Source organism: Callorhinus ursinus, unplaced genomic scaffold, assembly GCF_003265705.2.
Source record: "Callorhinus ursinus isolate GAN/ISIS: 27379988/994484 unplaced genomic scaffold, GSC_fseal_2.0 scaffold117, whole genome shotgun sequence".
In the NCBI taxonomy this organism is placed as follows: domain Eukaryota; kingdom Metazoa; phylum Chordata; class Mammalia; order Carnivora; family Otariidae; genus Callorhinus; species Callorhinus ursinus.
The window spans coordinates 300,879-521,786 of record NW_027397179.1 but is presented as its reverse complement, the minus strand read 5'-3'; the positions used below and the strand labels follow the sequence as shown (position 1 = coordinate 521,786).

The window sequence follows — 220,908 nt, the reverse complement described above, 5'->3', positions numbered from 1 at the left end:
TTGAGCGTCTGCCTTCGGCTCAGGTCATGATCCCAGGGATCCAGCCCCGCATCGGGCTCCCTGCTCGGCGGGAAGCCTGCTTCTCCCTTTCACACTCTTCCTGCTTGTGTGTCCTCTCTCGCTGTCTGTCGAACACAAAAAATAAAAACTTTTTTAAAAAATATTTTTTATTTATTTGAGAATTAGAGCACGCGCAAGTGGGGGGTGCAGAGGGAGAGGGACAAGCAGACTCCACACTGAGCAGGGAGCCCAACACGGGGGCTCGATCCCAGGACCCTGGGATTAGGATCTGAGCCAGAGGCAGACACTTAACCGACTGAGCCACCCAGGTGCCCCCCCTTTAAGCTATTTGTTTATTCAATTTACTTTTTGTTTTTATTAACCTATAATGTATTATTTGTTTCAGGGGTAGAGGCCTGTGATTCTTCAGTCTTACACAATTCACAGCGCTCACTATAGCACATACCCTCCCCAGTGTCCATCACCCAGCCACCCATCCATCCCACCCCCCACCACTCCAGCAACCCTCAGTTTGTTTCCTGAGATTAAGGAGTCTCTTATGGTTTGTCTCCCTCTCTGGTTTCATCTTGTTTTATTTTTCCCTCTCTTCCCCTATGATCCTCTGTCTTGTTTCTCAGATTCCTCGTATCAGTGAGATCATATGATAATTGTCTTTCTCTGATTGACTTATTTCACCTTTAAGCTTATTTTTTAAAAAAATTTTTAAAGATTTTATTTATTTATTTTTTAAGATTTTATTTATTTATTTATTTGACAGAGAGAGAGAGAGAGAGAGCGAGAGCAGGAACACAAGCAGGGGGAGTGGGAGAGGGAGAAGCAGGCTTCCTGCCGAGCAGGGAGCCCGATGCGGGACTCGATCCCAGGACCCTGGGATCATGACCTGAGCCGAAGGCAGACACTTAACGACTGAGCCACCCAGGTACCCTAAGCTTATTTTTTTTGTTTTAAGATTTTATTTATTCATTTGACAGAGAGAGAGACAGCGAGAGAGGGAACACAAGCAGGGGAGTGGGAGAGGGAGAAGCAGGCTTCCCGCTGAGCGGGGAGCCCGATGTGGGGCTCGATTGCAGGACCCTGGGATCATGACTTGAGCCGAAGGCAGACGCTTAACAACTGAGCCACCCAGGCGCCCCACCTTTAAGCTTATTTTTAAAGGATTTTTTACACTGTTATATTTGAACGATTAGTGAAATGCAAAAAAAATATTTCATTTTGTATTTTGGATCAGAGTTCGTTATAAATGTAAAAATATGCCAAATTCGTGTTTTTAATTAAAAATATGGCTGCCGGTTTATTTTATGAATATAGCATTGTGCAGTTGTCTAACTGCCTGCCAAAATTCCGAGCATAAAGCCGTGGCTTGAAGGGGTCCTGAATAAACGTTTTCTTTTTGTAAATATTCACAAACCCTGGCTGAGGAGGGAATGGCCAGAAAAGACTCAAAATTTCTTGCATTCTGGAGGTTTGAACTTTGGGAACCAATTTGTTTTGGACTAAATCTGGAAAAATCATTTGTGTACTGTAGCCAGAAATTCTTTTAGGCTGTCCTTTTCCAGCCTTGTCACTTGTCTGGAATGTTAAGTATTGTCAGTTTAACGGCCTTTCAGCAGCTTATATTAAAAAGAGAGATCTCCAGAAATGGATCTGAAGAAGTCTTGATATAAGATTAGGTTTTTTGAAAAGAGAGAGAGGCAAATCAAGAACAGAGAACAAACTGATGGTTACCAGAAGGAAGATGAGGGGTAGGGAGGGTGGGTTCAATAGGTGATGGGGATTCCTTAAGGAGTGCACTTGTCGTGATGAGCACTGGGTGATGTATGGAAGTGTTGAATCACTTTATTGTACACCTGAAGCTAATATTACACTAACTGGAATTTAAATAAAACTTAAAAAAACCTAAAAAAATATTTTTTTTTGTTTGTTATTTGGAAAGCAGTAAGAAGAAGACTTACAGTTCTAAGTTTGAAAAATCCAGGGAGCCTCTAGTTTCTAAAGATTTCCTTGTGTTAAATCTTGTAGAGTAATAGAAATAATAAACTAATACTAGTGGGCTTCTCTCTGGCTTTTTGTTGCTGATAATGAACTCCTTTTTCTTAGCATCCTGTCTATCAGTAGCTGTGGCTTAGTGGGAAGAGCTCAGACTTTGGGCAAGCTGTGTACCTCCCTAACCCCAGTTTCTTCCTCCTTTCCAGCCATGGAGGGTGATGGTGATCAGGTATGCTGGTGCAGCACTGGCCTTTCTCCCTGGCAGGCTGACTGTCTCCAGGCAGCTTGCTCATAATTTAAACAAAAACAGCACCAGCAAAGTGTCTCTCCCCCCTCATGACTGTCCCCCCTTAACAAAGCCAAAGTTTTGAAAAGGTCTTTATCTTTCATCTCCTGCTCAATTTTTTATCGCATTCCACTGCAGTCTGACTTGGCTCCTGACCTTCCTCTTGGGGCTGTTAGCCCTGCTCACCATCAGCTCCTTATTGCTAATTTCAGTATCCACTTGGGCGTGGCTGGTCAGTGTGGCCTTTTCTCCTGTTGATGCTCCCTTCATAGAGCGTGGCCGGATGGAAAGGAGGAAGCTGGGAGGGAAGGTGGGGGGGGGAATTGGAGAGGTAGCTGTTTTTTCCTCCTTCTGTGACCGTGGGGGTGTTTAAGAGTGGTACACCCCTTGGGTAAGGAGAGGACACTGAGGCGAAGTTCCTTCCTTCTCAGGGCTGGAGGTGGAAGTGGAGAAGAGGTGGATCTGAATGCCACCTTTCCACCTCAGTAAGCCATAATGTGGATCACTGATTTCTGGAAACAATACCGTAACAGGACAAACTAGCATATTAAATGTGCACTTCAGTTGATAATCACACCGTGATTTTAGGCATGAAATAAAGTCAGCGTCAGGGCACCCGGCTGGCTCAGTCAGAAGACCACGTGACACTTGATCTTGAGGTCGTGAGGTCATGCGTTTGAGCCCCAAGTTGGGTGTAGAGATTACTTAAATAAATAAACTTTAAAAAATTGGTATTAAAAATGAGAAGGTATTGTTTTACTATAAAAATAAGCATTTGAAAATTGTCAGCTGCTTAGTAACCATTGAAGTATTTTGGGCACTAATGGACTTTTGTATGTGGATCCAGACAAAGTAGAGAATTGTACATCCAAAGGCATTTCTCCTCGGCTTCTCTCCTTCCTCTCTGTGTTTCCTGCATCTCTCATACACGCCCACTTGCACATGGGCAGGGCTTTGACATGACAGGGCTCACGCTTTTCCTTTGAGTAAGCCTTGACTTTTTCAATGGAGTGTCGCTCCAGGTCTGTAAAATGAGTACATTTAAATGCACTTTTCTGATTCTGTGTCATAATTCACAAAAGAAGGGTTAGAAACATGTATGTGTCAGAGAATTCACTATCGGATCAGCCTGTTGCATTAGGATTTATCTAATTAAAACATTTCTTAATTTCTTCGGCGTTCTGTGTGGTTTTTGTAGCCCACATGCTTTTATCAGATTGGTTTTTGGTTTTGATTCATTTAGTAACGTGTAGTTACTGACTCCAGTGTGGCTAGTTTTCTAAATTTCAGTTTTCCCTTGACTGTGTGGTTCCTTCTCTTCAATGTTTTAAGTCTATTTTTATTTTACATTTTAATATAATCCTTACATTTCAAATATGGGGTTTGGGAAATAAGAGAGAAATGTATCTAGATCGTTTGGGTTGAAACCCTTTGTGGATTTTTGGGGGGATATTGAATGGCATAAAAAATTACGCCTAATCAGCAGTTTCCTTTTTAAAAGTAGTTTTGATTCCTGGTTCTGAATGGTATAAAATATGAAATAGAATTTTTGAATTTCTGAAAGATCCTAATCCATCCTCCTTGCCTTCTGAACAAGGCTCACAGAGTTAGCATGACTTATCAGGGTCATGCAGACTTGTCAGGCTTGCGACCACAATCCAGGTTTCTTGATTATCATTCCAGTGAACTCCCTACCATATATTTTCAGTATTTCCTGATCTATAATTTTCAGTGGGAAAGAACCAGAAGCAAGTGTTGTTTGTTGACATCTATGCGCAATAGTATATAATTTAATGTAAGTAGTGAGTATAAACAGTCTTTAGTCATTCCTTATAAAGGGTTTCTCTTACAAAGTGTCTTTTGAATTGCTGCTTTTTATTTTAATAAGGCATTAGTCATACTTGGGGCATGTAGTGTGTTCTTCTCTGCGTTATGATAGCTCACATTTATCCCATCTTTACCGTGGGCTGTCACCCTGCCAGGCAGTTTAGGTTCATTACTTCATTTAATCCCCTCAACATCCTTATAAGGGAGGTAGCATTAGCAGCCCATTTTACCTATGAGGAAACTGAGATTTCAGAGAGGTTGAGTAACTTGCCCAGGGATACACATTTGTTTGTGCAAGATAGGGCAGTCTCTGGGATACTGGCTGTTTTAAGAAGCACAGTAGATTTTAAAATACCAATTAAATAATAAATTTACAATATTGCATAACAGAACGAAAAAGAGGTTCTAATTGGAGGTGAGTAGGAGGCACTCAAAAGAAAAAGTAGTGACCCTGTCAAGATCCTGAAGTGACTGGGGGCGCGCCTGGGTGGCTCAGTTGGTTAAGCGTTGCCTTAAGCATTGCCTTAAGCATCTGCCTTCGGCTCAGGTCATGATCCCAGGGTCCTGGGATTGAGCCCTGCACTGGGCTCCCTGCTCAGTGGGGAGCCTGCTTCTCCTCTACCTCTGCTGCTCCCCCTACTTGTGCTCTCTCACTCTCTAGGACACGTGCTCTATCTCTGTCAGATAAAGAAATACATAAATAATAAATTAATTAATAAAACCTTAAAGAAAAATCCTGGTGTGAGTGTAGGAGGAAGAGAGAGGGCTGCCAGGGCTGAAGGTGCTTCTCCGTGAGGGAGGGGCCTTAGCTCTCTGGCAGTTCCCAAGACAGTCTGTGTTCTCCACGCAGGGTAGATCCTTCTTGATACAGTATCCTGACAGTAAAGATAAAATTTCAAGGTCCTTTTGGCATTATTTTTGAAACTTGATTGGTGTGCTCCTCCTAGGTGGGTGGTTGGGGGGGATGGAGTTTCTGAATCACTGAGATAAATTGCCATTCCTCATCTTGGGTTGCACCTTTTTTCCCCCCTAACCTTTGCACGTTGGCAAAGTGAATTCCCCTGGAATGAGTGTATCAGGATTTTTGGGTTTTTTTCTTTGTCTATACATGTTATTTTGTCCAAGAACCCTACAGTTAGGTTTTATCAGCTCCTCTTACAGGAGAGAAAACAGAGTTGCAAAGATAGGTGATGAAGAGATCTGCCCACAGTCACAGAGCTTGTATGCCAAGCTGGAGCTTGGACCCCGCTCTCCTGACTTCAGTTCAGTACTCTGCTGCTGTTTCTGAGACCTGGAGGGAGCCCTGTCATTGCTCGCACCTATGTAACATTGTCATCAGCTCTATGAATTTTACTAAGTTAGAAGGTTTCTGGAGTCGAAAGGTACCTTTGAGATACCTTAGAATCCAGCCTCCTTGTATTGTAGAGGAGGATCCTCAGCGGACATGTGACTTAGGTTAAAGACAGCACTTGTTCGAGGGAGAACTGTGGTTTTAAGTCAAAGTCAGAATTTTAAGATATCCTAAAGACTGAAGCCTTGAGCTGAATTGGACCAAATGAAAATTTTATCAGACACAGGTGTAATTTTTTTTCAGAATATAAATTACACAGCTATGAAAAGGAGAGCAGTGAGGTGTTTACAATTTCTTCAACATTTCCGTGTGTTTGAAAGTTTTCGTAATAAAATGTTAGGGGGGGAAAAAGAGGAAAAAGCAGCTTAGTGGCCATTTGCGTGAAAAAGACTTGTGAGTATTAGGTAACCGTGAACTCAGTGTGTGCTTCTGGTAGTTCCTAGAAAGGCAGCTTTTCTTTCTTTAGGTTAAGAGGAGCTTCAAGTATCTAGATCAAGAGAAGTAATAGTCACACTGAGCTCTGCTTGCCAAACCAGATCTGTATAGCATCTGTGCCCAGTTCCGAGGGCCTCTGTACCAACTTGCCAGTGGACACAGATGGTATGGAATCTGGAGGCGTGGCTGGAGATTCGTGGGGTTGATGGTGGAAGAAAGGCAGGCTTAAAGTAGCGCTGTGGTGGTCTTCAGATCCTGGGAGAGCTGCGGGATGAGAGTAGTACTTTTTTTTTTTTTTTTTTAAGATTTTATTTAGGGGTGCCTGGGTGGCTCAGTCGTTAAGCATCTGACTTTGGCTCAGGTCATGATCCCAGAGTTCTGGGATCGAGCCCCACATCGGGCTCCCTGCTCAGCAGGAAGCGTGCTTCTCCCTCTCCCACTCCCCCTGCTTGTGTTCCTTCTCTCGCTGTGTCTCTCTCTGTCAAATAAATAAAATCTTAAAAAAAAAAAAAAGATTTTATTTATTTGTGAGAGAGAGCACGGGGGGAGGAGCAGAGGGAGAGGGACAAACAAGCTCTGCACTGAGCATGGAGTCCAGCGCTGGGCTCGATCTCACAACCCTGAGATCATGACCTGAGCTGCAATCAAGAGTCTGACGCTTAACCGACTGAGTCACCCAGGCGCCCCAAGAATTGTACCTTTGAGCTTGGAGTCAGGTCAGAGGAAGGGAGTTACAGGGAAGGAGATGATCAGGCTTTCTCATGCCTGAGCCCCACCAGCATGTTATGCCCCTTCAGCCCATCCTCCACACCAGCACCAGGTTCATCTCTAGGATTTGTAAATCCGAGTTAGGGCTGCACTGACTTCAGTCTGTCTGTAGTTTGCCATCCAGTTTCAGACAAAGGCCTGCTGGGCCCTTCCCCACTAGTCCTTTTGACATTTCTTTTTTTTTCTTTTTAAAGATTTTATTTATTTATTTGACAGAGACACAGCAAGAGAAGGAACACAAGCAGGGGGAGTGGGAGAGGGAGAAGCAGACTCCCTGCGGAGCAGGGAGCCCGATGCGGGGCTTGATTCCAGGACCCTGGGATCATGACCTGAGCAGAAGGCAGACGCTCAACGACTGAGCCACCCAGGCGCCCCTTGACATTTCTGTATTCTAGCCAGACCCAAGTTCTTAGAGTCCTTCAAGTGAGCCCGTGCTTTCTCACAACTCTGTGAGGTGTACCTCTCACCCCGTTCCCTAGAGGCAGAACCAAGGATTAGCTCTTTCTACTGCCATTGTGCCTTTTGTATATCTGTTTACCTTATTTTGTCAGTAAAATTTATGAAGGATGGGGTCCTCCTCACTGTTTTTTTTTATTGTATCTTGTTTCTTCCACTAGACTATGAGCTCCTTGAAAATAGGTATTATTTTTGTCTTAATTATCTTTATGTGTCCATGTATTTATTCATGCCTTGTGTGACTAGTGTCCTAGAGAAGTGGCATTTCCCATGGCACAAAGTAAGTATTCAGTGAATGTGGAGTAAATAATGACTTGCTTCAGAACTTTTTAGTAGTCTCCTCCAACAGTAGATGTTTGTAATTAGAAGATTTGTCAGTGATGTTGCATGCAGGATTTCCTATTAATGGCCTCCAAAATATTTACCATTTTTAAGAGTCTGTGGTTTGATTTTTTTTTTTCCAAGTAATCTCTACACCCAACATGGGGCTTGAACTCACGACCCTGAGACCAAGAGTTGAATGCTCTACAACTGAGCCAGCCAGGCGCCCCGTGGTTTGACTTTTAAGTAGTATTTTATCTACCATATCTGGCAGGTAAGAGATGGCCCTTTATTTGTTTTCCTCAGTAGGTTTTAATTATGTGATCTCCTTGTAGATGTAAAGGAAACTCAAGCTTCCTATGTGGCTGTGGATGTGTAATTAGCTTTAGGGAGGGCTCCTGGAGCTGTAAATCCTGTCCTGGGAAGCCTAAATACAGGGACGTCCTGGTGAGAGTTCTGGCCACCCTGATTGCAGCCTTCTTAATGCAGGGTTATTTCTGTAAAATGAGGGCAGCTGTGTCTCTGCCCATGCCTAACAAATAATTATTTTAAATGAAAAAGTAGCAGGTATCTATAAATTAATATGCTTATAGCTAAGAATTTTATTTTTACAGCTGTAACTTAGTACATACTGATTTAGAACTGGCGATAAATTTTGTGCGCCAAAAACGATAGATTTTATATTAAATAACCTGACAGTACCTTCAAAATGAAAAAAATTTGGTCAAGAATATCAGCACTGATCCAAAGGACAAGTAGATAAATCTAGAAGGGACAGATTGAGCAGTATAGTTTTAGTGTTGTTACATTTTGTTCGTATCTTGTGAAGTATTTATTGAGATGAAAACTGCACATTCCTGATGAATTATTGTGTGTGGTTGCACTGGGGACTGTATGGAGCAGTGGGCAGGGTATGGGGTTTGGATTCAGACTACTGAATGGTGACCCAGGGAGAGTGAGTTCTACTCTCTGAGCCTCTGTCAATGCCTATGTGGGCTCTTGTGAGGATTCAGTGAACTGTACCAGGTACAGCACAGCTGGGACACGATGCCGGCCACATGGGAGGGGCTCAAGGCCTTTAGTGCCTTTCTCTATTTTGGGAGCACTGCATCCATTTTGATGTTTTTAAGAAATATTACTTGAGAAATACATCAGACATACTTCATGGATTTATTTATTTATTTATTTTTACTTATTTATTTTTAAAGATTTTATTTATTTATTTGACAGAGAAAGACACAACGAGAGAGGGAACACAAGCAGGGGGAGCGGGAGAGGGAGAAGCAGGCCTCCCGCTGAGCAGGGAGCCGGATGCGGGGCTCGATCCCAGGACGCCGGGATCATGACCTGAGCCAAAGGCAGACGCTTAACCACTGAGCCACCTAGGCACCCCACTTCATGGATTTATTGTAGTTTGAGATTATTCTTAGTATTTATAGAGGCAGAATCCATACTACTATTGTGAGGAGAGCTACTTTTTATTCCTCTCAAACCTTGACTTTTCTGGACTAGAGGTTGTGCCGGGTACTGATGACAGCCCTGAGCAGGATTGGGGAAGGGATAGTAGTAACTTACACCACAACCCTTTTATCAACTTTCTTTCTTTTTTTTAAAAATTTTATTTATTTATTTGTTAGAGAGAGAGAGTGCGAGAGAACACAAGCAGGGGTAGTGGCAGGCAGAGGGAGAAGCAGGCTCCCTGCTGAGCAAGGAGCCCGACGCAGGACTTGATTTCAGGACCCTGGGATCATGACCTGAGCTGAAGGCAGATGTCCAACTGACTGAGCCACCCAGGCGTCCCTTTTTTTTTTTTTAATTTTTTAAAAATTTTATTCCTTTTTTCAATTTTTAGACACTTGAATTTCTGTGAACTGTGCTGGTCCTTTCCCTCTACTCTGTAATCTCTCCCATGCTCAGGGGACTCTAGAGGCTCTCTAGGCAGGGTTAGCGATTCCTTCTTCTTAACCAGGTAGGGGCCAAGATCTGCTGGTGAATTAGAATCTGTTTCTGAGGATCTTTGCCCTTAGATAGGGGTCATTTTAGAAAATCATGGAAGCTTTTCTCATCTCAATGGTTGGTGGTTGCTATTGAAATTTTAGTAAGTAGGGGCCATGGAATTCTAGACTCAGTGAAGTATCAGTTCTACAAAATCAAAACTTTTCCTGTGATCTGCCACAACTTTGGAATATCTTGTTGAATAATTTACATAGATAGAAAAAAACCATTTATGGGACGCCTGGGTGGCTCAGTCCATTAAGCGTCTGCCTTCAGCTCAGGTCATGATCCCAGGGTTCTGGGATCGAACCCTGCATCGGGCTCCGTGCTTGGTGGGGAGCCTGCTTCTCCCTCTCCCTCTGCCTGCCTGCCGCTCCCCCTGCTTTTGCTCACTCTCTTGCTATCTCTGTGTCAAATAAATAAATACAATCTTAAAAAAAAACAAAACTTTATGACTGAGCCTAGAATCTAATTCCATTTTACACAAAGAAGGCGTTTTTTAAGTGTAATTTTGGTATAGATGGAATTTTCCAGGAATGCAGTTCCTGTAGACATTGAGGAAAAATTGTTTTGTTTTCATCTTTACCAAGTGTATTAGTCAGGGTTCTCCAGAGGAAAAGACCAGTAGGATCGAGAGAGAGAGAGAGAGAGAGAGAGAGAGACACACACACACACACACACACACACACAGATTTATTATAAGGAGTTGGCTTACATGATAATGGAAGCTGAGAAGGACCAGGATCTGCATTCGGCAAGCTTGAGACCCAGGAGAGCAAACAGTGTAAGTTCCAGTCTGAGTCTGATGGCCTGAGAATCACTTGTAAATTCAAGTCTGAAAGTTGGTGGGATTGAGACCGAAGAAGAGCCAATTTTTCAAGTGGAGTCCAAAGATGGGAAAAGACCGACATCCCAACTCAAGGAGTCAGGAATCTCTGTAAATTCAAATGTTAATCTCATTCAGAAATATCCTCATGAAAAAAACCTAAAAACCAAACCAAACCAAACCAGATCTTATTCAAAAAAAAAAAGAAAAGAAAAAGAAACATCCTCACACCCAGAATAATTTAGCCAAATGTCTGTGCACTCCATGGCTCAGTCAAGTTGGCATATAAAATTAACCATCACACTAAGAGTGATTCATCCTTTTAGAAAATCGCTTTTTTTTTTTTTTTTTAAAGATTGTACTTATTTATTTGACAGAGAGAGACACAGCGAGAGAGGGAACACAAGCAGGGGGAGTGGGAGAGGGAGAAGCAGGCTTCTTGCAGAGCAGGGAGCCCGATGTGGGGCTCGATCCCAGGACCCTGGGACCATGACCTGAGCTGAAGGCAGACGCTTAATGACTGAGCCACGCAGGTGCCCCTAGAAAATCACATTGTTGATAGCATGCATGATAGATGGCATGGTACCTGAGTTTCAGTACTACAAACTGCCCAAGTCAAGACTCTTGTAGTCAAAATTCACAGTGATTTAACTTAGAGGTGTGGATTTCTTACTGTTTTATTCCTCATATAATCTTGCTTGAAAATTCACATATTGAAATTCACATTTATTACAAATTTTTATTTTTTATGTTTTAGTTGCCATATTATGTAGATATTTTTAGAAAGTACCTGTGTGTATATAATAAATAAGTTAGCTTTGGATTCCATTTCAGTAGTAAAGGTGTATTTACATATTTGTTGGAGAAAGGGACCAGTGTGTATCTCAGCATTTTTAAAGCTTTTGGCTATGCTGCTCGTCTTCCCTCTGATCTTTGCAAAACTGTAGTCCTTCTCTTTATCTTATTGGGTATTTTATCATGTTCGGATCTACTTTCTCGAAGTCCTTGTTTGATGTTCATTAGGTTTTTTTTTTTTAAGATTTTATTTATTTATTTTCAAAGATTCTATTTATTTATTTGACAGAGAGAGAGACAGCGAGAGAGGGAACACAAGCAGGGGGAGTGGGAGAGGGAGGAGCTGGCTTCCCGCGGAGCAGGGAGCCCAATGTAGGGCTCAATCCCAGGACCCCGGGATCATGACCTGAGCCGACGGCAGACGCCTAACAACTGAGCCTCCCAGGCTCCCCTTTAAGATTTTATTTTTAAGTAATCTGTATACCCAACTTGGGGCTTGAACTCACATCAAGAGTCGCATGCTCTTCCAACTGAGCCAGCTAGGCTCCCCAGGTGTTTTTGTTTTGTTTTTATAGCCATTTTATTGAGATATAATTCATGTGCCACACAATTCACCCATTTTAAAGTGTAAAGTTCAGTGGTTTTCAGTGTATTCACAACCATTATCACAATCTAATTCTAAAAATGTTTCATCCCAAAAAAGAAACCTTGTATCCATTAGCAGTCAGTATCCATTCCTGCTTCCCTAACCTCTGACAACCTCTAATTTACTTTTGTCTCTATGGATTTGCCTATTCTGGACAATTTGTATAAATGGAATCATACAGTACACGATTCTTTGTGTCTGGTGTCTTTTATCTGGTATAATGTTTTCAGGGTTGTACTATGTATTGGTAGTTCATTTCTTTTTTATGCCCAAATAATATTTCGTCGGATGCATATATACCACATTTGTTTATCCATTCATCAGTTGATAGACATTTGGAATTGAAAGAAAAACTATTTTGTATGCAGAAGGCATATAAACAGAACTATGTGATAGTAATGTGTATCCAGTAAATAACAAACACATGTTGATAAGTAAAAATTTAAATATTAACAAAGAATTCTGTTACGGTTTAATTTGGGAGAATTTTTTGAGGTTGTTTGGGTTGTTTCCAGTTTGTGGCTATTATGAATAGTGTGTCTGTGGATATTTGTATATAAATTTGTGGACAAATGTTTTCATTTCTCTTGGGTATAAATCCAGGAGTAGACTTGCTGGATCATATGGTAACTCTGTGTTTAAGCATTTGAGGAACTGCTAGACTGTTTTCCAAAGTGGCTGCACAATTTTATATTCCTTCCAGCTGCATGTGAGGGTTTTAATTACTGCACATCCTTTACAACATTTGTCACCATCTATTTTTTTTTTAGATTTTTTTTTTAAAAAGTAATCTCTACACTCAATGTGGGGCTTGAATTTACAATCCCAAAATCAAGAGTTGAATGCTCCACCGACTGAACCAGCCAGGCACCCCTCTTACCTTTTTGATTATAGCCATCCTAGTGGACGGAAAGTGTTAATTCATTAGGTTTTAAGTGGTAGCAGCAGAAAGGGACAGTCTGTTGCATTGTCCAGTATGGTAGCTACCATGTACCTTTAAGTGTAAATTGGTTAAAATTAAATAAAATTAAAAATGCAGTTCTCTTGGGCGCCTGGGTAGCTCAGTTGGTTAAACGACTGCCTTCAGTTCAGGTCATGATCCTGGAGTCCCGGGATCGAGTCCCACATCGGGCTTCCTGCTCAGCAGGGAGTCTGCTTCTCCCTCTGACCCTCTTCCCTCTCGTGCTTTCTATCTCTCATTCTCTCTCTCTCTCAAATAAATAAATAAAATCTTTAAAAAAAAATGCAGTTCTCTAGTCACACTAGCCACATTTTAAGTGCTCAGTAGCCACAAGTGCTAGTGGTTGCTATATTGGACAGCACAGATACACAAAACATTTTTATTATTGTAGTAAGTTCTATTGGGTTATTGCAGTAAGTTCTGTTAGGAAAGTTTAATTTGGCAGGAGCTGGATGAGTAGGCAGAGAATGGTAGAGGGTCTGAGTGGTGTAGAAAGGAATGTGGTTGTGGAATTTGGAGAAGAGAAGAAAGAAACTTCAGGGAACCATCTCTCAGATATGAGACTTAGAAAAGAGCAGGTAAATAAAAAGGGGAAGTGAAAAGTTGAAGGAAAGGTTCTTAGGAGCTTGATTTTTCCACAGTCCTTTGAGTTTAGCGATGGATCCGTGTCATTCCTTCATTTTGTAGGTCAGAAAAGCATAGACTTGCTGAGGTTTCGCTGTGTTTTGGTTGCTGTTAATAACAGCGTTCTTTTTGCTCAAGGGCCTTATCATGTTGAGGGGAGGAGCAGAGCCCCCTTTGCCCTGTCTCACTGTTCCTGCCACTAAAGCTGTTGGTACAGTTTGTCTTATGTCAAGGCAAGATAAATCTGGAGTGTTTGACCTCAGTGTAGGTAAAGTACTCCTTAAGGCTATTGGGACAAGCCTTTTCTTTTCCAAAAGGTTATTCTGTGAGTTTACTTTTATTAGTGTGTAGAAACCTTCACAGAATAGAACAGCCTCTTTTTGTGGTCATAGTAGTTTCTCAGAGTCATCATACATAAAACTGCTTCTATTCAAATAGACTTTCATTTTTGTGAAAGCCAGCCTGGTCTGTGACATCTTTCCAAACCTGATATTACTTACTGTAGGGATTGCTTTTCTAGTTTAGTTAATAAAGACATATTTAAGCGTTTATTTGGGTGCAGTTTTGTGCGCTGCCAGTGTTATTTCAAGTCGTCTAAGCTATGAAATCAAGCATGAGCTGTTTAGGTGGTAGACTTGTCACATTCCTTATAGGTATGTAGATGGTCCTGTTTTCTGAACCAGAAAAATTGAGGTTTGTCTCCTTTTTTTTTTTAAATTTTATTTATTTGAGAGAGAGCGCACGAGAGAGCATGAGCAGGGTGAGGGGCAGAGGGAGAGGGAGAAGCAGACTCCCCACTGAGCAGGGAGCCTGATGCAGGGCTCCATCCAAGACTCTGGGATAATGACCTGAGCCGAAGGCAGGCACCCAACTGACTGGGCTACCTAGGTGCCCCTGAGGTTTATGTTCTGATAAGGAATTTTGATGCTGCCTCTTGATAAAAGAGATATGCTGGGAAATATATTTAGAGCCTAAATGTTGGAGTTTCTGGGATGTTCTCCTGGCTTATGGGAGGTTATCACAGCAGATACTTGAAATTAGGACTGTGCCAGATAATTTGGAAAATACGCTCACCCTTAACTTAAATACCTGCAAAATGGCTAATTCTTAAATGCCAGGGTGATTATTGCTTCATTAATTGCTAAGGATAATGTATGCTGTGTTGTATTTAGCCAGTTCCATTAGAGATCTACTTTTTTTTTAATCCCTTTTTTTTTTTTTCTTAGAGAGTTCGTGCATGTGGTCCTGCAGGTGGCGGGGTGTAGAGGCAGAGGGAGAGAGAAATCTTAAGCAGGTTCCAGGTTCAGCATGGAGCTGGATGTGGGCTCAGTCTCAGGACCCTGAGATCATGACCTGAGCCAAAATCAGGAGTCAGACCCTAAACTGTCTAAGCCACCCAGGCGCCCCTAGGGTATTCCTTTTAATGACTGAACTAGAAATAGTTTCAAATTAGTAATATTCAAGGAGGAAGCCTTAAACGTGGGGTGCATTCTTTTTTTTTTTTTTTTAGATTTTATTTATTTATTTGAGAGAGAGAGAGAATGGGAGATAGAGAGCACGAGAGGGGAGAGGGTCAGAGGGAGAAGCAGACTCCCTGCCGAGCAGGGAGCCCGATGCGGGACTCGATCCCGGGACTCCAGGATCATGACCTGAGCCGAAGGCAGTCGCTTAACCAACTGAGCCACCCAGGCGCCCAAACGTGGGGTGCATTCTGATTAGCAAGTCTAAGAGCTTTTCAACTTTTTATTTTCTGTATCAATATCTAGTTTTCAAACATTTTTTTAAAGATTTTATTTATTTATTTGACAGAGAGAGACACAGCGAGAGAGGGAACACAAATAGGGGGAGTGGGAGAGGGAGAAACAGGCTTCCTGCTTCCCAATCATGACCTGAGCCGAAGGCAGACACTTAAGGACTGAGCCACCCAGGCGCCCCGCTTTCAAACATTTTTATTTATTGCATGGTAAAATTTTTCAGAAACAAATTTCTAAAGAGCTTTCTTCCATTTGTGTTCTTAGTATAATGCTCTTTCTTTCCACAGATTTGCTTGTAAATGCATCACGAAGAGGCAACCCAGAATGAAGAAAGCAAGCAGGAGTGTTGGCTCAGTGCCTAAAGTGTCTGGGATAAGCAAAACGCAAACAGTAGAAAAAACGAAACCTGAAAACAGCTCTTCAGCATCTACAGGAGGCAAACTCGTAAAACCTGGAACAGCAGCATCGTTGTCAAAGGTATTAATGTGGCAGTGTTTGAATATGTGATGGATTTTAGAAGGAGCGGATCTTAGTATGATGTTTGATTTATTAAATAAACATTGTTTAGGATTCGCCCTCTCCTGGTGCTGAGAACACATAGCCTTTGGAGAGTTCACAGTGTGGTAGACTTGGTGTGTTTGGTCTGGCTTTACAAATGAAACCAAATAGTAGGCTTGTTTATGAAACATGTCATTGAGCACTTACTTTGTGCAAGGCTCTTGTGCCAGTGTGAGCTGGAGTTAGAGTCTTTTCTTCAGGGAGCTTGTGGTGTAACGGGTGGAGGCTGTCACATACATGCATAGCTAAAATACATGGCAAAAAAGTCAGATTCCCTGGGGCAGTAGGAGGACAGCATAGGCATTTCAGGAAAACATTGTTGCTAGCCTGGGAAGGCTTTGCGAAAGAGCATGTGTGGTAGGTCTTAAAGGATGACCAGCAGTAACATTCCTGAAACCCCTAGGGAGGGTATTTTTAATCCCACCCCACCCCCTTGCACACCGTAAACTGCTCTTCTTTTTCTGACAGCTGATCCCGTATTAATCCTGTTAAAATTGGGCGATATTAATTGGAGCATAAATAGTTTTCTTTATGCTCTTTTCGAGGCTGGTTTAGTTCTTGTTAGTACAGGATGGTGACTGTGGGCTTCAGAAGCAGACAGCCCCTGGCTTTGTTTGCATGTGCTTCACAGCACCATGATTCAGGATGAAATGAGGAATGTATGGAAGTGGGTAGCACAGAGTCTGGCACATGGCAAGGGCTTCATAAATGATAGGTAGTAGCATTTTTTTTTTTTTTAAAGATTTTACCTTATTTGAAAGAGAGCGCACAAGCAGTAGGGAGGGGCAGAGGGAGAGGGAGAAGCAGACTTCCTGCGGAGCAGGGAGCCCAACTTGGGGCTCGATCCCAGCACTGTGGGATTGTGACTTGAGCCGAAGGCAGACGTTTAACCGACTGAGCCACCCAGGCGCCCCAGGTAGTAGCATTTTTATTGATTATCTCTAGAAACTTTCACTGGCTCAGGACTGATTCCTGAAAAGAATAGTCTTTTTCTGTGGGGGGCTCTCAGTGTCTGTGTTGTTTTGGACCACCCAAGGGACAAGATGACTCCGGGCCATTTTTCTGCCGGTCAAATCTTAGGTACATTGCACAGAGATCCATACAGTCTTCTAGTCTTTCTTAGTGCAGAATCCACATATTTGTTCTTTGCTTGTTTGTCTTGGGAATTTTGTGTTTCGAGTAGAAACTGACTCGGTGGGGAAAACCTGGAGAGGGTCAGTGCTAGTCTCAGAGAGAGAAACTAAGCACTGTTTGAAACACAATCCATTCAAAAGCCTTTTGTCCAGGCAGGGTTTTGATAGATTGTGGCTTAATTTTTTTAAGAAGCACCTCATGGAACAGCTAATGAGGGACATCCTTATGTGTTGAAAGATCTAGCTGGAAATGCTGGTTTTTCTATTCCACGGTTATCAAAACTAAACCCAGACTTACTCCACGGGCTTTGGAGGTGCCCCCAGATTTTCTCCTTGCTACAGTTTTGATGGGCTCCTGGGTGTCATCCTATGGCCCAGAGAATGGTACCAGGAATATACCTTTGCCCTACTTCCGTTAGTCTGAATCAACACCCTGAATTACTTCCTTGATGGCAGTGCTGCCAGTCTTGTGTGAGATAGCTGTCATTTTCTGACCTAACTGGTTACTCACTTGCTGGGGGTGTCTTCAGAGCGGAGTTCCTGTGTGACTGGGTGACCTGTTATTTATGTGACTGGAAGAACAGGTTGAAACACTGGCAGTGGATGTGTTCTATTGCTTTTCTTCTGTTGCTTCCTCATCAGTGGCAGGCAGGGTCTTTGAAGGTTTCCTGTGAAGTGTGCCCTGAACAGGCATTTCACATCTTCTGAGGCCTGTATCTGGAGCTGATGGTAGTTTGGTTTTGAATAGTGAGTGCTTTTTCATTTTAAAGCAAAACAGCTGTGTACCTGCTGTGTGCCAGCGCACGCCACTGCCCATAGCTTTGGCTGTCCTTGGTCGGCTCACGTAAGTAGGGGGTGGCGTGTATGTGTGTAGTGAGGAGGGTCGTAGAAGAGGCGAAACTGTTTGGGACCACTTTAGCCTGAAGCAATTGCTTTTACTTAAGAAAGGAGAAAAAAGTCACTGAATAGAAATTGAAGTGAAAAGACAAAGAAGGAAAGAAGAACATAGTGGGGCACCTGGGTGGCTCAGTCGTTAGGTGTCTGCCTTCGGCTCGGGTCATGGTCCCAGGGTCCTGGGATCGAGCCCCGCGTCGGGCCCCCTGCTCAGCGTTAAGCCTGCTTCTCCCTCTCCCACTCCCCCTGCTTGTGTTCCCTTTCTCGCTGTGTCTCTCTGTCAAGTAAATAAAATCTTAAAAAAAAAAAATAGTGAAAATGAGCAGAAAAATTGAAAAGATCAAAAGGGCTTACCCTGTCTCGCTGTGTGTTCCCTCTCTCGCTGTGTCTCAATCTGTCAAATAAATAAATAAAATCTTTAAAAAAAAAAAAAGGGCTTAGAGACCCCACAAACTTATTTTCCTAAGTTTTCATATTTCACTGTGCTTTCTCTAGCATTTGGACACTTCCCACAACTTGAATTCCTGTTAACTGTGATGGAGCATTGATGACTAACCAGATGAATGAAGCCTTTGGCTTTTAGTCATATACACACCACGTACATGTACTCACCCATTCATGTGGACACCCACATGTGTGTCTCTTGTCACTGAGCAGTATTCAGCACTTTTCTTATAGTGGCGGGCATGGGGATATACATTTCTTTACCTCTTTCATTTCAAATATTGTTTGAGGCTAGATCTAGTTGAGGTGTAGGAGAAAGGACCTTTTTAACAAGAGCACCTCATTGCTGATTGGAGTTTTTGTAAATATAAAATACAGCATTACTGCTGTTCAGTGAGTTTTGAGGAAATTGTTCCCATTCTTGTGAGTAGCTGTGACATCTGGTTTGGGGCCTTTGTTTGGCTAATTCTTTGTCACAGTGAGCAGAGAGGATTATTTGCCACATAGGGTTGGTCTCCTATATGCCTGCACTTTGCAGGTTTCACACACTGCTTAGGTGTTCCTGGTTAATCCTTGTAGCAGCAATACATTTTTTCATTCAAAAGCACATTCAAAAAGGATACTTTTTTCTAAAAGTTAATAGATGAGAATTGGTAAATAGCAGTTAGAATGTATTTAAATAATTGATGACTTAATGATTATTTGTGATCATGCCTTTTCAGTATGAAAATTAGTCAACTATATGATTGAATAATCCATCCCCGAAACTTGAAAGTCAAGTTTTAAAACTAACCTTAAATTTTGAGTTGATGGTGCAGACCATGAAACTTGGACTTTACCTTGAGAAGCATGGATATGTTGGTTGTATTATTTCATCATTTGTATCTAGAAGGTTTTTTTTTAAACATTCTTTTAAAAATTTTTTAATTTTAATTTTATTATTTTTGGTCTTACATTCTTTTATTTTATATGCAAATCTGTTTTATGTACAATAGTTAGTTCTATCAAATAATCATACCATGGCCTTCTGGTAGTCTTCCCCAAGATAGATTCAGGTGAAATTAGATGTTCCCACACTTCCTGGACTACTGCTTGAGACTTGAGACTTCGTGACTGATTTCAGTTTTGAAGCCCTGCACACAATTCAAAATATACACAAACTGGGTTAAGGCAATAAGAGAGGGCTGAAAGAAAGCACAGGACTTGGAATGAGTAAACTGTGTAATTTGCTTGCATGTGAGCCACCACGTGACCAACAAATGCTGTGTGTGTGTCAGAGCTCCTTTACTGTAGTGTGGGGGGCCTCTGAACATCTCTAGTGATTGCGCAGCGGGTGGACAAACAGCAGGTATGACCTGGCTGGAAGCTTCACTGAGGGCTCATTTCTTCTCCACCTCTCCTTTTTTGGTTTTTTATTTCAGTTTGTGGTCCGCCGGTGCAGCCTTGATTGCATCTGCAGCCAGCATGGAGCAGTGCAATTTCACGGTGGCGGGGTGGTGGGGTGGTGGGGGTGGTGGTGGGGTATATAGAGCTCCTTGGCGATGTCCGTGTTCTTGATGGTCAAGGCTTCCTCTACCATCTTGCCTTTTACTCATTCAGTGGCTAATGAGCTGGAGGCAGTAGCAGACCCACAGCCAATTGTTTTAAACCTGGAGTCCACAGTCTTCCCCTTTTCATCCCCTTGAATCTGCAATTTCATTACATCACCACATGCTGGAGCCCCCACCAATCCAGTTGCAACATTTTTTGATGCCTTGTCAAGGGACCCCACGTTTCGAGGATTTTCATGATGATCAACAATCTTCTTTTGATAGAGCCCTGCTGGATGGGCTCCGCAGCAGCAGGGCCAACACCGCCACCTCAGATGGCCTGCTTCAGCCGCCGCCATCTTCCAGGCTTGTGCCTGTGCAGGAATTTTATTATTATTTTTATTAAGTAATCTCTACACCCAATGTGGGGCTTGAACTCACAACCCTGAGATCATGAGTTGGATGCTCTACCGACTGGCCCAACCAGGTGCTCCTGTATCTAGGTTTTTGCCAAATGATTTGCATTTTGCATCTGTTATTAAAAAGTAGGCTAAAAATGTCTTCCCTTCATCAATTTCAGAAATTTTTTGAACTGTTGTTGATGGGGAATGTTTATGTATGGAAGTGCACATGTATTTGCAGAATTGTGTAACAAAAATTGAAATACAGAAAGATATCAGCCTGCAAGTAGCTTCATGTAAAAGGAAGTTGGAAAATAGGTTTTTTTTGTTTTAAACTTTTTCCAAGTTTATTTGTTTATTTTTAGGAATCTCTACACCCAACATGGGGCTCAAACTCATGACCCCAACTGAGATCAAGAGTTGCATGCTCTTCTGACTGAGCCAGCCAGGCACCCCTGTTTTTAATATTTTTGATGAAGTTTTGAAGTATACATCCAGAACAGTTGACACGGCATCTGTGTTCCACTTAGTGAATCACCACAAAGTGCACATACTCTGCATCCACCACCCAGATCAAGGAGTGGTCTGAAGTGGCTTTAATTTGCATTTGCATTATTATCAATGGAGTTAAGCACCTTTTCATATCTTACTTTTATATGTTTAGTGGACAGTTAGATTTCCTCTTTGTGAAATGCCTGTTCAAATCAATTGCCCATTTTGCTACTGTGTTATCTTTTTCAACTTTTTGTGTGTGTGTGATAAAATACACATTAACATTTATCATCTTAACCATTTTTAAGTGTACAGTTCAGTAGCAATAAGTGCATTCACACTGAGCAACCATTAGCATCATCCATCTCCAAAACTTTCATCTTGCAAAACTGAAACTCTGTCCCCATTAAACAACAGCTCCCCATTCCCCCTCCCCAGCCCCTGGCAACTACTGTCGTACTTTCTGTCTCTGTGAATCTGACTCCATAAGTACCCCATATGAGTGGAATCACATAGTGTTTGTCTTTTTGCCCCTGGCTTATTTCACTTAGCGTAATGTCCTGAGAGTTCATCTACACTGTAGCATGTGTCAGAATTGCCTTTTTTTTTTTTTTTAAGATTTTGTTTTTTTTCAGGTAATCTCTACACCCAATATGGGGCTCGAACTCACAACCCTGACACCTAGAGTCGCATGCTCCACCGACTGAGCCAGCCAGGCATCCCAGAATTTCCGTTTTAAATGTTGAATAATATTCCACTGTATGTAAATACAACATTTTGCTTATCCATTCTTCCATCAGTGGACACTTGGGTTATTTCCACATGGACTTTGGCTATTGTAAATAATAGCTGTGAACATATATGTATAAATATCTCATAGAAGCCCTGCTTTCAGTTTTTTGGGTATATACTCAGAAATGGAATTTCTGGGTCATATGGTAATTCTATTTTTAATTTTTGAGGAGCCTCCATAACTGTTTTCCACAGCAGCTTCATCATTTCCATTCCCACCAAGGAATTCTCTTCCCAACAAGTGTTTTAATTTTTCCACATCCTCACCAGCGCTTTTTTTTTTATAGTAGCCATAAAAATGGGTATGAGGTGGTGAAGATTTTTTTGTACTGATTTATAGTTCTTTGCCTATTCTAGATGTGAGCCCTTTGTCATTTATATGTGTTGCACACAATGTTCTCCCACTCTGTGCCTTCTCTTTCTCCTTTAATGGTATCTTTTGATAAATGGAAGTTCTTAATTTTAATATAGTCCAGTTTGTTAATCTTTTGTTTAGGTTAGGGGTGTGTGTGTGTTTATGAAATCTTTCCCTATCCCAAGGTCAAGAAGATAGTTCCCTATACTTTTTTCGAGAGTGTTATTATTTTACATTTTATATTTAGATCCTCAATCTATATAGAATTATTTTTTTTAAAGATTTTTACTTATGTACTTGAGAGAGAGTGAGAGCGAGAGTGAGAGAGCGCACAGAGGGAGAGGGAGAAGCAGACCCCGAGATCATGATCTGAGTGCAAGGCAGATGCTTAACCGACTGAGCCACCAAGGCGCCCCTGTTCTCTTTTATAACCATAGTACAATTACCAGATCTGGAAGTGAACATTGATAAAATGCTAGTTTCTCATCTCTAGACTTTAATTAAATTTCACCAATTGTGCTAATGTCCATTTTAGCAAAAAAGAAGAACATTTTTTTTCTGGTCCAGTTTTCAGTCCCGGAGAGTGAATTACATTTAGTTGTCACGCTCTTCTTTTCTTCTTAAATTTGGGACGGTTCCTCAGTCTTTATCTTTTGTGACCTGTATGTTATTACTAAAGAATGTAGGCCAGTTTATTTGGTAGACTGTCCTCCAGATTTAGGTTTCTCAGTGTTTCTTTGTGATTAGGTTGGGGTTATAGGTTTTTGGCAGAAGTTCCACAGAAGCCACATGTCCTTGGTTGCAGCATTTCCAGAAGCACGTGGTGTCAATCTGTTCCATTCCTGGTGATATTAACTTAATTTGGTTAAGGTGATGTCTGGTTTTTCCGCTATGAGGTTACCATGTTCCTTTTGTAATTCATAAGTATCTTGTCAAAAATACTTTGAGACTTTGTAAATACTCTCTTTCGCATCAGACGTTCATACCCTAGTTTTAGCAATTCTTTATTTTTCCAGAATCAGTTATTAGTATGATTTTTGCCAAGTAGTAGTTTTTGAATTCCATCATTCTTTCTACATTTAGTAGTTGGCATTCTGCTTACAAGAAGTTTTCAAAAAAAACAAAGAAGGAGTTTTCACTTTTGCTCCACCTGTATATTCATTTATGTCAGTGTGGAAGATTGGATTCTTACTCATTGGGCTGTCAGTGGTTAGCATCATTTATTTTGATGCTCATATTGTCCCCAATTTGGTCAGTGGGAGCCCCTTCAAGCTGACTCTGGTGTCCTTTCAGTGTGTTCCTATTTTTTGAGCAACCCCTTAGTTTCTGACATGAGAAGTTTTCTATTTCTCCATACCTAGCCCAGAGAGTCAGCCTTTTCTTCAAGAAGGTCTTGTTCCTTTTAGTGGAAGATGGCACTTAAATCCTTTGGACATTGGGAACGTGTGTTCTGGTGAGCACTGGGTGTTAAGTAAGACTGTGATGAATCACAGACCTGTACCCCTGAAACAAATAATACATTATATGTTAATTAACTGAATTTAAATTAAAAAAATAAAGCCTCTGGAAACTAGGTGTGTTCATTGCTTTTGAGTGTATTGTTTTTAAGCCTGCTTAGCAGAGAGGAAACACACACACGTGCACTTACATATCTTTATCAATTTCTGTGTCTGTTTCCCTCCATATATATTAAAACCTTATGAGTTCACACTGTTACTTCCAAGTCCAGTTGACAGTGTTTAGAGTAGCCTTTTCACTTTCTGTAATTGTGATCCCAGTCTCCCGACAGTGAGAAACCTGGCTTTCATTATAATATATTTATTTATTTTCTCAGTCCTAGAATATGTAGGCAATAATTAACAGAGTTGCTCACCATACCACTGCCAAAAACAAATCTACCAGGTAGAGTTCAAAATGTATACTTTTTTTGGTCTTTAGCTTGAGAGTTTGAGGATTTATAGTCAAAATATTGTTTTCAGAAGATACTTGGATTCTTCCCCTACCCTCCACCCTGTGTGGCTGTGTTATTTATTTGAAATGCAGTTGGGTCCATTTGTTCCTATTGTGTTCCATTTTAGGGTTTCCCCTACCCTTGTTTAATTACCCTCCACCCTGTGTGGCTGTGTTATTTATTTGAAATGCATTTGGGTCCATTTGTTCCTATTGTGTTCCATTTTAGGGTTTCTCCTACCCTTGTTTAATTAATTAATTAACTGTGAGCATGTGAAACACTGCTAAGGTTCAGTTCCACATGTCAGAATTAGGAGAAGATATGTTCAGAGAAGTGCCCCTCCCCTCCCCTATTCCTTCTGTCCCCAGCCATCCCTAGGAGGTAAACAGTCTAGTTGGGTTTCTGTTTTTCTCCTTCCTGTGTTTCTTTTTGCACAAATGATCGGGTACGTGTATATTTATTGTGTTATTTCCCCTTTGTTACACAGAAGTTGCCATAATTAGATCTGTTTCTACACTTTGCTTTTTTTCACTTAATGTAGTCTAGAAATCTCTTTACACCAATTTATAGCAGTCTTTCTCATTCTCTTTAATGTGTCTTTGTATGGATGTACTATAGTTTATTGAGCTACTGTCCTGGTATGGGCATTCAAGGTGTTTCCAGTATTTTGCAGTTAAAGACAATGCTGCAGGGGTGCTTGGGTGGCTCAGTTGGTTAAGTGTCTGCCTTCAGCTCAGGTCATGATCCCAGGGTCCTGGGATTGAGCCCCGAGTTGGACTCCCTGCTCAGCGGGGAGTCTGCTTCTTCCTCTCCCTCTACTTCTCCCCCCTGCTTGTGCTCTCTCTCTCTCTCTCAAATAAATAAACAAAATCTTTTTTAAAAGGCGGTACTGCATAAGTGTATGTATTTTTGTATTATTGGAGGTATGTCTTCAGGTGAAATTCCTAGAGGTGGGTTGCTGGGAACAAAGTAAGCGCATATGTAGTTCTGTTAGACATTGCTGGATGCCTTTCCTAAGGCCACATCCAGCTGCATTCGCACCAGCAACTTAAGAGAGCGCATTTCCGCACATCCTTCACAAAGGAACGTGTTGTAACTTTTCATTTTTGCCAGTCTGATAGGTGAGATGTGGTATCTCAGTGTTTAATTTGCATTTCTCCTATTGTGAGTTATTCTGGTTATAATTTTTGTATTGTGGGGATTGACTGTAGGTGATTGTTTATTTTGCTCACTTTTCTATGTGCCTCTTACCCATTGATTTCTTTTTCTTTTTAAAGATTTTATTTTTATTTATTTGACAGAGACAGCTAGAGAGGGAACACAAGCAGAGGAGTGGGAGAGGGAGAAGCAGGCTCCTGGCCAAGCGGGGAGCCTGATGTGGGGCTCGATCCCAGGACCCTGGGATCACGACCCGAGCCGAAGGCAGACGCCCAACGACTGAACCACCCAGGCGCCCTTACCCATTGATTTCTAAGAGTTCTTTGTGTTTTAAGGATATCAGCCGTTTATTTGTGAGATATTGCAAATATACTCTCCCAGTTTCTCATTTTTGAATCATGCACAGGATTTTTAAAATTTTTTAAGATTTTAATTTTAATGTAGTCAAATTTATCAGTTCTTTGCATCATTCAGAATTTTGAATCATAGAAAGCCTTGGAATTTATTTGTGATACGGTGTGAAATAGGGCTCATTCATTTTTTTTTTCTTTTGTGAATATGCAGTTGACCTAGTATCATTTATTGAAAAATGAATTTTTTTCTGTACTGCTTCTTTGGTCATGAATCAGGTGTCTTTATATGCAGTTTCTTTTTGGATTCTTTTCTATTCCATTGTTTATTCATGTGCCAGTATGCTACTATCATTTAACTTATGAAGGAAGAAAAATTACCTCAAAGATAATTCTAACTTCTGTTAATGGAATATAAAAGATTATTTGAGAATATAAGGGTATGTTGAGTTTATATACTGATTAATTGATGAGGGACAAATTGACAGGAAGGAAGTAGAATTTGATTTACAAATTTTTTGCATCATAGTTGATGACCAATTTCATAAACAGGAACTAGTCTTGAAGATATGAACAGTCCTTAATGATTAATGCAGTTTCCTCCTTTCTTATTATATAACTAGGTTTTTCATAATGTGACAATCCTAAATTACCAAAGCTTAATTAGTTTAATTCATTTAAAACATTAATCCTTTCTACCTCTAGTAAGACAGATTGACCTAGCAAATGGTATTATATTGTAACTTTTATGATTGAATGATGAGAACAGAATCTACTCTACTGACATTTAGAACAGGAAGAGACTTTAGAGATTAGTAATTTATGAAGCATTTTAATCTGTAGAGATGAATTTATGATTGCTTAAGAATTTATTATGGTTACATGGCTCCAGATAGACAACAATAGTAAATCAGTTGGCTAACTTATGCTTTCACCCTAATGGGACAAAACTTTTTGGTTCTTTTTTATTAAAAAGTAGTTTTTCTTGGGGTGCCTGGGTGGCTTAGTCAGTTGAGTGTCCGACTCTTGGTTTCGGCTTAGGTCTTTTTTTTTTTTTTTTTTTAAATTTTTTTTTTTTTTTTTTTGTGGGGGGGGAGAGAGAGAGAGAGAGCGCACATCAGGGGGAGTGGCAGGTAAAGCAGGTAGAGGGAGAAACAGGCTCCCCACTGAGCAAGGAGCCCAATGCAGGACTTGATCCCAGGACCCTGGGATCATGACCTGAGCTGACGGCAGATGCTTAACCGATTGAGCCACCCAGGTGTCCCTGGACTCAGAGTTGTGGTATCTCAGTGCAGAGTTTGCTTGAGATTCTCTCTCCCTCTTCCTCTGCCCCTCCCACTTGTGCTCTCTCTCTCAAATGAATTAATTGATTTAAAAAAAGTAGTTTTTTTTTCCCCACAGATTTTTAACTCCTCTGTTCTTCCATTCCTGGAAGTAAAAACAGGTTTCTTCACTATCTTTTCTTTAAGTAATAATTTTATACCTGATCTCATCCAGAGTGCTTGTTTTCTTCTTTTTTTTAATTGAAGTATAGCTGATGCTTGTTTTCTTTTTAAAAAGCTTGTATTTTTTTCAGTCTTTGGAAAATATAAGTAAGTATTGCGAAGGGTCTTTCTCAAGTAGTATGATTATTTAGGCTGACTAACCCTCACTCTAAACTTAAATTCTCTGGATTTTATTTATATATTACCTAAGCTTTAAGAAAAAAATCTTTCAATTTTGGCTTAAATTAGACTACTAAAAGATTAGGTCAGGTTCTAAGAAAAATAAATTTCAAAGTAATGGTTCCATCACTGATTTACTTTAAAGCAATAAAGATTATTTCTGATTCTTAGTGGTATTTTCCTCTAGAAATTGCAGGATGACATTTTCTGTGGCATTGTAGAACTTTCCTCAGAGCCCATGTGACAGCACTCAGATGATCCCTGTTCATAAGTCATGTCCTAGATGAAAGAGTAATGAAGAGGATGTCTTCACTTTTTCCTAACCCTCACTGACTCTGGCACATGTGGGCACACAGTAGGCTTCCATAAAGTCTTTGATTACATATGTGATTTTTGTATTTTAAAAATAAGTGTGTGGTTGTTTATAAACCAGTAAAGAGGTTCTCTTTCTGTAGCGCAGTATGAAGTACTGCTTGGTAACTGTCAGAAAATCTTTGTAGAGCGCTTGATCTTGAATTCAGTGTGAAAACCAAGAGCTTTTGGTCCCAAAATATTATTTACTCTTGCTTCATCTAATCAGTATGCTTTTATTTTCTGTTGCTTCTAGACCAAGAGCAGTGATGACCTCTTAGCTGGAATGGCTGGAGGGGTGACAGTGACTAATGGTGTTAAAGGAAAGAAAAGCACCTGCCCTTCCACAGCATCTTCAGCATCAGCCTCTGCCATGACCACCGTGGAGAACAAATCCAAGATCAACACAGGTATGGGTGGCATTCAGAGTAAAACTGCTTTTTTGTTTAAATAGCAGAGTGCAGTGGTATTTAAGCGGTTCTATTACTTACAGAAAATGTTCGACATGTACAAAAGTATTTGTATTTCATCCCCGTGTACTCATCACCCTTGTCAACCAATGGCCGGTCTTAATTCCTTAACATCCACCTTCCCTCCTCATTATTTTGAAGCAAATTACAAGTGTCCTATAATTTCATGTGCAAATACGTAATTATCTTTGAAAGGTAAGGATTCCCCTAAAAATATTAAACAATACCACTATCAGCCCTTAAAATAATTAATAGTAATTCCTCAAATCATAAATATAAATATAAAGAAATACTTATTCAGATTTCCAACTTTTTCTTTTTTTTTTTTTAAAGATTTTATTTATTTGAGAGAGAGAGAATGAGAGGGGGGAGGGTCAGAGGGAGAAGCAGACTCCCCGCTGAGCAGGGAGCCCAGTGCAGGACTCGATCCTGGGACTCCAGGATCATAACCGGAGCCGAAGGCAGTTGCTTAACCAACTGAGCCACCCAGGCGCCCTCAAATTTCCAGCTTTTTCGTAAATACTGCATATGTGTATTTACTGACTCTGGATCAGGATTCAGTTAAGGTCCATTTATAAATTGTTAACTCTTCCTTAAATCTATTTTTTTCTTACAATTTAATTTTTATAGAAATATAGGTTGTTTGACCTCTATTTTCCCGTGATCTGGATTTTGACGTCACATCTCCTTGATGTCCTTAACCGTGTTCCTTTGTTCATTTACTGTTAATATCATTGGATCTAGAGCCTTGATGGGACAGATTCAGGTTCCTTTTTTTTCCCCCAAGACTCCTTCATACATAATAGTTGTCCACCCACCAGTAGGCACATCATTTCTGGTTGTCTGTCTTTCCAAGATGTTAGCAGCCTTTGATGATCAATGCCTGGATCCATTCATTCCTGTTCTACCATTCTCTCTTCATTCATTAGCAGCAGTTTGACTTTAGATTTGATGGAGTCCGTAAATGAACTCAACATGTAGTCCAAGGAGTAATGCTATCATATTTTACTTTTTTTTTTTTTAAACATTTGATTTTTATTTATTTGACGGAGAGAGAGACAGCGAGAAAGGGAACACAAGCAGGGGGAGTGGGAGAGGGAGAAGCAGGCTTCCCGCTGAGCAGGGAGCCCGATGCGGGGCTCGATCCCAAGACCCTGGGATCATGACCTGAGCCGAAGGCAGACACTTAACGACTGAGCCACCCAGGCGCCCCTATCATATTTTACTTCTTACACTTTAAAACTTCAGTAAACACAAGATCATGTGTTTTTATTTATTTATTTTATTATTTATTATTTATTTATTTTTTAAAAGATCTTATTTTTAAGTAATCTGTACGCCCAACGTGGGGCTCAAACTCACAACCCTGACATCAAGAGTCACGTGCTCCACTGACCAAGACAGCCAGGCGCCCCAAGATCATTTGTTTGTAATACAGCTGATGAAAGCACATTGGCAAAAATTATAGCAGACCTTCTTTATCATCATTTTTTAGGCCGTTAGCCCATGTATGTATTAGCCTTTTTCGTAGCCCAGGTTTACCTACTGTCTTCTGTCCTACTTTGATCTTCTGTGGACTCATCTTTCTATCCCAGCTCACACCCCCCTGCTAGTTATAATAGTCATGTGGTATGATCATGAGGAAGGCACTGTTACACCAGGCACCATTCCATTTTATCCTCACTATAGCCATAGGAGGTAGAGGCTATTATTATGCTCATTTTAGAGTTGTGAGAGCTATGCTTAAAGCTTAAGTATCTTGCCTAAGGCCTTGTATTCATTTGCTCAGAAAATATTTATTGGGTACCGTACCCCGTTGTACCAGGCTTCAATGCTGGTGGTGGAGCAAGGACTGCACCTTAGGTCTTTTATGCTCGAGCCTGAGGTCATCACCACACTTAACACTGCAGCCTGTGTCGTAAGAAGGGAATTAAGTACTTTTTTTTTAAGATTTATTTATTTATTTGAGAGAACGAGAATGAGAGAGAGAGAGAGTACATGAGGGGGGGAGAGTTAGAGGGAGAAGCAGGCTCCTCGCCGAGCAGGGAGCCTGATGCAGGACTCGATTCCAGGACTCCAGGATCATGACCTGAGCCGAAGGCAGTCGCTTAACCAACTGAGCCACCCAGGCGCCCAGAAATTAAGTACTCTTAATAACCGTCTATAGCTCTTCTTATTTCCAGCTTTTAGAATTTTTTTTTCTTTTAAATGTTTTATTTATTTATTCATGAGAGTCAGAGAGAGACAGGCAGAGGCAGAGGGAGAAGCAGGCTCCCCGCCTAGCAGGGAGCCCGATGCAGGACTCGATCCCAGGACCCTGGGATCATGACCTGAGCCGAAGGCAGACGCTTAACCATCTGAGCCACCCAGGCGCCCTCCAGCTTTTAGAATTTATTGGGAGAGCTCCCTTGCATTTGTACCCTGGTTCCCTTCTGACCAGTGCTACCTGCCCTCCAGCTGAATTCAGTTCTCTCCTCCCTGGATCCATTGCCTCTACTGGAGGCAGCTTTGTACGTCCGTATTAGTTTGTTAAGGCACCCATAACAAATTACACAGACTGGGTGGCTTAAATAACAGACATATAGTTTCTCACCAGAACTGGCTAGAAGTCTGAGATCAAGGTGTCGGCCAGTTTGATTTGTTCTGAGGCCTCCCTCCTTGGCTTGTAGTTGGCTCTCTTCTCGTTGTCTCCTCACATGGTCACCCCTCTCTCTGTGTCTGTGTCCCGGTCTCCTCTTCTTACAGATACCAGTCTTTATGTGATCTTTGGATTAGGGCCCACCGTAACAAACCCCGTGGTAATATAAGTACCTCTCTACGTTATTTACTCTTTTCCCAAGTAGAGTCAGTTCTGAGGTACTGGGCGTCACGGCTTCAACATATGAATTTGGAGGACACAGTTGAGCCCCTAACAACATCCTTAACTCTTCAGTTGATCTGCTCTACCTTTATTTATTCCCCGTGACTTCTCTAAGACCATTTCACCTGTCTGTCACTCAGATTCTTCCATCTACTCACTGGGTACAATAATCCCAGAAGGGGAGCTTTTCTTTGTCATGTTCTCTCTCTTCCTTTCTTGTTCCTTTACCTCTCCTTTCCTTTTGGGGCATTATCAATCCCTCCCCTCATTACTGTCTCCTTTCCTTTTGTCTTTCAGGCATGCCCAGATCTTTTCCTTCTTAGGATGGGTTTTGGTTTGGAAAAGAAGGATGATTGGTACTGTCTACAGAAATGGGGGAGAGAATGAATACTTCGGTTATACCACCCTTTTCCTTTTTTGGCCTCCATTTGCAATTGTTTCTCCTCATCTTGTTACTTTTACCTTGTAAATCTGTTACAGATGTATCATCCCTTCTGTGTTCTTGCGAGATCCCGATCTCACTACCCAAATGTAGGCCCTCCTTCGCTTTTACTGCTCTTCTGCCCACCTTCCTCCTTGACTGCTCTTCTTCCTCAGATGTTTCACTTAGCATTGTCTGAATTCATTTTCATAAAAATGCTGTTCTCCATGTGTCTTTCTTGCTCCAGAACATTTATTGAACATTTACGGTGGGATTCACTAAATTTCCCTTGGTGTTCAGGGCCCCATAAAAACTTCCCCTGCTGCTTCCATTCATTGTATGACCTTACTTTTCCTTGCTGTGTGTCCTGTTCACTTCTGCTTCCTCATCCTGTCCTGTGGCCAGCCAGAATTCCCTCCCCTGCTCTACACCTCATCCCTGGCAGAATTACTGGCTGTCTTCCTATACCACATCGACCTTTTTCTCCCTCTTAACCTCTGCAGCCTGGTGCCTGCCACATAAAAAACTGTCAGGTTCTTAAGAATACTTACGGGATTAGGTCTAGGTCTTATTTTACAAAGTAAAAAGCAGCTAATTATTTCTTAAGTTTTAATAGGTAAGCATATTCCTGTTCTTCCTGTATTAAACACACGATCATGTCAGTTTTCACAGGTTTAGAATTTTAGCAGTCAGGTAATAGTGATTCATGTAGCATATTTGATAATGTGCCATCATTAGTTAGCATTAGTACATTATTGTTTTCTAACATTTAGGGAGGCAGCATAACATACTTCTTAAGTTTCAGATTCTGGAGCCAGACTGCCTGCATTTGAATTTCGGCTCATCCACTTACTACATGGGGGGTGTTGGCAGATTCTTTAGCATCTCTGTGTGTGAGTTTCTTCATGATGATAATAATGAGGCTTGTATAAATTAATGTATGTGAAGTGTTCATCTGTGTGTGTGTAAAGCAAGTGCTAAGTACACATGAGCCTTATTATAATTAATGTTATTGGTACTATGTACGTGACATGCTATGATGTGAAAAACTTTTTGCACTTAACTTTGATCATGCTTTGTGTTTATCATAGGTAGCTTAGATTTTTTGTTTGTCCGGAAGCCGCCTTTCCCTTCTTGCTCATCTGGGATCTCTCTTTACCATCTGCTTCTACTGTTAGTTTGCTACCTGACTGGTTAATCCTAGAGTCCGCTTTATCTAGCTTGCCCTAGAATACTATGCCCTTGGACATTTGTTTAAAGCCATGGTTTAGGATTCAAGTTAATGTGCAACTTTTTTTATGTAATAGATTTATTGAGATATAATTCACATTTTGTAAAATTCACCCTTTTAAAGTATACAATTCAGTGTATAACTTCTTTTTTATTAATAATTAAAAGATGAATGATCTGGTTTTGAGGAAACGGAATTTTACAGTAACCAGAACCTAACACAAGATTAATGTCGGTCAGAATCAATGTGTAGGTCTCTAGATCTCATCTGATTAGACCTCGGGCATAACCTCTGTGCCTTTTCTTGCTAATATTTTTGCCTTCCATTCTTTGTTTTAAACACTTAGGCACCAGTTCTTCAACCAAGCGGAGCACTTCCATAGGTAATAAAGAATCCGGTTCTACTAGAGAAAGATTACGTGAGCGTACCCGACTAAGCCAGAGCAAAAAACTACCTTCTGCAGGTCAGGGAGCTAATGACGTGGCATTGGCCAAGCGTTCCCGCAGCCGCACGGCTGCAGAATGTGACGTTCGCATGAGCAAGTCTAAGTCGGACAATCAGATCAGTGACAAAGCTGCTTTGGAAGCCAAAGTGAAAGATCTTCTTACTTTGGCAAAAACCAAGGATGTGGAAATCTTACATTTGAGAAATGAACTCCGAGACATGCGTGCTCAGCTGGGCATTAATGAGGATCATTCCGAGGGTGATGAAAAATCTGAGGAGAAGGAAGCCATCATTGCTCACCAGCCAACTGATGTCGAGTCCACTTTACTGCAGTTGCAGGAACAGAATACTGCCATCCGGGAAGAACTCAACCAGCTAAAAAACGAAAACAGAATGTTAAAGGACAGGTTGAACGCGCTGGGCTTTTCCCTAGAGCAGAGGTTAGACAATTCCGAAAAACTGTTTGGTTATCAGTCCCTGAGCCCAGAAATCACCCCTGGCAACCAGAGCGATGGAGGAGGGACCCTGACCTCTTCAGTGGAAGGCTCTGCCCCTGGTTCCGTGGAGGATCTCTTGAGCCAGGATGAAAACACCCTCATGGACCATCAGCACAGTAACTCTATGGACAACCTAGACAGCGAGTGCAGTGAGGTGTACCAGCCTCTCACGTCGAGCGATGATGCCCTGGACGCACCATCGTCCTCAGAGTCTGAAGGCGTTCCGAGCATAGAGCGCTCCCGGAAGGGGAGCAGTGGCAACGCGAGTGAAGTGTCCGTCGCTTGCTTGACAGAAAGGATACATCAGATGGAAGAGAACCAACACAGCACAAGTGAAGAACTTCAGGCAACTCTGCAAGAGCTAGCTGATTTACAGCAGATAACCCAGGAACTGAATAGTGAAAATGAAAGGCTGGGAGAAGAGAAGGTTATTCTTATGGAGTCTTTATGTCAGCAGAGTGATAAGTTGGAACACTTTAGCCGACAAATTGAATATTTCCGCTCCCTTCTCGATGAGCATCACATTTCTTATGTCATAGACGAGGATGTGAAAAGCGGACGCTATATGGAATTAGAGCAACGTTATATGGACCTAGCAGAGAATGCCCGTTTTGAACGAGAGCAGCTTCTCGGTGTCCAGCAGCATTTAAGCAATACTTTGAAGATGGCAGAACAAGACAACAAGGAAGCTCAAGAAATGATAGGGGCGCTCAAAGAACGCAATCACCATATGGAGCGAATTATTGAGTCTGAGCAGAAGGGTAAAGCAGCCTTGGCAGCCACATTAGAGGAGTACAAAGCCACAGTGGCCAGTGATCAGATAGAGATGAACCGCCTGAAAGCTCAGCTGGAGAATGAAAAGCAGAAAGTGGCGGAGCTGTATTCCATCCATAACTCTGGAGACAAGTCTGATATTCAGGATCTCCTGGAGAGTGTCAGGCTGGACAAAGAAAAAGCAGAGACTCTGGCTAGTAGCCTGCAGGAAGACCTAGCTCACACCCGAAATGATGCCAATCGATTGCAGGACACCATTGCAAAGGTACTGTTCAGGTAGATAAAATGTTCTGGAGCAGCATTATGCAGCTGCAGTACACACCGTACTTACTGAAAGCCAGTATCACTTGTGTGATGTATCACTTATTTTATTTTATTTTATTTTATTTTTATTTTTATTTATTTGACATAGACACAGCGAGAGAGGGAACACAGGCAGGGGGAGTGGGAGAGGGAGAAGCAGGCTCCCCGCTGAGCAGGGAGCCCAATGCGGGGTTCGATCCCAGGACCCTGGGATCATGACCTGAGCCAAAGGCGGATGCCAAACGACTGAGCCACCCAGGCGCCCCTGTCATTCACTTTTTTAAGGCTGATTTTGTTTTAAAGCTTGAGAATGGTTTTCTTTATTGGGATATAGTCAAAAGTATTCTTAAAATAATGTCACTTTCACTCACTTGCGTTTTGTTACTGTTTTCCTGCCTGTGAGAGGAAGGGACTAGAATGACAACAACAGAATTTGTCTCTAATCTGGGTGTGCCCAGGGGGTCATATCATGCAGTTTTACCTCCTCATCTCTGATGCATTTTGGCATAGGAAAGATGAGAGCCAGTAGACCTGTCTGTGGGATCAGTAATGTCTCCCCCTTTTCCTGTGGTTGTAGTTTTTCAAATAGAGTTTTTTTTGTTTTTTTTAAAGATTTTATTTATTTATTTGAGAGAGAGAATGAGAGATAGAAAGCACAAGAGGGAAGAGGGCCAGAGGGAGAAGCTGACTCCCCGCTGAGCAGGGAGTCCGATGCGGGACTCAATCCCGGGACTCCAGGATCATGACCTGAGCCGAAGGCAGTCGCTTAACCAACTGAGCCACCCAGGCGCCCTCAAATAGAGTTGTTTTGAGTTAAAAAATATTTTTGGAGTATGGTGGTTCCTGTTTGTTAGAGGGCTGTCTTGTTGCTGGCGAGGACCTTAGCGATCATGGGTCCAGCCCCCTTGTTTTACATCTACCACAATAATGAAGACTCCTGCAGAACTACAGCTGGGGTTGCTGGCGCTGCGGCCAAGGGTCTGTGCCCCATGTGATTGCTGATGCAGGGTTTATTTGCATGAGTTATCCAATGATTCTGTCTTACATTTTATGTCTTATTTTAGTGCAGTGATTTTTAAAGTAAGAAACATTAGTATATCTTTGGCCAAAATTCAAATAATTTAAATTATTTTAGTGATGATGTTTAGAGATACAATTTAGGGAATGTATTATTTGTTGGAGCATATGTGTTGGAGGGCACTTTGAGCTGATACTTCTGCAGCGACAGTATTTGAGAATTTGTTTCCATTTTTATTTTGGTAATGAAACTGTCACACATCAGACTTTTTTTTTTTTGGTGGGAGAGGATGTTAATTATTAATCAAATGCATGCCTGCTGTCCAAACTTTGGAGAAGGAAAAATTACCAAAATTTCCTCATAACCTAGTTAAGTTCAGTGATATGTCAATATAATTTGTCAGTGATGTGGCAACAAATTATGCTTAAGCATATTACGTAAAATCCTATATTATTGTAGAGTGCTTTTTCATACTTTCAGACAGTTTTTACACAGGTGGTTTTAGTTCATACCCAGCAGTTCACGCTCAGCTTCCTTTGGAACAGTGTATACTTCCATTCTGGAATTTTTCTTAGAGCAGCTGTCACTTTTCTAATCCGCACCATCGATTCCGTATAGGTAGAAGATGAATACCGAGCCTTCCAAGAAGAAGCTAAGAAACAAATAGAAGAATTGAATATGACATTAGAGAAACTAAGATCAGAGCTAGAAGAAAAAGAGACAGAGAGGAGCGACATGAAAGAAACCATCTTTGAACTTGAAGATGAAGTAGAACAACACCGAGCCGTGAAACTCCATGACAACCTCATTATTTCCGATTTAGAGAGTAAGTGATGGGGGGACCTTTTCACTCCTTTTTGTCTTACCCATCTCAGCGAGTGGGGATAGTTGGCATTCAGTAACAGAATGGAATGCTCTGACTGCTGCAGTGATGCACGTGCAGTAGACGGTACCCAGCAGAAATAGGCATGTGGCTAAGCGTGTTTCACACAGTAGGCAGTCATCTTTGGACTGCTCTGTTTTTTTTCCCCTAAGGAAGAAGCATTGCTTTTTTTTTCGTTAAGTGGAAGCATTGCTTTAAAACTGTGCTTAGTTATAGAAAATCGTGTGAAGGAAAAGCTGATTGTTATTTCTAGGTCTTAGGAAAAGCCATTTATTGTTTACTTTTAGTGATTGCAAGTATACTGAGACAAATCGATCCTTCATAATCTTATGTCTAAGGCACAGGTATTTATTTGTTGTCTGATTTTCCTCCCTACCAAGGAGATTTTATGATCTGGTAAAATTGAAACTCTAATTTTAAGTTGCTTTAAGTTTTTTGAAACTATTTGATAATTATTTCAGACTATTTATAAAAAAGTTACAAAAATAGTGCAAAGCATTTCTGTGTTGACAGTTTGTTGCGGAGCAGAAATTCGGGTGATTTTAAAATGGCTTCCCACAGACTATTTATTATGTTGCAAGTGAGGAAAAAGAAACAGCCAGAAATTATACAGTGGAAAAATTTGGGCAACACTTTCGTTCATTGTGTAAGTGACAGAGGCACACAGAATCGGACTCAGCATCAGCTAAGCCGTATTCTGGCTGAGGCATAACTTCAATTAATCATAAAGAACATTAAATAGATAAAAAATAAAGTATGTTTTACTAAAAGCACAAGAAGTGCTGTAGTCCTCAAAAATGCCAATGTCGTACAAGGCAAAGTTCCAGATTAAAGGGGCCTAGGGAGACATGACAATTAAATGTAATGCCTTTGTCTAGGCTGGGTCTAGTACTATAGGGAAAATGCTATAAAGGATGTTATGACAAAACTGGTCAAAACTAGATGCTAGAGGGCACTTGGGTGGCTCAGTTGGTTAAGCGACTGCCTTCGGAACAGGTCATGATCCTGGAGTCCCGGGTTCGAGTCCCGCATCTGGCTCCCTGCTCAGCAGGGAGTCTGCTTCTCCCTCTGACCCTCCCCCCTCTCATGTGCTCTCTTTCTCTCATTCTCTCTCTCAAATAAATAAATAAAATTAAAAAAAAAAGATGCTAGATAAACATATGTATAAGCTTATGAAGTTGATAACCGTACGGTGTTTACGTAAGTAAATGTCTCTATACTCAGGAACCACACACTGAATAGTTAGAGGTAAAGAACCATGATGTATATCCTTTTTTTTTTTTTAAAGATTTAATTAATTAATTTATTTGACAGAGAGAGACACAGCGAGAGAAAGGGAACACAAGCAGGGGGAGTGGGAGAGGGAGAAGCAGGCCTCCCGCAGAGCAAGGAGCCCGATGTGGGGCTCGATCCCAGGACCCTGGGACCATGACCTGAGCCGAAGGCAGACGCTCAACGACTGAGCCACCCAGGCGCCCCAGGGAGATCTGAAGTAGTTCCAAGACAGAGTGGCTTATCTGCAGGAGTCCTAAACAAGTCTTGTAGTCCTGAGCTCTGGCTAGTTGGCCCCATTTCTCTGGATTGACCCCAGGGTTATTTAGAACATTCTGAGACATTTGGATACTAAAGTAGCTGACTGTGGGACTGTTTTCTTGAAGATAGTGATAGTCCTGCAGATAAAGCTTTCTTATCTGAAATTTTAAAAAACTTTCAGCTTAACATTTATATCTAGTCTGTATTTCATTGTCTGTGAACTGAGAGGATTTATTTAACTTTATTTCCTAAATATAAAAGGTTCTAAAGTTTTTCAGATTAACTTGGAAGTTGAGTGCATTTTCCATTTAGTACTGATAACGGCCTTTTCCCTTGCAAGACTTTTGATTTGAACATGGGAAGAGTGACATCTTGTGGTAACTGGGGTAATAGGTAGAAAAATAGCTGATAAGGATCCCTGGGATGAAAAATCATTGCCAAAATAAAATTATGTTAACATTATGTGGATTTTAATTATTAAGTGGCTGAAAATCCTGAATAAAATTTCTTTTTAGCCACGTAGCTTCTCCCCCCAGTTTTTTGGAATGAAAGTTCAAATATCCAGAAATACTGGTAGCATGGTATAGTTAGCACCCACTGCCTAGATGTAACAGTTATTAATGTTTTGTAGTATTTACCTCCTGTGTGTGTATGTGTGTGTTTAACTGAATCAGCTGACAGTAAGTTGTAGACCTCATGACATGTAATATTTCAGTACGACTCCTAAATATTCTCCTCGTAATCATATCTAGTAAAATTTGACATAATTCCCTAGTATCATCTAATAGCTCATATTCACATTTTCTCTGCTCTCCCCAAAATGTCTTATAGTTTTCTATAGGAACCAGGATCCAAGCAAGTTTCATAACAAGCAAGTATTACATAAAACTAGTTGTTATATCTCTATAGTCTGATAGGAGTTAATTTATTTCTTAGCAAATTCTAGCGCTTGGGATTGATGCTAAATCAGCACTTAGAATAAGGGACTTGCTGTTAATTGAGAAATTGAACTTTTTTTTTTTTTTAAATTTTATTTTTAAGGGGGGACCTGGGTGCTACAGTTGGTTAAGCATCCAACTCTTGGTTTCGGCTTAGGTCATGATCTCAGGGTCCTGGAATTGAGCCCTGCCTCGGGCTCCGTGCTCAGCACAGAGTGCACTTGAGATTCTCTCTCCCTCTCCCTCTGCCCCTCCACTCGTGCTGTCTGTCTGTCTCTCAAATAAATAAAGCTTTTTTTTTTTTAAAGGATTTTATTTTGAAGTAATCTATACACCCAGCATGGGGCTTGAACTCAAAACCCCAAGATCAAGAGTCGCACACCCCACTGACCGAGCCAGCTAGGCGCCCCGAAAAATTGAGATTTTCTTTTGTGGAATATTTTAGCAGCCATTACCATGGTCAACTTTAGAACTTTTTCATCACCCTAAAAAGAAACCGTACGCCTTGGTAGTCACTCCTCACCCCAAAATGATCCTGACTTCGGAATTTAGTGGGCAGAAATTTATTTATTTATTTTCATTTTTATTATTTTTTAAAGATTTATTTATTTGAGAGAGAAAGAGTGCCAAGTGCCCAAGTGGGGTGAGGGGCAGAGGGAAAGAATCTGAAACAGACTCTCCGCTGAGCAGGGAGCCCAACATGGGGCTTAGTCTCATGACCCCGAGATACGACCTGAGCTGAAATCAAGAGTCGGATATTTAACTGACTGAGCCACCGAGACACTCTGTAGACAGGATTTTAAAGCAGCAGTTGTAACTGTACTAGGACATTGAGGAAAATCTGCTTATAATGAATGAATAAATAGCAAATCTCAGCAGAGAAATAAAAACTATAAAAAAAAACCTAATATGTATTCCAGAACTGAGAAATTTAAATAAAAAGTTTACTGATTTCATTTAAACTGCAAAGTAGAGATGCAGAAGAGTCAGTGAACTTAAAGATCAGTCAGTTAGGCACTATCCAGTCTGAAGGAGATAGAGAAAAAAGACTGAAAAAAAAAATGAGTAGAGCTTCAGTGAGTGTGGGACAGTATCACAAGGCATAAGATGTATTTGGAAACCCAGATGACTTTCCAGATAATGTCAGTGCCATATTGCCTAGACCTGGCCTGCAGTACTTTTTCGTAGTGTTTGGATTTAGCATTCCAAACTAGAAAGATCTGACGTAAAATTCACTCAGTAAACACTGTTAAGACTTCCGGCTCAAGATGATGGCCTGAGGCCATACATGTACTTCCTCTCCCTCCTAAAGTCTTAGTGAAACGGGTCCTTATATTTTCTTCTATAAAAATTACAATGATAAAAATTACAATGAACCTAAACCAAAGATAGAAAATAGGTGAGGGGTCTCATCAGTAGATCAACAATTTTGAGTAACTTCTGGAATAGATAAAGCAGATGGAATTGGGGATATCAAGAAATCAAACAGCAGAAAAACCTATGGTGTAGGAGAACACAGAAGCTCTGAGTAGTGATGTTCCCAGCCTAACTTTGGGGATGGGGGTTCCTCAGAGATCATAGGGCCTGGGAACAGTAGCAGTTTCAGGCTGTGGTGTAAAGGATTGCCAGAGTTTGTACTGCCCTCTCCTCTATAGGGTGCTGGCTCTGGTGTTTGCCCCCAGGCTCGGATTCTTTTTCTAAATAAGGGGGAATATGGTGTCAGGGGCTCCTGCCATGATGTTACTATGAGGAAAAGAAGTAGTAAAGCCTGCCCTGAAGTAACGGCAGGCTGCCATGTTGTGTTGGAGAAATGAAGACCACACATAGGGAAAAGCAGTTTGGCCCAGTGGTGAAACGGGTGCACACACACACACACACAAACACACATACAGACACCCACACCCCACCTCACCCCTGTTGCCTTGGTTGAAGCCACCCACTGTATGTCCTTGTACCTCTGGAGGAGGGCCCCATGTAGGAATGTGTCATCAGCAGAGCCTTTAGCCAGTATCGAAGGGAGAGGCCAGTGGTTAGAACAGTGGCTTTCACAGTTGAGAAACACGTAGAAGTCACTAATATTAATTATCCTTGTCCTTTATAAGTGGGTAAGGCCAACCAGGACTTAGTATCTTCCAAGAGAAACAGCAGAAGGAAACAACTCAGCTGAGCCCAAAGAAATAAAGTTAGTGACTTGACTCACCACTAGTCCAGCAAACCAATGCTGATTGGTGTTGAGGGTTAGTGGCACCAGGGAGATCTCAGGTGTGGCTCAGGTGATGTGGTGATGTACCCATTTGTTACAATGAATTTATCAACAACTTAGTATTTGTGTAGTTATGCTCTGTGTGTGCTTGCAAGTATGTATAGCTCCTTTCATGCCCTCTGTAGTTCCTGAGATTGGGGACCAGGGCCTGACATCTAGCACAGGTCTTGCACTTTTATGTGGAACACTAGTGACGGTTGTAAACAAGGGTGGCCTGAGAGAAGAGAAGTAGCAGAAGGAATTGAGGAGTGTAGTATAATTCTGTGGTGGGAAGAGCCTTTTTAAAAAATATGGGGAAGGGGCACCTGGGTGGCTCAGTTGGTTAAGCATCCAACTCTTAAACTCAGCTCAGGTTTCAATTTCAGTGTCATGAGTTCAAGCCCTGCATTGGGCTCCATGCTAGGTGTGGAGCCTATTAAAAAAAAAAAATGTTAAAGAATACTGGGAAGCCATAAAGGAAAGTCTCTTATTTGACTGTATAATTGAAATGTTCAGTTCAGCAAAACAAAAGTACCATAAATAAAGGACATTGGGAGAAATATTGGTAACACATATCAAATATATAAAGAGATTATATACATGGGTGATATTGGGGTAATCCATTAGCTAACAAAAGCGTATGAATAGATAAGCAGAAAAGATGAAAAAAGATGCTTGATTTCACTAAAAAAGCAAAGAAACTCAAAACAAGATGCCAATTTTCACTTAGCAGGTGTGGAAAGTAAAAAAGATTGATAGTGTAGGAGAGGGGAAAAGGGCCCTCTCATGTACTGTTGGAAGGAGTATAGATTATTGCAGCCTTTTTGGGGTATTGATCAACATTTAAAGTACAAGAGTACTTTAGCAATCCACTTCCAGAAATCTGTTCTTTAGAAACATTCTTATAAGTTTGCAAATGTAAACTTAGATATGTATGTTGCAGAATTGCTGCTTTACCACAAAAACTTGGAAACTACCTCTACTTCCAACAGTTGAGATCTAGTAATAACCCATGTGCACAGTGCATCCCTACTGTGGCTGCCATTTTACCAGTGAGGACAAATTAGGCAGCTCTGTGTGTACAGCACAAAGTGCCGTAGATGGAATAAAGCAGGTAATGGTGCAGTAGAGTATGAGCCATGTGTATTAGTTCTGTAATTAAAATCATAAATATTTTAAATACAACATTACACTGAAATGGTGGCCAGGCATAATGATGTTCCTTAAGATACACTGATTTCAGTGTATCCTGTACAATAAATTTTATAACATGGTGACTTCTCAAAAAAATTTCTGCATTCTTGAGCTGGAACCTTCTAACGGATTAACTTGGGTCCTGTTGATAGTTTCGAATGGTCCTTCCTTCCTTCTTCCACTTCTAGAAATGTGTCCTCAAGTAATACCTGAACAGTTGTGTAAAGACACTTCCTGTGTTTATAACAAAAATTGTAGAACCATTGTATTTGTTAATAGGAGGTTGCTAAAATAAATTATATGTCCAGTTGATGGAATACTAACACAGCCATTAGATAGTGCTGCAGATCTGTATTTGTTGATAGATATCCATTATCTCCTGCTTAGTGGAAAGGCTTATGAAGAAGTATAAATACTATAATCCTATTTGAGGAAAAAAATTTACACACATGAAGTTTGGAAGGATATATGCCAAGTGTAAATAATGAGTTATTTATTTTTTTAAGGTTTGTTTATTTATTTTAGAGAGAGAGGGCGAGTATGCGAGCAGGGGGGAGGGGCCGAGGGAGAGAAGCAGACTCCCCGCTGAGTGTGGAACCTGGACGCTGGGCTCAGTCCCACAAACCCGAGATCATGACATGAGCGGAAACCAAGAGTCAGACACTCAGCCGACTGAGCCACCCAGGCACCCCATGAGTAACCTTATTTTTGCAACCCTTTTCTGTTTCCCAGACTTTTTGTTCTAAGCATGCATTACTTTTAGAATTGAAGGGGAAAAGTTCTACCTACTTTTTGGGGGGATGAGGAATAAAAATAAAGAAAAATAAAAGTAGTAAACAGTTCACTTGAAACTCATCTGTGTCCTCTTTTAGCATCAGGAATTCTGGTTTGGGGATAAAGCTGTGGCCTGGTGGCTGGATATACTGCCCATCTCCCCCCACGTACCCCTAAGGCATGGTATTTTATTTTTTATTTACTTATCTATTTTTTAATTTTTTAATTTTATTTTTTTAATGATTTTATTTATTTATTTGACAGAGGAGAGACACAGCGAGAGAGGGAACACAAGCAGGGGGAGTGGGAGAAGGAGAAGCAGGCCTCCCACGGAGCAGGGAGCCCCATGTGGGGCTCAAGGGCTCAATCCCAGGACCCTGGGATCATGACCTGAGCCGAAGGCAGACGCTTAACGACTGAGCCACCCAGGTGCCCCTAAGGCATGGTATTTTAACTGATTGTTTACACTTGTCCTTTCCCTTCCTCTAGAAGTTGCACCTGATGTTAGTTGGAGGTGCTCGATAAGGATGTAAGGGTCTGACAGCACTGAGGTATCAATAGTACCCTGAGGGTTTTCTTGGATTTGGAGGCCACGAAAGGTTGCTTGTGAACTTTCATTGATTTTTTTTCCCACAATTTTATTTATTTGACAGAGAGATAGAGAGCACAAGTAGGCAGAGCAGCAGGCAGAGGGAAAAGGAGAAGCAGGCTTTCTGCTGAGCAGGGACCCCAGTGTGGGGCTCGATCCCAGGACGTTGGGATCATGACCTGAGTCGAAGGCAGGTGCTTAACCGACTGAACCGCCCAGGCGCCCCAACCTTTCATTGATTTTTATACCCCCGGGAGCCATAGGTTGAGTCTGTGCTCATGGTAGCTCCCTAGTAACATCTGCATGTATCATGGGCATATAACTGGGCCAGAATGAAGGCCTGGTTGATTGTTCCTTCTTTGTCAGGGATGAGAGCTCTTAATGGTGAAAAGATTATGAACCCCATTATTAAATGGGCAGGGCAGTGCCCAGAATTGTCCAGAGCAAAGTTGGTCTAATACCAGTGAGAATAACAATTTACCTGATTTCTAGAATAAAAAATAACATTGTAAAATTGAATTATAATTTGTAATTAAAAATGAGATCATAGTAGTTCTTCCGTTCTTTGATAGAATGTAATGTTGCTTTTGAGTTGAAGACAGTAGATGGCAGTGTCCCCTCATTTTAGAAAAACTTGGAGGAGGAAGTTTTAGCGCATTTAGCGGCCCCAGACTTGAAGACTAACAGTGCCCTTCTGTGTGACCGTTAATTGGGCCAGATGGCAGTTTTGTTAAGCTAGTCTTCAAAACAAGAGCATACGTACATACTCCTTTGGTTTCCAAGGAGGAAAAGCCTGTTGTCATTTTTAATACTTTATGTTACAAAGTGAAAATACAGTTATGATTCATGAAGTTTAAGTCAAATTCCCTAGAAACACTTGTAGTGCACTTTATTTTGCCTAAATATGTCCACTGGCTGCCAGGTTCCTTTCCTTTCTGTTTAAAAGGATTAATAAGACATGCCAATAATAAATACATGGTGCTGAAAAGAATGCCTCCCCCTTTTCTAAAGATTTTATTTGTCAGAGAGAGCACAAGCAGGGGGAGTGGCAGGCAGAGGGAGAAACAGGCTTCCCACTGAGCAGGGAGCCCAATGCGGAGCCCGATGCGGGGCTCGATCCCAGGACACTGGGATCATGACCTGAGCTGAAGGCAGTCGCTTAACCAACTGAGCCACCCAGGTGCCCCAAGAAGAATGTCCTTTTAAGAGTAGTGATGATGTGGTCATGAATGTAGAGTTTGGGAAAGAGAAAAGAATAACAACCAAAGAAATGAATGAAATCTAGGATTTTATGACCAGTCTAAGATGGCCAGGTGGCTTAAAATGTCACCTGCGAATCAAGACACACCAGATGTTAAAAGTGAGCAGTAGTAAGATTTGCTGTGATTTGTCTTATGTGAATTATCTAAAGATACATAGATATGCCTTTTGTGACCAGAAAAAAAGGAAAACTGTTTCAGCTGAGGAGGAGAAATTCACTTTTTTTTTTTTTGCTTGCCTGTTTTAATTATAAAAGTTTTTGCATTTATTTATTTAGTTTTTAAAAGGTTTTATTTATTCATTTGATAGAGCACAGGCAGAGGGAGCAGCAAAGAGAGAGGGAGAAGCAGGCTCCCCACCAAGCAGGGAGCCCAGTGCGGGCGCCACCCCAAGACCCTGGGGTCATGACCTGAGCTGAAGGCAGAGGCTAAACCGACTGAGCCACCCAGGTGCCCCCCAGTTTTTGCATTTAAATATAGTGTAAATGAAAGGTGTAACTCCTAGTGTTCCCAACACTAGAAATATATCAGCTTCTGTCCTTTTTATCTGTGTCTGATCATATCACCAAGACCTTGAATTCATCTGTATGTAGGTCATACGGGAGCCGATGATCCATGCTGGTTTGAGTCATCCTTGCCTCCAGAGATATGGATCAGGGTATTGGACTCACTCACCAGTGTCTACTTTGCTCTTAACCAAATTGAATGGCCCTTTTGACCCTAAGTTTCCAGGTTAAATGAGGTCGGAAGCAGCTTGTACAGAGACAGACTTTTAAAATCTAATCTTTTTTTATGAAAACATCCTCTTCTCTGTCCCTAAGAGGGTAGGGACTATATCTTTTTTTCCCTTTCCCTTATATCTTAAGCATCTAGAAAAAAGCCTGGTACAAAGGAGGTACTTATGAGGTGTTTGTTGAGTTAATGTAAAGTTTGAACCCTTTTTATTTCAGAGGCCCCAACTTTGTTGAACAGTTTTGTGTTGATGAATGGAAGGGAGTTAACTACTGGCTACCAAAATTGGCCAGGTTTTCCTCCCATGTTTTATCTCATTTATTTTTTATTCAGGTTTAGAAAATGTATCATCATGACATAGTTATAATAATTATTACACATATATAATATCTGGGGGCACCTTCATGGCTCAGTTGGTTAGGCATCTGACTCTTGGTTTCAGCTCAAGTCATGATCTCAGGGTCATGGGACTGAGCCCTGCATTGGGCTCTGTGCTGAGCGTGGAGCCTGCTTAAGATTCTCTCTCTCCCTCTCCTTCTGCCCCTCCCTGCCTTGCTCATGTGCTCTCTCTCTCTCTCAAAAAAGAAAGAAATAAAAACTTAAAAAATTAAAAAAAATAAAAATATCTGAACACAAATGTATCAATGTTGAATTAAAGGTATCATGTCACAGAGGTTTACAGCAGAGCAGGTTCCTGATGGAATTGGGAGGGGGAAGATGAACAGTTTAAGAAAAGACAACAGCACACTCCTACTTTAGGGTGTTGATTAAAAGTTAATAATTTGTTGGGGCGCCTGGGTGGTTCAGTCGATAAGTGTCTGCCTTCGGCTCAGGTCATGATCCCAGGGTCCTGGGATCGAGCCCTGCGTCGGGCTTCCTGCTCTGTGGGAAGCCTGCTTCTCCCTCTCTTGCTCCCCCTGCTTGTGTTCCTGCTCTCACTGTCTCTCTCTCTCTCTGTCAAATAAATAAATAAAATCTTTAAAAAAAAAAAAAGTAATTTGTTAACCTAAGGAAGATTTTTTTTTAACGCCTTATTTATTTGAGAGAGTGAGAGAGGATGTGAGTTGGGCGAAGGGCAAAGGGAGAGGGAGAAAAGCAGACTCCCTGCTGGGGAGTGACTGGGGCTCCATCCCATGACCCTGAGATCATGACCTGAGCCGAAATCGCTCAACCAACTGAGGCACCTAGGTACCCCAAGAAGATTTTTTTTTGGAAAAGATTTTATTTTTAAGTATTCTTAAACCCTACATGGGGCTCGAACCCACAATCCCGAGATCAAGAGTCGCATGCTCTACCGACTGAGCCAGCCAAGCGCCCCCAAGATTTTTTTTTGAAGATTTTGTTTTTGAGTGATCTTTACATCCAACGTTGGGCTTGAATCCTCAACCCCAGGATCAAGAGTCGCATGCTCCACCGACAGCCAGCCAGGACAATTTTTTGATTACATGTGACACCTCACGAAGGTGTTCACTATGCCTAGGTTCCTGCTACTAAGTAAGTGTAAGGAATAGGAGGGAATGTTTACTCAGAAACACCAGTGTCTATAGTGATGATGTCCCTGATAATAAAGAGTTCAATTCTGTCAGTGGAATATTTTTTTAAAAAATCCTAGGTTCTGATTTTAGTATCGCTTTCTCTTGCTCCCTCCATTAGCCTGCATATTTATACATTTATCCCGTTTTACAGCCCTACCATGTGCCAGGTGTTGGAGCTGTGAAGTCACCACATAGCTCCTGACTTTGAAGTGTTTTCAGTCTAGTGGTAGAGACAGATGTGTAAAGAAATGTAACAGTGTTGGGAGCAACAGTCACAGAGTTGGAACACAGAAAGGATAGGGCTCTCCTGGAGGGGGTGGGGGGTGGCAGGCAAAGTCAGAGAATTTGTCACCAGATGTCAGTGCCTTTTCTGGTGCTTAAGCCATGAGAAAGTGCTCGGTCCCTGAGCTGTCAGGGTAACCAACTGTGATAGATTTACTGGGTGTCAGTTACCAGTGGGCTCCTCCTAAGGCATTTCCTCTTAAACATGGACTTTTGAGCAGAACTTCCAAATAGAATGTGACTTCCTGTACATTTCTGGTTCCAGGGGCACTGGGCTTGACTGGGCCTTCATGTTTGCATTCCCACTCTATCTAGAATGGTACTTTGCATATTAGTGGTACTCATTAATGTTTACAGTGAAAGCGGAATTGTTTAAGGAAAATTCATATTATGTAAGAAATAATTTAAGGAGTATTGATTTATTTTATGAATATATCACTTATTTTATAAAAAGACTTTCCATAGAATTAATGTAAATAGCAGCTCCCCAGAGAATTGTTTGTAAAAATTTTCTGATTCACCACTTTTCTGGAATTTATTCCAGTGTGTAAAATAAGCTATGCTTTCATAAAGAGTTTAGTTTAATAACCTTTTGATTAAAAGCTCACACTTTATTTTTTATTTTTATGAAGATTTTATTTATTTATTTGACAGAGAGACACAGGGAGAGAGGGAACACAAGCAGGGGCAACGGGAGAGGGAGAAGCAGGCCTCCAGCAGAGCAGAGAGCCTGATGCGGGGCTTGATCCCAGGACCCTGAGATCATGACCTGAGCCAAAGGCAGATGCTTAAGGACTGAGCCACCCAGGCGCCCCAAAAGTTCACACTTTAATAATAGTGTTATTTTGATTGGTAATGAGCCAACAATGTGTGTGTTTCTAACAATTGATTTTACTTAACTTTTTGTTTCAGAATTAAGACACTGAGGAAGGAAGCAATCCAGAAATTGTGATTTAAACTTGATACTTTCCTTAGAAAGTAATATTGGTTAATACTTGGATTGAACAGGGCGCCTGGGTGGCTTAGTTGTTAAGTGTCTGCCTTTGGCTCAGGTCATGATCCCAGGGTCCTGGGATCGAGCCCTGCATTGGGCTCCCTGCTCCGCGGGAAGCCTGCTTTCCCTCTCTCACTGCCCCTGTTTGTGTTCCCTCTCTCTGTCAAATAAATAAATAAAATCTTAAAAAAAAAATACTTGGATTGAACATTCTTTTTTTCTTTTAGAGTTTTGTATTAAAAATAAAAAGTCTTTGGACAGGATGACTTTTTTTTTGAATGTCATATTTAAATACCTGTCTTTATATTATTCCTTGGAACACAGCTTTAAGAATAAATATTTAAACTTCTGTGCTCTTTTCAGATACGGTTAAAAAACTCCAGGACCAAAAACATGACATGGAAAGAGAAATCAAGACACTCCACAGGAGACTTCGGGTAGGCTAAATCCTCATGTATTATCTCATTAGAATACCTAGGTTTCTGAAAGTTGAGTACAGTGTAGTCCTTGATCGTGTTAGCATTCATCTTAAGCTTCAGATACAGTTAAAATACTGATCCTACTGGGCTTTGGGCAGAAAGCAAATGCCATCATTTCAAGTTGGGATTGGTGCTAGATTCTGGATATAAGAATCTACTAGTAATTTATGAATGGTAATTTTAAAAAGATGGATTTAGGAAGCAAGTGTTATATTTTGGAAAGAAAAATTATTTGCTCTTGATTAGAAAGTGTCCCGAACCAAGCTGTTTTCGTCTGGGTTTTCTGTCTACTTTGAATTTGATCAGTTTGCCGACAGCAGTGCTACTCTGCTGCAGAGGTGGGGGAAGCTCATCTCCGAGTTTGGGTCATGCCTCAGTTACCAGGCTGTATTCATGGTGTCAGAAAATTGCTTTGGGGTAATGGATCCTGGGCCCGGGACTGGACAGCTGTGGGTCTGGTGGAAGCGACACCCTGGGGAGGCTTGTCCACCCAGTCACACCCGCATCCTCCGTGGCTGTGGGAAGCCACAGACTGTACAGTTCCTTAGCTTCTCTCTTTGTATGATTTTGTCTGCCTAGTTTGAGTTTAGTGTTTTTCTTCAGGCTTCCTCTTCCTTTTCCTTGACTTTTGATTTTTTTTTCCTGTTAGTTTTTGATGTCAAGATATTTATAGTTTTTCACTGTAAAATCTTTCAGTATGGTTCACACACCATTATTTACTTTTCAGAGGTAAAGTGCTGTAAATTTCGAACGATGTGTTTATTTTCATAAGACTTGTAAACTTGCATAAGGAAGGGAGACTTGACATTTTTGTCATTGATATTGATTGAGTACTCTCGTGAGGCAGAGCAGCTAGAAAGTCTTCTCATTAAGAACAAGTTCACTACTAATGATTGTATTACCTGTTAGCTGCTAGAAATGATAATAACAATTCTCTGAGATTTAAAATAAATTAATCATCATTTGGGATAGTGCATTACAGTGCAGTCATAAACACATTTTATTATTTTTAAGTAAGTCTTTATTGCTCTCTTTTGGAAATAAAAATTTAGTTTTTTAATGTAGGAAGAATCTGCGGAATGGCGGCAGTTTCAGGCTGATCTCCAGACTGCTGTGGTCATTGCAAATGATATTAAATCTGAAGCCCAAGAGGAGATTGGCGATTTGAAGCGTCGGTTACATGAGGCTCAAGAAAAAAATGAGAAACTCACCAAAGAATTGGAGGAAATAAAGTCACGCAAGTATGTTTTGAGAAACCACTTGTGCACTTATGTTTTAACAGAGAACGCTTAAATCCCAATTTTGTGATGTATTATGGAAAGAATGAGTGTGGGTCCTAGTGGAAGTTACTCAACTTTTCTGGCCTCACTTTATGACACCTGTAAAATAGCACAGTCTATATGATCTGTCAGAGTTGTTGTCAGTGCCTTAATTAACAGCTCTGGAGGGGCCAGACTGGTCCCTGGCACAAGGTACCTTCTAGTTCTCTCCTTTCCTGTATCTCCACACTCCAGCCCTCTTACTTTGCTTCAGGTTAATAGCCTCTGATTAAGGATGTGTACTGTGGAGGCAGATAGGCTTGACTCCTGCCCAGTTCTGCTTCTTACTAGCTCTGTGATCTTGGTCAGGGCCCTTAACTTCCCCAAGCCTCAGTTTGCTCATCTTTAACATGGAGACAGTACTACCTGCTTTACAGTGTTGTGTAAGGCTTAAAGGAGATCTGCCTGCATAGTGGCCAGGGCAATGATAAGTATACTTTATTTTATTTTATTTTAAGATTTTATATATTTGTTTGAGAGAAAGAGAGAGGGAAAGCACAGAGGGAGAGCGAGACGGAGAAGCAGATTCCCCGCTGAGCAGTAAGCCCAACGTGGGGCTTGATCCCAGGACCCGGGATCAGACACTTAACCAACTGAGCCACCCACGCGCCCCTACTTTAATAACTAGTATTATTAGAGACCCAAGCAAAGAATGCGAAGTGAGTTTTTTTCCATCACTCACTTGAGGAGTTTTTACTTATAACCACCTGAATCTCCATAGTAGTGTTTTTTCCCATTAACATAGAGATCACTGGGGGGCGCCTGGGTGGCTCAGTTGTTAAGCGTCTGCCTTCGGCTCAGGTCATGATCCCGGGGTCCTGGGATCGAGCCCCGCATCGGGCTCTCTGCTCAGAGGGAAGCCTGCTTCTCCCTCCCCCACTCCCCCTGCTTGTGTTCCTTCCCTCACTGTGTCTCTCTCTGTCAAATAAATAAATCGGGCTCCCTGCTCTGCGGGAAGCCTGCTTCTCCCTCTCCCCCTGCTTGTGTTCCCTCTCTTGCTGTGGCTCTCTCTGTCAAATGAATAAATAAAATCTTTAAAAAAAAAAAAAAGAATTTGATTATCCAGGGGCGCCTGGCTGGCTCAGTCAGTAGAGCATATGACTTGATCTTGGGGTCATGAGTTTGAGCCCCAGGTTGGGCATAGAGTTTACTTTATAAAAAAAAATTTGATTATTCATTACTTTAACTAAATCTTAGGTAGACATAGGAAAAAATTTAGACAAATATTTATGGGGTTCCCTGGGTGACTCAGTTGGTTAGGCGTCTGACTCTTTTTTTTTTTTTTCCCCTAAAGGTTTTATCTATTTGACAGAGAAAGAGAGAGTGCACAAGTGGGCAGAGAGGCAGGCCGGGAGGCAGGCAGAGGGAGAGGGAGAAGCAGGCTCCCCACTGAGCAGGGAACCCGATGTGGGGCTCGATCCCAGGACTCTGGGATCATGACCTGAGCTGAAGGCAGCCGCTTAACCGACTGAGCCACCCAGGCGCCCCATAGGCGTCCGACTCTTGATCTCAGCTCAGGTCTTGATCTCAGGATTGTGAGTTCAAGCCCCTTGTTGGGCTCCATGTTGGGCGCGGAGCCTACTTAAAACAAAACAGGATATCCTTGAAAAGCTATCTTGTTTTATTGTTGCCTAGCTCTAGTGTATGGCCCAACGAAAAGTATCACTAAACCATTTTTCTTTGGCTTCCTTAAACAGAACGTGGATTGAAGTGGAGGATTATTGTTTCTCCACTTGGTGTAAGACTCATATTATATTACCTTTTTTCTGTACACCGTTAAAGAAATGGTGTATCAAAAATGTTTCATTCTTTTTTTTTTTTAAGATTTATTTATTTATTTGGGAGAAAGAGAGTGTGTGGCAGGGAGGGGCAGAGGGAGAGGGAGAAAGAATCTCAAGTGGACTCTGTGCTGAGCGTGGGAGCCCAACAGGGAGCTAGATCTCAGGACCCTGAGATCACAACCTGAGTCGAAACCAAGAGTTGGATGCTTAACTGGCTGCACCACCCCCTGGAAATGTTTCATTCTGACGTTAACCTGAGAAATTGAAATTTCTGCTCTTGAAGAATCATTCCATCAGGTCCTAAAGATGTCCTCGATGGAGCAGTAAATTAATTTTACTAAATGTCAGTCCTCGAGTATATACTCTGTTTAGCATTCCATGTGATGAATGGGAAGTATAGATAAAGCACTTCCACCGTTATCTGCTGTATACCCAAGTATGAGGTTGTCTCAAGAAAAGTGCTCTGTGACTGTTGGTCAGAAAACAACTCAACCTAAAACAAACTACAGATATTCAGACTTTGGTATTTGGTAGATATTCCTTGAAAATGAATGAAGAGAGACTGTCACTGTCACTTCAAGGAAAACAACTGACTGTATTTGTTGCTGTTGCTAAAATGTGGAAATTCAAGTCAATGTTAGGATTTTAGAAAACTTGTATCTGCCATCACAAGCTTGGCAGCTTCCGTATTTAAGAGTTTCCTGATGAGATCATTGGTGATATTAACAAATGTGACTTTTAAATAATAAATCCTATAATGACAGGTGTCAACATTTGGAAACTCCGTGTAATTCAGTGAACCAATATTTTCTGTAGGACCAGTGCGGTCACATATGGGTAAAAGATCCATTTCCAGTATAAGATAGACTAGAGGAATTTTAATGGACCGAGTAGGAAGAGTTTATTCACATGGTTTCAAATTCCACATTGCAACAAACTTTTAAGTAACTACCACTTGCTACATTTTGGTATAGTATCAAGGAAAAACAGCCTCGGTTGTCTAAGAAGCCACAGTTATCTATTTTAATATCATTAAAAGAATCTTTTCTTTTTCAACTGCTACATATCTGTGAGCCCTGTTCTTTTTTTATCTCACAGTATATTGAACAGAGATGAGAATCTAACAGTATTCTTTTTTTTTAATTTTTTTATTGTTATGTTAATCACCATATATTACATCATTAGTTTTTGGTGCAGTGTTCCATGAGAGAATCTAACAGTATTCTGTTAAGCCAGACATTAAAGAGATAATTAAAAATGTAAAAACACTGCTATTCTTCTTCCTCTTCTTCCTCCTCCCCTCCTTCTCCTACTTCTTCCTTTTTTTGGTTTTGGAAAATAGTTGTTTTTCATGAAAATATGTTGTATTGATAAATCCTGGGTTTATTTTTATTTTTAGATGAACTAAGTATTTTAAATATGTCTTAGTTTAAATTTCCATTATGATGTCAATAGATATAAGCCACATAAAGAAAAGCTCTTAGGGATCTTCAGTAATTTTTTAAGAGTGGAAAGGGGAAGAGTCTGGGTGGCCTAGTCGGTTAAGCATCTGCCTTCAGCTCGGTCATGTCCCAGGGTCCTGGGATCAAGCCCCGCTTTGGGCTCCCTCTGCCCCTGATCATGCTCTTTCTCTTGCTCACTCTCAAATAAATAAATGAATCTTAAAAAAAAAAAAAGTGGAAAGGGGCTCCAAGACCAAAAGGTTTGATAATCACTGTTACAGATTCTTTGTTAAAACTGAGCATGACGGGGGGCACCTGGGTGGCTCAGTCGGTTAAGCGTCTGCCTTCAGCTCAGATCATGATTGAGCCCCACATTGGGCTCCCTGCTCAGCGGGGAGTCTGCTTCTCCCTCTTCCTCTGCCTCTCTCCCCGGCTTGTACACACACATTCTCTCTCTCTCAAATAAATAAATAAATCTTAAAAAAAAAAAAAAAAACCCACCAATTTCTGAGCATGAGACCCTGTGGTACATCTGTCAGAAGAGCCAAATACCTATCAAATTTTCCCAAGGACTGGCTTAGTTTTTGTCTACCTATAAACTTATTTCATGGTTATATGGCATGTACAAACTTTGCAACTGAAATCTCATTCCAGATGAAAACTTCTGTGTTAGTCAGCTCAGTGAATTAGAGCTAGCTAGAAATAAAATTGTAATTGATTTTTTTAGATGACTCATGATCCATCCACTGAGCATCTCAGAGACTCATGTTACTAATAGGGCCCAGGTTTTGTTTTGTTTTTTTTGTTTCCTGTGTAGAAATTCTATCTGGAGATTACAGAGGGTTTGTTTTAAAGAATATGAACTTTGATTTCATTTCTTTTGTATTTTCATGTCTGTGCATGGCATATTAGATAGGGCCAGTATAGATAACCCATATGTACTGGTGAATTCCCAGACTCCTCAAAACAGGACAGAACCTCAAGATCCCAGTTCTGAGTCAGGTTCTTTTTGGCCAGTCCACTTCCATTTTACTGCTAATTTATTACTGATGTCCTCACCTTACACTTACTCAGATGAAAATGGATTCTGATGGTTACTTTTAAACCTATTTAGTACAACCTGATATAAAAATTTTAATATCATTTCCTGGAATTCATCAAACAAATGAGAATATTAGACTAGGTAATTTACTCAGCTCTACTGATAACTGTCTTTTTTAAAAGTGATAACTTTTTAAGGCTTTTCAGTAGGGAGGTGAAAATGTGTATTTGCTAGTATGTGTGTAAAAATGCCTGATGTCACTATCATTTTCAGGCAAGAGGAGGAGCGAGGCCGGGTATACAACTACATGAATGCTGTGGAGAGAGACTTGGCAGCCTTAAGGCAAGGGATGGGACTGAGTAGAAGGTCCTCAACTTCCTCCGAGCCAACCCCTACGGTGAAAACCCTCATCAAGTCCTTTGACAGCGCATCGCAAGGTAATTTCTTATATCCTATGCCAAGGGCAGGCAGTCGTCATTCACTTACCATCTGTTCTCTGGTCTGGTTTGATATTCTTTACCATCTTAACTCTCTGAGCCTCATCAGATTTCATGTAGTATTAATGAGTTAGACTTACTATCAGGTGAATTTTAGCAGGAGACTTTGGATCTATTCAGCTTCAGAGATCTTGGTCTCAGACATGGTGCCTTTCCCCTCGCAGAAATGTGTCTTCACATAGTCCTGGGGCTCTGAGTGTCTTCTCTATGCATAAAACCTCCAGATGTATGAATTCAGCCCTTTCCCTTCCTCTGAGACTCCTGTAGGTCTGTAAATCCAAAGGCCTCCTTGACATTGACACTCAGGTATCTCTTAGACATTTCATGTCCAAAACTGCACTCTTGCCCCTGAGCTTCAGACTTTCCCCTGTGTAAGTGGCAGCACCATTCTACCCAGTTACTCAAGCCAGAAATCCAGGAATCCTCCTTCTTCCTTAAATCCTTCTTTCTCAATTTCCTCCTTCTTCCTTAAATCCTTCTTCTTTCTCACTTCCACATGTAATCCATTAGTAGGCCATGTGGATCTAGCCTCCAGCATGCACATCTTTGCTCTGTCTACTTCTCTCCATCTCTCTCTCTCTCTCTTTTTTTTTTAAGATTTTATTTATTTATTTGAGAGAAAAAGAGAGAGAGAGAACACGAGTGGGGTGAGGGGCAGAGGAAGAAGCAGACTCCCTGCCGAGCAGGGAGCCGATGCAGGGCTCAATCATGGGACTCCAGGATCATGACCCGAGCCGAAGGCAGACGCTTAACCCACTAAGCGACCCAGGTGCCCCATATTTCTCTCCATCTCTAGTGCACAATCAACTGCTCGTACAGAGCACCATCAGCTTCTAATTTCAGTGACCTCCTAATCAGTCTCTCCATTTCATTTTATGACAGATATTTTCTTGCTTAAACTCCTTTAATTGCTTTATCGTAGTTAGTGAAGTTCAGACCCCCAGATGTGTGTGTGGTCTGACCCGACCTTCCTCTTACCTCAGTTGAACCACTCTTCCTCTGCCTTCTATATTCCTGCCACAATGGACTGCAGGCCCCAAGGCAGACCAGGCTCCGTATCACACAGGCTCTTCTGTACCTGGAAGCTCACTTCCCACCTTCAGATGACTGGCTCCTTTTCATCTCTCTAACCCCCTCAGCTCTGGGAAAGGGAAAGGGGTGTAGTTTTTAAAAAAAATTCAATGGAGACACCCATCTGGCTCAGTTGGTAGAGCATGTGACTCTTGATTCTGGAGTTGTGAGTCTGAGCCCCACGTTGGGGCTTAAAAAATAAAATCTTGGAGAGCCTGGGTGGCTCAGTCAGTTAAGCATCTGCCTTCGGCTCGGGTCATGATCCCAAGGACCTGGGATTGAGCCCCGCATCGGGCTCTCCACTCAGCGGCAAGTCTGCCTCTCCTTCTCCATCTGTGATCTCTCTCATTCATTCTCTCAAATAAATAAAAATCTTTAAAAAAAAATTAAAAAAATTAAATCTTAAAAACACAAAATAGAGGGACACGCAGTCAATTAAGCATCCACCTCTTGGTTTTGGCTCAGGTCATGATCTCAGGGTTGTGAGATCAAGGCCCCGGTTGGGCTCCGCCCTCAGTGCAGAGTCAGCTTAAGACTCTCTCCCTCTGCCCCACCCTCCCACATGCACCCTCACTCACTCGCTCTCAAATAAAATCTTAAAAAGAAAAAAAAAAAAAAGAAAAAACTGAATGTCATGTGTCCTGAAACTTACATTTTCTTCTAAAAATTCTTTAAACTTCATGATAGGCTTTATTCTAATTCACCCTAATAGTAGTAGAGTTTCTATAATCTGTATTCTGTGACTATACACAAATTAGTTTTCTTGACTTAAAATCAGAGCAAAAGTCACTTATATGCTCATACTGTTGGCATAGATATTTTGGAAGACAGTATTTTCCAATTTAAAATGCCATATTCATAGACCCTAAAGTTCTTGTACATAATACTGGCACACATTTTTAAAGATATAGATACAGATGTACACATAAAGTTTTCAGTGTGGGATTGTTTAAAGAAAAGGGAAAATCTGGAAATTGCTTACATGCCCATTAAAAGGATTAAGTCAGTTATGACCCATTAGTACAATAGAATACTATGCATTCTTGTATAGGGATGAGGTAAATTTCGAAGTACTCGTGTTAAAATATACCTGCAATCCTTTATAGTAAGTTGCAGACCAGTATTATATAGTGTGATCTCATTTTGTTTTTTTAAGTACATAGATTTTTGCATTAAAAATACAAGAAAGATGTACTTGAAACTATTGTTACTGGCTACCTCTGGGTAAATATGACAGGCTAAGATGAAAGAAAGACTTACAAAAATCTGTACTTCTAAAATGAAATGATAATGGAATGTCTGTACTAAAGTCATGCAGTTATTAAAAATATTGATGAAATGGGCTCTAATGCAAAAAGATAAATCTGCTTCTATACTGATCTTTTAAAAAAAAAAAACCAATATTTTACAATAAGATATCTAAATGACTCCGTAGTCCACTGCTTAATTGTATATGCAAAAGAAGTTAACACAAGTATTCAAATAACTTGTACGTGAGTGTTCATGGTAGCACTATTCACAATAGCCAAAATATGGAAACAACCCAGCTGTCCATCAGTTGATGAATGGATAAACAGAATGTGGTCTGTCCATCTGATGGAATTTTATTCAGCCATAGAAGGAATGAAAGAAGTACTAATATAGAAAACGTGCTAAGTGAAAGCAGCCAGACACAAAAGGCCGTGGATTATAAGATTCCATTTATATGAAATACGGAGATTAGTAAATCCATCGAGACAGAAAGCAGTTTGGTGGTTGACAGAGACTGGGGAAGAGGGAGATGGGGAGTGATTGCTTAAGAGATACTGCGATATTTTGGAACTAGGTAGAAGTGACGATGACTGCACAATATTGTGAATGTACTAAATACCATTGAACTATACATTTTGAAATTATTTACTTTCTATTATGTGATTTTTTTTCAAAGATTTTATTTATTTGAGAGAGAGTGCGTGCAAGAGAGCACAAGTGGTGGAGAGGGAGAAACAGGCTGCCTATCAAGCAGGGAGCCCAGTGTGGGCTTGAACCCAGGACCCTGGGATCATGACCTGAGCCGAAGGCAGCTGCTTAAGCACTGAGCTGCCCAGGTTGCCCCTATTATGTGAATTAAAAAAAATTTTTTTTTTATTTTAAGTAGGCTCCATACCTAACATGGGGCTCAAACTCACAACCCTGAGATCAAGAGTAGCATGCTCTACTGACTGAGCCAGCCAGATGCCCCTATTATGTGAATTTTATCTCAATAAAAGAATGCGTCTAAAAATAGCAATTTAAGTATGTGTACTTGGTTGCATAAAAAGGTCCTCACTGATCTACTTCATCTTTTCTCACTGTGTGATGTGCCTGATTTTATCTTTGTGTCCCATTTTGATTTTAATTTAGCTTCAAACAAATAACCATTTTTATGCACCCTCTACCAAAATCTGTGTCAAGCCCAAATATCTGGACATGAGTAAATTATGGGTCCGACTTTTGAACAGTTCAGTCTAGAGAAGGAGACTGACGTGAGCAAATAATTACACATCCATGCATTAAATGCAAACCAGAAAGTACTTGCTAAGTGAAGTGATGAACTCCACAGGAGGAGACGAGAAAAAATGAATGGGAGCCCAGTGTTCCTTTGTTTTTTGTTTGTTTTTGTTTTTCAGTGTTCCTTCATCGAATGCACATCCACTGTGGGCCAGGCTTCTCACCTGACGCAGTTTCAGAAATACTCCTCTTGGGTTTTTTGAACTTGAATTTCATTGGCTCATGGAGCTCTTTAAGTACCTAAGTTAATGAAATGGCAAAAATGAAATGACTGGCATAACCAGGTTGGGAATCAACCCAACTACTCTAGGGAACAGACAGTCCGCCTCGTGGCAGGAGAAGAACCGCCTGCTAGGCACGACTGTGGGCGCTCCATGGAGATTAGGCCTCAGGACAGCTTCCAAGGGAGCCCAGAGCATTGGGTATAGTCTGGGGGATCTTTCAGGGGAGACCAGCTATGAAAGCTTCCACTCTTCCATGATGCATTCAGTATTTGTTTGTTTGTTTCTGTAGTACCAAACCCCACTGCAGCCGCGATTCCTCGCACGCCTTTGAGTCCAAGTCCTATGAAAACTCCTCCTGCCGCAGCTGTCTCGCCTATGCAGGTAAGTGTCCGTGACCATAGAGGCTGTGGGGGCCTCAGCCTCTGAAAGTCCGTCCCCCTAATAGTCATTTACACTTATGTTAGGGCGGCAAATTACTGCCTCGTGAGGAATGTAGTTAGGGTTGTAAAATAATGTAAATATCCTTCATTGAGATAAATTATGAAAATGTCCATTGTGTTACTCTTCTGAAAGTAATAGTGATAGCTAACAAGTATTGAGCACTTGCTGTGTGTTCTACACTATTCCATGTACTTTATAATGTGAATTCATTTAATCGTCACAACAGCCCTGTTGGATATCAGGTATTATTCTTACCTCTAGTTTTCACATATGGAAACTGAGGCCCAGAAAGGTTAAGCAGCTTGCTGAGGGTCATATAATGAAGATGTGGTAGAGCTGGGATTTGAACCTGGGCACTGTGGCTTCAGGGACCATCTCTCTAAGTAGAATATGTAGTGTGTGTCAGCCTCCGCTACCTAATAAATCACTTCAAAGCTTAGTGGTTTAAAAGAGCAGTTGTATGATTTTTCACATTTGTGTGTTGCCTAGGCTGGCTTTGTATGGGCTCATTCCTGCAGCTGCACTTAGCCACAGGGAGGGCTGGGGCCTGGGCTCAGCAAGGATGGCCAAGCCACTCTCTCCATGTGGTCTTTCCTCTCAGGTTCCTTCATGGTGCAGTGTCTCAAGCTCCAACCAAGTCATAAGCTAGCCCAGAGTCAGAGTTGGGAGTTTCTGCAGAAGGTTCATTATGGCCATTTTTTAGCAGTCTAGCACAAAGGGCGTTGCTGATCCAGTATAAACAAGTTTCTGAAGTTGCTCTTCCTGGCCACTGTGGAAGTGTAGACCAGAAGCAAGGGAGATGGTTGTTACTCTGTAGTACTCATGAGGCCTCTCGCTGTGCCCTTGTTGGTCAGCCACTTTTGGAAAGAGTGGCTGTGGTGGAGTTTTTCCACGTAAGTGAGAGTAGCCAAAGGAAAAATGGCCATAAACCTAGTACCTAGTACCCTTTGATACAGGGTAGCCTTAGGCATACCTCTTCCCTAAAACTAGAATAGGATTTGGGAGCGTTTCATTTTTGAATGGAGACTTTTGTGCTTTGTTAACTATTGGCCATGTATTTTACAAGTGAATCTGTTGGTGTTTTGTTTTGTTTTGTTTTACTTTTTAACTTTTTCCTGTGTGAAATTTAGGGTAAAAGTGCACTCCTGCATTTTTCATGTTGCAAATTAGTGGCTCTGCATTTGCATGTGTACAGAAGATGTTAATGCTCTTAATTTACAAGGAAGGCAAGGGAATTCCAATCCTACTATAGATTTAATGCTTTTTATATGCATTGAAGTTTAATATACAAAGCATGACTTTGTAAATCTTTATAAAGATAGGAGGTGAAAAATCTCATCTCTGTAACTTGATAAAAGTTAATAATTACAAGTCACATTCAGTAGCTTTTTAGTACTTGGTTAGCACAATGCTTCTCAGATCTAATTGTGCATAAAAACCATGTGGAGAGGTTTTAAACACATAGATTCCCAGGCCTCATCCTAGTGAACGAGAATCTCTAGGGAATATGGCCTAAGACTGGGATTGTTAGTTTTTCAAAACTCCCTGAGTGGGAATTCTACTTCTGGCTACGAGGGAGTGACAGGCTGGATTACTCTGCCACCCCAAGCAACTCGAAAGCTGGACAAATTATAGGAAGAAATTATATTCAGAAATGTACAGTAGGCAGTATGAGACGGTGGTACTTAAATAAAAGTCCTGCTGGGCCCACACTTTTCCTGTTGGGAGGTTCCAGATGGTGGTGCAGGGGGGATGAAGCCAGATGGAGCCAGGAAGGGGGAATAACTAGCTGGGCCTGAGGAGACACAGATCGGCGTCCAGGGAGAATGAGAGTGCTGGAATTTGCAGGGCAGAGGACCTGGGAGGAGGGAGCTACACAGAGGGAGGACCTCTGCAAAGGCATCCCTGTGAGTCTTTGCCTGAATGCCAGTCTGCACAGGCACAGGGTGAACCCCCACAAGGCCGAGTAAGAACAGTTTCTCAGGAAAGAACGTTACCAGGGAGCTGTCAGGTAAACACTTCCCATAGTTCACACAGGGCAGGGAATCATTTGCGTTCCCACTGGTCACGGTGGAGAAATCCTGGAATACTTGGAGCATTCCTTAGAGACCCTGGAGGGCCCTACCCTAAAGTAGAACTGCATTGCAGCTCTCGAGTACGTACTGTGCTAGACCCACCCTGAAAGACCTTAAAAATAAACCTCAGAAAAGCCAAGGAGATCCATAAGTAGCTGGGGTACTCAGCCTCTGAAATGCTTCTTAGTGACTCTTACCTCCCAGAAGTCACACTCTTGTGGAATCTGCTCCTCTTGAGTGTTGGCTGGACTCCGCGACTCATTTCTGATGAATAGAGTATGTATGGCAAAGGGGTTGGGACATCACAAGGTAAGATTATAAAAAAGATTAGCTTCTGTCTTGAGGATTCCTCTTGCTCTCTCTTAGATCCAGTCACTCCCGTGAACCATTGAAAATTGAAATACTTAGCAATACATTTAATAAGATGCTGTGTAAGATCTGTAGAACAGAAAGTATAAAATATTGCTGAGGGAAATTGAAGAAGTAATAAGTGGAGAGATATATTCATGAACTGGAAGACTCAGTATTGTTATTAGCTTACAGCTCTCCCTCACACTGATCTGTAGATGCAGCACAATCCCAGTGATAATCCTCCATGCTATTTTGTAGAAATTGATAATACAATTTTAAATTTATATGGAAATTCAAAGGACCCTGAATATCCAAAGCATCTGGGAGGTTAATAAAAAAAAAAAAAAGAAACAAATTTGGAGGACTTATCCTACCTGATTTCAGCACTTAGAGTAATCAAGACATTGTGGTACTGACAGTTTGTTTGTTTATTTGAAATCTTCATTAAGCTGATAAACTCCCCATCCCACAGATAGCCAGAGTACCAGCAGCTGCACTTACGGACATAAGTTTAAATGTAGACATTTTAGATAATCCAGCAATAGGTCAGCTGATTTTCAGCAGAGCTGCCAAGATAATTAAATGGAAGAGGGGTAGCCTTTCCAACAAAGGATTCCGGAATGGCTAGAATCTATGTGGGGAAAAAAAAAAACCACAACTGTTACCTCATGGCATTTATAAAAATTAAAATTGATTGTAGACCTACATGAGAAAGCTAAAACTACAAAACTTCTAGATGAAAGCATTAGAGAAAATCATCCTGACCTTCGAGAAGACCAAGATTTCTTATTTAGGACATAAAAAGAAGGAGCCATGAAAGAAAACTGGATAAACTGGACATCAAAATTTGAAACTTCTGAGAGACATTAAGAAAATGAAAGATAAGTTATAGACTCAGGAGAATATAATCACAATACATTTATCTGTCAAAACACTCGTATTCCAAGAAGACGTTTTCGTCTTCTTGATTGAAGACAAACCAGTAAATAGTGGACAAAAGATTTTAAAAGTCCCTTCCTTAGAGAAGATACACAAACGGCCAGTAAACACATGAGAAGATGTTCAACATCATTAGTCACTGGGGAAGTAAAAATTAAATTCCCAGTACGCTCCCACTATGTACCCTTTAGGATGGCTAAAACTGAAAGACAGTCTCAAGTGTTGGTGAGAATGTGAAGAGGCTGAACCTCACACCCTTTTCTGCTGGGAAATATGAAATGAGTAGTCAGAGGTTCGCTAGATAAAAAAGGGCTGGGGGAAAAGCTGGGAAAATAAGCATGACAGAAAGGACGGTGACGGTGAACACCATGGTCTGTGTGGAGATGAATAGTTTGGTGGTATTTGAGCATTACATAGAGGTGGCAGGAGAGGACGCTGGGGAACTGAGAGGAAGTATTTGTGGCGCGTCCTTGTGGCCGCACGCAGAGGGATGCATGTATCCGTCCGGAGATGAGGAAGCCAGGGGCAAAGCCATTGTGGTGGCGCTGAATTAAGATGACGGGTTGTACTGGGGCTCTTGTAGTAGGAGCACATCCATATTTCGCCAATTGGTGTGTAACAGGTAAGAATTCTCTTTAAACAAAACAGTGTCAGTATACCGGTTGAGATAGTTTGCTGTAAATGTTATCATTGGGGAAAACTGAGTAATGGGCATAGGGGACATTTCTGTATAAATTTTTTCAATAGTGTATTGACCATATTATGTGCCTATAAGTGTGTGTGTGTGTGTGTGTGTGTGTGTGTGTGTGTGTGTGTGTGTGTTTTAGTCTTACTACAGCAATATGGAAAGAATGATGGCAGTTCATAACTAAATACTACTGTCCACAATGTTGACTTTATTTGTGAGTCCCAGCTCTAGAATTAGGCTAACTATGACACTGTTTATGTTACGATTTTAGAGACATTCCATAAGTGGACCAATCTCTACATCCAAACCCCTGACGGCGCTGTCAGATAAGAGACCAAACTATGGGGAGATCCCTGTTCAAGGTAAATCTCATATGGCACAGTACTTCACTTCTGCTGTTAATTTTTTGATTCTTCTGACTTTTTTGGCTAACTAAATTGTGATTTTCTTTGTTCTTGACATTATTTCAGGTGATCTGGTATACATCTTTATCAGAAGCTTACTAATAATATGTTTTCATTAGATAAGGAGACTAGTAGCATTATGATAGGCAATGGCGAGTCCACACCATTACTAGGCATTTTGTTCTTATAGTTCTTCATGTGGTATGTACTGTTATCCACATTTAATAGATACTAAAAATGAGGTTTCAGAAAGTTGGTTAACAATGAACAGTAGACCTGGGCAGCCTGACTCCAAAGCCCATTCTTTTAACCGCTGTGCTCTGTAGTATTGTCCATAAGAGGAAACCGAGACTCTGAAACATGAAGTGGAGATGAGGTCCGTTCTTTTGCACACTTATAAGGGGCTTGGCTGTTTTCACACAGCTTTTATGGTAGAGCCAGCACCAGAACCCACATCTCCTGCCTTTCGAGGTCAGAGCTCCTTCTCTGACCCTATACTGCCTCTTCCTGCATGGTGCTGAAGTGCGCTGGAAATTGGTTTGTGGCACTGGGGCATGGTGCTGTAAAGGTCAAGCTTCATTTGGGGTAGGTGTGGATGTGCTCAGCCGGGATGCACGCCCTCAGGAGCCCCAGGCTCCTCTCAGTTGATGTAGGCCGATCGCCTCCAAGTTTTCCTCTGCGCATTCTCTCGGTTGTGGCAGTTAGCCTTTATGCATGTGACTACAAGGTTTCAGCAGGTGTGGGTTAAAAAATAAGCAGACTTGTGAGAATTAGTCTCTCAAACAACCCAGAGGATGCTCTATGGGCTCCATGGAGCACCTGTGCGGAGGTGCCCAGTTTGGCGGTGGGACTGGCCCTTTCCCTGCCAGTCGCAGGTATACCTCATATTCAGGTAAACTGCTTGCGCATACACTTAGGGATAATGGAGCACAAGATGGTGCTGCTGCTACCGTCCCTGCACAAGGGCTTGCTTTCTACCCCTCCTTCTTAGCTCTGGTACATTCATCAGTTATGACTTGAGGTCTTTTTCTCTCCTCAGAAGGTCCTTTTGTTAAAGGAAAAAACAGTGGAAGGTATCAAGTCTCTCTTTACATTTTGACTGTGTTCCCACCCTTGCCTCCCAGGTGGATCCACTAAGGATTATGTATGTGTAGGGTGCCATTGAGCACTCTCTCTTCTGGGATGTTCATTTTCATTTCCACAATGCCACACTCTTGTGTCTTCTTCCTCCCTGGCTGCTCCTCCATCCCCTGTGCTTGACCCCCTCCTGACCTGTAAGCGGCCGCGTACCTCTGAGCTCAGTTCCGGGGTCTCCTTCGCTTACTTACTCTGCCACTGTATTGTTTCTCATGGCTTTAACTGTTAGTTGTCAAACTGATATCTCCAGCCTGTTTCTCTCCTCTAGACTCTAGACTAATATACCCAGTTGCCCACTTGACAACTCCATTTGGATGTCGAATAATCTCGGATGGAGTGTGTCCGGGACAAGATTTCCACATTTTCGAAACTTGTCTTACCTGTAATCTGTCTTTTCCATTTCAGTTAATGGTAGTTTTATCTTCCAGAAACCTCGGAGTCATCCTTAGCTCCCTTCTTTATCTTAGACCCCATATCTGCAAACTGTTAGTTTTTTTTTTTCTTCACGATCAAATATATATATATATTTTTTTTAAAGTAGGCTCCATGCCCAGCGTAGAGCCCAGCACAGGGCTTGAACTCACAACCCTGACATCAGGACTTGAGCTGAGATCAGGAGTCGGATGCTTAACTGACTGAGCCACGCAGGCACCCCAGTCAAATCAATTATTTATTTATTTATTTATTTAGAAATGATTTTATTTATTTATTTGACAGAGAGAGACACGGCAAGAGAGGGAACACAAGCAGGGGAAGTGAGAGAGGGAGAAGCAGGCTTCCCGCGGAGCAGGGAGCCTGATGCGGGGCTCGATCCCAGGACCCTGGGATCACGACCCGAGCCGAAGGCAGACGCTTAACGACTGAGCCACCCAGGCGCCCCCAAATCAATTTTTTAATTGGAGTATAAATGACATACAACATTATATTAGTTTCAGGCATACAACACAATGATTCACGTTTTTGTACATGTTGCAAAATGATCACCACCAAAGTGACAGAACTGTTCCATTCTTTAGGAAACTCCCATTGTCTCTACATCCAGAGGTGGAGCATTGCTCTTCCCTCTACCACCACCTCCTTGGTCAAGCCACCATCATCTCTCACCTGGGTTCTGACAAAAGGTTCCTAATCCCCCCTCACAATCTATTCTTAACCCTACAGCCAGCGTAATCCCGAAAAATATAAATTGGAACACTTCATTCTATTCAGAGCCTTCCCCCAGCTCCCCGTTTCTCCCAGAAGAAGAGCTAGAGTTCTCTTAGTGGCCTCCAGGCCCTCCCATTGTGGCCTTGGTTGCCTCTCTGGCCTCACCATGTATCTCTTTTGGTCGCTCTGGCCAGCCACGCAGGCTTCCTTGTGCTCCCTGGGCACTCTGCACACTCCTGACCTCGGAGCCTTGTGCTGGCGCTTCCTCTGCCGGAGCACTGTGCCACATGTCCACACGGCTCACTTGGGCCCTCCTTCAAGGCTTTGCTCTAGGCTCCCCTTAGCTGGTGAGTACCACATTTAAAATTACAACTTGCATGCTCCTCCACACACCCCTTTCCCGAACCCCTCTCCCCTTTAAAAAACTTAGTTTAACTAAGTACTTAACTCTTCGGACATACTGCGTAGTTTACTTGTCTATAACTTTTATTGTCTACCTCCCTAGACTGTGAGGTCTGTGAATTCAGGGATTTGTGTCTGTTTGGTTCACCGAGGTATCTCAGCACCTATTGTCATACTGGGCTCTTGATAATAAGTTGTGAGATGAGTGAATGAAGTGCACGTTACAGCATGTAAAGGGCTTAGCACAGGTTTTAGTCCACAGTAAATGCTGTTAGGTTTTATTACTATTAGCGTGTGAACTTCTTAGTAGCACGAGTGGCTGAGAAGGATGGCTCTTTATTGTCTGAGTACAAGATTTTAGTTCATTGCAAGACCACCAGGGTCTGCAGGATTTTGCTTAGTTACTGACAGGTGGTTGTGAGAGAGCATCACTACACATTATGTTTTGGGCATCTTAAAGCTGCAGGCACTGAGGGCAAAGATGGAAGCCAAGGGTTCAAGAGCACTCCCACTCAGCTGCTTGTTGCATCTGTCCCCGTTCTGTCAATAATGTCAACCTTTTGATCCAGGTACAGTTGGAACCAGGAGCCAGGATGCCAAAGCCTTTGAAAATATGTATAACACCGGGCCTGTGACAGCCCTGTGGGAGTGACCCACCCCATCTGGAGAGCCTTGAGGTCATCCTTGGACACCAGAGAAGACTGAGTCCTCAGGCCCCACTTGGCCTCTGAGGAAAGTGGGGATGCCCCATGCTCCAGTGAGAAATGACTCAGGGCTTTCCAGAACTCCGGAGGCCATGCTGAAACTGACCCTCGGAGACTTCTCCCCTTTGAACAGCTACCTTCCAGACTCTTCTTGATTGGCTCACAGCAGGGCAGGGTTTACTGGGGAAAGCCAGCACCAACAGTATTTCTCGAATTTACCTGTTAAGACTTACCTGAGTCATTTCGTGAAATAGGGAATCCTGGGCCTCATCTCAGGTCTACTGCCACGGACTCTCTAGGAGAGGGAGCTTGGAAACTTCATTTTCACAGGCACCCCAAGTAATTCTTAGGAAAGGACAAATTGGGGAAATTGGGCAAAGGATTTAATTTTTCCTATTACCTTGGCTTTTGTGGGTACGGAGTGGGGGTGTGTGGAAGATCCGTGGGCCAAGGTTATTGACACAGACTAAATGCATTAAATGTCTTTGGGGCTCTGCTGAATGAAACCTTTCCCTGCCTCTCCTCGGTTTATTATCTGGTAACATATCAAATGATAGGGCTGTTGGGGGTATGGTTGGTGTGTGTTAATGGTGGTCTACTCCACTTCAGTCGGATATCATGCCTTCATGGGGCTTAGCTGAAGCAGGGCAAATACAGGAGAGAGCAGGAAACATACTTAGGTGAATTTTTATCTGAGACTTTGTTGATAGTGTGATTTTTTTATTTTAAACAGTCATTAGAGAAAGAAATAATTTATAAAACTAAAAACAACCAAGTGATTCTTGGTCATAAAAAGCCACCATGGTTATCTAAACTGTGATAAGAGAGTAGGATTTCCAGGCGCTCTCTTGAAATGCTTGTCTTGCTTGACTGTTTCTTTTATCGTGGCATAAATCAAAGATTAATCTACAATTTTCATTGAGAAAATTTCGATGATTTCATTACTGAAGCTTTCAAAGGTGCTGTTTCTTGTTCTACACTTAAATTAGAGAATTTGGTGTTTTTTCCAGTTAAGTATATTATAATAGGGATGGGGGGTTTTGTTCTATTTTAGCATCATGCTTACGTATCAGTTGCGGGAAGATACTTCAGAGCAGAGAAATCTTATTATAAATGGACTAATCAGATGCTCTTTTTTGGTATTATTGGCTTAGGGTCATGATTGTGCCACCTCAGTGACTCTTAGTAGATAGGATGTGAATTAACATTTATGGCCTAATAAGCAGGAAAGGATAGATCTGCTAACTAGGTACATGGATACAGGTCATTGAAAAGGTCTTTACTGACCCCCCTCACACAGTGTGATCTTGTAAGGTCCAAAGTGTTAAGCAAAGACCTCAGCTGGATGTTGCAGATGGTTGGGGAGCCTGAGTTTTTGCCCCGTATCAGGGTGATCTTATTAGTGCCCTATCTGTATCATGGCTCAGACATTTGGTATCTGAGAAAGTTGATTAATCCAAGTGTATTTATGTTCTGTAAAGAAATTCATTCCCTTGGGGCACCTGGGTGGCTCATTCGGTTAAGTATCTGCCTTCAGCTCAGGTCATGATCTCAGCCCAATGCAGGGCTCGATCCCAGGACCCTGAGATCATGACCTGAGTCGAAGGCACATGCTTAACTGACTGAGCCACCCAGGTGCCCTGAAAAAGAGCTTTCTATTTAAAAAGTTTCACAGCAGTCTTCATTCTCCAGAGGGTAGATCTAAGTCAGATTCCGGCCCAGCCCTAGATCCCACCCTAGGGGGGAAATTCCTAGGAGAAATTCAGATAGAAATCCTACCCTCTTGTATTTATAGTCTGGTGAATATGTACCAGTTCACTTCTAACCTTTCCCCTCCCTCAACCCTTTTCTTCTTTTCTCTGTGGTTCTTGGTATTTGTCTTGATAAACCAGAGTATTTAGGTTCCTGTTTTTTTCCTAACATATTATTACAGAAAATTTCAAACATACAGAAAAGTTGGAAGAGATCGTATAGTGGATATCCACATCGCACTACCTAGGTTCTTCAGCACTTCGCTGTGTTCGCATTTTCATGTTTATCCATCCCTCTATCCTTCCTTCGTTCCCTCTCGTTTTTTAAATGCTTCTCAAGGAAAGTTGCAGTTGGTACATTCGAGCATGAATTGCAATATTTATTTAAGGTGCTCTGTCTTTAAACTCTTGAGGTAAGCCTTATAGAGGAGTTGGAAAAATACTAGAGCTTTCTCTTAACACCTTTTCTTAGCCTCCCTTACATGAACGTCCTATACAGCCATAGGGCAGTTACCAAAAATAAGAAATCAGTATTGTTAACATACAGTTAGCTGAACTACAGATGTTTGGATTTCACCAGTTTTTCCACTGATGTCCTTTTTTAATTCCAGAACCAATCCCGGGCCCCACTTTGCATTTAGTTGTCTTACCTCGTAAAGCCTCCACCAGTTCATCAGTCTTTCTCTGTCTTCGTGACCTTGACACTTTTGAAGAATACTGGCCAATTACTTTTTTAGAATAGCTCTCAGTATGGGTTTGTGTGGTATTTTCTCCTGATTGAGTTGAGGTTATGCACTGTCGGCAAAGCAGCGCTGACAGAGGCGAGGGCCCTTCTCAGGTATCGTATCAGGGGCACATGAGGTCGGTACATATTATTACTAGCCACGTTGGCCATGATCACTTGGTTAGGATGGTTATCTGCTAGTAATAAATTTGTCTCACTGATTTTAGCATCCATTTGTGTATTTTGCCTGCAGGAATTATTACTGTGGTATTCCATACCAGTCATTTTCTGTTTTCTCATTCTTTCTGTATGGAATTAACTCACATCATTATACTTATTGTTTTATTTTTTAACATATATTTGTGTTAGTATAGACTCATGGGTATTTATTTTATTCTTTGGGTTGTAATTTCTTACTGTTATTTTTTTGTTGTTCCTCAGATTATTCCAACTTGGGAACCATTTGGAGCTCTTTCACAATTGAACCTTGCTCTTTTAATGCAACCCCCTCCTCCCAAAAAAGCACTTTTTTTCTTTTGGGCACCACAAAGTGATCCAGACTTGTTCTTTTTCCTGCAGCAGCTCTGGAATCAACCACTTCTCCAAGGAGCCCTGGTTAGTTTTTATTAGAGACTAGTACTCAGGAAACAAGATCTGGGTGCTAGGTATGCTCGTTGCTACTGAGGCGTCATTGCCTCTAATCCCTCCCTGGATAGAGTTAGGAAAACTTTGCATGAATACCAACCCATGCGCACATACACACACGTAAGGATTATTTCTGTATCTGTCTATCAAAAACTGAGTTTATGCTCATACCTCTTGACTCCAAGCCAGCATCAAAGGGCTCATGATAACCTTTTCCCACTCCTTATTTGTACCTTCTTTCTCCTGACAATGAGCAACCTGGCTGTCATTGTCCATAATACCCTTATGTATTCGTTGAACCCTCCTGTACATATCCAGTAGTTTCACAGTTGCTATACCATATACCCCTGTGAAAAGCAGATCCACGGAGTACAGCGTGTACAGTTCATTTTGTGTTTAGCCTGAGCATATCCAGTCAAAACACTGTTTTTCTACTTAGCTCGGCCCCTTTTTCACCACTCTCTCAGTATGGTTATGTCATGCTTTTGTAATGCAGTTAGATTAATTTTGTCCAGTTCTGCATTTCATCCCCTCACTCCCCAATTCTGATTGATTTAAAAAAAATTTGTACCTAGTAGGGGCACCTGGGTGGCTCAGTCTTAAGCGTCTGCCTTCGGCTCAGGTCATGATCCCAGGGTCCTGGGATCGAGCCCCGCATCGGGCTCCCTGCTCAGCGGGAAGCCTGCTTCTGCCTCTCCCACTCCCCCTGCTTGTGTTCCTGCTCTCGCTGTGCCTCTCTCTGTCAAATAAATAAAATCTTTAAAAACAACAAAAAAAGAAGACCGATTAAAAAAAAAATTTGTATCTGGTAAAGTTCATTCTATTCTGCGCATTGTAAGGTGTGTAGCAGCCTCCCTGGCTTCTACCCACTAGGTGGTAAGCACCCCCCTGCCCCAGGTGTGACAGTGAAAAATACCTCCAAATGATGGCATATTGGCAAACTTACCTTCAGTTGAGAACCAGAGATAGGGTTCTCACAGTTTTATTTATCTAATTTTAGCAGAGAGATGGAAACTATAAGCAAAAATCAAATAGGAAAGCCTAGCTGGTCTTCTTTGTTTGTCTACTATTTTCATTAGAGGCGTTGACATACTCATCATAGTACCTTAAGTGCCCTATCAGATAGTTCCAACATCTCTGCCATATCTGTGTCGGTTTTATTGATTACTTTGTGCCTTGACATAGTAAACTGGATATACCATTTTTTCTTGCTTTTTATATATTTTAGACTTCTTTGTTGAAATCTGGACATCTTATGTAGGGCAGTAGATTGGTTTTATGCCTTGACATGGGCACCTCTTTCCGGTAGGTGTTTAGTGTGGGAATTTGAGTTGATCTGTTCGGGAGCTGGGCTGGGTTTGAGTTTTGTTAAGTTGCTGTGGTGTCCTTAGTGCACACCAGGCTTCCAACTGCTCTGCTGATCCTTGTGTTTAGAGGGCTGGTGTTTGGGAGGAGTTTCCTCGGTGTCTGCTCCGCATTCAGCTCTCGGCTGCCTTTACATACTGCGTCTCAGGGAGTGCCGGTCTCAGACTCTTGTGACTCTTTCAGCTGAGATTGCTCATTTGTTCATTTGTTGAGAACATATATATATTTTATAATGTTGAGCATATCTGTAATAGCTGCTTTAAATTTTACTAATTCCAACATGGGTTATCTTTGGGTAGGTTTCCATTTCTTTTGAGTATGGGTCACTTTTTTCTCTCTCTTTGTATGTCTAGTAATTTTGAATTATATTCTGGCTGGTGTGAATCACACGTTGTAGAGATTATTTTCTGTTTTGTTCCTCTGCAGAAACTTGTTTTTTGATAGCATAGCAGTTACCTTGGCTCATCTCAAACTCCATCTAACCTCTTTTCCTTCAGTTGAAATCCCTGTTCAGTTATTTTGTCCTTAATTTCAACTCCTTGGAATGTCCTTAATTTCAACTCCTTGGAATCTGAGTGCTTGTGGTTTTCAGAGGTCAGTGAGAGATTTGGGCAGAGTCCATATATAGAATTTGTGATTCGTTCTGGTATTTCCCCCTTTTCAGCAGCTTTGGTTGTCCTGAGATCTGCCCTCTGCTTCTTCAGGGCAGCAAGGCTGTGTGTTCTACCAGCTGTCCTGTGCGGCCTCACCTGGGGCCTGCGCTCGTGCCTGTAGCCATAACCTGCGGAACTCGCCGCACGCTCTTTCAGTCTTCCACTCGTTTACTCCTTTCATTTTCTGCCTGCTTTTGGATTCTCTTCAGAAGAGTGCCTTTAAGTCGTTGATTTTCTTTCTTTCTTCTTTTTTTTTTTTTTTCCAGATTTTATACTCGTTTTTGGCAGGAGCATCAGTCCGTTTGGAACTACTCTCTGAACAGAAGTTGGCTATTTAGGCTCCTATTTTAAAACCCACTATTCTGCCTGTAAATTTGTTTTGGGAAACAATAAAGGGACAACTGCCTGTACCTGTTTATTTCTGTGATTTCTAAAATAAGAGAGAATTAAGTAGCAAACCTAGTATGCTCCTGTTATCGTTGCCTGTCTGTTGGACGTGAACAGAACATCTCTGTGTAGGTTTATCCCTTCCCCTGAGCCCTGGATCTCACCCCCTCCCCTTAGCTGTCACAGATGCTGTTAGCCTCAGATCTTCAGTTTTACCCTGTCTGCTGGCTCTCTTCCATTGTCATTTAAAAATGCTCACATCTTGGCTCAGTCGGTTAAGTGCCTTCATTGGCTCTGCATTGCCAGCAGGGTACAGTCCAAACTCCTTAATTTGGCCTGCATCACCTGCATGCTTCCCCTTGCCTGTTCTGGCCCCCCCAGCCTGCCTTTGCCCTCTTAGCTGCTCTTTTCCCCATCCTCTGAACGTCGCTGCCCTGGAGTTGTTCTGATGTGTGCTGAGCACTCAGCTGGGAATACTATCTCCCCTCCAACCTCTCCTTTGCCTGTGTAAAAGCTATTAATTACCCTTCTCATCTGAACTGAGATGTCATTTCCTAAGGAGGCTTTTCCGGACCTCCCCTCAAGAGCAGGTCACATCCCCTCTTGTGTTCCCAGAGCCCCATGTACTTGTTCTTTCCTAGCATCTCTCACTTGTAATGATTTTCTTTTTTTAATATCTGGCTTCTGCTCTAGATTCTGAGTTCTGTAAGGGTAAGTTTCTTGCCTCCTTTGTTCCTTTCTCTAACCTTCTCACCAAGCCCAGTGCCTAGCAAATAGTGGACACCCAAATGATTTTTGTTTATTGAATGGATTAAAGACAAGAAAAGCTCCATATGGCAGTAGAATAGACTCTGTTACTGTAAAATATAATCTCTCCTGCTTGCCACATATGACTGTAAAACACTAATCTGATTTGCTGAAGAGTGATAAACTGACAGTTTAACATGCAGACTGAACCCAGCGGCTGACAGCAGTAGTAAATGGACATGTGTTCACAATGGGACAAGAGCCTCTGAGCGAGTGTGAGTCTCACGATGAAAACACTTCATGGAATGGCAGCAGACTGTGTTGTGCCCTTTGAAGTTGACCACAAAGAATTTTGAAAAAACCTTATCGAGGCCTTCAGTACAATTTTGTACACTTTCAAAAAGTAGGTGTTGGTCTGTGGTAGGGGACCACCTGCCGAATGGAGACAGCTCCTTAGACATGCAGTAAGGAAAGCCTTAACCAGGGTTGAGCAAAGGAATCAGTAAATTTCGTGAACTTTGTTGCAGTTGTGTGCCGATAGTGTGCGGTGTGAAAGAGAAAGAAAGAAGGTAATTTAGAAACACTTTCCCTGTAGGGAATGACGAGGGCTTCTTGCCTTAGCCAACACGCTCCTTATTTGGATTCATTTGTCTGTACGAGCTTTGTTTTCACTTCCTTCATTTGCTATGTTCTTTGGGAGATTAAGATTTTAGGGAAATGACTAGTTGCATAATTGTAAAATGGAAATTTTGATTAAGTTAAAAATGTTGATTTCTGTTTCCTACTATTTCCGTGTTCTACTAACTTTGTTTTGTCTGTCAGACTTTGTGCATAATATGCTCTTCCTGTGAGGGTGAGCCACCTGCTGACAGGGTTCAGAATTCTGATTGATGCTTGCTTGTGGGCTCTTCGCACACAGGTGATGTTTGTTCAGGTTTGGAGAGATGTAGTGACTAGGCTATGTAAGTCCTATCTTCATTAAGAAAGTAAGTACATCCTTCCCAAAGTTGTGTGTAGTTACAGCATTTGGTAACCAAATGGTCTTCATACACTTAGAAAATAGATTCTGGAATAATAGGTGCGCTATCTTTGAAAGATGTCATGCCATACGTTTGACATCATGGTATTCTGAGAGGAACTATTTTTTAAATTGTCAGTTCTTAAAAAGAAGTGGTGAATGATCTGTTAAAATATGTTTGCTGTGGGGCCATTCTTGGATAGTGAGGCTAGTAGTCTTCAGTAAGTTTAAGAGGTGGTGTTTTCCCTCATGCTGATCACGCATCTTTAGCACGTGGCAACCTGGCAGAACACATCTAGTCTGTCCGTCCTGGTGCTTGTCGTCCTGGCCTCATGACAGCTTTGTCAGGCTTGTAGCCTGAGGGAAGAAGCGTGCTGGTCTATTTGGGGCTGCCATTCTGGGGGTGGGAGGGGGGGCACGGGCAGGTCCTGAGGAAGTGATGTTGAGGCTAGATGAGAAGGATGATGAAGGTAGCCAGGCTACAGTGGGAATGGAGGAGGAGAACAGGAGGCGGGGGAGCGGCTTGTGCCAATGTTTGAGGAACTCCAGAAACTTCCAAGGCAGCTCAAGTCTAGAGAGCAAGGGAGGGGTGGCATAGGGCGCGGCTGCAAGCTGGGCAGTAGAGGCAGTACCTGTGTGCTTCCTTCCCAAACTCTCAGAAAGGTCTGGTGCTTCCTTGTTGCTCTCAGACTGAAGTCCCCATACCAGGTAATGAAGGCTCTTGTCGGTCAGCCTCATCTTCCCTTCAAGGCCCCTTTTCCTGCCTCCCTCTCTGATTTCCGTATGCCCTGTGTTGAGGCCACACTGGAATTTTATTGTTTTGTAACTCAAATGTCCTTATACCTTTGTTCTCGTTGTTTCTGGCCAAGATACTGTCCCCACTTCTCTACTAGTAAAGCCCAGCTTAACGTCATTATGTTGTTGAAGACCTCCCTGCTGCCTGAAATCAAAGTGAATGGCTTCTCACTCTGCAGTTTGATAATACTTTGTCATTCTTATTCTAATTGTCCAGTCCTCTTTGTTTTTTTATTTTATTATGTTATGTTAATCACCATACATTACCTCATTAGTTTTTGATGATTCATTGCGTATAACACCCACTGCTCCATTCTGTACGTGCCCTCCTTAATACCCATCACCAGGCTAACCATCCCCCCACCCCCCTCCCCTCTAGAACCCCCAGTTTGTTTCTCAGAGTTCATAGTCTCTCATGGTTCGTCTCCCCCTCCGATTTCCCCCACTTCATTTTTCCCTTACACAATTTACAGCGCTCACCATAGCACATACCCTCCCCAATGTCTATCACCCAGCCACCCCATCCCTCCCATGCCCCACCACTCCCAGCAACCCTCAGTTAGTTCCCTGAGATTAAGAATTCCTCATATCAGTGAGGTCCTATGATACATGTCTTTCTCTGATTGACTTATTTCGCTTTGTCTCTGGTGTGTATGTATGGCTTCCCCACTATCGGTAGGAACATAAGGGCAAGGCTTTGATTTAGTTTGTACTTTTAGACCGACATAGAGGGTCTTTGAAGTTTGGTTGAATTATGTCAGAGAGGTAAGTAGCAGTCGGTGATTTAGAAGCATTCATCTGTGTCAAATCTCATCCCTAGAAATCAAACATTGAATGAAATGTTTTCCCACGGTCCTTGTGTATGGAAGCTTTTTTGTACGTGGGCTCCATGGGGAATTGTTAGAGTGTCCCAGATTGAGAAAGAAGGATGAGCTTGCGGTGGGGAGAGGAGGAGAGCTTACCTTCCTGCTACCTTTGTGACTTCAAGTTCAGTGTCTGATGTCTTTATTTTGACCCTTCCCATTTTGTGCAGAGCATCTATTAAGAACATCTTCAACCAGCCGACCCGCTTCTCTGCCGAGAGTACCTGCCATGGAAAGTGCCAAGACCATCTCAGGTGATGACTTTTTATCTAGAATTTCCTTTAGAAAGACTCTTCCAGAAGTTTTAGTAATGGTACTGAATGCTTTATTTAACTTTTCTTGCCTCTTTAGCTCTTGAGTTGATTCTTTTTCTTTTTCTTTTTAAAGATTTATTTTTATTTCAGAGAGAGAATGCGTGGAGGGGGCAGAGAGAGAAACTCAAGCCGACTACCCACTGAGCCAGGAGCCTGGAGTGGGGCTTCATCTCACGACCATGAGATCATGACTTGAGCTGAAATCAAGAGTCGGATGCTTAACCGACTGAGCCACCCAGGGGCCCCTTGAGTTGATTATTTTTCACTCTGAATTTCCCCTGTTGTATCTTCCAGATTCTATAGAAATTACATTTCATGGCTGTGATTTTAAAATAAAACAGGGACACCTGGGTGGCTCAGTCGGTTAAGCGTCTGCCTTAGGCTCAGGTCATGATCCCAGAGTCCTGGGATCGAGCCCCATGTTGGGCTCCCTGCTCAGTGGGGAGACTGCTTTTCCCTCTCCCTTTGCAGCTCCCCCTGCTTGTGTCCTCTCTCTCTCTCTCTCTCTTCAATAAATAAAATCTTTAAAATAAAATAAAACAAAAAACCCTCAAAACTAGATCATTTATTTAACAAGTATTTAGGAAGGGCCTAGAGTGGGTTAGATGTTGTGCCAAAAATATAGCTTGATATTAAAGTCAGTGTAGTTGTGAAAGATTAGGATATCCATCCCAAGGTGTGTCGTGACTGTTATTTTGGAGCACACCAAAAATTCTCCAGAAGCCAGATTTTTCCAGTATGCTAAAGCCATCCTACAATGTGAATTTGACAGGCTCCCCTTGTCTCCTAGGGTTAACTCCATTTTATCAACTGCTCACATTATTTTCCCTTTGTGGCCTTTATTTACCCTTTATAACTCAACTAGAAATTGGACCAGGAAAGGAGAAATTCCTATAACTCTACCTCATACAGTTAACCTTCCACTTGTACGGGGATTTAAGTTAGTACAGTTTTTAGACATCATAGCCGGGTCTTTATATTAGTGGGAAGTCCAGCCAAAATTACCATCCCAAAGCCCAGGTTCCAAAGCCTTTTCTTCTCACAGAGTCCTTCTGATTCTTTCTCAGTTTCCTCTATTTTATATAAAATGATGAAAGGTGTTCTCAGCCAGTTTTCTAGCACACCACTTAAACTGCTGATTTAAGGCATACGAAGATCTGACATTGAAAGAAAAATCAAGAATAATTATAAAATTATGTCAGAAATATGTATAAATACATCATTCTAATAAGATCACGTAATAGGAGAAAGGATCCCTCTCCTCTGGATCTTTACAGACATCACTTTACTAATGCCGAGTTATGTTCTGCTTGTGTCTATCCTAAAATCATCAAGAACATTTTAGTCAATAAGAGGGGGGGCCAGTTAGTCATCAGGGAAGAATTACTGATGTACTGCATTGATTACAGCCAGCTCGGGGCGCCTGCACATCCAGCATCTTCTGATGTGAGAGAGCGTGTGTCTGAGGTCAGGAGCTTTGGCTCACATTTCCTTTCCCTCTGCATTTAGCCCAGGGCCACGAGCACCTGTGCCTAGTCAGCGCCTCCTTGCTAGAAAGTGGCTTTTGTTGTGGCTCTGTTACCAACGGCTGAAGCACGGGCTACTTCCACTTAGCAGTTCTCAGAACTTTCTGTAGTTCTGATAAGGTGTGATGTTTTACTCTGCTAGCCTTTCAAAATAGAACTTTCCTGAACTTGTTTCTCAGTAGTTGACTTGACACCTTTTGGTTTTCTGTTTGTCTCACTGGTTCATGTTTTTATTTATTTATTTAGTTTTAAAGCTTTTATTTATTTATTCATGAGAGACAGAAGGGGGGAGAGAGAGAGAAAGAGAAGCGGAGGGAGAAGCAGGCTCCCAAGGAGCAGGGAGCCCGATGTGGGACTCGATCCCAGGACCCTGGGATCATGACCTGAGCCGAAGTTAGATGCTTAACCATCTGAGCCACCCAGGTGCCCTGGTTCATGTTGTTAGAAACATGGCCTGATCCAGAATTAAGTGTGGCCCTGTAATGAGGTATCTTTCCTTTCTTTCCTTTTAATGGTATCTTGGCTAAGTTTAGAAGGGTTATGTTTATTTTAGTTGAGAGTGAATAGTTGCCAAGTATTGCTTTAATTAGCCTTTGGTTTTCATTGTATTTGTGATTAAACGAACATTTCTGGAATACTCAACTATATGCTGGGTAGCTTCTGTGAGTGTTAATGGGGATGGATAAGACACGCTCCTACCTTCAGGGAATGTGGGGTTCAGTGCATATCTCAGCTGCTGTACCTTCTTTACAGTTTTCTTAGTGAAAGAAATAAACCCTTTCAAGTTACCAGTATGATAAAATGTTAGTTTTTCCTCATATATGGTAATTTCTGCTCTTTTTGGAACCTTTTGAAGAAAATAACTCAAAAGTGTTTTATAAAAGTAAATGTTTTTCTAGATTTCTATAAAATGCATAATGACTATTTCTCACAACCAGTGTCTCGACGAAGTAGTGAGGAGATGAAACGAGACATCTCTGCACCTGAGGGAGCGTCGCCGGCCTCCCTTATGGCTATGGGAACCACGTCTCCCCAGCTTTCCCTGTCCTCCTCTCCTACGGCTTCTGTTACCCCCACCACCCGAAGTCGGATAAGGTAGAGAACAATTAATACTGATACATTTCATGCATACTTCTCGGGCCTTTGGAGATTGGTGATCAGGTTGTAAAATAATGGGAGTCGAGCACTGATTTTTTTTCTTTGTGTCTTATTAAATGTTTTCTCATCTCTTCTATGCCCAGAATTGGGTAAGATGGTATAATAAAAAGAAAGACAATGTAAAAGAGATGGTTCTTCTCCTCAAAAGTAAGCGTTGTAGAATCAGAATATTGGGCTTGTGTGGAGGGTTAGGGAAGGCTTCCGAGAGGAGCAGTGTCTGGGTGGGGAGGGCGGGCTGGTATCTTTGGCAAGGTCAGTGACAGTGAGCCAACGTATAGAAGGGTGAGTAACTGAGGGTTGGGATGCTGTGGGTAGGTGGTACTGCGCATGCACAGAGGATGGGTACAGAAGGCCAGAGGAAGGTGTGGACCTACCACATCCAGGGGCCGTGAAGGAAAGATTGACAGTAGGGTGTGGCTAGACATGGAACCTCTTTATAGTCCAATTGAGTCACTTGGATGTGGTAGTAGCTATAAAGTGGGGTAAGTAAATCAATGTGAGAAGGTGATTCAGGGATTCTTCTGTTGTGGACAAAAGTCGGGGAACACAACTAAAATGACATTATGATGTTTCTGGGACAAAGATACCAAGCCTGGATCAGGATGATAGCAGTGGAAATGGTGAAGGGAGGTTGGGACTCTGGAGGCTTTTCAAAGGGAAAGGTGATTGATTCTGGCAATAGATTTCTAGAAAAGGAATGAAAGAAGGAGAGCTACCAAAGGGGACTCTAATTGTTGTATATTGGAAGCTGAGAACATGATGCCACACTGATCACTGATAAACAATACCTGAAAATGGAATAGTATATTTTATTCATATTTCTCCTATGTAAGAAGCCACTTGGGACTAAGAAGTAGTTATCATTTAGAGGAAAAACAACAGATGTCAGAAATGAAGCATACATTGTTATAGGGATATTGAGGTTATTCAGAAGAGATGAAGGAGGGATAGGAGTGGGTTTCAGAACTTTAGCTTTATATTGACATATGACGTATGAGGATAAAATGGAATAGTTGGCCTGTCAAACTCAAATTATATACTTGTGTTTAAAGCCCTGCCTCTAGGGGCCCAACCCCTTAGAATAGTGGTCCCGTAAACAGTGCACCATCAGAGCAAGTAGGGGTGCGGTGATGAGGGTAGCTCTTGGCTTTGCCCAAGCCGATGCAGGGAGAGCACTGTCCATGCTTGTCTCCGTCTTGGGTGGTAGGCTGCCTGCAGTGTGCCTGTGGGAAGGGCACCCACTCTTCCTGGCTTCCCTACTTAGAAGCTGTGATTTTCAACAAGGCATCTCCTGGAAAGTGTCTTCATCTTTCTTCTTTTTTTTTTTTAATTAAGATTTTATTTATTTATTTGACAGAGAGATGGCAAGAGAGGGAACACAAGCAGGGGGAGTAGGAGAGGGAGAAGCAGGCTTCCCGCTGAGCAGGGAGCCCAGTGCGGGGCTCGATCAAAGGACCCTGGGATCATGACCTGAGCCAAAGGCAGGCGCTTAACGACTGAGCCACCCAGGGCCCCCGAAAGTGTCTTCATCTTACAATGAAGAAGTTATGAGAGATGACCCCGCAGCTCTGGAAGGATCTTTTTTTTTTTTTTTTTTTTTGCAGCTTCCCATTGTAGTCCATAGAATTACTCTTCTTTGATGCTTTTTAAGCTGTTTCTGTAAACAAACAGACCTGGTGTGAGCCAGAATAAACCTTTCACATTGATTATAGTAGTTGTAGTTTGAGCATGATGGAGATTTATTTATTTATTTATTTTGTGTTCATTCACATATCTTAACTTTATCTTCATTCTCTTTTCCTGTGCTCGGTGGTATTATAACAAACTTCTTTGAACTTTTTAAACCAAAGCAGGAGTCTGGTGGGCTGGCATGCAAGCATAAAAGTGTATTTCTTCAAGGCAGCAGTTTTAACTGCTGCTCGGAAATTTTTGTATTTTACTTCTGGTTCTAAGATAAATGAGACCGGTGCTGCTTCAGTGCACCTTTCAATTGTAAAAGCTTCAGTTCTAAATGAACTCTTTTTATTTCCTAACTTATTTTGGAGGGTGACTACAGACAGAGTCAATGCGCTGAACAATACTAAGCCGCTTGTAACATAATAACCTTTGGGACACTCATTGGACTAAATTTTCTGGGGTGTGGGGTAGAATCTCTGCTTTATTTATAAAGTAATCACTAAAAACTAGACCAGGCTTTCAAGGGTATGCCACTTGTGAAGGAACGGGTTATTTTAGAAGTACTCTCACTCCGGGTAGTCCTAAAGTAGTTACTAAAAGGAAGGATTTGGTCCAGGATATGTAGGGTTGTATGCCTCCCTTGCGTCAACACCAGAGTGATCCCAAAATCTTGATTGTCTCATCTGGAGCAGGATATTTGTTCTTCCTCCAAGGAAATTGACAGTGCCCAAAAGTACCCTACGTATATTTTTAAGAAATGAGTTATAAGTAGCCATTGTTGGATTTTCTTTTTCTTTCTTTTCTTTTCTTTCTACATATATCTATCTTATAGTAAACTCTGAAGTTCCTCGAGTGGGCAGGGACTCTGTGTTGTTCACTACCCATTGCCCAGCACTTGCACACTGCCTGGCAAAGTGGTGTATAAGGAGGTATTGAATGAGTGAGTGAATTTACAGAAAAATCCCATTTTTCTATGCAAGATAAAATTCTAATTACCTATAGTTAATATAGAGTGTATAACATAGCAGTAAGCACATTTGAGGTGTTTTATGGATATTTGTTGCCATCTGTTGTCTTATCTGCTTCCCTCAGTTGTAAGCACCTTGAAGGTAGGAACTATGCCTTATAATCCTTCACCTTGCATAATCTTGCCCTTTGTATTTACAGTAAGTGATTTGTTTTTAAAAAAGAGGAAATGATTGAGAACGTAAAAGGTTGGATACAAAAGTGAGTAAAATAAAACTGAAGCATAAAGATTATGGAAGGGTAAAATATTGGGTGAAAGGCAGCCGTGACAGCTGTCAGGTGCTGCCAGTGTCAGGTTATTCTTCCCCCTTCCAAGCGTTCTGGAGTGCAATCCATTAATTGTGAATGCACGTTGTGCTGAATCTTTGCCAGTTTCCGTGTGGATAATAGAGTCCCTCCCTTCAGACAGCAGAAACCCCTGACAGTGATGGGTCTGTGAGGGCCCTGTAAAAATTATTAAGTAAAATCAAATGAGTGAAGACACATCTTACCATTAGATGTCTTAGTGTGTGCAATTATCCTATTCAAAAAATGCAAGCCAACACTGTTCTCTTCTTTGTGGGATTTCTGGTTTATAATGCAGCTCAGATAAAAAATATTTTAACTTTGGGTTCCTTGTTTTCACTTAGGGAAGAAAGGAAGGACCCTCTGTCAGCATTGGCAAGAGAATATGGAGGTTCAAAGAGGAATGCCTTGCTGAAGTGGTGTCAGAAGAAAACAGAAGGCTACCAGGTATTTAATCATATGGTTCCTTTGTCCCACATGAGCACTGGCCACACCAGGTGCTAGAGTGTCATAGTTTGCTACATATCTCATATTAAGATGGGGAATCCTATGCTGAATTTTAAGAATGCATTCAACACAAAGTCTATCCCAAACTTGGCTGAGTGTCACTTGGATAGCATCCGTTTTTTACCTTTCCAGAGTAGCTAATCTTTCCAGTACTTTAATTCAGCTATTCTGTAACCCTTTCTTAATTGAGTCCTGTTAACTGCCTTCATTGAGATCTCACCTGAACTAAGAGTAAAAATATATTTATTTAACTTCATTTTTATTTATTTATTTTTAAAGATTTTATTTATTTATTTGACAGAGACAGCGAGAGAGGAAACACAAGCGGGGGGAGTGGGAGAGGGAGAAGCAGGCTCCCCGCTGAGCAGGGAGTCCGATGCAGGGCTCGATCCCAGGACCCTGGGATCATGACCTGAGCCGAAGGCAGACGCTTAACTACTGAGCCACCCAGGCGCCCCATATCTATTTTACTTTAAATTAATATTTTCATTAATGGTTAAAATGATAAATTGTATGTTCTATGTATTTTATGTATATTTTACTGCAATAAAAAATTACTTAGCAAAAATAAAATGATCGGGATATAAGTAGATAGAAAATCAACAAGGACATATAAGACTTGAACTTGATACTAGATACTATATATGTGTGTATATGTATATATGTGTGTGTGTGTACATACATATATACATAACACACATATATATACATATAACCAGACCTACCCAACCACAGCAGAATCAAAGATTCTTCTCAGGTGCACATAGAACATTACAGGATAGGGTATATATTGGGTCATAAAATGTCTCAATAAATTTGAACAAAGATTGAGATTAGTATCTTTTCTGACCACAGTGAAATGAAATTAGAAGTGTATAACAGAAGGAAAATTCACAACTAAGTGGAAATTAAACACAAATTCCGAATAACCAGTGGGCCAAAGAATAAATCAGAAGGGAAATTAGAAAATAAGGAGAGTGAAAGTGAAACACAACATACTGAAATTTAGAGGAGGCGTTGGGAGCATCTCTCTGAGAGAAGTTTATAGCCATAAACACCTGCCTTTAAAAAGAAAAATCTCAAATCAGTAACCTGACCTTTCACTTTAAGAAAGTAGAAAAAGAAGAGTAAACTAAACCAAAGCAATCAGAAGGAAAGAAATAAAGATTAGAGCAGACAAAACAGTAGAACAGATTAATGAAAACAAAAGCTGGTCTTGGAAAAGATCAACAAATTGACAAACCTTTAGCTAGATGGACAAAGGAAAAAAGAGAGCAGACTAAAACTCAGGAATAAAAGACGGGACATTCCTAGTGACCTCACAGAAATAAGGAATACTTATTTACTTAGTTAATAATAATAATAATAGGAATACTTAAAAGGGAATACTGTGACCAGCTGTACGCTGACACATTGGATAACCTAGATGTAAAAGGACAAATTCTTAGAAATACACTATCAAAAATGACTTAAGGGGGCACCTGGGTGGCTCAGTCGTTTGGGTGTCTGACTCTTGGTTTCGGCTCAGGTCATGATCTGAGAGTCCTGGGATCAGGCCCCATGTCAGGCTGCACACTTAGTGCAGAGTCCACTTGTCCTTCTCCTTCTCCCTCTGCTCCTCTCCCACCCCCAAATAAATAAATAAAATCTCAAAAAAAAAATGACTAAAGAAGAAAGAAAATTGCAGGGTGCAAGGTCAGTATACTAAAATCACTTGTATTTCTTTCTTTCTTTTTTTTTTTTTTTTAAAGAGGAAGAGAGTGATTTTGGTGGGGGCGGAGGGGCCAGAGAGAGAATCCTAAGCAGGCTCTGTGCCCAGCATGGAGTCCAGTGCAGGGCTTGATCTCATAACCCTGAGATCATGACCTAAGCTAAAATCAAGAGTTGGACACATTTAACCAACTTGAGCCACCCAGGTGCCCCATCACTTGCATTTCTATATTCTAGTAATGAAAACTGAAAATGAAGTTAAAACAATACTTCCATTTATAGTAGCATCAAAAAGAATAAAGTACTTACAAATAAATTTAACCAAGGGGAGGACAAGGCTTGTACACCAAAAGCTAGAAAACATTGCTGAAAGAAATTAAAGAAAATCTAAATAAGTGGAAAGATGTCCCATGTTCATGGATTGGAAGTTTTGATGCATGCTACAACATGAATGAACTTTGAAAATACTATGCTAAGTGAAAGAAGCCAGACAGGAAGCTCCAGCATAAAAGATTTAAATACTCCAGATCTGAAAGCAGGCATAAAACAGATACTCTCAGCTTTGATGAATGGCCAGAGAATCAATGCTGATGGCTACAAGTTTGATCTAAGACTGAAATCTCAAACGTGAGTCAATATTGCACAACCACTTGATTTTTTTCATTATGGTTTTTTAAATTGAAATATTCACATAAGTTACAATTTACTCACCTAAGATACACATTTTAGTGGTTTTTGGTATAGTCACGGGGTTTTGTAAAACTGACCACAGTCAGTTTTAGAATATTTTCATCAATCCAAAGAAATGCTGTAACCATTAGCAGTCAGTCCTCACTTGCTCTGTAGGCAAGCACTAATCTGCTTTCTATCACCATATATTTACCTATCCTGGACATTTCATTTAAATGGCCTCACATACTATGGCGGTCTTTGTGATTGGCCTCTTTCATTTAGTATCATGTTTTCAGGGTTCATCCATGTTGTGGCTTGTGTTGTCAGTACTTTATTCCCTTTTTATGGCCAAATAATATTCCATTTTTTTTGGCTATACCGCATGTTTTCCATTCGTCTGTTGATGGACATTTCGGTTGTTTTGGCTGTTACATTTATGCTGCAGTGAACACTGTGTGTAAGTTTTTGCACGGACATAAGTAATTTTCCTCATGCTTCTGTCTGTCTTCTGCTCTGCTGCCAAACTGGTTTGAAATTGTGATCCGGAAGCTACTTCCTCTTTAAAGGCCATGCAGTTATAGTCCAAGATCGTCAGTCTGGAGATCAGTGATCCCCTATGATCCCCTTGTGTAGCCTCATTGACTCTTCATTCTTGTGAACTGCCCAGTCTCACCTTGGTCCCGAATGCCTCCGCATCCTCTCCCTCCACCCCTTCCGTCTGGGGAGTGTCTGCCCCTCCAGCTTAGAAAACAGCCTCTATGCAAAATAGTTTTTGTCCCTGCTTCACTCCTGCAGGGGGGTTCATCCTTCACATGTTCCACTCCCTCCTCACAGAAACTAGGGAGCCTAGTTCTTCCTTGACTTCAGGACAGTATTTGCTGTATTTCAGGGCATATTCTTTGGGGGTCTTTGCATCTGTAGTTCATTTTCCCTGTTCCCAAACTCTGCAGGCTGGATCACAAGGGTACTAAAGTTGTCACTTTGCATGTCTGTCTTCCTTTCTAGACTTGTGAGCTCGTTTTTGCCCCTAGCATCTGGCATAAGGCTCAGCACATGACAGAGCTGACTGACTGTCTGAATCTATATATTGAATGTAATGGAATACATTAGAGGTTCATTTTTATAACTGGGGTTCTCAGCCCTGTGTGTAAAAAACTGGGAAAATTGTGGGGGAAAATGCAGATTCCTGAGGACCACACCCAAAGATTTGTGATTCTAGAGGTATAAACTGAGACCCTGGGGTCTGCATTTGTGCAAGTACTGCAGGTGATACATTGATCACACAGAATCACACACAGAGTAGTAATTAAGGTTGTGGACTTGAGTATCAGCTCTGCCCCTACTGTGACCCAAAGCCAATTACTTAGCTTCTTTGAGCCTCATTTTTCACTTTTCTCTTTCGTAAAATGGAGGAGTAACTGAGGCAGCCATGCACATTCTCTAGCATGACTTATATGTTTAATAGATTTTTAAATTATTATTTTTTTTTATGGCATTGGGTGCTGTCTGGTGACATAAACTACATTTTCTTAGACTGCTATGTCAGTTGAGTAATTTTAGGTAATTATAAATTACTTCCCCTTAGTTATAGAACTTTGCCATGTATCAAGTTGATTAAAAAGTTAAATAATCAAGTTGATAGGGATGATTCAAGCATAAAATCAGTGATTTATTAACAATTGTCTCTCGGTTCCTTCCCACCTAAATTCTCTGGCTCTGTGATTTTAAGGGACATTGTATTGGTTAAAAAAAAAAAATACAATTCTGGGGGAAGCAAGGAGGAGAAGAGAGGCTAATCCGCAGATGCTTTGAGGAAAGCCACAGGGGGGGCCTTGAGGTCCTGTGGAGTTTCCCAATCTCCACGTGCTGCTTAGGCATTTGCAGTGTGGGGAAATGGTCACGCCCTGTTGGCATCTGTCCGTTCTTATACCCACGAGGAAACCCTTGAGGTTTAGGTGAACGTGGGATTTGTCATGCAGCTGGTTCCAGATGGTTCCCCCATTAAGACTTTTAGAAATGGGCATACCAAAGATTTCCTCTTATCTTTCTGCTGTGTTGAGTAGACATTACACAGACACCCCACCCATCTTGCTGCTTTTGTAAAGAAACATTTATTTAGAGGTACTCCAACTGTTTAAAAAAAAAATACAAATTAATTCAAAAACTTAAAAACTTCAATTAATAATTTTAAGTTTTTTCCATTTAGTGGGTACTTACAGTGCGGGAGGAAATACGCAAAACGGAATAGTTAACATACAAAAAGAAAAACCTTTCTGGACGCTAGACAGTCTTATGCTATGAACCCAATTTCCCCTTTCTTTACTTCCTATGGACGCTTCTGTAAGGATACATATGTATGGCTTTTTTGTTTGTCTTGCTTTTGTTTCCTGCAAGACAGATCTCTATTCTTGCTGTTTAAAAGTAGATAGGATACTGGGTCTTTTATTTCAAAGTCTGTGAGTTAAAATTGGACAGTCCGAAATGCATAATCTTTTAGTAAATGGAAAGATATATCTGATAGAGCTCTTAATTTGTCAAGAGCCATATAAGAAGTGTCAGAACCCTTTCCTTATCTAGCTGTAAATATGCATGAGAATACCCACCCTTTGGAGCCAGCAGTTTGGGACCAATTTCTTTTGGTCTCTGACTACTCACAGTCTGCAGGAAAGGGCAGGTTGTGACACTTGACCAGCTCACTAGAGCAGGAGCCTGTACGTGACACTCGGCACACACTGCTCTCTCAGGCCCCAAATGCAGCATTAATGCTTGGACCATGCATGCTTTATGTCGTAGGAGCTGTCTCATCAACGGAGATAGATTCCCTAATACCATATCATCTTCCTTTAACTCTCTTACGAGTCATCCTAAAATAATTGTGCTAATCACTATAACTTCATTAACCATCCATTACAAAACAAGCCCTTGTGAGTTTGCCTTTTATCTAACAAGTACATATTCTCTTTTAAATTGTGTCCTGCCACTTACTGTTTACTGAAGTTTTAGAATACTAGAATTATTACTGTTGAAAGGGCCTTGGCATTCTGATTTACTGTCAGGTTTACAAATGTCGGACTGAAAAGCCCCACAGGATAAATGATGGCCTCAAGGCTGTCTCATGAGTCCATGGCATCTCACATAAACAACCTTCAGCACTATTGCTTTAAGGATTAAATCTTCCTTGTTTTTTAAATCAGTGTCTCAGTTTGTACCCATTATGTTTTTATTTATTTTTTCTACAGTTATGCTTTTAAATTTATTATTATTTTTTAAAGATTTTATTTATTTGAGAGAGAGAATGAGAGACAGCATGAGAGGGAGGAGGGTCAGAGGGAGAAGCAGACTCCCTGCTGAGCAGGGAGCCCGATGCAGGACTCGATCCCGGGACTCCAGGATCATGACCTGAGCCGAAGGCAGTTGCTTAACCAACTGAGCCACCCAGGTGCCCCTTAAATTTAATTTAAATATGCAGTTAACATTCATAATTCTTAAGTGCTTATAGGGAAAAGTGCGAATCCATTGGCCTATTTCATAACCTCTGTAATTTCTGCTTCCCAGAAGCAACTACTTTCGGTTCTTCTAGCTGTTTGGTTAGGGATTGACAGTATCAGATTGATAAGGTAACCAAGAAAATAATTTATACTTTCAGTATATTTTCTTCGATTCTAAAATTTGTATTGAGCAGCTTCTGGTGTACCATTGTTTTCTTGTTCTGGAAAAACCTAACTGAATATAGTCAAGGGGCCTCTAAAGGTTAATTTAAGATAGCTTTACTTCGGATGAAAAATCTTTGTTTTCTGATAAAACGCCAGACCTAGAATTGGATTAGTTAATCCAAAAGATAATGAAAGCACTTAATCTAGTACAAAATAGTTTTAGTAAATGAAAAAAAAGCTTTTAGAACTGCCTGAGGTAATTTAATCTCAAATAACCATTAAGAATGCACAGTTTTATTGAGGGATTTGCTCATTAATGCTTGGGCTAGAGAAGAAAAGATTGTACATGTCTTAGTGGAGATCATTGGAGGCAGAAAAACTGACAGACTTGAATGATTTGGAAGTAATGTTTTATGTGCTGTGCTTTACTTGCTTTCTAACAGTTTTTCTTGAGAGAAAAATTAACTTGTCAAATACATACTGAGGTGTGCACCAGATAGCGCTCTGGGTGTTAAAGCAGAATCAGGAAATAAAAAGACAGTTTCTCAACTCGGGAAAATTATGGTCTAGTCCGTAAGAATACATCAGTAATTAAAACTAAATATAAACTTCTGTTTAGGTAGAATATCAGACCAGACTCTACTGAGAATTACGATTTTGTTTAAAATAGTAGTGCGTGCATGTGTGTGTGGGGTGTGTGTGTGTGTGTGTGTGTGTGTGTGTGTGTATTTATTTCAAGGCACCGGGGGACTAACCTAGGCAGCTAGGATCAATTTGGCAGGAGCCAAAATTGCAGAAAGAAAACACATTGACTTGAGCTCCGTATTTACCCCTGCTTTTTTAAACCGTTGGAGTATTGGCCAACTCGTGGCATGAGGCAGAGACCAAACAGAAAGCAGTGGTCCAGACCTTGTTTCAGAATCCTCTGAGTAGGGATGCTAAAATTCTAATTCAGAGCTACTAAAACAGTCAATATTTGAGGGTCCTAAATCCCAGGGGAAAGACAATGCCAGAGTAGCGGACTCAACAGTTTGATTCAGCTTTTGCCCTCAAGGTTGTTTGTCATGTCCTAAGTAAGGTGTACAGAGGCCAACTTAAATTCAGCAGAATCTGCTGCCGGGAGGATAACACTTTAGCCCCATTTTATTGAAAAATCATCTCTCCTCATTGAATGATGTTGGCACCCTTGATAATTCATTTGACTATATACACAGTTTATTTCCTTGACCTTCTAAAACCTTACGGTTTATCTCTGGTCTCTTTATTCTACTCCATTGGTATATAGGTCTGCCTCTGCCAGTACTGCACTATTTTCATCGCTGGAGCTATGCAGTAAGTTTTGAAATCAGGAATTGTGAGTCCTCTAGCTTTGTTCTTATCTTTTTTTTTTTTAAGATTTTATTTATTTATTTGACAGAGAGAGACACAGTGAGAGAGGGAACACAAGCAGGGGGAGTGGGAGAGGGAGAAGCAGGCTTCCCGCGGAGCAGGGAGCCCGACACGGGGCTCCATCCCAGGACCGTGGGATCATGACCTGAGCCAAAGGCAGACGCTTAACGACTGAGCCACCCAGGCGCCCCTAGCTTTGTTCTTATCTTTTCAAGATTGTTTGACTCTTTAGGGTCCCTCAAGATTCCATATGGATTTTAGGAGTGTTTTGCTATTTTTGTAAAAAAAATTGTCATTGGACATTGATAGGAATTGCATTGAATCTATAGATCACTTTGAGTAATAATAAATCATAACAGTATTAAGTCTTTCAACCCATGAATATGGGATGTCTTTACTTTCAGCAGTGTTTTGTAGGTTTTATCTTATAAGTCTTTCACTCCTGGATTAAGTTGGTTCCTAATTGTTTTATTCTTTCTGATGCTCTTGTAAATGGAATTATTTTGTAATTTCCCTTTTAGGTTGTTCATTGTTAGTGTATAGAAATGCAGCTGATATTTGTATGTTGACCTTGATCCTGCTAGTTTGGTGAATTCATTAGATCTAACAGTTTTTGTGGGTAGAATGTTTAGGGTTTTCTTCATAGAAGATCATATCATCTGCAGACAGAGATAATTTTACTTCTTCTCTTCTCACCTTTTATTTCTCTTTCTTCCCTAATTGCCCTGGCTAGAACTTCCAGAACTATGTTGGGTAGAAGTGGCCAAAGTGGACATCCTTGGCTTGTTCTTCCTCAGCTTAGAAAAGAGCTTTCAGTTTTTCACCATTGAGTGTGATGTTTGCTGTGGGTTTTTCATATATAGCTTTTTATAGTGTGGAGGTAGTTTCCTTCTATTCCTATTTTTCAAGTATTTTTATCATGGAAGGTTGTTGAATTTTGTCAAATGCTTTTTGTGTACCAACTGAGATGATCATGTGGGTTTTTTCCCCTTCATTCTGTAAATGTAGTTAGTATATCCCATTAATAGATTTTTGTATGTTGTGAACCATCCTTGCATTCCAAGAATAAGTCCTACTTGGTCATGGTGTATAATCCTTTTAATGTGCTGCTGAATTTGGTTTGCTAGTATTTTGTTGAAGATTTTTGCATCAGTGTTCATAAGAGATACTGGTCTGGAGCATTGTTCTCTGGTAGTGTCTTTGTCTGACTTTGGTATCAGGGTAATGGTGGCCTCATAAAATGAGATAGAAAGTGTTCCCTCCTCTTCAATTTTTGGAGAAGTTTGAGAAGAATTGGGGTTAGTTCTTTAAATGGGTAGAATTTATCAGTGAAGCCATCGGGTCAAGGGCTTTTCTTTACTGGAATTTTTTTCGGTTACTGATTCAGTTATCTTACTAGTTAAATATCTATTCAGATTTTCTATTCTTTGTAGTTCATTCTTGATAGGCTTTGTGTTTCTAGGAATTTCCCCATTTGATCTAGTAATCCAATTTGTTGGCAGACAGTTGTTTATAGTACTCTGTTATAATCCTTTTCCTTTCCCTAAACTTGGTAGTAATATTCTGTTTCATTTCTTATTTTAATAATTTGAGGCCTCTTCTCTCTTTTTTTCTGAGTCAGTCTAGCTAAAGGTTTGTGAATTTTGCTGACTTTTTAATGAATCAACTTTTGATTTCATTGATTTTTTTTTTCAGTTGTTTATTTTCTTTTGTTTACCTCTGCTCTGATCTTTATTATTTACTTTCTTCTGTTGACTTGGGGTTGTTTGTTCTTATTTTTCTAATTCCTTAAGTTTTAAAGTTAGTTTGTTGATTTGAGATTTCTTATTTTTTAATGTGTAAGAGTTTATTGCTATAAACTTCCCTTAAACTGCTTTCTCTGTGTCCCATAAGTTTTGGTATGTTGGGTTTTACTTTTCCTTTTTCTCTTACTATTTTCTAATTTCCCTTGTGAATTCTTCTTTGATCCATTATTTGCTTAAGATAATTTATTTTGAGTGGTAAACCAACCTTGCATTCTTGGGACAGACTCTTCCTAGTTATATTATCCTTTGTAGCAAGTCATATTCAACTTGCTAAAATTTTGTTTAGAATTTTTGCATCTATGTCTGTGAGGAATATTGGTCTGCAGTTTGTTTGTTTGTTTTAAGATTTTATTTATTTATCTGAAAGAGAGACACAGAGAGAGAACACAAGCAGGGGGAGTGGGAGAGGGAGAAGCAGGCTTCCCGCTGAGCAGGGAGCCCGATGCGGGGCTTGATCCCAGGACCCCGGGATCATGACCTGAGCTGAAGGCAGACGCTTACCGACTGAGCCACCCAGGCACCCCTGTTTGTTGTTTTTTTTTTTTCATTGTATTTATTTATATGACAGAGACACAGCAAGAGAAGGAACATAAGCAGGGGGAGTGGGAGAGGGAGAGGCAGGCTTCCTTCTGAGCAGGGAGCCCGATGTGGGGCTGGATCCCAGGACCCTGGGATCATGACCTGAGCCGAAGGCAGACGCTTAACGACTGAGCCACCCACGTGCCCCTGGTCTGCAGTTTCTTGGTTAATAATGTCTTTACTAGGGTTTGGTATTAGTAATGTTGATTGTAGAATAAGTTGGTAAGAATTCTTTTTTCTTCAGTTTTCTGGAAAAGTTTATTTACAGTTGGTATTACTTCCTTCTTAAATATTTGGTAGAATTCCCTAGTGAAGTCATCTTTACTGGCTGTCTTTGTAGGAACATTTTTGACTACAAAATCCAGTTTCTTTAATAGAGACATGGGGCTATTCACATTATCTGTTTCTTCTTGAGTGAGGTTTGGCTAGTTGTGTCTTTCAAGGAATCTGTTCATTTCATCTGAGTTGTAGAATTTATTGGCATAACGTTGTTCATAATATTCCTGTCTCCTAGGTATCTGTAGAATCTGAAGTGTTGTCTCCGCTCTCATTCCTGATAACACAACTTATGTATTCTCTCTTTCTTCCTTATTAATCTAGCTGGAGGTTTATAAAATTTATCTTCTCAATGAACCAGTTTTTTAATTTATTTTCTTTATTCTATTTTTCTATTTCATTTCTTTTTGCTCTGGTCTTTATTATTTCCTTTCTTCTGCTTACTATTTGGGTTTTAGTTGCTCTTTTTCTTTAGTTTCTTAAGGTAGAGTTGTCATCATTTGAAGCTTTTCTTCTTTTTTGCTGTAGACACTTCTTGCTAGAGTATTCATTTAGTGGCATCCCATAAATTTTGATCCATTTTCATTCAGTTCAGAATACTTTTCTGTTTTGATTTCTTCTTTGATCCATGGATTATTTAGAGTATTTCATTTAGTTTCCAAACACTTGAGGATTTTTCAGAGATATTTCTGTTACTGATTTCTAACTGAATTTGATGATGGTCAGAAAATGTACTTTCTATGACTTGGATCCTTTTAAATTTATTGAGACTCATTTTGTGGTACAGAATGTGGTCTAGCGTTTAAGAAAACGCTAGTCCCCTGTTGTTGGAGAAAGGCTCTATAAATGTTAATTAGATACCATTCATTGACTGTTGATCATATCTTCTGTATCTCTATTTTCTAGCTACCTCTTCTATCCATTTTTGAACAAAGAATATTGCAATCTTTTGATTATAGTTGTAGATTTCTCTACTTCTCCTTGTAGTTTTAACAATGTATTCTAAAACCGTTACCAGTACATAAATTTGAAGGGTTATCTCCCCTTGAGAAATTTACCTCGGCCATTATGAAGTGACCTTCTTTATCCATGAGAATATTCTGTGCTGTGAAATCCTTGTTTTATATTAATATAGCCACTCTATCTTTCTCTTGATTACATTTAGTGTAGTATACTTTCTCTAGTGTGTGTGCTTTTTGCAGGTAGCACATAGTCGAGTATAACCATATTTTTTAAGTTATTCTTCTAATGATTATTCTAGGTATTACAGTACACATTTAAGGTTGATTTATCCCAGTTGATTTAAGGTGTCCCAGTTGATCTAAGGTTTTTCTGACTTAATATGGTAAAATATAGCAACTTTTGCTCTACTGGAGGTCCTTTTCTTCCCTCTTCCTTTGTGTTGTTATTGTATGTATTACATTTATCTGTGTTATAAACCCAGCAGTACAGTACTATAATTATTATTAATTGTTATGGTTTTTTTAAAAAATAAAAGAGGAAAACAGATGAGAACAATTTTAGGCATGAGGGCTACAGACTCCCACTGTTCTTACCTGAAATTATTTGCCTTTGATTCATTTCCAGAGCCCTGAAATTATTATTTTTGACAATTTCGTCCAGTTTTATATTTGTTTCTTAGAGAGAGGAATTGTTGACCTCTCCTCCACCACAGCTGGAAGTTTCCTCACATGCTTCCTTTTTGGATTTCTTTTCCCCCGACCCTCTTTCACTAAGCAACAACAACAAAGGAGCACTTAGCCTTTCTTCTCCCAGAATTGTGTGTCCCTGTGGACTGAAGAGTCCGTAGAGTAAGAACTAATGGACAGATAAAAATAGCTCAGCCCCCCTCCCAGCTTCCTTTGAAATATTAGGCTGTAGACAAATAGGAGAAAAGGAAGTTCTCTTAATAAACTTATGAAGTGTTCATATGATAACTTGCTAGTGCCTACCTGGGTGGCCCAGGCACCTGGCTTTTGCCACGCTCCCTTGGGCCACTTTGCATTTCCAGCATTCCAAAACTTGTGGGGTGAGTGAATTCTCTGTATAAAGTAGCTTTCCTTACCTGAAAAGCTCGTGTTTCTTGTGATTCCTCTTGTTCACTGCATGCTGAGACAAGAAATAGAGAAGGGTCCCCTGTACCCGTGACCCCCGGCCACTGGTCTGTCCAGTGCTGTCCAAATGGTATTTCCATTGATACTCCCCTTCTTTTTCGGAGAGGTCTTCAGTCTCTCATGCCAGAAACATCATGGAGTGCCTCTTCCCCGCCCCAGTCCTTCCTTCCCTGTCTTCCCTTTCCACTTCCCTAGTGTCCTCCCTTTGTGATTCCAGTTAGGACTGAGGCAGGGGAGGGTGGAATGGGAGAGGTCAGGAAAGCTGGGAGTTCTGCCAGTAGATAGAGTGCAGTTAAAATAATACATTTGGAATGCCTGATAGTCAACGCAAAGCTTAGATGCTTTCATTTCCTCTTTTGTAACTGGAATCTTAGGTCACAGGAATGACTTCCCAGAGTTAAAAAATAAAAAAGGTGCAGGCAGTAGATAACGGTTTTGATCTGAATTGAATCTAGGTTGAAAGTCTTTTTTTTTTTTTTTTAATTTTACATTGTCAATTTGGCTGGAAACTTAAGTTTCCATACAGAAAGATCTTATTGTTTGTAAATATCACTGTGTTTCAAGGGTTAAAAATACTTGAACAAAGGGAAAGGGAATGGCAGGTTTGTAGTCCCACCCGGCCTTTATGTAGACTTGCATATACCCACCCGCTCTCTCCATGCAGCCATTCACGCTGCCACAGCCTGGTCATTCTGGGCCCTCTTGTCCAAGAAGCTGGCAGCGGCCCGGCATGAAGTTCACATGTCTACACAGAGCTCTTATGTCAGGCCTCCTCACGGGCCTGTGCTCTCTGCTGCACACAGCGGAGGTTAGGCAGATGGCCTCATGGTCACAGTGGAGTGAAAGAGTGGTTTCCTGTTTTCAGGGGATTTCTTTCAAGGCCAAACATAGCAGCTGGGAAACAGTTTTCCCAGAATCACAATGTACTTCTTGGGTTCTGTTTAAACATAATTTGACAGTCATGGTTAACATCTATTTCCAGAAATGTCAAGGCTGTAATTTTTTTTTAAATTAATTGCTTAATGGCATTACGATATGCCAGCTTGATCCATGTTCTCGTTTGTGGTAGGTGACACTACCCAGTCAAGATTGCCCCCCAGCTGACACCAGTTCTTAAGTTGCTGATGCTTACATTTCTCATTGCGAGCGTCTTTTGGAGCCGCATTCAGGGCCCTGGAGCGTGGAAAGGTACTCAGGAACGGTGGGCTGCCCCCAGCGGTAGCAGTGTCACATGGACCTGTCGTGACTTCATGGACAGAATGCGCCTGTGGAAGTGTGAGACGTGAGAGGGACCTGAGGAGTTTGAACAGAGCCAGAGAGGCCTGTCATTCCCCTTAACTCCAGCTTCTCTTCCTCGCCCCCTCGTTCTTTCCCCCGTTGAACTTCCACCCGTAGAGAAAATCTGCTGAATGTAGAAACCTGGTTTGATTGCCCGTGCTCTTGGTTAGCTGTAAGGTAATTGTCACAGGAGTTTGTTTGCTTAGATAAAATTTGAGGTACTTAATCTGAATCAGCACCCACAATTCCATTCTCAGAAGTTGGAGAACATCAGACTTGAGATGACCCCTAGGAATTCCGCAGATGGGGTTTTACTTCTCAGGTGACGGAACTGCAAATCGGAGAAGTGGCAGGCTTGCCTGAGATCATACACCTGGGCCTCCAGACACCCAGCCTGGGCTCTTGCCACTAACCACCCTGCCTCCCCAGCAGGGTCCCAGGCTCTTCACTAGGTTTCCAGTAAATGGGTATTTTTCTTATGAGTAATGCCGAGAAATAGAGGAGAAATCAGATAAGTAACATTTTCAGGAGCTGCTTCGTTCTTTTGCTAAAAGCAGAATCATTAGATTATTCGAGTCAAATAATCATTATATATCAGATAGCTCACACAGTCCTTTACTGCCTGACATCATGAGAAAATTGTGTGTGTGTGTGTGTGTGTGTGTTTGTGTTTCATTCACTTTGGTTGCGATGCCAGCATAACAATATGAAGTCTACAGAGGAGTTGAAATTTGACAGGTTAATTCTATTATATACATGATGCTCTGGCTTTTCACAAATGAGTTTAGCCTGAGGTCATTCAGGAAGTTTAGGGTGACCTCTCTGTTTGTAGAAGCAGGTAATTTGTAAAGATGCTCTATTGCTGCCTCATGATACATAATTACAGAAAGGGTAATTAACCATTGGATACTGGAGGGAGGAGGAAAGACAAACTAGTTTCCTTTCCAAAAGGGCTCTTTAGACCCAGGAGAAAGGAGGCTGGGTCTGGTTACCTACTGCTGCATAACAAACGCCACCCCAGAAGTTAATGGCTTACAATAATGATGACATTTATTTAGCCCATAAATCTACAGTTTGGGTGGAGCTTAGTGGGAACAGCTCATCTGTACTCCATTCAGCTTCATCTGAGGCTCCTGCCCTCCTCCTGTCTGGTGGCTGATGGTAGCTGAGATTTTCACTGGGCTTCCTCGCGGCGCGCTGGCTGTGTTCCAGGGCAAATGTACCGAGAGAGCTGGGCAGTAGCCCCTCATCTTGTATGACCTAGTCTTGGGGGTCATGCAGCATCTCTTCTGCCACATTCTGTTTGTCAAGGCAGGCACAAAAGCCTGTCCAGTTGCAAGGGGAAGGGAGTTAGATTCCACCTCCTGATGGGACGCAGCAAGGTTCTGGAGAGGATATAGGGCCAGAAGTACTGCTGTGGCCTTTTTCGAAAAATCCAGTCTGCCACAGAGACTGTTGTTTTTTATTTAAGTAGAACAGCCAGTAACATGACATTAACCTGGCAGAACCTTATAATGATATTTTTAAAAATACTGCCTCACAGGTGAGAGGGAACCTGGATGGAGTGGGGCAGTCTGGCAAAGAAGTCTGCCTTATGAAAGCTAGATGCATTTGCCTATGCAGGTCTGTGTAGCAAATCATGCAGCAGCACCCTGAGAGCTTGGGGATATGACTGTCCGCCTTCTCAGAGCCCACCCAGGGTGTGGGTTCCATCAAGGTCAGTTGGACTGTGTCTGGTTCCACTGCGGTTTAACCCGGAACTACGTTCAGGCACAGCACTCTGAAATACTGGGAAGAAGTACGAAACTTAAAAACAGAGAGAACCTAGGCGGCACCTAAATGTGTTTGTGGCCCTGGGATCCCTTGTTTGAAAAAAACAGATGCATTGATGGAATTGACATATGATAAACTGCACATATTTAAAGTTTATAATTCGATGACTTGGGCCTGCGAAACCGCCCCCGCACATGGTGAGGGTATCGAGGCCCATGGAAGATTCCTTCAGCCTCTGTATTCTCTTCATCGTGCCTTTTCCCACCGCCGCCCCCGGGCAGCCACGGTCTGCTGTCCCTGCATAGTGTTTGTATTTTTTATAATTTGCTGTAAATGGGATCACAGCATGTATAATTTGGGGAGGGTTCTGGCCTCTGTCACTTAGCATAATGATTGTGAGATTTATTCATATTGTGTATATCAATAATTCATTTCTTTTTTTTTTTTTTTCTGAAGAGCCAGTCCGCTCTATGGAAACATCACCATTTGTTTATCTATTCAGCTGTTGCTAGACATTGGGTTGTTTCTAGTTATTGCTTCTAAGTAAAGCTCCTGTGAACATTCATGTGCAGGTGTTTGCCTAGACGTCTGTAAAGTGGATTGGCTGGATCATGTGGCCGGTATAGGTGTCACTTTTTAAGAATCTGCCAGACGGTCTTCCAAAGTGGCTGCACCAGCAGTGTGGGAGAGTTCCAGTTCCTTTACACCCTCACCAAGACTTCGTGTGGTCGGCCTCCAGCCGTTCTAATAACTGTGTGGTGATACCTCGTCATGGTTTTAATTTTCCAGTTGCCTGGGAACTAATGGTGTTGAGCATCTTTCCGTGTGCTTGTTTGCCATCCATGTATCTTCTTCCGCAAGGCGCCTGCGCACAAGCAGAGTGGTCGTTAAATACAAGGAAGGATATGATGCAGTCTAGAGCATGACCTTTGCCCTCAGGGAACTTTCGAAGTTATTTCTGAAATGTAATATTTCCAGGCCTTTTAAAATGATGCCTTTTCCTGGGCATAATTTAACCTTTTTAATGACTCAGATTTGTAATCATAAGCATTCATGACCGTACTGTGTAGAATCCAGTTTTGAGTGGCCTTTATACTTCTGCTGCCTCATATCCCTCCTTATGACCCTCAACCCTCTCTATTTGGCTGCATCCTAATGTGTATTTTACCAAGAAACGACAGAAAGTGCCTGTGACCAACTTGCTTGCAAAACAAAACAGCAAAGTATGGGGTCGGGAGTAAAGCACCACGTACAGGGCCCCAGCGGCACGCAGGCTCCTCCCCTCCCTTGTGACAGCATCATGTTCTCCCACTGGTGGTATCTGGTTATGTTTGGTCCAGAGTAAAGTGTTTCCACCATTTCCCTTCACATTTACTACACTAATGGGAAAGTAAGTAAACCACTGAGTTTGGGTGTACAAGGGGGTGGTGGTTCCACAGGTGTGATACCTGTTTTTGGATGTTTTGCCATTTTCCCTCTGCCAAAATGATACCTTGTAGGTGTAGAAACAAATACCCTGAAAGATTTAAAAGAACACTTTAATTCCTGCCCTAAGCAGTAAGATAAGTTCCTCTTAAGATGAGCACTCTATTGAGCATCTCTTTCCCAAGATCATTTCCTTCCCAAGCTACTGAAAGACCACACCCACTTCACATCCAGGCTGCCTTGTACATTTGGTGTCCTGGGTCAGACCAGGTACATTCCCTGTGATTTCAGAAATAGAAGTGCCGTGCCAGGGCAGACCAGTAGTCTTCCTAGGCTCATGTTTTGTCTGGGGATGTATCAGAGGGTGTTCTCAGGGGCAGGCGATTCTCCCTTGAAAGGTGAGTACCAGGAAGATAACGATGCATCCAAATGGGCACCTTCCCTGCTAGGGGCTTGCCACCAGTGCCCTGGTCTAAATCTTTGCTCTGTGTAGGATTAATGATGTCTTGTAGTGTCTGTGTGGAAGTACCCTTTTGTGCATAAATTACATTTTTCAAATTTAAGGTGTTTGGATGAGTCTAGGTATATTTTGTGTCTATCCTTTATGCTTTATAAGTACTGTCTGCTAGCAGCCCTCATTTTTAGAATCTGAAGCATTTTTTTTGTTTGTTTTTTAAGACCTACCTCCCTGCTGAAGCTTTCAGATCTTCTGGACCTTTTTTCCTAAATTCCTCTACATTCTCAGAGTTTTCTTAAATGAGCACATTATTCAGCAAACCTTTGTGAAGTGCCTGAAGAGTGTGCTAGGTTTTCAGGTCAGTGCTTGGCAAAAACACGCCTGAGAGAGGGAAGCTGAGTCATATACGTGCCGTTTGTTGCAGTAGGCACAGGGGAGACATGTGACAGAAGTCCGTGCGACTGTCACAGAGCCATCAGACCTTCATCTCTGGCCCAGATAGCAGGTGTCCCGAAGTTCCAGGGTGTGAACTAGAGGAGAGGGACTTGGAACCAGCATGGCTGTCTTCTGGTACTCCAGGGCCTCTCCTGGGGTGGGGACAGCAGTCTGCTGTCTCATGCTTGTTTGGTCTGGAAGGTGGAATCAGCACCATCTCGGGGGGGAGGGGGGGAAGGATATGCCTAGCTCCAGCCGAAGGAGCTGTTCCATGTACCTCACAGACTCTTACAAATCCTCACGACTGGGTTATCTTCCCCGTTTTGCGGAGAGAACGGAGATTCCTGTGAGGTAAACTGCCCCCACGGCCTTGGAGCTGGTAGGGACTAACCCCAACATTCAAAGCCCAGGCCCGAGGGGCTCGTTCAAACCCATGATGCCTCTGTCACACCATTCTGCTTTTCCAGAGCGGTGGCTTTCACATCGGTATAAAGAATTTCCTAAGACTTAAAGTGGAGGAGCGGTCGGCCTTGTAAAGAGCTCTTATTCCTGTCACCTTTTCCTCAGAGAAGGCATCTGAACAGGGTTTTTGTGTGAGCCATGGCTTCTTCCATTAGGCAGCCTTCAAGGCCCACAGCACCCAGATTACCCTGCATCCATCTGTTTTAGAGCCTGAGTACAAAATTGGTGGTGTTTGTCTCAAGGGTAAACGAAAGGAGGCCATCCCAAGGATGTTTTGGAATGGCCAATTTTCTTGCCCTCAAACACACGAATTCTCAGGGAAGCCATTGGGGGTTAGGACGAAGAGACAACACGGCCTCTCTCCTCCTCTTCTGCCAAGCCCTTCCCTAGAGCACACACCACGGTAAATGTTGCTTGAGGATTACTGTGAGTGTCTCCTTTAGTTCAAATTGCATTTTAGTGAGTAATAACCCCTGCCAAAGCTAAATGAAATCTAGAAAAGGTAGGACTAATTCCTAAGCTGCTCACAACATGCCCAGGGCTCATGAATCAGCTATGACCTAGCCATCGGCTCTTGCCTGCCGTCCCTCCCTGGTGGTAGTTTTTCTGAATTTTCAAAAAGCAGGCATCCTGGTTCCTGTGAAAGGTCTCCCTTTGGAGGGGTTTATGGGGAACGCAGGGACATTAATCCCGTCTCTTAGGGTGACATTTGCTAACTAATTCTGAATTGTTCCCCCAAAATAGGTTCATTTGACTGAATCAATTTATGGTTTGTACCTTAGATTTTGTTTTTGTGAAGTTTCAGTATAGCTGGAGCTGTATCCTAGAAGTGTGCTTGCTACTTTGGGCAACATCATTGTGGTTAAACCTGGCTGCCTCACCCAGAGAACCATGGCAGCTTCCCTCTCTTGACTTCAGAGCAGCCGTGCACAGAGAATGATTGAATGTTTATTGTTTGTTTTTAAGAAATTTTTTTTTTAAGTAGGGCCATAAAAATTCCCATAAAACCCACTCTTGAATCATTACCTTTAAGCAACATAACTGTTCAGTGAACACTCTAGGGTAAGTTGGCTGCTTATGAGATCTACTCAGTGTATAGAGTTTATTGAGCATGAACTACTTCAGAACATCTACCAGTTTTTGTTTTTGTTTTTTTTTGGGGGGGGGTGTTGTTGTTGTTTTACCATGGTAAAACAGACATAACCTAAAATTTTACCACTCCAGCCATCTTTAAGTCTACAGTTCAGGGACATTAAAGTCTGTTCACAGTATTATACAACCATCACTACTGTCTGGTTCCAGAACTCTTCCTCACCCTAAAGGGAAACCCCCATACCCATTAGCAGTCACTCCGTATTTCTGGCCCCTGGCAACCAGTAATCTGGTTTCTGTCTCTGAACCTCACCAGTTGGGTTACTACATATAAATGGAGTCATACAACACATGGCCTGTGTGTCAAGCTTTCACCTAGCACAGAACGTTTCAGGACTTACCCACGTTGTCACGTGTCAGTACTGCATTTTATTTTAAGGGCTCAAAAAGATTCCATTGTGTGGACATACCACGTCATGTTTATCTGTTTTTCTCTTTGGTGGACATTTGTTGCATGCTTGTTTCCACGTTTTGGCTGTTTTGAGTAATGCTGCTATGGACATTTTTGTGCAGGGATTAGTTTCAACACTGGTGTTCACTTCTTTGAGGTGTTTGCCCAGACTGCAAGTGCTAGCTCCTGCGGCAGTTCTCCGTGACGTGCCGAGGGACTGCCGCAGTGGCTGCAGCATTTGCGTTCCCACCAGTGATGGACAGTTTCATTTCTTCACATCCTTGCCAGCACTTGTTGTTCCATTTCGTGAAATAATACGCATCGTATCAGATATGAAGTGGTAGCTCTTGGCGGTTCTGATTTGCATTTCCTATTGACTAATGGAGTTGAGTATCTTCTTGTGTGCTCTCGGCTGTTCGTTTATCGTCTTTGGAAAAATGTCTGTTCAGATCCTTTGCCCATTTTGCATTTGGGCAGTTGGGCTGTTTGTCTTTCAGTTGGGTTGTTGAGTTGTTGCTTGGTTTGTTTTTCGTGGAAATTTTCAGATACCCACTAAAGAGAGTGGTAAAGCGACCCTGTGCACATGTGCCCCTGGCACATGTCATTGCACCCGGTCCTCGTGCTCTCCATCCGCACCTGGAGGTTTCCAGAACAACTCCCAGCCCTTTAATGTTATCTCGCATTTAGTTTAAACTTCCCGATTGAAACATGATTTTATAGTTGGTTTGCTAGAATGAAGATCTAGATAAGGTTTATACTTCGCATTTGGATAATAAACTTCTTTTAGTCAATTTTAATCTTCAAATTCCCTCTTCTTTTCCCCCCTTTCAGTTTGTCTTCTTGAAGGAACTGGATCATGTATCTTACAGAATGTATACATTTTAGGTTTCGCTGACTACATCCCTGTGGTGTTCTCCCCTGGTGTAAGCTAGAAGGTAGAACTGGAGCTTAGATTTGATTCCAGTTCTAGTTTTTGGTAGAAACACCTCAGTTGTGGAGTTGTGTCCATCTCTCCAGGTAGAAGAGAGCAGGACCGGCTCTCTCTCTCTGAGATGGCCCTGGCCACTCATCATCGTTGCCAAGTGATGCCCTTCCATTTCGGTCAGTCACTCCTGCTTCATTGGAATTCCTCTTCACAGACAAACTCCTGTGTCAGCTGTTTAATTGCCGTGCTGTCCAGTGGGGTCAGGAAAGTTCCATCCGGTGCTTGATCCTCTCCCTTGATTTCCCAGCACTTAGGATCATGAGCTGGGCCGGCTGTGCTTCTTTGAGCATCATCATGAACTCCCGGATTTGACCTTTTAAATAACGTTCCCGTCCACTGCACTTCCACCCGCCGTCAGTCTTTAGATCAGTGGTCCTGACTCAGGTCATCTGGGGACCTTTAACGAAAATAATGTCCAGACAGCTGGGTCAGCCTCTCTGGGGTAGAGCTGAGCATGTTGCCTTGAAAAGGCTTTGCAGGTGATTCTGATGCACAGCGAAGATTGAAGGTCTTTGTTGGAACCCCCTCCCTGACAAGGGGCACAAGATGCAGAGCCCTGTCTTCAGGATTGCTGGCTCACCTTGGGCTGTCTGCCCTGGCTTGCTTCCTTACTCTCGCTTCACCACATAGTCCCAATACCTGGACTTCATGATAAGCAAGCCTCATGGACATGTGCTGTCGGCCCTTCTCCTCCTCCCCTCCCTTCCTCTCCCCTGACCTGGAGCAGAGCTTGGCTAAACTTCGTAAGGGAGACCGCACTGAAGTCCCCAGGGCAACACCCTTAGATCTGCAGCCAGAGTGGCCCTACCAGGCTACACCGTGGCAGCCCTGGGCACCAAGCAGGTTTTTGCTTGTTAACTTCCAGGGTCTTCTGGGGCCTTCTGTGTTTAACACTACCGGCAGTGGTAAATACTGTCTCTTGATGTTTTTTCCCTCTCTTTTAGACATCACACCCCCTTATCATACCACACAAAAAAAGATACCCCAGATTTCCCTCCAGACCTTGCCCCCTGGCCTGGGGCTGAGGCAACTGGGTAGGGGTTTTGTTTGTAATTCACTTGTAACTCCTCAGGGCTGGGCTGTGACCCCCCCAGCAGGTGGCATTCCCAGTATCTTCAGCCAAGGGAAGGACCCTGCCTCTCTGCCTGTGTTTGGACCTGTGACACCACTGTCAACAGTTGAGATGGGCCTAAGGAAATCGGTGTGAGCAGAGAGATGAATCATGGTGTTTGGCTTCTTGCCCTATGCCCATAAAAGTGGCATTTCCTTAAATAGATCAGAACCTTAATAACTATTTAAAGAACATGTGGTATTAGGGGGTGTATTTTATGGCCTTTAATTAAACTTCAAACAAATTAAAACATTTTTATGATGTTTTATGACATTTTTTATCCTTTTCCGTGGAGATTTGTGGAACTTGTTCGCTCACTTACCCCACCTCCCCCAACTCTCAGTGCATACAAGGGCACACCAAAGTGGGGCCGCCTGAAGGCCGCAGGCAGAGGGCAGCATCATATCTTAGTCATAGGAGCAGGTGAAGGCTTCCGGCCCAGCTCAGGAAGGAGCAAGTGGGAAACGCCCAGCTGGTCCCGTGGAGGGGTGTGAGGTGTTGGGCGATTTTACGAGTCTAGGTCTGAGTTTTTATGATAGTGAAAAGGACAGCAGATGGGCTTGTGAAGCAGGCCACGTGCATCTGCCCTGTCAGATCTCTTGGTGGACATTTCCTAGATGGGAGATCCTGGATGGGAGGATGTGCGCCTGTAGGAGAAAATGTGGCAGAGCGCCTCATTTGAGTCTGTGCTGAATGCTTTCTTGAACTTTTGTTGACACATATCATAACCATCTTGTTTTTGTCCGCCTAATCCAAACGTAGACTTACCTGAAAGAGTAGAGAAGTCCTGAGTTGACCTGAAAACCAAATGCAAAATCTGAATTCATTAATTAGAAACTTACATTATAATTACTAGTATGTCCCATTGTCCCTATTTTAAAAAGAAAATTGTTCCCTTCTTAAGAGAGCTTGGCGCCATTGCCTGTGAATAGGGAGCAATAGAAAGTTCTTCCATTAGTGTGCATATTCCCCTCAAAACGCCATTTTGGGGCTTTAAGAATAGTTTATTTTAAAGCTGTTGGATGGCCTGCTGAAGCAGCCATCCATGTAGGGGTCAGGACCTGTGTGGGTGGAAGGCCCTCGACCCTCCGCAGCCCCTGCGCTGATCTGCAAAATGTAAATGGGCCCTTCTGCCCAGAGAGAAGTGCACCTGGGCTTTACAGTCAAGGGTTTTTCCTTATGCACCAAAAAATGCCACTTTTTAAAAACAGTCCATTTCTAGACAACCTTTGTGAAATAAACATGTCAAAAAGCATGTCTGTGATGTCATAAGACCATTACAGTTAATTGAACTTTGCGATGAGGTGGCTTCTTAAACCTAAATTAATAGCTGCGGAATCAAGAGTTCCAGAGAGGAAGCCAGGGGCCCTCTTCCCATCTGAATTTTCTAGCACCCTTTTCGGCCTCAGAGAACCGGCTTTGTTGTTTAAATAGACTTTTCTCTGTTCGACCTGTATTATTTCCCAATAGTTTGATTTTTCAGCCCTGATCCTCAAAAACAATGAAACAAGCAGTGAGTTGGGGAGCGCAGGGCGCAGGCCCAGCGCTGCTGTGGTGGCTTGGGGTGGTGGCAGCCTTGTTCTCAGATGTTAGGCTTTTCTCCACTTCCCTTGAAGCCCCAGCCTCATTTTCCCCCAGGGTCTCTTGGGAGGGGTGAGGAGGTGGAGGGACAGGGGTGGGCAGAGCACTCAGAGGCCTCACTTGGATTCCGTGCGTTGTGGCCTCGCTGTCCTCTGCAGGGTACAGTGCCCAGCCTGGCTCCCTCCAGCTGGCGGAGGCCGAGACACCTGCCAGCCTGCCTGGGCTTGGTCTTCGGAAGTTTGGTTGTCAGGTGCTTCAGAGTTAACTCCCCCTACCCTGGAACTCAAGAAACCATTGTTCCTCGTTGTTTAAATTTCTTTGGCATGTTTTGTAAATGAAGTCGCTGCTCTGCCTGGAGGTTCCAGGCTTGAGGTCAGGTTTGTGTTGAGGAAGCTGGAGAAGGCTGGGGTTCCCACAGCTGGGGAGCTGGGGCGCAGCCATTTCCTCTGCTGTAGGAGCCTCTGGCGTGCGGCGCGGGGAGGCCAGGCACGTAGGCGGCTCTGCCAGACGCCTGCCTTTCAGGGAGCTGGAGAGGGGGCTGCGGCGGCAGGAAGTGGAGATTTGTTTTCCTCCAGAAATGAATGTGGCCTCCGGGGGCAAGGGCTGGGAGTCCTCAGCGGCTACATGTTGCCTCCGGCCTCACACAGGGCTTGGACACGCCAGTAAGAGGCTGCTTGCCCTGCCGTCCGTGCAATGGTACGAGGTGCCCTCGGCTCTTTGATCAGGGCACTTGTCACGAGATCTGGTCGGGTTCCTAGGGGGAGCATGGCCAGGCTTGGGACGGGCCTGAGTTTGAATAACCACCCAAATCAGCTCTGGAACCTGGGCCTCCTTATCTAAAACTGCTCCTGGGTGATGGTGGGATTAAGATGACACCCTGTCCTCCCTGCTGCCGGCCCAGCACCTTGGACAGGTCACTTCCCTTCCCTGGTTCCAGTTTCCTCCCAGCCGGCACCGACACCCCTGGCTGGCTGCTTCCTGAGATTCCGATGAGATGAAAGAGGCCCAGGCCCGTTTGCTGTGGCAGCGATCAGCAGTAACTCTCAGACACCGCTGGTTGCGCCCTCACGGGAGGCGGGGACTGTCATTGTCCGCCGCAGAGGGGGCCTCTCAGGGTTGGGACAGGAATGCTTGTCTGGGCTGTGTCTTCGTGGCCAGGAAGTGTGGGGACTGCAGCCTGGAGGCAGGGACGACCTGCCCGGCCCCAGTGGCCGGGGAAGGGTTGGCGGGCTCACTCATAGAGGCCAAGTCAGATGGCCCTGAGGGCTTACTGAGACCTTCCCTGGGACTCTTGGCAGGTTTGCATCCTTTTGTGCTTTAATCTGGTAATTTTTCTCACCACAGTTTCTGAACAATGCTTTCAGGCCAGATCGGCGAGACTGGCCGCCCCAGATAATCAGGTTACCGAGGGGAAATGACCTCTGGAATGATTGCCCACAGAGCTGCCGCCTTTTTGAAGGCTTGTGCTTGTGTGGAAGCCCCCCCCCCCCCCCCCCAGAGGGCAGCATTCTGGGTGTCTGCAGTCAGGGGCCAGAGAAATCATTTCAGTGACGAGGCCGATGAAAAAAAGTTCCGCCCCTCTCTCTTCCGTGCTACTTGCTCTTTTCGTAAGGGGACTGACCGCAAGCGGTGAGTCCGGATTAAGACCGTCTTCCCGGAAGGGCCACTTGCCCAACCTGGTCCTGTCCTCCCTACCTGCCCCTCATCCATGAGCCCCAGGTCCCCTGCGTGGTGTGAGGACCTAACAGTTTGTAAACCTGGGGTGAGGGATGGCAGGGTTTGTAAAACCCTATACACATACACATAGTATTTGTATCGCTGTGATCACTTGTCCCTGGGAGGAGTGGCAACCTGTATCCAGGAGTGGGGGGTTTGCCTTCACTAATAAAGTCTGGGCTTCCCAGTCCCCTAGGAGCTAACCCTTGATGCAGTTGAAGTCTGCGTGAAAGAAACAGTGGGGCCTCAGACAAGAGGTGTTCGGGAAGTGCTCTCTTTTTCAGTCTGTGGCATTTACATAAAGTTTGTGAATTTCCAAAACTTAACTGGAGTTTCAACTTCAAAAGGATTTTTGCAAATAAGGGTAAAGGCTACATAATAGCCAAACTGTGTTATCATATGGTCAACTATTTCTGACTATGTTACTTTTATAGTTAGAAATAATTTACTATGAATGTGGAAAGAGGCACCTCTTCCAAGAAAGTCGAGGTGATGCGAGGTGATGCGTGGAGAGGCTCTGTGGGAAAGCACACAGCCCCAGCATCAATCGGCTCCCAGTGTCTCCTAAGGCAAGAAGGCAGCTGTTGACGTCCTCAGAACACAGAGGTTTTGATGGACTATAAATCTGTGCCTAGAGCCCTAACAGGGGAGGTCAGGCGGAATCATAACTTCTTAACATAGCACTTTCGCTCCCTAGGGCCCGCGAGGCTGCAGAGCTGCCAGACCAGCTCCCTGTGCCCAGAGTTCTTCCCATGAGGGGGAGGTGGCTCAGATGTGTGCGGCCAAGGCGGCAGTGAGCTGTGGGTGGTGGGCAGGATGGGATGGGCACCCGCTGAGAAGGCCAGTCCCTGACACCTGCCAGTCTTGGGACATGACCCCTAGCACACTGTGCCTTCTCCAGAGGCTCCCCCTGCCTGGGATTTGGAGGCCATGTGGCATCCGAGGCCACCTTCCCCCTCCTCAGCGTGCTCCTGAGAAGATCACAAGGTGTGTTACTTACACGTTATTTTTCTTTTCCTTCAGAATATTGACATTACAAACTTCAGCAGCAGCTGGAATGACGGACTGGCCTTCTGCGCTCTCCTGCATACGTACCTTCCGGCCCACATTCCGTATCAAGAGCTGAACAGCCAAGATAAGGTAGGCTGGCTGTGAAACAGCCCAGCTCCTGGCGTCCTTACCACACAGGGGAGACAGAGCCTTCCAGCAGCAGGGCCCCCGCCACGGTGCTGGCTCACAGCGGCCCCATCCCAGCTTGGTCTTATTCTGGGATTGAGCTGTTAGTGCTGAGCCAGCCGGTCCCTGACCTGCCTTGTGTGGGACATTTGGCGGGTTCAGCATTCCCCAAGTTACAGCATTCCTGGTGGGAGCGCTCAGCCTTCCTGGGTGATGACATTTAGGATCACGAGCTTTATACCCTTGAGAGCCGCTCAAGGCATGAGTGGTCTGGGCAGTGCTTCCCGTGCCAGGCCATCCCCTGCCAGCCCCGTGTGGTCCAGCCGTCCCGCTCACGGAGCTGCTCGGGGACAGCCCCCGTCCAGATGGGCACTGGCAGAGGTCCCAGGCCTGAGCCCTCCTCTGGTCCCCTCCTGCCCTCAGATAACGCTTGAAATTCCTCCCGGGGAGGAAGCTCACTTGACAGGTGTTTCTGATCGGCTTTTGGGGTCCGGGTCCGGGCGGCTCAGGACTGATGTGTTGAAAGTGGCCCTTTTGCACAGCGAGGAAGGAACGAGTGTGTGGAGATTGCTCCACGGACGGTCACAAGAGGAGCAGCTGGGCGCTGCAGAGGGGCAGTCAGGGTCGGTGGGGGCTCCGAGGGCTCCAGTGTAGGTTTGTTCTGGTCCCAAGTGGAGGTGGCTGCCCTGTGTTCCCCAGCATCGTGAGTAGTGCAGGCCGCCCTCTTCCCGGCCGTCCTTGTCCACTCCAGTCACACAGTTTGTTTTACAGCGAAGGAACTTCACCCTGGCCTTCCAGGCGGCCGAGAGCGTCGGCATCAAATCCACATTGGTGAGTCACTGGCAGGGCCCCTCCTTTTTGTTCGGAAGAGCTTCCTTCTCATTAAGGGAGCTCCTGGGTGGTGCGGTGGCCTGTTGAGCAGGGGGCTAGTGGGTGGGGCTCGGGGTCCACCCTGGCCACCCGAGCGAGTGTCCCGTCGGGTGCAGGCAGGGGTTTCGCCTCAGTCCCATGGGCACTTTATGGCTCACGTGAATTGTCTTGAGGAAGCAGCCTGAGGTGGGTAGAGTCATCCTGACCACAGCCCGGCAAGTTTGACTTCCTCAGAGTCACCTTTTCTAGTTGAATGCCTGGGTTCAGAAGAAAAAATGCTAACAAGTTTATAACAGGTCACTGTCAGAGGCATATTCCTGCAGGTCTGTCTGCCTTTTGGCAAACTAGAGGGAGAGGGGAGGCGCGTACAAGGCAAAGAAGGAGGCTTTAGAGGCCGAGCAGGCACGCGCGCGTCAGGGGCCGTGCAAAGGCCACTCGGGTGCGAGACAGGAGTTGTAGAAAACCCTCGCGTTTCAGGGTCGTCAGGCCACTACCCAGCACCCACAGTAGCTCCCAACAGCCGTGCTTCTGTCAGAGCTCTTGCCCCTTCACCCCGTCTGACTTTCCAAAGAAGATACTGCGTCCAGATGCAAAGCCAGGCCTTACACACCCAGTGACACTTAGATGATATAAACTCGGGACCACGGCGGTGGTGTCAAATCCAGCGACACGCGGTGGCCAGCGCACAGCTTGGGGAGTTCCGCAGAGTACGAGCCCTGTGAGGCCAGGTCACTGCCCCAGGGGCACCCCTCACCCTGACTCGTAACAGCTGGGTGGCTTTGAAGAGTGTTTACATTCCTGTTTACCACAATAGGAGTGTTTGTGTAGAGTTCCAGAAGTGTATCTTCTGACCTGATAGAAATAGGCTTGTTTAGGGTGGCCTCTCTTCAGTTGTACAGAGAGAGAAGTTACCATTATTGAAATGTTTTCTCTTATCCCGGTACTTTACATCACGTGTGAAATTCCAACATATAAAAAGTGGGCCATTTCCACCCCTCCAAAAAGAAAAAACCTCTATATTGATCAAGATCTTTATATTGAACAAACATACTTTCTTTTTTCTATACCAAGTCACCAGTGGGTGGCGCGTTCCATCCTGCTGGCCGTGGCCTCACCCATGGAACCTCCCGGAGCAGTGCTCTGGAGCGAGGCTCCCCTGGAAAGTCACGGGTGCTCTCCAGCAACAGCGGGTCTCTTCTGGGCCAGCCCCGTACCCAAGTCCTGGGTTTCCCACGTCCGTTTTCGCCAGCTGGCGTCTCACAGATGACTGCTACTCTGCACGGGACAATTAGAAAGCAGTGTCTTTGATGCTTTCAGATGCTTGCCATGGTGAAGGGCACTGGAAAGTTGAGTTCTGGGAGACCTGGGCGCACAGAGACTCTCCTGGGACAGAGACTGGGGTGAGAAGCGCTCTCAGAAGTGAGCACACGGAGGGGTTTTAAAAGAAGAAGCAGACAGGGATCGAGGCCCCAAAGATGAAAGCCAGCCTCGGAGGGCCGTGGCCCGGAGCAGGGGTGCCCCGGTGTGCAGCTCTGGGGCAGGGCACGGGCACACACGGGCAGCTTGGGGGCCATGCAGGTGCTTCCAGGCACACTTGGCAGCGAGGGAGCAGGCACCCCGGCCAGGCCTTCGGCGGGTGTGATCAGGCTTGGCCCAAAGTCAGAGGCCCCGCCCCATGCAAGGACCCCGTGTAGCTGTCGGGGAGCCTGTCGGGACGGGCCCAGGGGTGACCCGGGATTCTAACCAGGTTTCTTCCTTCTCCGCCAGGACATTAATGAGATGGTGCGGACTGAGCGGCCTGATTGGCAGAGCGTCATGCTCTACGTGACCGCAATCTACAAGTACTTCGAAACCTGAGCACACCGGAAGGACTCTCCCCGTTACCAAGTGACACCGACGCCATTAGCTACGCACCCCGTAAAGCTTTCAGCGACTCTCTGGGCCGCCCCGCAGCGTGTGAGCCTTGAGCCGGGGCCTCCGAGTCAGGAGAACTCGGGCCTCCGTGGCCCCCGGCTCGCAGCTGGCCCCGCGCACATGACCCGTCGGCGCACACGACCCGTCGGCGCACACACGCTGTTTGCTGCCAGAGTTTTTTTCTGAAGAGAATATTGAACTGCATTAGTGCCGTGGGGTGTAAAAACCGGCTCATGCACGGCTCAACTCGGGAAAGGGGCTGAAACTCTGGGGGCAGTTCACGGGGGGGTTAGTGAAAGCTTTAGCCACAGCGCTTTTGACTACTCGCCGGTGCGGCTTCTGGCACCCGTGAGAACCAGGCCGGGGACTCGGCGCCTGGCAGAGGTGCCTGGAGAGCAGGCCGCGGCCCTGGACGTGGAGGGCCACGGAGTGCATCACCACGGCAGTGGGGCAGCCACTGATTTCCACGTGGCAGGGCTGGCCTGGCCCGCGTGATTTAGGTGTTTACAGTTTGAGCTAACGGATGATCGTGACTCAAGTTCCCGGCTGGTGGCGTCCGCCGCTGCTGAAGGGTTGGTTTTGTGGCTGGGCCCCCGTCGAGCAGAGGCGGCCCCCTGGCCTCGCTGCTGCCAACCTGTCCTTTAGCCTGGAAGGGGCTTGGGAACCCAGCTCTGACTTTAGGTTTCTGGACAAAAGAATTGGTCAAAAGGAGTTCTAGTTAAAAAAGAAATTTTTTTTCTTATGAGCAATATTGGGGGAAAATACCTCCTGTTCTGTTAGTACCAAAGTTAAATTGTCTTAGTAAACATAGACATAAAACAAAATCTGGACGCTAGCATGGTGAAAGCCAGAAATGAAGTCAGAAGTAGCAGGAGAAAAAGCCGAACAGCTGGAGGGAGCCCAGCAGGGTAGTTTAAAGTCACTGAGTCACTCAGACAAAATCCTCCTGGGCAAGAATTTAAGGAAGTGCCTTCAGTCTCCTTGCACAGGTACACCGGATAGAGGGTCTTGGAGGCCGCCGTGACCACAGCCAGAGCAGATGGTGTCAGGGCTGGTGGCCTGCAGCCCTGTGATGGGAGTTGGTCCCTTGCCACGCACACCACCCTCCGGGTTCCAAGTGACAGGCAGCTGCACCAGCACCCCTTCCGGGCGGTGGAACTGAAGCCTTACGAGGGGTTCTGTTGAGGCAACTCTTAGGCTGGGGCCTCAGCCCTTCTTGGGAACAGGGATCCCACGTCTCAAGTGCGCCTAACACAGTAGCTGTTGGTTTGAACAGTGTTGAGACCTGTTGCTTCTAGAATGCAACTGTGTTTGGCGCCTGCAAAGTGGCACGAGGAAGAGTTGGCACCAGTGGGAGCAGGATTGCTGCTCCAGCCAGCACGTGGTCCGAGGGTTCTGCGCTCACGCATGATGTTCTAGACAGGAGTGTGATGTGTCTGTAGCCTAGGAAAGAACGTAGTTACTGTGCAGTGGGCCGTGTGTGTGTGTGGCCTGCTGGCCCACGGTCACCAGCTGGCTGGTAAGTGCCCATCAGCCCTGCCCAGATGCCCTAACCTGGCAGCCCTGGCTGCTGTCCCAGCTGGAGGCTTTTTGTGAAATGCCTGTTTTCAGCTAAGGAAGGCGAGGCTCAGTGAGCAGAATCCAGCCCCAGAGCGCACCAGAAGACCCTGGCGGATACCTGTCCCCATCCTCCCTGACCAGGTTCCGTTCTGGCTTCTGTTGTTCTGTTGACAGGTGCCCTGTGCTGTCAGATGAGGGACTGTTAGGTGAGAATTACGGTTTTTTAAATGTCTCTCCACTTGGTCTTCCTGAGTCCCACTTTCGCTCTCATTTGCCCTCATGGAAGCCTGTGCTCTTGTCTGGACCCAGTGTGTCTGACTGCGGCCGTGTTTTTATTTATTATTGTTGGGGGGTGCTTTTTTGTCCGATGAAGAAGACGACTTTCCTGGGTCGGCAGTTCACACATTGGTCCCTTCCTAGCCAAGTGAGCCAGCCCTGGCAGCTCATGCTGGGGGGCCTGGGGGCTGTGCCCACAAGGTTGCCATTGGGGTCAGTGACGGGAGAGAAGGCCGCAGGAAGTGCCGGGACCGGGCCCAGCCTGTTGAAGGGCCCATCTCTGCCTCCCTGACAAGGGGCTGTGCAGGGGTGCCCGGCCGGGCCGCCTACATTTGCGCGTGGGTCCACAGGCAAGAAGATTCTAGAAGCATGACTTTTCTTTTTCTAATAGGATCCTTTTATAACACTGTTGACTTTGTGGGATAATTCTAGATGGTCATATATACCTAAAAGTGCTACTGTGAGGTGCTTTTAGTCCAGTGGCCCTTGATGTGAAGCCTCCAGGAAGTCATTTTGCCTCTTCTCCCTTCAAGCACAAGCTTTCCTGCAAAAGGGCCAGTTACATTTCTGTATCTCTCAACCACGGGCTTCTGCTGACTGACAGTACTTTTTTATTTTGTTCTATTAAATATTCTCAAATGTATTAAAATTGCTGAAATGCATCAGGCTTGGGCTTTTCTGGCTCGACACTGCAGCTGCTCCCTGACATGGTGTGAACAGGGCCCTGGCCGCCCCCCGGGACTGGCTGTGGCAGGAGGAGGGCTCCTGAGCCCAGGCTCTGTCCCCTCTGGCTGCCCCTCCCCTGCAGCTCACAGGCCAGGAAATGTGAGGGAAGGACCTGGGCGGGGGTGGGGGGTGCTGGGGTCTGCCAGGTCCCACCCTGGGCCGCAGAGCAGAGCTACAGGCCAGATGCCCGGCCCTGAGACCCCAGAAGCCCTGCCCAAGTTACCCTACAAGAACGGAAGCCCTGGCATTCCCCAGCGGCAGCCCAGACACGTGCCGCCGTGGGGAACGGAGTGGTGGGGAGAGGGCGCCTTGAGGGTTGGGGTTTTTTTTGTTGTTGTTGTTTTTTTTTAGCAGTGCATCTTCTTAGAGATCATTTTCAGAATATATAAAATCACAGAGGAAAAAGAATCGGTAATTATATACCACTCAGAGCAAGCAAACCAGTCAAGCCTTTCTTCCCCTTGCATCTTGCGTGGAATGATTGACTCCACGGAGCGCAGCCCAGCACAACACTGGGGCTCGTCACACTGCACATGCTACGTGTCCCATGCGGAAGGGCCTGTGGGACCACCCCGTGTAACACGCTGAGTGACCTAGGGGGCCCTTCCTGGGCCCAAGACCCCCTCCCAGGGCCGGTGTCTGGCCAGTAAGTGAGCCTCACAGCTGGGGAGCCCCAGAGCCCACGGCCTGAGATGAGGTGTGGCCTGTGAGTGCCGACAACCGCGGGCGCCCGCCGCAGCCCGGCTTCCAGAGCGCAGCAGCCAAGTCCTTGGGGTACAGAGCTGGGCAGGGCAAAGACTGCGCTGGGACTGGGGCTCCCTCCAGCTTCTCCCCACTTGCCAGCTGTGGGGCCTGGGGTGCTTGCTTAGACACGGTGGGAGCTCCTGCCCTTCGCTGGAGCGTAAGGAGGTTGTTCGACTGGGAACAGCAAGAGGCCGCTGCGACCAGCATGTTGGGCTCTGTGTGCAGTGGGCACCAGTCACAGCGGCAGGAGGGGTGACCCCCCCCCAGGACTCCTGGGCAGCAGGGACAGGGTGGGCTGCTAAGCTGCTGCCCCTCAAGTGTGGAGTTTGCCCTCCTCAAAACATCCCTCCCGCCTGCCCGTCATGCCCGCTGCCTCCGGAGCCGACTGAGGCCAGCCCCAGGGGTGTCCTTGTGCAGCCCGACTTCCTAACCCTCTCACAGCCTGGTGGCTCCCAGTGGGGCCAGCCAGGGGCTCTGCTTTCCTAGAGATAGTGCTTGCTCTTCCTGTCCCAGGACAGCACGTCTGGGGAGGGAACTGTTAGCTCCTTGACTTAGGGAAGGTTCTAGAACCTTTTTTGGGGGGGTGGCTTTGATGGGTGGAAGCAAGGAAACAAGTTCCTCAAGAAGGAGAGATCCAAAAGGATCTCACACGCCCCTATCCACAGTCTCGCAGGGCTGGGGTCCTAGGCCCTCGGTGGCCATGCCCTGGTGACCCAGCGGCCAGCTCTTTGGCCCTATCCTTGCAGGGCTGCGCTTCCCACACCCTTGGTTTGGCCTGAATTCTGTTTCAGGTTGTCCTCTAAATGGAAGGCAGGGCGGATAGAAGGGGTCTTGTGCTCTGCACCAGGTAGATGAGGAGTGGATTCTGGTCAGGGCCAGGCTGTGGGGAAAGCAGGAGCTCAGCATACCACGTCAGGGCTTTGCTGGGCCTGGCTCATACGATGGGAGGGCAGCCTGAGGGTGCCGGTAGGCCTGGGAGCTGGGGGGCTGTGAGGGCGGGTCAGAGGGGTGAAGAGTGACTGGGCACAGCCTGCCATCTCTGCCACCAGATCCGAGCCAGACCCAGAGCAAGGAAAGGCCCCAGGAGTCCCCGGAGGATGTCTATTATTGAGTGTGTGTGAGTCCAGGGTTCTTAGACGGGGGTCACAGTCCTAGGAGGAGGGCTGGGGGAGAGCACAGGACAGGCAGGTCACCAGGACCCACTGGGCAGGAGGCAGCTTGCACCGAGTGGGAGTTGGGATTAGCCGGCTGCCCCCCCGCCCCAGGTCTGGCACCAGCTTTCGACAGGCTGGGGCTCTTCCCGCCTCTGCAATCTGATGACCGCCCCCCGCCCCCAGAGAGGCCCCTGCAGGTCCCTCCTACCAGACACCCTGCTCTTTGGGAAGTGCCTGGTAGGGCATGGGGTTAGGGGTGCAGGGAGGGTGGGGAGAAGGCAGCTGGCTTGATGTTCTGGTTGCTGCTGCGTGCCAGTGCCTGGGCTCCTGGCTTAGAGCCATTCTTCAGGTGGTGAGCGACAGGCCCTGGCATGCATGCGGTCCCTGTCCACCCTGTAGCCCAGGAGGAGGTCCCTCTCCTGTCGGGACCTCAGCTCCCACATCTGCACACGTGTGCCCAGATCAGCTCAGAGGCGCAGAGTTCCTAGTGGGGTTGCTGTCTGACAGCCGGAAGCCAGTGTGGGCTGGAGCATCTTTCTGGGGACTGGGCTGGGGGGTCAGCGCCCTGCCGTTGTGGCTGCCGCGCCTTCAGATGGTTTGGGGAGCTTCCTCTGGCATGAATCTGTCTTCTTGGGGCCTGCTTTAGTCTACGCAAGAGGTCCCCCACTTCCTCAATTCCAGAGCCCCAGGAAGTGTGCAGTGCCCCTCCCATTTGAAGGAGAAGTTGGTGAGTACCTCAGGATGGCCTGGTTAGTTCGCGGGGACACTGGCCCCAGCACCCACCGGGTGCTTTGTCCTGGGTCTGCCATTGCTTTCCCCCTGATGTGGCCCAGCTGGCCCCAGAAGCAAACAATCAGGGTCCAGAGGCCACCCAGGTGCATCCTGGACAGGAACAAAGCCGGCGGGGGGCCAGTCTGAGACCAAGAAATCTGGAGCAAGAGAAAGCCCAGCCGGCACCCCTAAGGGGCCTGGGCTTGGACGGAAGGAAGGGCGGGCACCCGTAACCTTCAAAGCCTGACCTGGGGCTGGGCAGGGGCACCGAGGCCCAGAGGTAGAAAGTGGGGCCTGCCAGGGGCATCCCCACGCCTGAGGATCAGCAGGCCTGTGCCCCACCGTCGGAGCTCCATCAGGCCCACACAGGGGCCTTCCTTCCGGCCAAGACACCTGAGGAGTGCTCTCCAGGCTGAGGGCACAGCACCAGTGAGGGGGCAACAAAGCCAACACGGTGCTGGTGCCAGGAGCACAGGGGTGGGGGGGCCCTAGTGCGGGAAGGCCAGGAGATGCGGCTCAGCCACGAGCGCGTCCGCCCAGTGCAGGGAAGCAGGGTTTGTGAACAGCCCTCCCCCATGCCTGCTTTCTGTCGCTGCTGAGCTGGACGGGCCCGGGTGTGTGCTGTCTAGGCAATGGCTTCACCAGAGCCCTGGACAGAGGCACACTGCAGGTGACACGGGGCCACTGGAGCTGCTAGCTCCCTCTGCCTCTAACTGGCTGGGGGCATGGTGGTGCTTCCAGCATGGGCAGCTCCCAGGGGCCCCGAGGAGCTGGCTCTGGGGTCGAACCAACCCCTGCCTGACCGCCTGTGGCCTGGGGCGCCCATGCCGAGGAGCTGGGGGCTGCCCGAGGACCAGCTGTAGGAACGAAGCCCTCAGTCCCCGGGCTGAGGGGGGCCCGTCTGGCGGGGAGATGGGTGTATGCATGGCCAGTCACACGTGGGGAGGTCTGGGTGGGGAAGGTGCTGGGCCCCAGAATGGAAATGGCAGGGGCCTGTGATGGGGGCTGGCAGGGCAAGAGTGGACTCACCCCCGGCCCCAGGGTGGCTGAGTGTTGGTCTCTGCCCCATGAAACCCCACAGTCCCTTCCCCTTCTAGGCCCCAGGTGTCTCAAGACAAGTTGTTCCTTGCGTGTTTGTTGAGTGAGGGCTTGAATGAATAGGGGCCCGACAGGTGTGGGCAGCAGGGTTTTATCTCCACTATAGGAGCAGCTTATCCCATGAGATGGCACAAAAGCAAGGGCATGGGAGAGGATCCCCTGGCCAGGCAGCGCCCCCAGCTGGTACCTCATCGCCTGCCTCTGGCTCAGGAGGTGGCAGGGCAGAAACAACACAGTTCCATTTTACACGTGAGATAATGGGAACCTCAAGGCTGAGGGAAAAACACAGCAGCAGTGCAGCCCTGGGGGGGGCAGTCCCAGGGGCAGTGTCCCTGCCTGGTGTGTGTGTGTGGGGGGGCTCTTTCCTTTGGTGCCCACCGCCCCTCACAGGCGGTAAGTGGGAAGGGGGCGGGGGCTACAAAGGCCTACACTGGGGGATGGGGGACCAAGGTGGGGAAGGGCCAGGCTGGAGGTTGGAAAGGCATCCAGGGACTGTTCCCAATTTGAAAAATCTCGCATGTGCCTCACCAACACCTGGAGTTGTGTTGGGGTCCTGACCCCTCCCAGCCCACACTCTTCCATCCCCCATGGCCTATCCTAATACTGGATATTAGGGAAAACAGGAACCTGGGGACCTGAGCCAGCTGAATGGGGACAGGAGCTCAGGCTCAGGAAAGAGCTGGAGGAGGCTGCCAGGCAGTGGAGGCTGGCTGAATCCAGGCAAGTGATGGGCACAGCCTCAGACTCTAGTTCCTCAGCTGAGCCTGGGCTCCCACCGTCTACTGGCGCTCTCCCCCTGTAGGAGACACCATGCTCCTACGGGGGCCCTCAGCTCTAGGGTCCGGTCTGACCCTGCACAAGCCCCTCTCCTGGGCTTCTCACCATGACCCCGCCGGCCCCCAGAGGTTCAAGAATGCAAGGGTTCCCATGAGCCCTTGGCCGCCAATGCCCTGGCCTCTGGCTGTCTGATACAGTTCCTCTTGCTGTGCACCGAATTGGGGTTACCCCGGCTGGGCTGATGCAAGGGTAGAAGGCACATCCCCTTGTATGGCTGGACTGGGGCCATTGTGAGGTCCTTCCCAATTTGAAGTCCTTAAAACATGGGCCTGGGGGTGAGGGGAGGATGGATTCCCAGCCCGAGTCTAAGATTCCAGGTTAGTGTTCGCTTAGAGAAGTGGAGGTGGGGGACAGGTCCCAACTGGGCCCCAGAGGCTGTAAGAACAGGAGGGGCCCTGGCCCAGAGTCTGTGCTGGGGCAGTCAGAGGGGCCACTGGAAATCGGGGTGGGCTTCCTAGAGGCATCCTTTGAGCTGAGGCTACCCCCCACCCCAAGCCCCCCTCCCCACAACCTGGGGCAGGGCTCAGGAAGGGAGGGCAAAGCCAGAGACCAGGCAGGGCCTGGTGGCTGAAGGCCTTGAGTGCCTAGGGAGGGAGGCTGGGTCTTAGCCTTCAGGAACAGTGCAGCCATGGAAGGACTTGAGGAGGAGGTGGCCCCTGCGCACTTCCCAGATCACAGGTGGACACTGGGGAGGGATGACAAAGGCAGGCGCTGACCCAACTCAGCTACAATGATAAGGGATATAGCAGAGCCCCGGGAGGACCAGAGCTGCAGGGACAGCGCTGCAGTCTTCTTGGAGGAAAGGGAGTGCGGGCCGAGGGCCGGGCGGGGAGGAGAACTCGGGGCCGGGCCACTCGTCGAAGGGGAGGGGGTGTGGCGCTGGAGGTGGCCAGACGGACGTGAGCCAGGAAGAACACGCTGGGGGGCCGCGGGCAGGGATGTGGCGCTGTCCAGCTCGTCGTGGCCTCGTCCTACCGCGGGCATCGTCCAGGCTCGCAGGCCGGCTGCTCCCATCCCAGGGCGCACTCAGGGCCTCGGTTTCCCCGCGCGGCGGGGCGGGGCGGGGACAGTGCGAGTCTCGAAGCCGCCTGCAGGGGGCGCCCGTGAGCGCCGCGGTCGGAGCCCGAGCCCGAGCCGCCGCGGAGACAGCGGGAGCCGGCGCGCGAGCGGCAGGTCAGCCGGGGTCTCCGGTCCGGGGTCCCGAGGGTCCCTGGCGGGCGGCCGGGCGGCATGGGGCCGTCGGAGGCTGAGGGGCTGGGAGGGACGGGTGGCTCGGGACCCCTCCCTTCAGGGCACCCGGCCGTCCCGACCCTCTCTTCCCGCCACCCCGAGAGCGAGTTCACAGGGCTGGGGTCCGAGCTCTGCCCCGAGGCGGGGACCGGAATGCCGGGCGGGTGCAGGGGCGGCTCAGGCGCGGGCGCACGTCCTAAGCCCGGTCGGGGGGCGGTAGTGCGGACCCTCCGGGCCGCCCCAAACTGAACCGGAAGGTGCGCACGGGTAGGCGGGGAGGGGAGGGGGCGCGAGAGCCCGATGGCCCCGGGCGGCGGGGGTTGGGGGGGCAGGCGTCTGGACCCGCAGGTGACGTGCGGGGAACGTCCGTCGGTCCGTCTAGGCGCCACGGGCCGGCCCCAGGGCACTCGGCTAACCTTCCGGACGCGCCCGGCGGGGGTGGGCTGGGGGCGCAGAGGTGCGGCCCGAGGGAGGGCGGGTCGCATCCCCGGCAGGGGGGGGGGGCGCGCGAGAGGGCTTCCGCAGGTGGAGCAGCCCAGGGCGGGGACCGCATTCCGGGGGAGGAACGGCGGCGAGGGCAGACGCTCGGCATCCCGAACGCCTGGGGCGCGGCGAGAAGGGGAGTCGGGAACGCTGGGCCGAGGCGGGAGCGTTCCGGGGACAGTGGTGGCGGGACCCGGACTTAGGGGACCCAGGGGAGTCCGGAGGCCGGGCAGGGTGGGTGCACGCCTCGGAGTGGGCCTGGCCGTCTGCCGGGCTGCCCTGAGCGGAGGTAGGAATGGCGGGAATGGTGGCGGCCCTCGAGGGATTTGGCGCAGGACGGCCCAAAGGCTCAAGGAGGGGGCCGCGGGCCCGCGGAGCGGAGACCTCTGCGTTCCCGGCACCGCCATGCCGCTTTAGACTTTAACTTTCCAGACTGTAAAATGGGAGGACGGTGGAGGCCAAGGCGGAGGCCGAGGGATCTGTGGCGGGAGAAGGAGAAGCGGGAGGGCAGGTCTCCCCCTACCCCATTCCCTAGGACTGGAGCTGTGGTTGGCCCCTGGGGGAGGATTCGGCTGCCCCTTTGTCCCGCTTTCCCTCACCATCGCAGGGAGCACCCAGGCCCGTTTCCACCCACAGGGCCAGTGCTCACCTGTCGCCCAGGACTCAGGCTGCCCTCCCTTTGGCCTCTGCTGTCCAGCCAGCCTCTGCACCCTCCAGAACATGCTCTGTGTTACCTCCATGCCCCACCATGGTTGCCCCTGGTTGTCCGCCCCCCACCCCGACCGTGGGGACCGTGATGGGGAGCTCTTTGGAGTGCAGTGGGCCAGAGAGGATGTTGTGGGGCCAGGGGCTCCCTCTTCAGTCCTGCTGTGGCTGGTCCTGGAGGCACTGGCTGGGCTGGCACAGCCCTGCCCTGTGGGCCAGCTCCCCATCTCGGGTCTCAGCAGGTCCATGACGGGATCTCCTCACCGAGGCCTGTCCACAGGTAGTGGTGTCAACACCTCTTTGCTCTGTCCTTGCCCTTTAGGGTCTCCCTGGCTCTCCCAGGTTTTAGTGTCCCTCGGGCCACTGCCCCTCCATCCTAATCCCCTCAGTGTAGACCAGGCTCTGGGCTAAGCCAGCTTCCCTGCTGATAACCTCAGAGAAGCTGAGGGCAGCCCAGATATGGATGGCAGGTGAGAGGCTTTGGGCCAGGTCAGTCCTGGCTAACCTTTGGGGCCCTGCATGTTGCCTCCCTCATGTTGGTCTGTGGGGCGCAGGCCCCCAACCACACTGTGGTCCTGCCCCCTAGGAGCCCACAGACCAAGAGAGCAATGGCGGGCTTCAAGGGCAGCCCAATGGGCAGCAGATTTCGATGCCCAAACCTGGGTTCTGGTCTTGCCTCCTTGGCACACTCGCTGCCTTATCTGTGAAACAAGCATGATGGAAAGAACCACACTCGACGTACAGGGTTGTGATGGAGAGTAAATGAGAGATGGGCATGAAAGGGGCAGGTCAGAACCAGAGGACGGGTTGGGGTCTGTGCTTGAGCTGGGGAACCCCAGAGGGAGGCTGTTGGCCCTGCGTGGAGGGGGGCACACCACAGGGCATCACAGAGGGACATGTGGCCTGGAGTTGGCTTGGTGGCAAGCACGTGGCTTCAGGGCACCACACCCTGCAACATTTAACCTGTTTCATTCCGGAGCTACCTTACCCCGATGGGCTGCAATCGCCAGCTCAACCATCTTGTGGCGTTTGTCTCGTCTGCCGCAACTCAGACTGGGTGCTGAAAGATGTGCACAAGGGAGGCTAAGGGGAAGATGACCAGAGGGTGGGCCACGGCATGAAGGATGCCGAGAAGGGGTTTTGGGGTGTGTGTCAAGGGCTTCTGAGGAGACACCGGGAGTCAGGTGCTGAGCAGGCAAAAGGAACAAGTCCCAACTCCCAGGGAAAGGGTCTGGGCCCAAGAAGCATCAGCAGTCACAGAAGGGAGGGGTTGTTACTTCATGGTCGGGAGGCAATGGTTGGGGTGCAGTGCCTGAGGGCGGTACCCCAGAAGTCTGTGCTGGGCCCAGATCGGGGGAGGGAAGTGGGAAATGGGCAGGAGCTTGGAGCTGGGATGCAGAGAGGAGGCCCCCAGGAGACTGCTCACCTTCTGGACAGGGCCTGGGAGCACTAGGTGGTGCGAAGGGGCAGGTTAAGTGGCAAAGGTCCCTCAGCCCCTGCCTACAGAATCACGAAAAGGGCCCTGGCAGAGTGGGGTCCACGGGATCCTGCAGGGGAGGGGAAGGTCTGGATGGAGGCGAAGAGCAGCTGTCTCTCACTCCAGCCTGGGGGGTGGGGGGTGGGAGGTACACAGGGAAGACAGGGTGCTCCAGCTTTCCAGGACCCCCCCCCCCCCGCCCAAGCTGTCTCTGACAGGCCTCTGAGCCTCATACAGGCTGTTGTATTTGCCTGGAATCTCCCCCCTCCCTCCGCTCATTTCCCTGTCCTCCAAGCCCCGCCCAAGTGGCCCCTCCTCTGGGAAACCATCCAAACTGCTTTGGGCCCAGACCCCCTTCTGCAGGACACGCCTGTCTCCGAAGATGCTGGGCAGGGGCTGGTGCTGTCTTTCTGCGGCTCCCCCTTCTGCCGCTGCTGCCAGGTACTGGGGGCCACTGAGTTAACAAGAAGCAGTGGCGGAGCCGCGTGGTGTCCGGTGCAGCCCACGGGGCCGTGCTGCCCTTGCTGGCTAATGCTCTCACCCTCTCCCTTCAGCTTCCAGGGCTGCGTCATCACACCTTCGTCCCAGGGACCCCAGAAAGGGGGTCTCCTTCCCTCCCATCCTCAGTGGGGCCACTGTCTAAGAAGCTCCTGCCTCCAACAGACCAGCCTTCTGCCAGGCCCCACCCAGGCCCACTAGGGCCATCTAGGACCCACCTCCCCCCGCCGTATCCCCTTCAGGCCTCATAGTGCCTGTCATCCCACCATTAGAGGATGCATTTGAGGGAGGTGTGGGTGCCAAGCACGTCCTAGGGTGCCGTCTCACCGGAGCCTCGGTGCAAAGGGGAAGACTCTTGCTCAGGATCTCAGGGAGTGTGGGATGGAGCAGGAGTGGGATCCCACCTAAGCTCCTTCCACCACAGAATGGGCACCCAGCACCTTGTGTGTGGGGTGACTTGGAGGGGAGCCTGTCAGAGAGGTGGCCAGTGAGGCGGTGAATGGAGACCTCCGGCTGGGAGGACGCAGACTCTCCCCGTATCTGGCCTGGTTGTGTGGAGATGGGAGAGGGCCTCTGGGCCCCCCTGTGGGGAGAAAGGAGTTGGGGCAGGCCCTGTGGCCCCAGGAGCCGATGATGTGGAGGCTGCTCGAGGGGCCGGATTCAGTACAGGGAGCTGGCTCTCCACCCCACCAGTTCCTGCCCACATCCTGCCCCTGGGGCTGAAAAGGGCAGCCTCCAGAGGGGCGGTGGGGGAGGGGGGGGAACCACTGGATGTCTGCCTGGTACTTCGGCCCGGCCTGCACCATGGTCCTGAAGTTGTCCTGCAGGGAGGGAAGGAGAGAGGACAGGGGCCCCAGTGCTCCGTGGTTGCTCACCTCCAGGCAGTACAGGAAGACACTTGTCCCACTCCAACCGATGGGTTTGGAGAGGGGCTTGGTAGGTTCCAGGGCCCCTGGGGTTCTGGGAGGCGTGTGCCCAGGCCCGGGCCGCTCCAAAGACTAGTCACGGCAGAGCCAGCAGCGGGCTTGTGGCTGAGAGCTGGAGCAGAGCTGCCTGTCCCGCTGTTTCTTCTTTGCCTGTTGCCCTCTCCACGCTGACTGAGCTCCCATGAGACAGGTGTGGGTACTTCTCCGTCTACCTTCCACGCCCCTCAACTTTGTGTCTTTGGGAAGTTGCTGTGATAATTCCTCAGTGCTGGTGAGCGCTCAAATCCCCAGGTGTCTCCCAACTGTGTGCATGCCTGAAGCGCAGCATGTGGCTTGTGTTCTTTGCCTCGGTCCCTTTATTTTTCATTTCGGGGACTTTTTATTATTTCTTGTTCACGTTCATCTGTTCTTGTTTCATTTCTGCCAGTCGAGTCATAAGTTCTCATTCTTGCTTGTGGATGCTACTCCTTTTTTCAGTTCTTTAAAGATCCTAAATGTCTTTGAAAAGCATTATTAGATTATTACCTTCGTCTTTTCCCGAATGAATGAATCTCCATATTTGGGGTGCTGTTGCTTGTCTTTCTTAGCTTGAGTTTTGCTCCGGTGCTTCGAAATTGTGGTTTGCAGGCTTATCATCAGTGGGAACTGAGGCCCTGGAGGCAGGGAGTGACTGCACGCTAGGGTAGCAGCTGGCTCTCAGCAGTCTCCTGGGACAAGTCCTCCTTCAAGGTCCCGCACTGTAGGCTCAGGACCCTGCTGGGGCCAGGCTCAGCAGCATGTGGTACAGAGCTCCCTCCCTGTGATCCCGCAGCTGGGATGCTGCTTGGCACAGAGTAGGCACTGGTGGAACGTTTGCTATGAGAAAGTAACAGGAGAGTCTCGGGCCAGGATTCTGGAGCCCAGCACTGGGCCGAGCATGGTTATTCCAGGTCCGCGTCCCTGCACTGGGCCTGGTATGTTGCCCTGTGCAGCACCTAGAAGCAGAGGGACAGGGTCCTACCTGGAAGCTAGCAGGCACCTCCGTCCAGTAGACTCTGGGGGGGTACAGCCACCATCTGGGCATGTGTACAGAAAGCCTTGCTAGGTGTGACTTAAAAGGAGCCAGAAGTGGGCCAGGAAATATGTGGGTTTTTTTTTTTTTTGATTTTTTATTTATTTATTTGAGAGAGAGAGAGAGAATGAGAGATAGAAAGCACGAGAGGGAAGAGGGTCGGAGGGAGAAGCAGACTCCCCGCTGAGCAGGGAGCCCGATGCGGGCCTCGATCCCGGGACTCCAGGATCATGACCTGAGCCCAAGGCAGTCGCTTAACCAACTGAGCCACCCAGGCGCCCAATATGTGGGTTTTGATTAAATGGAGTTTTAAATAAAGTGACCAGGTCGGGGGGGTGAGGAGGAAGGCCAGAAGCAGCAGTAGCTTTGAATCTGACTGCTGGGAATCCTACAGGGCTGTCCTTTCAAGGCTCATCGTGCATGTTCCCCAGCACGTGTCTCTAGTTTTTATGGGACAGCTTCTGCCCTCTGCCCTGTCCCCAACAAGGGATAATCAGAGGGAAATATTACATTATTAACATTTAATTTCCTTTCCTGGCTAGCAACAGATGACTCAAGAATTAATTAGATAGAGCCAGCAGAGAGGGATAGGAAATTGCCAGATCCTGGCTCCACCCCTGGCCCCCTCCCCTTGGGCCTCAGACCTTCCTGTCGCTCTGGGAGGCCTCTGAAGGGAGGGAAGCTGAGAGGGGCCAGGAGGCCCCAGGAAATCTTCCTGCTGCTGTGTTTTCCATGGGCATTTCTCTCAGCTCTATCCCACCCTTTCATGCTCTCGGTAAGGCTGGGGGAGGTCGTTAACCTCTTTGGGACTTAGCTTCCTCATCTGTAAAATGGGGCTCATGGGGCCAACGAGAATAGATGAGCCCATTGTCACCATGCCCTCATATTGTGAGCTCCCAAGCAGGCTGCCTCTGCTAAGAGGGTCTGGAGTAGAGTCCCGGCATCCTGGGAGAGTGCAGGGCTTGGTGGCTCAGTGGTGGCCAGAGCCCAGTGACACAGGCTCTCTTGAGCTGTGTGTGCGAATTCCCATTTCTTGTCAGTGACACATTAGTAGCTTGAAATTGGCTATCCTGGGAGCATTTACACCATGAAAGTCTGACAGAGGCCACAAGTTAGGGTGCCCCCACCCCCTGGGCTGATTTGCCCACCTGTGGCTGGGAAGCTCCCAACCTTCCCACAGAACAGCTCCAGTAGGGGGCTGTTCAGCCTTCTTCCTGCCCTGTCTGTCCCCTGGTGCCTTGGGCTCCACTGATGTTCTCTGCTTGGGGGCTGGCACTCTGGTTTACAGATGCCCAGTCTGCCTGTGGGGCCAGGCCAGCCTCACCCCAGGATGAGGTGGCAGCAGCTGGAAGAACCCACAGGAATGCTGTAGGAAGGGCAGATGCAGAGCCAGATGTGCAAGGAGGCAGCCTTTTAGGACCCAGCTGTCAGGGGCATTAGCTCCTTGCAGGACTGACTTGGGCAGGAGGATCTGCTGCACCCAGTGAGATGGGGAGGGCACCCCAGGCATGGTGTACAGCAGGCATGTGGCTTCAGTGTCGTCAGGAAGAGTGTTGGTACCGGGTGCTGTTCACCATGGAAGCCCATAGCGCAGAAGGTGGTGGGGAGGCCCTGAGGACTGGGGGTTTGCAGGCAGGCACCCAGGGCTGCCAGGAGAGCCTCACCAAACAGAGGCCTGGGTTAGGCCCCTTGAAAAGGCCTTTCTAATCCAGGCATCCTGGCTCATGGAGTCAACCTGGCATCCAGGACAGGTGCTGGTGGTGTGACCCCATCAGCGGGGCTTTGGGCAGTGGGATAGGGCAGCCTGGCCTCAGCTCCACAGAAATGTGATACATATTTGGGTCAAGTAGACCACTGGTGGTCCTACGTCGTCTTTCCCCAGGAAGGGCCTTCTGAATCTGGACAAAGGTCTGGGGCCAAGTCAGGCCTCTAGCCTGGGCTGGTCAGATTGGCAGAGGCTGTGGCGCCTCTCAATGCAAATTCCCCTGGAGAGACCGTGAGTCCAGGTCAGAAGGGTGACGGGTGATGGTGAAGAGGCTAGAGGGCAGACAGCTCACAGGTAGTGGGAGGCAGGGTCCCTGAGGCTTACTGGGCCTGGCCAGACCCCACTGGACAGTGGCCTGCTGCCTCTACTGCTGGACCTGGGAGGCCCCTGTGTGGCAGGCAGTCTTGGGCCTGTCACTTCCCTTCTGCTGAGTGAAAACTAGAGCCCGGACACACAGCTTCTGCAGTTGGGGGGCGGGGGGGGGGGGGTGTCCCTGGTGAGTGCTGCTTTGGGCTCTAGGCCAGGGACACTGGGGCCAGTGATAGTACTGGGAGACTTGGTCTGGCCCTCCTCTGCCAGTGACATGCTTCGTGAGCAGTTGGCTGGCAGGTACCCTGCTTATACTGGGGTCTTGGGATTCATTCACGGTCCCTGCGTAGTGGGCCCCTGCCGGGCCTGGGAGAAGCCCATGGGGTCTGCCCCAGGCTGCGGGAACCCCTCCACTTTTCAGGGACTGTCCTGTTTCCCGGTGTTGGGTGCTCCACTGGAGCCTCCCGGTGGGCACAGGGCCTAGCCCTCGGGTGTAGGTCCAGCCGCCTGAGGCACACTGGAGTTAGAAGGAGACTTGTGTTCCTCTGGTGCAGCCCTCTGTCACCTCCTGGATGGGGTGGGAGGAGCCTGGCCCTTGGAACATGGCAAGGGACCATGAGTCACCTTCCCCCAAGGTTACCAGTCCTACCTTGTGTCCTGCAGGAGTGAGGGAGGACACACTTTCCTGAGCCCATGTGTGGGCAGCTGAAAGGCAACTTCGGGCCTCTTGCCCCCAGGCAGGCAGCAGCTACTGCCCGTGCGCACCTGGGGCCCCGTGAGGGCCCAGGACCGGAGGAGGGGGTGGATGTGGCATGAGGGGACACTGCGAGGCAGCACCTGTGAGTGACAGGTGGGGGCAGCGGCAGTTGGGAGAGGCCCCCAGGCTGGTAGTGGGAGATGGAGACCATTTCACAAGCTCAAGGGAACCCTGGGAGTTTGGGCTGGGGGAGCCCGAGACCTTGACTTCTGCTTGTGCTTCTGCGGGGTGTCATTCCTTACATTTCTATGACATTTTGACTCTGGGGGAGCCCTTTCAGATCTATTTATTTCCTTCTCATGGAATCACGAGTGAGAGCTGCAGCGGTCCCCAGAGGCTCTCTGGGGTCTGATCTCCTCATGGTATCAATGAGGAAACTGAGGCCTAGAAAAGAAAAAACCATCCTTGCCTGCAGTTCCCCAGCAAGTCCTGGCTGAGCGCCCTGCTTTCTGCCCAGCACCACACTAAACTTAGCCTATGCTGGCATCAGCCAGGCAGAGGAGCAGGTTGGGGAGCAGGTGTGGGAGGAGGGAGGGGAGGCCGCCGCCCCCCCCCCCCAGACGTGCCGTCAGCTGTCAGGGGCTGCTGAGGGGCGGGCCCCCTCTGTGCCTGCTCCTCCACACTGTGCAGCATCACCAGCAAGGGCCTGGGGGCTCACCTGCCGGCAGTGGGAGACAGGACCAGACGGGCCACCCAGGTCCTTCCAGATCAGAGCTCTAGATGTCTCTGGGCCTCTCCTTAACCTAGCGGCGTAGGTAGGTCCTGGTGGTTCCCAGGGAAAGCTCTTGGGGGACGGAGAGGACTGAGGCTGGCCGAGAGAGAAGGTAGGTGGGCCTGGGAGAGCCGAGGAGTGAGGGGGCCTTTCTGGAAGGGTCCTGGGGTGGCAGTGAGCTCAGGGACCCAGGAGACTGAGGGCTGCCACAAAAGGCTTGGGGAGCTGAGCATGGGGAGCAACACAGGTGACTTAACTTTAAAAGATTCCTGTCTCCCCTAGAAAACACAAGGGCTGAGGCTGATGGCCAGCCCCGTGTCCAGGCTGGGAGGGGCGGGGCACAGTGGGTTGTCCTCAGGCCGATGCCTGGCCTGCGGGGAGGGCACTGGTGAGTGGGACTGATGGCCGCCCCCCGGGGAGTCTTCCGCTTTGCCCACTTTGCCCGCTTTGTGGTCCAGCTCCTCACGAGGCTTCTCCCTTGGCAGGTGCCTTGGGGACTACGAAGCCGAGCTGAGCCAAGATGCCGCCGGGGCCCCTGAAAAGGGCCCAGTTTCTGGAGACTCAGAGTGGGCTGTGAAAAAGCCCTTGGGGAGCCCCCCTCCCAGGCAGGGAGGCTCTCGGCTCCTGTGAAGAAGGGGCTCAGGGGCCTGGGCAGGGCCAGCTGCACTGCAGCTATGGACCGTGAGCTGGCCTGGCCCGCGTCCTTGCTGACCCTGCCTGTCTGCAGCCGTGCCCACCATGGTCTCCTGGGTGTACATCATGGTGGAGCTGGCCATTGCCGTGCTGGCCATCCTGGGCAACGTGCTGGTGTGCTGGGCCGTGTGGCTGAACAGCAACCTGCAGAACGTCACCAACTACTTCGTGGTGTCCCTGGCGGCAGCCGACATTGCTGTGGGAGTCCTCGCTATCCCGTTCGCCATCACCATCAGCACAGGGTTCTGTGCGGCCTGCCACAACTGTCTCTTCTTCGCCTGCTTTGTCCTGGTCCTCACGCAGAGCTCCATCTTCAGCCTCCTGGCCATCGCCATTGACCGCTACATCGCCATCCGCATCCCACTCCGGTGAGCTGGGGTCTGGGCGCGGTGGGTTGCCCCTGTTCTCTTCCTTGGCACGCCTCATGCCGGGGTTCACACCTGTGAAAAGGCCGCCTGTGCCAAGGTCTGCTCTGCGCCCAGCCAGGGTCCGGGTGAACCCGGGGTCCGGGTTCGGTCTTTGATGTCTGCGTGTTTGAGCGGAGGACAGCTCCATGGGGCTCAGCCTGGGGCTGCCCAGGGCCCAGCACACGGCCAGCAGCCGTGCCGGTCCAGTTGATCCCTGTGGGCACTGGGCACCCTGGACCTCCCCGGTCTTCCCCAAGCTGCGTGGTTGAGGCTGCTGCTTTGGCTGTTGACAGATGTGTGTGGCCCAGGCCTGAGCGGTGCATCTGGGCCATTTTCTCACACGGCATGATGCTGGGGTGGGGCGGGGCACCACGGGAAACCACAGGCCCTCAGAGCCAGAAGCCCTCCCGCCTGCCCGCCTCTAGCTCCTCTGGGCCAGCTGCAGTTTGCACATTAGGAAAATGACCCAGAGAGGGGAAGTGATTTGGCTGAATGCCACAGTGAGTCACTTGGACCAATATGCAAATTTGGTGCTCCTCAGGTCAGCAAGTACTCATGGTCTTGGAGAGAGCTTGTGGGCTCAGCTAGTGGAGGGGGTTTTCATGGTGAATCTTCTGTGAAGTGACTTCAGCCCTGGACTGTGTAAATGAAGACTTTCCCTGAGGCTGAGTTCATTTAATGTGGCCTCCACCTACCTGGCCCTGAGGGAAGCTAGGAAGTACCTCCCTCCCCCAGAGTGTGTGTGTGTGAGGGGGGAGGGGACCTCCTGCCCCACCTCCTTGACCCTACATCTGGGAGCTGGGTTCCACAGCCTGGGTGGCTGCAGACCCTGAGGGAGGTCTCAAAGGACCAGGGTACCTGGCCCTGTGGGGAATTCTCCCAAACAGGTGAAGTGCCTACCTGTGGAGCAGGCCTCAGCAACCCCGTGCTGGCCAAGCGCAACCCAGCCGGGAAGAGGAGCAGGTTCAGTGAGAATGGAAATTTAGAGTATCAAACCCAAGGGGGCCCTTAGAGGTCACTTCCTGTCATCTTCTGGACGGAAAAATGAGGCTCAGAGAAGGGAGCCAGCCCCTCAGGGCCACACAACGAGTTGGCAGCACAGTTGGGCCTGGGAAGAAATGTGGCCTGTCACCCAGCGCAAGACTCCAGTCTTTGGGGAACAGGGTCACAGGGTGGCCCCGGGCTCCCAGACCTGCAGTAGGTGGCCACTCCCATCACGTGGGCTCAAAGCGGGAAGCAGGCACCCTCCTCATGCTGCTCAAAGGAAGGGAGGAGCCTGGGCCCCGTGTAGCCCTGTAGGGTGCTCTGGTCTCAGGAGAGCTTATGACTCTTGTCAAAGAGGAGACTCTGGCCAGCCTTAATATTAGAGGACTGGCCTCATAGTGCAGAGTCCAGGTTCACTGAGGGACAGCTCAGAACTGGGCTCAGGATCCCTCAGGATCCCAGGTAGACTAGAGAGAATCGGTGTCTATTTTAGGCGAGGCTGAGCATGAGCCGAGCCTGGGCCAGCCCTGGTGGGCACATTGAGTAGGGAAGCCGAGACCTCGCTTTCACTTCCTTTCCTGATTCAAAGGGCAACAGTAGTCTAGGGAGAGATCGGGGCTCAATTGAAAGGATCTCGGCTTCTTTTTCTCATCTCTCTGTATTCTGAGAGTCAAGAGAGTGATTCTTGATATAGGAGTATGGGACATGATGTGTGATCATAAAAAGTCAGCTGTCGCTCTCTGGGCCCATTTCCTCATCTGTAAAAGGGGACGGGCCTCTCTGTCCTGCTGAGCTCACAAAGGTTTTGTAAGGTCCAGTGAGTGGACGGGAGTGATGGGGCCCGGAGGAAGGAGGGTTGGTGGGATGGAGCAGGTGGGGATTCAGCTCTTTCTTGAGCTACTGGAGTTTGAAAGCGGGGTCCCTAAATGGAGCCTGGCCCTGCCCTGCCCCATCTGTATCGCCAGTTCCCACGATCTTCCAGAGCAGGACCTAGTTCCGCCCAGACCCTAGCCATTTGAGCAACGCTTGATAAAGCTTTGGAAGGGTCAGCCTGGATCTCTTGGATCTGGGAGTTGTAGGGATGACCATGCTCATCCTCCCCGTCAGGCAGAGAGCCTCGAAGTTGCCAGAGGACGTCAGCGCAGTTTCTCCTTTGATCCTCACAGCCCGGCCTTGTGGCCAGGGCGGATGTTATGACCCTGGTGTTACTCATGGGGAGGCCAGAGCAGGAGAAGGAAAAATGTCTGCTGACTCGGGGGCCTGCAGGGCCCTTCGTGACGTTCCAGGCTTCCTTGGGTCCCTCCACTTTCTTCTTCCTCAAGGGCCCTGGGCTGGGGAGGGCGAGGTGCATGAAGGTGCAAGGGGGAACGAGGTGAAGAACCCAGAGCTCCTGGCAGCTCTGGAGCCACCGCCCGACCCAGGCTGCCCGCTCCTGCCTGTCCCCATGTCCGCTGCCAGCTGGGAATCTCCCCTCCTCTGCATGCTGGCCCCTGCTCCTCTCGGTAGGTGCGTTTGGCTGCTCTAAGGGGCACATCCCCTGACTGCTGCCTGCACGTCTAGCCCCAGGCCTGGGTCGCCCACCCTTCGGTTCTCTCTCTCTTTCCTCTTTCGCTTCCTTCCTTCCTTCCCTTCTTCCTTCCTTCCTTCTTTTTTTTCTTGTCCTTTCCTTTCCTTGCTTTCCTTTCTCCCCCTCTCTTTTTTTAGACTTTTTATTTATTTATTTGAGAGAGAGAGCACAATCCAGGGAGGGGCAGAGGGAGAAGCAGACTCCCCGCTGAGCAGGGAGCCTGATGTGGGTCTCAAATCCCGGGACCCCAAGATCATGACCCGAGCCGAAGGCAGACGCTTAACCAACTGAGCCACCCAGGTGCCCCTCTCTCTTTCTTAGAAGAATTTAGTATCAGAAAAATCTGTGCTCCTTCCCAAGTGCAGGGACCCTGGTGGGCTGCATACGGCAGGGCTTAGTCAGGAAGCCAGTGAGAAGCAGCCTGGCCAGAGGCAGAGATGGGAGCTCTTGTAATCCCCAAAGGATGGAAAGCCTAGGGTGAGAGACTTTATTTTTTGTGCCCCTTGTCTCCTGCCTCTCACATTAGCCCCTGGTGAGCACTCACTGTCTTTGGGAAACAGGCCACATATGGAGTAGCAGTTGGTGCAAAGACCTGAGGTGTACGTGGTGAATCCCCCCTTGGGGACAAAAACCACGTACCTGGCTTCTAAGGAGGGCAGGACTGGGGAGAGGGCTCCCTGGAGGAGGTGATGCTGGCTGGGTCTTACAGGATGGGCATGTGTGGGGGGCAGGTGTAACAGGAGTGGGCCAAGCCTGGACAAAGGCCCCAAGGAAGGAATGAATATGTGGGCTCTGGGTCAGGGAGAGGTGGCAGACAGAAGAACAGGAGGGCAGGGAGGGTGTGAGGCTGCCTCAGGCCTGCGTATGCCCAGGAGAGAGTTTGGGTTTCACTCATGGGTCAGTGGCTCTTCAGGTCTCAGATCACTGACTCCTTCAGACAATTTAGGAAAGAGAGCTCCACCTTCTCTCAGTGTAGGGAAAATGCCCAAGAAGCCCCAGCTGGCGTTGTGGGTGGTATTCCTGGATCATAGAGTGAGCCCCCAACATGGGTAATGGGGAGTCCCCAGGAAGGGGCAGCCTGTGAGCTGGAAGACGCAGGGATGCAGAGGTACCTCCAAACCTGGTGAGCAGTGCTCTGGCACCTGCTACCCGTGATGCGTCTGGGATCCCCTGAATGGCAGAGTGTTGTGCTGGGTGCCTTTGGCACCACTTACACTAGACGGTCTGTGCCTGGGGCCCAGGAGGCCAAGGTGTGACTACCATCAGTCATAGACACAGCCCAGGGGATGCGCCTGGGCCAGGCTGTGGCTTGGCTGTTATTCCGTTTGGGCCCTAATGCTGTTCCAGTTCCCCAGGGGCCCGGGTCCAGGGCTCTCAGCCTAAGGACTTTTCTTCTGAATAACAAAATTAATCTGTTTGATATTTGTGTGTGTGTGTGTGTGTGTGTGTGTTTAAATAAATTATTACCTGCACATACTAAGACATCAAAAAGGAACAACAGGGTATATGGTGAAAAACCATACCTTTTGTCCTCTGCCCTGCCTTCAGTCCTCTTCCTGGAAGTCAGCATCGGGAAACCTGTCAGAGATAGTCTTTGCATGCACAGGCAAGTGCTATTAACATGTGTTTGTTTCTGTCCCCACAAGGACTTTCATTTTAAAATGCAGTGCCAGACTTCCCCTCATGGGTTTCCTTGTCTGTAAAAGCAGACAGCTGAACAGACCAGGGATTTTCAAACTGTCCTGGAAGCCTTTAGGCTGGGCTCTGGTGTCCCCACCAACTCATTCATTCAGTGAATATCAAGCTGCCTCCCTTCCTCACCACCCTACCTCTGTGGTTGCCTGGGAATGTGAGCAAGAAGGTCGGCTGCTGGAGGACAATTTGGAAATCCCCAAAGCAGGTGGTCTCCAGGCTCCTCTACACCATCCCTATAACTGCTTGCTTCTGCTTGCTTGCCTCAAATGACAGGAAGCTCACTTTCCCTGAAGCAGCCCATTTCTTGTGTGCACAGCTCAGCTGAGAAGTTCTTACTTGCCCTCACTCACAATCCACCTCCCTGTAATCTCCGCCCACAGATTTTACATTCTGCCCTCATGGGACAGGGCTCACAGGCCCTGGATTTTTAGTGCCATTTTACAAATGAGGAAACTAAGGCTCAGGGATGCAGAGTGACAGAACATGGCCAAACCAGGAACGCATCAGCACTGGAACTCAGGGAGGGATACACTTTTCTCAGGAAAAATACCAACATTAAAATAGCCTCCTAGTCAATGAGATTACATAAATTATAATTTGTAGAGTACTAAAGGTGCTGTGTAAGTATTAAGTTGGGGGGAGGGGGGAGCCTGAGACTTTGTGTTTGAGGCTCCAGAATAGGAAACAGGGCAGCATAGGCTCTCTGCGGCTTGGTGGAAATGGTCAAGTCCATGACCTTCTTCCTGCCCAGCCCTGTTGCAGGCACCCAAGCCTCTGCTAAATGGGGTTGAGGGCTCTTGGGGGTGGCCCTGCCCAGTTACTGTTTGGATTCAAAGCTGACGTAGATTCAGAACTGACACACTTACCTTGGCCCAGGGTGCTCTGGGCTCCTACTATGTCCACGGCAAATCCATTCCTCTCCTTAGGCTTCAGTTTTCCCATCTATAAAATGAGGTGGTTGGATTAGATAAGAGGTCAGAGGCCAGCAGATATTTTTTTCCCTTAATTTGAATTTGTTGACAAAATGTAAACCACGGGCGATCTTACCCAGAGAATCAGCTCCTCGGCCCCTTCTGAGATCTGGCGGCACCATTCTGCATGGGCGGCCAGGAGCTGAGCGGCATAAACTGTCTCTTGTACGCACAGTAAATGTCCTGCCAGCCTGCCTCACACACTTCTTACTTGTAGGCCCATGTTTGCCATCCATGGACTAGATAGTTTCTGGGGACGCTTCCCATTCTGGAATTAAGGAAAGGACATCGGCTGTGTGTCCCTGTCTCAATGCTGGTGATGCAGAGATGGATGCAGACAAACCCTGCCCCCAAGGGGCCCCTGGCCTCAGGGGCCCAGATGGAGTAGAGATTAGCTGCCCCTGGGTAGGAAACTTCTCAGGGAAGATATCTAGCCTGAATGAGAAGGGTGGGTAGGGTTTACCAGGTGAAGGGGAGGGCAGTCTGGTGTTGCCAGAATCAAAACCATTAAACAAATGGTCATCCCTCAGAGATCACTGAGGTCACCTTCTTCAATCAGGGAGATGATTTTTTAATTGCCTATTCTCTCTTTTTTTTTTTTTGGAGAGAAAGAGAGAGAGAGAGAGCGTGCATGTGCAGGTGTGCATGGGGGGGGGCAGAGGGAGAGAGAGAATCTTAAGCAGGCTCCCTGCCCAACACAGAGGCAAATGCAGGGCTTGATCTCATGACCCTGAGATCATGACCTGAGCCGAAATCAAGAGGCAGGCACCCAAATGACTGAGCCACCCAGTGCCCCAGACTGCCCATTCTTTTAATAAAATCTGTGCCACCTTTTCTGTGGGCCTGGGATCAACTTCCTGGCTGGCAGATCAGGTCAACACTGTGAGTTTGGGACTGAGTCTGGCTCTCTATAGAGTCCTGAGTGATTTCAGGCAGATATTTTTCCTCTCTGGACCTCAGTACCTCATGCAGTTCTTTCCTCTTGAATGTTAAGACTGCTACATGAATGTTAAGACATACTGATGTCGTGTCTCTCCAGAGGGCTGTGAGCGAATCTGGAAGGGAGAGAGGGTCTATTGCCCAGGACTTCCACCTCTCCTTGGGGGCTTCTGGAGACCTTCAGTTCAGTGGGGAAGAAAGAGCATGGAGAACAAGAGACATGAATCATCTACAATCTGATCTGGCAGGTTCTGCCCCCAGCCATTGAGTCTGCACTCCTGACCCATTCCCACTCTAAGGGGAAACTTATTCTAGCATCAACTAAGATCAACATGGAGGTGATAAGTTCTCTCACGTATAAATTCCCTCAAACTGAACTAACTGAGTCCCAGGACTACTTGTAATACTACTTAGTAATCATCTGAATGTCTATGCAGTGGCTTCCTTACCAGGGAGCCTGCTCTCCCATTAGCTCCTGTGGGAAAAGGCAGGGCTTGGACCTGCCGTGAACAGAGGCGGATACTGAGGCTAGAGGCAGGAAGTGACCAGTCCAAGACCTTCGAGCCAGTGGGTGGGGGATGGGGTGCCTCTCTGGGTTTCTGACTCTTGGCCCCCCTCCAGCCTTGGTTTTTCAGACCTCTGATGCTGGTCTCCTTTCCCCAGGTACAATGGCTTGGTGACTGGCACAAGGGCCAAGGGCATCATTGCAGTCTGCTGGGTGCTGTCGTTTGCCATCGGCTTGACTCCCATGCTGGGCTGGAACAACTGCGGTCAGCCAGAGGGGGGCCAAAACCACTCACAGGGCTGTGGGGAGGGCCAGGTGGCCTGTCTCTTTGAGGATGTGGTCCCCATGAACTACATGGTGTACTACAACTTCTTTGCCTGTGTCCTGGTGCCCCTGCTGCTCATGCTGGGCGTCTACTTGCGGATCTTCCTGGCGGCTCGGCGACAGCTGAAGCAGATGGAGAGCCAGCCTCTGCCGGGGGAGCGGGCTCGGTCCACGCTGCAGAAGGAGGTCCATGCTGCCAAGTCACTGGCCATCATTGTGGGGCTCTTTGCCCTCTGCTGGCTGCCCCTGCACATCATCAACTGCTTTACCTTCTTCTGCCCAGAGTGTAGCCATGCCCCGCTCTGGCTCATGTACCTGACCATCATCCTCTCCCACACCAATTCTGTCGTGAACCCCTTCATCTATGCCTACCGCATCCGTGAGTTCCGCCAGACCTTCCGCAAGATCATCCGCAGCCACATCCTGAGGCGGCGGGAGCCCTTCAAGGCAGGGGGCACAAGTGCCCGGGCCTTGGCAGCTCATGGCAGTGATGGAGAGCAGATCAGCCTCCGCCTCAATGGCCATCCTCCTGGGGTGTGGGCCAATGGCAGTGCCCCTCATCCTGAGCGGCGGCCCAATGGCTACACCCTGGGGCTGGTGAGTGGAGGGAGTGCCCATGAGTCCCATGGGGACATGAGCCTCCCAGATGTGGAGCTCCTCAGCCATGAGCACAAGGGAGCATGCCCAGAGTCCCCTGGCCTCGAGGGTCCCCTGGCCCAGGATGGAGCAGGAGTGTCCTGATGATCCACTGAATTTGCCCCTTCCTGCAGGAAGGAAATCTTTCTCTTTGGTGGATAGAGCCAGTCACGTTGGGAAAAGAGTGAATGTGCCTGGAGACCCTTTTCATGGCCAGTTCCCACTTTGGACTGAGAGGAGGGGGCCCTGGCTGGAGCAGCATGAGGCCGAGCAGGAAGGGTTTGGAGTCCGAGGAAGTGGACGTTTCACGATGGGAGGCCCTACATCAGGTCAAGGCCACGGCACCAGAGCATCTTGGCTGGGCAGGGCCTGGTTCCCCACTCTGGTGGCATCTAGAAGTACCACCTTGACTTGGCAGAACAGCTGTGGCAGAGCAGGCTGGCCGGCCCTGAGGCTGGGGGGCGGGGAGGGTGGCTCCAACAGGCCCCCTACCACACACACACAGACCACCCTCCCCAGACTTTCCAAGGGTTCAGGAGCTGCTGTGCCCAGAGGTGGCATTTTTCTTTTTCTTTCTTTCTTTTTTTTTTTTTTCCAGGAGAAAATGTTAAGTGTGAAGAATACTTTTTTTTTTTTTTAATTATCTTCCTTCCCTGGTTGCTGGGTCTGTTGTCAGTCCTGCTGCTCACCCCGCTCCAGGGGTCAGCCCAGGGAGCCCCAGGCAGCCCTCTCTGGCTACCATGAGCAGCCATGCACTTCTTACACTATCAGTCCCAGGGCCATCTTTGGGGGCCACAAAGCTGGGCTCAAGGACGGGGAGTTGTAATGGAGTGCTGCCTGACTGTGGGCTCAGGGGAGGAAGTGGGGACTGGCCCACCGTGCGGTGTGCCTGGGTAGCTCAGAGCTGCCCAGTCAGAGGCCCTATCTAACTGCCTTTCCTTCTGAAGGGAATGTTTTTTTCTGAGATAAAATAAAAATGAGCCATGTTGTGTTTTAAGCTTGTCCAATGAGAATGGTGTCTGAGTTCCTTTCCCCATTCCATAGTCATGCCTGGCACACATACATATGGGGTGCATATTGCATGTGTGAGAGAGTGTGTGCATTTGTGCATAGAGAACAGACAGACACCCTGCCTGACTGGGGGTGCCTCACAGGCTCCCATCTTCCAAGGGAAAAGGCTGTCTGGATGCACCAGAATCTAAATGCCCCTGAGCAGCCCCCAGACCTGTGTTCCTGTGAGACGGGGAACTTGTGGGAAGAGGGGCTTCCCAGCTGCTCTCCCTCCAGAGGCCATGACCCCCTCTAGCCCTCAGTGTGGAGTGTGGCTCCTCCCTCCCTCATTGCTTCCTTAAGTCCTGAAAGGAGTGGCCTACTCTCCCCATGCCCTGCTCCACCCCTTAGCCGAGAGGCCACAGAGGGATCTGGAAAGAGATATGGGTGAGGATTCAACTGCCTTCCCCTTCCTCTGGAGTCACCCCACTTCTTGCTCCCAACAAAGAAACCTGTACGGTTTCCTGCTCTGAAGCCTGCCCCTGGGGCTGTGTCATCCTTCCATGCTGGACAAGTTTGAGGCCCAGGGGGAAGTTAGCAATCTGCTGCCGCCGGAGGGCCAGTCTGGCCTCAGGTCTCATAAGCACACTCAGGCAGGGAGGGGGAAGGGGTGTTAGAACTTCACAGGTAATCCTCACACAGCCCTGGGAGCCCCATTTCACAGACGACTGAACAACCTCTTTTGAACAGAGAGGTTAAGTACTTGCCCCAGGTCACATAGCTAGTAAGTGGCAGAAATAAACCTAAAACCCAGGTCTGACTACAAAATCCATGCTCTTGTGAGGAACTATTTCAACCAAACCAAAAAGTATGAGATAATACCAGGTCCCCACCACTCTGCTCAATAAATGAAACATTACAACTACAGTGGAAGCATCTGACTCCTCCCCATATTATTACCCTGCTTCCTACACCTGGAAACGACTGCTTTCCGAGGATTTCATTTGGTTCCACTGCACATCTTTGTACCTTTACTACACGGGTGCATATGTACTTCTAAGCCAACAGAGATTTGCTTTAGGCTCTATTTTACCGTTACATCAATCAGAGGTCCTCCAGGCTGGCTGCACGGAAGAGATACTTAAGGTACTTTGAAAAGCACCAAAGCCTAACCCCCTCCCCCAGAGTTCCCCAGGGGTTCTCATGGACAGCCAGGGCACAGAAGCACTGAGATAATTGCACACGCCCATCCCTGTCCACACCAGCTCCCGCCTCTCTCCTACACACTTTGGTCTGTGCTGACTATGGGCTGAGGGTAGAGCAGTGCCTGGGTTGTTTCTAAGGAGGCCAAGAGTATGGATGCTGTTGGTCCTTGTGACCAGTTGGTGGGAAGAGGCCAGAAAGAGAACCACAAGGGTAGAGAAGGAAAAACATCGTCTCGCCTGTCTTTACTGAGGCTTCTTAAGTACTGAGCTTTGGGTACTGAGTACATGCGTGTAGGCTTTGGGGCCAGGGAGGGACAGGACCAAGGGCTCAGGAAAGGCTCCCAGGTACTACCGATCCCCAAGTGCTCTTAGGGACGGCCCGCAGCCTGGCTCCAGAGCCCAGACAATTCTACCTCCTCAGGTCCCACGGGGCCCAGTACCCTACCTCCATACGCCGCCCCCCATGCAGGCTCCCACTGTGAGTCATGCCTAGAGTATAGGAGCACACGCACAGAAATAAACAGATGCATGCGTCACCCCCTGACCATAAGAGAATACACGTGTGCGCACGCGAACATACACATGGGCAAAGCCCACTTCAACAGAAATAGGTGCCCACAGTAGCAGCATAAGGTCGATGTAAAGCTTGGCCCAGCCCTATGGAGTGCAGATGCGTCTGCCCCAGGCCAGGCTGCCAGGGGTACTACCAGGGCCGCTCTGAACCCTACAGCTCTGTCCAAGGGCCCTCTGCATTCTCCATGCTCTGCCCAAAGGGCTAAGAGTGGATAGCATGTCTCATTCAGACCTGTCCTGAGCACAAGGGTCCCATCACAGAAACTATTCTGGTGATGGCCTGAGCCCCTCTCCATGGCAGCAATGGCCAGGGCCCCCAGGGAGGCCTATGGGCAGAATCCTGGTTCAACCTGTGTTCTGGTTCATCATCACTGGCCCTCAGGAGAGGCAGGCCCTCTTGCAAGCTTCCCCTTTCCCTCCTCCACTTGAAACCCTTCCTTTGCAGCTCTCCCCACTTGTGTTAAAATCCTTTCCTCTAGGAGACCTCACACAAAATGCTCTGGGCCCCAGAGAACCACTTGGGAAGTGACGTAGAGCCTCAGTTCTGTATGTGCTGACAAGGGGCAAGCCCTAGTGACAAACCACAGCAGAGCAGGGATGAGGGACAGCCTGGAGAGTAAGAGGAAATGAGTGATGATGCCCCCTGGGTCTACCAGAGCTGGGACCATGGTCTTCTTTTCAACCGTGGTTGGAAAACAGGAGCCGGCGGGTCTCAGAAGCCTGGAGAGAGGGAATGGTTCTGTGCAATTTGCCCCCATGCTTGGGGCTAAAGGAATGGTATGTCAGCGTGGCATTCTGTACCTAGAATGCAGCTCCTATCCTGCTGTGCCAAATAACACCTGGCATGGCTGCTCCAGTGGGCAACCCCCCGAGATCCTGTGCTGGGCCCAAGTGCTGCCTGAGCCTGGCAACAGCCCTCCGAGATGGAAGAGGTTACGTAGGTGTTGGCGGGGACCTAGGTCGACTGTGGGACAAGCCAGTCCCTACCAGGTCTTCATTTACTCTGAAAAGTGGATGGTGCTCTATAGAGTGTCAGATTATCACCTCTCCCCCTCTCCTCACTCCAACCCCTCCTCTGTCCCTAGGCACCCCTCGCTACAGCTGTCACTCATCATTAGCTGTGACTGTCACTGTTGGAACAGCCCCTGTCAGGTTGCAGAGCCAGGAGGGGGCAGGAGAATGTCAGATGACTCAGACAACCTCAAAGGACAGGGATGGGCACGCAGAACCTAGAGCCTAGGTACAGGAGGCACCATTCTAGATGCTCTGCCCTGACCCTTTCCTCTGCCAGAGGAGAAAGAGCAGCTCAGCAGAGCTTTCCCACAGGCCCCCCTGCCCTCCCACTAGTCAGGCTTAGAGAAGGGCTGGATGCAGAGAGAGGCCAGGCTGAGGGTATCATCGGCATGAGGCTGGGCAGGCGACAGGTGAGACAGACCCAATGTTCTCTGACAGAGGGATTTTTCCCTGCCAGTGGAAAAGGCTTTGCATGGAACCGTCCACAATTCTTTGCCTTGCCCAAGGGAAGTGTCTGTGTGTATGTGTAATTTTGCAGAATTAGCCGTCAGACTAGCACCTGATGACCAGCTAACTTCTCAGCAAAGGCTTGGATAGGACAGAGCAGGCTAGAACTCGAGCCCCATCTCCTGACTCTGTTCCACTCTCAACAACTTAATGAGCACCTACTGATGAATGCTAAGCCTGGAGGGGGGTCAGCACGGGTGCACAGGGAGCCAACAACCAACTAAGGAAACTAAGCTAGATGCAGCCTGTCAGGGCGGCCAGAGGTGAGGGCCCTGAGTGGGACACAAGTGCTGGAGGTTCAGAGGAGGAACAAGTTGCATCCAACTGGGCAATCAGGAGGCTGAAGTTGAGTTAGCCTTTTAAAGGCCAGCGGTCAACTCCAGGGCCCGTATCTTCAAGGTGTTCGGTAGGAGATAAGAACAAGAAGCAGCTGAGTAACTGTGCGCCTGATTTACATCTGCCTACACAGAGGCAATTTTCAAGTTAAAATGTTGTCAGAGGGTTGTCACAGTTTTGATCTTTCCTTTCTGTTCTTTCTCAATCCACCCACATTTTCTGGTTGGGTTGGAAAGGGGAGTGAGGGGAACAGAGCCTGGTTTAGATTCCGAGATTTTTGGAATTGTTAAAGTTAAACAGGACTTTTTAAAATGATCTAGTTTTCTCTTAGGAAAATTCAGGCCCAGAGCCCAGCATCACAACTGTTCCATCAGATGCAGAGCCTTCAGGGGAATTAGAGAAAGCAGGTCAGGAGTTCTACAGTCATCCCCAGACTATCTCTTGGTGTTGCAGCTTGATTCTCTTTCCTGCCTAGTTCAGAGATGTGAAATAATCCCTCTGCACACTCCTTCCAGCCACCACCCTGCTCCACCGAACTCTAATGGGGATTCAGCAGCAGGCTCTACCCTGGCCTTGCTGTTGACTTCCTCTCTTACTGTGGGCAAGTCATTCTCTGAGCTGCCATGCCCACTTTCAGATAGAACATGACAGTAAATGCGAAAGTGCTTTGGAAGGTAGGTGTGACATAAATGCCCAGGGTTATTATTCGTGCTATAACAAAACCATTCTCAGTTCAGAAAACACAAGAAGGCAAGCAATCATAGCTTCAGTGTTCTTGAGACCAGAGTAGAAAGGAGGCCAGAAGGGAAGGAAGATGGAAGGGAGAAAAGGGCTGCTTACCTGGTTGCTATACTCTGTTCACTGGTATGGCCCAGCCATCGCCAGATAAAGAAATGTGGTGAGTGTGAATTTAAGCCAGGCACCTGGTGTCTGTAGGACCCAGGAGGTAGGTGTGGGAACTGGCAGATGACTTAGGCAAGGAGCACTGACTATGGATCATTTACTTATCTTCAGCCCCGTCCTGTCCCATATTTTCACTAAAGTCTTGAATCCAGGGGAACTAGGGCTTATCAAAGAGGTGAGCAGAGAAGGGGTCTAGTCTGGGCTGACAGAATTCAAAATCACATCAGGGGGCCAGAGAGATAATACTGAACAAAGATCCGTGTAAAGTCCTCCACTGAGTTTGAAGAAAGCAAATGTACAGGACTAAGACCAATCATTTCATGTCAAAACAACATGGACATTTCACCTGCTAAGTTCAGCACGGGCTAGCCTGGTGGGAAATGCCTGGGAGACAGGGGACCATGGCCTTAAGGGGCATCACACCACAGTCCCTAGGGGCCCCAGGCTGAAGGAGCTCCCTCCCAGCTCATGGCAGAAGACTCGTGCTATTCTCAACACCACAGCTGATCACTGACAAGCTGAAATACCGTATGTGACCGTGCCTGTGATGAAATAGTAGTCTCTGAGCTATACCCAGCAGAACTAACAAATGGCTGAAGGAAGGCAAGCAACACGGGGAAGGTCTGGAAACTGGAACCTGAAAATGGGAGGAGAGGACTTAGTGCTGTGGCAGCAGGTGAACAGACCAGAACAAGGAACGAGGTTGGTTAGAACAGAACAACAGGGCTTGGTTAGAACAACCTGTTGGAGTTCTGCAGCTCACAGAAGCTCTGGTGGAATAATTAGGTCATGTTTGAGGCCACCCTCAACAGTTGGAGACCCATAGCTGGGTCGTCAGTGTGTTCTGAGAGCACTCAAGCACTCACTGGCCTAGAAGGGGCCTGGACACCCCTGCAGGCCCTTGAGGAGCCTCCCCTGAACCTTGAGGGCACAAGGCTGGGTAATGATGGTTCATCTCTCTTGGCCAGAATCACCAGTTTTTGGATCCTAAAAGCTGAAAGCAGGAATGGGGGATACGACAGGTGATTGGAAGGAGGGAATGACAAAGTATTAAAAAAATAAAGTGATCACCTGAATTAAGTTTATATAGGTGGGAGGCGATGACCTGGTTGTATCAATGGAATATACCCAAGGCCTGAATTCCTCCCACCAGAACCCCCTGTGGTGACAGTGTTGTCACCCCAGCTGAAGCACACTGCTATCTGGTGGGGGTAGCATGACTTATCGGGTCAGCCTGTGGACGTCTGGTAGAGAAGCCAGAGGGCTTGGACATGGGGGACATGAGGTTTCACCCAGCACAGGGTTAAGCAAACTTTGCCAACTTACAAAACGCTCTCACCCAATCAGTGAATGCCAGAGGGTCAAGCACAGGAGAGCCCTTACCCACCCCCTCCTTTCTACCCCCTACTTCCCATTTGCCACTTCTAACTTCCCTAATCCTACCAATGGGGGGGGGGGTCCTGGCTTTATCTTCCCAAATCCAATCTATTGCATCCTGCTAATTCTTCTTCCAAACATCTTTCGAATCTGTTTCCATCCGTTCTGCCACCAGTCATGCCCCACATCGTGGTGTTTGCTGAGGCCTCATCATCTCTCACCTACCTGGATAAACTCCACACTGATTTCTCTGCATTTGTCTCTTTTTGTCTTATTGACTCAGCCCACAAAGTCAGATACATCTGTCCCGTGTACACCTCCCGTCATGTCCCTTCCTTGCTCCAGAATATTTAGTGGGCCCTAAATGTAGATCAGATCAAGCCTCACTCTTCGGTATGGCATTCGGGGTCACAGCTTTACTCTCCAGCCTTGTCTCCCCACTTGCTTGACTAAGCCCAACTGAATGGCTACCATCTTCTTAACCCATTCCCTCCCCTTCCCTTTCAGGGAGGCCTCTGCTAGGAGTGCTGTCCCTCTGAATCTCCCCTACTTTAAACACTTCTCATGTTTCAGCCACCACCCGAAGAGCCCTATCCTCCACAGGGCCTTTCTGAACCCTCTGTTGACAGCCTCTTGTCCCTCTTCCGACTTCCCTTTAGCACTGTCTGTCCTATGCTCCAGAAGTTTGTCACCTACTTCTGGTAACATCTCTTCTGCTAAGGTATGACTTAGCTCCTGGATAATGTGCTGGTTTTTCCCAGTGTATGTTCTATCTCCCTACCTAGACCATAAATTCTAATCTCAACCATAGATTCCCAGAGAGTGGAATAGGGATGGTATCTCCTCCATCCCAGGGCTAACCATAGTGAGCACTTGATAAGGCTGGCTGGCCAGATGTGCTGAGGAAGAGTGTAGCCCTGAGGTCAAGAGACCTGGGTTTTACTTCTTCACTGTTATGATGGCGCATGTGACTTAGGGTATGGCAGGCAAGCTTCCTTCCCTGCAAAACGATAAAGCAGATGGATAGATGCAAACGTCCCTTCCAGCTCTAGTATTCTCCGAGTCTGGATGACTGGGGACTGACCCAGCCCTAGGTCTGGCTAGGGAAGGAGTATGGGAGGCTATGGAGGGAGAGAGAGAGGGGGAGATGGGGAGCTAATAGCTCTGGAGGAAGGAAGGACATGCTGGGCTAATGGGATAATTGGATAATCCTCAGAGCTAGGGGCTGCCAGGCTGGGGCCAGCTGTTAGAAGCAGACACAAATAGCACAGGCAAAACAAAAGCACTGGTGCAGGAAGCACTTCGCTGAGACATATGGGGGAGGGGTGGTGGTGGCCAGACGGTGGGGGGCCAGATAGTAGGGGAGGGAGATGGAAGGAAAACTGGAGCCCCCATTCTGTGAGTCTCCCTTAGGGACCTTGTGGTCTGATCCTGTAACAAAGATTCCACTTAGGGGCTCTGGACCTATTTCGCATTAGGGGACATTATTGGAGACCTTGGAGTTATTCTGGCCTCAAGGGTGTCCCTCTACCAAGATCATCCTTGGGGAACATGAAGCCCTCATCCCTGCCTATTGAGGGTTATCTGCAGATGGGCCATCTGTTTGAAATGTGTGTGAAAATATTGCTGGACTCTTGCAAAATAATAGTTTTGGACGCAGGTCTCAGGGTTTCCTTCATTTCAGGCTAATAAGTGGGAATGGACATAAAACAAAAGAAATTTGAGAGGGGGTTCAGGTCTAGGAGTCAGAAGTCTGGCTTTTAGTCCCAGCCCTGCTGTGTCACATAACTCATGATGGGATCTCTCCGGACCTCAGTTAGCCCATCCATAAATGGGGGCAATAAGCAATACCCTCCCTGCAGAGCTGTTGTGGAGATAAAATGAGGTCATGAGCGGGAAGTAACTTGAAATTTGTAAAAAAGTACTTTAGTCCCAACTCTGTTTCTAACTCTATATCATTTTTAGAAAGGCTATTTCCTTTCTCTGAGTTCCAGTTTTTTCCACTATAAGGTGATGAGATCAAACTGAATGCTCTTTAAATTCCCTTCTAATTCTAATGACTCTAATCCTCAAAAAAAAAAGTATATTTACATCTGTATGTATTATAAGAAAGGCATGAGAGGAAAATTTAAGACCAATATTATTCATGAATAATATTGGTATAAAATACTCAATATTAGCAAACGATATCCAGCAATATATAAAAATAATCTAAATCATGACTCATTAGCGTTCATCCCAGGAATGCAAGGATGGCTTAACAGTAGATAACAAATCAGTGTTATTCATATTGTTAAATTAAAGAACATTACAGGAGTTTCACAACAGGTGGAGAAAATGATTTTGATTTAAAATTCAACATCCATTCATAGTGAAAACTCTTAGCAAACCAGAAATATAAAAGTATTTTCTTAACTCAATAAAGGGGATTTTTCAAAACTATATATCAAACGTCATACTCAATGGTGGAATATTAGACTTTTCTTTCTAGTATAGACCAAACACATTATTCTATACAATATTGTACTAAAGGTCCTAGAGATCACAATAAGACATGAAAAGAAAAGATGTAAGACTGGAAAGAGAAAAAAAAGTGATACTATTTGCAGATGAATTAACTATCTATATAGAAAAATCCAAAAAATGTCTTTGGAGTATTAATGGAACTAACGAGACTTCACCAAGGCTGTTGGATATAATCAATATAAAAAAATCAATAGTGTTTCTATTTACCAGCAAAAACCACTATAAGAAGTAATTTAAAAATGTATCATTTATAACAGCAACAAAAACTAGAAGGTACCTTGGATAAATCTGACAAATATACACACAAAAGAAGACTCCAATCAACGAAGATGGGCCATGCTCATGGATGGGATGAGTCAGTATCATAAAACACAATTATTTCCAAATCAGTCTGGAGGTCAAGTGCAATTCCCTTAAAAATCCTGATAGAATTTTTCATGAAATTTGACGATTTGGATCCAAAAGATTGTGTGCAAAGAAAAAGGGCCAAGAAGAGCCACAATAATTCTCTTCCTATTGAAGAGTATAAAAATTTGTCCTAACAGATACCTAAAGCATAAAGTCTAAGTAATTAAAATAATGTGGTACAGGAACAGGAAAAGAACAGAGCAAATGGGATATAAAGGTTAGATGCAAACTTGTCTGTGTATGGAAATGTGTCATGTGGTGGAGGTCACATCACAAGCCACAGAAAAAAGAAGGAGTATTCATTAAATGATTCTAACAAGTGGGAAAAAAAACTTTAATGCTTTTAAAAGCAAATATCAGAAAATATCTTTATGATCTCTGGGCAAAAATGGATTTCTTTTTTAAAGATTTATTTATTTGAGAGAGAAAGAGCACAAGCAGGGGAAGGGCAGAGGGAGAGGGAGAGAAATCCTCAAGCCGACTTCATGCTGAGCATGGAGCCCAATGTGGGGCTCGATTCCACACCCTTGAGATCATGACCTGAGCTGAAATCAAGAGTCGGATGCTTAACCAATGGAACCACCCAGGCTCCCTGCAAGGACGGATTTCTTAACACACAAAAGCAAATGCTATAAAACCAAATGCTGCTAAATTGACTAATTGAAATTAAAAAAAAAATTTTTTTTCCCAATGAAAACAACATAAAGATAGGGCAAAGAAAAGCTACAGACTAGGAGAAGTTTTCTGCAATGCATATAATCAGTAATCACTAAAGGATTAGTGTCTATAAAATATAACTCCTCTGAAAATAAAAAAACCTATTAGATAAATGGGTGAAGTTATGATCACGGAATTTAGAAGAAACCCAAATGACCATAAGCATGTGAAAGTAAATTCAGTCCCTTTATACATCATTTGTGGGGATGTCAACTGGTCTAACCACAATGGAAAACAATATGGAGTTTCCTCAAAAAATTAAAAATAGATCTCCCTTCAATCCAGAAATTCCACTACTGGGTATCTTCCCAAAGGAAATGAAAACAGGATTTCGATGAGAGACCTTTACTCCCAAGTTTATCACAGCATTATTCGCAATAGCCAAGATATGGAAACAACCCAAATACCCGTCAACAAATGAATATATAAAGAAGATGTGGTACATATACATAATGGAATATTATTTAGCCACGAGAAAGGATATCCTGCCATTTGTGACATGGATGGATTTTGAGCACCTAATGCTATGTCAAGCAGAGGAAGACAAGTACTGTATGATAACACTTATATGTGGAATCTTAAAAAGTTAAACCAGGCGCCTGGGTGGCTCAGCTGGTTGAGTGTCTGCCTTTGGCTCAGGTCATGATCCCAGGACCCACATCAGGCTCCCAGCTCAGCGGGGAGTCTGCTTCTCCCTGTCCCTCTGCCCCTCCCCCTGCTTGTGCTCTCTCTTTCTCTCAAATAAGTAAAATCTTTTAAAAAAATTAAAATTTTAGGGGCGCCTGGGTGGCTCAGTCGTCTGCCTTCAGCTCAGGTGATCCCAGGGTCCTGGGATCAAGCCCCACGTTGGGCTCCCTGCTCGGCGGGAAGCCTGCTTCTCCCTCTCCCACTCCCACTGCTTGTGCTCCCTCTCTTGCTGTATCTCTCTCTGTTAAATAAATAAAATCTTTTGAAAAAAAATAAATTAAAAAATTAAAATTTTAAAAAAGTTAAGCCTGTAAAAAACAGAGAGTAAATGGTGATTACCAAGGGCTAGGAGTTGGGGCGATAAGATTGATGGGGCTTAAGGGTACAAACCTGTAATGAGTAGTAAATAAGCCATAGAGATCTAATGTACAGTATAATGATAAAGATAATAAAATTGTACTATAATTATGTGATATGATAAATATCCCCACATCAGCAATCATATTACAATATATAAATGTATTGAAGTAACTAACTGTACACCTTAAACAATCAATGTTACATGTCAAATATATTCAATAAAAGAAAGTTTAAAAAATGACAAAGAAGTTCAATCTCATTAGTAATTAGGGAGAGGCAAATTAAAATATATTTTGCAGCCATTCATAGTTACTCAACAAATTAAGTGTTGGTGGGGTTCAATCATGTGATTAGGGGGTTGGGGCTTTAAGTGTGACCTTCAGGGAAGGGAGAGGGAGGCCTGGGGACTGAATTCAATGAGCCTGCGTAATGAAAGCCCAATAAAAGTAAAACTCTGGGAGCACCTGGGTGGCTCAGTCGGTTAAGCGTCTGCCTTTAGCTCAGGTCGTGATCCCAGAGTCCCTGGATCAAGCCCCACATCAGGCTCCCTGCTCTGCAGGGAGTCTGCTTCTCCCTCTGCCCCTCACCCAGCTCATGCTTTATCTCTTTCTCTCTCGCTCTCAAATAAATAAATAAAGTCTTAAAAAAAAAAAAAAAGTAAAACTCTAGACACCAAAGCTTGGGTGACAGTGAGCACTGGATAAGGCATGGTCCCTGATTAATAATGCTCGGTGCATATTGTTATACACTGATGTGCTGGGAGGGTGATTCCTCCTGACTCCATGGGGAGACAGCACAGAAGTTTCAAGTTTGGGGCCCTCCCAGACCTCACCCTATGCATCTCTTCTTTTGACTGCTCAGGATTTGTATTGTTTTTGTCATAATAAAACTGAAATTTTAATTTTTTTTAAAGTATTGGTGGGGAGATGAGGAGATAGAAATATGCAATAGGTGAAGCTGTGAATACCCTATGACCTGGCATTTTCTATTTCTAGGCCTCAATCTTCAATAAAAACATACGATATAATAAAGACACACACATATATAAATAAAACCATGCACAGAGGTGTTCACTGTGTCAGTGTAATACTAAAAAGTTGAAGCAACTCTCAGAAGTAGAATGGATATATAAACTGCAATCTGTCCCTTCAAGGAACTATCATATGGAAGACAAAATGAATGAACTTGATATATCAACACTTACTCTGTACTCCAAGTTAAATGTCTCTAGCTATTTCTAGACCATACTTTGAATTCCTACCTTTAGTGCCAATGCTCATGGCTGTTGTCCTTTCCCTCACTTTTGGCTCAATAAATCTTAATGAGATAATTTACATGCAGCTTCCTCTTAAAACATTCCTGGGTCCTTTTAATGCTGACGTTACAGATGAGAAACCAAAGACCCAAAAAGGTTGAGTCATGCTAAGTTCACACGGCAGATGACTGGCAGAATTAGAACGGGAACCCTGGCCTTCTGACTCCTTGTATGCTGTAAGGCTACAGATAATCTCAGAGAATGGTAAATACAGAATTTATCCCACCTCTCAGCATGGGGGCACTCTGTTCCTCACACAACCTCAGATCCTTGTGGCCTCAGCTGCTACCACCCCTTCTGGCTGGTGAAGTGTTTGGATCTGACTTTACCAATAACGTTCCACGTGACTCAGTAAGTCAAACTCTGAGTCTCAGTTGTGTGGTCTGGCTGATGCCAATAATCACATGAGCTGCCTGGCTATCACATGAGCTCATTAATAGAATCAAGTGAAATAAAAGATAAGAAAACACAAATATATGAAGTAAGGGAGAAATTAACTTTTTATTATTCTCAGGATGCAAAAATGCCTGCCCTCTGGCTAAAAGGAGCATGGGATGTCCAATTTGTAAAAACAAAAAAACTGACGTGGAGAGTTTTGCCATTGCAGATAAACAAAGCATGGTGGTGGAGTGGGGGGTGCTGGCCCTCATACCAGAAGCAGCACTCTGGAAGCTCTGCTCCCTTCTCCTGCCTCCTCCTGCTTATAGCCTCTGTGCCACTGAGTTCTGTGGCACGGGAACACTAGCAGGCAGTCTGGGGTCCCTTGAGACAGGGCTGGCCAACCCTGACAAAATACTGAAGTTAGCCAAGTTGGTCTTCTACATTTCTTCCCTGTGTCTTTTCTCCTGGTCTAGCCTCATATCTTTCCTGAGTTGCTGAAGGAGGGGTTCTATACAACCAACTCCCCCTCTCCCAACCACTGTTGGGTTTCCCACTATTTAAGACCTGTAAGGACCCTGAGGTTAGGAACTGTGTCTGGCCCCCTCTCGGCAGAGAGTCCATACTCACAAATGTCAAACTGAGCCTCTCTTCCTCCTTAACCTGCCTGTCCTCCTCTTTAACAGGAAACTCTGTGCTGAGCTGAGCTTCCTGCTCACAAGGAAATGTCTGATAGGTCCCTTCCCACAGACTCTTGGGGACTATTGCCTTGTCTTCCCCTCCCAGGCTAGCTGCTTTTTCCTATAGGCCATGGGAAGTGATGATAAACCCTAGGGGGATGGTCACATAGGGAATGGAGAGAGGAATAACGACTGGGAATGTTTGTGCTGGGGGACTCTGCTCCCTGCCCTGACTCCTCTGTTGTAGACCAGAGGTTTCACACCACCATGTTCCCCATCATGGGCAGGCAGGTAGCCTGGGGTTCCCCGCGGACAGGGCTCGTGCTGATAAAGGCTTTGAAGTTGAGCAAGTTATACTCTCTCTCTTTTCTCATTTTGAAAATAGAGAAATATGTCCTATTCTCTTGCTTCACAATGTTGTTAAGAATTAAATGTGAATTAATTAATGAGGAATTAAAGATTAAATGTGAAAATCAGTAAGAAGAGAAGCGAGACAGGCAAGACAACTTCAGAGCCAGGCTGGTTCGCCAGGCTCCTCCGCCCGTGATGGACCTCCTTTCACCTGGACCAGAGACAAGAGGACCAAACACAGGAGGCCCTGCCCTTCTGAGTGAGCTTTCATCTACATAGGACTGTTTTCTCTGCCAAATAGACCAAAAGGAAGGAAAGCCAGCAAGATGAGTTCTTTTCTTAGCTCCTAAATAGCTGACATTTCAGGAAACCAAAATTCTGAATGGGACCAGAGGGGATTTCAATTCATCCTGCCTGTCTACAGGCAGAGTCAGTCTTACACGAGGACTCTGTTACACAGGATATACTTTCAGAGGTACTTTCAGGGGATGCCCTTGTCCAAAAATCTCTTCCAAACTTATTTGCTAATGCTTAAAAATCCATCATTACAGCTTTATTTCTTTGGCAGAATTCAAATGTAGGTTTTGTCTTCTGACAGGCGGGGATACTCACCACTATACTAACGAGGAGGACTGGGTTTTGTCTTCTGTACAATCGCCCAAATCACACATATAAAATCCTTATCAGTCACCTCAGTGTGAATGGAATACATTGGTCCTTTCCTGAGAACAGGCTTGGATGGAAAGGAGAAGACAAGAACATTGCAGGCAGCAGCCCTTACGGCCGGGAGAGGGAAGATGGGAAGGTACAGAAGAGAAAGGACGTAGAAGGAGGTAGAGCTGGTAAAGACTTTCCTCCTGGAAAGTTAGGTATAGCCTCCAAAATACCCAGAAAATCTACATGTGAAAAAAAAAAAAAAGCCAGACCCCCACCCTTCACCCCTCCCACCAAAAGATCACATTCTATGATTACATTTATATCTAGCAAATGTAAACTAATCCATAATGACTGAAAACAGATCTGTGGTTGCCTGGGAAGGGTTGGGGGTAGGTTAAGAGGGAGAAATGACAAGGGGCATAGGGAAACATTGGGAGGTGATCAGTATCTTGATTATGATGATGGTTTCAGGAGTGTATAGATGGGCCCAAACTTATCAAATCATACACATTAAGTATGTGCAGTTTACTGATTGCATTTCAGTTATACCGCAATAACATTTTTTGGAAAAGAGTGGGAAAAAAAAAAACCCAAAAAACTATGTGAGTACTGTATGCCTGCCAAATAATCCATCTCACATACCTCTGGTAGATTCTGGCAGAAACAAGTGTTTTCCAAGAGCACACCTCATCTCTCTGAGAATCAGGTACTCTCTCCATAAACTGATAAAGATGAACTAGACAATCCCAAGGTCCTATCCAGATATCACAGTCTCGATTGTAAGGGTCAAATATATAAACCAATAGAAAACCATTATTAAAGCCTAAAGGATTTGATACAAATACAAGGCAGGAATTATTAAATAATCGGCATATAGAGAGATATTGGGCAAAAATAATGGATTAAATACATGCATCTAATTTCACTATATCTACAACTCCATAAAGAGGGATATTTTTCCCCCCAAGGGCAAAGTCTCCAATGGGGACTCTTAGAAAGAAAAATTATGACATCAGAAATGAAAACCTTAATGAAAGGATTAGAAGACAGATTGAGGAAATTTCCCAGAAAGTAGAGCAAAAAGGGATAGAAACTAGGAAGGAACAGATAAGAAATTCATCTGAATAGCTGAATCACAGGAGTTTTAGAAACACAACAAAGGATACAAACTGAGAACACTCCAGAATCAAAGGTCATGAGTTTTCAGATTGAAAGGGCCACTGAGTGGCCAGCACAATAGGTATGTCACTGTAAAATTTCTTAACACGGGGGACAAAGAAATCCTACAAGGTCACATGCAAAAAGGGCTTTGGCCTCAACCACAGCCCTGGAAGCTAGAAGACAATGGAGCCAGGCTATCAACGTTCTGAGGCAGTCGGACACACACGATTTCAAAAAATTTCCCTCTCATGAACTCTCAGGAAGTTGTAGAAAATATGTCATCAAAAAGAGGGAAGAAAGCAGGAAATGAGAAGACACAGGATCCAGAAACAGATGACCCAACACAGGAAAGAGGCAAGGGAATTCCCCAGATGGTAGTAAAGGGAGGTTCCAGGGTGGCAGCTGTGCGGTCTCCCCCAGCTCTCCAGCAGGAGAGAAGGCTCCAAGAGACCTTCTCAAGAACAAACTGAGAAGACACCATGGTAATTGGCAGAGTTTAAGGTTAATTAGTGATGAGATCTTAGAAACCCACATGTATGAAAAAACAAAACAATCAAACAAGAAGATAATGTTGTGAAGGAGAAACAATCATGATTGACTATGTGGCTTAGCTGTGAGTGGCATTACACTGTCATAATAACAAGGGCACTAATTATTGATCTACCAAAAGTTACCATATAACTATATAGAGAGTAAGGGGGCCTGGGAAGCGTGCATGTGCATAAAAGGGGGGAGTAGAGAAAAGGGAGCTGAATCCTCACCTCCCATTGTGGGAAGTCAACAGATAACGCCTGAACTGAAAAATCAGGAAGTAGCAACACAAACATGTTATTTATAGATAGGTAAAAGAATTACTTAAACAACTTGAAAATGGTCCCTCTAGGGAAAGGGAAATGGGGGGAGGGGAGTAGGTGGAGAGAGGCCGAGGACTGCTCTTTGTCTTAATTAACCTTGTAGAACTGGTTGACTTTTTAAATTATGTGCCTGGTACAACGTTGATAAAATTTAAAAAATAATTTAAAAATGAGTGTGGTGAACGAGTAGTGTGACATTAACACTTACTGAGGGCCTACAGAGCCAGCAGGTGTCCCACATCTATGTGCTAACCTGCTGGTGCCAGGTTTGCTGAGCTGCTGCAGGTCATGCGAAACACATGTGTGAAGGTGCTTCCATTCGGGAGGTAGCATGGGGGCTAATCCCACACCTGTGCTTACTGCTGCCTCAATGACTTAGTTGCTTAGCCTAACTCTCAGCATCTCACCTTGGGCAATGCTGTGAGGGTTTTGTGAATAAATGTCTATAGAATGCCGAGTGCGCAGGGCCTAGATCTACAGCCAGCTGCTTCAGGTCCTAATTTGGAGAAGAGCAAGGGATAGAAATGTAGTGAGTGGGACAGAAAACTATGCGCTCTGCTAAGTGACAGACTCTGGTGCTGGCAGCATGAAAAGAATGAGAAGGCAGTCCTGCTCCTGGGTTGGGTCATACCCGGAACATCAGACTTTGATTCTTAGACACTTGTGTCTTAAATTTCAGTGAAAACTGGAAAGTTTCTGCTTCTGGAGGTTGAAATGGAGACTCCACAGGGGAAGTTTCTGAGACTGAGTCCTGTTGTCAGCTACCACAGTGAGGGGTGGCACAGCATGGGGCCAGATCTCAATACAAGGTATTGTGTGGAAGAAAAACACCCTAAACTAGGAATGAAAAGACCCAGCTTCCTAGATCCCCCTCTGACACTTACTGCTTTGTGACCCTAGACAGTTTACTCACCCTCATGGCTCACTTTTCTCTTTAGTTAAAGGACTTGACTCCATGATCTCAAGGGTCCATTCCTAGCAGGTAAGACAGTAAACTCCCTGAGGCCAGGGCCGGTGTCTGTCTTGTTCTTTGTTGACTGTATATTGCATTCTGTAAACCTGCTATGGTCCCAAATGTGTAAGGGGTGAGGAGGAGAAGAACCTTTTGAGGGGGGTTTTTTTCTTTCTTATTTTTCATTCTTTCGTGTTTTCTCCGCTATTGTTGTTTTCTGTTGGCAGGACACATCCAAAGATCCAAATTTGTATTAAAAAAGAAATGAAAAAAGGGGGAAAAAAATTACCTAGCATAGTGCCTGGTACATAGCAGGTATTCAATACCTATTTGACGAATGAGTGAAATGGAAGATAAAGACAGTTCATTAGACCCTTCAAACCAGAAAATGACCCCAGTCAATGAAATTAACTACAGATGAAGAAACAAAAGCCTAGTGAAAAGGAAAAAAAGTCTTTGTGGTCACCCCAGCTAAATAGGAAAGGAACTGGACTCAAGTCCCAACACTGTGGAAGCTCAATAGATGGTAGGTCAGCACAGATTAGACAGGGAAGGGAAGGGGCCACATCTCGGAATATTTAGAGGAAAACATCAGTGTAACAAGATACTGTACCTGGGTGGCTCAGATGGTTAAGCATCTGCCTTTGGTACAGGTCATGATCCCAGGGTCCTGTGATCGCACCCCACATCAGGCTCCTGGCTCAGCGGGGAGCCTGCTTCTCCCTCTCCCCCTGCTCATGCTCTCTCTATCTCTGTGTCTCAAATGAATAAATAAAATCTTTAAAAAAAAAATACTATTCTGAATGAACTGGTGAAGTTTGGCAGTGGAGTAAGACAAAGTAAAAAGAACACATAGCATTTGGTTCAAGTTCCCCCTCTGTTACTTGCCTGTGTGATTTTAGGCTGGCTACCTAATCTCTGAGGCTGTTTCTTTTTCTAAAAAGCAGGGATAATAATAGCATCTACTTCACAGAATTTTGGTTAGAATGGAAGTAAGTTAGATGTGGTATGTGAAGAAAATGTTTTGCAAGCTATAAAATATAGATTGTTAATCTGTTTGGCCAGGATCCCCCCTAAGTAATCTCTCACTAACAAATCAACGTGGATCATTAACAATAGGGTTGTTTGTTTTTTTTTTTTTTCAGCCATCTAGTTGTCACTTTGAAAATCAAATGGAAGGACCTTGAAAGGTGGGTAAATTTTGATGGAGGAGGGCAGGAGGAAGAAGATGTGGGCAGTTAGAACCTAGGTAGTGATGCTTCATGGGCCGCTCCTGAGTGGTCAAGAGCAGATAACTTCAAGGCCGAGCATAAAGAGGACTGGCGCAGGAGCCAGAAACCGGACTCTAGACTTTGTGATTGGGAGAATCTGTGAACCCTCATCTGGGTGGTTTCCAATTCTGTAGAGGAGAGGTAACCGCCACCTCTGCTTTCTTGGAGGTTACTGTAATGTCACGTGAGACAGTGGATGTGAAGAATTTTTAAGAATTATTGATCACCATCTCTACAAATGAGAGAATATCATTCCTTTAGAAGAGATGGATGAGGTGATGGGAAGCACATGTAGAATAAACCTTGCCCACTGTCATGGACTGAATTGTGCCCCCAGCCCCGATTCTTATAATGAAGTCCTAATCCCCAGGGGGACTGTGTCTGGAGACAGGGCCTTTAAAGAGGTGATTAAGAGTAAAGGAGGTCATAAGAGTAAAGCCTTAGTCCAATAGGACTGTGTCCTTATACCACGAGGAAGAGACACCAGGGGATGTGTGCTCACAGAGAAAAGGCCATGGGAGGACACAGCAAGAAGGTGGCCATCTGCAAAGCCAAGGAGAGAAGAGGTAGGAGAAACCAAACCTGCTGACACTTTGATCTTGGACTTCCAGCCTCCAGAACTGTGAGAAATAAATTTCTGCTGTTTAAGCCCCCTGTTCTGTGGTATTTTATTACAGCAGCCTAGCAAACTAGTACACTCACCTAACAGCTCTGCTTCCCCAGAACAAATTCTCCCTTCATACTGAAGGATAATGCACAAAAATGGTTCCTAGAGGCACTCTGGCCAGCCAGCAAAGGGAGGAAGCAGTGTGGCTGGTGGTCAGGACCAGGTGTTAGAAGCTTGTCCTGTCCAGTTAATGGATTATACTTGAATTGCTGAGTGAATGGAGACCAGCTTTGTCTGCTCTTAGACACTAAGTTTGTTTTCTTTTGCCTATATACCAAGATTCTGAAGCTCAACAGAATGATAAACTGTTTAAAGAGCTTTTAGTACAAGGGAAAGATGTAGGCCCATGAGTAAAGCTTAACTTTACTCTTTGTGATGTGCTAGGTAATTTGAATAATGATACCTTAGAAATAGGAGACAAAGTTTAAATCTTGGTTGGGAGCTCCGAGAGTAATTATGTGGGCTTCTTTTGAGCTTGAATTCTGTCAGAATTAAAAAGACAAATCTGGCAATTCTGCAGTACTCCCTACACATTAACTTCATAGGTTTATTCATTCAGCAGATTTTCTTGATCACTTACTACATGCCAGTTTCTATTCTAAATCATACAGTTGAATGTGGGAAATATAGACAAGAGCCTGAGGATAAAAATAAATTCTATGGCCGGACATTTAAAAATCCATTTCAGTCTGGGTCCTGACAACCTCTTCAGTTACCTTCTACACTTCTACTCAAATGCCTTTCTCCAAACAAATCATCCCAGTGAAACCTTTCTAAACTTTGTACTTTCACTCTTATCCCCTACCTGGATTGCTTTCTATACCTTATTTTAATCCTATCCATCCAGCAAAGTGTGGTAGTTAGCCCCTGAGAGGACCCCCAATGATCTCTGCCTCTTGGTATTCACACACTTGTGTGTGGGCTGAACCTAGTGACTTGCTTCTAATGAAAACAATCAGCAACAGTGATGGGATATCACTTTTGAGATTAGGTTACAAAAAGACCAAAGCTTCTATCTTGGTTTCTCTTAAGTCTCTCACCCAGGGGAAGCCAGCACCAAGCCTTAAAGCAGCTCTGCGGAGAGGCCTGTGTTATGAGGGACTGAGGCCTGCCAATGACCGCTTCAGGGGGCTTGAAATTGTTTTCTCCTCTACCCTCCCTATTCAGCCTTGGAGCTTAACTGCATCCTCATGAGAAACCTTGAGCCAGAGGAGCCCAGCTAAGCTGTACCTAGATTCTTAACCCATGAAAACTGTGAGATAATAAATATTTATTGTTTTAAGCCACTAAGTTTGAAGGTAATTTGGTACTCAGCTATAGACAACTAATACACAAAGTGGGGTAATTTGTTATATAGCAGTAGATAACTATACACAAGCCTTGGTTCAAATTGCTCCCCTGAATTGGCTTTGACCTTGCCTAGCCCAGAGAAGCTTCTGCCTTCTTTGAACTTGATGTAGAACTGTTTATCTCATTGGTCATTTTATACTTTTGCAACATTAGCTACCTTCTATCCTCTGTTTCTAGTCCTTTCCAAATAACCTAAAGTCAGTAGCTGCTTAAATTACTCGCTCAGAGTAAAGTATTGGCAAGGTAGAGAAAGGTTTTGAGAAGCTAGAATTTTGTATAAGAAAGGAGGTTTAGTTCATTTTTGGTGGCTGACATCTTGGACTTCCAGCCTCCAGAACTGTGAGAAATAAATTTCTGCTATTTAAGCCCCCTGCTTATCAAAACACCTTGTAGGTGGGAAGTTGAAGTAGAAGTTAGAAGAGGAACCACAGCTTGGGAAGAACTAATTTTTAGTCTTCATCAAAGTGAGGCATCAGCAGCCAATACTAACAGCCAATTCTCCTTATAAGTTCTTTCTAGTGATTTCCTTCTTATTGTGTGAGGAGCTTAGCCTTCTGTTGGCAGTTACGAGAGGTAACAGAGGGTGGCTCTGGGGCACTGGGGTCACTTCAGAGAAGGGAAGCCAATTGTTTTCTCAGGGCCCCTCTCTCACGTTTATTCTTTTCAGGGCCTCCGTAGCAGGACTGTGCTAAAGCCCATTTCCTACACGTAGCACCATTTATTTAAAACACGCAGCACATATACACAAAAAATCAAATGCAAAGGAAAAGGGGGGGAAAAGGCTGCTGAAGACCAGAGTCACTAAAAGTTCAGGCTAAGAATAGACAAGGAACTCTGAGAGCTGCTTGGCTATGTGACCTCCTGCAGGGGCTTGGCAATAAGCCCAATTCAGCTTTGTTTTTTTTCTATGCCTTTACAAAGAAAGAGCACTAGCTTGGGAGTCAGGAGACCTGGGTTCTAGGCCTGGCTCTGCCAGTGCTGCCTTCTATGAACTTGGGTGAGTCCTTCCCCTTTCTAGGTCTCAGTTTCCCATTTGTAAGATGAAGGGGTTAGGCTAGACTCCAAGATGTTCCAACCCCAATACTGAGAGAACACAAAGGAAAGTAGAAAGAATACTGGCTGGCCTGGGAACTAGGAGATCAGACTTCTTACCCCAGCTTTGTCATTAAGAACCACACCTCTTTGGACCTCTGTTTCCTCATTCATAAAACAAAGTGATATATTCATTCATTCGTTCATTCGTTCCACAAGTATTTCTTGAATACCTGAATACCAGGCTTGGTGCTGGAGATAAGATGGTGAGCCAAGACAGACATGGTCTCTGTTCTTGTGAAATTTCCGGTCTGTTGGGGGTGGAGGAAAGGAGGAGAAGATTAACTGTAAGCAATCACATAAATGAGGGTGTTATTAATGTCAAGGTAAGTGTGACAAAAGAAGGATCATACTTGGCTCTCAGTAACTGGGGAACGGGAGAGTCACAACTTCCATCAATTTCAACGTCCTGTGATCCAGTAGGCATCTCTGCCAGGAGGCGAAGAAAAACCCTTTGAAAAACTTATATCCCAAAAAACAAAGACAACTTACATCTCATACCATAGCTATTTTTCAACTCAATTAACCCAATCAACCATCTATTGTGTACCTACTACAAGGAATCAACCTCCCAATTCCCGTCTTCCTGGAGCTTACACTAGTGGGCAGAATGGATTCATAAATTGACATAGCTATAAAATGTCTCACATCATTCTCTGATTGCTACTTATGTGCTTTAAATAATAATATTTATAAGAGTTAAGAATCAAGTAGGGACTTGGATGTGCTAGGGCAATCAGAGACATTTTCTTGGAAGTAAAAAATTGAGATAGGTCCTGAAGGTTTGCTACATGGTTTCAGATACACAGAAACAATGATATCGGGGTACAATGGCCCTATTCCCTACTAGTAAGCAGTATAGGTACATGGGACATAGAAGAACAACCTAAATCCCCTTTTGCGCAGGAGGGACCCAAGCCTCACTCTTTGTCAAGGGGCAAGAGACCTCTTCTGTGATCTACTCTGAACAGCATCTCGTGGATCAGGAGGCCTGCTTCTGATGGACATCCTGACTTGGGGTGGCTACCTTACCCCTGTGAGTCTGTTATCTCATATGTAAAATGAAGGTATTAGATGATATCCAACACCTCTTACTGACTAAAACCTGATTCTTTGTAAGAATTTCTATTCTCTTATAATTACACTGGTGGTTGCTGCCATGGAATATGAGCTATGGGATCTTAGACAAGTTAATAAATTTTCTAAACCTGATTTAATTTCTTTTTGAAATTAATTTTTCAAATAAAAAAGTAACACATGCACAAGACTTTTAAAAATCAAATACTCAGGGGCGCCTGGGTGGCTCAGTCATTAAGCATCTGCCTTCGGCTCAGGTCATGATCCCAGGGTCCTGGGTTCGAGCCCGACATCAGGCTCCCTGCTCAGCGGGAAGCCTGCTTCTCCCTCTCCCACTCCCCCTGCTTGTGTTCTCTCTCTCGCTGTGTCTCTCTGTGTCAAATAAATAAATAAAATCTTTAAAGAAAAAAAAAAAGTCAAATACTACAGGGGCGCCTGGGTGGCTCAGTCGGTTAAGTGTCCAACTCTTGATTTCGGCTCAGGTCATGATCTCGGGGTTATGAGACTGAGCCCTGCATTGGGCTCTGCTCTGGGCCTCCTTAAAATTCTCTCTCTCCCTCTGCCCTCCCCTCCCCTGTCTCCCTCTATTAAAAAAAATCAAATACTACAAAAGACTATTATAATGATTACAGAGTTTCTGTCTGGGGAATAAAAAAAGTTTTGGAGATAGATAGTGGAAATTGTTGCACAACCTTGTGAATGTAATTAATGCTGCTGAATATATGCTTAAGAATGGTTAAAATGGCAAATTTTATATTATACATATTTTGCCACAATTTAAAAAAATTTGTAATGCGATACAGCAAAAACCACTGAATTAAACAATTTAAGTGGCTGAATTGTATGATATGTGAATTGTATCTCAATAAAACTGCTAAAAAGGAAAACTTAAAAAACAAGAGTGTACCGTAAGAGTATATTCTCCATCCCAACCCAGAACCTCTGGCCACCCCCACAGGCAGCTATTTGTTTCTTGTTTCTCCTTCTAGAAACAGCCAGGCATAAACAAGGATATGTGAAAATCTGTCATATCTTTTTCTTTTTTTTAAAGATTTTATTTATTTATTTGACAGAGAGAGACAGCGAGAGAGAGAACACAAGCAGGGGGAGTGGGAGAGGGAGAAGCAGGCTTCCCGTGGAGCAGGGAGCCCGATGCGGGGCTCAAACCCAGGACCCTGGGATCATGACCTGAGCCGAAGGCAGATGCTTAATGACTGAGCCACCCAGGCACCCCTCTTTTTCTTTTAATTCAAATGAAGGAAGTCATATTCTGTTCTGAACTCTCCCAATTCACTTAATATTTCTCGTGTTGTTGCATATCAGCACATGCAGATATACTTTATTCTTCCCTGCTCCTGCATGGAATTCCACTGTAGGGATCCACCACAATTTATTTAATGAATTCCTTTATTGATAAGCATTTTGATTGTTTTTAGTCCTTTTATACAGCAAAAAGTGTTGCAGTAAACATCCTTGCACTAATGACTTTAAGCACATGCCTGATGATATCATCTACAGGATAAATTCCTCGTTCTGGTATTGCAGTGTCAACATATCAAATATGTGCATTAAATATTAATATTGCTAAATTGATTTCTCTAGAGTCTATATTAATTTATACTCCTACCAACAATTCATTCATTCATCATATTTGAGTCCCTACCATGTGCCAGGCACTATTCTAAGCCCAAATGAACAACAACAAGAACATAAAGACAAAATCCATTCCCTAATGGAGCTTACAAGTCTTGACCAGGGAAAGGGCAAACAAAAAAGTAAAATATGTAGTATTTCAGGTAGTAAGAAGTGCTATGTCTAAAATAAAGCAGAGAAAGGGGTGTTGGCCAGGGGTGGGGACTGGTGATTTAAATAGGGTGGTTAGGGAATGAGAATTCTAAGCCTCAGTTTCCTTATCTGTAAGATGGGACAATAACAGTACCTATTTCATAGGACACTACTGAAAGAATGCTATGAGATTATATCTAGTACATGGTAATGAACATTTCCTAAATGGAAGCTATTGTTATTATAAACAAACTTATAGTTAGGAAAATCTGTGGCCTAGGGAAGAACAATTTGCCCACAGCCCCAAGGAAAATTGCGGTTGGGCAAGAACCAGAACCCAGGCCTCCTGACCGGTCATGCAGTGCACTTCCAAATATACCAAGGGACCAAAAGCACTAAGAAGCCATCCTCCCAGGTCTGCTAATGGGCAACATAGTTTTAAGTTGAAGAGCTCTCTGAGAACGTGATTTTTGAAATCAGCAAGAGGGGAGGGAAGATGGGGGGAGTACATAAGGTTCCTCTTCAAGGAGAAGCAGGCCAACTTCACTCTGGCCTAAGGCTGAGCCTGCTGGGGTTTACTCATAAGACGTTCAGATCCAGGATGGTGCTCCCAGCCAAAGGCAACAAGCTTTCTGGCTGCTGCTGGCCCATCTGCTCTGATGAGACTCTCCCAAACCCTGATCTCCCATTGGTTTCATTCCAAGGAATCTCCTGGAGGAAAGATAAGCAGCAGTTATTTCACAGCTGTAGAAATAGTAAGTTCTAGAGGGACATTTATATCTGTTTGGCTGGGTGAGATTTTCAAGTAGGCCAAGGATGCAGTGGTGGTCTCTCAACTCTCTTTCTGTGCCTTTTTCTAACCCTGTGGCACCTCCTCTCCCTGCCCAAAAGCAGGTACCCACCGCTTGCCAGGCCTTCTGCCTACACGGAGCCCTCTCTCTGCCTTGGTTCTATCCTTTCTTCATTGAGAGTCTTATTCCCTCACTCATCCTAACCGCTCCTTTAAAAGAAGATGCTCACTAGTTTAACAGAGTCAACAGGGAGTAGGAATTCAGAGAAATCAGCATTCTGGGCTTGACCTCTGTTAATGAGTGTTTGTAAGAACTTGGGCAACTCAATTATCTTTTCTGGGCCTCAGTATCTTTATCTACAAAAATATTTTATGTAATATGGCATTTCAAGTACCATGGAGTAGATTATTTTGCAAAGGGCAGAGACCCCAGGGATCTACCTAAAGACAAAAAAGTACACAGAGAGGTAGTGAGGCCAAGGGCAGGAATTTTCAGAGTGGAGATGTCAGGACCCCTAAAATGCTATTAAAAGGTGTGCTGTGATGACCAGTGTCTGGTGAGTGGCATCGAGGATCTAGTCCTGGGTCAGCTCTAAGGGAGTTCCCCCCTAGACAAGAGGCCTAGGTTTTAAAGTCTATTCTTGTATTGAGTAGGCCTCAATGCAAGGAAAAATCCAGACCAGCCTTGTACCATACCATGTCCACTCTTGAAAGAGCAAACATAAGTAAAAAGAGCTTTGGCCCAGATCACCAACAGTTACTTGAACATCGTGGTATAGGCCTAGCTGCAAGTTTCTTCTGCAGGGCTAAAAAGAGGACACATGAGAAACATTTAATCAATAAAAGGGCTCTTGAGCTCAAATTTGGGTAAGTGACATAAGAACATTTCAAAAGACATCAGCAAATGTGTGGGTGTGTCCACTTTTGTTTAAACTCTGGCCAGTTACACTTAATAGATGAAGCTTCTGCTGGGGTAATTTGACAAAACTTAAAAATCTTAGTGATTATCACTAAGTGCTCTCTCTCAAGGTGGCGTCCATAATCTTAACTTTACACACAGAGAAAGGTGTGGGGGATGAAGACTTGAGATTCCGAATTTTGAAATAACCTGACAGTCACTACATCATTGTTCCTGCCTGGAAAAATGACCCACACTCCCAACTTTTCTTCTTTGGTGCCCCACACTTGGGTTGACAATGAACTCTCACAGGCTTGAGCCTTGCAACGTTGCTGGCACAGCAGAAGCACCCGCAGACACTTAGTACTTGGGTTGGTAAATCTACCAAGCCTGCTTAGATCCTCTCCCTGCTGGAACACTGATACAGCCAGACCTCCAGAGTCAGCGGCGCATCCCAGCTGAGAAACACTGAAGGAGGGGTGGCACTGTTTTCGCAGAGTCTTCAGTGACTTTCCACTGAGCTGTGGGAAAATTTGACAGTTGACTGTGGCTGAATCATAACTCAGAGGTCCTGACCAGTCAGATCTTTGAAGATTCCTTTCATTCCTTTCCCAAAAGGGGAACCTGGCAAACTCCAATTGGTTAATTCCATTTACCAAGGTTGCAAGGAACAGAAGGTAAATGGAACCTTATTGTTGTCAGGCACTTTTTATAGGTTTTTTTCATTGAATCTTCATAACCATTCAGTGGGTTATTTACTATTAGTATCCCCAGTTGACAGATGAGGACACTGAGGCCTAGAGAAGCTAATAACTTGCCCACAGTCATACAACTTGGGTAGGAGATGCTGAGATAGTGTAGCATCCTGACTCCAGAGTCTGTGCTCCTAACCATTATGTTATACCATATCTAAACACCAGCACAGATATTCCAAGCTCAAAGGCACTTCGGATATCATAGATCAATCCCTAGATTTTGCAGCTGAGAAAACAGACCTAGTGGGATGATGGGAATTGCCTAGCGACAGAGCCAGGATCTGAGGCAGGTCTCTTCACTCCAGGGTTCAGTGCTCTCTGTTGTATCAGAAGGCCTTGGGTTCCCTATATCATCTTAAGAATGTGTAGTTCTTTGATACCTCATCCCTTATTCTTTAGGGAATAGGAACTTAAATTTATATAAACATAAAAATGCTTTCATATCGTTTTTCTACCATATACTGATCTTCCAATTCTTCCTACCCCTTTTTTAGAAGTCCTTTTTTTTTTTTTAACTTGGCTCCTTTTTGCCTTCTCCTTTTTTTAAATCTCAAGAAAATGAAAGCATTTTCAGATAGGATAAAAAAAATCTTTAACCAACTTTCCCTTCTTTTACCAAAGCATTTTATTTTACTTTATTTTTTGAGGGGGGAGGGGCAGAGGGAGAGAGAGAATCTTAAGCAGGCTCCACACCCAGCACGGAGCCCGATGCAGGGCTCAGTCTCACAACCCTGGGATCATGACCTGAGCCAAAATTAAGAGTCGGACATTCAACCAACTGAGCCACCCAGATGCCCCTACCAAAGCATTTTAAACACTGCTATTCACTGATGATTTCTGTCAATCATCCAATTAGCATTTTTTATTCTCACACTACCCTCCTCTGCTCCCTCTTCTAAGGAGATGACCAACTAAGGCTCCGTATGTCCCCTTAGCTCCCTGTGTCCAACTGCAGGCCTTACTCTGTTCACGTTTTTCCTCACGTCCTGCTCCTTGTCATGAGATAATGTCCTTACTGCTCCCCAGGCAGTCTCTATACAGTGACCTTGGTTTCATTCTTTCCCACCTCCTTCTAAATCTGGACCAACAATTTTTTTTAAAAAGATTTTATTTACTTGACAGAGAGAGACACAGCGAGAGAGGGAACACAAGCAGGGGGAGTGGGAGAGGGAGAAGCAGGCTTCCCGCCGAGCAGGGAGCCCGATGCAGGACTCGATCCCAGGACCCTGGGATCATGACCTGAGCCGAAGGCAGACGCTTAATGACGGAGCCACCCAGGTGCCCCTGGACCAACAAATTTTAAAGGGGTGGGAATGAGCCTGGAAACAACAACATGTGGCAGGCAAGTATTTGGTCTTTGTAGTCCAACAAATCCTCACCCCTCTGGGCAAGTTAGTTAGCCTTGCTGAGCGTCACACGTCAAGTGGACAGGAGACCCCCACTTCAAGGTGATTATGAGAATGGAATGAAAGAATGTATAAAAGTGTTAGGAGATAGCCTAGCACACAACAGACACCGCCTTCTCCCTATTCTGGCTCCTTCCCCTTTTTTCACAAAAATGTTCAAAAGAGTTTCATTTTTAAAAAAGCCAGATCTCATCCTCAAGCAATGAACTGTTCTTTCTCCTTCCTGTCGTTCCAAGCTTATTCAAAGCTTAATCTCACAGTTGTCCCTTCTTCTCCCTTTTCAATTCATTTTGGCCACTATATATTGAACTACTAGGGACAGCTTAGCCCATTTCAATGCTCTCCTCAACTCTGAATTCAATTAACACTTGTGAATTGACCCCTCAAGCATTAACTACTACCTGGCACTCTGACCTTGGGCGGCCTGCTCATTTCTGCATCTCCTCTAACTTCTCTGAACACTGCTGTCTCAGTCACTTTCTACCTCTCATCTTTCTGCATCCTGTGTTCAGGTGATCTCTTCCTTTCCCATGGACTCAACCACCACTATTTACTAAGATTCCCAGCTCTCTCTCTCTCTCTAGTCTAAATTCTAATCCTTAGGTTCCAGACCTGAATTTCCAGCTGGTCACAGGAATCTCTCTTTGGAAGTTCCATAGGTATCTAAATCTCCAAATTTGCTCTTTTTCCCTCATGGCTCCTGTTTCCTAAATGGCTCCACCATCAAACCAATTCTCAAGGAAGAAACCTGAGTCATCTTGAGTGTATTGTCTATACTCCATATTCTGTATTTGGATGGTCACAAATCCCTTTTAATTCCCACAATATCTCCTGAATTCATCCTATTTCCAGTGCCTTAGTTCAGGCCTTTGTCATGCCACAACTGATGCTCCAGACTGAAGGCCCTGACTTCCAGTCCCTCTCCTCAGATCTGTGATTTATCTAATTAACAGATCCGAGCATTAATCACCTGCTCTAAAGTCTTCTATAGCAGTGACCCTACAAAATCCTGAATATTTACATCTCTAGCTCCCCATTAGAATGGAGGCACCTCTTATTAATTATTGTATCCCACTGCCTACTAGAGTCATTAAATATGCATAAAGAAAGCACATCAAATAAATGAATACAAGCCCAGAACAATACCGTGTATAGTAGAGAATACAAAAGAAATATAATATGGTCCCTATCCTCTAGGAGCTTATACTCTAGATAGTATACTGGACAAAAGAAACATAAGAAACTACAGTATTAGGTACCTAAACTGAGATACAAAGTCCAAATGCCAGAGGATCTCAGAAGAGAGAGGTGAGTGTAAGATGGAACTGCTGATAAAGGCCTCCCACAGGAGGAGATACTTCCTGAGGAACTTAAAGGATATGGGTGGGGTTTGTGAGGGCATTGGTGGAAGGGGAAGGATGCTCCAGGATGGAAATGGCCAGTAAACAGTACAGTGCACTGGATGGACAAAAAGGAGCGTGGCCTAATGGGAATGAGAGACTATGTTAGGGGACAGTGAGACTAACCTGGAGAGATAAGGTGGTCCCGAAAGCAGAGGCCCTCAAAGAGTCAGGAAAAAAGGAGTTTACCTTGAATTAGAAAGCTGTAACTTTTTTGAGTGTTAATAATAATGCAAAAACAATCATATACAAAAGCTATCATAACATAAAAGCTACCTTTTGATACACACACACATACTCTTAACACAGCAAAGCTTTGAGATAGAGACTATTATCACCATTTTACAGATGAAGAAACTGAAGCACAGAATAGTTATATAACTTCCTTGAGTCCACACAGCTGTGTGCAAGGCCCTGTACTACTGGCACAGATAAAGAACATAGTTCCTGTGTTCAAAGATTTCAAAATCCAACCAGAGACAGGTACTCAAATTAGTACCTCATAAATAATTATTCATAAATCAATGTGTTAGGTATTGTAACAGATACCTACCCAAGATGGGAGTGTTATTTTAGGAAAACTAATGTAAAACAGCTCTGTCAGGAGACAAAAGAAATCAGAGAAATGAGCTTCCTAGCTAATACAGTGATCCAGGCGAGCTCCAGCGAGGAAGGTAATGATGGTGGATACAGTAAGACTGGAAAAGGGGCAGAATGCAAGACGTTTCAAAGGCAGAAAGGACAGTAACAGGTTTAATGTAAGTTTTTTGTTTTTTAAAGATTTTATTTGTGAGTAATCTCTACACCCAACGTGGGGTTCGAACTCACAACCCTGAGATCAAGAGTTGCATGCTCCACTGACTGAGCCAGCCAGGTGCCCCCAGACTGAAGTCTGGGAAGTCTGGGAAGCTTAAAGAAGGATGTTAATAAGGGAAAGACATCTTCGTTTGAAGGTATACTGAGTTGAAGACAAAGTAGGACTGCTCTGCTCTGGGAGAATGTAAAAGGCCTTAATATAGTAAGATTTAGAAATGTGACTTTTAAAATTGTTAGTACCCAGCCTTGAGTTGTATATAAAGAAAGAATTTTTAAACATTTTAATTAACTCTCTGCCAGTAGGATGGCCTCTATGTATTTTCTATGGTTTTATTTTCTCCTCACATTCTGCTAGTCTCTATTATCAATGCTGTTTTATATCATCCTTTCCACAGAAATGAGATATGATTATAATGTAATAAAGCTGATGTTTAAACATACAAGAACTTATCTGAGACCAATTCCAAAAATGCTGTTTTTGTTCATCACTTTTCTGGAAATTGCTGGCTCTGGAGTTGCTTTCAGGGTCAATCTATAACCCACACTTGTTAACACACTTGTTAACATCGCAAACCTGATCACCCATTAACTTAGCTCTGAGTTAACTTTTCTTGTTTTTGTTTCTTCAAAAATAAAATCTACCTTCCCCCCTAAAAAACAAACTGGATTTCTTGAGCATCAACACTAATGCTCTAGAAGTTGTGCCACAGGCTCTGTAGGCAGTTTAGGGAGAGCCTTTCCTCTTTTTTTTTTTTTAAAGATTTTTATTTATTTATTTGGCAGAGAGAGCAAGAGAGCACGAGTACAAGCAGGGGAAGCAGCAGGAAGAAAGAGAGAGAGAAGCAGGCTCCCCGCCGAGCAGGGAGCCTGGATGCGGGGCTCCATCCCAGGACCCTGGGATCACGACCTGAGCTGAAGGCAGATGCCCAATCGACTGAGCCACCCAGGTGCCCCAGGGAGAGGCTTTCTAAATATTCTGAAGAGTGGCAACATCACTATGGGGAAGGGTTGCTCCTACTGAGAGTGGGGCATTGTACTGCTAATTATTTTATAGATCTACTTTTCTTTTTTTTTAAGATTTTATTTATGTGAGAGAGAGAGAATGAGAGAGAGAGAGCATGAGAGAGGGGAGGGTCAGAGGGAGAAGCAGACTCCCCGCCGAGCAGGGACATGCTTGGGGATGTCCAACATCCCCCGATGTGGGACTCAATCCTGGGACTCCAGGATCATGACCTGAGTTGAAGGCAGTCACTCAATCAACTGAACCACCCAGGTGCCCCAATAGATCTACTTTTCATTTAACCTTTGGAGCAGCCATACATGCAAGTCCTATCATCTTATGCTAAAGAAGAGGAAAAGAAGGTCCAGAAAAGTTAAGTAACTTGTATTAGTTATAAAACTAATACAGAGCTCTGCCAGACTTTAAAAACTTATGATTTTGCCACCATACTATGCTGCTTCTGATAAAATAAGAACATTGCTTCCCAATGGATGGTAAAGTTACTAGTTAAAGGATATCAATACTAGGGGTGCCTGGGTGGCTCAGTTCATTAAGCATCTGCCTTTGGCTCAGGTCATGATCCCAGCATCCCCGCATCGGGCTCCTGGCTCAGCGGGGTGCCTGCTTCTCCCTCTCCCTCTGCCTCTCCCCCTGCTCATGATCTCTCTATCTCTGTGTCTCAAATGAATAAATAAAATCTTTTAAAAAGAATAAAGGATACCAATACTATATAATCACATCTCACGTAGCCATAACTTTAATATTCTTTTAATTTCACTGGTTTCCCCACCACTTTCTGTAATCTATTAACTCAGGAAAATGTAAACAACCAGCCATGAAAATGTGTCATAGAACTTGAATTATGTCTACCTTATCGAGATACAGAACATTAGAAATAGAAAGGTCTTTAAATCATCAGGCCTGACTCCCTCAGATTACAATATTACTATATGGATGGTGTAAGTATGTTATAATCCAGATCAACAAGCAAATAGAATTTCCTTGTGTTTGTATAATGTGTTCAACTGAAGGCTATTGTATATTTATCATCAGGGGTTTTATTCATGAACATTCAGTTGAATACAGACAGTTTTACTTATTCCTCTTTTAAATTCTACTCATTCACCAGTGGTATGTCATACACATTTATATATAGCAGATGCTTATACTATCTTAAACTGAATTGGAAGGCTGCAGGCTTGAATTATTTAAGAGAAAAACATTTCCACTTGTCCTGCCAAACACATTGATCAATGCTCACTTAAGTGATGCAATCATCTCCTCTCATTTTGTAAGGGCTACTCTCTTCAGGTGACTAAGCAGTCTGCAATCTTCCTTCCTTTAATCGGATTATTTTGAGGCTTGTCTTCTCCTTCCGGTTTTTACAACTTCATACAATCATTTTCTCCTGTGAATATGGTTAATGGTTTCAGGGCTAGAGTCTCTAGCACACATATATCTAGAACTCTCTAGACATCTTTCCATATACTGGTACAGTGCAACCATTTATCTACTCTGCTGTTCCAGACAGACTGGCTACTCTGCAGTGGTCATCTTTTTCCGCTTGCAGTCTCGCTTTTCCTTTTTTTTTTTTTGTATGGACCTTCCTGGGTCTTCTACACATCCTCTGGCTCAGATGCTCTCCCACCTCTGGACCTGTGTGGCACTTTCAGTAATGTTATCACCTAATATTATAAACACAGCTATTGTTTATCAAGCACTAACCATGTGCTATGTCTGGAGCCTTATGTATATAATACAAACTACCCAGCTTTTCCTCCTACCCCTTCATAACACACTTCCTGTACCGTATAAAGCCTCTTATAGGTCCAGCACAGTGCCTGGTACATAGCAGGTGCTCAAGAAATTTCTACAGGAGACATTATTATGATGATGAAAACAAGCACCACAACTTATTCATGTTTCACCCCAGTGCCTAGCACAATGTCTGGCACATTCAGCACAGGTTTACAAAACTAACCAGTGAAGAGAACAAATATTAAACACCTATAAGATCTCTGTGAAGCAAGTTGTACAGCTTGCCACGGACTGCTAAAACTAACTCTTTAGAGTCCAGACAGGAAAAGTACCCAGTTATTAAGTTAACAGAGATGGGGCGCCTGGGTGGCTCAGATGGTTAAGCATCTGCCTTCGGCTCAGGTCATGATCCCAGGGTCCTGGGATCGAGCCCCGCATCGGGCTCCCTGCTCAGCGGGAAGCCTCCTTCTCCCACTCCTTCTACTGCTCCCCCTGCTCGTGCTCTCTTGCTCTCTCTGTCAAATAAATAAATAAATAAATAAAATCTTAAAAAAAAAAAAAAAAAGTTAACAGAGTTGGAGCTAGGGAGCCCAGAAGCACAGCTCAGAATTCCAGCAGGACACATACTAGGTTCAGGAAGTTCTTGTTGGCTAGTGGCTGCAGAGGCTGAGTACAGAAGATGGGCTTCTGTGGATTGCTCTGACACAGGCCAATATCAGTTTGGCTCCCCAAGTGTAGATGGCATGGTCAGACCAACTCCCTTAATCGGGGAGAAACCTGGGACTGTAAGAAATGCTCATGATAATCAAGGGGGCCCCGATTCTTAGAGAATTGAAGCCTCTATCTGCTGCACCCACAGAGATCCAAAGGTGAGGCTCTGGGGCCGTGAGATTTAGCAGCAGGCAGTCCAGGAAACAGTGTTAGAGTCTGGCAAGAACTAGCAGGGCCCGAGTGCGCCTGGGTGGCTCAGTCAGTTGAGCCTCTGACTCTTGGTTTCAGCTCCGGTCATGATCTCAGGATCATGGCATGGAGCCCCATGTTGGGCTCCACAATCAGCGGGGAGTCAGCTTGGGATTCTCTCCCTCTCCTTCTCCCTCTGCTCCTCCCCCTGCTGTGCTCTCTCTCTCTCTCAAATGAATAAATAAATCTTAAAAAACAACAACAAAAAGAACTAGCAGGGCCCAGCAACCAGAATGAGACTCAAAATCTAGATTCAAGTCTTTGGCAGTGCTAAGTTTGAAAGGTGACGGTGCACTGTGATGGGTTTAAGGAAACAAAATGTAGCTTCCATTACTGAGCTGGAATGCAAGACGGCTTAATGCTTCAAATATAGTAGACTAGTTATCCGATTTGGGGCATTCATTCAGGCAGGACAAGCAGCAAGGTTGAGATATGCAGTAGGACTCAGATCCTGGGACTAAGGGCAGGACTTGCCAGTGGTAAGGTAGTTGGTGGGGCAAAGAACCTGGTACCTTATTACAATACTGCAAGCACTCCATGATGGATCATTAGCACACACTACAGCCTCTCAGAGCACAAAATCTACTTTGCTTCAGTGAGGATTTCAAGATGTCAGTTATCTAAGGTGTCAAAGTACAGAACACAAATCTGTTTAGCTTGGCTTCACAAATATCTAATTCTTTCTGTATACTTGTTTCACCCTTAGACTGTGTACAGCTGTGTACCTGCTTGGTCTCTTAATCCCCATACAGTGCTTTTTCCCCTTTAATAGAGCCCCAACCACTTCCAAGTTGAAATTACTTTTTACAACCACAAATTGGTTGTTTCATCCTCTGATTCTGCGACCAAAACTCCAGTCATCATCAGGTCCTAGAATCTAGGTCCACTCACACTAGCAGTAAAAATGGTCCTTTTCCTTTAAAATCAACCTTACCAAATACTATACTACTTGAGCGCCTGGGTGGCTCAGTTGGTTAAGTGACTGCCTTTGGCTCAGATCATGATCCCGGGGTCCTGGGATCGAGTCCCACACTGGGCTCCTGGCTCAGCGGGGAGTCTGCTTCTCCCTCTGACCCTCTCCCCTCTAATGCTCTTTCTCACTCTCTCTCAAATAAGTAAATAAAATATTTAAAACAAATACAATACTACTACTAATATGAATAATGAAATCTTCTCATCACCTAGTTCTTCAGTAAAATCGCACTTGCTGACTTTCACTTTTTCAGATACCAAACTGTCTTATATTATTCTATGGTCTGTGTATGGTTCTTTGGATTTGATATGCCTAAGTTGTTGGGTTTTGTTGTTGTTGTTGTTGTTCCTTTTAAAGCAATATACACAAATCATGGGCTATCTGGTTCAACTACCCATCTGATGACTGACTTTCTTCTACAATACTCCCACCAAGTGGTCATCTGGACCATCCTTGAACACCCAGAATGACTGAGAACTCATTGCCTGCAGAGCCAGCCTATTTCATTTTGTACCACCTGTTGAAAATAACTGCTTTCGGTTGAAATATGCCTCCCTGAGTTTCTATCCATTGACTCCAGCTCCTCTCCTTAGGGCCAAATGGAACAACTATAAACCTCTTACATGTGGCCACCTTCAGATATCTGAATAAAGTGACAATATTCTTCCTTTGTTTGCTTTGTTTTGCTACATAAATGTTCCCAGTGCCTTTGACTATTTGTTGTTGTTGTTAAATGTTCTCACCAACATTACTCTTTCTTTTCTGGATGTATTCAAGATGATTTATATACCTTGTATCCAACCCAGAGCTAGATAAATTTCAGGTGTGCTTTAGATACTACACCTCTCAATATGCAACCATACTGAGACTATAACAGCTTTTTTTGGCAGCCACAACACACTGTTGGCTCACATTGAGCTTACAGACAACTATCTCTAAATGCCACATGTTTTGCTGCTAAGCCCACTGCATATTTATGTAATTGTTTTGGGAGGAGAAGGTAGAAAAGAAGGTTGGTTTTTTGTTTTGGGTTTTGGTTTTCTTGAGAAGAAGCTTTATTTACCACATTGATAATTCATGAAATTTGGGTCCCAAAAAGGCAACCTGGGATTTTGCATTCCTAATGATACATGAGCCTGTGCTTAGTTGGCTAGCCTAAATGATTAACAAACTAGTGATGGTTCATGGACTAGATTTCAGTTTCTAAGAGTCAACTTTGCTTTATTTCATGGCCTCAGACTTCAGTCTTCCTCAAAAATTACTCAATGTTCAAAATGCTATTTATCACCAGAAGAACTGGTGGAAAGCATGTAAATGATTCAGTGCAAAGGCATTATCACCACTGGAAAAATTACTCAAAGATAAATATTCAGTACATTAAGGATGGTGTGTGTGTGTGTGTGTGTGTGTGTGTGTGTGTGTGTGTGGTTTCCCATGGGAACAGTATATTCAAACACCTTTTCCTCAATTAAAAATAATTATCTTACAGAGATAACACTGTATAGATTTTCAAAGATATTTCAACTTAACTTATTTGATTCTTTCAAATCAAAGGAAGTGGAATGGGTATTATTATCCTCATTTATAGATAAAGAAACTGAGGTTCAGAAAGGTCATGACTTGTCTATAGTTACATAACCAAAAAGTATAGAACCAGGGTTGAACCCCAAGTTCGTGGATTTCTAGCCCAGTGCAGCTCCCACTGTACCATGGCAATCCAATATAAGTGTGTACCCGTCCTGGCCTTAAGGCACTAATGTCCAAGAAGTTCTCCTGCAGGTGTTAGGCACATGTGCTCTACTTGCCCTTGCCATCCACATAAAAAAAGGGGGAGGGTCTCAATGAAAACAGTTGTTACAACACTTGAGAGATGTCAAACTCTAGCAATAATAAAATCATAATTTATGAGAATTAGTCCAATACCTTTAAATTAAGAGATCAGTGGGCGCATGGGTGGCTCAGTCGTTAAGCATCTGCCTTCGGCTCAGGTCATGATCCCAGAGTCCTGGGATCGAGCCCCACATCGGGCTCTCTGCTCAACAGGAAGCCTGCTTCTCCCTCTCCCACTCCCCCCGCTTGTGTTCCTGCTCTCGTTATTTCTCTCTCTGTCAAATAAATAAATCTTTAAAAAAAATTTAAGAGATTAGGAAGTGGTATCAAGTAATTTACCTAAAGCTGCAATTACCTAATAGCAAAACCAGGATTAGAACCTCTTTATATACCCGATTCAATGTTCTTTCTATTACACTGTACTGTTTCTCAAAATACAAGTAGGCAGCTGTTACCTATATCTAGGACTTTCTGAAAACGGGGTCTGAAATGTATTATCTATAACTCAAGAATGTTATGGCCAAGGATGCCACGAAACTCTCAATCCAAGGAAATATGAACCAGGAGGCTAATTAGAGATAGATGAACCATGACATATTAAACCGCAACTTCCCAGTAAACAGAAATGTGCTATATGAAGTAGTCCCCCAGGATGGACTCCCTCCCCCAACATCTATTGCTGTTGAGAGCCACTCAAGGATTTGGGCTACTTGTATCCTATATGATCAGGGTGCAGCAAAGACATCTGAGAGTGTTACTGAAAGGAGAGGAGCATGAATCTGTCCCAGCCAATTGTGGTCTTTTTAAAAAGCAGGCTAAATAAGTAGCTACTGAGTTAATGTACATAACAAGGACTCAAGTGACTATAAACATTTATAACTGATAATCGTGTTCAATTTGGTTCAAAAATCATTTATTGAGCTCCAGTTATATGCAAAGCTCTGTAGATTCAAAGATATGTCATACCTCTATCCTCAAGAAACTTCACAGATTGAATATTATGGCAACACAGAAGTGGGAATTTAGGTAAGCCTGAAGGAGCCAGGAAAGGCTTTATTGAAGAGATACTTGAATTTAAGGCTTGGGTAAGAACTATCTAAGTGAAGAAGGAGCTGAGCAAAGACAGAGGTGTGAAATGGTATGGAATGTTTGTACAACTAGCAGCAGTTGAACAATACTGGAGCCCAAAGTATAGGGCAGGGAAGAGTGATAACATGAAATGAGGTCCAATCAGAGGGCCTTATTCCATGCACTCTTGGACTTCGGACTAAACTAACGGAGTGCCATTGAAGAACAGATCACCCTGGGAACCAAGACCAAGGGGGAATTTGAAGTTGGGAGGCAGAAAGACTGATTATGAGTTGGTTGAAGTAATTTAAAAGAAATGATGAGAGCCTGTACAAGGAATGTATAAGTAGCAATAGGAATGTATCAGATAGGTCATATTCCAGAAAAAAACTGAGGCTGTTGAATGATGTTATCTGAAGGGTGGGGTTTCCTGATCTAAATATCTCTCTTAGGGCCTCTCCTATGCCTGACACACTATCAGAGGTTCCTTCTGGCAGGATTTGAAGAGGACCTTACTAGATTGGAGTTGATCAATGCATTTTAGTTTTGGTCAACTAACATTAATGTGTATTATGCAAGTTTAATGAGTAAAGAAGGCCTTGAAGGGAAGAACATGCCTAGTCATGAGAGAAGAAGCAAGCAAAACACAAGACAAAACATTCAGGCCACTAAAAGGCAAAGAAACTTCACCATTGGCAGACAAAGTCACCATTTTAGCTGAGTTGGCTCTTCTCTGCTACAAAATCCATTTTCAGTCAGCTTGGGTATGCTATTCCAAAACTCCTTCATGTGGGACACTGAAGTCTACATAAGGATAATAATAATTATTATTATAAAATGAACCCTAGCAAATAAAGAACTGTGACTTCTGAACTAAGGAACATCATGTAGGGACAAATTAAGACAGGAACTGGGTCTTTAGAGGGTTGCTTAGAAATCAGGTCACCTCAGATCTTTCCCCCATGACTATCAGTAAAATATTGGCTCCTGTATTTTCATTTCCAGTAAGTGTCATGTTTAACTTGGAAATCTGACAAATACCAAAAACCCCTGCCCCATAGTTCACAGTATTACTGGGAGATGAAATGGGACAAAAAGAGGCATAAGCTTGTGTGTGTTGTAAAGTGCTAAATGACAGTATAAGCAGCCCTCTTGCTCGAAGGAGAAAAGAGAACAGATGGGATCTCCACGTCATAGCCTTTGCAAGGACTGCTCAGCAATGATTATAAAATTTTAGTTCTTCAAGGCCATAGTACTTTATTTTTTTTTTTTAGGATTTTATTTATTTATTTGAGAGAGAGAGAGAAAGAGAGCACATGGGGGGGAGGGTCAGAGGGAGAAGCAGACTCCCCGCTGAGCAGGGAGCCCGATGCGGGACTTGATCCTGGGACTCCAGAATCATGACCTGAGCTGAAGGCAGTGGCTCAACCAACTGAGCCACCCAGGCGCCCCAAGGCCATAGTACTTTAAACACTTTCCTTAAGACTCAAGATTAACGCACACTGTGAATTTAAAAGTAACACCTAAAAACAGACACTAGTACATTTCTAACAAATGAGCTCTTTCTAATAAATCAGCTTCTATAATGAAACTCTTTTGTCACAAGCATATTAACAGACAAATTTATATATGACTAGATTATTAGAATCATATTTTGTTAGAATTAGGAAAGGCTTAGTTCATCTCCATAAACTCTCTTCCCAGCCTCTTCCCCTCACCAACCTTTCTTACAACAGGAAAACTGAGATAAAGGTTGAACCCAGACTAAACTGTAGATTTCCTGCTCCTGGTCTAAGGCTCTCTCTTCTATAAAATAATTTTTAATAAAATATTTCAAATATAAAGAAAAGCATAATAACAAATACCCAGATTTTTTAAATGTTAACATCATATGCTTTGAATCTTTTTTGACAGGAAATGGCACTTTAATGCTTTGAATCTTTTTTTAAAAAGAATTAAAATATTATGTATCAGCAGATGATGCCCATTCCTCTATCCCATTCCCATACCACCTTCTCCAGAAATAACCACCATATTGAGGTTGTGGTATATTCTATTCTTCCTGTTCATGTTTATATACACTCAAATGATTATATGTCCATAAACCACACCATGTTGCCACAAAACAAGTTGGTCTTCAAAACAAGGAGTCCCTCATTCTAGTACGTTTGCATGCAATTAAAACCTTTGGGGCTTGGCTGGGTATTTCAAAAAGAAACTAGGGCAGAGCTTAAAGTCTTTTTTAATGATTACCATAGAAGGATCTAGTGATGTGTCGTACGATTTAGAGTGAAAAATAAATTTTAGGCAAATGTAAAATTTAAATACAACTTTTTTTTTTTAATCCTTCTCAAGTTAGCACTTCATATTTGTGAAACCCTGGTTTATAATGACCTAGTGTGAATGACCTGTCACGGAACAATAGGGAAAGATGGATTAAGCAATTTAAGTAGTAATAATAGTTTCTACTTCTGCTTCAAGGTCCAGCTCAAATGTCACCACCTTAATGAAACTGTTCTTGATCCCATCAGAATTAATTCCTTCAACAGTCGTTTATTGAGTGCCAGAGCCCTGTAGATACAAAAGTAGATCAGACCCAGTTCCTGCCCAGAGCTCAGAAATAATTACACAATAGTTTTTGATAAATGCTCTAACAGAGGTATCCATAAAGGGTTAGTGAAATCTATACTCTTCCTGGACCAGTTGGAGAAGACAATACAGAGGAGGCGATATTTGAGCTGCATCTTGCAGGATGAGTAGGAGCTCACAAAACAGAAGATAAAAGGTCATTCCAGGTAGGGAGACACTGAATGAGAGGGTACAAAGGATGGTAAGATATCAGTTTTAGAAAGACAACTAAGGATAGACATCAGAGGTATAGGGATAAGTTAGAAGACTAACAACAATTCAAGCAAAAGATGACATGATTATAGGCATGAGGTGGGAGGGGGAAGGATTTTAACAAAATTTGGGAGATAAATTTAGCAGAATTTGATGCTTCCTTGGAGGGAAAGAAAGAACATGGAGGAGTTGGGGATGACTCTCAAAGGCTTGGCAAAATGAGTGGGCAGTGAGACCATTAACTAAAATAGGAAATACCATACAGAAGATAAGAAGTTTCCTTTGACGCTCTTAGAGCTGGCAATGAGACCTCTTTCTTGGGTCTTAAACAATTTCCTTTTCTAGGCCAGAAATCACCCCCTTCCTCTGAATTCCATAGCATAAGGTATACCTTTTCCACATCAGATTATTTAAATCTGCTGTATCTATAAGTATTTACAAGTTTGTCCCTACCTTAAACCATGAAGAAAAAGTACTAGGTTTTGTTCTCTGCGTATTGTCCTTATATCAGAGCCTTAACATACAAAAAGCCTCAGCCAAAGTTTGCATTCTTGAAAAGGGAGCTCCGTCAGATACTAGAAAACTGTCGGTTAACGTTTAGCAAAACAATGGCCAAAACTTGTGAGTTATTGACTTATATAAAATACCTAAAGCATTTGGTCTACAGCACCTGCTTTTAGATCCTTTTGTGCTTATCTTATCTTATTTTTTTTATTTTTTAAGTAGGCTCCACGCTCAGCGGGGAGCCCAACGCCGGGCTTGAACTGACGACCCTAAGATCAAGACCTGAACTGCGCTAAGGGTCGGATGCTCAATCAACTAAGCCACGGAGGCAACCCTATCTTATCTTACTTTTAAACAACCCTGCAAGGTAGTTGTACTCCTACTTTACAGATAGAGCAACAGAAGGTCAGAGTGTCTGAGTAACTTTCCTGGAGTCACAAGGTTTGCAAGTTGCTGAACCGGGATTTGGGCCGACTGGTTTCTTCACCAGAGTTAAGCTGCTCTGTTCTAATTCTCAGTTGGGCTTAAAAGTAGATCTTTGGCTCCTGAGGGGGTAGCACTCTCTGGTTCGGCGGGAACTGCGAGAGGGCCCTCACCCCCATCAACTCATTGAGTCTAAAGCGCCCCCCTCCCAGCAAAGTGCCCATGCGGGCACATCCACTGCAGACGGCAGAGCTGAGAGGGGGCCCAAGGGCCCGGAGGGTGAGCTCCCTGCCTGGGGACCCAGCATTTTGCGGTATTCACTCCACGAAAGCGCATGGGATCACTTGACCCTTCGCTCAAGTGAAGCGCTGGCCAGGCTCGAACCCCGAAGCCCCGAGTGGGCGCGTGCGGCCGGGGCCTCCCAGCCTGGCCCCGGCGGGGGTGGGTGGCGGGGTGGGCCGGGGGGAGCCGTAAGTTCTCACAAATACGGGGCACTGGAAAACGGTGGTGCAGTTACTGCCCTTGGGACACTGAAACCCGTCCCGTACCTTCCTCCGCAGTCCCGTGCGGTGGGCCGGCCCCGCCCGGCAGCCCCGGTTCCGCCGACCGGAGACCGAGGTCGGGGCGGGGAGAAGCCCTGCCCACTGGCTGCGGCGGGAACCGGCCCCACGAGGGTGCGACCGAGCGGGCCAGGCGTTTACCTCACACCGCGCCGCTGCCCCCCGGAGGCCGCGCCCAGGGCTCCCTCACCGCCTCTCCGGGTTCTCGGTCCCGCCCGACACCTCCGGCCAGGAACCGGAGGGCGAGGGAGAGTGAGAGGGTAACAGAACGCTTCTGGGGACTGGCGCGAGAGCCTCCAAAGGCCGCAAGTAGGGTGCAGCAGCAGCAGCTCCGGGCGTGCGGCCGAGGCGCGAGGGCTCAGGGCGCTCCCGCCCGTGGAAAGGGGCGTGTCCTGGCGCGTGCGGAAGGAGGCGCGAAGGGCAAGGGGCGGTCCCCCCCGCGAAGCCCTGGAAGGCGCGAGGAGGGGGCGTGCCTCACGTGAGCCTTCCAGGGGCCGAAGGTGCGCGGGTAGAGTGGAGAGCGCGTGCACGGACCTGGTTGTTGGCTCCTCCTTCTCCTCTTTCTGGGGGCAAAGGGTAGGCGGTATTAGCCTGGACATCAGCCCCTCTTCCGCGCTTGCAGACTCCGGCCATGGCGGGGCCTGAATGGGAGTCGCTGGAGCAATGTTTGGAGAAGCATCTGCCACCCGCAGACTTGAGGGAGGTGAAACGCATTCTCTATGGCAAGGAAACCAGGTCTGGGGCCCAGAGGCTCGGGTGGGGAGATCTTGGGGGGTGGGTCTGGGGAACCAGGGAGAGTGCTTCAGGATCTGAAGGGTTCCGAGGGGGCGATGAAGATCGGAGTTGGTGAGCAGAGGCCTTCGGAGATCTAGATGTGACGGCTCTGGGCCTCAGGGGTTCTCCAGCCCCCGAGTGACCTTTACAAGCCAGTTCTCCCTTTCTGGCTCAGAACTCGGAAGGGGAAAAGGCCACCCAGCTCTCTTTACCTACTTCCAGTGACCAGCTTCCTCCCCAGAGGCAGGCCCATGCTCTGGGGGTCTGTCTGGGTCAGTGCCTCCAGCCAGAGCCCCTAGCAAGTCACCTGACTGTCCAGGCCCAGCCCTTACTTCCTGCAGTGACTGGGCCTCTGGCAGATCCTGGAGGTAGAGGCTGGCTGAATCTGGTTGGAGTAGGAACCTTTTCCCGTGGCAAGGCCCAGGAGTTGGTTAAGTGCAACTGTTTTTCCACTCGCAGCGAGTCGTGTGCATCACTAGGACTTTCTGAGGCTAGTGCACTGCTGGACACTGGGTATACAAAGCTGGAAGACACTTCCACTCTTGGTTCTCTTCAATCCACTTTTCTCCAAGCAACCCAAAGATGTAAATCATTATCTTGTTGCTCCTTTGCCTAAAACTCTGTGAAGGAGGGGCACCTGGGTGGCTCAGTCCGTTAAGCGTCTGCCTTTGGCTCAGGTCATGATCCTGGGGTCCTGGGATCCAGCCCCTGGTTGGGCTTCCTGCTCAGCGGGGAGCCTGCTTCTCTCCTTCCCTTGGATCCTCCTCCCGCCCTTGTGTGTGCATGCTCTCTCTCTCTCAATAATGGATGGAATCTTTTAAAAAAAAATAAAAAACTCTGAAGGATTCCCATGGCTCTTAGAATGAAATCCAAACTCTGACCCCATGCAGCTCCTGACTTAATCTTCTTTCCACTTCCTTGCCCATTGGCGGGCTCCCCACCCCCAAGTCAGACTGTGCACTTCCTGACCTCATGGCAGTGACCTTGAGGCAGGAAACTGATAAACCTGAAACTCAAGGGTGTTGATTGGGTCAGTGGTTCCCAGCCGCGCTGGCTGCGGTGGGAGTTACTGCAGGGAGGCCAGATCTCAGATCTAAGAGAACATAAAGTGAACTTCACCATCCACTAGTGAACAGAGCTAGTGGATGGTAAAGGTAGAACAACTGCCTTTGGGGGTAGGAGTGGTACAGAACTCTGCTGAAAAGGGCTCTTCATACCCCAAGAGGGATACCCAGAACCAGATGACCTTCAAGGTCCCTCCAGTGAAATCATGCTGACCTACTACTTTCCACCATACCTGTCAAGAGGGAAGCCTCTTAGAGTTGAAGGTGTTGAAGGTGTCTTAAAGCAAGGGTCTCAGGATGGGAATAGGTTTGTTTTGTTTTGTTTTGTTTTTAAGGATGAGGTGGGCATATTCTTCTGGGAACAGAAATGGGGAGAGTCTGTGGTGTCAGAGAGAGGTAAAGCATAAGAGCCTTAGGAAAAGAGAAGTGTTTCTCATGTAAGTGACTGGCTGAGGCACATTCTAGAGACTGGGATAAGGACTACCTTGCAAGAGGGACCTCATGTGAGCATTTGGATCTCTCCAGAGTGGGGAGGAATTATAATGGGTGGTAAAATGAGAGCCAACATCCATTAGCCAGTGATAACTGGGCCTCATTGAAGAGCTTGGCTTATAGTAACTATTCATGAAAGGTTCTCTTCCACTCTGCACTGAAGCCTTTCAGGCTTTACCTCTAGGGTATTATCCTTTGTACGTGCTCAGTCCTTGCAATTGGATGGGATTTGGCTATGCACAGGATTGTGAACTGAAGATGGAAAATCATTAGTCATTTAAAAACCTTCTCCCACTTAAACCCCTGCTCACTGCTTATAGCCTGACGTGAAGCTATAAGGAGTGAAGGCCTGGTGGAGCCTCTCTGAAGGCCTGGTGGAGCCCGAGTCCTCAGCCCCTCCCTCAGGACTCCTGACTGCATTCCACACAAGACCACCTTCTCTCCCGATTAATTGCTGTGCCCAGCACAAAGACGATGCTTAGTAAGTGTATGTCAAGTGAATGAGCTAAATGGGCTTTTGCCTAGGCCAGGCAGATGAAATCCTCAAAGAGCATGGACTCTCAATTTTAAGACAGCCAGAACCAAGAAGCATTTATTCATTCAACAAACATTTAGTGCATGTTTATTTTTGTCCTGGGCACTAGGAGTACATGCTTCCCCCGCTGGAGGGGCTTTCCGCCTTTTGATGGTCGCCATGCATGGTGAGAGAAGGATGCAAGGAGACCTGGAGAGAGTGTACATGAACAGAGGTGGAGGTGAAGGAGATGGAGAAGTTGGTTTGGAGACAGGAAGGGCTCAGGTACTCCGGGTCAAGGCCCAGACACCAGGGAGCATGCTCATTCAGGGACTGCATGTGTAGAATGCTTTGGGGAGGAGGCAAAAGTAGGCACGGTAGGCCCAGGGACTCTGTACACCATGCTAAGGGAGCGGAACCTGTCCTAATGGTGGTGGGAGTCTTTTAAAGAATTTGAGAAGAGCAGGTGAAAGATGAGGAGGCCTAAAGTAACAGAGTGCCTGGGAGCCAAGAAGAGGAAGGGTTCCAGAGGTCTTGGGAGGTCAGCAAGCGGTGCGGATAGCCAACACAGCAGAGGAGGCAGATCAGGTGGCTGGTTCATTCATCTAATGAGGAGCAGCTTTGGGGAAGTCTGATGAGTTGAATTGAGGATGCTGTTCAGTTTCCTAGGGCTGCTGGAACAAATTACCACACACTGGTGGCTTAAACCAAAAGCAATTTATTCTCACAGTCCTGAAGACCAGACGTACAAAATCAGGGTGTCAGCAGGGCCACACTTCTCCAGAGGCTCTGGGGGAGAATCCTTCCTTGCCTTCTCTAGTTTCTGGTGGCTTCTGGCATCCCTTAGCATGTGGCAGCATCACCCCAATCTCTGCCTCTGTCTTTACATGGCCTTCTCTTCCCCTGACTCTCCCCTGGGAATCTCTTATAGAATACTGGTCACTAGATTTAGGGCTTGCCTGGATAATCCGGGATGATCTTATCTTGAGATCTTTAATTACATCTGCAAATGTCCTTTTTCCAAATAAGGTCTCGTTCACAGGTTCTGGGTATTAGGATGTGGATGCATCTTTTGGGGAGCTTCAGTTCAACCCACTACAGGAATTGTGCAGAGGTGGTCCTCACTGGGGGAGGCTGGGCTTGGGACTGTCCTCATTGCAGGCGGAAGAGTGTGTACAGAGTGGGACAGGCCCAAGGAGGGATTCAGGAGAACCTGCTGTTAAAAAAAAAAATCAGAGGAAGTGGAGACTTTGCATGGTACGCCAGAGGTGAGGAAGTAGGGATCAGGGGCCCTAGGGCAAGTATCAAGGACACCAAGCGGGAGAGGGACAGAGTGTCAAATGGTATAGGGAGGTCTAGAAGGATGAAGACAGGAGTGTGAGTCTCTCCCATTGCTAAAGCCAACCAGAAGGCTGGTGGCAATTCAGAGTGGGGGAGTGGGCCCCAGGGAATAGGGGGCTAAGGAAGGTGTGGGAGGTGAAGGCTTTGGGGAAGCTCCCTCTGAAGGGGAGGTGAGGAGAGCAAGTGAGGTAACAAGAGGAACCTGTGGAGAGTGTTTCCTTTTTTCTCTGTTATTTATTTTTTTAATGGGAAAGATTCAAATAGCTTGCTTTTTTTTTTTTTTTTTTTGAGAGAGAGAGTGCATGAGCAGGGGGAGGGGCAGAGGGAGAGGGAGAAGCTACTTCCCACTGAGTGCGGAGCCTGAGGTGGGGCTCAGTCCCAGGGTCCCGAGATCATGACCGGAGTTGAAGTCAGGAGCTTAACCAACTGAGCCACCCAGGTGCCCCTCAAATAGCTTTTAACGGTGGATGTGGTAGGTCTGTAGGAGACAGGGAGAAATGTCCAATTTATACATATTGTTAAGTAAGAAAGGCAGGTGGAGGAGCAGAATATACAGAAGGACACCAGTGTAGTTTACACACTTATAGGAAAATGTTGGAAAAATACCTACAACATTATTAAGAGGGGTTGTCTCCGAGATTCCGTACCGGAGCTGCGGGGCGGGATGGAGAGGGGAACTCAGGTTTCATTTGATATCCTTTCCACTGTTTGATTTTTTTTCTCCCAACGAGCATGTGTTTCTTTTGTAGCAAAGCTCTAGTTTAATTATTTAAAACGCTGATGGTAAAGAGCTATTAGAGAGGAAAGAGGAAGTTCTAAAAGCTAGAGGTTGCAGAGGAGGCAGGAGCTGGGCTCCCTCAGACGAGGTCTGCCTTGACCCTGGAGGGGGAGGCGGGACCAGGAGGGTATGTTGGAGCCAGAGCAGGAAATGATGGGCTCTCCTCCTTGACATTAGAGGTGAAGCCATGTGGGGCCTTAATATCAGGATAAGGGGCTGAAGGGCAGAAGGCCGACTATAGGGACCAAGGGAGGGTTTCCGGCAGCATGGAGCCCTTCTGAGGTTGTGGTTCATCTACTGGTCTCTGCCTCAACCCCCCTGCTGGGCCATAGCCAGTCTATATCCCACCACATCCCTATGCCTGGCCTGTGCCATCTCAAGCCTAGGAGAATGAGTGTCTGCAGGGAACTGGGTGTAGGAGGGATGGAGGCAGCACGCAACATAGTGACAAGGCAGGGAGCCTGCACATCATCACAGAGTAACGGGGCTCATGGTGATGGAAAGATGGGGAGAGCCAACAGCTGTGGGCATCGGATGAGGAAAGACGGCCAGAGGCTGAGGGGCATCTTGTCATCCAGGTGACGGCTACAGGTGGGCTTGCAAAGGTGAGACCAGATCTCTTCCATCTGCTCTCTTCCTGGGATGAGACCCAGATGGAGGACAGGCCTGCCAAGAGGTCTCCCAAAGGACGGTCCTGCTGCCCTGCCCGAGGGCCTGAGGGGAAACAGACACACAGAGCCCTTCTCCTTTTTCTCCTGTCCTCCATGGTGACTTGTCGTGGGGCTGAGGGCTGTGGCAGGGGAGCCCTCTGCTTGAGGGCAGGAGGACTGTGTCTGAGGCAGTCACGGCAAGGGGAGGTGCGGTGTGGGCAATGCTGCTATTTCTAACCTGCTAAAGTGAACAGAACCCTGACTAGTTGAAAAGCAAGCTGATTGTCAGGGGTGGAACCCACCTTGGAGCTGTCAGGGCCGTCACATGGAAACTGCCTGGCAGGGGGCGGCGACAGGGGGCTTGGGCTGACAGGGCTGTGATTTTGAAAGAAATGTCTTTAAGAAAGTGATTTAAAGTAGGAGAGAAATATTATTATTAGATAATGGCTGTCAGGTTATTTTTTGATGTGTTCTCTGAGTATTTCGTAACCATCTCGCCCCTAGATGGTAAGGCCTTCCTGGCCAGAGGCCATGTCCCGTGCACCTGCTGGTTTCGCCTCAGTGCGCGGCATCCAACCAGTGTCAGGGGGCGTTTGCCGTTTGGCCGGTGGTCACTTAGGTGGAAGGTGTTATAATTAATCCATTTGCCTTTGTTAATAAACCACAAACCAGGATGAGCGCCTGCACCTTTGGTCTGGACGCCTGGGTCCCACCAGGCGCCGCCCCCCAGCACCGGGCATAGGACTGCCCCTGGTGGGAGCGGCAGCAGGACAGGGGGATGGGGCTCACCGGAGACCTGTAACCTTTAGCGGCGAATGGTCACGGGACCCCCCCTCATGCTATCAGTCCCAGCTCCTCCAGCCAGCCGTCTCCTAAGCCCTGTCCTCAGCAGTTGCTCTCAGCAGAGCCCTCTGATTCTAGTCCACAGACATTTTTGGAAATCCATTGCCTCTCTTCTGTGCTGACCGCTGAGACTTTAATCTCCACCCTGAGGTCAGCAGCTCTAAAACATCAGCCTCTTGACCAGTCACCCTACAGCCCCCCTCCCTGCTCCCGGGCTTTGCCAGGCCTGACCCTGGCACCTCCCTGGTGAAGCCCATACTCAGTGTAGTGTCCATTCTCCACCAGGCAGGGCCCCCCCTCCTCCCAGCCCCCGCTCCAGCTTCCCATGAGTGGGCCCTGGCACTGGGTTGCTCTGTGTGCCTCCTTGCCAGATGCCCCTGCCTCCTCTCTACCTGACGGCTGACTACCGGGGGTTTGGAGGGGAATTTTCAACTCAGCAGACCTCATGCAAATCGTTTCCCATCTTTCCTGCCCATTTAGGAAGCTTGATCTGCCCAGCAGGGCTTTTGAAGCCGCCTCCGAAGGGGACTTTGAGCTGCAGGGGTATGCCTTTGAGGCCGCAGAGGAGCAGCTGAGACCTCCTCGGACCGTGCGTGTGGGACTTGTTCAGAACAGAACTCCCCTGCCTGCAGATGCCCCTGTGGCAAAACAGGTGCAGCCTCTTTTGACCATAAATACATACACGGAGCAGTTGGCCCGCTCTGTGTTTTGAACACGTCCCCAGTCCCCAGGTGGCCACTCACTGCAGATCCATAGGCACCATGAGTGGTCATCTAGATGCTTCTGCCCTGGCCAACCCCCTTCCCTGTAGCCCCCATCTCTGGCTCTTCTTTCTTGTCTGGCTCCTTGCCTTCTCGCTCCTCAGTGTTTTCCCACCTTCCCCTCTACGTCCTCTCCTGCGATTGATCTGAAGTTCCATTTCTCAGTGGGGAGGGTGCCCTTTGTCTGGCTCAAGCTCTCTCTGGAACTCTGCCTCTCAGTCTTTTGCCAGAAGGGTACCTGCTAGCACACGCCGGTCAGGACCTGTCTGTCCGTCCGTGATCCTGAGGGTGGGGACTCACCAAACCCAGATGTCTGTCAGCTGATGGTGCCTCAGGGTGGTGGGAATATGATACGCATTTCCTTATGACCTTACAGTTAATATAAATGTGACAGCATTCTTGTATGTCCCTAAAGAAATATGTTGTCACGGACACAGGCGATTTGTTGTCTACACTTCTTCACAGCATTCCTCCAGCTGCTCAAACTTTTAAGGCTTTCTCTGCAGAGGTTTCCTGGGAATACAGCATGCCTCAGAACTCCTAGGGATTATCGAGAAAAGGTCAATTGGATTCCAGGTCAGGTTCTGCATCATCTTTCTCTTTGGTCCTGCTTTTGTTGGATTAAAAGATTTCTGGTTCTCAGGTCACTTTTTGTCTCTGGATTAATTGACTGTGAGTATGTTTCCTCAACCATCCCAGATTGTCAGGGGCAGGGACACTGTTCTCACCCCCACGGCACCTAGGAGCACACTCCGCACACTGTCAGCACCTAGCAAACACCCATGGAGCCTTGGTGTGCAGTCTTGAAGGGGAGAGACAGCATCGTGAAGAGTTGTTGCTCTCCGGGTTTTCAGCCTGGTTCTTCAGGTCTTTCTCTGAACAGACGGTTCCAAACATCTCCTGGGGGCCAGGCATTGTGCTGAGGACACCAAGAAGATGAAGACAACTTTCCTCCTGCCCCTAAGGAGCGCGTGGGGTAATGGGAGTGACAGACAGTGGGGAACACAACAGCACAATGGCAACAGCGCCACCATAGGGACCTACCAGGGCGTGCTGAGGCACCTCTTGATGCTCAGCCTTTTGCTGGGAGAGTCACTCCTCTGTGGGAGACGCATGACAGGAATAACACATCCAGGGAAGATTGGGTGGAGTGGGGAAGTACATTCCTGAAGGAGAACACACCTGGAAAATGGGATCCATTCATTCAATGATAAGATACACACAGGAAAATGGAAGTGGCAGGACAAGTCATACCGGAAGCCTTGAGTACAGAATGGTAGAAAGTGGACTCTGTCCTGAGGCAAAAGGAGCAGTTAGCCCAGGGGATGGCCAAAGTGTGCACTGGGTGTGGGCCCCTCTTGCAGTAAATAGCAGATAAGCTTATACGCTCCTCTGAGCAACCCTTTGGGGCAGATGGGGTTCTCCCTATTCTCCAGGTGAAGAAACTGAGGCTCTGAAAGTGTGTGGGACCCTAGAGCCTCTGCACCTCCACCTTTTATTTATTTGTTTATTTAGAGCTTGTGGGGGAGGGGTAGTGGGCAGAGGGAGAGAATCTCAGGCCGACTCCACTGAGTGCGGAGCCTGACGCGGGGCTGGATCCTACAACTCTGAAATCATGACCAGAGCCAAAACCGAGAGTCAGAAGCTCAACTGACTGAGCCACCCAGGGCACCCCATGCACCTCCACCTTTTACTGCAGTTTTTGGGCTTGATGCGAGTAGGCTATATCAGAATATCCCCACCTTCCTCATCCTCTTGGCGCTGCCTAGGTGGGGGCGTGTTCCTCGTCCTTGTGGATGAGTTCGGAAAATAGTCTCAACCAACAGGAGAGAATAGGTTCTAATCCTTGCTTTTTGAATTGCCAGGTCACTGCCCTTCACAGACGCATAGAATCCATTGTAGAGGTGGCCGCTGTGTGCGGGGTGAACATCATCTGTTTCCAGGAAGCATGGAGTAAGTCTCTCCTGGGGCGCTTCCTCTGCTGCCTTCAGATAATAGTGTAGTATCTCCATGTCACCAAGAGGACTACTTGACTTTTTAAAAAATCCCCTCTTCTCTCATGTATAGAAAGATTCTTTTGTCAACGACACCAGAGAGCCAGGAATCCTGGCCTCCACACACCGCAGTCTGTTGTCTGGTCCTGCCAGTTCTTCCTCCCAAACGGTCCTGAACCCCTTCAAGTTGCTCCTACCCACCTTCTCACCACTGCCCTGGCCCAAGGTGCCACCAGCTTAAACCTGCCTTCTGTATTTGCTTCCAGCTGGTCTCCCTGCACTCTCCACTTTGGCCCCTTCTAACTGGCTCTTCATGCCTTCTAGGAAAGATCTTTACAAAACTCAACTCTGTACTGCTTAGGCTGTTCCTTCCGCCTCCTCTGCGGCCTCATCTCGGCTGGGCTCTGCCCTGACCTTCCAGATCCTTCACTCCCCTACGACACCCTCTCCCTCCTCCCAGGCCACTGCAGCAGCCGCTCCCTCTGGCCTGGCCTTCATCCCACTTGCCCTCCCCTCCCCCCTCCTTGCCTTTTAGACCCTGTCCAGCCTTCACATAGAAGCTCAGAGCCCACCTCCCTATCTCAAGGTACGTCCCTATAACCTACCCCTGATACCATATACCTTTATTTTCTTTTTATCAAAGTTCTACATGCTTGTGGTTGGGAGTCAAATGGTCTACAAGGTCTGTTACCAAAAACTAGCTGTCTTCCTCCCCAGAGGCAACCACTTTCTACTCTTGGCTGGTTCTCTGGGAATCTACCTTTGTGTTGCTGCTTCCTGATTGTTCAGTTTCATACCATCTGTTACCTTCCCACTGTGGAAGAAGACAGCATTAGTCCCTTGCCTCCTCTGCTCACTCTGTTCACACATACCCTTCTTATCTTCCATCCATTCTCTGCCAAGCCATTTTGTAGACTTAGATTTCTTTTCCTGAATCACTTTCTGTTTTCCTCAGAATTTGCTTTGTTTTCTGTACACCTACCCCAAATTCTACCCCAAACTTATTTCCAGCTTCCTAAATCCTCTTGGGAGGTTTAGGCACGTAAAGCTGTCTGTTGGTTCCATCTCCTTTTTCTTCAATTGTAAGTTTTCATTTTAATTCGTTAGTTAACATACAGTGTTATGCTCATTTCAGGTGTACAATATAGTGATTCAGCAGTTCCGTGTATCACCGGGTGCTCATCACAAGTGCTCTTCTTAATCCCCATCAACTATTTCCCCCGTACCCCCTACCTGGTTTCATCTCCTTAAAGGAGTATGTCCCCAGAGCCTTCTGACTGCTCTAGTCTGAATTAGTTGCCCCCTCTGCTGGCTGCACGGCTGTCATCCTGGGATTTCCCGTCACCATCATGCTGGGGAGTTCCTTTAGCTTGCTCTTGGGTTTCTTGTATCCCACATCTCCCTCTTTCTTGCTTTTCTCCCTCTTTTTGGTTGAGTAGTTTTCTGAGAAAGAACGCATAGGAGGTAACCTTTTTGAGCCTTGCATATCTGACAATATGTTCCTCCTGCAACGATCTCAATAGTTTGGTTGGGTATTGAATTCTAGGTTAGAAATAATTTTCCTTCGGAAGTTTGAGCACATTGCTCCCTTGTCTCCTGGCTTTGAGTGTTGTTGACTCATCTAAAGCCCTTTTGACTGATGAGTTTCTTTTTCTCTAGAAGGTTGTAGAATTTTCTCTAATGCTTTGAAGTTTCATAATGATATGCCATTGTGCGTACCTATTTTATTTTTGTCATTAAGTCATCAAATATTTATTAAGCCTCTACTATATGCTGGGTGCCACCATAGGTCCTTGAGATACAGCAGCAAGCCAAAAAGAGAGACACCTCTGCCCTTAGGGTGCTTCTTGTGGGGAGTGGGGAGACAGTACATAATGTGTGTGTATCTATTTTAATCCATTATTCCAGGAACTCATTGGGTTCCTCTGCTAGAAATCTGGGTCCTTCAGATCTACTGTTCATTAGTGATTTTCTCCCCTCTTTTTACTTTCCTCTCTTTCTGATATTCCTACTATTAGGATGTTAGAACCCTGGGCTAGATCCCTAATTTTCTTAAGTATTTCCTCCTATTTTTCATCTTTGTCTTTTTGCTCAGTTTTCTGGTAGATTTTATCTTGATTTGCCATTCAGTCTTTTGTTTCCGCGGTCATATTTTGAATTTACAAAGAGTTCTTTTGGTCTGTAAGTTCCTGTTTTATGACATCCTGTTCTTATTTTATAATCACAGTACTTTTCTCTTGTCTCTGAGAATGTTAGGTAGCATTTTTTTTCTCCTTGCACATTTCCTACTTACTCCAAATTGGTCTTTTCTCCCCAGCTGCTTATATTTTAAGAATTGGGGGTTAAAAAGCTGATTGCAAACTCTCTGAGTTTGTGGGAAGAGCTCCTTCCCACTGAGTTTCATGAGAGGATGACTTGGTTTAGCTGTTTGTTAGCTATTCCTTCATAGTAGTGTCTTTGGGTCATTCTTTTCAGGCTGGTCAGAGTCCCCAGAGAAGATTCTTCTTACCTCCTGCCAAGAAGAGAAGGAGGATAGGGGTCGGGTGTGCCAATGTTTGCTGAATCCTTCTGTTTTTGACACTCTACTCGTCTTCATCTGTCCTGGCTTCCCCAAGGCCAGAGGCCTTCTGTTTAAGCACCTCCAGAGAATGAGACTCGAGCCTTCTGCTGGGCTGGGAGGGACTCATGCCAGCCTTGTGCAGTGGAGGAGGGATCTGGGCTTCTGACTGCTTCTTAAGCAGACTTTTGACCAATTTCTGTTTGTCACCCCTCCCTGCTTCCCCACCTTCAGAGCCCCATGGTACCTCTGACTCCTCAACTTTCCAAGGGTGTATGGTGGAGAACGGTATATGGCTTCCTCTACTGCTGGAAGCCTGAATTTTCTGGGTCGATCACAATATCTACCCTCATCCCTTGGCTCTCCAGCCTCCCGTGTTCTGTTGCTCTTGTCCTTTTCTCAGTGCTTCATCCTCATGGGTTTGTACCTTTACATAAAAATCCCTTTAGTGTCATTTGGTGTGGTTACAGAAAAGAGCAAAGGCTTGCATCCAGTCTGCCATCTGTACCCAGAAGTTCATCTCGTTTTCTGTGTTCCCAGTCACTTATATTTTCACTCATTTGGGCAACACTTGTGATGTGTCTGCCTCTTCCATTAGACCATAAACTCCATGAGGTCATCGCGTGGTGTTAGTTTATTTTTCCCATTCTAATTATCACCCCTATTTTTTTAACATTAAAAATATTTAACTGTGATAACATAATATTCATCACTTTAACCATTGGTCAGTGTACAATTCAGTGACGTTAAATGCATTCACAAAGTTGTGTAACTGTTACCACTATCTATACCCAAAACTTTTTCAACATCTCCAACAAAAACTCTGTACTCATTTAATAATACCCCTCCATCCTGCACCTCTGATAGCCTCTGTTCAACTTTCTATCTCTCTGAATTTGATTACTCTAGGGACCTCATGTAAGTGGAATCATATAGTATTTGTCCTTTTGTGACTGGCTTATTTCACTTTGGAACAATGTTTTCGAGGTCCATCCATGTTGTGGCATGTGTCAGAATGCCTTTCCTTTTTATGACTGCATAATATTCCACCGTAGAGACCACGGTTTATCCATTCCCACACCCCTGTTTTATCTTTAAAAAAAAATTATTTCTTTGTCAGAGCACGAAAGCGCAAGTTGCGGGGAGAGGGTGGTGGGAGAGGAAGAGAGAGAATCTCAAGCAAACTCCCCGCTGAGCAGGGAGCCTGACATAGGGTGAGATCCCACGACCCTGAGATCATGACCTGAGCCGAAATCAGGAGCCAGACGGCTGACTGACTGAGGCACTCAGGCTCAGCTTTATCTTTAATGAACAATCCCTGCTACATGACAGACAGTATGTTTACGGGATGGTTTCACCAACTTCTTCCTTTTCTTGGATCTGGAAAACTCCCAGTCATCCATCAAGGTCTAGCACAGACATGCCCTTCTTTGGGGGACCCTGGGAACTCCCCTGCATACAACTGAGCCTCTGTGGAATCGTGCAGCCACACGAGGTTATAATTCACTTCCCCCCATCTAGGCTGGCAGCTCCTGAGGGCAGGGCCAGGTCTAAATTAATTAATTAATTAACTAATTTATTTATTTATTTATTTATTTTTAAAGATTTTATTTATTTATTTGACAGAGAGATAGAGAGCACAAGTAGGCAGAGCGGCAGGCAGAGGGTGAGGGAGAAGCAGACTCCCCGCAGAGCAGGGAGCCCGATGCAGGGCTCGATCCCAGGACCCCGAGATCATGACCCGAGCGGAAAGCAGACGCTTAACCAGCCGAGCCACCCAGGCGCCCCCAGGTCTAAATTTAGAGCCTGACTCATAGAGTGTTGATTCAATAAATAAGGAAACCTCTTCCCCTCTAATCTGAAAGCTGTGGAGTTGGACTTTGCAGCCAGGCTCCCGCCAACCTCCATTCCCCATTCCTCTTTGGAAAGTTTGTTTACAGAGGTTGTGTAAACAGGAAAAGAAGCCATTAAAATGGAAATGGAGAAATTTGGAGAGCTTAGCAACCTGAAATGAAGTCAGAAAGGTAGGTTTTATTCTCTTGGGGTATTTGAGTCTCTCCTAATGTGCTGAAAGCTGAGAATAAATGGTCATTAAGGATCTTTTTTGTCATTAACAGCTTTTTCGTTGGCTTCCTTAAAATAGTCTCTCCCTCTTTCCTGAAGGCAGGCCTGGGGAGTCTTGAGCCTGAGGCCAAGGCCCCTGGGGCTGTTACTGGCAGAGCCTGGGTGGCCAAGGTGGTGGTGGTGCCATTGGTAGCCTCTTCACACTGGCCATATCTTAGGACCAGCAATCCTACGACTGAAAGGAATTGGAAGACTGATGCTTCTTTTCTCTTTCTTCTCTGTGAAATGAGGAGAGTCTTCCCTAGTTCACAAGGATATGGGGACCAGCTGCCTATTACTGGGCCCATGGCCCACGTTTGGGAAAGGTTGACTACAATTAGTAAGCCCAGACAGGCCACCCGCCACATGCCATGACCACATAAGGCACTTGCCATGCGCATCACGCTGCTTCCTGAATACCCTCCCTTCAGGTTAGTCAGTTCAGAGCGACGTGAACCATAGCAAGCATCTGGAAACTTCCATTAGGCTAAGCTCCCTGAAAGAAAATGGACTGGGGTTATTGGAAGGAGGAAGGTCTAAGGAGTATACAGAGTTGGTCCAAAGAATTCAGTCATCCAAAGCAAGAAGAAAAAGACAAACAGCCTGTTAGGAAACGGGCAGAGAGTTAGGAACAAGACTGCCTAGAGGATGAACCCAGAAAGGCCAGTGACCATGTGGGAAGGTGCTCCACCCATAGGTGAGGGAAATACATATTTAGTCATGGTGCTATACCAGCTCACACCATCAGACTGGCCGACACTAAAGAGTATGGGAGCGATGGAACACACGTAGCCAAAAATCCCGGTACCCACCCCCATTGCAGCCCCCACTCTCCCCCACAAAGGCAAGCATCATTTTGAACCCGGTATATGTAGTGTTCTGTGAATTGTTACTACATATGTAGGTACCTGCTGTTTGAAAAATAAAAAGCAAACAAAAATCAGTTTATGAATTTAATGAAATTTCTTATTTAATTAGCCCCCTGATGGCATCTAGCCAGAGAACATGGGAATAATGCATTTATTCTTGGGGAACATTCAGTCCATCATCCAGCAGTTCCCAGACTTCTTACGGGAGTTCATTAAGTGAGTGGCTTTTCTTGTTCCTGAACAAGCCTCTCTATCCCCATGAGGAGGAACATTTCTGTGGTGATGTGTCCAGGGTCCCCAGTGCCATCCTCAGTGGCCCTCTGACACTTTCCCCAGGGAGTCTTGGCCTTGCTTATACCAACCCACAGATTAGCCAGCAGTTTGGGATCCAGAGTAAAATATACGTAAGATCAACTTTACCAAGTTAGTCATTTTTGCACAGATCAGTGGCATTAAGCACATTCATACTGTTGTGTAACCATCACCATCATCCATCTCCAGAATTTTTTCCTCTTCCCAAACTGAAACTCTGTCCTCCCCCACCCAGCCCCTGGCAACCACCATTCTAATTTCTGTCCCTATGAATCTGGCTATCCTAAGTACCCCCATCTAAGTGGAATCCTATAGCATTTGTCCTTTTATGACTGATGTATCACTTAGCATAATGTCTTCGAGCCTCACCTATATTATAGCATGTGTCAGAAGTTCCTGCTTTTTAAGGCTGAATAACATTCCATTGTATGGATACATACCACATTTGGGTTTATCCATTCATCCATCAGTGGACACTTGGGTTACTTCCGTCTTTCAGCTGTTGTGAATAGTGCTTCTATGAAATGATTATGCAGATATCTATTCAAGTCCCTGAGTTGTTTTTTCCCTAAATTCAATTGTTTTTTAAGACTGCAGTAAAGAAATTTGGCCCAGCCCTTTGTTTTGCTATGAAGCCTAGAAGGTTAGGGTCTGCCTTGCGCCCACATTCGGGGACACAGGGCCCAGAAACCAGGCTGGAGACCCTCGGGAGCCTTGTTAACTTGCGGAGACCCTCAGCTGCTGGGTCGAGGAGTGCCCCCTCCGAGGTCACGAGTGTTGGATGTGATTCTGACTTTCTCCTCTTCACAGCTATGCCCTTTGCCTTCTGTACGAGAGAGAAGCTTCCTTGGACGGAGTTTGCTGAGTCAGCAGAGGACGGACCCACCAGCAGATTCTGTCAGAAGGTACAGGTCACAGAGCATGACCACAGCTGCTGGCTGTGGCCCTTCACCATGGAAAATGCACCCATTCGGTGCTTGTTTTGCCAAATGAGATTAGATAAGACTATTTGCTGCCCTTTTTTTTAGTGTACTTTCACTTGAAATCATAGACTTTCAGAGCCAAGAGGGCCCTTAATGACTTTTTCAGGTGAGGGAGCTGCAGCCCAGGGAGGGGTAATCTCCCATGGCAGGTTCTGCCGTTAGCAAGCAGCAGAGGTGGCCTTTGGGGACCAGGGATGAGGTTGATTCCTTGTCCGGACCTCTGCTGCTGCCCATGTTGTTTGCCTGCCTTATGTAAGCTTCTCTGTGTGGCCTGTCTCATCAGTACCGAGATCAATCTTCATTTTTCTTTGTTAAAACCTTATAATGTTGTTTGACCCCACTGATATGAAATGTCCAGAGTAGGAAAATGAATAGAGGCAGAAAGACATGGTTGCTGGGCAGAGAGAGGGATGGGGAGTGACTGCTAATGGGTGTGGGGTTTCCATCTGGGGGTAATGAAAAGGTTCTAAAATCAGATTGTGGTGATGGTTGCACAGCTCTGTGGATGTACTAACAACCACCCAGCAGCACGCTTTATTTTCCCCCCTCGCCCATCAGCAGTGACCCGAACAGCACACTTTAAAAGGATGAGTTTTGTACCATGCGAATTAGATCCTAATAAAGCAGTTCTCTCTCTCTCTCTCTCTCTCTCTCTCTCTCTCTCTCTCACACACACACACACACACGCACACACAAACCCAACCCATAACAACAAAGAGGTTACGAATGATGACTTATCCTTATTCTTAACAAAGCACTTTTTTCACTTCTCCATGTCCCATTTCAGATTTTATACGTATTTTTAGGGGATTTTTTTGAGCAGAACTGTAATCATAGTGATTCTATCAAAACTGAGTCACAATTCCAAACATCAGCATTCTCATGCTATCAGAAAAAAATCTGTCGTCTGCCAGGTTGTTGGTTCCGTGCTGTGGATAAAAGAGAGGGGACTGGTTAAGTGGTGACTATAGACAACACACTTGAACCAGGGCCAGAGGAAGAGGAAAGGGGGAATAGGGGATGAGAACTGGTACCAGGGACACCAGTCTGCATCAAGCGGGGCCCAGGACCCATGGATGCCCTTACATGACTTGGAACATCACCTTCTGCCCTTTGTGCCTTTCTCCATCCTTAAGGCCAGAGGTGGTGACAGGCTAGTTAGAGTTGAGGACAAATGACCATCTGGGGCTGCTTATCCTGATGGTCACCAGGTCCTTAATATTCTTATGTGAGACAAAAGGAATTCAGCATCAAAGAGTTTGGTTTGGCTTGGTTGGTATGATGAAAAGTATGAGGAATATTCTTTTTTTTTTTTTTTATTGTGGCAAACAGCACATAAAATTTACCATCTCAGCCATTTCTAAGTGTATCGTTCAGGGGTGCTAAGTACATTCACATTGTTTATGAGACAGATCTCCAGAACTTTTTCTTCTTGTAAATCTGAGACTCTGTACCTATTAAACAACTCTCTATTCACCCCCAGCTACTGTCAGCCAATATCCTACCTCCTGTTTCTATGAATTTGACTACTTTAGATACCTCACATAAGTGGACTCATTCAGTATTTGTCTTTTTGTGACTGGCTTATTTCATGTAGCATAATGTCTCCAAGGCTCATGGTGTCACGTGAATCACACGTCATCCATGTGATGACAGGATTTCCTTCCTTTTTAAGGCTGAATAATATCCATTTTATGGATATACCATATTTTTAAAAGATTTTATTTTTATTTTTTTTTTAGATTTTATTTTTAAGTAATCTCTGCGGCCAATGTGGGGCTCAAACTCACAACCCCGAGATCAAGAGTCACTTGCTCTACCAACTGAACCAGTCAGACACCCCAGATACACCACATTTTATTTATTCCTTATCCATCAGTGGATTTTTGTGTTGCTTCTACTTCTTGGCTCTTATGAAGAGTACTGCTATGATCATTGGTGTGCAAATATCTCTTCAAGATATTCTTTCAGATATATACCCAGAAGTGGGACTTCTAGATCATATGGTAGTTCTATTTTTAATTTTTTTGAGAAACTGCCATACTATTTTCCACAGCCGCTGCACCATTTTACATTTCCGCTAACAGGACACAAGGACAACAGTTATTCTTACTTAGCTCAGCTTGGGCATCAGGACAAGGCTGGCATTCAGTCTTCCAAAGAACAAATACAAATGATAGCTCTGAACCAAGTCAAATTATTTAGTAGCATCATTTAATTCTTCAATAAAAAAAAAAACCTATGACAGTCAATTTAAAAGTATGACTCTGTTACATTCCTCATCTTTGCAGCTGGCAAAGAAGCACAACATGGTGGTGGTATCTCCTATCCTGGAACGAGACAGAGAGCACGGGGACGTTCTGTGGAACACAGCCGTGGTGATCTCCAATTCCGGAGCAGTCCTGGGAAAGACCAGGAAAAACCACATCCCCAGAGTGGGCGACTTCAACGAGGTGAGGTGGCCCTACAAAAACCCGCTCAGCTTACTGGCCCTTCGGTCTGCACCTGCCTGTGGATCTTTCCGCGAGGGAAATCCTGTGTTGGATCATGTCCCGTCACACAGCACTGGAACACGGTATGGCTGTAGTGATCACGTGGAGAGATGAGATTTGAATGGGACTCCCAGGTGAGTCCCAAACACCAAGCACAGAGGGATATTTCTTTTTTTTATTTTTTAATACAATTTTATATAAAATTATTATATAAAAATAAATTTTTAATTTTAAAAATTTCTTATTTCTTATTTTTTATTTTATTTTATTTATTTTTAAACATTTTATTTATTCATTTGAGAGAGAAGGGGAGAGGCAGGAAAGGGAGAAGCAGACTCCCCACTGAGCCAGGAGCCTAACACAGGGCTCAATCCCAGGACCTGGAGATCATGACCTGAGCCGAAGGCAGACACTTAATCAACTGAGCCACCCAGGTGCCCCTAAGATTTTATTTATTTATTTGAGAGAGAGAGTGAGAGAGAGCAAGAGAGAGAGCACGAGCAGGGGGAGGGGCAGGCAGAGGGAGAAGTAGACTCCCTGCTGAGCAGGGAGCCCAATACGGGACTCTATCTCAGGACGCTGGGATCATGACCTGGGCTGAAGGCACTGAGCCACCCAGGTGCCCCTGGGTATTTCTTTTTTTAATATAACCTGACTTGGCTTTCTTAAATTCATCTCTGAGGTAAGTGGTATATAGATTAAAACCAAAATAAATAAAATAAATAGTGCACAAACATGAAATGATTCCTGCAGCCCCTTTCGGGCTCTGAGCTCCTCACCTGTCACAGTCTAGCCCTCATTTGGGAAGTGTCGATGTGTTGGATGGCAGGAGGTAAACGCACTTGTCTGTGCACATGGGTATTAGGTAAATCTTTGTGCCTGTGATCAAGGTATAAATGAGGAGAGCTATTCTGATTAGTTAATGCCAATGCATGGGTGGATTGGGTGAAGAGGGGTGGACTCCACCTAATACCTAAGATATGAAACCTGAACTTGACCTGCAGTAAATACAGTTGTTCAGAATGTGATATACCCAGTCCTTTGCTGCCCTCCCTGATTGTGGGGGTTCCAACTACACTCCCAGGCTGGTCAGAAGGACAAGGAAGGATCTACAGAGCTAGATGGCATTCCCTAGGGAGGAAAAAAAACCCTGGTGTCTCTCAGTGACAGCTGGAGGTGGGGGTGGGAAGATGTGCTCATCACCTGTTTACCCTGGGATTAATCTTTAGCTCCCAGCAGATAGTGAAGGGCTTGTCTCAACACACCAGGATCTACTCCAGTATCCACCACATGTACACATCCTGGTTGCTGCCTGATCCTAACACATTTTGAAATTAATGGGAAGAGGCAAAATGTTCTGGGAGCAGATCTGTTTGGGACCCCAACTAGCCCTCTAGCCCCTCCACAGTGCCAGCCATGAAAATGTCCCAGGGCCAGCACCCCAAGGGGGCAGGCAGAGAGGCAGACATGGCAGGATGTCCCTAGTCCCGGGCAGAATGCCCAGGGAGCTCTGTGGAGGAGAGTACTTTCAGGGTGTGAGCTCTAGTCTCAGATTGGCCTTCATCAGCTGGACAAGTCGCATGGCCACTGAGGCCGTGGTGTTCTCCCCCAATAGGCGGGGATTGCTCTGTATGAATTTCCAGTCCCTTCAGCTCTGACATTCTTCATAGGAACATGTGGTTGGTGAAGACATTGACTAACTCGTGTTAACATTGACCAAACCTTGACCATTTGTTGTACCATGACTGAAACCTAACCAAAGTTTATCCTTAAAATACTGTGGGAAGTTGCTTCGGGGATTTTTTTGGACGTGCCACAAAAGAAATTGTGGGGAAAAAATTAACCATGGTGATTTCCCAGTTATTGTGTCTGGTTTCTTCGGTTTCTCTCTCTCTCTCTCTCTCTCTTTTTTTTTTAACAGATTGAAATTTGGGAACTTAGAGTCACAGCCAAGATTGTTACTTTTGGAGTCCTGGCAATATTTTCTTTTTTTCTGTCAGATCTAAGGAAAGAGAAATTGTACAGCTCAGAGGCTTTCATACATGGTCCTTTGTTTTTCAGTCAACTTACTACATGGAAGGAAACCTCGGACACCCCGTGTTCCAGACTCAGTTCGGGAGGATTGCGGTGAACATCTGCTACGGGCGGCACCACCCTCTCAACTGGCTCATGTACAGCATCAACGGGGCTGAGATCATCTTCAACCCCTCAGCCACCATTGGAGCACTCAGGTCTCTCAGCAAGTAGGATCTGGGAGGGTTCTTGGGACCTAGCTCTTTTCGGCTCATGGCCGAGCAGCAGGGTTCAGAGGTGGGTTTGGTAAACTGTAGCAGGCAGGTGAGGCCACCAGGTTGTCTAACAAATCTGAGCCATGGGATTGCAGTTCATCAACTGTGAAAAAAAAAAAATACTCAACGTCAATTAAGATCCCCCCCTCCCAAGAGCTGCTTTGCTGTAAAATACTATTCCTTTGCTATTATTCTGAACACTGAGAGGATAACAGTCCCCCTCCACTCATGCCATAATTGTCAGGCTTCCAAAAAGTTCCTCTTCTAAAGTGCCCAGAGCATAGTAGGTGCCTGGCCAGAATTAGCCCCCTTCCCTGTCACGGCCACTGTGCTCCCTGACAGAGGGACCACAGATTCCTAAGCCTCTTGTCTGCGACATCTAGCACATGGAGGGCAGACAACTGGACGAGGGAAGGAACCAATGAGAGAATCAAAGCCGAGAGGGTCCTTAAGAGATCAGCCAAGTGGCTCTGAAATTTGTTTTTAACCAGCAAAGTGTTTTCTTCTAACAGCTAACACGAGTTTCGGTGTTAGCCTCATCCTGAAACAGATAAATCTATCTTGATGAAGGCAGTGGGGGGACAGGCTCTGGCAGTCCCTGGGCCCCTGCGCAAGACCCCTGGGGCCCTTCATTTAATAATGGCGGGTGAGCTAAGATGACCCAGCATGACTACACTTCCGCTGCTTCTCTCTTCCCCAACGGCTGAATATTTGGGTGGTTTCCAGTTTTGCATCATTAACAAGTACCAAAACTCTAGGAATTTATGTGGAAATATCTTTCTCTCCAACTCACTTCCTCCAAAGCAGGATTCCTGAATGTGGAAGTGCTGGCTTTCACTCTCGTTGTCCTGGTTGCCAGTGCCCTAGCAGTGGGACGCTGGTGGTGGGGAGGGCCCCGGTCCCTCGGTGGGGAGCAGCTGGGACAGTTCTGGTGGGCAGCTTTGAGTTCCCTGCCAGCCTACCCCTGTCACTCTTCTCTCTTGACTAAATTGCAGTCTAATTCTTCTGAAGGTCAGAATGTGACATTTACTTTACCTTTTCTTCTAAGCACTGTGCCCCCTTCTCAAGAGTGACATCTCCACAGCATTCTGATTTGCACAGCAGGTCCCTCAATGAGCCAGAACGCAAACCTAGTGGGCTACCTCAGGTCAGCTGCCCCCTCCGTGCACCCGAAGTTTCTGTCTGTGTCCCGGAGGGGCGCTGTTGGGCAGAAGGGGAAAAATCTCATCTTCGACATCCCCTGAAGAATCTCCCTGGGGCCTCATGGCAGCTTGGTTACTATGACAGAATCCAAAGGCAGTTGTGATGTAGGGTAATTACTGGTCATTCAGCATCTGGACCTGGGCAGAACCGGGCCAGCCCCCTGGAGCAGCCTCCTCCTGCTGGCCATGTGTAAGGCATTCAGCACGTGCCATCTACCTGCAGGGGTCCCTCGAGGAACCTGAAGCCAATGTGCTGAGCATCTCTGCCTGAACTGGCTCTTGGGCCAAGGCAGGCAAAGCTGAGGACTCAGGCTCAGATGGCCGCATCCCTGACCTTATTCTGTCGGGCTTTTATTAGCCCCAATTAAGCAAACAGAAGCACCCCAATGTAATATGCACATAACTGCTTGCGTCTTCAGCAGCCTAGTAGGCTTATTAAAAATTACTGATTTTCCTTCCTCAACCAACAATCATCCAACTCGTGCCTTTCAAGGGTATGATGAGGCTGTCAGTTAAAACGATAACAGGTCCTTTGGAAAGTGGTGTGTTTCATGAGCTCCCAAAATGTTCACACCCTTTGACCGGATAATTATACTCCTAAAACTTTACCTGACAGTGTCTAAAAGAGGAGGAAAAGGCTGTATGCATTAAGATGTTTCTGGCAGCTTTATTTATAATAATAAAAGAGCTAGAGGTGAGAGAAATGTCAGGGTTAGGTAAATTTCAGCCCATCTCTTCCATGTTAGTGAACAGCCACTCAAAAGTCATCCTGAAGATAATGCAGCCTCATGACAAAAGCCTGTGAGCAAGGAAAGATGTTTCCAGGCGGCGGTCAGAGCTCTGTAAACATCTTTTGCCAAGGATGGATGTGGAGTGTGGAAAAATTACAACAGATGGTTTATTAGGATGGTGGGGATTCTGGGTGGTTTTCTTAAAATGATAAATGATTATTTATAGAATTGATGGTGAATGTTTTTCAGCACAAGGCCAGGTAAATCCCCACCAGCTGCATATAAGCAATGGCTTCTGGAACCATCCATCCCTTCTCTGGCATGTCCTGTCTCCCTGACTCCCACATGCTCTGTGCGTTGGTGGGCTGTTCTCACTCATTTTGGGGGTCCCACGGTTCTAAGCACACAATAGAATTGAAGTGTGTTTTGATGAACGGAGTTGTCCTGACGGTGCCATGCAGCCCATGTGGTCTAAGGTTTCGGCCACATATATGTGTGAATAGGAGAGTCGTGCCTTCATCCCTTCGGTGCGTATCTTCTTCCCACCATGATTATTTTTAGGGCCTAGTGTAGCCACACTGGGAATAAGGCAGATGTCTCCATGCCCCCAGTGGGCTTTCCGTGATTCCCGCACACACTGGGCTCTCATGAACCTCCAGCTTCCTCTCCCTTGCTTGTTTGGAGAGCCTAAGTTTTATTGCCAGCTGTGGGTTTGAGTCCTACGCAACGTACCCTCCCAGGAGAATTGCAAGAATGATGTTTTATGGCACTCACCCTGCAACTGTCTATTTAATTCCTGAAAATGTCATTTACGGGTGTGTTTCTATAAAAATCCTTTCTTAAAAGTTTTGTCAGCTTGGCTTAGCAGCTGGGGGAAAAAAAGCAGCAAAATGAGTCCCCTCAATCAAGCCTGTGATTTTTTTTTTCCAGACTCGTGAATCCTCCTGAGAATTAGGCTTATCAAGCACCCACTCCCTCCACCTACTCCTGGTTTAAACCAGGTGCACACTGACAGGAAGAAAGATTCTAGGGCATTTTGCTCCCAGTCACTTAGTGTTTCTAAGTGGGCATTATGCCTGTCAATCCAGAATCCTAATGATGTTGTTCCTTAGACAAGAGATAATTGGTGACAAGAAGGCCCACTGGACCCCATGGCCCACTGTAGTTTGGTGGGCCGGAGAAGGGCGGGGTCTTCAGTTGGGACATCGCTTCCCATCATATCCTACCTTTGTGGGCGCTGAACTGAGGAAGGCCTGTGCCCTTGTGATGACTCCTTTCTGGGCCAGTAAGAGGGCCAGGGAGCCTCTGCTTAGAGTCTCGGGGCTCAGAAGAGGAAAACAGGAAGGCACTGGGAGATGGGGACCGGCTCAGGGGAGATGACACCTGCTACAGAATCTACTACCCTTTCCAGTTACCTAAATTCCTTTCAGGTTTCCTCTGTTTGCTCTAGGGACTGCTTTGCAAGGCAACAGAGCAGGATAGGGATTAGGGCAGCAGTTGGAGCTCACAGAGGGCTGTGCATGAGCCCTTAGACCCCCAGCTCCCTTCTAACATTTGCTAGGTGAGGCCGTGACCAGCCTGGAAGGTGAGTTTCTCACTCAACCCAGGAGGAGGGAAGGAGAGAGAACTAGCAGTTACGGAGTTTCTGCCATGCAGCCCCCTCTAGAAGCTTCACCGGTGTAGTCAGTCCTTACAATATCCCTTTCAGGAAGTTTCAGAAAAGAAAACTGCGGCTCAGGGCTGTTTTGGCTTGCAGCAGGCCCGCCCCAAAAGGCTGCTTGGGCTTGAGCACGGGACAAGCTGGCCTGCCCGTGGGTTTGGGGACACCCGCAGCCACACCAGTCTCCCTGGCCATCCCCACTGCAGAGCCGAGAAGGCCGGCAGCCTGGCTGTAGCTTGGGACCAAGCACCCAGCCCGTCTGGCTGGGAAGTCAGCCACCTGGTTCCTCTCGCTTCTCCCTCACAGTGAGTCCCTGTGGCCAGTTGAGGCCAGAAATGCAGCCATTGCAAATCACTGCTTCACCTGTGCCATCAACCGAGTGGGCAAGGTAAGTGCCCGCAGTCTGGCTGGGCTCCCGGGCTTGGTCAACCAGGTGTGCTGGGGAGGGGACAGAGCTGCTAGGAAAGCTGCCTGCCTAGAGGGGGCCTGGCCTCTTCAACCAGCAAAGGCCACAGAGAAGCAACTGTCTGCTGGCCCCGGTGGGGACACCACAAACCTCTTGTCCTTGTCCCTGTGTGTGTGCCACAAATTCTAGGGTCCCGGAGGAGGGGAGACTGGCTTGGTCTGTTCCTTTTAAAGGTATTACTATGTCTCTCTTCTGTTTTTGTCTATTTGGGTTTGTAGCTGAAACTGTTTTGAAAGGCTCTCACCCTGTCACCACCAAGTCTCCTGTTTCATATATTTTTTAAATTTTTTTAGATGTGATTTATTTATTTATTTGACAGAGAGAGAGTGAGAGAGCGAGAGAGGGAACACAAACGGGGAGTGGGAGAGGGAGAAGCAGGCTTCCCGCGGAGCAGGGAGCCCGATGCGGGGCTCGATCCCAGGACTCGGATCATGACCTGAGCCGAAGGCAGACGCTTGACCGACTGAGCCACCCAGGAGCCCCTCCTGTTTCATATTTTTCCCCATTGACCCATGCACTGAGTGAACTTGACTACAAAACACAATGCGTTCGTTACGTGATAATCCTCTTCCTCATTCTTATTAATCGGATGTCAAACTCTGATCAGACACCTGCTCAGGCTGAGATAATCAAGGTTTCTACAGTAAGTTGGTCCAATTTCTGGCAACATGAAGAAACTCAGTGTTTTCATTAGCCTGTATAACCCCATCACGGCTTGAGGTACTGTTTCCATTAGGCTTTGGGGGAAATTCTGATGGCAGTGTGTGAGCACCCCCTTAGTCCCCTCAGAGACCCCAAGCTGGGGCTTTATTTCCCAGGCAGACAAACCTCAGCCGCCTTCCACAGGCCTGAGAACCACTCTGCTCAACGTCTTTTTTTTTCCCCTCCCAGCAGATTATAAACTCCGCAGAGACAGTCAGGGTTTTTACCTTGCCTGTCAAATTCCCTGCTGGCCGCCTGTGTTGGCCCAGTGCTGGCGACTCAGCGGGGAAATTTCATAAGTACTTGTTGATTGCCCAGCGAGTACAGGCCATTCCTTCTCTCCCTGTAACTTGCTTCCCTGAGTCCTCCTCAGCCGGACTTCGCGCTGGTACGTGCTGGTAGTGCCACCTATAGGTTTTGCCTTACCTCAGTTTTGTTTCACAGGAGTACTTCCCGAACGAGTTTACCTCTGGAGATGGGAAGAAAGGTATGTTCCAGGAATTTCCGTGGTTGGCTGCAGCTGAGGCGTGGGCCTCACTGTCCCCTTCTCTGTCTGCCCCCTCCGGGCAGGGTCTGCCCCACAGACTGTGGTCCGCACATGTGGCCCATTGTCGGAGGGGTGCTCTCCTCTCATCTTCGTGGCCCACAGTGTGGGAGCCTGACTGTGGCTGGGTCCTGGGTTTGTGACTACCTCATTCCCTAATTGGGAATTGAATGGCACTGGGTTGGACTCCATCCCTCCCCTGGGACTGGTAAGGAGATGGGCCTATAAGACATGGAAGAGCCTTTTGTGGGCTCCCTTGAAAGAGGGGGTGCTTTATCCACCCTACACATCTCCTTCCTCTCTTCCTTTGTCCTTGTTCACCTGCCACCACCACACCCCATCCCAAGATGCACAAATGTCCCAGAACATCAGCATGGACTGCCTTGGGTTCCTCAGACTGCAGCTTGTTTTTTTTTTTTGTTTTTTTTTTAAAGATTTTATTTATTTATTTGAGAGAGAATGAGAGATAGAGAGCACAAGAGGGAAGAGGGTCAGAGGGAGAAGCAGACTCCCTGCTGAGCAGGGAGCCCGATGCGGGACTCGATCCCAGGACTCCAGGATCATGACCTGAGCCGAAGGCAGTCGCTTAACCAACTGAGCCACCCAGGCGCCCTGCAGCTTGTTTTGATCTGAGGGCAGATACCAGAGGTGAGGACCTCTGCTAGGAATCCCCCACCCACTGGTCCCTGTGGCTAAGAATGTGGAAGGCAAGGGCCCACCAAGGAGGTCTCAGAACTGGCTTAGGGTATCCCCTGGAAAAGGCAGAGAGGACTGAGCAGGTCTGTTTTCCCAGAAAAGCGCTTACTAAAAGGGTTCCAGATCCCCTCACTTGAGGTCCAGTGTGTCCAATCCCAGTCAGCTCCCTGCATAGAGAGGTGCAGTGAGGCAGGGAAGTGAGGCCCACTGGGTGCTTTCTGTGTCCAAGCCCCTCCTAGACCCTGCACTGTGCCCACCTGCTCCTTACAGCGTAGCTGTTAGCACCACCTGACTTGTGAGGGGACTGAGGCATGGAAGGAAGGTACAGCAGGTGCATCTGGGAAGGCAAGTGAGGGCAGAGCCCCTAGCTCACCGTGTTGGGCCACCACAGGAAGCAGATCACACAGGAAGCCCTGCAGAGCTGTATGACTCCCTTGGGCTGTGGGTGGCTAATGTTGGGAGTAAGGGCTAATACTTCTACAAGGATGACCTTTAAGAATGTTCCCAGGGGCCGAGGTGAGGGCTGTGAGGGTGACTTTTGTAGGGACTTGCTCAGCCTCAGGCCTGAGGAGGGAGGCAGGTTGTTTGAGGGGGTGGCACAGGGATTCCAGGGAAGGTGGGGAGGGTGGCACAGACACTTTGTCCTGGGTGTCGCTCAGTATGCCTACCTCTCGGCCTGCACAAGCTCACGGATGCTTTCTTTTGCTCCTCCAAAGCTCACCAGGACTTTGGCTACTTTTACGGCTCGAGCTACGTGGCAGCCCCGGATAGCAGCCGCACCCCCGGGCTCTCCCGCACCCGGGATGGGCTGCTGGTTGCTGAGCTCGACCTGAACCTCTGCCGGCAGGTGAATGACATCTGGAACTTCAAGGTGGGTCCCTGAGTCTGCTGCTGTTGCCCCGCTCCTCTGCTTGGACACCCATCCTGCTCTCAAGAGCTGGAAACCACAGCTGCTGGGTTTGCTCTCAGGAGCGGCCAGATGAGGCTCCAAGCCGAGCAGAGGACCGGGTCTCTTCCTCCCAGAGCTGGTGTGCGAGGGGGGAGCCACTGGGTCAAATGATGCCCAAGCAGCTGACCTTAATAAATTCTCCTCTGGTCTGATGTAGATTCTGGGCGCCTTGAAACAAATTAATCTCAATTTCATTTGTCCGGAGAATAGAGTGGTTTGGCTTCTCTAATCCCTTTTTTCCTTTCCAGGCATTTGCACAAGATAAATGTGGGTGTCTGGCTCTGCCTGTGGCCTGGCCCCATGGTCTAGGCCTTGACAGTAGAGGGAAATGGGTCACACAGAGAAATGGAATCTAGGCCCAGCTCTGCCACTGCCTTTCTCAGTCACCCTGAGCAAGCCCTTTCTGCTCCCAGGCCTTAGTATGCCTGTTTATAAAACTGGAAGATCTCAAGTGGCCTTTGAGACCTAACACATGTGACACCAGGGGTCCTGGGAGGAGCGGAAGTGCCCACCCTCCTGGAATGGGGTGGTGGCATCCACTGGACCCCTGGAATATACCCTCTTATCCTGGATGCAGATGGAGTTTGCTGCATTCGGGTCCAGCAGTATTTCTACCAACTCAGAACCCACTTACACATGCAAATGAATGTCCTCATGACTGCATGACTTTGCCCAGCGTGTCTGGGAGGAATCACCTCCCCCGTTTACCTGAGCATGGGTCTTTGGGCATGTTCCCTGAGTCTCAGATCCTCATCAGACAAATAAGGCATTGCCCACATGAACGTCTCCTGGCCGGGCTCTCCTCTTCCTGGGAAGCTCAGATTAATGCAGGATTCCACACAATAAACAGGATGTTTTCTCATCGGTAACTTTTTGAATGCAAAAGCCCACACCCCCCCCCAAACTATGGTGATGGGCCTGAGCTCCTGTCGGGGTTTTGGGAAGGAGGGAGGGAATGCCTGGGTGTGAGCACCCTGGGTAGGTTTGCCAGCCCTGTCCCCGCTCACCCCCAGACCCAGAACCAGGAGTCCAGGGTGCAAACCCCAGCAAATCCCACTGCTGCCTGGAGACCTGGAGCAGGTCACTCCCCTCTCTGGGCTGTAGGCTGTTCTTCTGGGGTTCTGCAAGACCTCAGGACAGCCTTCTTCCCTTCTGCCTCGGGGCAGGCCACACCTTCTGGATGGACAGGTCACAGAGGACTTCCAGCAAGAGGGACCAGTGTGTGTGAGTCATCTCAGCATCTGTGATCTTTGCTATAGCGCTAGAATCAGTACCCAGTGGTCACACAGGGGTTGTTCCTCTACGTTATGGTCTGAAACTGTCCCGGCCTCTCGCTGGCCTTCCCGACAAATTTCTGTCCCATGGCTGCCCTCTAGTGGCAAGAGGTGGTGGTGTGTAACCCGGATCGGTCTGCCTGTGTTTTGCTTTCAGATGACCGGCAGATATGAGATGTACGCTCAGGAGCTCACCGAAGCCGTCAAACCCAACTACAGCCCCAATGTCGTGAAAGAGTAGCTGGATTTTAGCCCCTGCCCGCCAAGGAGGGCACCTCTGCCCCTGGCAGATCAGCAAGTACAGCAGGCTTTACACGCCCAAGTTCTCCCTGATGATGTCCTGATAACACTGTTGGTTTAAAAATGTTCCAGGCCGGGAGGGTAGATTGAAGAGTAACTGCAGCGGGTATGAGGTTTCCTTCCTGGCTGACGAAATGTTTTGGGCCTACACAGAAGTGATGGTTACACAACACTGTGAAAGTACCCATGTGAAATGCCACTGAATTGCATGCTTTAAAATGGCTAAGTCCATGTCATGTGAATTTTACCGCCATTTAAAAAAAAAAAATCTCAGGCACTGATGGTGCAGGTGGATTTGCAGTTAGACACACAGGATGCCCTAGTCCTGAGGTTCGTCTCTTCCTCTGTTTAGACCGTCGGCAACCTGAGGGTAGGGGAGGGAGCGTCTGTGCAAGTAGGGGAAGCTGAGGCTGATCCAGTCATTAAGCTACTGGGTGGCTGTGGGCAAGGGAGACAGTCACTGGATATGTCAACATGGCTGCTGTCCCCACATATTCAATCAGACGCTAATCTGGGTGTTGCTATGAAGGTATTTTGTAGATGTGATTAAAGTCCATAACCAGTCAACTAAGCAAGTGAGATTATTCTAGATAATCCAGGTAGGCCTGATTCAGTCAGTCAAAAGGCCCCCAGGAGGAGAGCTGAGGCTTCCCTGATGAAGAAGAAATTTTGCCTGTGGATAGCAACTTCCCCCACCCCTATGTGCCTGAGAGATCCCATTTGTTTTTCCTGACCACCTGCCCTACAGATTTCAGACTTGTCTCTCCAGCCCCCACAATCACTTAAATCAATGCCTTGCAATAAATCTCTTAATATATATGCTACTGTTTCTGCTTCTCCAGTTGGACCCTAGCTGATACAGATTCTGGTACCAGAACAGAATCTTCAGGACGAGTTTTCTGCATTGGTGCTAGGTTTTCTGGAATTCTGCTCTAATTTGTTTCATTTAAAGGCACTCATGACTCTATTTGCAGTGTTAAAGGGGGCCATGGTAGTCCATGGTATGATGTAGCAATAGAGATTTAGAGAGAGAGCAGACCATCAGTCTGTGCCCCCTGAGTCTCAGCCTGCCATTCCTGGTGGCCTATCCCATCTGTGGATTTTAGGCTTGGCTAACCAGTCCCCATCATCATGTAAGGCAATTCCTTGCACTAAATCTCTGTGTGTCTATCTATCTATGCATGTGTGTGTGTGTGTGTGTATACGTATGTATCTCCTCTGTATATAAATATATCTGCATTCCCTATTGATTCTGCTTCTCTGATTGAGCACTGATTCCCTGACTGACATAGCACGTTACTCACCTCTCTGCACCTTGCCTTCCACATCTGTAAAGTGGGACCATATCTCCTCTTCTGCTTTATGTCACAGGACAGTGGTGAGAGACAGACTAGATGGGCCAGGGAGCCTATGTGGGCTCTGTTCCTTGCATCACACAGCAAAAGTCCCACCTGTGCTGAGAGCACCTGGGTGACTCAGTCGGTTGAGTGACTGACTCTTGGTTTCGGCTGAGGTCATGATCTCAGGGTCATGATCTCAAGGTCATGAGATCCAGCCCTGAGTTGGGCTCCTTGCTCAGCAGGAAGTCTGCTTGAGATTCTCTCTCTCTGCCCTTCCCCCTGGTCTCTCTCTCTCTCTCTCTCTCTCTCTCTCAAATAAATACATATTTTCTAAAAAAAAGAGTCCCAACTGTGAAGTCTCAAACCTCTACAGTCGGCCACAGTGTTGGAGGTGGGAGTGGGGTCCTCTGGTTCTACCCTTACTGTACCCAGTCAGAGAAGGCAGCTCATTCCTTCCCTGGCCCAACAGCTGAACTGCATGAACCCATCCCATGTCAGGGCCGGGGTGCTCCTGGACAGCCACCTGGGGAGAAAAACCTGGTTGGAACTGCATGGTCATCCCTCTGTGTTAACCCCCTCAGCCTCTCTGAGCCACAGACTTTTCGCTTCATGTAAAAGCCCCCTTTGTACTTATTTTTCATAGAATCCAGCCCTGCAGATACAGTGAGCTTTTCTGTCTGGCCTTCAGTGTCCACAACTTTTGTGCCTGTGGTTTCTAAGAGGAGCGTGTAGTCAACCTAATACAGAAGCCAGCTTAGATAACAAGTTGGTGTATTTATGAAATGGGCACTAATACACCAGAAAGGATTTGATTGTCCACACCTCTCACTGCCTAAAATCAAAATGTTCAGGTCTGCCTTAGAGTTGATGGGACCTGCACACATGGACTCACTTGAGGGTTTAACTCATGTTTAGGTGCTCGGCAAACACCTGTTGACTGAACCTAGGGTGGAAGTGGTGGGATCGTTGCTGATGCCACAGAAGGGAAGTTGCAGGGGGCCTGTGGCCTATGGGTGAAGCCTCTGGTCCTCGGAGCCTCAGTTTTCTCACCTCTAAGATGAGAGGTGACTGAGTTTGAGGCTTTCGAGGGTCTCTGCCGCTCTGCAGACAGCATTTCTGCCAGCCCATGGCTTACTGCTAGAATCTGGGTTACCAGGGGAGGACAGTGCCAAGCCACAGTGTGCCTGACAGGAAAAAAGGCAACGACATTCTCCAGGATAGATCACATGTTAGGCCACAAAACAAGTCGTGATAAATTTTAAAAGACTGAATGAAATCATATGAAGTATCTTTTCCAATCACAATGGAATGAAACTAGAAATAAGTAGCAGAGGGAAAATTCAAAAATCTATGAAAATTAAACCACACATTTTTGAACAACCGATGGATTAAAATCACAAAGGAAATTAGAAAATGTCTCGGAACAAATGAAAACAATGACAAAACATACCCAAACTTGTAGGATGCAATGAAAGCAGTGCAAGAGGGGAATGTATAAACACTTATACTAAAAAAGAAGGCAGGTGGGCGCCTGGGTGGCTCAGGCGTGAAGCGTCTGCCTTCAGCTCAGGTCATGATCCCAGGGTCCTGGGATCGAGCCCCGCATCGGGCTCCCTGCTCTGTGGGAAGCCTGCTTCTCCCTCTCCCACTCCCCCTGCTTGTGTTCCCTGCTCTCGCTGTGTCTCTCTCTGTCAAATAAATAAAATCTTAAAAAAAAAAAAAAAGGACAGGCACCTGACTGGCTCAATTTGTGGAGCAGGTGACTCTTGATCTCGGGGTCATGAAATCAAGCTCCACACTGGGCTTAGAGTTTATTTTAAAAAAAAAAAATTTAAAAAGGAAGGATTTCAAATCAACAACCAAATTTTACATCTTAAGGAACTAGAAAAAGAAGAGCAAACTAAACCCAAGGTAACAGTAGTAAGGAAATAATAAAGATTAGAGCAGAGAGAAATAAAATAGAGAATAGAGAAACAATAGAGAAGAGCAATGAAAACAAAAGTTGGTTCAAAAAGGATAACAAAATTGACAAACCTTTAGCTTGAGTGACTGAGGAAAAAAGGGAAGACTCAAATAACTAAAATCAGAAATGAAAGTGGGGACATCACTACTGATTCTACAGAAATAAAAAGGATTATAAGAGTACTATGAACAATTTGTTAGAGGAGGTCATCAAGAGCATGTGATTGCCGGGCGACCCATGAGCTGGACCCAGGCAATCAGAGGCTCCTTCCCTCCCCCGCTGCTTCCCCCCATCCTTGGAATGTGCGTTCTGCCCACTGTTGCTACACTAGGAGCTACTTCAAAGACACAGCTTGAGAGAGTAATATTAGGACCATCTGGGCAGTACATGTGACTGAACCCCATTAAGATTTCTATATGAACTCTTAAGATTCTGGTGGACACGTGCAGAGATCTACTTGTCTTGTGGCCGCTCAAGACGAGCCTCATATGTAAGTGGCCTTGCTTATTAAAACTGCCACCTACAATCTGGGAAGGTCTGCGTCTTTCTTCAGTCTCTCCTTGCCCTCCAGGTATGGGGGCCAGTTTCAGATTTCACCTGGGGAGCTCCCACATTGGCAAACCAACACAACTGTCTGCCAACACATTGGACAGCCTAGATGAAGTGGACGGATTCCTAGAAACATGAACTACCAAGACTGAATCATGAAGAAATAGAAAATCCGAATAGACCCATAACTAGTAATCAAAACCCATAATAAGTAATCAAAACCCCCCTGACAAAGGAAAGCACTGGACCTGGGGGCTCCACTGGTGAATTCTATCAAACATTTAAAGAAGATCTAACACCAGGGCACCCAGCTGGCTCAGTCAGAAGAGCATGCAACTTTTGATCTCAGGGTCATGAGTTCCAGCCCCACATTGGGTGTAGAGATTACTAAATAAATAAATAAGCTGTTAAAAAACAAAAAGAAAGAAAGAACTAAAACCAATCCTTCTCGAATTCTTCCAAAAAATTGAAGAGGAGGGAGCACTTCTTAACTCATTGAGGCCAACATTACGTTAACATCAAAGCCAGACAAAGACACAGCAAGAAAACAAAACTACAAAGCAATATCCCCTTTATGAATATTGATGCAAAAACCCTCAGCAAAGTACAGTTGACCCTTGGACAATGCAAGGGTTAGGTAGGGGCACCGACTCCCTACACAGTCAAAAATCCATATATAACCGTCGACTCCCCAAACCTTAACTACTAATAGCTTACTGTTATCAGAAGCCTTACCAACAACATAAACAGTTGATGAATACATATTTCATATGTTATATGTATTATATACTATATTCTTACAATAAAGTAAGCTAGAGAAAAGAAAATATTAAGAAAATCATCAGGAAAATACATATACAGTACTGTACTATATCCCTCCCCAAAAAAATCCACATACAAGTGGACCTGTGTGGTTCAAACCTGTGTTGTTTGAGGGTCAACTGTACTAGTAAACTGAATCCAGCAGCATATTAAAAGGATTAATGGCTAAGTTAGTCTTATTTCTATTGTTTCCTTTAGGATAAGTTCTAAGAAATAGAATTCACCGTGTTAAAGAAACACGAACATCTTGTCAGGGACTGGGAAGAATCTGAGCTCTTACCCTGTTTGGAAGCTGACAACTTAGCTGACCTCAGTTTCTTTCTTTTTTTTTTTTAATTATTTTTTTTAAAGATTTTATTTATTTATTTGAGAGAGAGAGAATGAGAGAGAGCACGAGAGGGAGGAGGGTCAGAGGGAGAAGCAGACTCCCTGCCGAGCAGGGAGCCCGACGTGGGACTCGATCCCGGGACTCCAGGATCATGACCTGAGCCGAAGGCAGTTGCTCAACCAACTGAGCCACCCAGGCGTCCCTGACCTCAGTTTCATGGATGCTAGCAGAAGACACAGCATTCCTCAGAGACAAAGGAGCTTAGGACAGCAGTAGAAGCAGCCAGAGTACCAGCACCGCCTTGCAGTTCCCTGGGCCTCAATTCCCCCAGGACAAGACAAAAGCGGGTCAAGAGACTCCTGCATGCGCAGTGGGTTGCATTAAGAAGAGAAAGGGAAAGAGGGAGAAGAGCTTAGAGAATTGGAATCTTTCATACTGGAAAGTAAAGCATGTCTGCCCTTTGCTCTAAAGGCAGACACTATCTCTGTCTGCCAAGATTGCAAAAACACCTGCACTTTGCTCCAGAGGGAGACAGCTCTATCTTCTAAGGCTGTTGGCTCTGCAAACATCTTTGGAAAGACAGTCCAGGACAAAGGCATTCACGGTTCTAGCTCATGCGTCAAGCAGAAATTTGAGAAAAGTGACAGACCTGTAGCAGTAACTTCCAACCAATATCCATTTCTCATTTCTGCATCATCTTGACTTCTGGCAATTTCCCCATGAGTGTACTACTCTATCAGACACTCTGATTAATTTGACTGACAAAGGCTGGACCAAATCAGTTCCATTTTTCTTGTAGGAGTTCCTCAATTTTATCCACAGAACTTCAAGGAGCAAAACAAGCCCAACCTGCAAATTACCCTCAGTCTTACTTCCTAGGGTCCTCAACCCAACAGGATGGACAAACCCCACGAACCATCAAGGTCTACCTTAGAATGCCAAGTGGCTGTCTCAAATATTGACCTTTCCACTTGGCCTAGGCCATTAATCCAGGTATGGCAGGATATATTAGATATTGTCCAATCTCTACCTTGGCCTACCTTGGAGGAAGTCTAGGCAACTCTATTATCTAAACCAACCTAGCCAGTGATTTAACACTGACCTGAAATGCCTTCCAGGGCCAAGGTAGAAATCCTGATTGCTTCAGCTAAAGTCAGGGGCAAATGTTGCATCACCTTTTCTAATCAGATGACTACCATCATGGGGATATCTGCTCACAGAGTGCACGTAAATAACGAGTCAGTTACTGGTTCAGGAAGCTCCCCTTGATAACTAAGGCTAGCCTCATTTTAGCGACATCTCCACAATTGTCTGTGGGCAACCTGATCTATTGGTGGTATGTGCTTCAACAATTGAATGGACCAAAGACCTAAGTGTAAGAGCTAACACTCTACAATTCCTAAAAAAGAAACCACAGAAAACAAAAAACAAAACACCACACAGAAATCTTCATGACATTGGATATGGCAGTAATTCCATGGATTCTGGCCTACGACCAGCATGAAGATGCACGACACTATTCTGGGGGAGGTTGGCAGGTTACTGCCTGGCTTCCATACAAAAACAGTCATCAGGGCGCACGTGGTGCCCCTAGAAAATGTTCTTCACAAGTGTTGGGGTTCCCCAAGTAGGACCTATATAAGTCAGGGCACAGGTTGATTACATCTCCGGTGTGGCCTCCTGCCCAGCTGGTAGGCCTTAAGTTTCCCAGTTAGTTTGAATAATTGAATCTAATCCTTGTTTTTGGAAGGACTGCCTGCAGGTAGTCAGGCCAATCAATGCTGTTTGCCCATGCCACAGGTTGGGTGACATTTGTCTTCTTCCCAGAATGGCTGAATGAGTTCTGTGAGGATAGGGGTTGGGAAGACATCTGGCGGTATTACGGTTGTTTTTCCTGGGAGATGCAGGAGCCAGGGACATCGCCTGTGTTGTGTTTCCAACAGGCTTCTGGTAAGGTTAATAGGAATGGTGATCAAGCTGTGATCAAAGCCACCTGGTTGGGAAGAAGGCAAACGCCTGCATGTTAAATTATATTTAACATGCTTACAAAAGTCTGGGAGCGCCACACTGGGGCATTTTTCATAACGAAGACTCCAGAGGCAATTATGAAAGACCAAAATCATTAATGATTAGTGCTCCTCCCTACCTAGCTCCTAGAATCTAAGCTGTTTCCTATCTAGGTGTCAAAGTTGCTGTTCCTCCTCCAAAGTCAGTGTGAATTCCAATAGCTGAGACATCACCTTCCCCCCTCCCCCTGTCCCAGTTACCCCTTTCTCAACCCCCTAGCCTTTGTTCGGAAGGGCCAGGGGCAAGAGGAACAAGGGCATTTTTATAAAATGCGCTAGAGCTGTTATTTTCCCAACTTCATCCTCCATGGGCCGCCATAGTGGGTCTCGGCAAACAATATACTCACCCAAGTGGCCATTGTTCTTATGACTTACGGCCAGGTCAGTCCAACAAGAGAATCCAAGCGGCTGAACTAAAATCAAGTTTGAAGCCCTAGGCCTCCTTTTAGCTGGGCTGTCACTTGATTTTTTTTTTTTAAGTTATTTATTTATTTGAGAGAGAGAATGAGTGAGAGCATGAGCAGAGGGAGGAGCAAAGGGAGAGGGAAAGAGAGAATCTCAAGTAGTCTATGCCCAGCGGGGAGCCCCAAGTGGGGCTCGATCTCACAACCCTGAGATCATAACCTGAGCCAAAATCAAGAGTTGAACGCTTAATAGACTGAGCCACCCAGACGCCGCTGGGCTGTCACTATAGAACATGTGGCAACCAGGCTGGCCTGGAGTTGCTCTTAGGAAAAAAAGAAGCAACATGCCCAGGAATCATCAAGTCTGAATCCCCAAATCCAAACTGCTGTATGAGAGAGTGTGGACCAAGAAGGAGTGAAAGAGGCCAACTTAGAAACCTTTTTAAGTTGATTCTTGAGGAGGCATTCCGGGGAGGGGGGCCCACTTCTCATTATCAGCTACCTTCATCAGCATTGCAAACCCAATTGAAGGTAGTAAGAGGTGTGCATCTCTGTAACTGTTGTTTGAAAGGGGTCACATCCATCTCCCCACCCAGGATGAGACTTACTACTAGTTGTTACAATGGGGCAGACAGAAACTGACCACCAGATAGTGCAGGATGCCTCCTGCACACAGGGAGTTAGCAACAACCAGTGCACCATCCAGGTAGAGAACCGCATTATCTTGCAGATTCTCCAAGTCCCAGTCCCCAGAAGAGCCAGGGACACTTGCACGTGCAATGGGTTGTGTTACAGGAGAGGAACCCTGAGTTTAAGGAGCCCAAATCTTTTATAATGGGCAATATATCTGCCTGTCTGTGGCCCTAAAGGGAGATACTTCATGTCTTCCAAGGCTACTTGCTATACAAACATTCCTGAGAAGTTAGTTCAGAATGCATAGCCAGTGTCTCTGCTCTTGAGACGGGCAGAAATGTAGCCACTAGTGGGCGGGGCGGGGGGGGGGGCTTCATCCTCCCACTCATCCTCATAAGAGAGAGTGTCTGCTGAATTCTGCTTAACACCGTAGGTTCAAATGCAACCTTCCCCTGAATGGTGACCTCTGATTCTGAAAAGTACAAGAAAGCCACTAAAACAGGCATCATTAAAAATCTGCCACTGACCATTCACATACTTTATCAAGCATCTACTAGGTGTCAAGGGCTGGGGGCTACAGTAGTGGAGACAGGTAGACAGGATGATGTGGCTGAGGGGTGCAGAAAAAGGTACTCCTTTAAAAGGGGTGACATTGAGCAGAGCCTTGAGGAAAGAAAGGACGTTGGTGAGTGAGAGGTATAGAGAGCAGGCCAACTTGGCTGCCTCATGGGTCTGTTGTGAGCTGTGCACATCCAACCCTTGTAAATCAAGGGGCCCCAAACAGCTTGGGGAGACTGGCTTACCAGATCCCTCGGTGCTGGGGGAAACCCAGGGGCTGGAGGCAGATCCTCAGGAAGCAGTATTCAGGATGCATGTCGGCACAGGCAGCCAGGGAGAGACACAGAGGAGGGAGACGGGTGGGGGAGAGGGCTGGGGAGGATGGAGAAGTCACTGGAGAGGCCACTACACTGGGCCCATGGGACCAGCAGCACAGCATTTTGTGTCCATTTTCTGGCACTGAGGTTTTCCCATGAACACTTAAGTCCATGCTGGTCCCATCACTTGGCCCCTGGGACCAGCAGCACAGCAGGATGATGTCTCAGTATCTTCCTCGTTTTCTCAATTCTGTTCTGACTCTGGAGGGTGGGGGCAAGTCTGTGGTGTGTGTTCTTGGATACTGTAGCTCGAGACAAGTCAGCAAGGAGAGCAGGATCTCTGCTCTTCCAGAGTACTGGGGCCACACGCCAGGCTTTCTACCTGGAGGCAGAACCCCAGGGGCCTGTGGCAGCCCATCTCTAGCTCCAGAACTCAGAGTTCATTTCCTGGCTCTTCTGGCATTGGCTCGCCCCTACAGGGCCACCAGGGTTACTTTGGACTATGGTCTGGGCTGAAGGTTGGGAAAGTAGCACTGGTGGGTTGGGGTCTAGCTCTGTCTGTAGCTGAGTGATGACCTTGGGCTAGTTGCTCCCCTCTCTGGGCTGCACTCTCCCCCTTGGACTAGACCAATGGTTACCCAAGTGCTAGCATATTTCACAGAGTAACAGTGTTACCCAAGAACAGCTGTGGCTAAGGAATTTGGGGAAACCCTAAATGAAGGGAGTCCCCTTGCTGCAGGATTATAGAGAGCCTTTTCTGCACTTCTTAAATCCCCCGGAGGGGACTGTAGCATGCAGTATTTGCCAAACTGACCTGACCAGGGCACCCCATTATACAGAGCTTCTCACCATTGGTATTCTGAAGGGCCCGTCTCAGGATGTGCTAGCCAAGAAGTCTCCAGGGGTGTTCCTAGCTCTAAGATTAAAAAAACGTAACCACCAGATGTCCAGTGATCCTTGCCTCCTGGTATATCCTGTGTAAATCCCCGGTATATGCTGGACTTACTGATGCACTTCTATCTAAATAAGAGTATTGCAGAAATGACAGGATGTCACTTCTGAGATTAACTTATTAAAAAGCTGTGGCTTCCATACTGGGTGCTTCTTTTCTCCTTCCCTCTCTCTCTCAATCTCTCTCCCTCCCTTCCTCCCTCTGACTCGCTCCCTCCATGTCTTTACCACCTGCTCTAACATGAGGACACCCAGGCAGCCTATGGCCAGCAGCCCTGTCAGTGAGCTTGGAAGCAGACGCTCCAGTATGTCAAACCCTGAGGTGACTGCAGCCCTGGCCAACAGCTTGAGAGATCCCGGGCCAAAGGCACCCGTTCAGCTGTACCCAGCTCTCCCTTCTGGCCTGGCCCCTTGGCTCCCAGTGGGGCCTCTCCCAGGAATCCTTAGCCCGTCCTCCGCTATCCTCACCCTGCGTGCTCTGGGCAGCCAACTCTACCCAGTACTCGCTACCTCATCTACATTTGGCCCCCCATTTCAACACCTCCCTCATCTTCATTTTTCTCCCGTAATTATATTCAATGGCCACTCAGAAGCCCCAAACCGATCTTTCCCATGCCTGCCCCAACGATGATATGCTCATTCAGAATGGGGCAGGGCAAGTGTTGTTGGTTAGGCATGTAGACAGAACCCCAGCTATGCTGCCTGGCATACTCCAGCAGGGCACCCCAGCCTCAGCTGGCCAACGCCCTGATTGAAGGTATGTTTGCAGGGCCACTCACCAGTTTGGAGAAGCGTCCAAGGTCTCAGTCTAACTCCTAATATACCCCCACCATGAGGGGCTTGGGGAGGGGCAGAACAGCCGTCAGTCAGGACGAGAATAGAGGCCAGAGACTGGGACCCTACCCAAGAAGCCAGTTCTGGCTCTGTCAGCTCCCTGTGGGACGTGGGGCAGGTCTGAGGCTGCCGGGTAAGGTAGGATTTCCAAACACTTCCTTTTTTCAGAAATAGAATTCTTATCAAATGTAACACTAGAAGAGCCCAATAGCTAGCAAATAAGGGGAGCTGCTGATTGGGGGTGGAAGGTACAGGGAGGCTGGGGTCCTGCCCGCAGGGCTCCCCACTCTATTGCCTCCTGTGGGCCCCACTGTCCCTCTTATTTGATTCCACATCACCCCAGACCTTCCTCCTGCCCAAGGCTGTGTGCGCTCCATGCCCTCTTCAAGAACCGCCATCAAGCTCAGCTCTGAGGCCCTTCCATCTCCAGCAGTGCCTACCTAAGCCCTGCACAAGCATCAGGAGGGAGGCAGAACTGAAAAGCAGTAAACAGGATTCTAGTCCCAGCTTAAACCTGGCATGGCAGGTCAAGGATTCGCATGTGCTCAAGCTGAGAGTTTGGGAGGGAAACAAGAATTCACAAAGGTGGGCCAGGGGCTGCCATTGATTTTGCAGTGAGAATAATGTTTATTGAGAATGGCTCATTAAAGACAAAATATATATATATATATATATATATATATATATATATATATA

General features: G+C 45.9%; 4 protein-coding genes, 2 long non-coding RNA genes and 1 pseudogene across 7 annotated transcripts in view; 3 read left to right on the top strand and 4 right to left on the bottom strand.

Annotated features, from left to right (window-relative positions):
• The first annotated feature begins 7,641 nt into the window (after window positions 1–7,641).
• On the top strand, window positions 7,642–113,631 carry SPECC1L (sperm antigen with calponin homology and coiled-coil domains 1 like). The gene is made up of 16 exons (XM_025857318.2): window positions 7,642–7,725; window positions 15,340–15,529; window positions 27,381–27,534; window positions 32,453–34,086; window positions 35,761–35,968; window positions 48,461–48,534; window positions 49,642–49,817; window positions 54,434–54,597; window positions 58,771–58,862; window positions 63,247–63,337; window positions 75,887–75,970; window positions 78,495–78,651; window positions 82,047–82,149; window positions 108,197–108,313; window positions 109,121–109,180; window positions 110,987–113,631. The coding sequence occupies exons 2-16, from the start codon at window positions 15,377–15,379 to the stop codon at window positions 111,074–111,076; spliced, it is 3,357 nt and encodes a 1,118-aa protein (XP_025713103.1). The 5' UTR covers window positions 7,642–7,725; window positions 15,340–15,376; the 3' UTR covers window positions 111,077–113,631.
• LOC112812477 (iron-sulfur cluster assembly enzyme ISCU pseudogene) lies at window positions 19,461–19,969 on the bottom strand (annotated as a pseudogene).
• Window positions 61,769–94,679, bottom strand: LOC141371883 (uncharacterized). The gene is made up of 3 exons (XR_012377174.1): window positions 94,359–94,679; window positions 75,816–75,940; window positions 61,769–61,979 (listed from the first exon to the last, which is right to left on the bottom strand). It is a non-coding gene; the product is annotated as an uncharacterized lncRNA (long non-coding RNA).
• Window positions 113,632–119,363: 5,732 nt separating the features above from the next.
• On the top strand, window positions 119,364–137,930 carry ADORA2A (adenosine A2a receptor). The gene is made up of 3 exons (XM_025857264.2): window positions 119,364–119,472; window positions 128,698–129,273; window positions 136,132–137,930. Exons 2-3 carry the CDS (start codon window positions 128,951–128,953, stop codon window positions 137,036–137,038), a joined length of 1,230 nt encoding a protein of 409 aa, XP_025713049.1. The 5' UTR covers window positions 119,364–119,472; window positions 128,698–128,950; the 3' UTR covers window positions 137,039–137,930.
• LOC141371884 (uncharacterized) lies at window positions 133,395–159,684 on the bottom strand. Its single transcript, XR_012377175.1, has 4 exons — window positions 159,618–159,684; window positions 159,438–159,515; window positions 134,425–134,500; window positions 133,395–133,441 (listed from the first exon to the last, which is right to left on the bottom strand). It is a non-coding gene; the product is annotated as an uncharacterized lncRNA (long non-coding RNA).
• A 21,009-nt stretch (window positions 159,685–180,693) lies between these two features.
• On the top strand, window positions 180,694–211,094 carry UPB1 (beta-ureidopropionase 1). Its single transcript, XM_025857260.2, has 10 exons — window positions 180,694–180,843; window positions 187,045–187,216; window positions 189,191–189,278; window positions 195,971–196,065; window positions 198,435–198,596; window positions 200,697–200,866; window positions 204,823–204,904; window positions 206,129–206,171; window positions 207,641–207,795; window positions 209,305–211,094. The coding sequence occupies exons 1-10, from the start codon at window positions 180,740–180,742 to the stop codon at window positions 209,386–209,388; spliced, it is 1,155 nt and encodes a 384-aa protein (XP_025713045.1). The 5' UTR covers window positions 180,694–180,739; the 3' UTR covers window positions 209,389–211,094.
• The window catches only part of GUCD1 (guanylyl cyclase domain containing 1), a 36,484-nt gene continuing 16,434 nt past the window's right edge, over window positions 200,859–220,908 (bottom strand). Inside the window, exon 6 of one of the 2 annotated variants that reach the window (XM_073889761.1) lies at window positions 200,859–201,026. In XM_073889761.1, coding sequence (XP_073745862.1) covers window positions 200,920–201,026 — 107 coding nt within the window. In that variant the 3' untranslated portion in view covers window positions 200,859–200,919. The remainder of the gene's footprint in view (window positions 201,027–220,908) is intronic. The other variant, XM_025857266.2, reaches the window with a different exon arrangement.

Excerpts from the sequence above, each read along its gene's own strand:
- ADORA2A (XM_025857264.2), top strand. The coding sequence starts at position 128,951 with ATGGTCTCCTGGGTGTACATCATGGTGGAGCTGGCCATTGCCGTGCTG. Across the intron at positions 129,274-136,131 it reads GCCATCCGCATCCCACTCCG|GTACAATGGCTTGGTGACTG; the intron begins GTGAGCTGGGGT and ends TCCTTTCCCCAG.
- UPB1 (XM_025857260.2), top strand. The coding sequence starts at position 180,740 with ATGGCGGGGCCTGAATGGGAGTCGCTGGAGCAATGTTTGGAGAAGCAT. Across the intron at positions 180,844-187,044 it reads CTCTATGGCAAGGAAACCAG|GAAGCTTGATCTGCCCAGCA; the intron begins GTCTGGGGCCCA and ends CTGCCCATTTAG. Across the intron at positions 189,279-195,970 it reads CTGTTTCCAGGAAGCATGGA|CTATGCCCTTTGCCTTCTGT; the intron begins GTAAGTCTCTCC and ends TCCTCTTCACAG.
- SPECC1L (XM_025857318.2), top strand. The coding sequence starts at position 15,377 with ATGAAGAAAGCAAGCAGGAGTGTTGGCTCAGTGCCTAAAGTGTCTGGG. Across the intron at positions 27,535-32,452 it reads CAAATCCAAGATCAACACAG|GCACCAGTTCTTCAACCAAG; the intron begins GTATGGGTGGCA and ends TTAAACACTTAG. Across the intron at positions 48,535-49,641 it reads CACTCCACAGGAGACTTCGG|GAAGAATCTGCGGAATGGCG; the intron begins GTAGGCTAAATC and ends TTTTTAATGTAG.